This window comes from Sebastes umbrosus, chromosome 20 (genome assembly GCF_015220745.1).
Source record: "Sebastes umbrosus isolate fSebUmb1 chromosome 20, fSebUmb1.pri, whole genome shotgun sequence".
NCBI lineage: Eukaryota > Metazoa > Chordata > Actinopteri > Perciformes > Sebastidae > Sebastes > Sebastes umbrosus.
The window spans coordinates 13,396,160-13,678,103 of NC_051288.1; the positions used below are offsets into that span (position 1 = coordinate 13,396,160).

General features: G+C 40.0%; 22 protein-coding genes and 2 long non-coding RNA genes across 36 annotated transcripts in view; 11 read left to right on the forward strand and 13 right to left on the reverse strand.

Annotated features, from left to right (window-relative positions):
- The first annotated feature begins 2,908 nt into the window (after window positions 1-2,908).
- Window positions 2,909-10,373, forward strand: maz (MYC associated zinc finger protein). Of its 3 annotated transcripts, none has more exons than XM_037755898.1 (7): window positions 2,909-3,732; window positions 3,907-4,102; window positions 5,433-5,857; window positions 6,361-6,608; window positions 6,792-6,822; window positions 7,335-7,506; window positions 8,063-10,373. In XM_037755898.1, the coding sequence occupies exons 1-7, from the start codon at window positions 3,700-3,702 to the stop codon at window positions 8,401-8,403; spliced, it is 1,446 nt and encodes a 481-aa protein (XP_037611826.1). In that variant the 5' UTR covers window positions 2,909-3,699; the 3' UTR covers window positions 8,404-10,373. The 3 variants fall into 3 exon arrangements, with proteins under 3 accessions (XP_037611826.1, XP_037611827.1, XP_037611825.1); XM_037755899.1 differs by having other exon boundaries at window positions 3,907-4,057; window positions 6,792-6,855; XM_037755897.1 differs by having other exon boundaries at window positions 2,910-3,732; window positions 6,792-6,855.
- Window positions 10,374-14,012: 3,639 nt separating this feature from the next.
- On the forward strand, window positions 14,013-22,088 carry tlcd3bb (TLC domain containing 3Bb). Its single transcript, XM_037754587.1, has 7 exons — window positions 14,013-14,536; window positions 16,324-16,524; window positions 17,237-17,320; window positions 17,667-17,892; window positions 18,731-18,823; window positions 19,783-19,892; window positions 20,036-22,088. The coding sequence occupies exons 2-7, from the start codon at window positions 16,400-16,402 to the stop codon at window positions 20,301-20,303; spliced, it is 906 nt and encodes a 301-aa protein (XP_037610515.1). The 5' UTR covers window positions 14,013-14,536; window positions 16,324-16,399; the 3' UTR covers window positions 20,304-22,088.
- Window positions 22,089-23,099: 1,011 nt separating this feature from the next.
- pagr1 (PAXIP1 associated glutamate-rich protein 1) lies at window positions 23,100-25,745 on the reverse strand. 2 transcript variants are annotated; one of them, XM_037754589.1, is made up of 5 exons: window positions 25,516-25,745; window positions 25,083-25,280; window positions 24,028-24,361; window positions 23,853-23,935; window positions 23,100-23,761 (listed from the first exon to the last, which is right to left on the reverse strand). In XM_037754589.1, exons 2-5 carry the CDS (start codon window positions 25,249-25,251, stop codon window positions 23,526-23,528), a joined length of 822 nt encoding a protein of 273 aa, XP_037610517.1. In that variant the 5' UTR covers window positions 25,252-25,280; window positions 25,516-25,745; the 3' UTR covers window positions 23,100-23,525. The 2 variants fall into 2 exon arrangements, with proteins under 2 accessions (XP_037610517.1, XP_037610516.1); XM_037754588.1 differs by having other exon boundaries at window positions 25,083-25,283.
- A 1,515-nt stretch (window positions 25,746-27,260) lies between these two features.
- On the forward strand, window positions 27,261-37,327 carry kif22 (kinesin family member 22). Its single transcript, XM_037754586.1, has 13 exons — window positions 27,261-27,419; window positions 27,677-27,892; window positions 28,647-28,774; window positions 29,759-29,910; window positions 30,727-30,936; window positions 31,394-31,790; window positions 32,203-32,323; window positions 32,735-32,855; window positions 33,686-33,866; window positions 34,490-34,584; window positions 34,845-35,048; window positions 35,178-35,237; window positions 37,125-37,327. The coding sequence occupies exons 2-13, from the start codon at window positions 27,705-27,707 to the stop codon at window positions 37,152-37,154; spliced, it is 1,887 nt and encodes a 628-aa protein (XP_037610514.1). The 5' UTR covers window positions 27,261-27,419; window positions 27,677-27,704; the 3' UTR covers window positions 37,155-37,327.
- A 195-nt stretch (window positions 37,328-37,522) lies between these two features.
- prrt2 (proline-rich transmembrane protein 2) lies at window positions 37,523-44,359 on the forward strand. Its single transcript, XM_037754590.1, has 5 exons — window positions 37,523-37,980; window positions 39,985-40,280; window positions 40,481-40,779; window positions 40,858-40,987; window positions 42,441-44,359. The coding sequence occupies exons 2-5, from the start codon at window positions 40,049-40,051 to the stop codon at window positions 42,455-42,457; spliced, it is 678 nt and encodes a 225-aa protein (XP_037610518.1). The 5' UTR covers window positions 37,523-37,980; window positions 39,985-40,048; the 3' UTR covers window positions 42,458-44,359.
- Window positions 44,360-52,238: 7,879 nt separating this feature from the next.
- Window positions 52,239-81,806, reverse strand: LOC119479880 (double C2-like domain-containing protein alpha). Of its 2 annotated transcripts, none has more exons than XM_037755855.1 (11): window positions 81,529-81,806; window positions 76,009-76,355; window positions 74,672-74,751; window positions 72,976-73,050; window positions 72,627-72,736; window positions 68,537-68,663; window positions 66,082-66,141; window positions 60,206-60,405; window positions 55,091-55,172; window positions 54,723-54,819; window positions 52,239-53,506 (listed from the first exon to the last, which is right to left on the reverse strand). In XM_037755855.1, the coding sequence occupies exons 1-11, from the start codon at window positions 81,558-81,560 to the stop codon at window positions 53,370-53,372; spliced, it is 1,347 nt and encodes a 448-aa protein (XP_037611783.1). In that variant the 5' UTR covers window positions 81,561-81,806; the 3' UTR covers window positions 52,239-53,369. The 2 variants fall into 2 exon arrangements, with proteins under 2 accessions (XP_037611783.1, XP_037611784.1); XM_037755856.1 differs by lacking the exon at window positions 81,529-81,806 and adding an exon at window positions 78,188-78,227.
- Window positions 81,807-100,717: 18,911 nt separating this feature from the next.
- LOC119479881 lies at window positions 100,718-103,748 on the reverse strand. The gene is made up of 3 exons (XR_005204770.1): window positions 103,575-103,748; window positions 102,556-102,603; window positions 100,718-101,665 (listed from the first exon to the last, which is right to left on the reverse strand). It is a non-coding gene; the product is annotated as an uncharacterized LOC119479881 (long non-coding RNA).
- A 2,668-nt stretch (window positions 103,749-106,416) lies between these two features.
- Window positions 106,417-115,726, forward strand: adprh (ADP-ribosylarginine hydrolase). Of its 2 annotated transcripts, none has more exons than XM_037754741.1 (8): window positions 106,417-106,808; window positions 107,624-107,741; window positions 108,692-108,800; window positions 109,172-109,270; window positions 109,352-109,457; window positions 113,116-113,382; window positions 113,837-114,051; window positions 114,995-115,726. In XM_037754741.1, exons 1-8 carry the CDS (start codon window positions 106,801-106,803, stop codon window positions 115,141-115,143), a joined length of 1,071 nt encoding a protein of 356 aa, XP_037610669.1. In that variant the 5' UTR covers window positions 106,417-106,800; the 3' UTR covers window positions 115,144-115,726. The 2 variants fall into 2 exon arrangements, with proteins under 2 accessions (XP_037610669.1, XP_037610670.1); XM_037754742.1 differs by having other exon boundaries at window positions 107,627-107,741.
- Window positions 115,710-130,486, reverse strand: LOC119479311 (ataxin-2-like protein). Of its 2 annotated transcripts, none has more exons than XM_037754740.1 (23): window positions 129,705-130,486; window positions 127,395-127,434; window positions 125,670-125,726; window positions 124,838-124,909; window positions 124,479-124,641; window positions 123,910-124,031; window positions 123,359-123,450; window positions 122,466-122,714; window positions 121,813-122,264; window positions 121,637-121,717; window positions 121,425-121,538; window positions 121,141-121,221; window positions 120,871-120,932; window positions 119,967-120,316; window positions 119,798-119,867; window positions 119,530-119,664; window positions 118,509-118,572; window positions 118,065-118,246; window positions 117,702-117,843; window positions 117,364-117,473; window positions 116,775-116,954; window positions 116,519-116,687; window positions 115,710-116,335 (listed from the first exon to the last, which is right to left on the reverse strand). In XM_037754740.1, exons 1-23 carry the CDS (start codon window positions 129,836-129,838, stop codon window positions 116,298-116,300), a joined length of 3,159 nt encoding a protein of 1,052 aa, XP_037610668.1. In that variant the 5' UTR covers window positions 129,839-130,486; the 3' UTR covers window positions 115,710-116,297. The 2 variants fall into 2 exon arrangements, with proteins under 2 accessions (XP_037610668.1, XP_037610667.1); XM_037754739.1 differs by having other exon boundaries at window positions 115,710-116,418; window positions 129,705-130,485.
- Window positions 130,487-131,886: 1,400 nt separating this feature from the next.
- On the forward strand, window positions 131,887-139,114 carry mto1 (mitochondrial tRNA translation optimization 1). The gene is made up of 13 exons (XM_037755788.1): window positions 131,887-132,044; window positions 133,404-133,606; window positions 133,725-133,924; window positions 134,031-134,148; window positions 135,155-135,453; window positions 135,635-135,747; window positions 135,876-136,066; window positions 137,392-137,522; window positions 137,698-137,902; window positions 138,023-138,194; window positions 138,321-138,430; window positions 138,583-138,740; window positions 138,849-139,114. The coding sequence occupies exons 2-13, from the start codon at window positions 133,417-133,419 to the stop codon at window positions 139,017-139,019; spliced, it is 2,058 nt and encodes a 685-aa protein (XP_037611716.1). The 5' UTR covers window positions 131,887-132,044; window positions 133,404-133,416; the 3' UTR covers window positions 139,020-139,114.
- Window positions 139,115-139,172: 58 nt separating this feature from the next.
- On the reverse strand, window positions 139,173-147,349 carry LOC119479822 (tectonic-3-like). Its single transcript, XM_037755789.1, has 15 exons — window positions 146,825-147,349; window positions 146,609-146,704; window positions 144,216-144,330; window positions 144,033-144,130; window positions 143,762-143,874; window positions 143,505-143,613; window positions 142,245-142,357; window positions 142,097-142,135; window positions 141,398-141,472; window positions 141,190-141,309; window positions 141,005-141,103; window positions 140,808-140,911; window positions 140,476-140,623; window positions 139,597-139,731; window positions 139,173-139,497 (listed from the first exon to the last, which is right to left on the reverse strand). Exons 1-15 carry the CDS (start codon window positions 147,051-147,053, stop codon window positions 139,252-139,254), a joined length of 1,839 nt encoding a protein of 612 aa, XP_037611717.1. The 5' UTR covers window positions 147,054-147,349; the 3' UTR covers window positions 139,173-139,251.
- A 3,553-nt stretch (window positions 147,350-150,902) lies between these two features.
- On the forward strand, window positions 150,903-169,988 carry LOC119479385 (sulfotransferase 1C2-like). 2 transcript variants are annotated; one of them, XM_037754908.1, is made up of 8 exons: window positions 150,903-151,619; window positions 152,151-152,279; window positions 157,370-157,467; window positions 158,609-158,735; window positions 159,139-159,233; window positions 159,312-159,492; window positions 160,886-161,035; window positions 169,868-169,988. In XM_037754908.1, exons 1-7 carry the CDS (start codon window positions 151,433-151,435, stop codon window positions 160,996-160,998), a joined length of 930 nt encoding a protein of 309 aa, XP_037610836.1. In that variant the 5' UTR covers window positions 150,903-151,432; the 3' UTR covers window positions 160,999-161,035; window positions 169,868-169,988. The 2 variants fall into 2 exon arrangements, with proteins under 2 accessions (XP_037610836.1, XP_037610835.1); XM_037754907.1 differs by lacking the exon at window positions 169,868-169,988 and having other exon boundaries at window positions 160,886-161,151.
- On the forward strand, window positions 162,139-169,983 carry LOC119479387 (sulfotransferase 1C1-like). The gene is made up of 7 exons (XM_037754912.1): window positions 162,139-162,564; window positions 163,251-163,379; window positions 167,130-167,227; window positions 167,357-167,483; window positions 168,802-168,896; window positions 168,975-169,155; window positions 169,729-169,983. The coding sequence occupies exons 1-7, from the start codon at window positions 162,378-162,380 to the stop codon at window positions 169,839-169,841; spliced, it is 930 nt and encodes a 309-aa protein (XP_037610840.1). The 5' UTR covers window positions 162,139-162,377; the 3' UTR covers window positions 169,842-169,983.
- On the reverse strand, window positions 166,990-169,079 carry LOC119479389. The gene is made up of 3 exons (XR_005204669.1): window positions 168,956-169,079; window positions 167,694-167,765; window positions 166,990-167,201 (listed from the first exon to the last, which is right to left on the reverse strand). It is a non-coding gene; the product is annotated as an uncharacterized LOC119479389 (long non-coding RNA).
- A 197-nt stretch (window positions 169,989-170,185) lies between the features above and the next one.
- Window positions 170,186-177,389, forward strand: LOC119479386 (sulfotransferase 1C1-like). Of its 3 annotated transcripts, XR_005204668.1 has the most exons (8): window positions 170,186-170,753; window positions 171,586-171,714; window positions 172,341-172,438; window positions 173,445-173,571; window positions 174,413-174,507; window positions 174,586-174,766; window positions 174,873-174,934; window positions 175,025-175,076. XR_005204668.1 is itself a non-coding variant. In XM_037754910.1 (7 exons), the coding sequence occupies exons 1-7, from the start codon at window positions 170,567-170,569 to the stop codon at window positions 176,931-176,933; spliced, it is 930 nt and encodes a 309-aa protein (XP_037610838.1). In that variant the 5' UTR covers window positions 170,186-170,566; the 3' UTR covers window positions 176,934-177,389. The 3 variants fall into 3 exon arrangements, 2 of the variants coding, with proteins under 2 accessions (XP_037610838.1, XP_037610839.1); XM_037754910.1 differs by lacking the exons at window positions 174,873-174,934; window positions 175,025-175,076 and adding an exon at window positions 176,821-177,389; XM_037754911.1 differs by lacking the exon at window positions 175,025-175,076 and having other exon boundaries at window positions 174,873-175,000.
- A 34-nt stretch (window positions 177,390-177,423) lies between these two features.
- atp2a1l (ATPase sarcoplasmic/endoplasmic reticulum Ca2+ transporting 1, like) lies at window positions 177,424-190,995 on the reverse strand. Of its 2 annotated transcripts, XM_037754904.1 has the most exons (24): window positions 190,746-190,995; window positions 189,752-189,769; window positions 189,268-189,350; window positions 187,946-188,050; window positions 187,007-187,145; window positions 185,464-185,544; window positions 185,284-185,369; window positions 184,867-185,164; window positions 184,594-184,760; window positions 184,393-184,481; window positions 184,200-184,302; window positions 183,972-184,103; window positions 182,639-182,755; window positions 182,313-182,531; window positions 182,114-182,225; window positions 181,562-181,785; window positions 181,162-181,382; window positions 180,859-181,061; window positions 180,678-180,763; window positions 180,463-180,596; window positions 180,250-180,367; window positions 179,978-180,095; window positions 179,618-179,663; window positions 177,424-177,730 (listed from the first exon to the last, which is right to left on the reverse strand). In XM_037754904.1, exons 1-23 carry the CDS (start codon window positions 190,861-190,863, stop codon window positions 179,659-179,661), a joined length of 2,976 nt encoding a protein of 991 aa, XP_037610832.1. In that variant the 5' UTR covers window positions 190,864-190,995; the 3' UTR covers window positions 177,424-177,730; window positions 179,618-179,658. The 2 variants fall into 2 exon arrangements, with proteins under 2 accessions (XP_037610832.1, XP_037610831.1); XM_037754903.1 differs by lacking the exon at window positions 179,618-179,663.
- Window positions 190,996-200,942: 9,947 nt separating this feature from the next.
- ppp1cab (protein phosphatase 1, catalytic subunit, alpha isozyme b) lies at window positions 200,943-209,244 on the reverse strand. The gene is made up of 7 exons (XM_037754906.1): window positions 208,838-209,244; window positions 205,734-205,865; window positions 204,948-205,178; window positions 204,414-204,518; window positions 202,672-202,895; window positions 201,968-202,102; window positions 200,943-201,838 (listed from the first exon to the last, which is right to left on the reverse strand). The coding sequence occupies exons 1-7, from the start codon at window positions 208,890-208,892 to the stop codon at window positions 201,743-201,745; spliced, it is 978 nt and encodes a 325-aa protein (XP_037610834.1). The 5' UTR covers window positions 208,893-209,244; the 3' UTR covers window positions 200,943-201,742.
- Window positions 209,245-209,590: 346 nt separating this feature from the next.
- Window positions 209,591-217,792, forward strand: pelo (pelota mRNA surveillance and ribosome rescue factor). Its single transcript, XM_037754905.1, has 13 exons — window positions 209,591-209,818; window positions 210,793-210,885; window positions 211,766-211,916; window positions 212,879-212,969; window positions 214,226-214,389; window positions 214,530-214,590; window positions 214,836-214,997; window positions 215,101-215,147; window positions 215,238-215,311; window positions 215,400-215,471; window positions 215,827-215,904; window positions 216,012-216,043; window positions 217,284-217,792. Exons 1-13 carry the CDS (start codon window positions 209,778-209,780, stop codon window positions 217,376-217,378), a joined length of 1,161 nt encoding a protein of 386 aa, XP_037610833.1. The 5' UTR covers window positions 209,591-209,777; the 3' UTR covers window positions 217,379-217,792.
- A 165-nt stretch (window positions 217,793-217,957) lies between these two features.
- LOC119479388 (progestin and adipoQ receptor family member 4) lies at window positions 217,958-221,305 on the reverse strand. The gene is made up of 3 exons (XM_037754913.1): window positions 220,926-221,305; window positions 219,766-219,984; window positions 217,958-218,653 (listed from the first exon to the last, which is right to left on the reverse strand). The coding sequence occupies exons 1-3, from the start codon at window positions 221,092-221,094 to the stop codon at window positions 218,220-218,222; spliced, it is 822 nt and encodes a 273-aa protein (XP_037610841.1). The 5' UTR covers window positions 221,095-221,305; the 3' UTR covers window positions 217,958-218,219.
- A 354-nt stretch (window positions 221,306-221,659) lies between these two features.
- Window positions 221,660-239,027, reverse strand: cmn (calymmin). The gene is made up of 58 exons (XM_037754241.1): window positions 238,967-239,027; window positions 238,825-238,884; window positions 238,620-238,664; window positions 238,456-238,506; window positions 238,226-238,273; window positions 238,067-238,117; window positions 237,899-237,949; window positions 237,595-237,633; window positions 237,410-237,460; window positions 236,901-236,951; window positions 236,272-236,322; window positions 236,129-236,179; window positions 235,967-236,026; window positions 235,818-235,880; window positions 235,703-235,741; window positions 235,534-235,614; window positions 235,405-235,455; window positions 235,213-235,296; window positions 235,025-235,108; window positions 234,831-234,914; window positions 234,674-234,721; window positions 234,536-234,580; window positions 234,229-234,270; window positions 234,077-234,118; window positions 233,942-233,989; window positions 233,768-233,830; window positions 233,132-233,185; window positions 232,955-233,044; window positions 232,685-232,729; window positions 232,050-232,505; window positions 229,360-229,404; window positions 228,590-228,643; window positions 228,246-228,290; window positions 228,081-228,131; window positions 227,875-227,937; window positions 227,620-227,673; window positions 227,470-227,511; window positions 227,317-227,367; window positions 227,098-227,136; window positions 226,905-226,949; window positions 226,787-226,825; window positions 226,610-226,666; window positions 226,169-226,240; window positions 225,966-226,034; window positions 225,806-225,871; window positions 225,528-225,584; window positions 225,043-225,090; window positions 224,766-224,837; window positions 224,590-224,661; window positions 224,393-224,458; window positions 224,222-224,293; window positions 224,072-224,140; window positions 223,913-223,975; window positions 223,743-223,808; window positions 223,619-223,657; window positions 223,235-223,519; window positions 222,177-222,233; window positions 221,660-222,098 (listed from the first exon to the last, which is right to left on the reverse strand). Exons 1-58 carry the CDS (start codon window positions 238,983-238,985, stop codon window positions 222,094-222,096), a joined length of 3,810 nt encoding a protein of 1,269 aa, XP_037610169.1. The 5' UTR covers window positions 238,986-239,027; the 3' UTR covers window positions 221,660-222,093.
- Window positions 239,028-247,890: 8,863 nt separating this feature from the next.
- patl2 (PAT1 homolog 2) lies at window positions 247,891-258,565 on the reverse strand. Its single transcript, XM_037754065.1, has 19 exons — window positions 258,409-258,565; window positions 257,083-257,236; window positions 255,417-255,706; window positions 255,258-255,320; window positions 255,123-255,176; window positions 254,875-255,039; window positions 253,527-253,601; window positions 253,254-253,402; window positions 252,608-252,682; window positions 252,385-252,508; window positions 252,152-252,269; window positions 250,960-251,066; window positions 250,818-250,871; window positions 250,596-250,738; window positions 250,256-250,412; window positions 249,213-249,353; window positions 249,027-249,124; window positions 248,799-248,939; window positions 247,891-248,687 (listed from the first exon to the last, which is right to left on the reverse strand). The coding sequence occupies exons 1-19, from the start codon at window positions 258,430-258,432 to the stop codon at window positions 248,654-248,656; spliced, it is 2,166 nt and encodes a 721-aa protein (XP_037609993.1). The 5' UTR covers window positions 258,433-258,565; the 3' UTR covers window positions 247,891-248,653.
- A 787-nt stretch (window positions 258,566-259,352) lies between these two features.
- Window positions 259,353-270,776, reverse strand: LOC119479920 (transforming growth factor beta-1-induced transcript 1 protein-like). 2 transcript variants are annotated; one of them, XM_037755914.1, is made up of 12 exons: window positions 270,531-270,776; window positions 267,462-267,512; window positions 267,005-267,153; window positions 266,784-266,839; window positions 265,500-265,636; window positions 265,328-265,409; window positions 264,770-264,854; window positions 262,575-262,766; window positions 262,233-262,406; window positions 262,062-262,143; window positions 261,418-261,566; window positions 259,353-260,251 (listed from the first exon to the last, which is right to left on the reverse strand). In XM_037755914.1, the coding sequence occupies exons 1-12, from the start codon at window positions 270,541-270,543 to the stop codon at window positions 259,985-259,987; spliced, it is 1,437 nt and encodes a 478-aa protein (XP_037611842.1). In that variant the 5' UTR covers window positions 270,544-270,776; the 3' UTR covers window positions 259,353-259,984. The 2 variants fall into 2 exon arrangements, with proteins under 2 accessions (XP_037611842.1, XP_037611843.1); XM_037755915.1 differs by lacking the exon at window positions 267,462-267,512 and having other exon boundaries at window positions 270,531-270,774.
- Window positions 270,777-272,669: 1,893 nt separating this feature from the next.
- Window positions 272,670-278,783, reverse strand: LOC119479466 (elongin-B-like). Its single transcript, XM_037755075.1, has 4 exons — window positions 278,641-278,783; window positions 276,965-277,099; window positions 276,046-276,154; window positions 272,670-273,710 (listed from the first exon to the last, which is right to left on the reverse strand). The coding sequence occupies exons 1-4, from the start codon at window positions 278,641-278,643 to the stop codon at window positions 273,598-273,600; spliced, it is 360 nt and encodes a 119-aa protein (XP_037611003.1). The 5' UTR covers window positions 278,644-278,783; the 3' UTR covers window positions 272,670-273,597.
- The window catches only part of pkmyt1 (protein kinase, membrane associated tyrosine/threonine 1), a 6,127-nt gene continuing 2,959 nt past the window's right edge, over window positions 278,777-281,944 (forward strand). The window contains exons 1-4 of one of the 2 annotated variants that reach the window (XM_037755073.1): window positions 278,777-278,911; window positions 280,606-281,022; window positions 281,513-281,750; window positions 281,867-281,944. The exon at window positions 281,867-281,944 is cut by the window's right edge and continues 202 nt beyond it. In XM_037755073.1, coding sequence (XP_037611001.1) covers window positions 280,648-281,022; window positions 281,513-281,750; window positions 281,867-281,944 — 691 coding nt within the window. In that variant the 5' untranslated portion in view covers window positions 278,777-278,911; window positions 280,606-280,647. The other variant, XM_037755074.1, reaches the window with a different exon arrangement.

Genomic DNA, 281,944 nt, shown 5'->3' on the forward strand with positions numbered 1-281,944 from the left:
TTACAATAAAAAATAATCAACTAATATTCACATTTAAGAAGCTGGAACCAGTAAATTTGGGGGATTTTAACCTCAAAGTCTGATTAAAACAATTAATCGATTGTCATTTTGTGTCAATCAATTAATCCTGTAATCATTTCTTTTATTATAATTATTATAAATACTCACTACTTGGAGGTATATGTAAGAATATATTATATACAATATGTGTATCTGTAAATATATTTTCCTAAACAGGCAGTTTATCTGTATTCATGTTCTCATCTATTGTGTGTGCATCCTTTTTTATTTATTTTTTTATTTTACAAGATATAACAATATGTACATATGAAATTGCTCATTGAAAAAGTAAAAAAACATTTAAAAAAATACAATAAACAATAGAAAGATATACATCTATATAGAGAAAAATACAAAATCAAAATAGATTCTCATCTGTCCATAAGCATTTATTAAACATATAGTTAGTTCTGATTGCCTTCTTATTCTTAATGTTTTTAATCATCGTTGTGCCATACTGTCTCAATTCTTGATAAAAAAAATTCAAAATTAGGTTTGGAGTCCGACCATCTCTTCTTGTGATTGTGTAATTTTCCCAAAAAATAGAATTAACTGCACATAGAACATAATATCTTTGTCCTTCTCATTACCTTCAAAACATATAAGAATGTGCTTTTCCTGAAATTGAAAGAATACAGAAATAAATAAGGGGTGAAATGCAAAGGGCAAACCTTGCATAAATAAATAAATGTATAAAAACATAATAAATACATTATAAAATAATTATTAAATAAATAAAAATATATGCAAAAATGAATAAATAAATCTAAAATTTAATAAAAATAAATATATAAATAAATAAAAGGGAAAATTAAATCGAAGAGCAAACAAACAAAGGAATTATCGATAAAAGATAAATAAATAAATAAATAAACAAACAAACAAACAAACAAATAAATAAATAAATAAGCAAATAAAAAAACATGTTATCAATTAATTAACGGCCACATCCATCTTCAACACCATTTTTGCAATAAATATATATATAAATATATATATATATATATACATATACATATTTATACATATACATATACAGTATATATATATATATATATATTAAACTTTTTAAAACTTCCTACTTAAATAATGTTTAACATCCACCCAAACTATTCTGGTTTATTGATAAAACAAATGACATATTGTTTCTTCTTCTAATTCACAAGAATACTCAATATTAATTCTAAATCTCTCCAATGTATTTTTTGCTGGATATATGTGATGCAAAATTTTAAAGGAAACTTCTATAACACAATTTGTCCCCCAACTAGCCAAATTTTCCGCCGATTAATTTCTCCATGAAAGCAGAAAGCCTATTGTTGTTTGTGCATCCTGAGCTGTGTACTATATCTGCCTGTGACATCATCATTATTATTATAGGCCGACGGTGGAGGATGTGTGCGCACCTCCCTTTAAGATGCGTCTGTCATCTCTCCGTTAATAGAAAGTCATTCTGCTTGTTTTCTGCAGCAGCAGCAGCAGCAGATCTGCTCCAGCTGGAAGGAGACAAAACACACTTACTGTGGTACATTTAGTGTCGGCCGAACAAAAAACAAACCAGGAAGGAGGAAGAGGGAGGGGGGTTGAAATCCTTATTAAATATTAAATATTAAATATTAAATATTAAATATTAAATATTAAATATTCCAAATCAAGCTTTTCCAAGCCTGAGGAGGAGAAGGAAGAAGGGTCTTAACACATGTATTGGAAAAGAAATGGGGTGCTTTAAAAAGTAATTTAAAAAAGATAATAAATTGATATTAACACATTAACACGTCTTGATTGGATGTACTTTATTATTAAGATGTTTATTAAAGTGTTGCAACTAGTCAGTTAATTGATTAGTCCATCGGCAGAAAATGAATCAGCATTTTTACAAATAAAATCAGAAAATCTCTGCTCCAGTTTCTCAATAGTGAATATTTGCTGTTTTTTTTAATTAAACTTAAATATCGTCCTTTTTTATGTTTGATTATGTCACATTGGGCTTTGGGAAATTATGACATTTTTTATTTTTTTTACTATTTTCTAAAATAGTATGTACCAAATGATTAATAGAGAAAGTAATTGAGAAATTTATTGATAACAAAAATCATTAGTTACAGCCCTAGAATATTCTAAGTGTCGATCTTCCCAATTATTTTCTATTTGGTCTAAAAAATGTCAGAAAATAGTAAAAATGTCCCAAAGACCATGTTTATGGATCACCAATATGTCTATCCAATGGATACCATTATTGACACACAGTACACCTGCACTGAATGAACTGTAATGCTGTGCAATATGCTGCCTTCCACTGTGTAATTGTATGAAATATATTAATTATTTATTTTTTTAAATATTTTTGAGAGTTACAAGTTCTTTTAACATGGTCATGGAGCATATATATACTGTATATTTGTATTCTGGGGGTATCGTTCCTATGCAGAGGGTAGTTTATTTATTGACTACACTGTTTTATATTTTAATAATGTATTTATTTATTGTGTTGAGTTGAATGTGCTTATAGTTTGAACTGTAATTACCTTGTGCCTTTTCTAGAATTCGAATGCTCAGAATTCCAATGTACTTTGTTGCAAATGGCAAATAAAACTCTAGAATCTTGAATCTTGAATCTTGAAGACCAAAAAACACACACACTTACTGTGGTGCATTTAGTGTCGGCATAACAAAAAACAAACCAGGAAGGCAGGGAGGAGGTGGAGCTGATGGAGCTGATGGATGATAGGTTGGATTGGCTGATAGGTCCTCTGCGTCTCTGCGCGTAAAGAGAGGCGGAAATGAGAGGGGGTGTCCAAAAAAAAAAAAAAGACTAAATCCTATCCCTTTAAGAGCAAGTGGGACATAGCGGTGCGAGAAAAGGAGAGGAGGGGGAGAGAAGAAAGAGGAATTAAAAAAGAAAAGGAAGAAAGAGACACAGGGAGGGAGGAGGGAGAGCGGGGCGATAAAAAAAGAAAGATGACATCCTCGCAGCTGAGCGGCCGAGGTGGAGCGGGAGGCTGCGGCCCGGCGAGAGCGCCGCTCGGCCCGGGCACCGCTTGACTCCGACAACGAGGCTTCGACCAAACACCCGAGTGGCCTAGTGGAGAGAGATAAAAAATCGGGGAAAAAAAATTCATAAATTAAAAAACAAAAGCATGAGCTGCTGTGCTACCAGATTATAACATATATTGTGTTTTTCTTGCGTACATTTATTATAATAGTTTGTTTATTTGCTAATAATGTAATATGCGTTGTTTTTTTTTTTGGTTTTTTTTGGTATTATTGCGTTTTTTTAGGGAGATATTTAGTGGATTAAAGTTAGAAACCCAAAGTGTAAAGAGAGCATTTGTTTTTGTTGGAGCTGGCCTGCTGCTGTGTGTGTGCTGCAGCCTGCGTTACTCAACAGCTGCGTGCATTTTAATTGACAGCATTAGAGGGCTAACACTCAATGAGAGAAAAACATATTTTTGCAGGCGACTTTATTCACGTTTTTTCAAGCAAAAATCCATCCAGAAGCTGTCGGTTTCCTGCTGCAGAACCGGGCGACTGTGTGCGCCCTCTTTCACCGGCTGGCCTCGATCATAAACCATGCGAAGAGCTGCTCTCCTCGATCTCAATCAGGAGCTGACTTTATAATCTCCATCGCCGTGGCGCAAAATGGATGCTGCTTGGAGCAATTTTCTCTTCCAGGTAGGCTTTGTTGTTGACTCTTTTGTTTTTCTGCTCTACTTTACATTTTATTCTCACAGTGTGTGTCCAGCAGCAGTCTCTCCTCTTCCAAACATCTCGTATTTCACCCACAAGATAATGCTGTGACTTGTGTTTACATTTGGTGATGGCCTTTTTCTACTTGCTTCTCTCCAGAATACTCCCACCCAAAACCAAGTGGAGGGGAGCCTCCAATCAGAGCTCATGCCAGTGCATACGAGTTCTCCCCAGACCCCACCCACAGAGCACATAGCACAGCCTCCCTCCACTGTGGACACTGCTGCTCTCAGTGAGGAACCCCTGCCTGGTGAGGGACACTGCACTGCATCCTACACCTGTGGAGCAGACAAGAGTAAATACATCACACACACAACAACTCTCTCATTTGCATAATTAAAGTGTCATTGAAGTCAGTCATGTGATTAAAAAAAAAAAAAAAAACAGTGACTTTTATTTTGGTGATTTGCAGGTGAAAGAATTTATATTATTTCAAGAGCAGAAACAATTGACAGAAAAATAACTGGCAACTAAACTGGGAACTAAAAAACTCAAAATAAGAGTCAATTCCAACAGGAGAATACACCATTGTTCACCATTGGCAGAGCATTTTGGCAAATTGTTCTTGGGTGCTACCCACATAATCAGCTGTGCTGCTCATCCCACAAATGCATGATCCTTACAAGTTGGACATCATTGTGAACGTGAATAAACAGGCTTTCCGACGATGTAAAATACAATGTCAATTAGCATTGTAACAACAGAGAAATAATCCCACAAACACAAGTTTCCGGACTTTTTTCCCAGTTTCTTTAGGGCTGTCCCCTCTTAGTCGACTAATTACATGTTTTGGTCGTAGTCGACTAAGATTTTTTTTGGTCGAGGACAGCCCTACTATCTTGTGATTCAGCATAAATTGATTTAATAGACAACAGCAACCTGACATCTGATGTCAATTGCAGGGGACAATCCTGCGCAGTATGGATGACACATACAGTACAGTAATTGCCATATGATTTTTGCATTGAACACGTTCAAAGCGGATGTAAAAAGAGATTGTATGCTTCACAGTTGGAAGCAACTACAACTATTTTGGTAATTGATTAATCATGTAAATCATTTTTTAAGCAAAAATGACAAAAGTTCACTGCTTTCAGTGTCTCAAATGTGAATATTTTCTAGTTTTCGTTGCCTTCTATAATAGTAAACTGAATATTTTTTTGATTTTGGACTGTTGGTTGGACAAAACAGACAACATGAAGACGTCACCTCGGGCTCTCGTGATGAACATTTCTCACTATTTTCTGAAATTTTATAGACCAGACAATTCATTTTAATTATTGCAGCTATTAAACAGTGAGTTACTTACATCTTCAAATTGCCTATTGGAGCAGTAATGATTAAACGTGTTTTCACCTGCATATTATCAAAACCGGGTTGACTGAGAAGATGTTTTACAGATGTTCACTTTGCTAATTGTGCCGTTTACTGACCCATAACCACTTGATATTAACTTGAATATCAGTCATTTACTCTCTAAACCTGTTTTCCTGCTAGATGTTACTGTTTGCCTGGTTATTATAAATTACTTAAAAAAAATACAAAAAAAATACAAAATCACTTTCTTCTTCTTTGAAATGAACTTTTTGTCTTTCTGTATTTCCTCCCGCCTCCCCGTGGTCCAGTGAAACAAGTGTCCCGGCCGGCCCGCGTGCCCCACATCTGTGCCATCTGCAACAAGCAGTTCAAGAACAACTACAACCTGCGGCGGCACCAGTCGGTCCACACCGGGGTACGCATGAAGGACAGGGCCAGAGAGCAGGCGGAGGGGGCAAAGGAGGGAGCAGCCGGCCAGGTGGCGGTGGCGGCCCCGTCGGCGATGGCGGTGGGGGCTGGAGGGAGGGTGGAGAGGACCACGGTGCCCCTCTCCCTGCTACACCTCTCCGCACCTCCCCTTCTCGCCCCTCCCGGCGTGCTGGCGGGGGCCCAGCAGCCTCCCCTGGGTAGTCAGGATGGTGACGGGGTTGCCATGGCTAACGTAATGGCTAGTGTTAACCCCCACGCTCCGCCTCCTGCTGCTGTCGTCATGGCCACAGGGGCGACAGTACAGGTGGGTCAGGGCCTTGTGGAGATGGCTGTCGTCAACCCCAAACCTTCGAGCATGTTGTTTCCTAAGCTGCCTGGCCACAGGGATGGTTACACCACCTTTTTGTGTCACCTGCTTCGTATTCGACTGAAACTCTCCTGTGTGTTCGATTCTACAAAGCGTCCATGTTCAGTACTCAGTTCAGGGACCAGTAAATTCTATCCCAGCGTTTGGCACTGGTCCCCAGTTTGAGAAACAACGTGCTGGAAGCCCCCCACGCTCCCCTGCATGTTCTCTGTAACACAAACCGTGTGAAAGCAGATAAAGACTTAAAATCAAGTGGGAGGTAGTTCATCTAACATGCCAATCAACTGTCAGAGTATCTGTGTGCATTTGCATGGCTTTAACAAAAAGATATAAACACGTTACTATAGTTGTATTTTTTTTTTTGGTGTGTATACAACCGTAATTCTGCTTTCCATCTAAACTCTGCAGTGTGTTCATCTGCTTGTCTGTTTCTGCCTCAGCGGCCCTCGAATCCCAACCCGAACCCGGTGAGGAAGAACCACGCCTGCGAGACGTGCGGGAAGGCTTTCCGCGACGTTTACCACCTCAACCGCCACCGCCTATCCCACTCGGACGAGAAGCCGTTCTCCTGTCCCATCTGCCAGCAGCGCTTCAAGAGGAAGGACCGCATGAGCCACCACGTGCGCTCGCACCAGGGTGGCGTGGAAAAGCCCTACGTCTGCCCCCACTGTGGCAAAGCTTTCTCCAGGTGAAAACATACACTGTCAGGGTCGAGTTAGTAGAAGAGAAAGACATCTTTTAGCTTAGCTGAAGACCCCAAAGGGCTTCTTTCTGGCTTTTTGCACAAATGTTTACACCTCTACTTTTGAAATGATGTGAAAACATGAAGCGTTACTCGTCTTAATATGTTGACTCTCTTTCTCTCCCCAAGGCCCGACCATCTAAACAGTCACGTGAGACAGGTGCACTCCTCAGAGCGACCCTTCAAATGCCCGGTGCGTCATGTTTATGTCATATCCTCACCTGGCAGCTGCACACAACATAGTTTTTTTTTAGTTCATTCATGTTAACAATGACCTTGTTTATTCCAGATTTAACTCAAGGTCGAGGTCTTGTACATTATTGTACTTTAACCTGTGTGTCCTCAGCAGCCTCGTACTGATATCCGTTGACATGAGATAATGAACATTGAGGATATTACCATGGAGGCTGATCTGGATATAAAGTACATGCCTTTCTGAAGCATAATACGCAGCAGGTGTAATTGCACCGTAATTATAACATTTACATGCAGCAGTTCAAAGCCTGATATTTACATGAGCATGACAAACGTACTTCATCACGTACTGTACATTTTATGAGGTTATTTTCCATAAAGAGTTGTTTCTTTTAGTGCACACATTTTTTTCAAACTACATGTGCGTAGGTTTTTTATATTTCTCTGTAATCACGCGTCGTTTCCATCTTTTCTCAGACCTGTGAGTCCAGCTTTGCCACGAAGGATCGTTTGCGTGCGCACATGATTCGCCATGAGGAGAAGGTGCCCTGCCACATCTGTGGCAAGCTCCTGTCTGCTGCTTACATCACAGATCACATGAGGGTGCACAACCAGTCACAGCACCACGTTTGCCACCTCTGTAACCGCAGTGAGTACATGTGCTTTCATTTTACTAGTTTACATTAAAGCGTCTATCATCAATGTTTCCATATTAAAGGGCGGGTCCATTATTATTATTATTATTATTATTATTATTTATTTTTAAGGTTTTTATATCATTCTGTAGCTTCACAGTGGTGTTCCTTTTGTATTCAAATCTGAACATTGAAATTTTGGTCAAAGTACATACTGTATGTTTTAGTGTCAAAATGCTATTTACTCAGCAAACCCCTTTGATGATGACGCTGATACATGTATACATCCTTATAGTCAGCATATTAACATTACATACAGTAGATGGCAGTGGGCAGCAGACAGGAGTACCGGCACAGAAGCTAAGCAATGTACCGCTGTGTGGACGCCACGTTCTATAGAGCTTTAAAGCAGCTTTAAAGCAGCTTTAAATTCAACCTCTTGTTGTAGCTTTGTGTAAAAGAGCAAGGTTATTTATTTGTTTAATGATATGATGAGATGCTATTTCACCACAGCCCCATTTTCAGTGTTTATTATTGTCCTTTTAAAGGTCCTTTCCTTTCCTCCATCAGGCTTCACCACGCTGACGTACCTTCGCGTCCACGCCCAGAAGCACCACGGCCAGGAGTGGAAGGACAGCCCGGGGGGCTTCGGCGGCACGGCCTCTGGCGGCATACTCGTCTGCCACCTTTGCGGCGTCCATTGCAAGACGCCCGTCCAGCTCCAGGGCCACATGGGCACCCATAACAGCCAGGGTAACCCGAGCCCCATCACCTCTAACGTGGCTGGCAGCAGCTCCGTCTCCCTTAGCAACATGGTGACGGCGCCCACCGTGTATGTCACTGGCAACACGGTGGTGGACCTGCTCGTCACGGACTGCTCGAGCATCGCGGCGCCACAGTCCCACAGTTAGCAGTAGAGAGCTCAGCAATAACAACCTCAGTCCCTTAGCAGAGGGCAAGGTTAGAGAAGGTTAAAGTTACGCGTAGATGCTGATCCGGTTTCAGTTTGTTGTAATGTCCCCACTTATAGGTAAGGTTAGGATTAAAAGGTGGGGGAGATTAACTCCAGTCAGCGTTGAAGGGCAGTATCGCCGCAGAGCTGGAGCATTGGAGGAAAGGAAGCTGTATTAATAGAACGATGAAGTCATGGAAAGTGGGGGCTTTGTGGCTGCAGCAGGTTCATTGACACTAACGACAAACATGGATGTGTTGTCCACATATTCCTGAATGCTCTCGTGCATTTAAGACTCCAGTGAAACTGTGGTATTGTGAGCATCTACTGTATTACTCTCCCCTCTCTGCCCTCTCTCTCTGCACCCCCTCCTCAACCCCTGGCATTGGCTGCTCTCTGCAAGTGCACCCAGTACTGTATATCTCTCACCAGCTCTGATCTTACCTCCATTTTGCAGCTCACTTATTGAGAATCCAAATGGCTTTGCGTTAAGAAGCAGTAGGGAGGGAATAGCTCTCAGAAAAAAACATAACGAAGAAACCAGTAGAAAAGGAAAGTTGTGTGTTTGGGTGTGTGTGTGCGTGTGTGTGAGTCAGGGCTCCGCTAGCATGTTAGCTTCACAAAACTAAAAATCAACATTTGATTTTGCAAAAGCTGTAACGGCAGGTTATTAAAGTCTCTAAAGGGGCTGTTTATTGATCAGGACAGACGGCCATACGCGTTGTGGTCACGTATGGAATTTGTGGGATGTACTTTTGTTCATTTTGTTTCCTAAAGGTACAGAGATAAGAATAGAGTCGCGTTCAGGAGTGTCGAGCACCTTAAAAATCGTTATTGTTTGATTCAGCGAGGATCAAAATGGGTTTGAGATTTCTTGGATTTTCTTGCTCTGAGTCTTCCTCTCTGGGTCTGGCCATTTAAGAAAAAGAAAAAAAAATGCTAATCAACACTTCAGCTTCTGACATGGCAACTCTTGCACCAGAAAAACTACCTTTTTTTTTGCATGAAAAGTCATGCTTATTGTTAGGGAGCTGTCATGACAAAAGAAAACAGCAGTTCCACCGAGTTAGCTGGCTGTTAACAATAATATTTATAAAAGTGTTGATTTTTATTCAGAACGTTTTTAACATTGTCGGCCATTCATTTGATTGTAACCGTCATCGCCATAGTCCTTTTTTTTGTTTTCTCTATGTACCAGTCCAATGGGTGAAACTTATGCATTAGATTTAGTCATTTAACTCTGTATAGCACATAATGCTCTGAGCGCAAGTCATTATCGTTCTACATTAATCACGTGAAGAATGGTCACCTGTCCGTCGAATATCTTTGGTTGCTTTGAGTTCTATTGTGAGTGACGTGGTGTCGAGAAAGGGCTTATAAAGTCACAAGTACAATGGGAGTTTGACACCACTTGGTATGCTGTAAAACAAATCCTGGTTTTGTACTGGAGTGCTTTTTCAGTTTTGTGTTAATATGTTACCTTGAAATTTGTAGTTCTTTCTTCCTTTTCCTTTTTTTTTTTTCTTTGGAAATGTGTTCTTCCTGTTGAGAAAAGTAGTGATTTCATTAAAACGGTTAATTTTAGGTTTTTCTCCATCACACTAAGAAAAAAATAATACCTCTACTCTAGGATTATGTACAGCTCTTGTGATACATCTTAATGCCTTATCGTACTCAACTGCATTTTAATTCTTTTATGATGAAATATTTCAAATCTTAGTCATGGATTCATTAAGAATATTAATGGGATGTATTTATATTTATATTTTTATATTTCTCAACAGTATGCATGTCTAAAAGGTTGTTAGAGCAAAAAAAAAATCGACGATGCTTAATACAGTCATAAATTTTATGTTATTTTGTAGATGACGTAGAGATCATGTTATTATTTTGTAATTTGGACAATTTAAAGTAAAAAGAGTAAACGGGCTTTGTTTTGTGTGCTGATCTGTTCACCTACTACACATGTCATCTGTAACACTTTACAATAAGGGTACAAAACACATGCTGTAGTGATGCATAATTAACACATGACTCATGATGATTTAATGTGTGAAATGCAGGATGTGTTATGATTTCCTGTTGCTCAGAAATGATCGAGTCACTGAGTGTATTTTATTAGCTGACGCATCAATGAAAATTAACTCGCAGTTAATTTATATTATTTATATGCCACCAAATTAGTACCCAGTTACACAGAACATTTAAGACCCACGCATTTGATCAGCCTCTCTGAAAGAAATAGATACATGAAGCTGTTTTAGTCAGAGATGTAAACATGTACAAGTTGCTGCATGACCCAAGAGACAATAGATGAAAAAACAAATCAATCCTTAACACTGTTAGTGGAAACATTTCCATGACAACGTGACTCCACATCGACATAATTCTTGCACAGCTACAACAGAAGTTATCTTAAAATCAATGGTGATTATCAGAGAGGCTTTTTTCTAGATACAAAGATCAGCTCTTGCAAAACTTATGATAAATGTATTCAATAGTTTCTGTCAAGAAATGTCTGACAAAGGTACTGAGCTATTCAATAAGTTTAGTGTTGGCAGAGTGCAGGATCAGATTTTTTATACTTATTGGCTGCGTTCCAAATCGCATACTTTTTATTTTTACTTTTAGTACATACTGCAGCTTCCCTTACAAAGTACGTACTGTTGCAAGCAGTATTCATACAACTGGGACATACTACTTTGTCATAACATTGTGCCTTGAACTTTGACCCTCTTGCTCATACAGCATATCTACTGCGCAGAGGATTGTGGGTCAGAATAGCCAGAAAAACCTGCTGCAAAATGCGACTGGATGTAGTAGAACATCCTGGTATTTTTGGCATACTACATTTGACATACTATGTATTGGGACATACTAAATATTTTTCTGGCATACTAAATGGTATGGTAGTATGGGTATTGGAACGCACATACTATTCTCCCAAGCACCTGTTTAGATACAAAAGTGCAAAGATCACTTTTCCTATTTCCTGTATGACGTCTTGCTAGATAAATCACTTTAATCCAGTGTTTAAAAATCATGCTAAGAGGAACTAATTCTCTCCGTTGACAGTAGCATAAAATACAGTGGAAAAGAATGAAACACAAGCTATGCTGTGTGTTTCTTAACCTTGACAAATGCGTTCTCACACTATAACAATGCTATCACTGTCAGCATCACTGCATAGTAAAGCTGAACACAACATGTTCAGACACATCCTCTACAAACTGTTTAAAGTAAAGTAGGTGCACTAAATTCATTCTGACACTTACACACAAAATAACTCAACAATTAAGTTATAAAGCTGAGATTTTTCTTCAACATCTACTTTCTTTCTTGGAATTTTAGAGATATATCTTCTTTTCGGTTGTAGAACTTTTCGTGGTCTTGTAATTCATGGCAAATATACCAAGTGTTTCATTTGATTTTACATTCAAGACACGACTGCTCCTATTCCTCAGAGCTGTATGACTGGTGACTAAAACTGAAGCATTGTACTCAATTTGTCCTACTGACTTCTGGTTTCACTTCCATACAGAATCAGAAATACTTTATTGATCCCTCGGGGAAAATTGGGAGACTGCACTTTACTGGATTTTCAAATGGCAAAAGTTACACTTTTTGTAGGCTCTCTAAGGTCTTCATCAACATTTCTGACCAGTCGTAAACGGACCAGCGGCGGAGGAGGTTGAAGGTACAATGTTTTGCAACCTTTGCTTTGCTTCTTACAGTTAGGCTACTATTTTAGAGAGTATGGCGGATTTTGAAAAAATATCTAATTGCGATTTTTGTTTTTGACTGATATTGCATTTACGATATTAGAGGGAATGGTAATTTTTACATCATTATTCTCATTTTCATTGAAAAACATTAAAATGATAATGGTGTGATTTTTGTGGGGATCTGTACCAAACAAAGATGTTTTCTTTAGTCTTTAGAGTATGATGTGTAGTCCAGGACTGCAGCACCACAAAATTTAATTCAGAATGGTAATTTTACACAAAATGTTGTGCCTCCTGCGATTTGAATATTGCAGTAGACCTCAATAAAATTTTAATTAATTGTGCAGCCCCAGAGTACCATATTCTATCTCTCTTGAATCTTGCCATCATGTTATTTACCTCAAAGGTTATATCTCACAAGTTTGTGTAGTTAAACCTGCAGTAGGGAGATTGTTTTTGGCATCATTGGGCAAACATTCAATAATAACCTTTCAGCATATTGTAATTCAAGTGTTCTGAGAGAAAACTAAACTTCTGCACCTCCTCATGGCTCTGTTTTCAGGCTTTAAAAAAATCTAGCCCGTGACGGGAGACTTTGGCCAATCACAGGTCATTTCAGAGAGAGAGGGTTCCTATTGGCTGTGCTTCAGCTGGTGGGCGGTGCTTGGTATTTCCTCAATTGATCTCAACATAGTTGCCCGGTCACAAACTTTCTCATTTTACAGCTAAACAGTACACTACAAGATGTGTTTCTTGAAACATTTGAGGTGAGAAATAGGCATTACAGTAACAGAATATCAGCGCTGCCTAGTTTGACCGTTTGATCGGAGTTCACAAATGATTGACAGCTGCTCAGAGACGGCAGGCTCCAGCTCGGCTGTGATTGGTTGTCTTTCTTCCGGTTTGTGAAATCTTCTAGATGCCATTAGGAGGACCGCAGGACACCGGAGTACTTCTTGTACTCTTTAACAGATTTTTTTTGCAGTGTTGCATTGATTGGTATGTAATCTGCAAGCCTCCAAAACATATCAAGGTTTGCAATGCTGCAAAAATGTCTGAACCATGAGCCTACAAAAGCATCTCTGATAATGGGCAGATAAAGGCTGATAATTGATTAGTTTATTTGCAAAAAGCAAAGGTCAAATGACTGATCTCTTTACAGACATAAATGGTAACTATCTGAAAGTCTTACAATGCTTCTTTTGATTAAATACATAAATGTTTGTTGCTGAGTGCTGTTGTTGAAATTGTTGTGTTTTTTTTCTTCATTTCTTTGAGGTATTTATTTGTTTTGTCTTATCTTTTATTTGTTTTCTTTGTTAGATATGTGAAATACATGAAATGTCATGTCTCTCTTTCTTTGATTATACTGTGGAAATTCTAACTAAACATTTCATTGTATAATTTAATTATTAATATGTGTTAGTCTGTCTGTATGTGTATATATGTATATATGTTTATATGTAAAAATTCAATAAAAATATTGTTTAAAAAAACAAACATAAATGCTGAATCCTTTTGTTTGCATATGAACAACTGTGTTTTTAAGTGGACAGATTGGATATTGCATATATTGTTTAAAAAAAAATACATAAATGCTGAATCCTTTTGTTTGCATGTGAATAACTGTGTTTTTTAAGTGGACAGATTGGATATTGCAAATATTGTTTAAAAAAAAATACATAAATGCTGAATCCTTTTGTTTGCATGTGAATAACTGTGTTTTTTTTAAGTGGACAGATTGGATATTGCAAATTATGATTGCAGCTTGAATGGATGCTCTCCTTTATGGGGAATCCACTCAACGCTTCCCTGCATAAGAAAAACCCAATTTCCAAAAATGCAGTGCAGCGACTGGTGCAAATGTTCTCGTCATGACATGAGCTGCTGCTGCCTGGACCTGTAGGAACAAGCTGGCGCAGCAGCAGTCAATCCACAGCGTTGAGTCAAGCTGCATCATATGAGAGGACTGAGAGACAAGCTGCATCTCTGCTGCTGCTGAGAGACACACGAGATGACATAAGCTAGCATTACCTTGAACACCTGGATCAGATTGTGCTTTATAGTCAGTTTTATTGAGCTATTTGCTGCTTAAGCTTGCTATAGAAGCAGGCCAAGTCACCAGATGCTCCCAGCTGAGCCTCCCTCCTCACATAGATGTCATAGATCCGACCTGCTGCAGGCTGTAAGCGTTAGCTCGCCGCCGCCGCTGCTGCTGCTGCTGCTGCTGCTAGCCTCCAGACACTGAAGTGGCCACATAAACATGCGGATCATCGAGGCGGAGACCCGCGGGACATCTCTAAACAACGCCTTCTGCAGAACACGAGTCTCCACTAGCCGCTGACTGGACTCTGCAGGAGTCTTTGTGTAAATGTTTTCATTTATTCTAAAACATGTGGAGCTAAACTCACAAATCAGTTAGCTAGTTAGCTTAGCTTAGCTTAGCTTAGTTGCTAACCGCTACAAACAAATAACAAGCTAACAAAACAATTAGACGTTTCTATAAATGAGTCACAAAACATGTACCATGTTATATTAAATTATCCGTTATTGTTTATTGGGTGTCACCGTCTTGCTAACTGTAGTTATTTTAATTAAAACTGACTAACTGTCTTAGTTAGCCACATTTCGGGAGATGCTAACGTTGCTAGCTCACGTTGCTAGCTCACGCTCCTTGCTAACGTAGCTAGCGTCATTGTTAGCATTCAACAGCGCAGACAGTTGGTTCATGCTCAGCTTACCTAAGCGAGGGAGGACATTTAATGATAGCAGTGTCTGTCTCTGTGCACTTCATATACACACTCACATGCTGGCTGACCTCCTTGCTAAGATAAATAACGTTAATGTTTGTTACTTGTAAGCCAGCTGGTGTTAGTGTGAGGTTCAGTAGCCGGTGTGTTTGATGTTAGTTTAGTACAGTAAAGTACATTAGACTGTGTGCTCTCTGACTCAACATTGATTTAGACAAGTTAACATTAAAGGTTAACAGTTGATCAGCTTCGATACCAGAGTAGTTTATGTCAACATACAGCCGGTCTCCTGTGTGGTTACATATCTGTCTCAAAGCTTGGCTTGGATGTCTTTTTCCCAAACAGGTAACATTATCTCACGTTGTTTTCCAGGACCTCTGAGCTCCAGCAGCTCATTCTTATGTCGATATTTTTCGACGTTCAGGATTTAAAAAAAAAAAAAGCGCAATGCGTATTTTGCTAATGGATTTCAACTTTTTATTGAGTCAGCTATAGTGTAGTGTAAGCAAACCGCATGCAACTACCACATGGTTGCTATAAAGTGAATAAGGTGCACAGTGTTATGTCATCAGATGGATAGAGAGCAGTAAATGATGCACAAAAGGGCACTGTACTCAGTATTTATATGCTGCTTTGGATCCCAGGTCCTTTTCAACATTTAAAACAAACCTGTTTTCCATATTGTGCCTGGGCTGTCTATGACACCCCATCTGTTAACCTCACTTTCATCTTTATTGTACATAATAGCCTCAAATGAAGCTAGAACAATGTGCTCCCACAATACTTAAGTGTTTTTATTATGCAAACAAATTTTAGACAGTATTCACTGCGTTCACAGGACCTCTTTGTGCTCTCTGTCCCAAAAGCTCGGATAAAGATTGGGAAAGGACTTTTGCATATTCTGCACCCTCAGCCTGGAATTTGCTCCAAAATGACCTAAAATCGAGGAGCTGGTAGCATTAAATATTTTTAAATCTGAAATGAAGGTTTTAGAAGCAGACTCTATGGCATGCCATGTTTTTAGCCCCCTTGTTGTACAGCTGTCTCCCAGAAAAGTTCCTTTTCCTCCCCCATTTGTCTTTAGATAGTTCTCTTTTAATGCACATTTTAGTGTTTGTGAATTGTATTTTATATCTATTTGTGTCTGTGTCTGCAACTTTGTGTTCTTGCTGCTGACTGTCTTGGCCAGGTCTCCCTTGGAAAAGAGGTTCTTAATCTCAATGGGACTAAACTGGTTAAATATAGGTTTAATAAAAAAAGAATGTATTGCCACATATGTTGGACTTTGATAGTGTGCTATGTTTGTTATCTTAGTAAGAGCAGCCAAATGTATATGCATGGGAGTTGCCGCTAGTGAGATCAATATGTTTATTCACATGTTTGTTTTTTTTGTGTGTTTCAGAGAGGGGAAAGAGCGACGGATCTCCAGGACCAGATTGCCCGCTGAACTTTTTGCATCTCAGACAGATCGCCAGGGACCATGCTGACCATTCTAGCTGCTGGGTCTATGTTCTTTCCAGGTCTTTTCCTGCTGTCCAAACAATGCCTGAAGTCAATTCCAGCGCTAAGGTGGAGCGAAGGAGATGCTGTCATTGTATCTGCAAGGTGAGATCTTCTAAAAACTTGTTTATTCTTTTAAGTGTGCCTCCCAAAATTCCAGTACTGAAGTGGTGCTTTTACAGCTGTACCATCCAAGCTGTTTTAGACTTAAGCTCATTTGCAGTTTTTTTGCATGACTCATAGGGCTGTCCCGAATACCCTTTTTGGGGCTTTGAGGCTTCGATGAGAAATATTCAAAGCTTCACGGCGCGGCGCATCACAGCAGGCTGACATGTTCTTATATCTGTCTCCATCTCCCCACATTTCAGTGACCGGGCCAGAGCAGCTGCCGCACTACTGTACACACACGCAGCTCTACACACAATAAACAGCAATATCTGTCTGAGAATAACTAATAATAATTAATGTGGAATATTAATAATGCAGGATTATTCCTTATTTCATGGGCTATTTTGGGATTTATGCATTATTATTACATACTTATAAAAATAAAACAAAGCATTCAAATACTGATTTTGAGGTTGAATACCATGGCAACGGTTGAAGCTTTGAAGCATTCGGGTCAGCTCTACTCAAGTATGACAGGTTGTTGCAGCTGCACTCTTTACCAAGAGCTTTCAGCTGCATATTGTTTGCAATAAAAGCGTAAGGGCACTGCTTTCTTACCATGTGTTAACTAGACAGTCTAAAACCGTTCATTACATCGGCTAATGAGAATTACATTATTTGTTGTTAACTTGCCGTCCTCTGCTCCCAGGTTGGTTTCATCAGTTCAGGCAGTCATGGCCTCCTCAGCTGGCTACATCATTGCTTCTTCCTGCGAGGACATCCTCGAGGACCAGTAAGTCAAGAAACGCTCACCAATATATTCCAGCCCATTCGACCAGTCTGTCCTGTCTTTTAAATGCATGTAACAAATCCACTGTCGCAACTTTGTAATTTAAAAGGCTTTTAAGATGCACTATGCAAAGGCACTTTGGGTTATACATCCGCTACAAATGTATACCAAAAATGTAACTTAATATTGATGCCTTGACACATAGCTGCGAATGTCAGGTGCTGTATAAGAGTGTATAAGCAGTTTTTTCTCATTAAAACTGCTCTGTTTGAGGGAATTTTTCCTATTTAATTGATATCTAATCATTCCTTTCTGTTTTAAAAGCCTGCTTTTCTCCCTCTCTACGCAGGCATTGGCTGACAAGCGCTTACATCATGTTTGCTGTCCCCTACTTTGTGTACGACATCTACGCAATGTTCATGTGCTACTGGTACAAGCTACGGGTCAAAGGGCATGAGGAGGCCTCGGCAGCGCCCCAGCACATGAGCACAGCAATGACCAGCTACTTGCGTCGCGAGTTCCTCATGGTGCTGCACCACGTTGTCATGGTCACCGTCTGCTTCCCCGTCTCTGTGGTAACTGTCACCCGTTGCTCTTTCTGTTGGGCTGAGATTTCAGTGAGGCGAGGGAGGAGTATAGCACTGAATTATCTCTATGCAGATACCTACTCTTAGGTAGTTTTATCATTTTTAAATCTTTTTTTTTGTGGTTATGGGAAATTGTACCATTTTTTTCTATTCTTATTTAAAGTGAGACAAGCTGAATAGAATTCTAAGTGTGCATTATGAAGGTTTGATGACGTCATCTTGGGCTTTAGGAAACAGTGATCGACATTTTCTGACATTTCGTAGACCAAACAACTAATTGATTAATCGAGAAAATAATCGACAATAAAAATAATCGTTAGTTGCAGCCCTAGACTGAAACGACTGTACGAATATCAAAATAAGTGCCGGTTTTCTGTTGATCGACTTATCGTTGCAGCTCTAACTTGTATAGGTATTTATACATAGCCATTTGTGCATGTAAACATATGGATTAGAAGAGTGATATAATCTCATTTATACTTAGATATAATTAACCAGTCATCCATTTTTGGAGAAGTTTTAACAGTATACTTCCCTCTTTTTGAGAGAAGTTGCTACTTGATCCCATAGACCTCTATGAAACAAGGTATTCAAAGTTCACTGTTCACCATGAGATCAGACTTGTAGAGACATTAAAAACATCCACAAGTTGGTCTGACTCTGGGAAAGTAAAATGTTTTGCTTGTTATATATTTAGCTCTTTAGCTATATATTTATTTCCAAAGGCGTATGTATTGCAAATCTACCAAAAAGTCCACCAAGGAACAAAGCTGTAATTGCATTCCAGACAAATAATCAACCTCTTTCTCTCTCTCTCTCCCTCTAGTTTTGGCGAAGAAAGGGAGATTATTTCCAGGGCGTAATGTTCATGGCTGAGCTCAGCACTCCATCTGTCTGCTTAGGAAAAATACTCATCCAGGTAAGTGTCTTGGTTCAGCCTCAGAGAAGATTTGGGTGCGTTGTTGCATGTGCATGTGTCACACTAAAGTTCTTCTGCACTCTCCACTTCCTTTTTTCCCCCTTTTTCATTCAACGGAGAATATATTTCCGGTCATTCCCAGCATGCAGCTCGTTCATCACAGGCTCCTGTTGACTTACATGAGCAGCACTCGGTCATTTACTGGTAACACAGTTTGCTTGGAATACACACTGTAGGAGCTGCACCCCTCCACCTGTGTTAGGTTTGTGTGGATGTGTGTACAATGCTTCGGTGTCTGGGTGAAGGTTTTCCCTCCACTGCTTTCTGCTCAACCCCCATCTGAGGCTCCCACAGCTGTTAGCCTCTGAATATAGCCCCTAGTATTTAGCCTGGATATTCAGCAGATACAATATCAGCTTGTCCTTCTACCCTCTATCACTCAACACCCCGCCCCTCCCGTCCCTGACAACAGTGCATGTGGCAGTTTGATAAACAACAACTGGCTAAAAGCTGTGGCTTCGTAGAGCCGCCCTCTTATATACCTATAGAATAAAAAACAATGGGGTCTTTAGTGATGGGTTGCCATGTAATCCTAGTAGGGCACTTGTGAATGGGCGAGAGGAAAACCTGTTTTAGAGAAATGCGTATCCTCAGTGTTATCTCACTGAAGCAGGTTGAATGTTCATGATAAAAGTGAACTCATCAACAAATGAGAATGTAAAAACAAAAGGACTGCTTCACTGACACACACACTTTCCTACCAGCTGCATGGCATACCCGTGCTCTCCATCGCCAACGTGTTCAGTCCATGCAGATAGTATTAACAAATATAACAATGTTAGTTTCAACAATAAAAAGATTAACCCCGTCAGCTTTCACCAAACTGTTACTGCTTGCTTTTCTTTCTCCCTCTCTCTCTCTTTCTCGACCTCTCCCTCTGTTTTTTTCTCTGCTCTCAGTACAAACAGCAACACACTCTCCTGCACAAAGTGAATGGGGCTCTTATGCTGATCACTTTTTTCATCTGTCGAGTCCTCCTCTTCCCTTACCTCTACTACGCCTATGGAAGGTATGTCTGTCTTTCCATCTCTTTTTTTCTCATGTTTCTGCTGTCTTGCTCAGCTTGGGTCGGTAACTTGCACAGCCACATGATCTATATATATTAAGGATGTAAGACTCGCGTTTACGCTCCTTTTATGTCTTTGGATCCAGGTACGCGTCCATTCCCTTCCACATGGTGCCCCTGTCGGTGCCCTGGCACACTAACCTCGGTGCTGCTCTGCTCATGGCGCCCCAGCTCTATTGGTTCTCCCTAATTTGCAGGGGTGCCCTGCGACTATTCACGGGCTCCTCCCGCTCTCAGAGACCGCGCGCGACCACTGGCGCCGCCAAGGAGAGGCAGACGGATGGCAACGCGTTGCCCCAGCCCGCCAACGGCTACAGCACGCGCTCCTCAGAGCCCGAGCTGGCCACTCACTGAGAAGAGTGGAGGGGAGGGGAGGTTGGGGGAGGGAAGGAAGGCGAATGTACCAATGAGTATGTAAAGGAAAGAAAGCTGCGAGGGGAAAAAGTGAGACTTGAAACAAGTAGCAATATGAAGAGAGCTACAGACGATGGCCTCAAATCATGCTGAAGTGTTTGTGTCCAGCAGTCACACTCAAAATGATTTTGGTCGCTGGCCTTCAAACACTTCAGCTTCTCAGTTTGTAGGAAACAAGTTGGAGTGTTAGTGCACTCAGTATTTTAAAGATGTCATCGGGCACTGTGACAGATAGGAACATGCACTGACCTGAGAGGAATCTGCCTGGATGTATAGCGAGCATAGGTGGCTATTTCCCTCATGTAGATCAAAATTCAGTCCTCTCTGCCTCACGGTATAGGAAGAGCAGGAAAATAGGAATGTATAATATTGTATGTTTAGTACATTTGCTGTAGATGGAAGGCCTAATTCAGTTTAGTAATGAAAGAAGACCTTCAAAGAAGAAAAAAAAATCCCGGCTAAGCAGTATTTTGACTTGTTAGTGTTTAATATCTGTATCCTCTATGTAGTCACTGTCACTCTAACAAAATGTAACCAACCTGCAGACTGACTCATCTTTTAGAAGGGAGATAATCTCATAAGACTGTATTCTGCTGCCTTATCCCTTTTCCCCCCCCATTCTTTGCAGTTTCTTTAGGTTTTAATTTATTTTTTATCCTCAGAGGAGAAGGACGAAACAGAAAAATGTGACGGGTGTACATAGCCGATGTAAAATTGTCCTTATTTCCATGTCAGTATTAGGTCAATGTTGGTTTTCACTTTTATTTAATTTTTTAGGTTTTGTTTCTAAAGATGTTTTTGAACAATGACATTTCAGCATTACAACAAAACATTTCACCGTTTTACAGCTTAGTGTGCGCAAACCTCCCCCGGACGTCACGGCAGTGCTTCACGTTTCAGTGTAGATATGACTTCATTCCATTAACTGGTATCACAAAGTGTTTTTTTTTGCATACAAGGAAGTGACGCACAGTAGCAGTCACTTTAAAATGAGTGTTTTTTAGTTTGGTGCTGATATAAATCTCAAAATATCCATTTGATTGGCTGGAATATTTCAGTAAGGGATCCATAAAATTTGAGGATTTATAGATTTGTCAGGGGATTTGCAATGTTTGCAGTTTGAAGGGAAACAAAAGCGAAAAGTAGTCTCGCAGGGACGTGTTCCCGCATGATAGACATGCAGCACATTTATTATGATGTTCCTCATTTATTTTTTAACCATTATTAAGTCTATGAATTGTTTTAAGCCTTTTACATTGTACGAATAACTTCAATCATTTAGCCGTTTATTTGAGCCACCGGTTCTATGAACCTCTTATGAACAAACTGGCTAGTTTTATCATTTCATGTTTGTTTTAAGCAGCTTCACTGTCCTAGAAATGGGTCAAGAAAAAATGAAAACAAAGCTCAGAAACCATCAAGACAGGCCAGCGTGTGCCAAAACATCCGGACAACTGTGGGCATGTTGAACACAGAGCATCCATTCCCCCCGTTCCATGAACTCGTAAGGTACTGCTTCTTGACGATACTAAAACATTTCAACTGATGTACTGTATATTCCACAAAATGCTCGTTATTTATTTGTAAGTATTTATTTATTTATTTATTTGGTTTGTGGTTTTTGAATGCATATTTATGCATACATATTATACTATATGCTTCTGAGCCTTATGTGAAGGCTGTATTGTTACTCCAACTTAGCTAAAATATACTTCTCTGTCCTGAGCCTGCCTCGAGTCTTTTTTTTCTCCCCTAAGTTTTGTCAATGTTGAAAATTAGAATTTATCAAATGCCATTTTTTTAAATCATAATCCTAGTTTGAACATCACTGCCCCTTTGTAAGGTAAAAGTGAGCCACTAGAGGGAGCCAGAATCCATGTATTTATGAAATGAAATTACTACTTTGGGTACATTTGAAGCATTGGAAAGTGGACTAGATCACTGGTTAGGGGTCACCAAAGCTTCACGGGGGGCTGCGAGGACTTCTTGATTTTAATGGTGTAAGACAGCTTTTTAAAAAAAATATACAATTGGCCTATATCTCAGCATGTCATTCATTTCCGTGAAGAAAACTAAATGGAATTGTTATTTTTAAAGTTTGGATTATTATTTAAGATAACAGGATAAGGACACAGGGAAGACTTGAACACAAGCTGCATTCACAGAGCCTTCCTTCTCTGCTCAACAGCCTCGTCCTGCATTAGAAAAGAACGCAGTTAGAAAAACCAAAGAGCTAATATGACAACGGCCAAGCGTCAGGGAGAAGAAAACACTGAATTTGACAAAACAAAATAAGCTATTATGTACGTATGATTGTTCAAAAATAAAATTTTATAGACAGAATTGTATTAAAAGTTACTAAAATAACAGGAAAACTCATCTCTGATGCCATATTCACAGGAAATAATCTGCTCAAAATTCATCCAAATGGCTCGTTTTACGCAAACTTCCTGCACTTCTTGCGTTCACTATTTGGGTTAATTGTTCAATTTAGCAGTAGTTCTGTACTATTATTGTTATGCATTAACTATAATATGAAATATCCATAATATATGTCACTAAGTCCGGGGTCGTCAGTTTACTCAATGATAGAAAAGGGGTCCTGTAAGGAAAAAGGTCGGGAAACATTGGACTAGATGATACTCTCACTACAGTACAATATAAAACTGCTTTTAATTGTCTGTTTTATGAAAGGAAATCCACCTGTTGAATGAAATGGTGTACTAGGCCAGGCCATTGTGGGAAATGTCTGTTAATGAGCAGGACTGCTTTATTGCAATATGGGTTGAGAGGGGGGGCTGTATATGATTTTTTTTGTTGTATAAATGTGATCATATACCTTCACTTGCCAGGTATTTAATTCAAACAATACATCTTTATATTATTTTATCCATGAAGTTTAACAAACTTTAGTATATCACAATGTATACTGCTATCATGATCGTACGCTGTTACAAAATATTTGTATCACCCACCCTTACTGCTCACCGATAACAGCAGTTAACATTCTCCAGAGTTAAAATGTTTATTGCCAACATACAAAACACACATAAAAAACATACAAAACTTGTTACATAAAAAAATTCAAGTTTTGAAAAAGCCTTGGAAAGCTCATATTGGCCTTATTTGCCTGTGGTCAAGTCCTCATCTCTTATCAATACTTCAGTATCTCCTCTGTCTCGGGGAGAAGATGGTGTTGGGGTTGCTGTCTCGCTCCCTCTCCTTCTCCCGCTCCTTCTGGCTGTTTGGAGACAAAGCCTCCTCCAGCTTCTTCTCGCTCTTGAAGAGATCTCGACCCGTGCGCATGATGTGCTCCTCGATTTTGCGGTGGCGCTTCATGTCCGAGAGTACTTTGTCCAGCCGAGCTTCCCTTTTCACAGAGGAGCGGGCCGAAGACCCTGAGAGAGAAGAGAGAAAACGTCAATAAAACACCATTCATTTAGCTTATGCGGTTCAAGGTTTTAAACATCAAATCTCACTGCTTATTACCTGGTGTTCTGCGTCTGTTCACGAAGGCATTTTTCGGAGTGGCTTGTGTTTCATCAAAGTCAAACTCAGTTGGAGTTACAGGCCTGGAAAAATAAAAGTCATGAGGCTTCACATGACCTGTACACAAACCAGAAGTCTTCGAGATGAAATGATGAGAAATACATGTAGTGTGTACCTGCGGTCTCTCTCCTCCCTCTCTCTGTCCTTTGCCATGTCTTCCTCGTCGTCTCTTTCCGGCGAGGGTGTACGTTCGGGCGTAGGGGGCCTCCTGGGAAGGGGCACAAAGTTCAATTCCAGCTTCTCCCCTTTAGAGAGGAGCTCATAGAGTCTTTTGATCTCAGCGGTAGGGGGCATCCAGTTTTTGGGGTCCTCCATTTCCTCGTCGCTGTACGCCAGCTCCCATTCGCCGTCCGCTCCTGCAGCCTGCTTTCCCTCCTCACCGTCCAGCCCAGAGTCTGCCCGAGGTTCATCCTTGTGTACTTCTCCCTCCACTGCATCTGTGTCTCCATCTGCAAAAATGCGTAGAAAGGCAGTTTTACAAAAGCATAATTGTAGCACTTCAGTATTACATTTTATTAGGGCTGTCCCGAATACCATTTTGTGGGCTTCGAAGCTTCGGTGAGAAATATTCAAAGGTTTTTGAAGCTTTGTCTGTCTCCATCTCCCCTGTCTCAGCACTACTGTACACATACACCTCTACACACAACAAACAGCGATATCCATCTGAGAATAACTAATATTAATAAAAAATCTAGTAATATCATTTACATGGGCACACATATGCATCGTCCTTCACGTCAGGTCACCTCCGAGCATATGTATATGTGCATGCGTGTTAACCCATGTAACTATATTTTTCCTTCTGTTAGACTATCTTCTGAAAAATATCCTCCATATTCTGTATTTTGTGAGTTCCCTTTTCCATAACTTTTACTTCTTGAATTACACTTTTCCATTTTATAAAATCTGGGAGTTTATTTTAATGTGAAAGTGCAATAAAAGATATGCAGCCCTACTCTGTACATATAAATATACAGTACTAGCACTGGGTAAAACTTGGGAAATAATTCAAAAGCTATTGGTGAAGGAAAACAAAGGTCACAACAAGAGTTATTAAACATCTTTTTTTAACACACATCCGGCATTGTTCAGACTGAATAAAGACTAAAACTTCCTGCTTACTATGTGTGCTTTCAATATGCAGATATGTCATTGTCTTAATGGAGTTACCCTTTTCATCCTTGGGTGTTGTGTCCTCCTCTGTGGCAGCTGTCATCTCTGTGTCCTGCTGCTCTGTGTTGGTCTCTTCCTCTCTGCCTGCTGCAGGTGTTTCTGTGTCCTTCACATCCAGAGCCCCTATGCCCTCTCTCAGTGCAGAGTCTGTGGCCTCAGCCTGCATCCTGGTGGTGAACTTTTACAGCTACAGATCTGCTACAACACAAACATGAATGCATTTTAGAAGAAAGTAACTACAGGTTATGTGAGGTAAAAGTTAGCCCAGAGTGGTATCATGCTCATAACTGGTAGCCTATTGACAGCAGTTCACTTTGCTGCATGGTGAGCAGTCAACAAAGCAACACATATCTTTATTTGACTTTAACTAGCGAGCTAACACCAGGCCTAAAGACACTAACACTTAGATAAGATGTTAAATTGTCATTACCGAATTTGTCGTAGATCACAGGTGTAGCTAAATGGTCTAATTATCTTTTCCAGGTGTTACTAAAATCACCAGAGCTTTCCATGAGACTTCTTATAGATAATACACGATTACACAGAGACGTAAACACAGCGCCATTTTGGACCTAGAAGAGCTGTGTGACGCGCTGCTCGGTTCTGCGCATGCGCGCTGATTAAACAGCATGCGGATTGGTCAACGACGGCGCGAACAACAGACAGCAGTTGAGCTGTGTGTTTATATAGATCTACTTATGTCTACGACTTCCGGCGCAGCGAGCAACCCGCATACATGCCTGAATGAACCTCTGGGCCGAGATTTTAATAAACATGTTTTTGCTTCACTTTTCACGTTAATGCGTTTATTTAAAAATTCAAGATTCAAGAGTTTTATTTGCCATTTGCACCTAAGTACATTGGAATTGAAAACACAAAAATATATCCTATACTGTATATACTGTATATATTCTTAATACATATGTTCTTAATATGCCCTTGTATAAAGTATTTCCTTTTATAATTGTAATGTAAATGTAATATAATTTATAATTTAATGGAGCTTCCCAGCAAAAAGTATTTCACACGTTTGTACCTGTACAACCGGTGTGACATCTTGAATCTTGAATCTTGAATTCTGAGCATTTTACACCGAGTCAGAAAAGGGGTAGTGTGAAAAAATATTGCAGTTTTAATTTGTACATTAACAGGGATGTAGCACAGTTTATTTTATTTATTTTTTTTATACTTTATTTTTTCCCTTTTTTGAGGTTGTTTTCATATATGCAATTTACTGTTCATAATTACAATAGTTTTGAAGAGAAACTGATTTAGTTAAACGAATCTAGAGTTTTCCTAATTATTATTATTATTATTATTATTTATTTATATATTTATTTTATTATTTTTGTATTTTTATTCTATTTTTAATTTTATTTTTATTTTTTTAATTTAATTTTATTTTAGTTTTGATTTTAATTTAATTTAATTTTTTTTATACTTCCCTTTTTTCGAGGTTGTTTTCATATATGCAATTTACTGTTCATAATTACAATAGTTTTTAAGAGAAACTGATTTAGTTAAACGAATCTAGAGTTTTCCTCATTATTATTATTATTATTATTTATTTTTATTTTATTATTTTTGTATTTTTATTCTATTTTTTATTTTATTTTATTTTTATTTTTTTAATTTAATTTTTATTTTATTTTATTTATTTTTTTTTATACTTTATTTTTTCCCTTTTTCAAGGTTGTTTTCATATATGCAATTTACTATTCATAATTACAATAGTTTTTAAGAGAAACTGATTTAGTTCAATGAATCTAGAGTTTTTGTCATTATTATTATTATTATTATTTATTTTTATTTTATTATTTTTGTATTTTTATTCTATTTTTTATTTTATTTTATTTTTATTTTTTTAATTTAATTTTTATTTTATTTTATTTTATTTTATTTTATTTTATTTTATTTTATTTTGTTTTGTTTTGTTTTATTTTATTTTATTTTATTTTATTTTGTTTTGTTTTATTTTGTTTTGTTTTGTTTTGTTTTGTTTTGTTTTGTTTTGTTTTGTTTTGTTTTGTTTTGTTTTGTTTTGTTTCTGCACAATCTCCTGTTCCACACTCCAGTAGTCCAGCTGGTGGCGGTAATGCACCTCTAAGATGGTTTGCAAACCGCCAATAAACACCAAAGAAGAAGAAAGCAGAAGCAGAGCTCTGATTGGCTGATGCTCGTTTCCGGTTGCAGCGCTCCTCATTTGAAAAGTCTTCGGTTAGATCCGGAGGCTCGCTGCTCGCCATTGTTAAAACACTCTACGCAATGTTGCCAAAAGGGAAACTTGGAGGAGAATAACTAAAGTTTTGAACCAGGAATCCACAAATAACATCGGTAAGCACTAAGGAAACAACACCTTCTATAAAACAGTCAAACATTAGCCGAGTAATGTTTGTTTAGATAAGCACGAGTCCACTGAAGCTAACGTTGATAAAGTCAAACTTAATATTGTAATGCTTTGTTTGAAGGACATCTAATTGATATCTACCTGTAAGCACATTTGTTAATAATTTACAATATAAGCTGCCATTTGACACAAGTAAAACACAGTTACTTTGTTGGCTAACTTGTTTTGTGTTATTATTATCTAGGGCCTTCTTGTTTTGAGGAGTTTCTATCATGGCTCAGCGTGTGTTGGTGTCGGATGGAGCACACAAGAAGACGTCCAGGGTTCGGGTAGCGGTTCGTCTGAGGCCCTATATGGGCAATGAAGACGAGAAAGGAGAGGGGTCATGTGTGAGAGGCCTGGACTCACAGAACCTGGAGATAATCAACTGGAGAAATGCTACAGAAACTGTCAAATACCAGTCAGTGATCATTCATTCATTCATTCATTCAAACTTTATTGTAGACTCAAGGTCCAGATAAGAAAAAACAATACATTACATATAATACATTACAATACAGGAAGCACTATAAAAGGCATGATTAAAAAATATTAAAAAATATATATACATACTTCAAATCCTTACATATAAGATAAACCTTTATTAATCGCCGGAGGGAAATTCAGGTGTCAAAGCAGCAAAATCAGCAAACAGTAAAACACAGGAGAGGTAAAGGTATACAAAAATTATAAAAACAATAATAGATATAAAAGATAGAGTGAATGGTTGAACATAGTGTGTGCAGTCCGTCAATAAATAAATGTAATATGTACATATGTGGTGTATAGGATGTATAGTGTAAAGTGCGCCAGTGGTTAGAGTCCAAGATGGTTGTAGATAGTGCATGTTTAAAGTCCTCATAGTTCTCATATGGATATAAAGAACTATATCAGTGCCTCCACAGCTGTGATTGGTACCGTGTAGTGCTAAATCTGATGTTAGTCAACCGCAAGATTATGTCATTCTCAGAGTGATTAAGCCGGCATATAAATTTGTACATGAGATTTCTTAATACAGTTTGAAAAATATTTATGCCTGCAGACACAAACATTTCCCTTGCACTGGAACATCTTGGTCTTTTTAGTAATATTCTCATTGCATCTTAGCACTTAACTTACTCTCATTTCTAAGCAAATCTCTTGTAAATAATCTCTAATTAATTATTGTCCCACAGTTTTGACGCTTTTCATGGTGAGCAAACGACACAGCAGGAAGTTTTTCGCTCATCAGTGAAGCCCACTCTACCACACATACTGAATGGACAAAATGCCAGTGTCTTCGCCTATGGACCTACAGGAGCTGGTATGTTACTGCAATATTGCATTTGTCTACTTAGTTGCATATTAAAGATGCTAATCAAGGCACTTTCAGTCTCCAATTTTCACTTAACATTTCTGTTAAACCTGCAGTAGGCAGAATGTTTTTGGCATCATTGGGCAAAAATTCCATAATAACCTTTCAGCATATTGTAATTCAAGTGTTCTGAGAGGAAACTAGACTTATTTACCTCCTCGTGGCTCTGTTTTTTAGGCTCTAAAACAATCTAGCCTGTGACTGAACACTTTGGTCAATCACAGGTCATTTCAGAGAGAGTGTTCCTATTGAGCATTCCTATTGGCTGTTCATTCAACGGAGGAAGCTGTAAATCATTCGCAAAGTCCGGTCAAACTAGACAGCGCTGATCAAATATGAATCAATACTCTGTTACTGTAATGCCTATTTCTCTCATCACATGTTTTCAGAACCATCTTGTAGTGTACTGTTTAGCGATAAAATTAGAAAGTTTGCTCCGGCTGGTGGGCGGTGCTTGGTATTTCCTCAACTTCTTAACATGACTGCCGGGTCACAAACTTTCTCATTTCACAGCAAAACAGTACACTACAAGATATTTCTGGAAACATTTGAGATAAGAAATAGGCATTACAGTAACAGAATATTGATATCTCAGAGACAGCAGCTGGGTGGCAGACTCCAGCCCGCATCTGATTGGTTGTTTTCCTCCGGTCTGTGAAATCTTGCAGATGCCGTTAGGAGCACCAGAGGAGACAGAGGCACATGATTTTTTTCAGATTGCTCCAATTTTACCCACTGCAGCTTTAATGGTATAAATGTATGTGATATTAATAGTGTGAACTTTACTTTGAATTAAGGTGTTAAGCCTTCTTTGTCGCCTCTTATGTGTTTGCCCAGGAAATTTGCTCTTAAAGTTCACTACTGTTGTGTATGAATTGCTTCGTTTCCAAATTGCATTTTTTGTGTGCTAACTCACCACTTCCTCTATCATAGGTAAGACCCACACCATGATGGGCAGCTCAGATCAGCCAGGCGTGATCCCACGAGCCGTTCGCGAGGTCTTCAAGCTGGTCAAAGCGAAAGGTGAAGAGGAAGGATGGGACTACAGCATTGGCATGTCTTATTTGGAAATTTACAATGAGAAGGTATGACCCAGTAGTTTCAGGCTTTCTGTCCAAGTGAAATAGTGTAAAAGAGTGAAACAATGTTGGTGCCAGTAGTTAAAAATCCAAGTTGAGCACACATTGTACCATATGAACAGAATGCTATTAGAGCAATTTATCTGTATACAACTAATTTGGCATTTGGCAGCCGATTTCTGGCATTTATGTTACTAATAAAGAAAAGGCTGTACTTCAGTGTTAACATGCCTCTGTGCAGCATACTGTAGTAACATATTGTATGCATGTTCAGCTTAAAATGAGCCATTTCCTGTTCTGTTGATAAGAAATGGGTGAGTTAGTTCTTATGTTGCAAATGGAAATAAAATCTGACTATCACCTGGATTTTTTTTTATTGATCTAGAAGGGAAATAACTTGTTAAATATTACAAATAAACACTGATAAATTCCCTTATTATTTAAAAACAAAGGTTAACTCATCATCATGTAAATTACATAGGCAAAACCAGTCTCCATCTAACTCTCCCTTTTCATTTGTCAAACCAGTAATGCAGTCTTCAGTAAACGGTGTTCAACTCGACTGCTCATGCACTCCCATACCTGAAATCATATCACTCTCATAAACCCCCACTTCTCAATATAATCAAACCTTTCTCATAACTCTGCTCCCCTTCTAAACTTGTCCTCACCTTTTAAAAACATTAATACCTTTTTTTATCCACCTTGTTGCTTGTCAGTTATCCAATATTAATAGTTTATTTGCTGTTTCAAAGTCTGGTGGTCCTTTTAATCAAGTGCTATTTCATGTTCGACATTGCACAATCTATCTTTCTTTCTCAGGTGAAAGATCTTCTGTCGCCAAGCTCCCAGGATTTACCAATCAGAGAGGACAAGGACAAGAACATCCTCATCCCCGGCCTCACTCACACAACCATCTCCTCCTTCTCAGATTTTGACAAACAATTTGTCCCTGCCAGCCTCAATCGTACCACAGCTTCTACCAAACTAAACCAGCGCTCCAGCCGCAGCCACGCAGTCCTCCTCCTCAAGGTTCGATGTGCAATCTGATCAACTCTGAGAAAAGATGTTCATTTACAATTCTCTTTGAGAGAGTCACTCTGTTTTCTTCATTGAACTGTTCTGTGCATGGGTATCTAGTGGATATTCAAACGGCATCTTAAACAGGTCGTGGCCTCTGAGCAGTAGGTCAGGATTTGGTAGCTGGTGCTATAATCAATTCTCACTTGCAACACTCCCGCTAGCAACCTCTGGGCTTTCTGGGACTATTCTGGGAGAGAAACAAACTGGTGTCTGCTCTCCATTTTACTAACATTGTCCTTTTTCTGCATGCTTACTTCCTATGTTGTACTACTAAATACATAATGTGTCACACTTACATTTACCTCATTTAACCTGGCATTTTCCTCTTGTCACCCCTCCCCTGTGTTTCCATCATGTCTGACCTCTGTGTCACTTCCCCTTTTCAAATCTTTTTTCAATGATTTAGGTTGTACGTACTCAGCGCGCCCTACCCCACAGACAACAGACCGGAAAGCTGTACTTGATAGACCTCGCAGGGTCCGAGGACAACCGTCGCACCGGCAACCAGGGCATCCGCCTGAAGGAGAGCGGCGCCATCAACCTGTCACTCTTCACTCTCAACAAGGTCGTGGACTCTCTTAACTCGGGCACCGCTGTCCGCGTGCCGTACAGAGACAGCAAACTGACACGGCTGCTACAGGATTCTCTGGGCGGCTCGGCACACTCTGTCATGATCACCAATATCGCACCAGAGTACAAATACTACTTTGATACGTTTAGCGCGCTCAACTTTGCCTCCAAATCCAAGCTCATTGTGAACAAGCCCTTCACCTGTGAAACTGTGGCCGTGCCTGTGCTGCCAGGTGAGTAATGCACTCACTTTTTTCATTCTGATGGCTTGTAAGTATAGAAAGAAATGTAATAGGCCAAGAAGAGGAAGCTCTGACAGAATGTGATATAAGGCCAATAGGGGGCACCCGTGTCACATCCCAGAGGATGCTGACTTTGAGAGTAAACAGCCAGCTGTCTCTGGGTGTGATGGATGTCATTTTAATATTTGTTTGCTGTTTTTATGGAATTTTCTTAGAGCATTTCCTTAAATATATTCAGATTCTGTTTTTCCCAGTACTTTAGTTCTGGCACTGCACTGCAGCCTTGACTGATGCTGTGCCATCTTCATCTGAATTGCTTTACACTCCAGAGGACCCCGTAAACAGCGTTGCTCGAGTGCTCTGAATACTAAGCTGTTAATTTCCCTTCTGCCTTCATCTCCAGCAAAGCGGACCAGAGAAGACCACGAGGCAGGGGGGTCTGGCACCGAGCCACAGAAGAAGAAGCAGAAAGACGCGAGGAAGGCTGAACAGGATGCTTCCTCCCCGTCTGCACAGTGCCACAGGTTAAAAATCTCACACACAGACGTGTTTGTTTGGCTAATCAGACTTTGGAACTGTGATGTTGGACTGTGGAGAAAAATGCATCTGCCCAAATTCACCTCATCAAATTCAATCCACACGACAACAGCCTAAAAAAGCCGTAGCCTCAAATCAGTAGATTTTGTAGCTTGCACTGAAAGCAACTCTCTGTGCAGTGCTCCCATTGGCTACAGCTGCTGTGTCTACTGGGATCTCTATTGAGAGCGATACTAGCACTGCTTTCTTGCCATCTGTTATCAGGTGTATAAATCTGTCTGCGCTATGAATCTCGTCAAATTATATTCACTGACCTTTAAGCCCCCGACCATACTGCCCCCCCCCCCTCATTGTCTACCTACTTTTCTCCTTTCTTGATTTGTTTGTGTCTCTTTCAGTCCGTCAGAACCGTCAGTGATGGAAAGACTAATAGCTCTGGAGAAGCTGATGATGAACTGCCAGGACAAAGATAAACTCGGCATGCTTAAAGATGTGGCTCAGTCACGCAAGGAGATCCAGGTGAAAACACACTCTTACTTTATCCACCTGAGTGTTATGTAACCCTGCATAATATAAGTTTTAGTCATTTATATCTGCACCTGGTCCAACCTTTAGACCCTGACGCACCAAGCCGACGGTCGGCTGCCAGTGAGCGTTTGTCGGCCTAGTTTTTGCGGTGTGTCTCGCACTGTTGGCTCTAGTCTGCCCGTGTCGGAGGTTTTTCAGCATGCTGAATCGGCGGCAGAGACCGTCAGTGGGAGAAATCACTCTGATTTGCTGTTCAGCTTAAACGAATCAGAGCAGGAGAAGAGAAACAGAAGGGGAAGAAATCAAGCAAATGAGTAAAGTCAAGGAAAAACACTGAAGGCTCCTCTCATTTTTCATCTCATCTGATCATTCCAATACACGGATATTTTCTGTGGTGTGAAAATGGTCGGCAAACACCGCTTTGTTTCATGCACGTATCATACAGTAACAACGGCTTGTATATCTGCAGTCCTCGGTCTTCCAGGATTCCCTTTTTGAATGACGAATACAGACTACCGCTACCTGCTGGTGTGGAGACTTATTTCCTCTCACTCAGGCGCAGAACGTACATGCTAACTGGCCGTCAGCTGCAGTCTTTGCGGTATGTTCAAATGCAACTTGTCGGCCAAGACAGAGGCAACGCAACAGTCGGCCTTAATCGCCGCTAGTTTTTTGATGTCGGCTTGGTGTGTCTGGGCCTTTTGTCTCTTCTTTCTGTCTGTGATTTACCAGATACTGTGGGAGCTTTTTTATACTGATCACTCAATTCTTCTTCATGGATATTTGATAGCCAACCTCGCCCCCACTTTCTGTTTTCGCAGGAGCTTAAAGAGAAGCAGAGGGAGTTTGAGAGCAAGGCCAAGCTGTTCAATCGGTTGGCTGGAGAAAAATCCAGCAGCAAACATGAGCCTGCCTTCAAGAACAGCACGGCTCCTCTGCAAAGAAAACCATCAACTGCAACAAAAGCCAATAGGCAGCAGGCCGTGGTCCAGCCCTTACAAGGTCAGCTAGAAATGATGGATGAGTTCAGATGTAACTTGCCTATTCACATTTTCATTAATATTTAAATTAAAGTTGTATGAATTTAGCAGACAGTCAAATAGAAATGAGTTTCATCTATGGGAATGAATGCAAAGAATCCCCATATTAAGACTATAGACTTTTAAAAATTAAATTGCCCTTGAATGAGCAAATGCTATATAAAAAAAATGACCTTCTGTTGTGTAATCTTCTGCTGTTCATGTTTCCCTGAAGAGTAGTTGCTCACTAATTCTATCATGTTGAATCACTGGCGGTATTGATGAGCTGCAATGTGATACAAGAGCTCAGTGTACAATATAGGAGCCAGAAAATGTATTCAATGACGATGCGGAGGAATTATTTTTAAACCCCTCATCAGCTTGGGTGAGACAGGTACCTTGGTACCTGTCTCATGCATTTGGCTTTGAAACAGCACTAGGCTCCAAATAAAATGTGAAATTTTAACTGTTTCAATGCAAAATGTTGTTTAAAACTGCGTTTTTTTTCACTCAGTGATAACCTTGTCATTGTAAACTGATTGAGTTCTCATGTGTAGCATTAAATCTAATTTAACATTCATTTCTATGTGGTTTCCTCCCTATCAGTGTCCCAGCTCCAGCCTCTTCAGCAGCTTGCTGTCGTCAAAAAACAGTCCGTCTGCGTCAAGAAGAAAGAGGGAAAGCTTTCAGACCAGGTTGAGGTCAGCATCCGAGCCTCGACTGTGCTGCGCTTAGCTCGACACATCTGCAGAGTTGCAAGCATCAGATACAAGCTGACGTAGTGCATTAGGTTCAATTTGTTGTCTCGACAGACGCAGCAAGATCTCAAATTTATTAGGTCAAAAATGAACCTCTAATCCAGACCAATATGGATAAATATATGTTGACAGTTAAAAAAGGTTTTCTATAAAATACTATATGTAAATGTAGTCTAACTTTATACTGTATTTATCTCTCTCAGTTTCCAGATGGTAAAGAGAACATAATGGTGAACAGCTGCTGGGAGTCCCAAATCGACAAATCTGTGCTGGAGCATTCCAGACAGAAAATCCTGCACGTTCTCAATACCGGCTCGCTCAAAGAGCTGAAGGGTCTGCAGCAGATCGGCGACAAGAAGGGAAAGCTCATCCTGGGCTGGAGGGAGATCCACGGTCATTTCGTAAAGGTTGGTAGAGAAAAACGTCTTATTTAAGCGCGCAACTCGCCCAACGACAATCCCTCATCTGAGGTGTTTTTCTAACTTCAGCTTTTCATTTACTTGTGGTGACTTTATGTATGCTCTATTATTTTGCAGTTGGAAGATGTGATAAAAGTTGAGGGTATGACAGGAAAGAGATTTTCCTCCTTCATGAAGGTAAGCCAAGTCTTCAGTGAAATATTTTGGGGGATTTTTTCTTATTATGATTATTATTATTATGATTAGAACAGTGGGGTTAAAAAAAGGTTTTGACAGGATACAGTGAGATACAATAAAGCAGACATTTAAACATTACATTTGAAGGCTAGACATGAATACAGATTTGTTGCTTAATTAGCCAGGATTAGTTGAGCAAAAGATGTGTGGCAGAATGGAACGTTACAATTGAAGCTGCTCTGGTGGATCTGCTGCAGCTCTGTAAGACTTTAAATGGACTTGCTCTCCAGCCTTTCTGCAAATACATCAAGAGATTAAACGCAAGCTTTACATAATGGAAATCAATAGAGTTTGCAAAGCTTAATCTTGCAGTTACTTAAAATGCGGCATGGATCTATGAGCAGAAATGGAATATAATATTCCTAACAAGTATATAATCACCTGAAAATAAGAATAGTTGTGTTTTCGTTACCTTAGAATGAGCCCTTCATATCGACATCGAGAGCGGGTCCTCTTCACGGAGTCCGCCATGTTTCTACAGTAGTCCAGAACGGACAAACCAAACACTGGCTCTAGAGAGAGCTTTTCTTGTTTTTACGTTTACATGAAGGCCACCGTAGTTCTCTGACATGCTTGTGAAACTGCGGTACCATGAGCCGCAGAGTGCAAATTAGACCATGGACCCCTATTTGATAAGATTTTGTCACCCATCTGTTAGGATTTATTGCTTTTTAGATGGTTTTTTTTTTTTACAGAAAGTTACCCATGACCAAAATAGTCAATCATTAGGTCATTGTTACTTATGGATGGAATTATAGTGAAAATAAATTATACCCCTTTTTGCTGGAACCCCCTCAAGGACCTCTGGATAGTTTGCCATGACATTTGGTACAGAACATTCATGTCCTGACTTTTCATCTAGGGCCTTCAGCAGGTGTTTGTGACTAAATACATGCAAAACAAGTGATGGCATTCCAATCAGCCTCAGCTGTACTTAAACCTGCAGTTGGCAGAATGTTTTTGGCATCAATGGGAAAAACAAATCCATAATAACCTTTCAGTAATTAAGTTCTAGATGTAAGTGCGCTTAGAGATAACTAGACTTCTGCACCTCCTCATGGCTCTGTTTCCAAGCTTTAAAAAAATCTAGCCTGTGACGGGAGACTTTGGCCAATCACAGGTGATTTCAGAGAGAGCATTCCTATTGGCTGTTCATTCAACGGAGGCAGCTGTCAATCACTGGTGAACTCTGATCAAGTGGTCAAACTAGGCAGCGCAGATAAAAAACGAATCAATATTCTGTTACTGTAATGCCTGTTTCTCGCCTCAAATGTTTTCAGAAACATCTTGTAGTGTACTGTTTAGCTGTAAAATGAGAAAGTGTGCTCCAGCTGGTGGGCGGTGCTTGGTATTTCCTCAACATGGCTGCAAGGTCACAAACTTTCTCATTTTACAGCTAAACAGTACACTACAAGATGTTTCTGAAAACATTTGAGGTGAGAAATAGGCATTACAGTAACAGAATATTGATTCATATTTCATCAGCGCTGCCTAGTTTGACCGTTTGATCGGAGTTTGCGAGTGATTGACAGCTCAGGGATGGCAGACTCCAGCTCGGCTCTGATTGGTTGTTTTCCTCCGGTCTGTGACATCTTGCAGATGCCATTAGGAGCATCGAAGGACACAGAGGAACATGAATTTTTTTTTCAGATTACCTGTCACATGCACTACTGTCAGGATATAGTGACCGTTTTATAAAAATAACTTGTCGTTACTGTAGACTTCGTACTAATAAATTGTAGATCATAGCCAGTATTTGCACATTATGCAGCTTTTAGTGATCTTGCATGTTTCTCAGCGCTAATATTTATTTATCTTTTTTTCCAGGCAAACATCCTGAGTGCCATGGGAAAGTGATTTTTTTTTCTTTCTTTTTTTGAAAATGGTTATATTATATCCTTGTTTAATGTATATCAGAATCTTTTATTGGTCATGTATGCTTTTTTTTTTAGATGTTTTTGTAGTTACTACTGTGTCCCAGCTGGTGGCAGCACTCAAGCTTTTTAATAAATGGCTCACGTGTCACTGAATGTTTGAGTGTTTATTTAATTAACATAAAGAGATGTGATGGTTTCACATAGGACCCAACAATGAATCACCTCTCGGATCAGTCATCCTCTCTCTCTGGGGGTAGTTATCTCCTATTTCTGGTTTTAATACCTAATTGGGGTCATGTTTATAAGAGGTTTTTTATCTCAGACTGATGTGATGCAGCATCTGGATAAATATTCAGTGTGAGAAGCTTGTTTTCTTGGGTGAGCAGAGGAGGATGCTATAATCCAGCCTCCCCCTCTTCCTCCTCTTCCTCCCTTCCTCCTCCTCCTCCTCCTCCTTCTCCCACAGCACGTAGTCTGGTTGATTTCACTTTTCATTTCACACACACACACCCCTCCTCTCTGCTTGATCCACCCTGCCTGCCATCCAACCAGGAGACTCCCCATCCATCCGTCCATCCATCCCAGCACACTGCGCTGCAACACGGCGTTGTAAACACCACCGCGTCTCCAGCTTGCACATAGGATATTGTCGGATTTTTTTTTTTTTTTTTGTTTACACAAATAGGTTTTGCAAAAATACACCGAGGAGATGTTTGGTCGTGTCTGATGATTTTTGCACTTGAGAATAAGGATGACAAAAGCAGGCACGCTCCGGCTGTGTTGAGACAGGCGCTGGATTAAAAAAGGTCAGTTTGATTTATCTCCACCTTTTATTATTTCCCCGTGTATTGGTGTATAAAATGTGCTTTAAATGCAATAATCCAAATGCATGTTGTGCCATCATTGCAATTTTAGCAGCAGCAGCAGCAGCTCTCATCCACTGAATTGAAATGGAGCAGGAGACTAATTAATGCCCCCTCCTTATCCGACTAGATCTCCTTTGTCCTCTTCCTTTTTACTGCTCTGCCCTTTTTTACCTTTTGTTCTATGCCCAACAACCATATGCCTTAGTGCCTGTGTACACATGATGGAATAATAATGGTATGTACACACCTGCACGGAGAGACCATGGCTGCTCCTATCGTTTCAAAGGAACCTGCCTCCATCTGCCATGCCTTTGTACTCCCTGTGTCACTGTGACCTGCTTTCATTGTTACCTGAGATAGATGGGCTGCTATTTTAATGAGGCCTGATTTTTTACACACTGGGACATGCAGTGTGTTTTTATCTGTTTTACCTTTTATTTACAATTCAACATGACATAAGGAGTGATCTGAAGTGGATTATAAAGAGGCTTATGTTGATATTGAGCCTGGATCCAAACTCTAAATCGGCTAAAGCAGAATGTATTTAGGGACTGTATGAAAGTTATTAGATTGTGAGGGATATTTTACTCCCCAGCATTATTGATATTTTTGAAACTCATCTCTAAATACTATCATTTGGTACAACTATTGATTTGCCATCAATAACAAAAGATGTCAGATATTGTAGGCCTATTCTAATTTAAACCTTAAAGGAACAGTGTGTAACATTTAGGGGGATCTATTAGCAGAAAATTAATATAATAACTGTTTTCATTAGTGCATAATCACCTGAAACTAAGAATCGTGTTTTCGTTAGCTTAGAATATATCTACATAAGGAGTGAGTCCTCTTCAAAGGGTCCACCATGTTTCTACGGTAGCACAAAACGGACAAACCAAACACTGACTCTAGAGAGAGCCTTTCGCATTTTTACGTTACCTGAAGGTCACCGTAGTTCTCAGACACGCTTGTGAAACTGCGATAATGTGAGCCGCAGAGCGCAAAACCATTGTTATTATGGTAAGGATGGCCTCTGAGCGAAGAGAACGGCGTTACCACGGTCTTGTACTCGGTGGTTCATGTGGTTGCAATCTGCAACCACACCACTAGATGCTGCCAAATTCTACGTATTGTGCCTTTTTTTTTTTTTTTAAGTTATTTTTTGGGGATATTGTTCCTTTTAAAAGAGTAGACTACTACACTGGTCAAAATAGATGCAGCAGAAACTATGACATCTTTTTTTAATTTTACCCTGGCGACTATATTACCCACAATGCCATTCAACAGTTTAGTCTGAGATTCTGGTAGCAGCTAATGTAGATCTGTAGAGACCTGTAAACAGACTTTGATGTGTAAAATCGATGGAATTTCCCTTTAATGGAATCTTAATTTACACATTAGCAATTGCCAAAATGATATGCACTTTTTACTGAATATTCAAGCCATTCTTTATTTGTGAACCAAGAGCTGTGATGGTAGCTATCAACGACACATTTAACATTATTTATTAGATATATTTAACTTTACTGTAGATCTAGGCTAGAAATAATAACACCCTGTGTAGAAATATATAAAGTTGAATCATTAATAATGACAAAGATTGACATCTATTTTGGATGTCAAAACTGACATATTGATCTTATTAACTTCTAGTTGATGAGGAAAAATACCGTGATACAGACATGATTGTTGTCCTTGTATGGAAAATGCACCTGAAATATTCTGTCGCACACAAATTTAATCTTTTTGATGTAAATATTTGATAAATTGTTTAGAGTGAAATAAAATCTAACTCTTGGGTGATAAAAATTTGAAAGCATCCTTTCCCTTCTTCTCTTTCCAAACCCTCTTTCCCACCACACTCATTTTTGTACAGTCCCTAAGCAGATGGGAGGGAACATCCTGTATTTACAAAGATGCTTAAAACCATTTTCTGACCCCCAGGTGAACTACAGGCCGCACACACAGGACTGGACCACAAACAGAGGCTTTCGTTTCGGCTGTCAGCATGGCTGTGAACATGATGCCAGCTCCCGCCATTTGGCCAGGGGAGGAACAACCGTCGCTGCTGGACCAGGAGGACTCTCTGTCGAGCCAAGCCCCCGTCTCTGTGCCATGCCTGCCAGTCATAGGTGAACCACTCATCCACAGCAGCAGCAGCAGCCCGGTCGACACACGGCCGCCCCGCAGCAAATCCAAAGACGAGCTAGTCATAGTCATCAACGAGAAGCTGCAGAATAGTAAGTGACTGAGTTTGACCTCCTGTTAAGGCAGCGGGTGGGTGGAGGAGGGGTGGCGGGTGGGGGGGGGGGGTCACACAGCTGCTTAGTCAGCTCACTCGGGGAAAGATCCAGTGCATGAAAGAGCTCCCTAGTAGAGCACATTAACCTCCTCCAGTGTTTCAAACGTTCTCCCGTCCTTTTCCGCCCTTCATGTGTAGGTAACGGGATCCATCCGGTGTCCGACGCAGACAGCACCTCTTCAGTCATCTGCTCTCCTCCGAGAAGACAACACTCCATCTCTTACCCCCACCACACCAAGACCAGGAAGGGGAGCAGGGCGAGCTCCATCGGCTACACCGCCTTCTCCCCCAGGCCGTCGATCTCTCGCCACTCCAGCATCGCCACCAACCCGCCCTTGGACCGCACCAAGGTCAAAGACTACCTCCTCCTGTCCGTGCTGGCCTGCTTCTGCCCCGTGTGGCCCATCAACATCGTGGGATTTGTCTACTCCATCATGGTGAGAAAAACAACATCTTTTGTCATGTTTTTGAGTTTTAAATATGCACCGAGCTAACAGATGGTTTCTCCTATTCAGTCCAAGAACAGCCTCGAGCAGGGGAACTTGGACGGCGCCGTGCGTCTGGGACGCGTGGCCAAGATGCTCTCCGTGGTGTCACTAGTAGGAGGGACGATCATTATCATCGCCTGCATTGTCAACCTGGCCAGTGAGTGTCCCAAATCTGACCTTTAACCTCACCTTTTTACCCACTCACTGATCCTCCTGGCCCAAACACCTGCTACTGTCACTGTTTATCCCACCACAATATAATATTTAGCTCCGTTAGCACAACCTAACTGCAATCACTGATATTATTACCCATGTTTTTTTGCACACTAGTTACAATGCCTGAACGAGGCTTTATACACTGCGGCACTTTAGGAACTGTGTCAACACTACACAAAGATCAGAGCATGTTAATCACATCAGACTCAAATCCACATTTTCTGACATCTTTCTTTATTTGCACGGGTGGCCTCCAGCCTCCAGCTGTAACCGGCTGCATGCCTCAGATTGCTGTGTGTGTGTGTTTATCTGTAGAGTGATATGTGTAGTCTCTTGTATGCCTTGCTTGTACAAAATGTGAAGTTTTTTTGTCCCTGTATCATATGTATACATAAATATATATATAATGTATGTCAGTGTGTGAGTTGTTGACATGCTCACAAGACAAATAAATGTACATTTATTGTACCAAATAAAGGGATTCTGATAACCAGTGGTGGAATGTAACTAAGTACATTTACTCAAGTACTGTACGTAAGTACAATTATGAGCTACTTGTACTTTACTAAAAGTATTTACATTTTATTTTACCTTTTACTTTTACTCCACTCCATTTTGAAAGCAAATAATGTACTTTTTACTCCACTACATTTATTTGACAGCTTTGCATATTCAGATTATTGATATAAAATCAAAAAAATAAATCAACTAATACGTTATGATGTATTATCACAGGTAACACAGCAGTATATAAAGTACTTAAAACGAGCTCCACATTTACCAGCTGCGACATTAAAGTGATGAAGTCATGCATCACCATTTATAATTCAATAATAATAATAATATTCTGCGTAATGAGTACTTTTACTTTTGATACTGATGCTAATACTTTTGTACTATTACTTAAGACTTTGAACGCAGGACTTTTACTTGAAACAAAGTATTTTTACACTGTAGTATTGCTGTTTTTACTTAAGTAAAAGGTCTTAATACTTCTTCCACCACTGCTGATAACAGACCAGTGATTATTAGAGACTTGTAAAGAAAGGGACTAGTATTTGTCTTTTGCAGTACTTTATGTTTAAAAATATAAATGAAGGGTCAGTCAATTAAATGATTCTTTGCCTTTTCACTTCAGTTTAAGCACATATTTATCTGTACTTGTGTTTTTGAGTGCAGCCTGTTGGGTCTCATTAAGCCAAGAGATGTCCTAATTAACTTAATGACTGGAAGAGCAATTGTACACAGCTTTCAGGGCTCTGGGACTCAACAACCCGTGTTTTTTTTCATTACATAACTTGTCCTCTCTGTGGTCTGTGAAAGTTTATACATCCATATCAAGTTGCAGAATATATAGCTCTTCAACTAATACGCTTCCTTCTCCTTTTTTTTAGTAAATGTGAAAACCTGAGTTTCATCCCAGGATGAAACTGGATAAGGCAACTGACCGTCTGGCCCCGCACCTGCACCACCGTCTTTACCGCCTAGTCATTACCTGGATGTGTGACAAATAATGCACCCGATATACAGTGCTTACTTGTATTTCTGTAATCTATATAAATACCTTTTTGCTAATGGAAGGAAATATGCAAACTGCTCTGAGTCAGGAGGGGAGGGGGTGTTGTTGTTTGTTAGATGGAGACAGGAGTAGACAGTCTAATCAGCCTCTTCGTATTCCGGTCAACACATTCAGAACGATTCTCGAGAAATCCCATCAATCAACCGCAGAAGTGATTCAGACGAGGTGGACTATAAGTGGAGGTGGTCACAGAACTTGAAACAGAGAAGGTCTGACCTCCCAGCTTCAGCGCAACAAAATGTCCACCCAAAGTCCATCCTATCACAGCACCGCCCAACAACAGGACGCATCCGAGTTTCAGCTTTGCCCTTAAATCCCCTCGCATACGTGGAGAGACTCTGGGATTTGTTTTTTTGCATTGGAATCGCAGAGCAGAAATTCACCCTTGCAGAGAAGAAACACTTTGAATCTCAGTGTCTCCTCTGTGTTTCCGACTCTCCTCTCCGTGGATCTCATGACTCCCGCCCATACATCTTGTGTTTGAGCGTACGGGTGGCAAAAGAGGATGAAAAAGAGGCTTACCAAGGACTAGCTACGGGTGCTAAACTGGAAGGGATTATGGAAAGTCTCACACAGAAGGCACAGTCATCACTGCAAGGAAAAATATGTGCCAAAAAAAAAAAGTTTCTTGCTTTGTAAAAACCCAACTCTGATCACAGAATTGTTGTAGAAAGTGTTTTTACTCTGCTGCAACTTTCCTGTTTTATCCGCTTGACACCACTGACCACTGTGAGCCGGGGGAGGGGTACAGTACAATGTTCACAAAAACAAAAACACTGTAGCAAGACATTCCTTTTACAGTTGAAGCTAATTATGCTACATCATCTAAATCTTTTGATAATGTTTGTAAAAGATTTTGAAACTGAATTTCATAGTGTGATGCTCTTGGAGTGCTGTGCCGCAGTTGACAGATGATATTGTGTATATGGGCATCACTATTTGGTTAACAAATGAAATCGCTCAGTCAAAGTTGGTGGCTGTAGCCTCAGTCTGCATCCACAGGTAGCCTGTACTTTCAAACCAAACAGATTGTGGCTTTTTTTGTCCCTTTGAAAAACCCTTAAAACAGCAATTAACACCTTCATTATTTGTTGTCACACACAGTAGGATGCTGTCTTTTGAATTTGTAAAACACTGGTTCAGACATGGTTTTATGGGTGTGAGAAATAGCAATACTGTGGAGTACTACTTTTAAAATCTGATTTATTATTATTATCATTATTATTATTATTATTATATCTCCTGTGTATCCTTAACTAACCTCTAATCTTAATCTACCTGCGATTCTCACTGTGATCTGAAACAACTGGGTTTAAAACTCTCCTTATTTACTACATCCTGGAGTTTTAATCATGTCATGGGTTCACACCTGCAGACAATTTTCTGTGCTGATTAAATATGGCAGTTTTTTTTCCCTCTGTTAGCACTTAATATGTAAATTTAATTGTAATCAAAAGTTGATGTATTCTGCAGCTCTAAATCTCAATATTGTGATAATTCTCTAGTTAATATATATGAGTTAGCATTAAGTAGTTATGATCTAACATATAGGCACAGAATCTGACAGGTCATTGTGTTTCCACCGGGCTTCTATAATCTTTGTGGTTATTGGCATGTTGTGGATTTTTAATTAATGTATAATGATGATAAAAGTTGAAAATTACTAAAGATAAACTGACACTTGGAATATTATACTTCTGCAGCACATTCATAATAAAGACACAATGCATGCGACTTGTTTTCATTGTTGTTTTGCCGAGACAAAGAGCAGCGGTGGAGATTAAAGAGAATGAGAGTCAAAAGTGAGCGATATCCAGAGAGCTTAGCCACTGAGGAGAGATTGGATTTTTGCATTTGAGCAGATGAGATCAAAAAAAGAGGGGAAGTATTAATGTATTTGTCCGTACTGTGATAGTGTGTAAGCTGCAGGGATTGAAAGTGAATGCTGTTGTCAGGCAGCAGGAAGAGCAAAAATGCTGAAGGGAGAGGTCCTGAGCCGAGGAAATACACCGCGTGATCGGCTGTAATGAGAGCTAAAGCCTCAGATGACTTCAACAAAATCAAAGCAAAACATCCCTCCTTATTTTCTTCGAGGTTTTTTAAACCCTTTAAAGGAGCTATTACTATTGGCTGCGTACGCTGACCTATATCACTTATGAGCATTCATAACAACAGTGAATGGCAAATCATAAAGAACAAGTACTGTTTTTAGATTTAGTTTTAGATTTTTGGACCCAATCTGACAGTGATGAACATGTAACAGTGTGACATGTTCTGCATCACAATGGCCAACTGATACATTAACAGTATCATTCACATACATTTATTTAAACTAGCGTCGCAACGGTTAGTCAAGTAGTCAGGAAAAGCATTTTGATAATCGATTAATCATTTAAAAAGTAATTTTTAAAGGCTTCCTATTATGCTTTTGTGCTTTTCCCCTTTCCTTTAGTGTGTTATATCGTTTTTTGTGCATGTAAAAGGTCTGCAAAGTTACAAAAAGTCAAAACCAAAGGGAGTTACTCTCCCATAGAAACACTTCTCCTGAACTGTCTGAAACGCCCTGCTTGAAGTCCTGCCTTTTCTTCCGTAACGGGGTGATGTCAGCAAGTAACACATTTACATAATACCTGCCTAGCGGCTAGTTTGGCACGCCCTCAAGCAAAGCTAGTTAGAGCGGAGCTGGAGTGGAGTCTGAAGAGTTTGGTTCAGTTGACCAATCACAACAGAGTGGGCCAGCTGACCAATCAGAGCAGACTGGGCTTTTCGGGACAGAGACACAGGCTGAAAAGAGGTATGAGAAAAGCAAAGCGTTTTTTGAACATTAAAATATGTAAACATGTTCTAGAAGAAACCCGAAATACAAGTATGAACCTGTAAATAAGCATAATGGGTCCTCTTTAAAGGAACAAGCCTGAGAGTCTACAGCCATGCTAGCCACTCAGTGAGGCTGTAACCTTAAACACGGCAGTGCTTGGAGCTAAATGATAACAACAGCATGCTAACATGCTCACAATGTTAAAATGCTGATGTTTACCATATTCACCATCTTAGTTTGGAGTTAGCATGCTAACATGTGCTAATTAGCAACAGAAAGTAGCAGAGGAAGTGGTTGGTTGTCACATTAATTAGATCTCGCTCCCTAGAGGGCGCTGTTAAAAATGTTGGTACTGAAATGTTCAGAATTGGGGTCAAAGGTCACCACAGGGTCATTTCAGGAGTAAAGACACTTGACATGAGGTGAGAGGACTTTTAATGTAAACATCCAGCTCTTCTGTGTTTCTCTTCTGGTCCTTTACACAATGGGTTCATAAGAAAACAATTATCACCATTAAAAAGTATGAAGGGAGAGCTAGAGTTTAGCTATCTCAGTTAGGGATGCTTGTCACAGTCTCTTTGGGGTTGTTTGTCACATGGGACTGATAGTGAATGACTGACATAAGGATGAGTTGAGTATCCTGTTATTGTAAGAAATGCAGTTATATGAATAATTTATCCTGTGTGTGTTCTCTCGATGCAGGAGATATGTTAAATTAAATTTTAAGATTGCCTCCATGTTTTATTTTTCCTTATTAAAATAACATAGGGACAACCAACCCCATTGACTTTCTTTCTTTTAGGTGGCAAAGATACGTCTTTGTGCCGTCCCCATCCACAACACTGTATTGCTTTGCCCCGGTGCCGGTTCTCCTGTCTGTTTCTCAATGCTGGGAGTGAGCCAGCTGTCATCTATTGTCAGTAATACAGCTACAATGGATAAGTACCTCATACAACCCTACTTCAAAACACCCAAAATTTAATGAGTGTAAGGTCACTCCAACCCTGCCTGACACTTAAGGTTTCCATTATGCATTAAAAAGGGATCTATTAAGGATACAGTTTTTTGAGGGATTCAAATAAAAGTATAAAAAATGTGACAATCAACCCCGTTCTCCCCTACAGCTAAGGCTGATGGGAATGTCATTAGTTTTGCAGGTATTTGGTCATAAACCAAAGTGTTGGATGAATTCAAACTCTGACCCGATCATGGCACTACATGAAAAATCAGGCATTATACAATTCATCCTGACGGGGACATGAATGTTTGCACCAAATTTCATGGCAATCTATCTGATGTGAAGATGTTTTAAAAAAAAAAAAAAAAAAATGCCAAACATTTCCTTGTTCTAGCTTCTCAAATGTGACAATTTGCTGCTTTTCCTGCTCTTAAATTATAGAAAATGTATTATCTTTGGGCTTTGTACTGTTGGTCGGCAAAAGAAGATATTTGGAGTACATTGTGATGGGTACATTTTACTGTTTTCTGATGTTTTTATAGACCAAATGATTAATCGATAAATCAAGAGAGAGAGAGAATAAGGACGTAAACTACGACTGTTTAAATATGTTACATGGAAATGACAATAAAAGTCATGGGCTTGATAAAGGATAAAGATAGCTCCCAGTGACGTGAGTGCTCTGTTGTAATAAAGAACATAAAAAAAATACTGTGCATACAAAATAAACATGACTATATTCAGTATATAAATTAATTCATGTCACATTTTTCTTCTTTTGCTCACAGAGATAAAAATCAACCGCATTTGCAGAAATATGACAGCACTGACAACAGCAAATTCCCTCACGCCAATGTTAACATTTTGACAGCAAAAGGTATTTTTCTCCGTACTCAGCTAATTTGACAGTAGTTATATACAGTACAGAGTGGCTCAGAAGAGGATCAGCATAGCAGACAGAGTCACATCCAGATGCAGTAAGTGGGTCAGGGATTATCCAGCTGGGTCACATAAACACTGAGGCTGTGAGTCAGCTTGGCAGCATTTGGATGCATCATGATCGCACTGTCAGTCAGCCTAGGCCATAATGAGATATACTGACCGGTGGCAATACTCCTCTATTAGTGCCTGCTTAATTTGCAAAGAGAACTGGAGCTGAACAAAAACCATTATGAGTGTGAATTAATGCTTCGACGGACTGTTTTAAAATACAATGACACACTAATGAAAGTTTCCACAGCTTCCACATCAAAGAGTGAGTCTGTATTATCAAAGGCTCTCTTTGACAGAGTCGCCACTGTACTCCACTTTATCCAGTAACGGCTGTCAGTTACTGTCAGCACACTGAATTATCAACTCCAGTTTCTTTTAATCTTTCAGTCACAATAATTTTTATGTTTTTGTTGTCAAAAAGCTGCCAAAACTGTGTAGCTAATGTGATAAATAAACATGTATTTCAACATATCAAAGCAGGAAAAGCACACTAATAATTTTAATTGCAACCACACTCCATTTAGCTGATTTAGTTGCAGGAGCCTGCTATATTGAATGCTGGCTCACTGGCAGAGCTTTCTAATAAACCTAAATGGAATAGAGCCATAATCAATAGTATTTGTTGCATCTGTGTCTTTCCTACTGTGACAAGTAAAAAGGTCAACTGTTGATTAAACTGGTCGTGTCTAGAAGGTAACCCTCAAATTGCGAAAACGACCTATTCTAACCTGAACTATTCAAGGTCACCCTTACCAAAATTAAGTTTATTCAAGTGTGCTATTAGTACACTTCTTTTGAACTTAAAATAAGAGAGTATACTTTCAGTTTACTTTTTATGTACTTATCAAAGATATACTTAACAAAAGTATCCTTAAGTATACTTGGCTTATACTGACAAGTATACAGAAAAGTCTAAGTATACTTGGCTTATACTGACAAGTATACAGAAAAGTCTAAGTATACTTGGCTTATGCTGACAAGAATACAGAAAAATCTAAGTATACTTGGCTTATACTGACAAGTATACAGAAAAGTCTAAGTATACTTGGCTTATACTGACAAGTATACAGAAAAGTCTAAGTATACTTGGCTTATACTGACAAGTATACAGAAAAGTTTAAGTATACTTGGCTTATGCTGACAATATACTTAGACTTTTCTGTATACTTGTCAGTATGAGCCAAGTATACTTATGTATACTTTTAAGTATATCTCTAGTACATATAACTCCATAAACTGGAAGTATACTCTCTTATTTTAAGTTTAAAATAAGTATACTACTAGCACACTTGAATAAACTTATTTTTGATAAGGGATAACTTTAAGCCCAGGGTGTGTAGTACAGAAATGCAGTTTTTCCAATTTCAGAAAGAGGTAATTGTCCCTTCTGAGCAGGTAATTGTGACAGAAATTTCACACTATAAGCATGTGAAGAAGGGGTGTCAGTAGGTAATTCATGTAAATCTACTCGTGAACTGTGTTATCATTGTGTATGATATCTACATGAAGCTTAATTGAAATGTGGTGAGAGCTTCAGGCTCATGTTGGGCCCATTATTACTGTACAGCTCTCCTACCACTCCTTGTCTGCTCGCTTCAACCATTAGCTTTTCATCACAATCCTGGCTAGAAGGCAGTAATGTGCTTATTATTGTCCGTTTAATGAAAACCACTTATCATCACAGAGTGAATTCAGAGCTCTGTGGTGAAATATCACCATAATATTTCTATCAAGGCTCTTCGTTTGTCTTCATTCCTCGTTTTTTTTATCTTTTATCTTTAGCAGTGGCTCGTCTTACACTGACTTGTTTATTATGCTGCCAGTTTTATCGCAAATCGACTTCAGCTGGAGTGAATATTTGCTGTTTTACAGTAATAGTTAGTCAATAACATGGGCTGAAATAGCTCTAATTTTCTATTCGTCACAAACCAAAGAATAATGTGAATGCTGATTTAAAATCAAATCCATTTCAGAGCGTCAGACAGCCAGATGTTTTGTGTTGACTTGAAATACACTTTTCTGTTTCATAACATGCTGCTAGTTGCTCTCGTCATCATATCCATTATCTGTTTTCTCAATCAGCAGTAATGCCGGCGCATGACCCTGCAGAGAGGACACGGCTTTGTTTCAAATAAATGTTTGTGGTTTCACAGACATCTGCTAAACCACTGGATATTAGATTAATCCTCCCTAAGCAAAAAAAACTCTTATTATTTAACAGTTATAATAGACAGTTATATTACTTACCATATTTATTATTATTATTATTATTATTATTATTATTATTATTATTATTATTATTATTATTATTACTAATATTTTTGTCTGTTTGTTGATTGTTTCTTCTTGCTTTTATTTTATTTTATTTATTTACTTATTTTTTTCTTCTCTTTTCTTTTTATTTATTTATTTTTCTTTTTATTCTTTTTTTTCTCTTTTCTTTCCCCTCACATAAAAATATTGCTTTTGGATTTATGATGTGTTGTGGCATGCGCTTCGTCTTGTTCACTGGTATTATGTGATGGATTTATTTTGTATCTAGGAGAACAAAGGACAGGTGTTGTTTAGCTGAGTCAATAAATAAAAAGTAGAAGTTACATTAGAGTCTGAATGCACCACTAGAAAGTGAGTTGTTTTGTGTATAGTTTGTAAATGGAATTCTTCTTTTAGATGCAGCTTCTGTTAATCATTTGGAATTTAATTAAACATCTTTATCACTAGGTAGCCATCTCAGGAATTGTTTCAGATGAAATTTGAAAATTCTTCCTAAAATATGTAAGATTTCATCTTTTTTATCTACAGAGACTCACTCTTGTTTTTATTACATCTGGACTGTTGCGATGTTCTGCATCTGTGTTTACTCAAATTCTTTCAAAATTGCTTCATAACACAACAGACTTCTAACAAGTTTCAGCAAGACAGTGTGCGTGGAACCCCAGTTTTAGCATTTTTACATTTGTAGATTTTAAAGTATAGATGTTAAGATTTAAATCTTCACTTTTTATTTTAAGGCTTGCATAGGGTTGGTGTCTGAATATCTCCATATGGTTTTTCTTAGTAAAAATGTAAAACCTTGACTCTGTAACGACCTGCTGGAGGAGAATAAGAAAGACGTAATCTTTTGTTTTTCAGTGAATTTTCTGATTCAATATTTTTTTGGAAAGCACTTCTATAAAAGTTTGTTACTAGTTATATTTGTATTTGTGACAGTGTGACAGGATCTGCAGAGGACGGTCATCTGTGGTGTTTGTCAGTCAGGAGGAGAGCAGTGCAGGGAGGAACAAACAGTGACTAAGATGAAACAGAAGCAGCCTTCTCTTATTTCACAAAGAGCTCCTTTCCCACTCAGGATACATGAGAAAATGCACAATAATCAGAAACTGCACTGCTGGTTTTCTTCTTCTATTTAAAACGTAGGCCGAGCCTCTGTCACGACGTCCATGACTCTGCTTCTGACTCAGACACTCATCTCACGGTGCATGACGCTCAATCCATACTCTGCGACACCGAGCGGAAGAGTGTTAATCGAAAACATCCAAATGTCCTGATGCTGACCTCTGACCTCCCTGACTAATAGATCAAGTAGAAAGTTCAATAAATGGTGCTGAGATCGATAGCATGTCACAGGATGGTGTGAAAAAAGGAATAAACAGAAGAAGAAGAAATCCAACTCATATTCAGTGAATTCTGTTTCTTTTTTGTTCCTTCAAATGAATAAATATAGCAGTAAATAGATAGATAGATAGATACTGTAGACAGACAGACAGACAGACAGATATATAGATAGATAGATGGCCAGACAGACAGACAGACAGACAGACAGACAGAGATAGAATTCCTTTTATGTGAAATATTAAATGGAAAATTCTATGTTTTTCAACAAGACTTCTGTCCAGTCATGTTATGTTCTATCAGAAAATGCAATAAATACATTTAAAAATACATTTTAAATAAATTTTAAATAAATGCAAAAAATAAAGAAATACATTTAAAGGTTATTTTAAAAATTAAATAAATAAAATGAAAAATGAGATAGAAGAGTAGATAGATAGGGGAATTAATATAAAGGTAAATAAATACCGAAGCTAATTAAAACAGAAATACCAATTTATGTCACTTTTTATCAATTAATTAATGCCTACATTTATTTTTAATATTATGTTTGGTACATTTAATGGCATATTTTTTTATTTATATATTGAGTCATTTATTTATTTATTTATTCATTCATTTTTTATTTTGTCAGGTTCCATCCTCCACAATCCTCAGCCTTCCAAAGGTTTTAATTTCTTATTTTGAATTTCGATGTCTGAATTAAATAATTCCAATCTGGGTGTGGGTTAACCTGATTTCTAACTAGATCAGCATTTGATTAATTGATTTAATATAAATTCATTAATGTAGTTTTTTGTATATTTTTGGACATTTTATATCTGATTTACATACTAATCCAGTTTTTGAAATTACAATACTTGGGGGTTTAATTGGGGGACCACGTTGATTCCGATAGATGGTTTTCAAAGTTTATTCTAACTATTACTCATGGCTATTATTGGCATCCGTATGAGAGTTTGAAGCCTTAACTGAGAGTTAATTTTAATCTAACCAATCATAAGCATTCTTTACACAGCAGTGTAAAGTGTTAAACCAACACTGATGCTTCTGTTGATTTTGTTGTACCTGTGGTGCATCTCACATTCCTGTCAGAGAAGAGTCTGCAGCTGCTGATCCTGAAGGCTAGATGGCAGTATTGGCTTTACTGAGCTGCATGTAAACACTAAGAGATCCAAAGAGGCCACTTTGGAAGCAAATGTCATAAATAATTCAGGGATGCACGCAATAAATCAATATGAATGTTTTATGAAAAAAAAAGAAACAATCATGCACACTTTAACTTCCAAAAGACAAACATCCAAAGCAAGTGAAACACAATATATATTTACATATGAACACCACTGGTAATTTTCAGCATGCCTCTCTAACCAGCAGCCATGGAGAGCTATCAGACAACACTGTGCTCTATACACCGTTCGTATTAGTGATTTAGATATTAAACAAAGGCTGAAGATTTTATGACCATGCACAGCTCTCCTTACACCAATCTGCTCTGAAACGTTTCTGTACATCACTCTCCACCTGCGTACAAACTAGGGATTGTGAAGCAAACATCAACGTGTCACCAACAAGAAACTGTGATATTAGAGCTGACACATTAAACAACATAAAAAAACCTTGAATTAAATAAAAACATCTCTCCAGTTAATCAGATCAATGCACCTCAGGAGAATTGGGAGCCACACAATGATGAACATCCTGCAGCAGAGCCTTGTCTTTTAGTTTGCTCCATCAACACCAAACATGCAAATAACTGACACGAACCATCGACATGGAAGAACCAATTGTCTCTCTTGTTTTCTGCAGGCGATCCAGTGGTGATCTGATCAATAGATACAAAAGGTCTGACAGTGTTAAGACCACTTGGAGGTCATCGGAAGCATTAGGCAAAACATTATTGCAAGGGAGAGGTATGTGCGCTGTGAGACGGTTGGTCAGAAGTTAATGAAAATGTCAGGCCGAATAAGAGCAAGTAAACCTGACAGGAGAGAATAATTCAGCTTTCTCCCTCATTATATTTTCTTGCACAAATTCAATTTGGAGCAGCGCAGAGGAGTATTCAGATTGACATTAAATCCCCAAAAGGGACATGGATCCCTATGAATATGATTATGAGAATTCATCATGCTTTTGCGGTTTTCCCAGATTTGCATCAAGTCTATTTAGATCCAAGATTAGAGTATTGATCTCTGAGTGTGACCCCCCTTTCAGTGTGTTGTTATGAATTATGATCTCATTTATGACACAAAGTAAGTAGGATATGAATCCCTCATAGTCATGCAGAAAATCCCCAGAGCATGCGATGAAACGTCTCTCAGGCAGCTGAGCAGCCTCTCCAGTGTCTGTGGAAGAGGATCAGTTCATTCCTGCAACGTGGATCCTGGCAGCTCGTTGGTCAGCGTGTGCCAGCGCTCCACCTTCGTGCCCTTGTTCTTCAGACAGTCTATCCAGTGCTGCAGAGTTTCTCCCTGTGAGTGGCACCCCAAGGACACACCGCCTAACCGGTGCAGAGACAAAAAAGAAAGTCAATGTGACTCAAGAGGAAAGGGCATGTTTGATAAACAAAACAGTGAGAAATTATGTTAAATATGTTTGACTCTATAAAGAATCTCTGGGTTTTTGCAAGGCCTAAATGTCAAATAAGGTAGATTTCGAAAGACACAGTAAAAGTTGATGCTATCAGCCCGGCTTTCTATCCAAAAACAAAGTTATATTTTAAATAGCAGCTAGCTATATGACCAGCAAGCTAATGGCCAAGAAACAGATTTTAAGGTTAAGATACACCTACTAGCTTCTTACGGCTCAGGCTACCCTATTATGGTGTGCTCAGACCATATGTGTATAAAATATAATATATGTGTATCTTCTGCATCGTGTTGTTTTTTGTTTTCTACTGTTTTATCAGCAGTAATTGCATACTTTGTTGTATTTTTTTCCCTAATTGTTTGTGTAATGATTTACAGACAGATATACATTTCAATTTCAAAAGAAATCGAGAACCAAGGAGTATAAATTCCTTTTAGAGCTGCCCCCTCTTAGTAGATTAATCAACTAATCAGTCATTTTGGTTTTAGTCGACTATTTTTTTAGTCGATTAGTAATTTTTTTTACGCTTAGTTCCTGCTGAATTGCAAACTTATTCTTAAGAAACATATGAGCACATCTCTGGTAAACAAAAGATTTAAAGTTGTGCTTTTGTGTGATTCTCTGTGGAGAAACTCAGTTTTACAGATCTGTCGATTAAATCAGCTAATCGATTAGTCGACAAAATTGTAGTGTTAGTCGACTAAACATTAAGAGAAAAAAAAGTCAGAAAGTATTGAGAAATAAACGTTGGTTATTGGTCTTTTCACAGGATTTGTTAAAAATAAGAAACGGAGAAAAACACCAGACCTTAACTTCTGTAAGAAACACAAATCTTGAGTTTAAAAGATCCCAGAAATAGAGAAAAGTATTCAAATAGAGAAACAGGTGTAAATGTAATCTAGTCCCACTCAGAGTAAGTATAGTATAAAGCTCATTTTCAGCCCAAATGTCACTAACACCCTTTTGGCAGCTAAAAGCTGCAAATTACACACAGCGCTGCACTCGGCAGCAGATAATAGAGAGTACAGCTTAAAATATCTTTGGTAACATCTGCCATGGGTACATTATTGGACTGCTAATGATCCAGAAACCACCAGCAGGAAATTATTTGCTGCCTATGAAGTCACCTATGAAGTCATTGGATTTCCCCAGGTCGTAGTCCCACACCGTGACCTCCAGCGTCTTGGTGGCTAACTCTGAGAAGGTGATTTCATAGAAGAACTCCTGGGTGGGAACAAAGAGGGCAGGGGGTGAGTGGACGAGGTCAAAGGTTACACATATAAACCTCTAAAACACTTGCTAATGAGGCAACAGATAATAATGTGCAAACTGTAATTGGCTGTCTTAAAAAAAAAAAAGGCTGCAGGGACCTTGCATGTGGTGTAGTGTCTCTGAGGAGTGTATACATATAAATGAGCTGTCTCTTTACATTCAGTGGCTGCAGATGTGCTCCTCGCTCCCACAGTTATGCACATACACAAACATGGATGTCTACCTCATTAAACTCTGGGTTGAGAGTCTTTTTTATGACCGCTGTTTTGTGCTTGGACTTCTTCTGAACGTCTGGCTTGAGGTACCTGAGACAGAGGAATGCGACACCATCATATATGAGTCTGGTCATTACCATTCACAGGTCATCATAGTACTGCTGAAAGGACTAGTAAACTAAGAATGGTGACAGTAAATTACCTATGATAACTATGTAAAGGTCAGAGTAAGTTCATGCGTAGAGAAAATCATTATGTTCACTCAGGAATGACTCAATGATGGACAGAGTCAGTGGTTTTTCATGTCATGTCACTCTTACTCACTACCTCATTCACAGTGACTTATTCACTGATGAATGATTCATAAAAAAAATATTTACTTAAAGGCAGGGGTGTAACTGTTTGTGACTGTAACAATGTCGTATTTTGTATACTTGTACTTTTTTGAGTGTTTTTAAAAATATTTAGATATTTTTGCAGTCGTAACTGGGCCCGGGCTTATCAATTTGTGCACTGTACAACAATGCAGGTCAAAAACAGTTGTATGAATAATAATAATAACAAGCCGTTAGGATTTCTGTCCATTTGTGATGTCACAAATATACAATATTTAGATCATTGCACGGTTTTAAACATAAACATTCTAAATGTGTCCCAGTTTATTTCCTGTTGCAGTGTACATGAATAACATCAGCTGACAGGAAGTAAACATGGACCAAGCTGTTGCCTAGCAACCCAATTCCGTTGCAATTCCGTTGAAATGCACTAAAAACGGAGCGTTTCAGGAAGAGGGTAAATACAGGTATATTCAGACAGACAGAATGAGGAATATGAAGTTGTTTTTTTTAACATTAAAGCATGTAAACATGTTCTAGTAGAAACACAAAATACAAGTATGAACCTTAAAATTAGCACGATATGGGACCTTTAAAGGCATGGGTGGACATAACTGTAACTGTACATGTACTCCTTTTAGGTAAAAAAAGGTTGTTGTAATAATAATAATAATAATAATAATAATAATAATAATAATAATAATAATAATAACATCTAAGTTTATTTAGTACCTTTCATAAAACACAATTCACAAAGTGCTTTACAAGATTAAAAATAAATTACAAACAATAAAACCATAAAACAATTAAAAACAATAAAAACAGTCAACAAACAGCTGTTAAAAACACAAATGTACAACACTAAACAGCCAAAGGCCTCCTAATGACCCTTAATTAATCACCACCCAGCGGGCAGCTACGTGACACAAATCAAACACACCTCAACAGGTAGCCTACATGCCACCAGGTCTGTTTGGCTGAACATGCTGGAGGCTAACATGCTCATGGTGTTCCTCCTCCGGCGGTGATGGCGTCTTTGGATGATATCAGAGAGAAATATCAACTTTAACTCGTTTTTTTGTCGGCGGATTCAAAGGTCTGGACCTTCTGCTTTACCTGAGGAACTTTTACCTTCAGCTGAGAAGGACTGGTGACTTGAAAATGAACTGAGCTCTGCTCCAAGTTGAACCTGGAGCAGACTTTGGAGGACATGGAGGTGCTCGAGACTCAGAATCACCTTCACTTCAGACTGGTAAGTACAACAACACACTTATATTACAGAGCAGAACATCTACGTTGCTAAGCAACTTAACATTACATAAAAACTTCATCTCTGTTTTTGCCTTGACATGCTGTGTGTTTGTGGCTGCAGCTGCTGTGTTTATATTGTTTAATACATCTCTGTGTTGTCTGCTTGCTGATGTTTTATTCAGCTGTTGAATTGTCAGGCTATTTCATTCATGTGTTGCTGATTAATGATGGTTAATGATTTAATTATTGTTGCCAGGGGCGCCTTAAAGGTCCCATATCATGCTCATTTTCAGGTTCTTACATGTATTTTGTGTTTCTACTAGAACATGTTTACATGCTGTAATGTTAAAAGAACAACTTTATATTCCTTATTCTGTCTGTCTGAATATACCTGTATTTACCCTCTTCCTGAAACGCTCCGTTTTTAGTGCATTTCAACGGAATTTGCAACGGAATTGCGTTGCTAGGCAACAGCTTGGGTCCATGTTTACTTCCTGTCAGCTGATGTCATTCACATACACTGCAACAGGAAATAAACTGGGACACATTTAGAATGTTTACATTTAAAACCGTGTAATGGTCTAAATATTATATATTTGTGACATCACAAATGGACAGAAATTCTATAATGGCTTGTTTCAAACGCACAATTTCTAAATACGGGCTGTGTGTGTTTCACCGTATATTGAGCATTTTGATAGTTTAACGGTATTTATATAGAACTTAAACCTGCTTTATAATATAAAAGACATGAAAATCTAACTTTTTACAATATGGGACCTTTAATTTTTGTTGCCAGGGGTGCCTTAATATTACTCAGGGCACCGGGGCTACCGGCATTTTGGAGGCCCTCCCCTCCCTTCATAATATACCATGTATAGCAATGTGGGACAGAGAGTATGTTTGTGTGGGACAATGTGGGACACGTTACCAAGGCTGAGAGGTAGTCTACAGTTCTAGTCTACTAGACCCTGGGTTCCCAGCTCCAGACCTCCAAACACCCTACCTGCCCATTTTCCACTTCTCACACACCTGAACCAGCTGATGCTCAGCCCTGATCCAACAGTAAGAGCTGCTGAGTTGTATCAGATGCATCAGGGGTGTTAAAAACATGGCGTAGCTACTACTGTTGTGTTATTGATTTATTTAAGCCCGTGCATTAAGGCGCCATTGATTGTTGCATCCGATGTGGTGTCCAAAGCTCTTTTTTTTTTTACTTATTGTTGGTTATTTTGTTTCATTGTCTGAGTTTTGTCTCTTTTATGGTTAATTCTCATGAGGCTACACTGAAGAAGGCGGTTGTTGTATAACTGATAATCAATTGTGTGCACAGGCTGCAAAGCAGGCTATTGAAAATGAATATATCGTTGGTTTGGACAAAGGGGCTCTGTGGGGTGATCTATACATTGATAGGTTAATGCAGTCTGTACTTTAACACGTCTATCTTATAACATCTCCATCATCTATTTTTCTTTATTCTACCCTCTCTCCACCCCAGTTTTCCCTTTTTAAAAATGTATCAACAACAACATACAGTATATTTACTCAGAGTAGGCTACATTTTAACTGACCTACTTTTAGTGAAAACCCTGTATCTGTCTAAGTGATTTTGTATTAAGTATTCCTTTGCGGGTTGAAAAAAATTGTCCTACTTCTTAAACCAAATAAACTATTTAAAAAGCCTCTTGGATGAGCTGGAAAATGCATCGTCACAAAGCTGAAAACAGGGCTGTTGTTTTTCTGAGCTCATGAAAAGTTGACTTTCCTGAGATACATGGTTCTCACAGGACAGCGACGCTACAAACATATGATGATGTTATAGAATATGATGCATTGCTGTAGATTAAACTACGAAACTGTATATAAAGGAGTTAAAATTAGTGCAAGATCTACAACAGTAAAACAAAACATCAATGCAATAGTAATATTTATCCAAAAACATAATATATGATAGTACAATACTGACAGGAATTATGCAGTACTTTTACTTGTAGTGGGGTAGTTTCACTTTACTTCCTCCACCACGGCTGCACAGTAAATATGAAGCTACAGCCGGCAGCCTTAGTTTATCAGAAAGACTGGAAACAGGGAGAATAGCTAGCCTGGCTCGGCAACTTGTCATTTTTACACTCTGTTTTTGTACGTATTAAACACACTGGTGTGACATCTTCATTAGTGATATTTACGCAAGTGTTGGTAGGTGGATTTTGTGACCTTTGGACAGAGCGAGTCTAGCTGTTTCCCCCTGAATCCAGTCTTTATGCTAAACTAATCTAACTGTAGCTTCATATTTACCGTACAGATCTGATGGTGACAAGTGTGCTCCCCAAAACTATTCCCTTAAAGGTTTAATATATTATATGTGAAACTAACCATATGTGAGTGTGAGGACTGCATCACCAAACGCAGCGCAGATTGAAAAAAGCTCAGCATCCCTTCGCGAGGTGTCATTAAATTCTCTGGATATTTTTAAGCCAGCTGGAAGGAGCGTGGCGAAATCTCTATTCACATTTGCTTTCCACCCACCACCCACAGCTCGGAGAGCGTATGTTCCCACACGCTCTCAGACACAACAAAGCATCTGGGGAAAAAGCTCCCGCCAAAGGGCAAAGATGCGAGCACGCATCCGAAATGAAAGAAGGTGTACGACGTGTTACGGTGGATGTGTGAGGGATGTATGTGTGGGCTCGGTGGATGTAAAGGATGAGGAGGGAGAGTCTAAGTAAGGCATGATGGGAAAGGAGAAGGAGAGATTGGTGTGTGCTGAAGTGAAGCGAGGAGCGTGGAGGCATGTGTGTGTGTGTGTGTGTGTAAGTGTGTGATGTCAGGCTGTTTAGTGTTTTACTCTTTCCAGAAACAACCTCAAAGCCAGAACCAACACTCAGGAGAACACCCAGTGAAGACCAGGGGGATTTTAAAGCTCATTTGTCCAGTTTCTGTCAGGGTGCATCATTCAACCCAGGGACCTTCCTGCCCTCTCTGGCACAGACACACACACACACAGTGACACACACACTATTGCTTTTCTTTCACGAGTGAGTAATGAAACTCCGAAGGACCTCGATGACACCAACAATAGCACTCTCCTACCGCGATACTGTACGCCCATAACACTAGATCATGTCACTGCCTTTCAATCCATTTTGAAGGCTGTCAATACACACACACACAAACTGTTACCATTATCTTGGCGAGTGAGTGATATGTTTCACAATGGCTTCCACTTGTGTGAAAGCTGCCCCCATTTGTCACTATTACCTCGCGCGGGGTTAACTCGAGCCATCTATCACTCATGAGCCGCGAAAAAAAGGTGATTCATGGGGTCAATATGAGCCAACGGCCAGTTAAGACCAAACGCAGGTAATAAGGTGGAGAGGGAGATTGGCGCCGGATAGGTCATGAGGAAATTGTTCTGAAATGAGGAATTGTGAAATGTCAATCCGTCAGTCTAAGTTGTGTATTTGTTATTTAATCGACGTTGCTCCATTTTATGTAATCAGAAAAACACCACGGCCGTCAGTTAGTGGTCATCCTTACGTTTTAACGTAGGGGTCTGAGTAGCCGTTGACGTCCATGGCTGCCAGGTGGGCGCAGCGTTTGACGCCCACGCACAGCCCGCCGCGAGCCCTCTCCTTGGCCTCGCCCTTCACATCGCCATCGCTAGCCGGGGGGAAGTACTGCAGGCAGAGCAGCAAGCGGCCTCTCTCCTCTAGACTTCTCTGCTGCTCAGTCTCCCACTGAAGAGAGACAGAGGGGATAGAAATAGAAAACACAAATGTTTACTGCTCCGTTAGTGACTGAAGGTTGAGAGTTAAAAATGAGGCTAGAGATATTCCGATACTGATTCCGATACCTGAACTTGTGGTATCGGCCGATACCGAGTACCAATCCGATACCAGCATGAATAAAAACAAATATATAGATATTATTATTATTATTATTTAGCAGCTGTTTACTCTACTACTACATTTTCCTTGCACTGACTACCGTTACACTCTCTGCGAGCACCGCACTGTTGTTGTTTGCTATTGTCACATGACAAATACCTGCAGTCAGTTCTTCTTCGCTGCTCTAAAACAGTAGTTGCCAGAGGCAGCCATGATACATCCAGTACAGTGAAGGCTACTGTTTTGGAGCGTCAAAGAAGAATTGATTTCCAGTTAATTAAACATGTTGATTTTTTTCTGGGTTAATAAATTATGGTATCTGATCGGTGCATAGACTGGTATACTCGCCGATACCCGATACCGAATGTTGGGCAGTATCGGAGGCATTTCCGATACCGGTATTGGTATGGGGAACAACGCTAATTACCAGAGAATGAAATTACTTTTATGTGTAATGTAAAAGGGGTCGCTTGTTGGTGTGATAAACCCTCAGAGAATTATCACCTGACCTCTACGGAGCTTTTTTAGTAACTTCCAGCTTACTGTTTTCGTTTCACAGCCCACAACTTTGCAATTTCAGTTCACCCTCGCTGCTCTCATCAGTGTCGTTTTGCAGCTGTTTTCAGTGAAAAGACTCTGATGAACCCACTATATACTACCTGCTCAGCACCAAACAGCAGACAGACAGAAGTTATCGACTTGCTGGTGGACATAGTGGAGCATTTAGCAGCTAAAGAGTTATTTATTTACCTCAGGAGGTGTTCAAGAGCAAATCATAGCTTAAAAGAGAGTGACTATTGGGACTTGTGGACTCAAACACGACTTCAAATGAATGCTAATGTTGTTCTCTCGGTCTGTTAGATGTATAAATAAGCCACAGCTGTTTTGCAAACACGCTCGAGATATCAACGTAATAAGGTTATTAATATGTCAGCGTTGTGTTTACTGAGGCCAAAAGTCAAATCCACAAACCGTGGCAGTACAGTGCAGATCTTCCTGCATCAGCAGAGCTGTAATCAAAGCAAGCTTATGTAACCTTTGCGTAAAAACCACGATTCCAGCCGATACCCACCATGTCTTTAAAGGGATCGTTTGGGTGTTTTGAAGTGGGGTAATACAAGGTACTTACTTATTCAAAGAAGGTGTATTACCTACAGTAGATGACGGTCAGCCACCTGCAGTTTGGAGAAGCAGACAGGAGTTACCGCACAGAAGCAAAGCAATGCACTGCTGTGGACGGGGCTCGCACCAAAATATATTCTAACCACCTAAAAGAAAGGCTCACCTAAAAAAAATCAATATCAGTTTAAGTGTACGCTATATTTGGAATATTTTCCCTTCTTTACCTCGCTGGTAGAAAGCCCTTTCAGATGGGGAACTGAAGCCGTTGTATCCATCTATGCTCTCACCAAAGGCACCAGACTCCATTGAAAAAAACTGTAATTTTACCTCACAGAGCAAGGGGGTTGCTGGTTTACCGCTGCCTAGATCTGTGAGGTTGTTACTGCTGTTGTGTGTCTCTGGTGAATACGAACTAACCAACATCACACAATAGCACAAACAAACTAACCGATCGAGGCAGCGGCAGACCAGCAACCCCCATCGTCTATGAGGTAAAATTACTGTTTTTTTTCAATGGAGTATGGTTGCTTTGGCGAGAGCATAGATAACAGCTTCAGTTCGCCGTCAGAAACGTATATAATATAATATAAAATATTCCAAACATAGGCTATACTTAAACTGATGGTGGGCCACTCTTTTAGGTGTCTAAAATACGTTTTGCTGCCAGCCCTGTCCACAGCAGTTCATTGCTTTGCTTCCATGCGGTAACTCATGTCTGCTTCTCCAAACTGGGGGGCGTGACCGTTATCTATTGTAGGTAATACACTATGGAGAAGTACCTCATACAACCCCACTGCAAAACACTCGCACTATTCCTTTAAGTCTCAACCAGACTGAACCCAACTGTTACTGCCAAATTTGAGGTCCAAAACAAATCGACTCAAGGTTACATTTTTGCTTTATTTCGTCCATTACTTATCAAGTAAGGCTGTAGCTGTGAAACCCCTGAGTGCACTGAACTGAGCAGGGTGACTTTTATTGCTTATGAGTTAAACCTTTCATTTGTGAGAAGAAAAAATGCTTCATTTCTTCTTTCAAACGTCACACGGTCTTTCAAATGTACTTTGTGTCTTTCCCTGTGGTATAGCTCATCTCTCTTCTTTCTCTCATAAGCAAACGCACCTAAAGAGCTCAGTGACTTTCATCTAACATTTGAGAGTTTCATTTGCCGCAGCTCAAAGACAACCTCAACCATCACCTGTCTCGGGCAGACTGACGCACCACCCTTAAAGACGTATTTGTGCACTTTGTCGCTCCCGGCTCGAGTATTTTCCGCGGACAACATCAAACTGTTACCAAAGCAATTGACAACAAGCGCAGCAACAGAATAGATTCAAAGTGACAGATGAAAGAAAGCGAGGAGGCAGCAACAGAGGGTGAAGATGATGTTCTCACAGGACCGTGACTCACCCCTCATTGCCAACAGCACCAATATGTGTATGTTATTTATAGGAAAGACGCGCTGTTCTTCATCACTGCAGGTGCATGTTTTTCAAGTTTCTGTTTCACCACAGAAAATGAAAAAAAAGGCTCCGTTTTATTGCTTATAATGTCATTTTAATGTGAAACGGGGTTCCATCACTGAATATCTCTCCTCTCCTTTATCTCTCTCCATCTCTCATTAAGTCTTATCTTGGGGCGAGTGATGGACACAGCCAGGGCGATCAATATGCCACATGCCCAACGCTCCTCCCTCCCTTTCTTTAATTGTCTCAACAGCTTGCCCCTCTCTCTTTTTTCCCTACATCATTCTTTCCTATTTTTTCTCCCTCTCCTTGTCTTTATTCTTCTGTGGGAATCATCATCACTGCCAACAGCCAGCTCGCCATCTGCCGTGACTGAGCAGGAGACTTTAAAATCTCGCAATTAGTGGGGATAATTTGCACCAGGTATCTGGTAATAGAACAGCTCAGACCTTCACAGATCGATAGAGAGCAACTCATTAGGGAGGTGAAAATAAACAGGCGTCAATGCGGAGCCAGCGACACACACAGTGACAGACGAATGGGAAGCAGATACACTTGTGGGCGGGTTTGCAAGGCGAGAGAACTGGCAAGAGACGACAAGAAACAGCCTTGAATGTGGAGAGAAACACAGAAGCACATTTTTTTACTCCAGTTAAGTTACAAGACTACACCGGTCCTTTGGTTTGGCTTCTTTGTTAATTTACCTGATATGTGATGAGAGGCTCTAAAGTAATCTGTGTCTAAAAAAACCTTTGTTAACAGCTCTGAGATTAGACAAGACCAGTGTGTCTGCGAGTTTTCTTCCTTCACAATTTTCCTGTATTGTGTTGTTAATCGTACTACTCTACGAGCCTCTACAATTGCCCCTCGGGGACAAATACAGTGATTTGAATTGAATTGAATCTTGTATAATTTATATTTTTGTCACTTGTGAAAGAAAAATATACCAGTTTTCCTCTTACAAATTAAAGGTTGAATTCATAGGCAGCCATGCTCAATTCAGTATACTCTGGGGTTTTGCTCTTATCGCCTTATTCGGTCTGACAAGTGGCATATAAGTGGTTAGCTGTTTTTCAAAGGAAATGATAATTTTCTATCATGACTCATCTGTACTTGTGGGACTACTTTTTAATCCTGTAATTGTCACTTCTTGCCAGCAGAAGCTACACTTTTATTGTAAACTGTACAGTTTTATATATTTGCGTACGTTTTCCCTTTTTCGTAACAGGCAGCCATTCGTTTTCATTCATTTCCACATGATACAAAAATCAAACTTAATTATCCAGTTTAACCACATATTGATTACCTCACAACAATAAATTAATTACATGACTCTCGTTAGTCTGCTAATGGATTTGCATGTCTGAGAAATGATTAGAATGGGATGTTAAGCATACTTAATTTGTGGTAAATGCTTTAACTTTAATAGCACGCATCTTAACGTGCAATTATTGGTCAAATTAAACATAAAATTAAATTTACTGTTGAGCTTGTAAAATGTCAGAAAATAGTGAAAAATATGCTTGTTTTCTAGAGTCCCAAGGCGTCATCAACAAAAAGGAGCAAAGCAGCAAAACTTCGAGCTAGAACAGATTAACTCTGCTAATTAATTGACTGAATTAATTGGCTGTTTGTTTCAGCCCTTGTTAGATGTAAACAGTAGAAGTTGTTGCTCTTTCATTCTCATACTTACAGGATAATGCTTTTATTCATATGAGCCATGTAGTCCCATATTGGGTAAGTCGGACAAAACACTGGGGCGAATTCACAAAAGGATTGTGCGACTTTTGTGGCTGCTAAATCTGCGAAAAATAAACTGTTCTCAAAGCACCCACAAAGGGTGAAATACACCTCTAACTTTCTTGTAAAGCAAATAGTGTCTCGGTGTATCTGTGCTATTTTCACGTATTTAAATGAGTCGGTAAAAGAGTCTTCAGAGAGTTGGTGGTATCTGATGCGTGTTGGGTCACGCCCAGACCTTCCAGTGATCAGTGTTTGTAGCCAGGCGAAGGCATCGTCATGCTCCGCGCAAACTCATTTATTTTGGGGATGCAATGACAGTTGTATCATGATAAATAAATGAATAAAGCTCCCCTACATGTCTTTTTTTGAAAATGAGTAAATACAATGAATGAAGAAAAAGTTAATATATAAATGAATAAACTATTTTTTTCTTCCAAAGGTCAAATTGCACTGAGCTGCAAAACTTTATGGGCGTGTTTTATCATTAGCCCCATATCTTTTTGAATCAGACCTTGAGACGGGGCAAATAGCATTTGCAAATTCATGGTGCTATCAGCGGTCGCAATCCATTCTTTGTGAATTTGCCCGGTCGTGTCTAGAAGGTAACCAAGTTGCGAAACTTGCACGTTTTCGCAAATTGGGGGTTACCTTCTATGGAGATATGGGAGTGCCATAAGTAAGAATAAATCTGTATAAGAATAAGAAAATAAATGGATATAGGAAGACCCGCCCAAAGCCAGTTGATTGACAGCTTTGCCTTTAAAGGAATAGTAAAAGCAATGGGGAAAAGAATAAAGAAAAAAATGATAAAAAGTGACATTATATAAGATAAATAAATAACAAAATATTTAGGAAAAAAATAGTATTTTATTAGCAAAATAATAAATATATATTTTTCAAAAAATATACAGAAATACATGTGGAAATAAATGAAAAAGCTTATAATTATTCTTTTATAATTTGTTATTTCCACATGTATTTATTTTTTTATTTATTCCTCTTTATATTTTCATATTTCTTTTCTTATTCTTTTACAGAATCTTTTTTTTTTATGGCACTCTTATGACTCCATAACCTTCTATACATGACCAATATGCCCCTCAGTGTAATCCTTAAAGACAGGTGGAAAGACGGACTATTAGGACAGACAAGAGGAGGGTCATGTTGAGCAAAATAAGAGGAGTGATGTGGTCACCTCTCTCAGGTAGCAGGAGATTCCTCTCAGGGCTGTGCTCATCGCGGTCGGTGAAGGCAGCTGGAGGCAAAAAGAAGAGAGAGATAAATAATGAGGGGATATGACTGACAGAAAAGCTGCACAAGCAGGTTGGAGGGGCACAGGACGAACAGAAAGGGATAGGCGTATCGAGGCGAGGCGAGTGAAGCCACTTTGAAAATTACGGCCGCGACACAGCGTCTGGTTCGCAGGATGACAGAGGGGCTTTAGCGTTTGATCGTAGAGTGGCCACCGGCCCCAGAGGGCCAATCTAATACCAACAGCCCTTTCCAACTCATGAAGAACAAAAACCCAGCACCCTCCCGCCCCTTTTCACACACATGCCCCCCGCTCTGCACCACTTTTATTTTTTAATCCATTTGTTTCTCATCTCTCTCACTCGCTCGCCCCCGCCCCCCCATCTCCTCTCGCTCTTTCTCCTCTCCCTTTATTCTCCCAATCTCTATGTACCCTTTTCCCACGCGTGACCCAGCTGACATTTAGCCTGCACGAAAAGCTTTTTGTGAGCTATAAGAATAGATATGATACTCTGGCCTCTGTTTACGTAATATTTGTAAGTCCAGCGTTACCAGCTGATATCGGCTTAATGCAAAATGTGGCCAAAGGTATGTGTCCAGCTCTGTCCTTTCTTGGTTTGTGGCCATTTAGTTCCAATGAAGGGAAATCTTTATGCCACACATACAGTTTGTGGAAGTCCTGTTTCTACATGATAATGCCTCAACACGCTCTATTTCCAATTCGTCAAATACCGCTACTTTGTCACACGTCACTTTTTTGGCATCAAAACCACTACAGTTCCCCTCGGCGTGACTTTAGGATTAGGCAACAAAACCACTATAGTTATGTTTAGGAAAGAAATACATGTTTGGGCTTAAAACTAGTACGTTTGTACAGTGAAAATGACACTGAACACTGTGAACACGGGACACGAACGAACAGCTGATTGTAACACATGAACGGTGGTCTCCTGGATGGAAGCCTTGTGTTTGTTGGACCCATCCACCTTACCTCCTGCCCGCCCGGTGTGTGTCTTTTTTTTAAACTACGTCACCACCCACGGAGCATTTACTGTTGCTGCGGATGAGTTTACATTGTAGTTAATGGAACGCCCGGTGCGTTGCATACCGACGCCGAGTGGTGCCTTGTGCGACGATACCGAATGCCGATAGCCATGACAAAGCCTCGGTGTTTGACACCATGGGAAGGAGAACGGGCTGGATGCCCTCATGCACAAAGCCAGTTACATGAAGAAATGTTTTCCCAAGTTTGGTTTGGAAGATCTTGGCTGGCCGGCACCAACCCCCGCCCTCAACGTGATCCAACACCTTTTGGATGAATCTGAATGTTGACTACGTGAGCCAGACCTCGTCGCTCAGCATTAGTGGCCAGCCTCAATCCCAGCAGCCAGGTTTTTAAAATCTGATGCAAAGTCTTCCTACAAGAGTGGAGACTGTTAGAGCAGCAGATTAATGGTTTTGGGGTTGTGGACTGACTGTTGAACAAGTTTATTATAGTAGTAGAATATCCAACAACCACACCTCATGCTGTAGTGTCTGCATACTTTATTCAAGTGTCCACATATTTATGGCCATGTAATGTAACGGCATAGACCCATAAGCGTATTTAAGCGGGGGGGGGGGGGGGGGACTTGGTATTTGGAGACGTTTGTGTCCAGCAGCTTTTGGGAAGCATTTGTTCGACTCTTCTACAGAGATTGCACGGACACGTTTTGGTGTTTTATTATGCCGACAGTGACCGCCGTGGCCAGAGGCATTATGTTTTTCGGGTTGTCTGTCCGTCGGTCCATACGTCTGTTCGTCTGTACATCAATATCTCAGGAACGCCTGGAGTGAATTTCTTCAAATTTGACACAAAAACATCCGCTTGGACTCAAAGATGAACTGATTAGATTTTGGTGGTCAAGGTCACCGTGACCTCACAAAACATGTTTTGGCCATAACTCAAGAATTCATATGTTAACTCTGACAATTTTACAAAAACGTCTAATAGCACAAAATGATGAAGTGATGACATTTTGGACAGACATGGATGCAAACTGCGGAGGCGGAGGCATACAGGGCGCGAGGCGGTAATTCCAGTCTATTATGAGACCCAGGTGTGCTGTCTTCATCGGTCTACTAAATATCGACATTTGAACGCCTCTCTGTTGGCAAATAAACAATTTCCTGCCTTCTCTCTTCACCTCATTTCCATCCTCCTCTGTATTTTTTCTACTTTGAAAGATGAGGTTGTGAGTCAGAGAGGAAGCCTTAATATATTGAATATTACTGTACCCTCAAGTCATTTATCTCCCTCATACACTCTCATTTCCTTCTTTCCTTCCTTTTAGTCTTTCTTTCCTATCTCTCCTGTTATTCTTTCTGTTATCCCCCTCCCCCCACACTCTTCTTCTCACAGGAGGTGGATGCTCCAGGCAGATGTTAAAGTGTTTAGTCTGGTCAGGCTTCACGCGACGCAGGGCCACCCGCGACTCCCCGATGAACTCATTATGTGTCAGCTTGTCCTCGTCGCACACGGACACCCTGGGAGTGAGAGACACAAGAAGGGGGAAGGGGAAAGGTAAAGATGATGAGAAATGGCGAGAGACAAGAGAAACATGAAGAAGAATAAGAGAAGCGGATTACTGAGATGAAGTAAGACAGATGTGTGAGTGTGTGAGGGAGGGCGGTGGAGTTAAACATTGCCTATTATGACTCATCTAATTATTCCTAATGCTGTGGCAACATTATAATGAGGGAAGGAAATTGTTGACATATACCTGACCTGAATTAAAGAAAAAAACTATGTTTAAATCCAGACTCTGAATACACACGTTGTACGAATAAAAGTAATTACCATTTTCCCTTGCGTGGGAATTTAGAAAGTGTGAGAAGGTGCATTAAGTCTATCCATATTTATGGAGCTGGCAAACGTTTACACCTGCCATAATGTCACCTGAAATCCATAACTGGGTGGGAGCGTCTGAGAGGAGTGAAGAAGGAGATGGAGGGAGGCTGTGAGCGTATGTGAAATCAAAAGCCGCCGAGCGAGGGATGAAGTGATGTGGGTGAGAGGGAGAGATAACAACAGAAGAATTTATTTAAATCTGTGTGTGTATGTGTGTATACGTGAGGAGAGGACTCATTTATGCCTGAATACGTGCGTGTCGACACTGTAGGCAGAAGTGGAAAATCAGTATGCCACTGACTTCAAGAGTGATTGCCTTTTTCGGTGCTTTATGTAAATGTGAATGAAAGACACGCAACAAGAAGAAGAAAAACTAAGAATGCAATATGTCAGAGAAGGTCTGATACAATACGAACGTGCCGCCTCTTCGCTCTCGGTTTTATTCAGCATGTAACTAAATTCATGACCACAGGAATGAAACATCGCAGTCACCCGCTGCCTTCAGGTCCCTGGTGATAAAACACGGTATCGCAGAAATGAGGAAGGTGCAAGAGGCCACTTGCCTGGGGACAACAGATATGTGTTTCTAGTAGCTCATGAGACCTTCAGCATCAAATAGCAGCAAAAAAAATAGGGAAGAATGAATATGGAGGAAAGAAAAAGACGGAGGTCTGGGGTGGAAGGCGAAAAAAAGAATAAAGAGAGTTGAAGTCAGAGGTGAAAGGTGGCGTATTAGATGTCCGAGTAAAGGACGGCTGTCATGAAAAGGGCTTGACGATGGTGAGTGACGAGTGAGAGTCCGATAGGTCAAAAAGTCAAGTGTGAAGCGCAGTCATTATAATGTGAGACGTATTTAAGGCTGCAGTTTCTTCAGCGGCAGTAACATACACATTTTTACTGTCGCTATGACAGCTCACATTTATTACTACATCAAAACGATTTCATAATGTCGTTAGAGTAGGGCGATAAATCTAATCAACACATGTCGACAACTTACATGTCAGGCATGTAACTGAAGATGTCCACTGATACTGTTTGACACCGTATAATTTAAAGGCTTTATAAAGTGTCACAGTGGATGGATATTAGAACAGTCATTATGAATTAATAATGACGCCTTTTAGCCTGGCTCTTATGGAAGCTCATTTCTGCCGGGCAAAAAATAGATGAAAAGTTTGAGATGATAAAATATGAAGTGAGTCAAACTTTAGTCTTGCTGACTCAAAATTATGTGATAATAAATCAAAATGTTAACTGAGAATCTCATGATTTAGACCTACTATCTTGTAGTTTTGACTCAGTAAGTCAAATATTTGACTTTTCATCTCATCGTTTTGAGCTAGTAAGACAAAAATATTGACTTACAGTGATTATATATGACAGTACATTCTTATTTTTTATCATAGCTAATAGGGATGTTATGGTGAGGAAAATTTCCCACTGGTTTATAAACCTTTGAAAACACCGGACATATTACAAGAACAGATGATGCTCAATATGTGTAGTGTGCTTACTTTGATCTTCAACGTCGGATGGCTGTGTCTGGCCTCTCCGGTCCAGCTTTCGCTGCGGGGGGGCCGCAGGTTTCTGCAGGCTCCGTCCTCCGCAAAGCGATTACCTCATTAACGTTATGGTTCCCTTATAGCATTGGGTTTATATCAAAGTTATTTTCTAATGAGCGCTTTTGCTTTTTGCTGTGACACAAACTCCTCCGCCTTTGTCTTGTCTATCAACTCTCACTTTCACTTTCAGTTTGTAGCATCCGTCGTCCGACTATGTATTGATAACACGGCGCTGATACACAAAAATGAATTAAATGGGTTTTATTTCTATAAAAAAAAGGCAAAACAACGGTGGGAGCGGTGGACAAGTAATTTAATCGGTGTATGCCTGACTACCGCGACAATTTTTCCTAGCAGAAAAGTAAAAAAACAAAACTTTTGTATCATTCCTAACTTTTTATAATTGTTTTCCTCTTTGTTTGGCAGGAATAAATTTCCACAAAATCTGGTCGTTATTGTGCAATAGAGCTAAATGGCCAACAGCCTACAGATAGTAGTAATATATATATATATATATATATAGTAATAGAGATAAAAAGTCAAAATGTTTTATTAATATTGCCTTATGATGACAGGAAGTCAGGATTAATGATTAATTCAAATCATTTTGAGCTACTAAGACAAAATATTGACTTACCATGATTATATATGACTATAGATTCTTATTATTTTTTTTTTTTTATCATAGCTAACTTCAGAACTTAACAGAAAAGTAAAAAAAAAAAACACTTTTGATTTTGCATAACTGAGTATTTTTAAATTTGTATCATCTTCAACTTTTCCTTTTTCTATTTTTCTCGGCAGGAATAAACTTCCATACAATCTGGTCGTTATTGTAAAAAAGCTATACAGACGGCTGTGAATTAAATCTGTAAGCATGACTTCCTGTCATGATAAGACAATATAAATACACAGTTGCAACTTTTGAATTGTATTTTCTGAGACTGTACTACTGTACTTCTAAGATTTGTCCGAGGAAACGCTGCAGTTTGCTGCAGCTGTTGGTTCAAAGTTGGATGCAGGAACAATAATGGAGCTCCAGTTTTTTACAGTTTAGAAAAAGTAGTAGAAAAAAAACTCTGCCCCCTTTTTCAAACGGTGGCATATCTTGTGGTTACATTGAGTTCTGGTCGAATGAAACTACTGTCGGTGGAGCAATTGGAAAACCTCCCTTCTTGTGATGGATTTCTTCCTGTATTGGAAGTGTTGAAATTCAGTAAAAATATTGCAAGTCTGCAGAAAACCCCGCTGTTTAACCTTGTAGATTCACTTGCAAGTAGCCTAGCTTTTGACTATTAGTATGGGCTAAGAAAAGCACATTATAAGACAACAAATTTGACAAAAAAATGCCAGGATATCTAGAGTAGCTGTCTATTATTATTATATTCAAAAATTGCCCAAACAGCAGTATAATTCCACCTGTTACATAATCCAGATTTATGTGGATGTAAAAAAAAAAATGTAGACATAGAAGATTTCAAATGTCAGTGCCTTGCAGTGGGTGACGTCAACAGGGCCAGTTTCTCTAATTTCCCCCGAGAGATCAACCGTCGATCCTATTTAAGTCCCACTTTGCCATGTGCGCCGTGGCAAAGTTTTAGTCACAGGCAGAGACAATTCGCAGCTTTCGTCACCTCTGGAGGGGGTCAATGAAATTAAAACACCCCGTGGTGCTTAGTCTGACCTCAATCTGTCACTGCAAGTTGGAAAGAGAGAAAGGCAGGGAGACAGACGGAAAGAGAGACAAAGAAGGAGCGATGGTTTAGAAGGAGTGAGGGGAGATCTTCTCTGATCCTAGTGGACAGGAGAGATGCGAGGATGGGGAGGAACGAAGGTGAGGTGACAGGGGGGGATCAAAGGATCAGCGGAGATAGGAGAAGAGAAGAGAAAGGTCTAAAAAAAACAAGACTGGATCCAGATAGACGATAAGAAATCCTTTGTAAGCAAGAGTCTTTTTCCTGACGGGCAAGACAGAGCGGCGAAGGCAGGACGTGATTTAAGGCGACAGAAATAGCCAGACATAAAGCAAACATTTACCGGAGTGTTTTGCGGTACATGTCTTCTTCTGTGATTCCACAGTAGGTGAGCGTCTCATTCCACACAGGGTGCAGCGTGTTGCGAACCGTCTTGGTTTTCAGCTTATTGGCCTGTGCATCACAGTGGAGAGGAGAGAAAAAAAACAATAATCTCAGAGCTGCAACAGGAAAACAAGTTCTTACTGGCTACATGGTCATTTTGTTTCAGAGCAGATTTACTGGTCTGCACATGCACTTTCGTAATGTAGCTCTAAATTATAGGTAGACTAAGTGTGCACTCAAGCAGGTCACTGGAGGTCTTTTTCAGGTGTAGAAAGGGACAAAACCACGTCCTGATAATAAAAGCAGACCTTGCAGGCTCCCGGCAGCAGGTGCAGCTTGACATAAGGATCAGCCAAACCGTTGAAATCCATCGGCTTCAGACCCTAGTAGAGAGAAGATATAATGAAGGGATGTAAAATAATTGGTGTGCAAACTGACAACGTAATGAAATGTTAAACGATTACCAGACTGAGAGGTGAGGAGTTCATTTACAAACTGAATCTGAAGCGCAGTGGTAGAGAGCAGGTTTTAATTTGACAGATAGTTTCAATTCACCAGTGAGTCACATAGCGTAAAGACTACCACCCATTTATTGAACTGTCTCAGAATTAAGGATGAAAACTGAAATCCTCTGTTACACACTAATAAGAAGATAAGGCTGTCCTGATATCAGATTTTCACTACATGATTATCGTGGCCAAAAGAATTCACGATATTGTATATTGAAAAAAGTAAATAATGCTATTTGTCAAATTCATCTCTAACTTTGTTTATTGTGTTTTATTTTCTCTTTTTTTTGGAAAATTAATTACACTCAAAATACGAGTGTAGGGAGGTGGAGAGTCTGTAACCATAACTGTATATATAAAATGATTTAAACCTGCACTAGGTAGAATATTTTTGGCATCATTTGGCAAAAATTCCATAATAACCTTTCAGCATATTGTAATTCAGATGTTCTGAGAGAAAACTAGACCTCTGCACCTCATGGCTCTGTTTTCAGACTTTAGAAAATGTAGCCCGTGACGGAAGAATTTGGCCAATCACAGGTCATTTCTGAGAGAGAGCGTTCCTATTGGCTGTTCATTCAACGGAGGCAGCTGTCAATCATTCGCAAACTCCAATCAAACAGTCAAACTAGCAGCGCTGATCAAATATTAATCAATATTCTGTTACTGTAATGCCTATATCTCCCCTCAAATGTTTTCAGAAACATCTTGTAGTGTACTGTTTAGCTGTAAATTTATTTTTATATATTTTTTTAAATATGTTGATTCATATTTGATCAGCGCTGCCTAGTTTGACCGTTTGATCAGAGTTTGTGAATGATTGTCAGCTGCTCAAAGACGGCAGGCTCCAGCTCGGCCCTGATTGGTTGTTTTCCTCCGGTCTGTGAAATCTTGCGGATGCCATTAGGAGCACCGGAGGATACAGAGGCACATGATTTTTTTTCAGATTACCTGTCTCATGCACTACTGTCAGGATATAGTGACCGTTTTATACTATTTTATTTTAATCATATTTGCTTCAATCTTGCCTACTGTTGCTTTAAGAGGCGATTGGTTATTTACAAGATATTATCATATGTGTATTATGAACATGATATCAAAACTACATTTTCTAAATATCACTGTTATATATCACGTAGTGACAAGTAGTTGCTGGTGGGCAAAACACAAGCAGCGCTAACGAAGATGGTATTTGAAAACTCGGCCTTGAATTCCCATACAAGACCCCCTGCAGAGTCAGTTCAGAAATCTGCACGCTGGTCGGCCTTGATTCTGTTGTTATCATTTAAGTATAAAATAATTAGGTTAAAACTAATTTAATATAATCCATCGACCAATCGATGGTTGACTACAGCCCTAGAAAAATGACTGAACAGCTTTTTTGTCACTGGTTGAACAACACACAAATATGAGTGATACGAAGCTAAATTAAATATTTACTTTCTATTGCTACAAGATAAACTACCTGTGTTGGCTCTCGTAAAACATTATTTACCTTTGCTTTCAGGACTGTGCAGTGTAAGGAGCTGGTGGCTCTCTCATACAGTAGGTCAAACTCTAACGTCCCCAAGGCGGCTGGAAGAAGAAATGTTTCAGTTACTTTGGTAATTGCTTTTCAGCTGATGACTCTATTACTTCATATAGAGAGTGATGACAGGAAGAGACACTTGTTAAATCACATTTAAACATCTCTTGCTGAGAGTTAGATGAGAAGATTATCATCTGAGAGTGGTATCAATCTTCTCATCTAACTCTCGACTCTCGAAGAAAAACGAATAAGTGTAATTACCAAAATGTCAAACTATTCTTTAAAGACCACTTTTACAGGGTTCTCCTTTTAAAACGAATAAAATAGAACCCTTTAAAATCTGCTGAACACAGTGTTTTGAATCAGCTCGTTAAAGGGATAGTTTGGGTGTATTGAATTGGGGTTGTATGAGGTACTTATCCATAGTCAGTGTATTATCTACAGTAGATGACGGTCGGCACGCCCCCAGTTTGGAGAAACGGACAGGAGCACCGACACCGGAGCAAAGCAGTACAGTGCTGTGGATGGGGACGGCAGAAAACCTATTTCTATCCACCTAAAAGAAAGGCTCACCTAAAAATAATAATATTCGTTTAAAGTGGCAGTAAGCAGTACTATCTCTTGGCAAATATGCCATAATTACCTTTCAGCATATTGTAATTCAAGTGTTCTGAGAGATAACTAGACTTCTGCACCTCCTCATGGCTCTGTTTTCAGGCTTTAAACAAATCTAGCCCGTAAGGGAACCTTTTCCTTCTCCTTTCCGACAGGGAACTGAACTGAACTGTGAAACGTATCTATGCTCTCTCCAAAGCCAGCAGGCTCAGATGACAAAAACAGTATAGATGCGTTTAGTTCGGCGCAGTACATTGCTTTGCTCCGGTGCCGGTGCTCCTGTCTGTTTCTTGATGCTGGGGGCGTACCGACCGTCATCTACTGTAGTTAATACACTGACTATGCATAAGTACCTCATGCAACCCCACTTCAAAAGACTTGAACTATCCCTTTAAGTATAATCTGCTAATCGACAAAGTCAATTGTCGTCTCTGCTTCTGTGTTAGATCAAAGACTTGATTCAAAAAGAATTTTAGTGGTAGATGTACCACCGTCAACCCTGTAAACGGCTGTGTCAGAACAGAAAGCTCGACGGCCGTTACAAACGGCATTTAGCGAAGGGTCAATTTTGATTTCTTTGAATCGTTCTAGGCCTTATTGTCCCAGATCCACCTCTGTGTTGAGTTAAATTCTATTTGCGGGCTCAAGCAGCTTCAGTGAAACCAGGTCGTTACTTTCAGGTGACTCACTGTTATCGTCGCTGTCACAGCTGTCGATCTCGATGGAGGTGTCCATGCTGCTCATGGCTGACAATGAGCCCCCTCCGCCCGCCGCCCCTGGTAACAGCGGTGACAACAGGCTGCTGCTCCCTCCTCCGGCGGCCCCTCCACCTTGGCCCGCGTTGCCGGGGCAGAGCGATGTTGGAGCTGCCACGTGATTGGGCGAGAGCGGCTCGGAGAAGGAGGAAGTGGGCGACAGGCGAGGGAAGTAGGCAGAGATTTGGCGGATGGGCCGGATGGGGCCCGGGCATACGTCGATGGCCATGTGCTCCTGGATGGAGATGCCTAAACGTTTTCCTTTTCGCACCGTCATAGGGCTACAGAGACACAGAGATAGACGGAGGAAGAGTTAAATCTTTTCAGCAATGCAATAATTGAAATTTCGTTACGTATTCAGCCGAAGAAAGACATTTATCCACAGATATGAGCTGCTGTTCTCAGTTGCTAATCCAAGCGAAACAAGGTGAGCTCGGTGAGATGGTTGGTGATAAATAAGATCCTGCGTCTGGCCATCACTGAGATATAATCACACTTAATTGGCATTTTACATTTGCCATATAGTCAAGAAGAAGAACTTAAGATAGGAAGCGTTTATCTCAAACTGCTCTTGCACTAAAACCTCCTTCAACATAATTAGAACTCTTAAAAAGAAAGACATTACTCATAAGATGACAAAATAGAGCAGAGGATGTGCACAAATTTGCATTTCAATTGAATACATCTGAATAATCTCCAGCCTATCAGGGAGGATAATGGATAACGGACAATAGGGGTCTCCCCCGAATCCTAATCATCTTCGATGAAATGGCAGTTTGCGTGTGCGTGCGTGAGCCGCGGAGGCACACATGTTATCTAAAGTGCTTAACAATCCTCCGCAGACAGGCAGGTAATTACAGGATGAAGTCTTCGCAGGCTGGAACGCTCTTCAGTGTACTCGGATGGAGGGAAGCGTCCTGGTGATTATATAAAGTTGTGGCAGCAGGGAGTGGAGTTGACCACAAGGCTGATGTGTCTGCTCTCTTCCCGAAATAAAAAAAGAGGGGGGTGGATTACAAATATCTCACAGCTTTAGTTTTCTAAAGACAGCAGGCCTTGAGGGGGCGTTGTGTCCTCAATACTGAACAAACCCCCCCTGGACTACCTTCTGCTCTCTCTGCATTAATCGATTCAAACTGAGAAGTGAATATTTGCACTGTGAGTATTTGCACTTCCTCTGTGATGTCTGTAACGGCACCTACACACTACACGACTTTCAGAGTCGTCAGATTGCTGTACTGATCACATTACACGGCTGTCTTATAAGGGGGAATCTTGAAGTTGTTGTGGTTTCCCCGATAAGTCTGTCTGCAGGGTTGTCTCTGCAGGGTGTTCTGGGTCTACCCCGGGGCCTCTGACCAATAGCTACTGATCCAATTGATGATTTGCAGTGAAAAATCGAGGGAGAAAAAGAAAAGAGTATGGAGGATAGCATTGCAAAGGAGACGGGGGATCAAGGATTGTCTGTTCTACAGAGAGAGTTGGAAGTAGATAAATAATGTTGCAATGAGCGCAGGTAGCTGCCTGCTTGCGTTGTGGTTCGACAAGGACATGTTTGTGCTTTGTGTGTTTGCAAATTTATTCTGATAGAAACTATATTCTCATAGCCATGCATCCATATTAAGGGAATAGTTCAACATACACTTTGCTTTCTTGCAGAGAGTTAGATGAGAAGATTGATACAACTACAAACAGAGAGGTTATTACCCCCATGTTGATTAGTGTGATTTAAAAGTGTTGGTAGATGGATTTTCTAACCTTTGCACAGAGCAAAGCTAGCTGTTTCCTGTCTTTATGCTAAGCTAAGCTAACAAACTGCTGGCTGTAGCTTCATATTTTAGCTTTTTCGCATGTCATTTCTACGCCACACAACAAAACTACAGTAACACCCGCAGTTAGGTTTAGGCAACAAAACCACTTAGTTAGGTTTAGGAACAACATCATGGTTGGGCATAAAATAAGTCTGTAAACTAAGTAAAATACGGATAAAGACAACGTAACACAAGTATGGAACACACGGCACTAACGCCACTAACGCCACTAACGCCACTAACACCACTATGGATGCACCGATAACACTTTTTTCAGACCGAGTACAAGTACAAGTACTTACACTTGGGTACTCGCCGATACCGAGTGCCGATACGAGTACTTCTCGGTGCCAAAAGACCCTCGTTATCAGCCAGCCGGAGGGTGTGAGCGACGCACGGCAGGCTGGGGAGTCCCACATACGAGGCGTTACGCCGCGACCGGCTCTAGGTCGGCTTGGAAAGGCTCGGGGCGAAGGTGGCTCGCGGCCGCAGCTTTACAGCGCTCCCCGCCCGGACCTCGCCGCACCGTGAAGGGGCTCGCTGCTCCCCGTGCGACTGTCGACCGAGGCGGACTGTCCTCAGTGCGCCCCAACCGCGTCGTGCCGCGGCCCACGTAAAAGGCACCAGAGGTCTGCGGCGATGTCGGCAACCCACCCGACCTGTCTTGAAACACTGACCAAGGAGTCTAACGCATGCGCGAGTTAGAGGGTGCAAGCAAAACCCCATAGCGCAATGAAAGTGAGGGCCGGTGTGCGCCAGCTGAGGTGGGATCCCGGCCCAGCCGGGTCGGGCAAACCACCGGCCTGTCTCGCCCGCACCGTCGGGGAGGTGGAGCGTGAAGACCTGAAAGATGGTAACGAGAGGTTAACATAGCGCTGCTTTAAAGTGGTATCGGTGCTGTTGTATCAGAGCCGTTTGCCAGTACGAGTGAGAGTACATGAGCACAGCATCGGACCCGATACTGGTATCGGTATCGGTACATCCCTAAACGCCACTAACGCCACTAACGCCACTAACGCCACTCAACTCTTTGGAACACGAACATCGGTCTGGAACACCGGTCTCCTGGTTGAAAGTCCAGTGTTTGTTGGACCACCCACCATAAGCGGCGTTTCTCACTTTTTATTCTACGTCACTAGCTCTAAGCGTAGCATATTTAAGGAGATGCGTTTACATTGCGGTCAATACAGACTACATGGCGTACAAATGACCCCAAAAGCAAGAACGGTGTTCTCATTGCATGTGAAATGACTTGTGACTCACCATCATACGCTTTTATTTAGTGCGACCAGGCTGACTTTATTATGAATGCAGGTTTTAGTTAATCTCAAATGGCTGTATAAGGCTCGTCAGAACTATAATTACTCCTCATTGTCCCCTTCCTTCTGTTTGTGGGGTCAAAACCAGTAAACAGATTAATTTCAGACCCTTCAGGCGCCGGGATAAAGTCAATATGACCATTGGCGTAAAGTGGCCCTGAAATTATTGCCTCTGACTGTTGACCTTCAGCAGAATTACAGGCAGCGAGGGTCATTTGTCATGTATGGTCCAGTCTCTCTGCTGTGAGCACAACAGTGGGCGTTACGCGCCACAGCTCATCCAGCTCTCTCTTGGCTGGAGATGAAACAGACTTCTGAAACACGCTGCAGCGTGCCAGCATGCAAACTTCCTCCACTCAACTGACCGAGAGGACTTTAACAGACCTCTAGCTCTGGAGTGGAACGTGATGATGGACGTTTAGCCTGTTGCAGCCATTTTAGTGCCATTAAGAACCACAATAGGAAAAATTGATGACTTCTAGAGCGCTGAACAAACCGGTCAGAGTTCATCGCTGCTCAATTAAGTGCCGCAGAGATAACGTCAGACTCCTGCACTTCAGGACGTGATTCTCGTTACAAGCACAGTTTTTCAAATCTGAAGATAAAACCAGCGACAATAAATCATTTCCGCCTGACACAACAATAACACAATAGCAAAATAATCTCAAATTAAGCGGCATTAATAAGACGGAGAAGGTGAAAACAAGCTAATGAAACTCCCCGTGATGATTATGATTATAGCCAGAATTGATTAAAAGATGAATTAACTTGGATCGGTAGATAATGATTGTTCTTATGAGTAACATACTGTATAATCCCTCAAAGCACACACACACTTTCAAAAAGGCATGCCATCAAACATACGCAGATACACTTCCGTCAGATCATTAATTCATCTCTCTCTCTACACACACACACACGCGCGCGCTCTATGCAGCTGTTGCAGGCTTGTGAGCGAGTGTCTGTTGATATAATGCGCGCAGTCAGTCGCCTCCCAGTCCTGGCAGATGTGGCCGTAAGCTGGAGCTGCCCGAGCACCAGCAGCACCACCAGCACACATAGAGCCGGGAGGCCTGGTGGCTCGCAGCCCGCGGGGAAGCAGAAGCTCACGTGGAGCTCATGATTGATCGCTCTCAAGCTGCCAGCTGGAATCTCTCTCTCATCTTCCCTTTTCATCATCATCTTGTTACTGAGAACACTCCAAATAATAAGGTGAACCTCACACTTGACAGGTTTTTCATGTGCTAAAGCTCGTTTGACATACTCTTACTACTTTACATAATTCCTATATGCTACAATATAAGAATGGCCCAACTTGTCAGCTACACACAGTAACCCTGTGGCAGCTAGTTATGCAACCATATACAGTATTTGATGCATGGCCCCTTTGCACATCAATCCTAACGTTACATAGGTTTCCAGCTTTGAGGAATGGGAGGAATGAAGCTGGCAGTCAGGAATATCTTTGTGCAACATGCGACCTCCCCCTCCCCACCTCCTCTTTTAGCTCCTTCACTTTAAATTAGAGTCATATCACAGGCATGTACGCTCCCTCCCTCAACCCCCATCCTCCACCTTTCATAATCCACCTCCTCTCCCCTTTTTATCTCTGTCATTATCTCACCGTCCGACTTTCTCAGACACCATTATTCCACCTGTAGGTATGCGAGGATCTCTCTCTCTCCTCCCTCTCGCTGTCTCTTGGCTGTTTTTTTCTTCTTCTCTTGTGTCCTACATACAATGGACCCCTGCGGCGGGCTCCGTTCACCTTTAAATAACAAGCTGCCAGGCTGACAGGCAGATGGTATAGTACAGTGCGGCACGCTGTAGCTACTCATTAGAGCACAGACAGTCAGCACATCAGTTGCAGCTAACCACAGTGACACTGAGCACTTGTCAATTAGAGCCAAGTTATTTTCAGGCTGCCAGGCATGAGTAAACTTCGACGTGTGTTGGAAGGTGTGAAAGAAAAGTGAAGGAGCAGGTAAAAAAAGATAGAAAAACAGACGGCCACATGTTGCACCTGTCTGCTGTGTGAGAATGATGCAGAATAAATCTGTCTCTCAGTCTGTTTTTTTTACTGCATTTTGCTTTTTATTCTCTCATGCAGAAACGTGCATGAACCAAACAGACAAGTAAAGTGAAAATATAATGATAGCGGTAGATGGCGAGGAAGAAGGAAAGATTTACATAAAGGTGTATTTCATGCAGAGAAATAAAGAGGGAAAAACATATATATATAAATCAGAAAAAACGTTTGCAACCTTGGCAGCAGATTCAACCTGTCTGCATTTCAGAATAAAATTATAGAAATGTTGACTTACCTCACTGATAGCGCAAGTGTGAAACTCCTCATAAAAAAAGAGGGGATTCCAGTGCGGAGCGGAGGAGACTAACTAACAGGTGGCGAAGAGAGGAGCAGAAACTAGAGAGAGAAAGAGGAGGGGGGAGACGAAGAGAGACAGAGAGAGGGAGAGAGAGAGAGAGAGAGAGCTCTACGTGTATCATTAGAAATTAAATGCATGAATAGTTCAAGTTGATATAAAACGAGGAGCAGAGGAGGGAGAGGAGAGCGACATGCTGGAGGAGGATGGAGATGGAGATGGAGAGAGAGAGGCAGCGGGGAGTTATTACTTGACAGTCTGTTGTGCATGTGACTGTTTCATCCCCCCACCATCCCCCTACACACAAACACACACACACTTGTTTTTGTCTCTAGGAGGACATTGCTTCATTCCTGAAGGCTTAAACTAACCTTTAAGGATAAGGCTGATGATGTTCTACATTTCTCTTAATTTCTGTAAATAAAATCCAATATTTACAACAACAACAGCAGTTCCTAATTAGGGTATTTAAATGGTGTAACTGTGAGGCTAGCAGTGGGTGTAACCATGTTGGGATAATACGTGAACACGCAGCCCGGTCACGTTCCCAGGGGCGTCAAATACCGAGGCTTTGTCACGCCCGTCTGCGTTAGATACCGCCACACAAGGCTGACGCATCAGGCGGTCCATTAACTACAATGTTAACCCATCCGTGGCAACAGTCAGAGAAAGTGTGATGACGTAGTTTAATGAGCGAAAAGACACACACAGGGCGCCGGCGGGTGGGTGGGTGGATCGGTCCAACAAACACAAGGCTTTCATTCAGAAGACCGCTGTTTGTGTCCCGTGCGTCACAATGTTCAGTTTCATTTTCCCTTTACAAACATAGCATAGCAGTTTTAAGCCCAGCCATGTTGTTTTTTTAACAAAGTGGTTTTGTGACCAAAACATAAAGTTGCGCCAAGGGGTTTGACAAATTGGCAGCATGTGTTGGAAGCTGGGATGAGAACATGTTGGAACTCTCCCGAGTCAGGGAGGTTTTCCTATTCCTATCATCCTGCCAGGGGTGCATAGATGCAGAATTAAACCTCGATATTTGTCAAAAAGAATATTCAGAAAACATAAATTAGCCATTTCTTCCAATTTTAAGGGGGAGTTATGAGCTAGGAGTGAATGTGCCCAGCTACTTGAAGTCTTGTTGTCACAACAAAGCTGCCAGTTTTGGTGCCATCTTGTAAAGAGACCAAAACCTGCGCTCACCGGCCGGAGAAGCTGCAAAAAAAAAGGTGCTGAGCGGATCAATAAACTGTTGTTCGTCAAGAAATAGTTCGAGCCCAGTTCAGTCCAGTGTTCCTAGGAATTTTGTCCATAGTGGATCAACCCACACTGCACAATTTACGTTCAATGACGACATTTAGTCAGTGCCACTGCAGGAAGTAGTGTTCTCCCTATAGGTTGCGAGACAGAACATAAAGGGAGGTGGTTGTAGCATGTCAGATTTCTGGAGTTAGCGTTACTGTAATTAATGTTAACCTTTTTATTATTTATAAACCTTTTTACTTTTATTTATTAACTGCAATCTTTATCCAACCTTGACCAGGTGTTATAGCGTTAATCTTACCTTAAAGCTGCAGTGGGTAGAATTGGCACAAATATGATTAAATAAAGTAAAATATCGGTCTCTATATCCTGGCAGTAGTGCATGAGACAGGTAATCTGAAAAAAAATCATGTTCCTCTGTGTCCTCCGGTGCTCCTAATGGCATCTGCAAGATTTCACAGATTGGAGTAAAACAACCAATCAGAGCTGATCTGGAGCCTTGCCGTCTCTGAGCAGCTGTCAATCACTCGCAAACTCCGATCAAATGGTCAGACTAGGCAGCGCTGATCAAATATGAATCAACATTTTGTTACTATAATGCCTATTTCTCTCCTCAAATGTTTTCAGAAACATCTTGTAGTGTTCTGTTTAGCTGTAAAATGAGAAAGTTTGTGACCCGGCAGCCATGTTGAGATCAGTTGAGGAAATACCACGCACCGCCCACCGGCCGAAGCAAAGCCAATAGGAACGCTCAATAGGAACGCTCTCTGAAATAACCTGTGATTGGTCAAAGTCTTCCACCAAAGACTATAGATTTTCTAAAGCCTGAAAACAGAGCCATGAGGAGGTGCAGAAGTGTAGTTTTCTCTCAGAACACTTAAATTACAATATACTGAAAGTTTATTATGGAATTTTTGCACAATGATGCCAAAAACATACTGCCTACTGCCACTTTAACCATAGCTTATTTGACACAACAGTGATCTTTCCTTAGCCTTATTCACACAGTGGTTGCTATGCGCAGATTTTGTAGAAAGTAATAATGTAATATTATATAATAATGTTGGCATTGAATATAATCCAGCAACTATTAAACATTGATGTTCTGGTCTAGCAGATGGGCAGCTACCCTTAGACCTCAAAACAGCCGTTTTTACATTTGTCTTAATGTACGGATTAAGCAAACAAGGTGCAATGCGTCAGTGTTTGTTTTTCCAAATTTGGACAGAGCCAGACTAGCTGTCTCAACCCTGCTTCCAGTCTTTTTATGTTAAACTAAGCTAATCACCTCCTGAGTCCCCATAATGTGAGTGATACAAGTACACACACAGGCAGCATCTCTTATTAAATGCAGGCTTTGTATTAATTTTAAGGGGGAAAAAAGACCTCTAATTAGATCTCTCCATCTTTCTGTCCATGTTAATTCCAAACTAATACACTGTGTCTTTCTCTCCCAAACACACACAGAGTCTCTTCAGTCTCAGTTCCTCCGTGTAATTAAGCTAATGGGTCTCGAGTCAGTGATAGACAAGGGGAAACATGCTATTTCCCCCGTGCGTCTATTGAAGGGACAAAATTGGTGTTCTCTGCGGGTCTCTGTCTCTCTTTTTTTATCTGACTTGTCCTTTCTTTCAGTTTGGAGTCCACACTCTCTGAAAGTCTCCGTCTATCAAAAAGGGGAGCCAAGAAGCTGTCACACAACGCAGGCTGCTGAATAGACTTACTGCTGCTTTTTTTGTGTTATCTTCAAAAATTGCTTGATGTCTTTGTTCCGTGGTGTTCTTCGTGTCTCTCTCCTTTCTTATCTCATGCCCCCTCTTCAGTTCCCTCTCTCTCTTTTTCTGTCTCTCTCACACACACACACACACACGCACGCACACACACACACTTATGTATGTCCTGGTCCCATTAAATTGATGCCATAGCAGAGACATGCATGAATGCATTAACATGGCAATATAACGCATAAGCCTCCAGAGAAGCATGACTCCTACTCTTTCATGCAAACTGCTCATGCCACACATGTTTACACAATCCCCCACACACTGCAATATAGAGCCACCACTCTGCCAATTCTGTCAAAAGACCCTTCAATATATATATATTTATATATGATATATATAACCCTTATATCACCTTTTTGGGCTTTCTTCCACTTCCCTACCTCCCCCCCGCTCCTCCTCGTCACATCTCTACTCTCCTGCCTCTCCTGTTTATGAGAACTGAAATCCCCTCATTACGAATGCATAGTCGTTACGTGCTCTCGCCACACCAATTATGTCGGGGACGGGTGCTAGTGCTTCAGTGAAAAACAGCTGACCACAACAGAGTCCACAATGGCTCTGACAAGAACAAATGACATCAGCGAACCAGTCGGCCCTCGTTACACACAGATGACAAACGCAGACAGGACTGGTTTCTCTAACCAGTTAGGAACTAGATAATGTCTGCATTCTGCTTAAACAATACAATGTTATATATGTTTCTTACATGATTATCGCCAATTGCATACAGATTTCATACATTCATTTTATTGCACTATTTATTTTATATATGTTGGTTTAGGACCCTACATGTATTTGGTATTTCGTTTCTGTATCCATAAAGATAACGCACATTAATCAACATTTCACAAACGTACATTAGGCTAAGCCACTAAAGACAACAATGGCAACAAAAACAAGCATGCTCAAGATGCACAAATCACACAGAACAACAACAGGAGGCAGCAAAATATTGATGCAATAATATAACAATAACATCCACTATTTGGGCATGAAAAGCTGTGTGTGAAACAACAGAACACAAATGAGCATGTACTGTTTATAACCACGTTTTGCACAAATTAGCCAAACTGCTATACAAAGCCAAAACATAGGAACTACATGTTTGGCCAAAATTGAGTTAAGACATCAGACGTTTTGGCATCTTACCTATAGGGTGACCATATTTTCACACCCCCAAACCAGGACCCTTAAGTGGACTGCACGCTCTGGCATGCATGCGCTTAAGCAGCGCAACTTTCAACACCATGGACAGCGCCTCAGCCGATGAAAAATGATGTTTTGTCTCCCAAAATCCAACAGATCATAGTTTAGGCCTATTTGAAAACTGTATCATAACACGAATAAACACAAAACACCAGGATTGCATTGGTGTAATATAACTTACATTACTGATTGTCAGATACCTTTTTTAAAACTAAACGCAAGGTATTGATCAGTGTGCAGGCTGCTGGCTAAATGGCCCACTGTGACACATCCCCTGCCAGCTGTTGTATCTGGCCATCTTCATATGATCTTTTATATCGGCGTTTCCACCAAGTGCAGCATTTTCGTTGCCGGGTACTTAGTAGCTTAAGTTACGAAGGAAGGATCGTCTCCTGGAGCTCTTTAGAAAAGACCGTTTGGGAAGTTTTTTGCGACATGAAGCTTTTTGGCTTTGGCGACCCCTAATGGGGCCAGCAAATAAATGTTGAATTCAGACGCATGGTGCGTTGTTTGTTTGTTTATTTTCATATTGGTTAAGTTTATAGTAAATAGTCTATGTACGCGCTGAAAACAAGTATTATAATATTATGATTTCAGTTGTTGGGAAAACCGGCACAATTTGGTAATGAATGTTGAAAATCGGGACATTTTAGTGTTTTACAGATATTTGTCGGGACTCGGGACACCTAGTTTGAAACCGGGACAATCCAGTTCTACCTTACTATAAACAGTATTATACAATAGAATGTGGAATTTTTTTAGGTGGAGAAACGGCATGAAAACTAAGAAAACGGAGGTAAAAACCAACCCGCAGTGACTGCTATCTGGTGAGATAGCTTTAGCTGAAGCTAATTTACCCTTTGCTACTTTTTTCCTGGAATTGAAAAATCTATTTAAATGTTCCAACATCTTAATAATCTTACCACATTAATAAGGTAGTAGCTTAATCTAATCATAATGGAGAATAAAGTAACACCAGATAATTAGCCTGGTTTAGCAGAGTAGCAGAAACTACTCGTCTCTTAACCCTCCCTACTTTTAAATCACACATTTAAGTGTATTTAATTAAAGATTAATTTATCAATCTAGCTCATCAGTTCAAATGGACCAGAAAGCTGAGGAAGAAACAAGAACATATTTTCTGTTTTGCATTTTCCATGAGCCTTTTAAATTGTCCAAAAAATAGAGTGCAGTATGTAAATGTTGTTTTTCAGGTTTTGTCCGTGACATTTATTAATAGCCAGCAAAAAAATGCATTAAAATGAAGGCTACTGCTCAAAGCATACAGAGCAACAATAAGACATAAGAAAAATGTAAAAAAAAAAAAATAGTAATAATGATACAATGTCAGAAGAAATAGGTTGAAAGTCAGTAAAATGGTCATATCACGCATGCACTAAAACCTAAGCTGTGCAGCACAAAGTCAAAAGACACAATTGTAAAAATATTAACATCACATTATTATATTATACTAATAAATACGCCACGCAAAGCAGACCATCTGGCAACAGGCATAGGACATGAGACAAGTTGACAGCAAGTTAGCAAATTAATAATTGATAGATATTTTGTGAATACATAATACAAGCATAATAATAAATAGACATGTACAAATATTCATGTGAGACAAAATAGAAAAAAGACATGTTCTTATACAGAGCAACTTTTCTCAGTATGTGTTTCCTATAGATTTGCACAGGGAATAAGCTGGCAGCCGCAGCTCTAATAACGAGATAATGGCAAACATAGGCGAGCAGAATAAAAGAAACAATCCGAGAACTCCAAGGTCCTCTTTTCTGTGACACTCAGCCATGTGACTGCAAGGTCGCCGTGTACCGATCGGCACGAAAAGGACTCAAGCTTCTCACAACCCTCTACAACACGGATCCTTCAGTATTGTCACTCATTGAGATGAGCTACCCTGATGTATCGCATGAGTCACTGGCCCATAAACGTGTGAAATGGAAATGCGAGCACCGCTCCTTTATATTAGGAATGAAAAGCCTGATAGCAGCATTGTGTAAAGCAATACAGGAGCCGGTGTGTGATGCCGGGGGAGGGACAGATAGGAGAGGAAACTACATCTGAATAACAAAGATTAAAGTTGTAGAAGAGTGTCTGAAGACGGAGGTGAGGGTATACAGTATTTGTTTTATTTCTTTGCTGAGCCCTTAACTGCACTAGTAATTAATAAGCCTCACAATTTCTATCACTTGAGACAATCAATATGAAAGACAATGAGGGATAGACAGCAGAGAATTCACAATAGAATCCTGACTATACTGTAAAGAACTGTCTTTGCAGGGTTTGTTCCTTTGTTCCTTCCTAATGACTGAGGAAGCACACGCTTCAGGCAAACAATATGTATGCTTTTATTATATTACTTCATAAGTCCAGTCAAGAGAGTGTGAAACAATAACTGGAAACAGCACAAAGTTTTAGCCTGAAGCGTGTGCCTCTCTGACCTGAACATCTAAGCGAGCTTCATATAGTATTACTGCATATAGGATGTGTCTTTACTCACTGCATATCATCCTGGGTGCTGTCCCAGTTACCTTTTCTATTTTTCATACTCATCCCCTATGGAGCTATACATCGAGAGACGAGAGAGCCTCCGACCAAGGCAGATATTATTAGTCCACTCAAGCAGGTGCAAATTGGTTTGATGGAAAGAAACATAAAAAAAAAACATCTTGGAGCCGTTTCATTTAAAGTTGTTTTCGAAGGAGCAGGAACATGTTGTGTGATGATAAGCAGACAGACACTGAAAAGGATGTTTGACGGCGCAGTCATTCAGCGAGCGGCCTTGGTTGCCATATGGAGGCGAGCCGTTGGAACAGTCATGGAAGGCAAGTAGACAAGTTTATATGAGTGCATGACCGACTGTGACGTGCGCGGATGAGTGTGCAGCAGCAGCTTATGAACCCTGAAGCCCAATGTGCACATCCAGGCGTGTTTGTGTGTCTGCGTACTTGCTCGTGATAAAGTGATGTGAATGTAAATAGTGTGTGTGTGTGTAGTATGTAAACAGCTTCCTCTGCATAATTCTGTACCTAGAACTGTGAAGGACTAGAGCTGACAGTTAATACAATCATGTACAGTAGTATATTGTGTGCAAGACAAGGACTTATTAGATAAAGTGCTGTATTGCGAAAATCAATATCATGGAGATGTGTAATATACACGAACCCGCAGGCTATGACACATAAGAAAACTTTGTGGAAAAAGCAGGAATGAACGTAACCTGACAGGTTGTTTCAGCTCTCTAATTTTCTTATTGAACTAAAGGAGGAAATTAGTGAGAAGAGGCACCTATTCAAGATTATTTCCCAGACTTAGCGCTCAGTAATGGCTTCTCACCTCCCACAAATGACTCCAACCGTTTCTTAGTTGGACTCTTAGATTTAAATTGTTGTCTATCACTATAGCTGTGGTGTAAAAACACTACTTGGAAACCAGATTTTGGATGTTTCACCAGTGCTTATATGGAATCAGTTTTTCTTTCTACTGATATCAGTGGTTCCCAACCCAAAGGGCTCATAAAAGAAACCTGAGATGATTCTTACACTTTTTGTGTGAGGAAATATGAAATATAATCATTTAATTTTCCAGTTTTTATAAGAGAAGAAAACATGTTTTGGACATATTTGTGTTTTCCATATTTCCCATGGTAAAGGTTGACTGACATTGTAAGGAGAGGTGCTGTCAACTTCTCTAGTGCACTACCAACCGGAGCACATCATACTGTATCTCTGGAGTTTTTTTCCACATAGCTATAGCTATCAACCGTTGCGCCGAAAACACCAGGCAGCAGCAAAGTGCGTCCGGAAGGCATGAAGAAATTTTTTGTAACATAGGTCAACATGTCACAGGAGTCACAGGATATGTTTACTTAATGACTGTGGCCACATTTCGATGCTAAACTATCCCCAACGTTTAGTTTGGCCCAGCTGGCAACCTCCTGTTCTGAAAAGTGAAGCCAACGTGGAAGTGCCTTAAACTTGCATTCTTTCTAATAGCCAGCAGGGGGGCGACTCCTCTGGTTGCAAAAACAAGTCTGATTGTATAGAAGTCTGAGAAAATGAGCCTACTTCTCACTTGATTTATTACCTCAGTAAACATTGTGAATATGAGTTTATGGTCTCAATCGCTAGTTTCAAGTCTTTTTCAATACAGCATGATGTTCATTTAGTAAATTATGGTCCCATTTAGAGTCAAATAGACCATAAAGCAGGGGATGCTTTAGGGCGGGGCTACGTTGTGATTGACAGGTCGCTACCACGGCGTTGTCCGGTCTGGGAGTTGTCCGCGTTTTCGTCTTACAACTTTAACCCTTTCACAGTGTGTTTTCAGTTCATGAAAGTTAATTGTAACATTTTAGTTGCCTAAAAATTTCGTATTCAGTGTTTGGTTGTATTTAGCTCCACCGTCTCGTGTCACTTCTGGTTGCAAAAAAACAAGATGGTGACGGCCAAAATGCCAAACTCGAGGCTTCAAAACGGCAGTCCTCAAACCATACGTCACGGTGACTTCGTCCATTTGTTATAAACAGTCAATGGTTTGGCCAAACATAATTAAAACGGCCACGGCTCGCTGAGCCCGTTAGCGATTTATGCTGCCTATCCCATTACAACAGGCAACATTTGGAAGGACCCATTCGGAGAGTGAAGTTAGTTAGCCTAGCTTGCTAACGTTAGCGCTGATCCCCATGCGGTGTTAATTTTGTGCTCAAATGTTTTCTGTGTTTCTCTTACAGTTCTTTTTCTTGTGAATTACTGGAGAGTTTTTGCCTTTCAAGACTTAAAAAAATATCTAATTAAAACAATTTGCGGAGGGAAAATCACTTTGGTTGAACTGCTCACAACTCATAGATATGTTAAACCTGTGAGAAGGGGTCATACGGAGAAGTAGTTTAATCTGAGTGGACACAGGCCAAAAAAGACTGAGAACCAGTGATTTAAAAGTTTGTTTAAAATGCACTTTTGAACTTTACTCTAGTGATGGAGAGCAAAAAAGCAGTTCATTAAAAAAAACATTCTGAACTTGTTTAAAGAAAATATGTGACAAAAAGCAAACATAAAAATATGATGCATCTCTTCAACCGTTAATACACATTTTAAAGAATATACATTCATGTTGGACGCTGATGTCATCCAAAGCATAGATTTTATTTGTTTTAATCATGAATGGCCTCAGGCTGCAGCTGTGGAGGTCTCTGTGCCATTCTCTGTTTAAATCTAATTTAGTCTCGGTGGTTATAAACACTACGACATGAATATTTACAGTTATATTATACGGTGCTTTGCACAAAATATTCATCTTCCATCTACATCTTCGTTTAAATCTCACACAGCTTTGCATACATTCGCTTACAAAATGCGAGCTGACATGCTGTTATGTCAGCAATGTCTAAATCTGAGCTAAAGTGTAAAGTGCTGAAATGTTCTCTTAAAATGGGAGCGTAGCATCGACTCACTTTCTTTTTTTCTCTCTCAAAAGTGCATACATACAGCCTCAGGTGGTGTGCAGCCAGCCACATTCAAAACTGAATTATATTAAAAGTACATTGATATGCAAAAAAGCTTGAAAGGGCATTTGAAAATGAAGATTTTTTTTTGTCTGATGTTGGTTTGCAGTCTTCATAGAGTCATTGTGTGTGCTTAGTGCTTAGCTTAATAAGAAAAATTGCTTTTATTGAATATTTTGTACAGAAGGTGTCTCAAAAAAGCCTCTCAAACTGAGGCAGCACTACAAGCTGTACCATTTCACAGGAAACTGAAAAGTGAAAGTTGATTCAAGCCTTAAACTTGTGTCCCTGACCGAACGCAAAGGGTCCTTTTCATTGTGCTCCTCGTTTCCTTTCCTCGCCTCCTCTCCTCACGTCCCTCCCACCTGAGATGCGAGCTTAGGAGGCGAGGAGAGACGAAACAGGGAAACATGTTTTTAGAGAAATGAGACGTCCTTTCCTCTAAAGCGTCACGTGAAGCAACATCCGTTTGATGGAGTTTGTGTCTGAACTGCACTAATACTACAAATGCAGACACACAGTTATCAGTGGCAGAGCAGCAGTGTTTTCCCTTTGTAGTCTGTTACCTGTTTAACAAACACCTGCACATGAATAACAGCCTGCAGTCTGTATTCATACTGTGTCCTGCTTAGAGGCTCAGGAACCATTTCTACTGGCACAATGCCTTTATATTATTTATTAATTATTAGCCTACGTATTTATTGATATACTGATTGTGAATTAGTCATTTAATAACCCAGAATATGATTATTGTGTCTTTTGAACACTGGAAATTATAGGCTAAATGAACGTACAACTTTGAATCTGTTATCTGTCTTCACTCTGATGTATCAGATCACATCCTCGCTGATCACATCCTCGAGGTGCATTTAAGGGATTGAAAGAGCCTCCGTGATGTCGGAGGGGGGAACAATTTCCGGGTCAAGTGAGGAGATAGGATGTGAGGAAGCATAAGTGAAGCACGTGAAAAAGACACAAAGTTTTATGAACCTTTCAGCAGTGTGAACAATAGCTGACCGTGATGTATGCTACTGACAGTATGACATCTTAAATTACTTTTACATGGCAGGTTTCAAGGCTGCAGTTTGAACTTTAAGCAACTATGGTGATTGTATATTATCTGGCAAACTTGTTTATATCTTCAGATTAAAAAAATATGAATGCCTGAGTTCCTGAATTGAGATAACAAAGGACTCAGGAACAGATTTTTGAGCTAATCAGAGGGTGACATCTGATGAGATGGATTTCATATGGAGAAATCAGACACTTGCTAATTTTAATTGGTGACAGACAGGCTGCAGAGTAACACGCATGGAACAAGGCCCTAATTATGTAAAACCTGTTTTAATAAACATTAACAAAATGTTATTTTGACAAGAAATGTGTTGTTTTTTTTAATCATTTTGCTGCCTTATTACATGATGTAAGCTCACGGCTGTAATCAGCAAGCCTGTTGAAGTGTCTGAATGTGCAGCGTTAATTAATTATGAATTTGAGCAGGAGACAGAAACAGAGACTAGAAGGAGAGAAAGAGAATCTGAGTGGGGAGGAAGGACGAACACGGAGGGATTGGAAGAAGAGATGAGCTGTCAGATAAACGTTTCAGAAGTCGAGAGTCATTGTGATCATTTCTTAGAGTTTAAATTGTTTTTTTTTTATCTCGTGAAATCTCTGAAAGACTGGATAAAAGAATAAGAGAGGCCTTCACCAGAATACAGTCAAATAATCGAATCATCTAGAAAGTGCATCAGAGAGGAGACCGAAGTTATTCCGGCTCTGTTGAGATATTGATTTTACATATCAGGGACACCTCCTTCACTCTCATAACGCTTTTGAAATTCCTCGGGGTTTCAGGATTTATTGGAAAAAATATCAGAGTGCTGTGCCTTTTGTTGAGGAGAGACACGTCTTTAGTGTAGCCCACTGTGAAGCATTTTGTTTCCTGAAGACAATAACATGAATATTCCAAACAGCCATTTAAAAAATCTATTCTTTACAAACAGCATTTGCAAACCCTCCATCCGCCCATTACCTTACACATTACACAATCAGCGTTCCTCTCCATTTACACCTCACCCTCATCTATTATTAACCAAATGCAAAACAACAATTTAAGTGTCCAATTTAAAGGTGGGGAAAAAAGACAAATGAGAAGATAATAACATAAAGAAAAACATTATCTAGTCCGGCAGAGCTTTCCCATCTGAATGTTCCAGTCTGCGGCGTAATGGCTCTTCAAGAACAACTGAATTACGTCTGTCAGATGACAACCAAGTCAAGTGATGCCGGGAACATTAACTTCAAGAGTGACCTTTCATTATCCAGTAGTGCACTTATGCTTTCATAGCAAAGCTCATAGGACAAATGTCTGAGCGCAGACTTAAAGAGCTGCGCTCTAATAAATTAAGATTTATGTCAGAATGAGTTCTTTGCTGGTTTGGTGACAGAAAAGGGCTTGTGGACTGGGAATTGTTCAACATATTGGGAAATATGCTTATTTGCGTGCTGCCGGAAACTTTTAAAGCTAGAGTTGGCAATCTTCTTCAAAAACTTTTTTTTTGCTATGTTTGTTGAAATTGTCTTTACATCCCGACATCAATCAATAAATCTAATGCTCTGACAAAACAATACAAAAATCCAGTATCTGTGGCTGTCGCAGGACTGTAATAAACCCGTCCAATCATTTAATTCGGCCTGCCTGCCTGCCCGTTATTTAACCTCTTTCTCAAGCTAGTATGACATGGCTGGTACCAATGGATTCCTTAGTTTCATATGATAGCAGTATCTTCACTCCAGCTTTAAAACTGATCCCACTACAACCTAAAAATCGCAAGTTGCGTTAATGCGTTAAAGAAATTAGTGGCGTTAAAACTAATTTGCATTAACGCGTTATTATCGCATTAACTTTGACAGCCCTAGGAAGAACATTGATACCACTCTCACATCTGTCCGGTAAAGCTTCAGCAGAACTCGGTTAGCTTCGCTTAGCACAAAGACTGGAGACTGGGACACAGCTAGCCTGGCTCTTTCCAAAATCCACCTACCAGCACCTCTGAAGCTCACTAATTAACTAATTGTATCTTGTTTGTCTAACTCGCACAAAACAACACAGTGTAAAAACGACAACTCATTTATTTATATGGGGGACCCAGTAACTTCTCTGAGCCAGGAAATAGTCCGGCACGTAACACCCCACAGAGAGAGCGAAGGAAACCAGAACTTCCGGGGTCTGTTTGTCAATATTTCAGTTTTTTTTAGCGGCCTTTAATAAACAGCATTTCCAATAAGCCCAACACCATCATGACATAAATGTCACTGCTTGACGGAGTGAGTTCATGGTCCGCACTGAGCTCAGACATGTTTGTAATAACAGAGAGGACTAAAACGTGAGATAAAAGAGCGAGAGCAGAGCCAGGCTGGCCGTTTCCCTCTGTTTCCAGTCTTTTATGCTAAACTAATCTCACTGTCTCCTGGCTGTAACTTCATATTTAACAGATAAGTATGAGAATGGTATTATTCTTCTCCTCTAATTCTTGGGAAGAAACCAAAATTTCCCAAAATGGCAACCCCAGCAGCAGTGTAATTGAATATCTCACAACATTTCAGCCATTACAGATTTACGTATGTGCACACACACACACACACACACACACACACACGCACACACACACACACACACTACTCACTCACTCACTCAGACACTAGCTCCCTCTGCCCCAAACAGGCACAAATGCATGCACACTCACGCACACACACGTATACACACGCTGACACCCCCATAAACAGTGTTAAATCTTCACCATGTACAGCCCCAATTGTAATCCGCCAGCCAGTTGCTAGGCAACACTGGGACTTGTAATAGCACTCGGGTATCATGGCCCGCTGCGGGTGGGGGTGAGGGTGTGGATGGGGGTGCCGGGTGAGGAGTTTTTTTTTTAAGAGGTGGCCTCTGGGGGGAGAATGACAACGGTCGATCAACTAATGGAGACTTGTTGGCTCCTCCTTTTGACCACCCAACCATCTATTTAACCACCATGGGACCCAGCAGTCAACACTAATGCCCTTTCTGACAAGAGCCGTTCTACAAGAGGGGTCACGATGTTAGATGAGGGGCAGAGCAGCAGGGACATTTATTTTTCCAATATGTTCTGACAGAAGTAAGGGTAGGAGGAAGGATCGGTGATACTGAAAAGATTATATATTTTTAACCATATATGTTATATCATATTTTATTATTTTTCAGATATAAACAGAAACATGGCAAGACAAGACCGCATCAATATCAAAACAAAAGGTAATGGCAGCACAGTGCCTACAGTACGCCTGTTAATGCCTATTAGTCATTCTAGTCATCTTTAAAAGCAGGATGGCTCCAGCACTCAAATGTAAATACTCTCTGGTGATTATTTTCTTGATTAATTAATTGATCATTTTTTCTACGAATGCCAGAAAATAAGACAAATGCCCAATATAATTTCCCAGATTTATGGTGATGTCTTCAAATTTCCTGTTTTATCTGACCAACAGTCCAAAATGTGTTTTACTTTAGTTTAGTTTCCTATTATGTGACAAAGAAAACCATCAAATCCTCACATTGGAAGCTGGATGTTTGCATCAAAAAATGGCTTAAATCAGTATAGTCAGCAAAATTGATTGATCGATTTAGCTCTGGTGAATAATAAGAAACTGATTCCTATCTTGAGCAGTCTGCTACGTCTTTGGGAGAAAGGCTAGATGTTACTAAAAAAAAATTTCAATATTTCTAATTAAACAACTCCACATTGATAAATTGATGTTTTAGGAAGTGGTCAATGTGTAAGGAAACGGATAGAGGGCCTTATCCAATTGGAAGAAGAGAGTTGGAATTGGTTGCAAAGCTGCATCGGTCATCATCCCTTCAGGCAGACATGGCTGCCAACACATCCCCCCCAACACACACATGTGCTACTACATGATACCACTCCATCCTTCATCCCTAAGAGGCAACCTGGGAGCAAGTTTGTCAGGCTTACTGTACCTTCTGCCTGTCGCCAAGCAGAACTAAACTAACCACCCCAGTGGAGAAGCAGCGCTGCTTACTGGAGCTCAACCATGCCAAAGGGGGCAATTTAAAAAACATTATAATCACATGAGGAGAAATGTCTCTGGCTTGATAATTAGCAGTGGCGAGTGGGGGATATCTTTGATGCTGTTTGGTTTGGCTGCGGAGCAACAGCAATAATGGGCTTCTTCATTATCCTGTTTCCAGCTGTCTCCGAAGCACTTTCAGGAGGTTGGAAAAACATACATTCATAATTCATGCAGGTTTCAGGGAAATTGTCTTTTGTTGATTTTCATTCTTAACTGTCCATAAAAGCAATGCTGCTTTCAAGTGCAGCAAAAGAAATTATCCAATGTGTGATATAAATGACACAATGGTTGAATGAATAGTTTGATATTTTGGGAAAATCCAGTCTTTATGCTACCAGAAAATACCAGAAATGTATAAGTCGATATCATTGCCAGGGAAAATTAGATCCCACAGTAAAATACAAAGGTTAAACAATAAATCGTAAGCAGCACAGTCCTGCACGGAAGTAACAGCTAACGATAACTAGCTCTTGTTCTGCTGATTTCAACACAGATTTGTTGTTCACAATGTAGCAGTATCAGGGGAAATATAGGGTGCGTCCCCTGCATGCATCAGTGAGTTTACTGCATCGCAAACACATTTTATATCGTCCTCGTGATGGCGGGACGCCGTTAATCTTGAGCCCTGGGGGTACCTACAGTACCTGCGGTATGTAGAAAAACAAGTACCCGTCACGTTTTCAGAATTGTGGCATCACCTTGGTAACGAAGTATCTGTTCTCGTGACATCCCTAGTTAGTATCAATCTTCTCATCTAACTCTTGGTAAGAAAGAAGGTAAGCTTTTTTCCTGAAAATGTTAAATTATTCCTTTAATTAGAGTGTCATGTGCAGCTATGTGGCTGTTTGAAACCTGGACTGAGAGTTTCAGTCAGTAGCCAACAGCCATTACTGATACAGTCATATGTTTTCTCACCCTCTCTGGAGCACTCGTACTCAAGCACACATGCTCAGAGCAGCAAGGTCCCTCAGCTACAACAATAGTGATATAATGACAAAGTCTTACACTGTAGGCACCACCACAGACCGCCCAGGCATATCTGCACATGGACCATTTGTTCTTCATTGTGCCTCTCTGCGGCTCTGCTCGCCATCGGCCTTTATGGCCCCTGACAACTCATGTGACAAATAGCCTCCAGGCTGCCTCTCTCCTGATACCTCAGCTCCACCCCAACAATCTGCACTTCCTCTTTGATGATAATCGTCTGGTAGCGAAGACTGACCGTGTGCATGAGCCATGGGGAATCACTGTCTGGCATCGGGATCCACCAGCTGCCAGCGTCAATCACCAAGTCTGTTTCAAAGCCCCTGTTGGTGTGCGTTGTAGTGAAACCATGCCACCCTGTGGAGGGAAGAGCTTCAGAGCACATCAGATTGATGAGCAAATCACTGGTTTTGCAAGTCGACATCTAACTGGATCTAGGATCCAAAGCTTGATTTTAATGCGATGTAATGCTTTATTGATCCCTAGAGGAGAATTCTCTTTTCACTTTTCTCCCTCCACCTTTAGGGTCAGAGCACTGGGTCAGATACAAAACAGCCGTGTCTCGCTCAAGGACATGTTGGCAGGACGGATGCTTGCTGACACTGGAGCTTGGAGCAGAGTTCGCTGGTGGAAGAAGGGTCATACCCACATTGCCACCCTGCTGCACAAACTGCATCCAGAGCTTAAGTTTTGTTGTCTTCATGAATTAAGTTTCATGAATGTCTTATTATTTTCTCATTTAAAAGGGCTTATTTTCTAAAGCAACATATACAGTACATTAGTGAGATACTATAATTTACACCATGGATTTTTTCCATCCTCCACAACATCCACGTGTCAGGTCCTCTGTTTTGCAATAGGGACCAGTTAACTAGGCCACATTCCTTCTTATGACATCTATAAAGAGAGACTTTGCATTTATAATTCAGAACTGAAAAATGCAAGGCGGTCCTTCTTCTCTGACATCATCACCAAAAACAATAACAATGCACGTGCCCTGTTTGCTACTGTCGACAGGCTAACAAACCCTCCTGTGTCAGTAGCCTCTGAACTTTTATCCTCCAGGGCCTGCAATGAATTTGCTTCCTTTTTTACAGAAAAAATTCACAAAATCAGACAAGCAGTCACTTCCTCCATAGCAGGTACAGGATGTTTGTTTCCCCTGCGTCCACTTAAACCTGGTGCAAATACCATGACACAGTTTTATCCAATAAATCAGACATACCTGGAGGAAATCATACAACATCTAAAATCCTCCTCATGCTGCCTTGACATTCTGCCAACAGGCCTTTTCAAAAAAGTATCAGATTGTATGGTCTCAGAGCTTTTACAGATTGTTAATGCATCTCTTGTTTCAGGAGTGTTCCCACAGGCCCTGAAAACTGCTGTCATCAAACCACTCCTCAAAAAGAACAATCTGGACTCATCAATAGTAAATAATTACAGACCGATATCAAATCTTCCATTCTTGTCTAAAATAATTGAAAAAACAGTTTTTCAAAAATTAAATAGCTTTCTGGCACTAAACAACTCTTTTGATGTCTTCCAGTCAGGTTTTCGACGAAACCACAGCACTGAGACTGCTCTTGTTAAGGTCTTCAATGACATCCGATTGAACACAGACAGTGGTAGAACTACGGTTTTAGTTTTACTGGATCTCAGTGCTGCATTCGACACGGTTGACCATAATATATTACTAGACCGACTGGAAAACTGGGTGGGTATTTCTGGCATAGCACTCAGCTGGTTTAAATCCTACCTAAAAGACAGGGACTTCTTTGTGTCTATAGGTAATTGCAAATCTGAGCTGAACAAAATCACATGCGGAGTTCCCCAAGGCTCCATCTTGGGGCCTCTTTTGTTTAACATCTACATGCTCCCACTGGGTCAGATTTTTGAGAACAACAAAATAAATTACCATAACTATGCAGACGACACACAAATTTACATAACTCTATCACCAGGAGACTACAGTCCAATACAAGCACTGAGTGAGTGCATTGAACAAGTCAATAATTGGATGTGCCAGAATTTTCTTCAGCTGAACAAAGACAAAACTGAGGTTGTAGTTTTTGGAGCCAAAAAAGAAAGATTAAAGGTTAGTGCTCACCTACAATCTGTGATGTTAAAAAGCTCAGACCAAGCCAGAAACCTTGGTGTAGTCATGGACTCAGACCTGAGCTTTAACAGCCATATTAAGACAATTACAAAGACAGCCTTCTATCACCTGAAGAATATAAGAAGAATTAGAGGACTGATGTCTCAGCAGGATTTGGAAAAACTAGTACATGCATTTATCTTCAGCCGACTTGACTACTGTAACGGCGTCTTTACCGGTCTTCCTAAAAAATCGATCAGACAGCTGCAGCTGATTCAGAACGCTGCTGCTAGAGTCCTCACTAAGACCAAGAAAGTGGATCACATCAGTCCAGTTCTGAAGTCTCTACACTGGCTGCCTGTCTCTCAGAGAATTGATTTCAAAATACTGCTGCTGGTTTACAAAGCACTAAATGGTTTAGGGCCAAAATACATTTCTGATCTTCTGCTGTGTTATGAACCATCCAGACCTCTCAGGTCATCTGGATCAGGTCTGCTTAGTGTCCCCAGAGTCAGAACTAAACATGCAGAAGCAGCATTCAGTTTTTATGCACCAAATATCTGGAACAAGCTCCCAGAAACCTGCAGGACCGCTCCAACTCTCACTTCTTTTAAAACAAAGCTTAAAACTTTCCTGTTTGCGGGTGCCTTTCATTCTGACACTGCACTATAACTTTTACTCTTTTGAGTTTTATGCAATTTTAGCTTCTATCCTAGCTTTTATTTTTAGCTTGTTTTTATTTTCTAATCTTTAATGTTTTAATGTTTTTATGTTTTTATAACTGTTTTAATTATTTCTTAATGTTCTTTTGCATTTTGTCGCAATGTTCTTGAATGTTTCTGTAAAGCACTTTGAATTGCCCTGTTGTTGAAATGTGCTATACAAATAAAGCTGCCTTGCCTTGCCTTGCCTTGCACTCTATTTCTACAGTATACATGTGGCTCTGATCTAATCTGTGTAATGACTGGCACAGTGACAAGCCTATTGGACTCTGATAAATGCTATTTGATAACCTCTTCAACCTTGCTGACCTGTTGGTGGGTCAATTATTACATGATGTTTGGACAAACTGTTTAATCCCTCGGGAAAGTGTTTTAAATTCTACTTTTATTAACCGGGTATATTGACATAGTTCAATGTTTTCTCATACAACGGTTTGTATGATTTCTTACAAATAGTTATTCCTCATTTGTCGTGCATTTTCCTATGAATGTCCAGCAACATGTGACGCACGTGTCAATATCCGCTTCGGTCTTTTCTACATAAACTTCCGTCTTCACAGGAAACAACTTGGTTTGGTTTCTGCAACAAAACTACTTAGTTAGGTTTAGGAAAAGATTGCCTTGGTTAGGTTTAGGCAACAAAACGACTTAGATTTACTTTGGCCACATCAATATATTTGCACTACTGTGAGCAAGATCGTGGCCAGTTGTGATGGTGACTATGTCAGAGTTGCTGTCTGCAAACTCTTAACTGTCTTGATTTCTTGCTGCTTCTCTCCTCTTCATCGTTCTTTCTTGATGTTTTCCGGGATACACCAGGCAGAGGGTCTTCTTCAGCAGCTTCATCCCGCTTGTCTGGACTAATTTCAGTTTTTCTGTTGAAATCGTCACTGTTTGTGCTGTCAGTGTCACTGTCAGTGTTACTGTCAGAGCTGGTTTCAGCAAACTCATCCCACCATCTGTATCTTTTGCTGCTTCCCTCTTCAATGACCTCTCCATCCTCCTCTCTTGACCTTTTCCCGAATCCTCCAGGCAGGGGGTCGTCTTCCTCTACACCCTGGTGGACTCTAACCTCAACGTTGGATGCCGTCATTGTTGTCAAGGTTGTCATGGATGTCATTGTTGACGATGTTTCCATGGTTTTCCTCATCCTGGTTTTCATGGTTGCCCTGGACTTCATGGTTGTTTCCATTGTTGTCAAGGTCTTGGTGCACAGGTCCTAGAAACACCTCCACTAACGCAGCGATGCCGGGCTCATCTGGTCCACCATTCAGGTTTAATACTAACCAGGCAATGAATCCACCATGAAGTTGATTGCCCATTGGCTGATCTCCTCTTGGAAATAAATAGTGGAGGAACACAGGGCCTGCAAGATCAGGTAGAGATTTATGTTATACCATTGAATTGAACTGTAAATCAGTCTCCCTTAAAGGTGGAGTTTGTTATTCTGGAGAAAGATAGTTGATATTTGAAGTCAACACCCAAATAAACACCAACCCTCTCACTCCCACTGCCTTTCTCTTTATACATCCATGGCCTTTTCCCTGCTGGAATAGTGATGTGTGACTCGTAGAGCTGTACCGAATAGTTCGTTTGACTAATTATTATTAATAACTTCGGCTGAGTGTCCATATAGCGTTTTTTTTAGCGTCTTTTTCAAATCGCTCCGACTTTTTGTATGGCCGCTCCGAGCGCTTCTAGTTGAAAATCTTTGAACCTTTCAGAAAGGCGTTGCGCTCCTCAGCGCCCTGCCAGCGTGGAAACACGTTATGTGCAATAGTTCACCTTTCACCTTCTCTTCCCCTCTTCTTGTCTCAGTCCAAAAGACGGATGTAATCATTTCCAAAATTCACAACATGTTTCTATCAAACAAAATATTCTACTTCAATCCATATTTGTTGGCAAAAAAATAGTTTGTTTTCCCGCTTGCGCCACACAAAGGGAGGCTCGCAACTGTACTAACAGACATTCGAAGCTTCATTCGAAAAACTCAATAGAAGCTTTGAATGTAAAAAATAACATTCGATACAGCCCTAGTGGCTCAGTCCGATCCATTTTGTGTGTTTCCCATTTACAGAGCCAGAGCTGTGTATGAAAGCCAGATTTTTTTTCAATGCACACACAGAACGGACAGCTAGCGGACCGTAAGGAGCTAAAAAGTGTATTGGATTAGAGTCACAAACTCCACCTTTAAATAGCTTTTGGAAAGACTGTACATCAGAGTGGTCTGTTTAAACTGATGAACCAAGTACTTACGGTCGTTTCCATCGTTGTGGGGTCCGTCTCCTCTTCCATCCATTTTGACTAAATAGATCAGACATAGAAATCAAAAATGATCTTACAATATTACAATGTTGTCCATCCTACCTCAAATATTTACAATTCTGAAACTTGAAACCCTCAAATTTTACATTCAGCTCGTGTGACACTGACAGCTCATCTAGTAGGTATTCCCCTATAATGTGATGGTGTGAACAGATATTTGTCCCCACAATGTCTAGTACACATACAAGCCTGATACGTTTGTGCCAACATTTTGTTGAAATTCAGTAAAACTTAATATAATAAGCTTGTTTTCTTTCAGTCTCAGTCATTCCTTGTGAACAAGAATATGATTTTCAAAAGATACAAGTCCCTACCAGCAGATTAATGTAACTCTCAAATAGTGAACAAGTTTGCAAAACAAAATTGTGAATTTAACACTATGACTGACTAATAAAGTAGACACCAGCAGAGTCATGTTACAGTTTTTCTTATTTGCTTTGGCTCAGTTTTTTTAATGAGAATTGCTTTTTTTCAAATCAATAAGTTAAAATCTCTAAACAATTGGTTTGCTGTTCACAACAGATTTGAATTTATCATTCATTCAAGCAAACTGCATGTGTTTTGGCACATGTGCAAAAGAGTCAGTACAATAACCGCTTGCACATGGCTTGCTGATCAAATCTGATGAGTTGATTCTCAGTGAAGTTGTGGTCCTCTTCACAACTTCCAGGACAAAACAACTTCTCATTTTGGTGGCATTTGCCAATTCACTGACACAATAACTAGGTTTTGAAGCATGAATGAAATGTTTTGGGTGAGTTACTACCTTTTGCAAACATGCAATAGTGTTGTGATGTCCCAGCAAACAGTTGTGACAGTTGCACTTACAATTTAGAGAATGTTAAGACTGTTTAGAAAAATGAGCCAAAGTGATTGAGGAAAAACTGTAATACCTAAATTATAGACTAGGTTATTGAGGAATGAGCCTATGCACAGGGTTACAGACTTACCTTACTTCCAGAGAACTGGTCTGCAATTTTGGTTGCAAAATTGAAAGCTCGAGGCTGTATGTCACAGAAATACGTATTTCTGAAAAATGTTTGTCTCCAAGGAAAAACTACAGCTGCTACAATGTGCTTTGAGACTTTGAGTGTTAATCTGTGTTAATCAGAACTAAGTGAGAGTCTCACTGTCATCAACATTCTATTGTTTTGTCATCAGAGTTCTAAGATTGATTCTATGGTTCTATTTTCTTTATCTAAGAATTCTAAGAACTAGACTATATATATATATAATGTGTATATATATATATATATATATATATTAGGACTGTCATTCAATTAAAATATTTAATCATGATTAATTGCGATTAATCACACATTTGTTTTATCTGTTCAAAATGTACCTTAAAGGGAGATTGGTCAAGTATTTAATACTCTTATCAACATGGGAGTGGGCAAATATGATTGCTTTATGCAAATGTATGTATATATATATTATTGAAAATCAATTAATAACACAAAACAATGTCAAATATTGTCCAGAGACCCTCACAGGTACTGCATTTAGTATTAAACATATGCTCAAATCATAACATGGCAAACTGCAGCCCAACAGGCAACAACAGCTGTCAGTGTGTCAGTGTGCTGACTTGACTATGACTTGCCCCAAACTGCATGTGATTATCATAAAGTGGGCATGTCTGTAAAGGGGAGACTCGGGGGTACCAAGAGAACCCATAGAACCCCTTTGAATATGGCCATGACAGCTTTGGACTGTGCCAGGCTAGCTATGTCTCCCTTGTATTCAGTTTTTATGTTAAGCTAACTATCTCCAGCTACAAATTTACCATACAAACATTGAGAGTGGTATCGATCTTTTCATCTTCCTCTTGACAAGAAAGTGAATATAAGCCTATAATCCATAATATTCCTTTAACAGGGTTAATCCTTTCAAGCTGACAAGTGCATAATATGACATTTTGAAAATTGAACATCCTCTGTTGGATGAACGTTTTATGTTGAAGTTTATTTAGAAGTGTTTAGATTAAAAAGTGAATTGACCTCACTGGGTGTAGAGGTTGACAGTGCTGAGAGCGGAGGAGGGACTCAGGCTGTGATTATTCATCCACGGGTTACACAGAGTTCAACATCTGGTCAGAGAGACAACAGAGATAGTTGCTCACCCTTGACAGCATGAGAGACAGAGAGAAACGGAGAGGAACAGATTTATTTATTCAACTCTCCTGCGATCCTGACCGACTTTACTGTCTTTCAGAGGCTGTAGCTAGAGTGAAGATACAGATATCATATGAAACTAAAAACCTAAGGAATCCATTGGTACCAACCATGTCATACTAGCTCGTCGGGAAGGAGGCTAAATAATGCTCCTAGAAACAGTCTTGGAATTACATAAATGTGAGTATCACTGTAAAGCTGAGACTCTTGTGGATCCAATGAGCCCAACTGTATTAATGTGTGATGATGTTAGTCCCCATAGTAGCCATTTCATTGTAGTGAGACTATTTTTTGTTAATTTTACCTCACTGTATAAAATGACCTGTGGTGACTTCTAGGATAATCACAGCCTCATGAAACTTTACAGCCACAAACTACAGACTTAGGGCATTCAGAGGATGGATGGCTTTTCTGGATAAACTGACAATAAGGGGGTTTCTGAGCAGTTTCCAGAACCGAAGTGCTCGCTATTCAATCGCCGAAAAATGCAATTCTTGCAGAAATCTCCAAATGTCAAAAGTTTTTTATACCAAATCACAGCATTGCTTTTTCTATGATGTTCCTCAAGGTCTTGGTGTCTTAATGTGGTATTCTGGAGGGATCATTGATCATTTTTTATCAATTCTCGAGAGGTACAAAATGGTTACATTTAACACTAAATCTGTTTAACAAATGGTATCAAACCAAAAATTGCTGCAACAACTTATGAGACATAATAGAGCATAGGAATTGCGGGACACTCGGGCACAGTACACAAGCTGAGTATTGATCACCCTTAAGCTGGCCGCCTTTGTGGAGGGTGTATAGTGTTAAATGGCCGAAACATCTGATGATACAACGGTACACTACTGATGATGTGTCCTGTGCCCAATTGTCCTGAAATGTCACAACCCAGGCAACCCTCCCACGAAATTCACCTCGTTGTTTAGAGTGGTTGACAATTGACGGGTGGGGGTTCTCAGAGTTTGTGGAAGTGCTCACCACATATTGGCACAAGGGACAGATTTTAACACCACGTCCTGTGTTTTTTGATTCTGGGAATGACCATCATATACTTAAATCATAATGTTCTAAACCCTCATACACTTTTACAATTTATTTTAATTCATTCATTCAATAATTCATTCATTCATTCATTCATGTTTATTTCTGATTTATGACTAGAGCAACTTGACACAGTGCTGAGCAACATCTCAAATGAATCCTCAGGTTTCCCAGCTATCAGATGATGTACACCGCTTCTATGTGACATCTACTGTTGAAAAATGGGTCTATTGTGGGTCTCAGAGGGTTAATAAAGTTTGTCAAGAAGGATGCCAAATATATGATTTAAGACAAAATACATGCAAAAAAACCCAACTAAACATTCCCATCAGCCTCAGCCATACTTTGTGTTTTTAATGCAACATACTAAAGTTGCATGGTGAACATTATACCTGCTTGGCATTGCGTTGTTTTGTCAATGCCTCGAAATTATTGAGAATTTGAAACAAGCATTACTGAATACATGTCGTTTAATGTAAAAATCAATTAATTTAGGGTTTAATAATTTAGTTTTTCAACATATAATTTGTCAGGGGAATAGTTACATGCATGCACTGTGACTTAACCTCAGTGGTGCAGCTGTGTAAATGGTGACTGAGTAGGAACGAGTCAATGTGTTACAGTGAACATTTGCCATTTGTTTTGTCTAGTGTCCATGTTGCCAGCTGCAATGGAGCCTCTTTAAATTGCTCTGCAGCTGCGTCTTTTTTTAGCCTCCACGTTTCTCCTGCCGGCTCGGGGTTGTGGAAGTACAGCGTGTAATAACTTCAGTGAATGAGCGCTGGTGTTTGCTGCAGGCCTTTGCGAGCTTCTCCTCTGAGCTGGGGACTGCCTGAGCTCATACTTGTGAATACAGTGAGCAGCGGGTGAACCAGAGCTTCAGCTTGCAGCCTCGGTGTCGAGTTCTCTGTGTGGCCGCTTAGTGACGCCTGATTTCGGGGAAGGACGCGCTGCAATGGACCGGTGAGGCTGCGACTGCATGGAGGACATTTTCCCTCAATTATTCTCAAATCAAGCCAGTAACTTAATGTTTAAGACGATTTGTTTACATATGTCGATGTTTTTGAATAGAATCTATGAATTTATTGTTGAATATGACCTGTCAGAACAAGTTGAGAATAGCCTAATGTTATTATCTTAATTAAAGAATATTAAGCTCAGTTTGCATACTCTGTAAATTATTACTTTTATTTCCACTTTGAGTGACTGAAAAGCAAAAATATGTTATTTTACTCAAAATATTTTGGAATTATCTTAATTTATAATATTGGTGAAATTTTAATTATTTTTTGAATGTCATACTTTGCTTCACTGCAGTTCCCACATCAAAGTGCTAAGCTCAAAACCAGGCTTTTGTGTTTTTTAATTTCATTATTAGTGAAAGATAACATTAGTCATGCTATTGGTGTTTTGTTTTTTTTCATACCAAATCAAATATTTATAATAAAAAACATTTTAATTGCACAAATTACTAAGACAGAAGGTAAATGATCTTGGTAAAACAGCTTCTCAGTGTGGTTTCCTTTTTATGGACATTGAAAATAGGACTGTGTAAAAAGAGCATCTACATTTGTACTTTTAATAATAATAATAATACATTTTATTAGCGCTTTTCAAGAAACTCAAAGACACATTACACAGCTAAAATGATCATAAACAAGGACTTTTCTGGTTTTAGAGTTCCCTTTGAGTTGCTTTGTTTTCTATTGGCTCAGACAGGTGCTTCAGAGTGGCATACATTAGTTAACAGAGTGGTAATGGTCCCTTTTTCGTCCCAGCAAATCTACTACAGTGGACCACTATAAGGCAGCCATGTTGCTGAGTGGTGTCGGTGATGCTCTGGGATACAGGAACCAGCTGTGGGAGTACAATGAGTCGGGACCAGCTATTCATCAGGTCAGTGCAGGAACAACATGAAAGGAGGGGCTGAGTTTGTGATAAAGCTAAACCATACAGGCACAGTTTGAACTTTAAGGTTTGGGGTTCACAAAAAAAATCTAGAGGGGAATGTATTGTGTACAACTCAAGAGAGGTCTAGTGTAATGGGATATGTGTAGCTTATATATTACAGCCTCCAAACAGAATGCAAAGCGAGTAAGTGTCGTTGACAAAATCAGTTTGATTGCATTGTTTTCAATTGGAATGAACTAACTGGCCACAAGCGACGAAGCGCTGCACAGCTTGCTGTTTTGAGCTGAACTTTTGTCGGACGCCCTGTTTCTATTTATTCCTCACTTCGAAAGCGCTGCAACGGATGAGGATGGGCTGATGAGTCTGATAGGTTACCCCCTCATTTCACTACAAACACCTAAATGAGGTGGCAGCAGGCTGGAGAGAGATAACCAGGAGATCGCCTGAAAGTTAACTTAGGCTACTGTTGGCTGTATTGTATGTCATTTTCAGTAAATATCACAGTATAAAACCTGTGTTTTATGTTTAAAGAACACAAACGTAGGAAGATAGCAAGTACTACTCACCCATATTTTAAGTGGTTATGTGTCTAGTCTGATTTCAAGCACACAGCTGATAGGTACGTGGTTTACATGGCGTAACAGAAAGTGCATATTTAACAAAGTGTGGACAGAGAGTGTCTGATGTTATAAGTAAATACAAAAAAACACATCTATTTTCTTATTTTGTTGGTTCCTCATTCTGTTAATAAGAAGACACAAGGTCGATATTATTCATCATTACAATAACCTATTATTCTGCGTTATTATAAAAATATAAATGCATTTCAAGGGGGTTCAGTGAGCCCCCTGAACCAACGCAAACTAACCCTAAACCACTGCTAAAGGTGTATGCGACCTTTCAATGTCTACCCTCGTCCTTTCTGTCCCTTGCAGGAGCTGAAGGAGCTTGGTGGTCTGAAGAACATCAAGGTCGAGCTCCCTGACTGGCCGGTGAGCGACGACACAGTTCTGCATCTGGCGACGGCTGAAGGGCTGGCAACTGGTGAGGTCCAAATGACATTGAACCCATCCGCTCCCTCCGGTTTCTCTCCCTCCTTTGCTCAATTTCTTCCAAACGAGAAGTTTATTGGATTGATCTGATAGTCAGTGTCGTGCTGATGAGGCCTCATCAGGACACGCACCACACCCTCCTCCTCATAACTAAAGGTCAAATCTAATTTCCAGTCTTGCCTTGATTTGCTGCTCTATTACGGCTCTGCACAAGTGGAAGGAAAATGGTAGAAATTCAACTTAACCTTTACTGTGATGAGGCAAACAAGCAGCCTTGTTAACAGGTCCCTTACATCTTTAAAAAGTTAATAAGGACGACATCTGCTGTTTGAACAAGTTGACTCTGCGTTGTCTCCCCTGTAGGGAAGGGAGGGGAGGAACTCTTGCATGATGTGGCTACTCGATATGTGGAGGGTATGAAAGACATGGACGGGAGGAAACCGGGGCCTTCAAGCATTCTGGGTGAGACAAACTCTTCTTTTTAAAGTCATATCACATTGTAGTGATGGCAGAGATCTGACTTACTCTCATTTGCTCTTTTAGGAGTCTCCCAGCTGAAGCCTGGAGAGGAAGGGGGCTTCAGAGTGCCCTATAATCCAGAGGGGACAGGCTGTGGAGCGGCCATGAGGTCCATGTGCATTGGCCTCAGGTAAGATGCTTGTCCCATCGTGTAGCCATCACTCAAGTCTCTAGCACCCTTTTTTTAGGTGTTCTTGTAGACGGAAAGGTTAGTTGGAGGCAACAATATTGACTATATCTATAAAAAGAAAAAGTAATTATTCGTAAAGTGGGTGTCATGATTAACCCTAAACGTTTCCATATGCTTTATCATAGCCTAATCTTTATTATTATAATATTCTATGGGCCAAAAAGCTGTCTGTCGTGGCCATCAAGCCACTCTTTCTTTCTTCTTCAGAAACGGTATGTTGGAGTGAAAACTGAAAATTATATCCGAATTTTGGCTTCAATAGAAGGCAAATTTGTGAAGTTGTTTACAAAGCCGTCCATAAGATTGAATTCTTGCCTAATTTTTTCTGGAAATATTTTCAGTTCAACTCAAATCTTTAGTCTTAACAAACCAGACAGCATAGGCGCCGGAATAGGGGGGGGACAACAAGACTTTTTGTCCCCCCACTTTCAGGTTTTATGTTAATAAGTAGAACGTTGGCGATAATGTCTATATGGTGTCTGACATGTTGGAGCTTTATCCAAACATATTCAAATGAAATGAAAGTGCTCTGACGTCCTGCCCGTTAGCCTACAGTTTCATAACGACCCGAAAATATTTTTCCACTTCTCAACGGGTGGGGTCCGCGCAGTCGGCTCAGAAAGGCCCGAGGTGAAGGTGGCTCGCAGCTCTGACTGTGAGTTTAAAGGCCCTGACACATCAAGCCGTCGGACAGTTTGGGGCCGTCGGCTCAAGTCAGCTCGTGTTGGAGATTTTTCGGCCGATTAGAGCATGTTGAATTGGCGGCGGTGCCCATCGATGAGAGAAATCACTCTGATTGGCTGTTCAGCTTAAACAAATCATTGCATGAGAAGATAAACGGACATGAGGAAAGTGACCCAAGTCAAGAGGGCACACACAGTGGGCTCTTCTCATTTTTCATCTTCATCTCTTCATCTATATGTATCTATATATATATATATATCTCTATACATAGAGATATATATATAAGAGAGAGAGAGAACATTTTTAAAAATACAATATTAATAATGCTATGAGTCAAATTCATCTTTAACTTTGTTTATTGTGCGTTTTGTCTCTTTTTTGGCAAATTAGTTACACTCAAAATACGAGTGTAGGGAGGTGTAGAGAGGGTCTGTGACCATAACTGTATATATAAAATGATTTAAGAGTCGCTGAATCATTTACACAATATTATCCTATGTGTATTATTAACACCATATCAATATTTAACGGTAATATCACGGTATATCGCGACACCCCTATGTAGACCAATGTTAATCAGCTCCCAGGTCAGTCCCTGTCAGTGTTTAAAAAACATATAAAATACACTTTTTAGTTTAAGGTTTAGTCTTAGTTATTTTTCTATTTTCTTTTTTTTCTATTATAACTATTTGGTTTCATATTACTTTTCTTATCTTATCTGTGTTTTTTTTTTACAGAATAATGACTTTATGTTTTTAATTATTTATATTTAAAATTGTAATCAGTTGAGTTTATATTATTTGATTGTTTTAATTAAAACCGGGGGAGACCCGTGATAAGCCTTTTAGGCTTTTGGTCTCCCTTGCATATCCTTTTGATATTTATATTGTTTTGTTAATGGTCTTTTTAATGTGCTATTAAGTAATTCAACCAAATAATTAAAACTCCTGAGAATAAAAACATAACAGTCTAAGCCTCATGCAGTTTCAATGTTCTGTCTTCTGCCTGAGTCCTCCATGGGCTTGCTTATTATTTTTTAGTCAGTTACGTTGCAGCTTTGCTTTCCTGAGCAGGTAGAGGGCAACTTAATGAGTAACTGAGGGAAAAGGAAATATGTTACAAAGTGATTTAGATTTGAGTGGCATATCTTCTCGTTATCTGGCTTAACTAACCCTAACAAACGTGATCCCGCTAAGCGGTCCTACGACGGTGGTTGTCAACTCGGTAAATCAACTCAGGGCTTCTCAATCTGTATATGAGCACGTTCACATAAAGGGGCGGTGATTGCAGCATATGACCAATCACAAACATGGACAAGTCCACTGTCTGCGTCCCCAACTCCGGTGGTGTGAAACTGACTTGAGAGCAAGTAAAAAAAATAAATCTAAAAACATAATTCAAAGTGGTAAGCACCCTGTCCTTCCTGCATTTGTCCGTTTAAACTGTGTTGCTTTTAATCTGGATTATGACTTGTACTTCTTTGTATATGTGTAATATTATAATTTTGATTTTCGAGCTTTGATTGGTCAGTAGGCGGTCCTTTCATACAAGTTGATCTCTTATCTGGAACATCATGTACAGCATTAGTTACCATGGCGATCTGCCTCGGTAAGAAGTGAACCACCGACGTAGGACGGAAAACCTTAAAGGGTTAACCCTGAAGTCAACTCCAAATCCTGCTTCATAGTACGGGCCTCTGATGTTTGCAGTAATCTGCTAAGACATTTTATTTATGTATCACATTTATTTACAAGTTAACTCAATGTGCTTTACAATAAAATGTACACAGGACAGCGACTCACCCCTCCGACATTCAGACACATACAGACAGTAACTACAGTTTTCAGTTTGAGGTTAGGGTTAGGAAGGTTAGGGAGCATTACAGTCGTCCCACTTGGTGACATGAACAAGTTTCTTAAATGAATCCGCTTGATGTATAAATCCTCTAACTCTTTATGTGTATTTAAAGTGTGAATGTCTTGTCCTTCTTATGTTACTGACATGACTTTTGAAAGTTAAGGTCAGAGTCCAAAATAACTCCTTAGGTTCCTGAATTACTGTCTCTGAAATACAGAGACAGTACGTGTGAATGCATTTCCTCACTCTGGTTTTTGGGCTCTACAAGAAATAGCTCAACCTTATCTCAGGAAACAATGAGGGAACTGATGATTGTTTTCGATCGATTGATCTTCTGATTATTTTCTCAATTCATTGGTTAGTCCGTGCGTAGGGAAATCACAGTTTCCCAGATCCCCAAAACAACTTAATCTTTGGGTTGGAGAATCTGAAAGTGTTCAACATTGTTGCTCAAAACGTGATTATAAATGATTAATCAGTCAACAAAATTGCGATGAATCCACTAATCGTTTCAGCTCTAATTTCATTTGGTTGTAGGGAGGAATTAATCAGGAATTGATTGGATGGGAATAATCAGTTTTTAATTGTAGAAAAAAAAAAAATTAAGGCAGGTTCTTGTCATTTTCTCTCAGGATGATGAGGCATAATACATTTAAATAATACATTTAAAAAAAATGTCAGTGAAGTAGCATTATTAAAAAAATGCACAGTGCTACTTGGTTTAGTCACTCAAGGACACGCAGAAAACTTGACATCTCACATTTACAGTTGAGGCACGTAGCTGCTGCTCTTATCCAAAGTAATTTATAATAAATGCAACGGTGGAATAAGTGTATAAGCAGGAAATAACAAAAACAGAGCTAGGGGGTGAAAACTTTAGCCAGAACCACACGATGTGGAGGCAATTAAAGCGTGCAAGGAAGTAATTACTGTAAACATAATTTGCATCCAAACAGAATACTAACACAGAAAACATATTTCTCAGCTGTGTGATGGACCAGCAAAATAACCTCTGTAATAAATGCTGATAAGGGCTTTAATACTTTGTCCCCACCAGGTATCCGAAGCCTGACCAGCTTTTGTCATTGGTGGCGGTTGCCGTGGAGACAGGCAGGATGACCCATCCTCACCCCACCGGTTTCCTGGGAGCCGTAGCGTCGGCCCTTTTTACTGCGTACGCCGTCCAGCGCAGGCCAATCACAACTTGGGGTCTAGGCCTGATCAACGAGGCCTGTCCAATAGCAAAGAACTTTGTTAATGGCCGAGGCTTCGCCGTGGAGGAGACGGAGAGAGACTGGGACTACTTCTGTGACAAGTGGCTGTGGTATGAGCTGCTGAAATCAGCCTTTGTTAGGGCGTCGTGCTGTATTCACATTCAGGTTTCCAACATAAGCAACTTTCTGTTACCTAATACAGTCTCAAGGTTAATAGATGATGGCATGAGATTTGTACTAGAATGTCACTGGTGGGGTTCACTTCAGCAGCAGGAGCTCAGTTTTATTATAAAGTATTGCTCCTGATGACAATATAAAATCCATACAGAAATATATTACTTTTCTGTTTTAAATAGTAAGTGTGTGGATATATTTATAGTATATTATTACCACTGACATAAACAGCTGTTACCACCACACACACACACACACATACATGCAGTAAAAATGATATGTCAGGATGTCTATGGACCTTGGAATGAGTTATTTATTTCACTTCTGCAGAGTCATATTACAATGGAGTATAGTGTGGATGTCAGGAAAACCTCTTACCTCTGTCCACAGGTACCTGGATACGAGGGGCATCTCTTGTGGAGTGGGGCCTGTGATTTGGCCATCCTCCTATGGCCCAGCTGAGAGAGACGAAGCCTACAAGAGCTTCAGCCTGTCAGGCTGGGCGGGACGCAGCGGACACGATGCTCCGATGATTGCGCTGGACGCCCTGCTGGGGGCGGGTTCAGACTGGGAGGAGCTGATGAGCAGAGCAGGCTTCCATGGAGGTCAGAGATTCATGTCTTTTTTTTGGTGCTCTTATTGATACTATACCGTGACTTTTTTGTGACATACTATACTAAGAATTTTATTTTTCAACATACTATAGTATGACTTTTACAGAATACTATACTAAGAATTAAATTTTGTTTACATATACTATGACTTCTTGTTTTTTCAACATACTATACTGTAACTTTTTATTTTTCTGACATACTATACAATGACGTTATTTTTTTTCGACATACTATGACTTTTTTTGTCGAAAAAAAAAGTCATAGTATGTCGAAAATTAAAAACAATAATATAGTATGTTGAAAAAAAATCATAGTATAGTATGTTGAAAATTTTTAAAAGTCATAGTATGTCGATAAGTCATATAGTATGTCGAAAAATTAAGAAAAGTCAAAGTATATTATGTCGAATAAAACCTCATAGTATGTTGAATTTTTTAAAAAAAAGTCATAGTATAGTATGTCGAAAATAAAAAACAATAGTATAGTATGTTTAAAAAGTCATAGCATAGTATCGCCAGAAAAAAGTCATAGTATTGGTTTGTTTGTGTTATTGTGTGACTTTCTAACCAACGTGGTTTGTGGTATCCACACAGCGGTACATTGCTTAGCTTCCGTGCCAGTACTCCTGTCTGCTCCCCCAAACTGGGAGTGTGCCAACCACCATCTAAGTCACTGTATGTAGTGTTACTACACCGACTATAAGGCTGTCTATATCATGTAGCAGCGTCATCATGCAGAAGATTCCTACGTCAGGTCACGTGGGGAAAGGTTTTTTTTGAAGTGCTTGGGAAAATAGCATCTTGACACTAAAACATACGAACATTGACCAAAATATGAACGTTCAAATTTGAAGGAACAGCACTGTGAAGCTACAGAATCACTCAAACATAATGGAACCGCCCTAACATGTGAATCTCTTTTTCTTCCTTCCCAGGCGACAGTGACAGCACAGCAGTGATTGCCTGCTGCTGCTGGGGTCTCCTCTACGGCACCCAGGGGGTCCCTGAAGGCAACTACTCGAACCTTGAGTACCGGGACCGACTGGAGCGCACCGCCGAGCAACTCTACGCCCTGTCACACTGAGAAGGCCACCACAGCCTGCTGCATTGACCGAGTGTGTCCCAACATCTTGCACTGAGGGGGGAACTAGGCCACACACTGACATATTGACGTAGAGCTAGTTGGCGCGCTCGGTAGTACATCGATTCTAGAGGGCTGTCACTGAGCCACAAAGTGTGGTGTCATACTTGCCTGAAGGGGAAGCAGAGTGCCCCACTAACCCAGAGTCATTTCTGCCACAACAAGGCCTCACAGGGCTGGTGTATAAAGAGGTTTCCCCCTAGTGACCATTTTAAATTAACATGCCGAATTGCACCACTGAGTGGAACAAATCCAAGCTAATGAGAATGTGAAGAGAACAAAACAAGTCCCCTAGGAGGTAATTACTTCATTTTGTCAGCTTGACATAATAGCAAATGCTTATCAAGCTTCAAATTAAATGTGCTCTTGTTATTGTCTAATGAAAAATACATTTCCATCTCATTTTAGTTAACTGTTACTTCATGCAGTGAAGAGCAAAACTGTAACTGCAATAGTCCAAATTAAGCACAATTAATGATGGATTCAATTAGACAAATAAAGCTTTGAAGTTGAGTTGAAAACTTTATTTTTTGGTCATTGTTTTTTTTATATTTTTTTTGTCTTGTCCATTTTTTATTAATTATATTTTCCTACAGGAGAGAAGAAGCAAAGGGGTGGTTTCAACTACTAGATAGAGTTTTTAAAAAAAGGAAAATTATTTGCTAAAAATCCCCTCTCCTCTTCAAATCCGTCCTTTCATGCTGTATTCATGAGAATCCCACGGCAGTCTGTGTTTCCCATTTGTGTTATGGTACTTACAAAACTCCACAAAGCTGAAAACACACTGCTGGAAGATAAAGTGTCTGCTGCTGTTTTACATCCGTGTTATTTCCTCTCCGACTGGTCCGCCCAGCAAGGTGCCTCATGTCTCTGAAATGGGTAGAAGTTGGAGAGAGGAGCGGGATGGCAGCAGGGGTCGGACACACCATCATCATTACCATTAAAAAGGTCCTCCGCATCTGGGGCTGACACCGAGGTTTTGTACTGATGAAGAACGTTACAGCAGAAGAATAAGGTGCTGTGAGACTTTCTGTCCTCTTCTCTCCTCTGTACGGTCCTGTCAGTTTGTTTATTACGAGTCACGTTCAGTCTGGGCCTCACATCCAGCAGGCAGTGGGGATGTTGGGGCTCATTCCTAAGAACAGGTTGGGAGGAGGGTGGATGGGGTTTAGTTTCCAGGCTGATGGAAGGGAGCAGGGTGCGTTTGTACCTGCATTGCTGTAAGAGGTAAACAGAACAGCAAAAAACTGTAAATGCTACATTTCGAACCACAGAGAGAATCAAGGGATGGGTTTTTACTAGGCGTTACGTCTCGCACCTTGTGGATGTCCTATGTAAAAGTGTTGGTGTGCTCCTTGCTGTGGTCCATGCTGGGGGTGCTGGGGCACTGAGCCGGGGCCCTGCTGAGGAGGCGGCTGCAACATCACTAACTGGGGCTGACCGTGGCCCCCCGCGTGGTGACCCGACATGGCTCCCTGTACGTGGGCCTGAGGGATTGACAAACCAAGTTTACATGAAAGATCAAACTTTCTAAATGCAAAATTTTGCGTTTTATTTGACAAATACTCCCATACCTGTGTTAACTGTCCCAGGGGATACGTTTGAGGGATGCCCTGGTGGCTGTGGATGCTGTAGCCCTGAATGGGGTACGAGCCTTGTGGAGACGTATGGCCCGGGGGCATGTTGGGTGGGGTGGGTGCTGACAGGGGACCTGAGTGGTACAAGGACTGGGGCTGTTGGCCTGGCTGGGCGTTCTGAAAGGAGAGATCACAACATCAAAAGAGATTATAAAGTAATCACAATAACCGTGTCCCAGAGGCAGGATGCTCTGAAGGATGTGGCCCACAAAAGTGAGTCCTTCAGAGGACCTGAAGGGCTGGGCTAATCGGGCTAATCGGACTAATCAGGCACCTCCTCCCCAAATGAGAGAAAATAGTGGTGTGCTTTTGCACTCCTCTTGACCTTTATAAAGTCTACATTTCTACACATCTCAATAGTCTATCATCATTATGGGGGTGGCTTTTTGAAATGGGCCAGGCTTGTCTACCAGTTATAATGTAATTCATCTCGAAATCCAGACTTTGGAGGATCCCGCCTCTGAATCGGGACACAGCAAATGGATTTCCCTAAATATACCGAAACACATGCAGTCCTGTATCTCACCTGTCCAGGGCTAGGTGCAGCATGCTGGGGAGGGGGCTGGTTGCCTGTCGGGGTACTGGAGGGCTGAGGCTGATGAACTGCACCCGTGTGGTGAGCGAAGGACTGTTGAGCTACACAGAAAAAAAAAAAAAAAGATCAGTGTCAAGATGATGCTTTATATTGTTGTTTTACTGTCAAGACATTGCAGGTCTTCATCAGGCCATCAAAAAACTGATCAAGTATGGGAGCAGTACCACCTACAATTAATAATATTGGAACGTTATCAACGTTGGAGCGCATACTCCTTGCATAGAAATATTCTGTTTCACATCAATCACTGCAGGTTTGGGTCCACTCACCGTAGATGTTCTGCTGTTGTCCCTGAGGTCCGTCTCCCTGTGTAGAGAACTGAGGGCCTCCTGGGGGTCCCAAGGCTTGTGGGTGGGGACCCCCACCTTGACCTATCATCCTGGCTCCACCTTGCAGCATGGAGTACATCGGCTGAAGAGGGAGAGGAACAAATAAGCAATTTTTAATATATTATGTTAGAGGCAAGATATACCTGGGAGCTTTATGTGGCTGTTATTAACCTCTGTTGAATAATTAACCTCTGTTGAATAACAAGCTCTCAGAACCACTTGTTTATTTTAATGATCCTGCAATCAATCTGCCAACCATTTAAACCCTGAATTAAAAAAGGGGTTAGAGGATAGACGTCCTACCTGTCCAGGGTAGGGTGTCATGGCCTGGATGACCTGCTGCTGGCTGTACTGCTGTGGGTTGTACTGAAGGTAGGACTGAGGGTAGGGCGACGCTACCAGCGGGGCCCCAGCTGCTGACTGTGCAGCTTGCAGCATCGGTGGTGCTGCAGAACCATGGTCGGAGCGCTGAGCCACTACTGAGCCTGGTGGAGGCAAAGAATTATCAAGATGACAGAAACATGGAGGGGAAAAAAAATGAAAGCTTAAACATACAGATACACTAACAGCAAGAGGCTGTTATTAAACTGTTATTTTATCAAGCAGAGATCACTGCGCTGTTGTGTGGCAGGTCATAGCTATCTGGCTTTGCAAGAGCTGACAGACATTCATTTGTCAATTTTAAAATGGAAACTACAAATTAAAACCACAGACAGGCAGCTCTGGAGATAAGAACGCTGCTTTTACCTTTGGTCCTGGGGTATTTTCCCTGGCTGATTGCAGACATGGTGTACTGGTACATTGGTGGGGGCTGAAAGACAGAAATGATCAAGAGGTCAACTCAAGAAAAACTGTTGCTGCATTGTGAGAATCTGATTTCAGCTTCTCAAATGTTAATATTAACCGGTTTCTTTCGGTATTCTCTGATAGTAAAAGGAATATCTTTGGTTTTTAAACGAGACATTTGAATATGTCACCATGGGCCAGAGTCCTGCACGGGTCGGATTTTCAAGACCAGTTCCTTCCTTATCACCGCGACATGCAATACTGCACCCGCCCCACTGACAAGAATAAGAAAAACGCTCTGCAAGCGGCAAGATGGGAGGGTGGCCTAATTTAATGTTGTCAGTTAGCCATATGAGGATGAGTTGGACTGGTGTAAAATGGCATCCCTCTCCTGTCGCGCATTCTCACTTGCAGCTTTGACATGCTCTCCTTCACACATCTTAGACGATTGTTTTGCCAACTCTGAAGATATGGATCCAGTTCCGCAAACACTTCAAGCTGTTCAACTCCAGTGTCTTTGACCCGTTATGCAATAACCATCTATTTCTACCATCTAAACTCGACTCTGCCTACGCGCTTTTGAATAACAAAGGTATATCATTCACAGACCTGTTTCTGGATGGCATATTTACCGACCTTTAATGTCTGACCAGCATTTATAACCTGCCTCGAAGTAACTTTTTCCACTATCTCCAGGTCCGCAAGTATCATTGCACTACAGTCCCTCTCTTGCCCCCTGAGGAAACCTCAACCTTTTTATAGACTAAATGCTTAATTGAGGAAGTAATCAGAATAATCGATAATGGAAATAATTGTTAGCTGTAGCCCTAAATAAATTCAATAAACTGGATGCTTTCTCATCAGGAATTTGAATTATACTCTAATGTGGCTGGTCAGACCAGCTGTTGTGTTGTGATGTTTAGTTTCCAAGTCTTAAACTGACTGTGGTAGTAAATATATAAAAGTTGATTAGCTCACATACCTGCACAGAGTGGATCTGCGATACATAGGAGAGGTAGGGGGTGTTGTACAGTGGTCCCTGTCCGCCTGGGTGCTGAAGGACCACTGGGCTTGGAGGAGTTGGCCGAGGTGGAGTGGGCGAAGGGGTGGGCTTTGCCTGTACAACAACAGAACCAGAGGTAAACCACAGCGGTTTTATACATTACTTAAGTGCTCTCTGTATATTACTGTAGCTTCAGACAAATATTTCTTTCACGTTTCAAGGATGTAGCAGGAATAAATTGGCTTACCATAGTCATTTGAGGTTTGATAGGGTTGAACTCTTTAGCGTTGGGGTTTAAGGTTGATTTCTTTACTTGGCTAGAAGATGTGAAAAATATGTTGACAAATGACAATCACAATGACATAAGTAAGCAAAATCAAATAGTTTAAAATGAGAAATCTCTTTTTGAAACTCACTCTGCCACGCCCTCCGTTGATTCAGGCCTGCCGTCCTCGCTTCCCGGGGTCCTGGCTGGCTGCGGGGTGGCTGGTGAATGCCTGTCTGAAACGGGTGCTGTGGTGGCGCTTGTTGTGGCACCGGGTGTAGTTGCGGCGTCCTTGGCGGCGTTCTCAGCAGGGGCTGGTGAAGCCTGAGGTTGGGGCTGGGAAGGAGTGGAAGCTGGAGCCTGAGCTTTGGGCTCTGAAGCAGGGTGAGCGTCTGATGGCGAGAGTTTGGATGCGCTGGGTTGGGTGACCTCACCGATGGCAGGTGGGGTTGCTGCTGCTGGGGAGCTGGGAGAGCTAGAGCTGCCTCCACTCGGCTGGAGCTGGAAAAAAAGAGTAGAAGATAAGGATTGAGTCGATGGGAGAGAGGTAAAGAGGGATGGAGGCGATGGCAAAAAGAGAAATGAAGATTTACCAAACAGTTAAATGTAATTCAAGTCGTAATTAGACCTTTTTTAGCTTTTGATCTGGTGAATAACATAATTTTACAGCAATTTTAAGCTACCAAGTCTAGTGAGTAGTCAATAGCATGAGAGAGCATGTGTCCAATTAAACAGATTATTACAGAATCTCAGTCAAAATGTCAAGACATGAGAAAATGGTGGCACACATTGCAATTAAATAACGTCATTATAGAAACCAGAGTCCCTAATGTAAAACTAATTTTTACACTAAGACGTGTTGCATAAAAAGTGAGTATACCTTCAATGTCATGCAAAACATGTTAATGGTCAACCAAGTGAATAAAACATGAGTGATTTTTTAAAAAGAACGTGTCCAACATCAGTGATGGATACATGGTCTCAGGTCACAGCCTCTTGATAGGTCACAGATTTTCTAATTTCATGCCTCATGGAAAAGACGACTGAACTCTTACCCTGAATTCCTTGCCAAATTTCCGCAGCTCCTCAATCTGCGACCTTTGCTGAACAGAGGGAACTGGTGGACGAGAGAGGAAATAAACATTTGTGAAAATGGCAAAATTTGGAAAAGGCGATCGCAGGGCTATGTTGTCAAAAACATACATGTCAAAACAACAAAACAGGGAATGCATCTATACACAGGTAGATGTATATCTTCTGATTTATGTGTTAAATTAAAACACTCATTTCTCAAGACTCATCTTAAGTCTTATACACACACATACCTTTACTACTCTTGCCGTCCTCTGTGCTGCTGGCGCTTTCTGCGGCGCGTTCTTTTGCAGCTGCGCCAAGGATCTCATTCACTGTAAAGACGAGACAAACGCTAAACAAATTAGTTGCAGTGCTTCATTAGATTCCACCTTCAGTACCTGTCACTAACTGCTACAAGTTGGTGGTCTCATTGAGGCAGATGAGAACTCACGTCATTATAGAAAAATGGTTTTGACTTTGATTTCAAACTCTAAACTATAAAACAGGAGGCTAGTCAAGTCAAGTCAGACAGTACCATCGACAGGGAAGAGAGGGGCGGGGCCAGACGTCTTCTGGGGAGGCATGGAGACAGACGATGTGTCCAAATAAGGCGTGTCCTGGGAAGAACCTGATTTAGGAGAGCGAGTAGCTGCAAGGACAGGAGAGGGAAGAATAAAGGTTAAGTTTTAGGCAAAAGCAATCAATAACATAAAAGAGGATTTTGTAACAGCAGTTGATTGAATGTACCTGTGGACTGAGAGTGTGAAGTACGGACTGTTCTGCTCGACTGTGGAGGTCTTTGGGCTTTAGGAGATGTTCTGGTAGAGACTGAAAGACAAAAAAAACGTTTCACAATTCATACTGCCTTAGAAAGACACATAGATGCTGTTAAAACACTTTCCGAAACATGTTCAAGCACATACCTCCATTAACAGGCCTGCCAGCGTCAGACAGGGAGTGTGGGAGTGAGTGGGAATGAGGGACCGTGTGTCCATGTGGAGCAGGGGGGCTGGCGGGAGACGGGGCAGCGGAAGCAGAGGCTGGCGTGGGTGTTGGTCCTCCTGCAGAGGCAGATGTATACGAGCTCGCAGGGCCAGAGTTCGGGCCTGGGCTTGGGCTTCCCTGGGGGTGGTGAGGAGCATAGGTCCCGCCTCGGCCTGACAGAGGGCTGTTTCTCTCTGAAGGGGAGACGCCTGACTGGGGACCAGCAGCAGAGGGCAGTGGAGGTCTGGGGGAGGAGGAGGATGGAGGGTTGGAGCGATAACCTCCGCTTAGACGGTTGTGGGGTGGAGGCCCACCAGGACCTCTCTCACCTCGCTCCCGCTCCCGGTTCATCTCTCTCTGACGTTGAGGTAATGGAATGTACTTGCCCTCCCTGTAAGAGAAAGATAATACGTCACACACATATTGGGGCAACACAGGTGATACAAGAAACACTGTCAAAACTGACTGGTGCATAAAAACATGATGAAAACCCATTCATTCAACAGTTCAATTGGTTGGATTGTAATTTATAGTCTACATTATGACAAACGCTAATTATCTACATGCCCAACAAATGAGTGGCTCCTCTCACCTGGTGCTGGCTCCAGGGCTGTCTCTGCCCCGTTCGCGCTCTCTGTCACGGGGGCTCTCACGGCCCCTCTCCCGATCGTTGCCCTCCCGCACCACAGCACTGTATTTGTCCTCCTCGCTTTTGCCTTCATCATTTTCCAGGCCGACACGGTGGCGATACTGGGGGCTAGCCTCAATCTCATTAGCCAGGCGGGCGGCGCGTGCCTCCCTCTGCCGAAAATTCTCAGTGTTGCCCTTTTCCAGTGGCACACTGGACAGATGGAGAAAGGTGGGACAAAACAAAAAAACTGTTGACAATATTGTCATAATCACTGAGACTTAGAGGTAATAATGATGATTTTATTAACCCCAACAAGATTTATTCGTGATTTAAACTTAAGTAAGGTTGCAGGTTTTCACTTCCTCCAAGTATTACATCATGTGACTAAAGCAAATATGTCATTCCTCTCTGGTTTAAGTTGTACTGACTAGTGAAATCAGCAGTAGTGGTACAGTATTTGGTTTGGGTGGAAACCTGAAAACTCCTAGTCAACAATGACATAACGGTCATTTAAAGACCATATTACCGTGAACAAATTCTCATGTTTTTATAATTATACTAGAGATGCCACCGAGAGGAATTATATCATTTTAAATACAACATCTCGTGAATAGGTGGGATATGAAAGATATACATGCCAAGTCTCATTGCTCACATCACATTCTGACATCGGATGATTTCCTGTTTGATTAACTTGTTTACCACAAAAAAGACGCACTAACTCTTATTTTTCTCCTTACCAAAAATAGATTTGGTGATTTTTTATTTTTTTTTAGAAGTAAGTTAAAATACTTAAAATAACGTGGTGTAAATTCTTTACACCAAAATGTCATGACATCTATATGTTAACTTACGTATACATGGAAAGGCTGGAATCATATGTTGACGTGACTCCATATTTCACTTCATTGAAACGGAACATCTCATTGGCATCCCATCCGTTGGACTGAAAACACAAATGTAAAAACAGGGAAATTAATGGGGTAATAACATAATCAGTACTGGTTTCAAAAGATTGAGATGTGAATAATCAACTAGATAAGAGCCTGTATGTATAAATGTGTGTATAACGGAGGGTGCATATTATTATTCCATTTCTGAATCCAAAGGGCGTTTATATCATCAGATGGTTAGTTGGTAGGGATGTCCAGATCAAATCTCAAAGGCATTTTTTTTAACTGATCTGTATTGGCTTTATTGAGCCATTGAGCCTGATCCGATCCTTTGTTTTACGTTAGCTGTCACACATGTTTTTAGATCAGGACTCGTATCGGCAGATACTCAATATTAAATTCTGACCGGGATCTGGAGCAAATAAGCTCAGGAAGCTCAGATCAGAAGCTCAGATCAGGACATCCCTATTAGGTGGTGTTTCTGTGTGTGTTAAAGAGACAAAGCGACTCACTGCATCATTTTCTAGATCGTAACTTTCTCCATTGCTGTCTCCTCCCTCCCACCGCTGCAAAATCTTCTCCTTGTGTTCTCCATTGACGCGAGTGGCGCTGATGGCTGTGTCTGTGAAGGTGTCTAAAATCCAAGACAGAAAAAGAGGAAACATTATAAAAATGTGTTTCATTTGGCAAGATTGGTCTACAGCCTGCATTTGGGTCTGAAGAATGTTAAATTATGTATCAATATGTTTGTTTATTATGTTGTATGTATCATTTGCTTACTTTTAACCACACTGCAGAATATCAATTATTTTCTATCCCCTTTCCCCCCTATAAGATTCAAACCAGTCAAGCCTCACAAAACCATCTACAATAAATAAAGGATACTCTTAGCATGAAAACAATCTAATGTTTACTTTCACACAAAGCCCTCTTCTCTTTTTCAGGAGGAACTATATGTCTTTGTTTCAAATGTATTGCAGGTCTGTAAAGAACTTGTATTTGTTACTTTCTCCCCCCAACCTCCCGATACCCTGGTCACCAGTATGTGTGTGTGTGTGTGTGTGTGTGTGTGTGTTTGTACCTCTGGTGGCAAAGTTGAGGTCAACGTCTTTGCAGATCATAGTCACCAGGTCTGAGGGGCTGAAGATCATAGTGTCAGTGATGTCCTCCCTCCGTGGCAGAAGTGATGTCGGAGCCGCCTCCTCCTCACTGCGTTTGTGTACAGCGTCCACAGCCAACTCACACTACGGACAATACATTAGGAAGGAAAAAGGAAATTTGAGAACTGTGTGAGCTTGCAGAGAGAACTAAGACAACTAAAGAAAAGACCACATTTTGCCTTGACACAAATGTACCTTTGTGGTGACAGAATTACTTGCAGTGCTTCACTAAATTGGCAGAGGGAAGTGAATGACCGTGTACTCAACATGAGCTTCTTACCCGAGAACTGAGAGTCTTGAATACGCCTTCAAATACACTGCCATTCTTCACTCTAATGTCACAGGTGGAACCCTGAGAGAGAGAAAGATGTTGTTTAAAATCTTATTTAACCAGAAAAGTTAGTCAAAAACAAATTGTTATTTAGATAAGAGACACTTCCAAAACTGGAACAGCAATTGTGGATTAATTATAGGGCTGAGCAATTAATCAAAATCAAACTTCAATTACGATTTGGGCTTCCAATGATTATGAAAAGAAGATAATCGACATAAAACGATTATGTGCGGATCATCCTCAGCCACCCAACCTGTCTTGAAACACGGACTCTCCTCATCTCTTTAACCACACTTTCTGGGTGTGACTTTTTTGATGTCATCACATTCACATCTATACAACTAATTTGTTTATGATTCTTTACTAAATCACAAACTTGATATATCTAGCCTCTTAATTTTGCTCTCAAAGTGCACCAGATTGGTGGATACTACTTTAAAATGTAGGCTACAAAATGTCATTCTAAATGCATGCTTCTAAAAGTCAATGAGGAATCGTATTAGATAATCACAATCTCAATATTGACCAAAATAATCTTGATTATTATTTTTGCCTTAATCCAACAGCCCTAATAAATTATACATATTTTATTCACTGTATTCTGTATACTGTGCATATTTTCAGGGGTAGCTTGGAGGATGCACAGCCTGCCTCTTCACAAACAAAAGTAATATATGCCAGAGTCATATGGAAAAAAGACTAACCATGCAAGGCATTTATTTTCTAGAATGATCATCCTGGCCTGAGAAGAACATTGATAACGAGCCTAATGACTTACCACAACAGCTGTGAGGAAATGAAGCATTCTGGCATTGTTGTACACACCCTCGAACACCTACAGATGGGAAAAGGTATAAAGTATCCATCAAGCCAAGTTTCAAAAAGACTGACAGATATCTTGTGTGCACAGAGCCACAGTGTCCAAAAAAATGACATGCAGAGGTTTTATTCTGAGCTGTGGGTGACTTGATCCTGTATTATTTGAATGTTAAAAGAAATGACTGACAACATATAAAAGCGGTAACTTTAAATAGTTAGAGTAACAAACTAATATCCAACCAGGATTTAAATTCTGACAAACAGTAAACCTCCGATACGTGCTTTGATATGGACTGAATGAATGAGAAAATAGAGCAGCGTGTCTGGCTCTGTAAGAGGGAGGAGACCGAGAGAAATTCGGGGTTTGTTGAAGAAAACCTGACAGCGAGCAGGCTGGGTTACCATGGTAACTGACCCGGAGCTTAAGTTACTGGTGCCTTCAAATGAAGCTCGTGTTTACAACATGGGAAGTCGGGTATACCATATGCTTGGTGTTCAAGTGGTTAAGTGGTGAGTACAACGCTGCTAAGCAACGGCAATATTAATGTTACTGTCGGGAGTCTAGAAGCCACAGAGGCTAACAATTTAGCGAGAGGGTAACCTAATGCAGTAAATGCAAAGGCATAATGACAGAGGAAAAAGATGAGGCCCATCAACATTTTCCTCAGACCTATTATAAAACAAGGCAAAAGTACTGCCTACTAAAGTAGGGCCAAAGGTTTTGCCCTTTTGGAACAAATGGAAGTAGTCTATTGAGCACAATCTAGCTTGGTATTAACTCACCTTCCTAAGTTAAATAGTTTCCGAGCTCTGCTCCGAAAAGTCAATTGAAATCGAAAAAAAATTATATTCAGATTTTGACCAACATTTTTTAAATTTTGTGCACCCTGAACTTCTTACCCTCAAAAGGCACGACTAAACCACACTGTCAGCCATCATACCAAATTTTAAGTTCCTAAGTTAAATAGTTTCCGAGTTCTGCTACGGAAACAAAAGTGTGTCACAGGAACGGACGGAAAGACGGACACGCGGAGCGCTAAATACCCGCGACTACGTTGTCGCGGGGGTATAATTACGAATTACAATTGACAACTAAAATTACAATATATTCACTTGTGCACCCGAAAAATTAACTTTCATGGCCTTCGCCATTTCTGACGTCAACTAGCACGTCATAAGTCGTGAACTCGGAGCTTTCAGAAGCTTTCCACTTGAGGTCGTGAATACCACAAGAGGGGGGCGTTCATATGGACTTTTCTAGTGAACACTCACCTTTTGAAGGCACCATACCTCTCTTTCTGGAACTGAAAACCCAGAGTTTACCTCATCTCAGGCTTAACTAATTTAGACTTTTCAGTAATCCTGCTTTCTGAGACAGGGCTCAGGTGGTCAGATTAAATTGGATTGTAGTTTCATGCACACAATTTTCTGCTTTTATGAAAGGTGTTTTACATTATTGATGTTTGTAAACATAGGAGTAAAACATCCTTATATTTTAAATTATCACTTGAGGAACACACAAATGCTGATTTCCCATCTTAAATCTTCACTTATGTATGTGATTACACCATAAATATGTCATAAAGGGGATGGGTTGGGATTTTTTCACTATCGCCCCTTAGTTTTTAATATTACACACAATATGTTGTGTGTTTGTTTGCTGCCGATTTTTCAGGATACTCACCGGAGATGACTGGAATGATGGCTTAGCAGAAGTTCGATTCCTGTGAAAACAGCACAGTTAACATGTTTGTCCGCTTAGTAATGAAAGGAGTATAACTTGTTTTCAAAACCTGTCAGGGCAGTGTCACATTCCATATTTCACATATATATGCAAATTTGGTTAGGTTAGGAGAAGTTGACAAGCTTACTTACAGGCCTGACAAATTCCCAAATCAACACTGAAAATCTACAGTGAATGTATACTTTACAGAAACTGTCAACGTTTATTGTGTTAGTGCTAGGCGTCCACATGCTACCTTCCACCTTTGTGGCAAAAACACTGCCATCAGAACAGAGGCCTTTTTTCCAAAGAGGTAATGTGTAGTATTATTTTCAATCTTAAAGAAAACTTCAATATTGGTTAACGTCTCAAAAACATGCTGCACTTTTACTGATCCCATTAAAATGGATTACACCTAGAATCTCTTTTCAAGAAAGAAAGGAAAAGGGACACCTACATTGTTTAAATCACATCAACATTTTATAAAAATGTAAAGTGGTTTGGTGCAATATTTTTTCATTTTCATACAGTCAATAAAGGGATTAGTTCGAAAAGGATAAAATAAAGAATGCACACATGGGAAGGTATCACTGCTAGTCACAAAACAAAGACTGACAAAGCTGGCAAGAGCTCAGTAAACACACATCTCAGTGATTTAGACCACATATTGACCTGGTGCATGGCCATAAAATAAAATCGATGTTAATTATAATACTTCTATAACAGGCTTTTCTTAGCTGCAGAGACGTGTTGTTGTAAGTTACTATCTATCTATCTATCTATCTATCTATCTATCTTCTTCTTTAAGGTTTATTGGCGGTTGGCAAACAATGATTTGGTGCATTACCGCCACCAACTGGTATGGAGTGTGGATCATTCTGGCTAATTACTACTACATCCCAAAAAATAAATAAAAGAAAAAGAAAACAAACAACCTCATATTTTTCCAATCATATTAATTTTTTCTAAGATACTGAAATAATGTTCCATAACACTCATTTAGTGAGTTCTTTTGTAAAATATCTATTAAATCAAAGTGTACATTAATCTCTTTAAGGGCCTTGACTCAAATGCTGTCTTTCTTCCTCTTACATCAACATGTGTCATGTTTACCTATTTTAAATAGTGTGCTGCTTAGTCTTGATATGATTGTCTCATCTCTCCTGTTCCTTCCTACACACCTCATTTCTCCCACTTTCCTTTGAACTCTGTAAAACCACCGTCCTTTCCTCTCCTCCCCCCACTGCTTCTGCCACCTTTCCCTCAGTCTCTTATCTATCAATCTACATTTCAATTAGACAGACCTTTTAAGCCACTTAAGCCATTGTCTTATTCATTGTCAGTGTTTTATGATGAGGCAAGGTTGGGAAGAGTTGTACTCAATGTTTCACAAGCAGAAAACCTCTGACTGGCAGTGGTACTATGTAAAAATTAATGTTTAGTAAAGCCATGCACTGTATATACAGTATGATGCATATGGTAGGACAACTTCCACTTCTACTGCCTTTTTACTAACATGTTTTGCACTATGGAACTGTGATGCCGGAAACTTTAATTTCCCTCAGGATCAATAAAGTCACTATCTACCTACCTACCTACCTATCTATCCATCTATCTACCTACCTATCTACCTATCTATCCATCCATCCATCCACCTACCTACCTACCTACCTATTTACCTATCTATCCATCTACCTATTTACCTATCTATCTATCCATCTACCTACCTACCTATCCATCTATCTATCTACCTACCTATCTACCCATCCATCCATCCATCTACCTACCTACCTACCTACCTACCTACCTACCTACCTACCTACCTACCTACCTACCTACCTACCTACCTACCTATCTATCTATCTATCTACCTACCTACCTACCTACCTACCTACCTATCCATCTACCTACCTACCTATCCATCTACCTACCTACCTATCTATCCATCTATCTACCTACCTACCTACTTACCTATCTATCCATCCATCTATCTACCTACCTACCTACCTATCTATTTACCTATCTATCCATCTACCCATCTATCTATCAACCTCACATTTTGTCTTCTATTCAATGTGTGCTTTCTAATTGGCCCACATCCCTTGTCAATCTAACACAATCTTAATCTCATTGGCCAGGAGAAGAAGAAGCTCTATTTCCCAGAGAGACACACCCACTGAGCACACACAGCAGCCTTTAACCGGTAGGCCTCTAAGTCACAGGACAATCCCCGGACTGTCCTAACAGAACTCCCCCAACACCCCCTCTTACCTCCCGGCCGGCGCTCTGTTGTTGCTTCCGCTGTTGATGCCGCTGACCGGAGCAGAAGACATCCCGGCGGGGCCCGAGGTCCCGTTAGCCGCTTTCCTCCCGCCGGAGCCGGCTTGCTGCTGTTGTTTCAGCATTGTGAAAGCACCAGGCTCAGATACTTCTAAGTGTAACTTATAAACAACACCTCTCGATGTGTGAAGTTGCTTTAAACGTAGTAACTAACGTAGTAACTATAGCAACCTGAGAGCAGCAGTAGAGCCGGTGTAACCTCTCTGAGACCCGGCTGTTGTAGCTAAGCTAAGCTAAGCTAAGCTAAGTCGCTTGTGGCCTAAAATGTAAAAGGCAAAAACAAACCTCGCTATTTAAATTAAAATGTGACATATAACTTAACAAATTCACACCCTCGACTATCTACTTTGTAACCCCAGTTACAGTTACAGAAAGTCAAAGCAAAGCGACTAATGAAATGACACGTGTTTCCGTGTAATTATTTAGCTTAGCATTATTAGCTTAGCATTAGCTTTGATCCTCCAGCAGCTCACTTCGAGGATTTACTCTCTTCTTCTTCTCCGTCGCGTCGCCTTTAAGCTCCGGCACCGCTTAACCCTTCTGTTAAAAATGTCTAGAAGGTCTTGGCGTTGCTGTCAAGTTGCTGTATGTTCAGGTTTCTTGGTGAGAACCTGCTGCGGTCGGTCAACAACCACCTCTCGGTAGCTTCTCTTGACTCAATCCGCTCCGCGCCGCTCGGCTGATGACTGGAGACCGGCTGGAGGGAGGAAGGGGGGGGAGGGGGCGTTGACGCGCGCGTGCACCTTTGACCTACTAGTGAGCGCGCGTACGTGGAGTGATGGGTGTTTGCATTGAATCGATACTTTTGATTAATCCTGATTTTATCTGTGATGTAATCAAGAATGGGATGGTTTACTACTGTACACGTGGCAGTCACCAAACAAAACACCAATGTTGTTTTTATCTACACAGCTTCACCTTGATATTTATTAATGCCACCTTTTCTTTTTTCTTTTTTTCTTTCTTTCTTTCTTTATTCATTTGCATATATATAAAACTGCACAAAATCCAGACAATGAAAACAAACAAGAAATGTGTCAGGAGAGGTCAAGAAGCCTTACAGGCTTATACAAAGGACCTCCCCCCACCAACCCCAGGAGAAAAAACCCAATAACAATAACAAAAAAGGAAGAAGGATCTAAACTTTAACTTTAACAACAACAAGAAGTACACAAAATGTGCAAAAAAACCTAACCAAACAGTGGAAAACAATCCAATAAAAACAATGAAATACATACAGAAAATATATCTAAACATATCAAAAGATAAATAAACATCATGAATTAAATGTGATGATAATTTCCTTTTAAAATGTTCTAAGGATAACGAGCTCTTGGTAACATGTATTTTGGTGTTCCATGTTGTGTTTTGTAAAAAGGCAGGTGAAGATGATTAACCTGTCTAGTATTATGTGAATACATTTGAGAATTAGATTTAAAGAAGTTGCTAAACAATGATGGTAGAGAAGAAGGCAAGAACATATATTTATATATAAACACACATATCTGATGAATATTTATGTCATAAACTGAAAGAATGTTCAATTTCCTGAACAGTGGAGCACGTTGCTGTTTCTTCCTTTTTTAAACAGAGTTTATTTCTGTATTTTGTGTAATACAACTCTGACAATCCACTGCACAAACATGTTTGGACTGATAGATATCCCACCCCCCAACCCCACCCATGACAATACCCAGAGGGCACTCACAAAAATAAATATAAATAAATACACACAAATATACAAATAAAATAAAATAGTCATAGTAAAAAAAAATTAAAAAAATAGATAAATAAATAAAATAAATAAACATAAATAATGATAAATTGTTAGAGTCTAGGATCATACACCCTATCATCTAGGGCACTTACATGCATAAAACAAGCACAGGAGCCGAAGAGTTGAACACAAAGACAAATCAGGGGTTTGAAATATTCCTGGTCAAATATATACACACACATATATCAAATATATACACACACATATAGATCTTATATATCTTGCTTCGTGTTTTAATTGCATTAATCAATGACTTATAAGGACAGCCCAATGCCTGGGCAAACCCACTTGAACTAGTGGAACAACTTTGTCAGTGCGCCTATACACCAGTCATTACGACTGTAAGCTGCAGACAGCATGGCAGCCTCCATACAGAGCGTTTGTGTAACATAGCTTTTCTCCAAGGATCTTCATCTCTCCTTGAATCTTAGTGTCTTCCGACATCATTTTGGATAGTAAACAAAAGACCTCCTTCATCTTCTGCCAAAGAATCTGTAAGTGCCTTTAATACTCGAGGTGATTTGGTAGTTGCATAGTGGACCTATAAATAGGCAGGCTACAAATCAAATACAGAAGTTAGGTGTTTGTAGGCATACATAATGAACTTATTTGTCAAAGATAAATGTAAATTATGTCTCTAAGGGGTATGTACATGCTGTGCTATTTATAGATCTGATAGATCAACACTTTACAGGTTGGCCCAAAGCTTTTGGGTGGATTGTAAATTATTCTAGCATTTATTTTATGTGAAAATCTGTGTTTTTAATTAGGGATGCACTGATACTACTACTACTACTACTACAATGCTGGATTGGATATCGGGCCGATACTGACTCAAATAACTGGACTGGTTTATCAGTGACAATGGGGCCGATCTATTCAGTTCAATTCTATGTTTATATAATACAGTATTATATACTGGAATTTTTAATTCCTGTTTAAGTTTTGACCAATTTGTTGCTCCATTACAAAGGTTTACACTTACACTATTTCCTGTTCATTTTGAAGATTTTTCTACCAAGTTGCTGGTGCACAATTTCTTATTTTAATAAACAATTAACTAAATAAAAAGAAAAGAAAAACAGGGGCAGGGAGTGCAGAGCAATCACGGGTTACAACAAACATTTTAACTTATATTATCGACTGACAGAAGTCGCACAAAAATATTATTATTTTTCCTTTCCTTCTTTGTATCGTCACGTTATGTGTGTGTACATGTATGTATAATTAAAAATAATAATAATAAATAATTAAATAATAAATGTAATTCTATGTATTTATTAGTCACATTTTGTTTCACAAAGTTAGGAAAGCAATATTTAAGTAAAGCCTGATGTTGCCTTACACATAAAAGGATGATCCCAGTGACTTCCACACAGTGAGGCATACAGCTTGTTGATTAAACACTGGTAATGGATCTGTACTCGGCATCGGCCGATACCCAAAGCCCAGGTATCGGTATCGGGACTGAAAAAGTTGGATTAGTGCATTCTTAGTTTTAATGTCAAAAGGTCACCCCTAAAAGCTTGAAAGGTGTAAGTATTGTCATTCTTAGAGAACTATGGTTCAAATGCATGCCAATTACAGGGGATTTCAATAGCGACAAGTTTTCATAAATAAAAAATGAAATGAATTAATAAGAGGAAATTAAATTATAGCAGAAATGCAAGGAAATTTAGCAGTAGTATATTAAGTAGTTAGATCAGCTTAAATATCAAAATAATTTTATATGGAGCAATATTCTTTTTAAGTATCAAGTAACTAAAGATTAAAGCACTTTCGTCCTCACTCTGTACCACTAAAAAAAGGTAATCGTGTCCACATTTTCTGACTATCTAACCTTCACTCTACAGGTTTGCATCCCACATGTTGACAAAGAAGCTTCCCCCCTTGCAGAGTTTCCTCTCACTGGTTTCCAGACGTGCCAGTCACCTTGCCCGACAGCAGTATGATGTCATTGTTGTGGGTGGAGGTCACGCAGGGACCGAGGCGGCGGCGGCAGCAGCCAGAGTGGGAGCGGAGACACTACTGGTCACACAGAAAATACAAACCATTGGTGAGAGAAACAGCCAGTTCCTTCTTTACAAAAAGCTGATTTCCCTCTATCAATTTTTTTATTTGATTGAGTATTTTTCACTAAGACGCACTCCCTTCTCCCATCACATCCTCCCCAGGTGCCCTGTCCTGTAACCCGTCTCTGGGAGGAGTAGGGAAGGGCCACCTTGTGAAGGAGGTAGATGCTCTGGATGGGCTGTGTGGTCGAGCAGGAGACTGGGCTGGGATCCATTTCTCCATCCTGAATCGTAGAAAAGGCCCCGCCGTGTGGGGCCCGAGGGCCCAGCTGGACCGGCAACGCTACCGCGAATTTATTCAGGTGTCTTATACACAGATTTCTGACAGGTTTCATTTCCTGTGTTTAGTCTAACAGATTTTTTTGGCTGTGAATGAATGAATTAACTATGTGGCTGTTTCTCATCCAGTCTGAGCTGCTGTCCACTCCCAGGCTGACGGTGGTGGAGGGCTCAGTGGAGGAGCTGCTGGTGTCAGAACCAAACCCAGAGGAGCCTGGACACCACAGAGTCACTGGGATACGTCTGGGTAGGGAGCAAATGTTTACCATAGCTACTTTTATCCTATTACGATCAGTTCTTAAAAAATGATGGCAAGTTTGTCTTTACTTATTAATCAGCTTAGTAGGAAACCAACCTGTAGTAAATTATACCACTCTATAAGTAGTAGTAAAAACTTTATTTGGTCTCTTGGGAAACCTAAACAGCTGATGGCACATACTGTATATTGAATGTACTATCACTGTGGTCAGAAGATTATCAAAAATATAAAGCAACAGTGATTAATAGACACTTTTACTTTGATTTAAATTTCTACATTATGTTTTTGTAATATTTTTTGAAGTGTCATCAACACATTTCATTTTTTTTTGTCCTCGTTAAATTGTATCATCAAATCCAGATAATCTTTTATTTATTCTTTTTTTAATATTATTTACTCTGCATTTTTTTCTGAGCAATTTTCTTCATGAGTAGATTAGTAGAGATAAGCTGGAGTTCCTTCGACATCTGATCTCGAACAAATGCACCAACCAGTAAAATGCACTTCCATTTTTGCAAAATCACTTTCAAAATGTTCTAATTTGAAGTGGCAATCCTTAAGGTTTCGGTCCTGGTTGATGTAGAATTTCTATCTGAGTGAAAATTGTGCTTAGAATTTAGCAGTCTGGAGTCTTTTTGTTGATATATGAGCATAGAAATAGAATAGAAAAATTCAATTTCTATGTACATGAGCTACAAGTTTTCAGAATTATATGCATACTTCTATTTTTTGTGTGTATACAACAGCATTTTTTTTCAAGAATGTCACCGCAGACACCCAGTTCATAATACTGCAAATATATAAATGTTGCAATACTTTCATCAGTGGGCCATATAGGCTCAATCAGCATTGTGTTACCTCATTTGGCTACAGATAGTGACTTAACAGACATTTATTTAAATTAAAATGTTTGAGATTGCCACTTTAAGTTACATTAAAAAAAGTAGTCTGTTATGAGTTTATGATTTTTGCACTTTCTTTGATATCGTCTCAGCGAATGAAAGCGGCCCTATCTCAGCCAGCTCAGTGGTTCTGACTACTGGTACCTTCTTGTCTGGCTCCCTCTTCTTGGGCCAAAGCACGTCCCCCGGGGGTCGGATTGGAGACGCTCCATCGAGTGCCGGGCTGTCCCACACACTGAGGGAGAGGTTGGGGCTGAGGATCGGCAGACTGAGGACTGGTACCCCTCCCAGGATTGTGAAGGATTCGGTAGACCTTTCCCTGGCCAACATTCACCCCCCTGACAGTCAGCCAACTCCATTCAGCTTCCTTAATACAAACACACGCTGCAAGGTAAAGTTTAAATTTAGTTTTAACTAATTGATTGAATAGTTTTTTCAGCATTAGTATTAAAGGAAAAGCTTCATAATTTCAGTAGTGTAGAAGATCTAAAAAAAAAAAAAAAAATGCTGTCTATAAAATATTGTTTAGTCAACAAAAGTAATTTTTTAAATTTTTACTTACACTTGTTCAGCCTGAAGAGCAGCTGCCTTGCTACCTGACCCATACTACTCCTGGTGTAGAGAGAGTGGTGAGGGAGAGTCTTCATCTCAACTGTCACATACAGGAAGATGCCAAGGGCCCCAGGTATACACACACACACACACACACACACACACACACACACACACACACACACACACACACACACACACTCATTGTACACAGTGTGTACAATGAGTGTGTGATAACTCTCGTCTTCGTCTCTCTCACAGATACTGCCCCTCCATTGAGTCGCGAGTGCTTCGCTTCCCAGGCCGACGGCACCAGGTGTGGCTAGAGCCTGAGGGCCTGACCTCTGACCTTTTGTACCCTCAGGGTCTGTCCATGACCATGCCCCCTGACGTGCAGCTCCGCCTCATCAGAGAAATCCCTCCCCTGCACAGAGCTGAGATCCACACGCCTGGTATGCTGCCGTTTGATCTGCACAGTAACATTTGATTTACGGTACATCTAAAAGTCAGTTACAATAGAGCGCTGCAGGAATGAGTCATAAAACCTGGAAATGAGGTCGCATTTAAGCACTTTTTAGGTTTAAGTTCCCTCATCTGGAAGTCTATGGGTTTTTTGAATGGGTTTTTAGTTAGATGCCTGAAATAAGTTCTGTGGTTAACACAAGTTTAAGAGATTTGAACGTTTTGTTCTACGATATAAAATATGTCAGTAAATATCCCACTCGTGAATGTTGAAGCTTTTATGTAAAAGGCAGTTGTTAACAAGTGGCTGAATGAGACTACAAAACATCACGCCAACTCGTCCTCCTTTAGTTTAGTGGTGGCGACATGAAGTCATGCACCCGTGGTGTAATTTGTTTATAGCCTAACGTTAGCGTTTTACTTCTTCTTTTTTACTTCTTTTATTTCTTACTGCCCCAATAACATAATCCAATGTAAAGTTCTTAACATTCTATCAGATACAAACTGCACAAAGTTAAGTTTATTCTGATAAGAAATGTTGTTATTGTTGTTATTCATATAATATATCATGTTAAAGCTCTTTTTGTGCTCTTTATCGTACTATCCATGGGCACATCAGATCAATATGAAGTTAGTTATAAGGGCATTTGCAGAGGCATTCAGAATTTGCCCTATTGCAACGTTTGAGGTCAAAGGTCAAATTCTGTTGTCCTAAGTGTCGAGAAAATGTGACTGATAGGTAGATTATAGTTTAAGCTTTACAATGATATATGACTTCATGATATTGTGTGTAGGTTACCCTCCTTTATACTGTATGTACGTACATGTATTTGTAAAATGGCACAAAAAGATGGAATATTTGAATGATGGAGGGATGAAAAAAGGAGTGATAGCACATAGAAAGCTACCATTGCTGCAATGCTATCATGCGTTTTCCAACACTAGGGACATAGACCTTAAAAAAAAAATCACCATGAGACTTGGTCCCTCCAAATTTGCATGACGGACAAATTTTGGGGGTTGGGCTCATGGACTATTCTGCTGAATGCATTCACACTTCAAAAATCATAAGTGGTGTTCATTTGTGAAGATTATCTTGCTGAACAAAATGTGTAAGTATCATAAACGTTTGTTCGCCACGGAGCTTATTTTCAGCAATAATCCAAAACCCAATGGAAAAATCCCATTGTCTTTTTGTCAAGGGAACTAGCGTAATGCCAACTTCCTGCTTGGCCTACAAAAATACGTCATCCCTGGAGCACTCTATGATACAGCATGTCTACTGTGTTGCCTGAATGTTCCTTATATTTTCCAGGTTATGGTGTGCAGTATGACTTTGTGTGTCCCACTCAGCTGAGCCCTGCCCTGCAGGTGAAAAGCACCCAGGGTCTTTTTCTGGCCGGTCAGATTAATGGAACAACCGGGTACGAGGAGGCTGCTGCACAGGTAGTTTGTCTGTTCACTATATTCAGCAATTAAGGCTCCATACAATTATTGTGGGTAGTAAAACATGTAGCGATGTCACACAATGCTTGGCGGCACAGAGGATCTAGTTTGTGTACTAATTAGGAATGCACAGTGCTTTATACTCACACAAGTACTCTTGTTGGTGTCTGTGAAGGGCCTGTGGGCGGGGGTGAACGCTGGCCGTTGGGCGCTCTCCATGCCGGCAGTGGCATTGTCTCGGACAGAGAGTTATATCGGAGTTCTCATTGATGATCTGGTGAGTCGAGGCGTTACAGAGCCGTACCGGATGTTCACCAGCCGGGCCGAGTATCGAACCTCTCTAAGGCCGGACAACGCTGACCTCCGCCTCACTCTGAAAGGTAGGCAGAGTGTCTGGGACACATTATCAGGATGTGAGACAATCTGAGGGGTCCCACAAGTTGTTCTACTTTGTGTCTTTTAGTTTTTTTTCTCCTCTCATAAACGTTTTCCTCTGCTAGGGTTCGAGGAGGTCGGATGTGTGTCCACTTTGCGCTACCAGGAGGCTGTGAGAGTGAGGGACAGTCTGCAGGATGCACTGGCAGCGCTTCAGGCTCTCGCTCTGTCCACCCACACCTGGAGAAAAAAGCTGCCCGACATGCAAATGAGTGAGGGCAAGAACGCCGTACTGACGTGAGTGACAAAAATATGTGGAATCACCAGTGCAATGAGCCAAATACGTCTGACATTTCATCTCAAGATACAGTCAAAAGGGGTCGACTTCTGGTCCTGACTGTTACTTTGTGGCTTCTTTTTCAGCGGTAATGACGTGCTGCAGTACAACAATGTGTCCTTTGAAATGTTGGCATCTGCCTTCCCAGAGTGCCTTTCACCTCACATGGAATTCGCACAAAGACTCAAGATAGAGGGTAAAAGCTGATTTTGGCATTTTGAGGCAATAGGGAAGGGGAGTCTTGTCTTTGTGGCTCAGTTATCCTTCTCCTCTGCCTCAAATGTGTTCTTTTAAGCAACCATAACATAGTTCATTCCTTCTCAATAAGACATCTCTCCTGTTATTTAGCGGTGTACAGGCCTCACTGTAACCTACAGAAGAAAGAGATTGAGAGAATTCAGAAAGAGGAGAACATGTCTCTCCCACAGGACATAGACTATTTCTCTCTGCCGGTGTCTCTGTCTCAGGAAGTCAGAGAGATTTTGGACAGAGTTCGACCCAGCACTGTGAGTATAGTGTATTTAAGAACCAGAAAATGGTCGACTCAGCTAAATGAAATTAACTTTTGTGCGGTTACATATAATATGCAACTAATACCATGCTTTATCCTCCAGCTGGGTGCTGCTACACGTTTGCAAGGTATAACTCCAGCTGCAATCGTCCATCTCCTCAATTATGTACGCCAAGCGGCACGAAAGGAGAGAAGAACGCACAGAAACCAACCAGACCAAAAGGAGGAGAAAGAAGAGGAGCTGTGTGCAAGGAATGCCTCTTTACCTCAGTGAAATGATGACTCGTAAATAAATGTCTTGTAAAAATGTATGTATTCCTGAAAATGTACAAAAGAATAAATTACGGTATTTGTTTATGTTTCACTTGGGATGGATATCTCTTCTCATTGTACAAAAGCATAACAAAATAAATTTACATAGTAAACATTCTTTCATATACAACTATTCACTCAAGTTAAGAAGCCCTCAAAGCTTCCTCCTAACTGCTCCGCCGTTACCTATCCGACTACCGAGTGAAGAATTCTAATCCTGTTAGTAACATTACTGTGAACGGCATTAAACTCCATGTGACCTTCTCAGTGACACCGCCGTTAATGACAATGTGCCCGTCCAGCTCAGCAGCGCCTCTAGTGAAGAAGCCAAATGGAAACTTCCAGTTAGGCTGGGGCGAGCCCCTCGGGGGTTCTGGGTAAACTGTAGTGTCAACAAACGTCACCTCAGTGGTCAGAGCGATAGGGGACGACGTAGGACACTGAAAAAAGACGAGAGGAGAGTATTTTGGACTTTGTATTATTGAGATTCTGTGTGTTGTTTGATGCTGGCCTCCCAGTGTGAGAGTTTATGTGCCTACCTTGAAAAGTTGACACTGGAAAAGGTATTTGGCCCCCAGGATGTAGTTCTGGGGAAGGTCTAAGAGACCCTGTCGGGCCCACAGTACTCGGATAGAGAGAGAGTTGGGGAGGACACAGCCTAATTCACATGTTTCCTGTGAGAGAGAAAAAAACAAATTACTATAAATACACAAGGTTATATATTAAAATCACAGGCACACAATGTGAAGTTTCAGATAATCTAAAAACATAACAATCAAATTTATTACACTTTCCTAGCGCGTAGAGACCCCCATAGACCCGTTTTTGAGAATTGATTAAAATGATCAGTAATCCTCCAAAATACCACATTAAGACACCACTTGAGGAACATCATAGAAAAAGCCATGTTCTGATTTTGTATCAAAAACTCTTGACATTTGGAGATTTTTGCAAGAATTGCATTTTTTGGCAATTGAATGGTGAGCACTTCTGTTCTGGAAACTGCTCAGAAACCCCTTTATTGTCTGTTTACCTAGAAAAAATCCATCCTCTGAATGCCCTAGGTCTCTAATTTGTGGTTGTAAAGTTTCATGAGGCTGTGATTATCCTAGAGGTCACCACAGGTAATTTTATACAGTGAGGTCAAGTTTAAAAAAATAGTCTCACTACAATGAAATGGCTACTATGGGGACTAAAATCATCGCCAAAATTTAGCCCAACTTTGGAGCGTCATTTAGCCTCCTCTCGACATGCTAACATGACATGGTTGGTAACAGTGGATTTATAGGTTTTCTAGTTTCATATGAAACCTTCTCTGTAGCTCTTAAACTGAGCCTGCTACAGCCTCTGAAAGACAGTGAAGTCTGTCAGGCTCGCCGGAGGGTTTTAAATACTTTGAATTCCTGATTCAGCTGTACCTCCAGGCTGACAGGACACTCCTGGGTGAGGACTCTCGTCCAGTTCGGTTGGGAGCCAGAGTTCATGGCGATCACATCAGGAGCAGCAAGTCCCTGCAAGATCCCGTAAATCTGGGAATTCAGCTCTGAACAGTTACTAGATGGGGAACTAAACAGCACAAAGAGAGAGTGAAATGACACGTGAATATTGAATTAAAAAAACTCACTATTGCATCATTATAATAATAATAATAATACTGGGACTCATATTCAGCAACTCCACCACTATTATTCATGTAAGAAACATCAGTTTAAACTAGATGATAGAGGCGAAGCAAAAATAGTGTACTCACCTGAATGTGCAGCCGGTGACGGTGTTGTGTGTGAAGAGGATGGGTGCTCGTCTGCGGGGGTTAGAGGAACACTCCCCACCTTGTGACACCCCCAGTGCGGTCAGCTAACCCAGCGTCAAGGAACAATAATGCATGATTGACCCAAAGCTAGCTGGATAAATGAAACAATAACTTGTTTATGATGTTTGTGAGGATACAGGCATCACTTCTCCATCAAAGCGACCAATGACGGGAGATCCCACTCCAAGTCCGACAGCAGGGATCGATCCTCCTGGAGTGGGACTGGGTGTTGCCAGCTGGAAGAGAGAAATGGACCGTCAATTAATCTTAGAGTTTAAATCCAGTTCATTTAGTGATGAAATCTGTGGCTTTAACAGGCTACCTGAAACTGTACAGAGTACGTCTGCAACAGCAACTGATTTGGATCCACATCAGCTAAGACTACGTTCACTGTTGCATACATGAGTTCCCCTCTGCCCGTGTATCCTATGACAAACTCCACCTACGGGAGAATCAGGAAAAGGAAAATTAAGTTTGACGAATTTGTGATTTAGGAAAAAGAAAAAAATCACAAATTTTCATCTACTCACATTTTTCACCACATTGACGCAGAAGTTGTTTTGTACACTTGGTGCAGGCCAGTTAGACAGTGGAGTAACTGGGATCTGAAACAAGAGTTAGTGCAGTGCCTTACTTTGGAAGTAAAACACGTCTTTTCAAAATTCATACATGTTATTCCTATGGTCTAAGACAATCCAAAAAATATTATTAAACATGAACAACTCCCTACCAAATCCAAAAACTAGAGTGCTAAAACTGAAACTAGTGATGTCATAGGCTATAAAGTGTGGAACTGCTCCATAGACAATGAATGGGGAGAGATGACATACTGTAGATGACACTCAGATTTTTGTGGTATTCCCCTTTAAATTGCATTAATTCTTAGTGTAAAAATAATAATTTGTATTGCACAAACTGTACCTTTACAGTCTGATAACTTACTTTAAAAAAAATCCACACTCAATAGGCCATACTTGTTAGTTGACGACACCTAACAAGTTAATTATTTATGCTAAAGATTCAGTTTTTTTGTAGATACAGTTTAAGGGATGTTGTTTCACTCCAAGACTTGAAATAAAAGAAAAGAAAACCCCAAATGCTAGCGTTGGCAGCTGATTTCATAGACTGACTGTAGATAAACTTGTGCAGAGGCATGTGAAGTGCAAAATGAAAGTGTCTCTGCTGACACCATGTATGGCTTTGAACTGTATGTACAATCAGCAACTTACCAGAAAGTCTGACACGTGTGCCATCTCCACTATTGGAATCTGTAATAAAAAATATTGATGTTAGCCTATCTGCTCATTCTCCTGTGACATTCTCACCAGTAACTGTTTACATACAGTAAAAGCATTTAGTGCATGCGGACTTGCTGACCTTGATCAGGCTCAGATCAGAGAAGTAGGAGCGGGCGTTGAAATGTGGATCCGTGGTGCACGACTGAGGAGTCAACATGCGGGTACAAGACAGAGACACAGACCTCAAGAACTCTGCAAGCAGAGGAAAACAAAAGTTATTTAGAAAAAAATAGTTAAATATACAAAAGAAAATGCCTGCAGATTCAGTCCGAGCTTGGTCATTTGGGAGGCAATTACTATCAACTGTAGTGAGAGTACTTCAGGGACTGTTGGAAATCCTTATGGGAGATAAAGGGGTCTTCTGGGAAAATATGATTTTATGTAATTTTGCTGTTACTGGTGCTCAGAGAGAGTGACACGAGAAAGACTGCTCATCCTGAAAAGAGGAAGTCCTTCACACAAAACTTTGGCATCATTGGACAAAAAATCCATAATAACCTTCCAGCATAATGTAATTTAAGTGCTCTGAGAGAAAACTAGACTTCTGCACCTCCTCATGGTTTTCAGGCTTTAAAAAATCTAGCCAGTGACAAGAGACTTTGGCCAATCACAGGTCATTTCAAAGAGAGAGGCTGTTCATTCAATGGGAGCAGCTGTAAATCACTTGCGTACTCCGATCGAATGGTCAAACTAGGCAGCGTTGATCAAATATGAATCAATATTCTGTTACTGTAATGCCTATTTCTCCCCTCAAATGTTGTCAGAAACATCTTGTACTGTACTGTTTAGCTGTAAAATGAGAAAGTGTGCGCCGGCTGGTGGGTGATGCTTGGTATTTCCTCAATTGATCTCAACATGGCTGCCGGGTCACAAACTTTCTCATTTTACAGCTAAACAGTACACTACAAGATGTTTCTGAAAACACTTGAGTCAAGAAATAGGCATTACAGTAACAGAATATTGATTCATATTTCAGCGCTGCCTAGTTTGACCGTTTGATCAGAGTTTGCGAGTGATTGACAGCTGCTCAGAGACGGCAGGCTCCGGATTGGCTCTGATTGGTTGTTTTCCTCCGGTCTGTGAAATCTTGCAGATGCTGTTAGGAGCAAGGCAGGACACAGAGGCACATGATTTTTTTCAGAATACTTGTCTCATGCACTACTGTCAGGATATAGTGACTGTTTTATAAAAATAACTTATTTTAATCATATTTGCTCCATTTCTACCTATTGCTGCTTCAACCCAGATGGCAGGTCTGGACTTGAAAACCTTTTGGGGAAACTATGCTACACTGCGACAAACAACAGTTTAACATACTTCTCACTTGGTGTGAACTTACTTGCAGGGTTGCGGTCGATACAGAACGCAGCAGCAGCCCCTGGAGACGGCTGACGGAGGAGACCCTGCACGGCCGAGTTGGAGTAATACGTCTGGATGACATCATCGACCTACAAAAATAAAAGACTCTTAGTCTTTTATGCATTTCGTTTATTAAAGATATACTCTCCGATTCAGTTTTAGAACTGTCTAAAAGTGTATTACTTTTGATACTTTAGATACAATATTGTGAACAGGAAAACATCATTATCTGTTTACTCTGTAGAAATCTCTGCTGTGGCGGCTGCTTGTAGGTGCTGGTGGTGAGAAGTGGTACGAGTCCCCTAAAGCTGGATACTGAGGTAAAGCTGGGAGGGACTGGGGTGAATTATCTGTTGGGAGATGCAGATTTTTAACAGTATTAGTGGGGGATGCTTATATGTTGCTCACTGATAGACTCTTACGACATTAGCTGTAACATAACCAGGGATTTCTCTGGTGACGGCACCAATTAATTTTGAATGAATGTATTCTTATTACAGCTACTCACCTTCAGGCCGGACACAAAACAAGGAGTCAGTCACAGTGACGAGAGACAAATCCACGTTAGCTCTGAACATCAGCCATTTCTCAATGCAAACTCCTGATCTGTAATATAAAAAATACACTTGTTTAAATACTAAAAATATGTGCTTTATGTGCTGTAACTTTAGAGTATGTGCAGAAGACTTACATGGCTTTCTGTGGACATCCGGTGAAGACAGTGCTCAAGTTCGCAATACCACAATCAAATGTGTCACAACAGCAGCCAATGTCACAGAAATCAGGGGTTAAATCACAGAGACAACCTGGATAACGACAGAAAAGACTTGTGTTAGTTAGTCAGGACAACTTCAGGTCTTTGTTCCTTGATGGCACATAATAAAAGGTGATTTTCTATTTGATACAAATGTTGTATAATCCTGCAAAACACAATAAAAAAAAGGTTTAAACATAAAAGAAAAAAGGAAAGGACTTAGATCTAACTGCCAAGATGTTGAGTTGAAACTTTAATTAATACTAATATTTATTAAACAAGCTCTAACTAAGAGTCTCCCATTAGGATCTGAGATATTGTTAATTAATAGTTTTCTAGTTCAGCAGCTTTTACAGATTGCAACTGTCAGTAGGGATGCACCGATACCGATACCCCATCGGATCGATACTGACTCAAATAGCTGGATCGGATATCGGTGACATTGGAGCCAATCTATTAAATTCAATTTTATGTTTGTATACTATATACATTATATACTGGAATTATAATTCCTGTTTACATTTTGACCAATTTGTTGCTGCATTAAAAAGGTTAACACCTGAATTGTAATTCCTGTTAAATTGAAGATTTTTTACCAAGTTGCTGGAGTACTATTTATTATTTTAATAATAAATAACAATTCACTAAATTCATATCTATGTATTTATTGTTACATTTTGTTTTACAAAGTTAGGAAAGCAGTTTAAGTCATGTCTAATGTTGCCTCACACATAAAAGAATGATCCCAGTTGCCTCCACACAGTGCGGCATTCGGCTTATAAATTAAACACTGATATCGGATCAGTACTCGGTATCGGCTGATACCCAAAGCCCAGGTATCGCTATCGGTATCAGGACCAGGGAATGAAATTAGCACCTGCCACCTGCCAAATACAGGGGAAATGTTGGCTATAGCAGGTAGAAATTTCAGGTCACCTGCCACCATGGCAGATATGTTTCCTTATATTAAAATATCATTTTAAAAAGAAATTCCTAAATTTAAAATAGTCAGGGATTAAAGTTACATGATATATTCCATATTTATACTGTCTGGTACTGATTCAGTGTTTACAATTCTAAAACACTCTACATAGATTTCAGAAGTGGCAGACAAAAACATTTAGTGGCCGGTAGAAATGTTCAGTGACCTGCCACAGTGGTAGGTGAGGAAAAAACTTAATTTCAGACCCTGATCAGGACTGAAAAAGTTGAATCAGTGCAGCCCTAAGTCCCGGTGGCTGGAGACGTGTGTGAGAGATGTGTGAGAGTGTAAACATTAAGGTGAAGGTCACTTCAATTCCATTCAACTCAGGAAGCGACTCGCTGTGAACAGATGCTTCACGTGATCTCTCCTGATTTCAGTGGAATTGAACTGCATGCCGAGGAAGACTTTCTAATTTCCATCGAAACCGTTTCGGTAAATTTGGCACAATTTTAACTTAACTCAGAGGAAGACAACAGAATGTTTTTTACAGATTGTTTTCTATAAAAAAAGAGATATTTACTGATTATGTTTCTTGAAAGCTGTCTAAAAATGGTTTTTAAAAAGGACACAAATTAATATTGTAAACTATCACCCTTGATAACAAAAAAAGTTTGGGTCCCATGGCTTGCAGCTAGGAAGGGGCACCTAAAATAGTTAATAGGCAGCCATAGATCCTCAACACCTGCTGATTAATTTCTATTGGGCAACCACTGAGAGCCTCCTGACCTACTGCTGCACTGTGTTGTTTGCTAGCTGCACAGTAGAGGACAGGAAGGACCTGCAACGGCTGGTGAGGATGGCAGAAAAAGTGATTGGGACCACATTACCACCCCTCAGTGACCTATACGCTGGCCGGCTCTGCAAGAAAGCCAGCTGTATTTCTAAAGACCCCACCCACCCTGGACATGGACTGTTTACTCCCCTAGGGGATACAGGACAATTAAAACACAAACAAACAGACTACGAAATAGCTTTTACCCACAGGCAGTCAAGTGTGTAGAACCCCTCCCCACCCCCCAAGGCTGAGAACACTAGCTGCTGAACCATAATCATGGCACCTGCACTTTATGACCCCTTTATTTGTTTACTTTTTGATTTGAATGTTTTTATGTTTGCTTTTAATGTTTGCTCTTACTGCCAAGAGCTGCTAAACTGTTTCTCGTTGTTTTCAATGACAATGACAATAAAGTCTCTATATATAGATCTACAAAACTAAATTGGGTCTGGCTTGCATAAAAAGTGGGAGACACTTTGATGGATCATGTAGCACCTCTGTAACAAAAGACTGCTGCAGAGCGAATACATGACATGAAAAACCCCAAGAGACAGGTGTACTGAAAGTTACCCTCTGATATCACCAGAGGTTGGACGGTGGTTGCAGGGGGCGCTTCAGTGACCATAGAGGGAGCTTCAGACAGGGTGGAGTTCAGAGTGGAGTTCAGGGTGGAGTTCAGAGTGGAGTTCAGAGTGGAGTTCAGGGTGGAGTTCAGAGTGGAGTCCAGGGTGGAGTTCAGGGTGGAGTTCAGAGTGGAGTCCAGGGTGGAGTTCAGAGTGGAGTTCAAAGTGGAGTCCTGAGTGGGCACCAGAGTGGAGACCAGGGTGACCGCCTCAGTGGTGCCTACACTGGCGGAGTCCACGGCCACCGCACCGCCTGCGGCAGGGGTTGTTGAGCTGAAAGGCTCACCATTTACAGGGCTGGGAGTGACGCCTGGTTCTGTGGCTGCGTGAGCCAAACGTCCACACAAGACGATAAATATCTGGACTGAACGACACCACTGGCGGGGATTCATTTCGTCAAATAGACATGTGGTTTGGTCAATCCATGTGTTAGCAGTCCTAGCTAGGTTAGCTTATAGGATAGCAAGATAACTTTACAGTTAGCATTAGCTGGAATTATGTATTCTACGAGCTCGTTACAACTTAACACACATTACAATAAAATAAAACGACGTTTAAATTGAAGAAGCAAGTCAGAAAACGTTCTCCGTGGATACATTTAGCTAGTTAAACATGCTAGTACATGAATACACTGAAGCTTCTTGTTGTTGCCAAGGAAGTTGTCGTCAAGGAAGTTGTCACAGACGACTTCCGTTTCTAAGATAATACTACCGTAAAACATGTAAAAGAGAAGAAAGGTATTTTTTACCAACTTCTTCAGAGACACCCCAGACAAAAACATTGTTTTCATGCACTGATCAATTTTGAGATTTTTGGCTATTTTGCTTCCATAACATGTCTTCTTTCAGACTAGTGGAAAGAAAACATCCAAAACATTTATTTTACTACACTTTGTAGATTTATCCTAATTAACATAAAGTTAACATTAGATTATGACTCATTTACATATTCAAACATAAAATGTAGGAAAACCTGTTATACAAAAAAAAAGTAAGTAATCAACTGGGGAAGTTTCATGGTACCTGATTGTTTGCACACCCGGCAATATTTGCACTATCTGTTTATATCATGTTTATTTTTGTTTATAGCTTATATTGTATATTGGTAGAGATTAAATTGTTTAATTCTTATTTTATTCTAACGTTTTTATCTATTCTTTTGTTATTATTATACTGCTTATTTGCACCAACTAAACAAAAGCAAATTCCTATTGTATACCTCTTACACCTGGCAATAAACACAATTCTGATTCTGATTCTGATTCTGATTCTGATTCTGATGGTGATATCTAGTAGTTAAAATGTTTTACCTCATGTATGGACTTTTACAATACCTTTAATGGACATTTTCTCAAAATGATTTGCTCTGAGCCATAAATCTCCACTTCAGCAGCACTTACATACACCAATCTTTCCAGTTTCATTCCTATCTATATTCTGAAGGTTTTTTACCGTACAGTCTATGGTTTTCACCTAGGTTTTTTTCATATATCATTCATGGCCTGATTTTTTTAATTTATTTATTTATAATTTTTTTTGTCATTTCATTTTTATGGCTGTTGACAGTATTTTCTGATTTATGGAAAGATAATAAATAACAAATTCCTTCTGCAAAACCTTTGACTCTTATATGTCAACAAAATGAAACAAGAATTTTGAACCTGGCTTAGTAATAGTGTTTGATTTCAATTCAAACCTGATTTCTTTTTAGTTTTAGAGGGTATGATTTAAATTTGGTTTCATAGGCTATTTATTCTCATTATTATCTACCCAAGATCTTCCTCGTTGTCAGTATTTTGGTTCATTTTGTAAAAAGAAATTTAATGAAAACTTGAGCAAAGAGGTAAAAAAATTAAACACCAAAGTATGGTTTACATTGCGTACTACCTTGCCATTTGCAAGTGCCTTCCTCATTTCAAAAATCTGAACACTGGATAAGTGTTCAGATTTTTATTCTGGAAATGTATGCAAATTAGCACATATTTAATAAGATCATGTCTCACTTTTAATGCAAAAAATAATTGGCTTAATGTAAGTAATCAAGAGGGGGAGTTTCATGGTGATGTCTATTGATTAAATGTTTTACTCTATTCACCTGCAGTGTCTTCCTTTAAATTCATGTAATCATTCAGCAATGGTCTTCCCAGAAGTATGGGGTTATACTTACATATATGCCATTGCATTTACTGACATTTGACTTTGTACAATATTCCAAAATATATGGATTTTAAATTTATATCTGAGGTAAAGGCTGAGTTGAGCTGTTTCCACCTCACTCCTATTTATTTCCCCCAGCGACTTGTCTCCAGAATATCAACTTCAAATGCAATGTATGTCCACTAGCTGTTGCTAAAACTCTGTGTATTTTGTGCTTCTCAGCCCATATGCAGAGTTATCAAGTTTCACAGTACAATGCCAGCAACAAATGTCTCATCAGGTTACCAGTTCTCTCTATTGTTTGTGTAAATCCTGTCTTCATCTCTCTCACCTGATTGTGTGTAAAGATACTTGGCACGCAATGCCAAAGACAATCTGGTGAGTTACTTAGACTGTATGAATCTGGCCCAGCCTGAGCCTTGGGCTACATGCCCAAGTTCAAGCGAGCAGAGTGTAAATAGATTAAATCACATTCCTGAGTTACCTTCTATCAAACAGGTTATTACTATTTGTACAAAGCTTTTAAAAAAGATAGTAGAATTTTTTTTATTTCTTCACCTCACTGTTTTACTTAGTGATACTTAGCATGCTCCATGCTGTGGCCATAAGGAGTTCAGCAGCACCCTGCAAGGCTGCAGACTGCAGTAAATGCCAACCAGAGGTGAACAAAATGTTCACCAGAAAACAAAAGAATTTCATGTGTATTCTTTGGGTTTTTTTCATTTCAACTGCACCTTTTGTATGTATATATGCTACAGATGTTTACATTTCAACTGCAGTTTATTCCTTTGTGCATATTTATTCCACTATTTATTTATCACTTGTATATAGAGCCAATACAACTCAGTAAACGTGCAATATCTGAAGTGTAATATCTTAGTGGTTTTGTAGGTCAAGCAAATACATATTTTCTATTTATAATATATGTCTTCTTTATTTGTATTGCTGTTTGATGTGTGCATTGTCAGGATTTCTACTTAAAGCAGCAGTGGGTAGAAATGGAGCAAATTTATTTTTATAAAACAGTCACTATATCCTGACAGTAGTGCATGAGACAAGTCATCTGAAAAAAAACATGTGTCCTTCTGTGTCCTCCGGTGCTCCTAATGGCATCTGTAAGATTAAACAGACCGGAGGAAAACAACCAATCAGAGCCGAGCTGGAGCCCGCCGTCTCTGAGCAGCTGTCAGTCACTCACAAACTCCGATCAAACGGTCACACTAGGCAGCGCTGATCAAATATGAATCAATATTCTGTTACTTTAATGCCTATTTCTTTCAAAAAATGTTTTCAGAAACATCTTGTAGTGTACTGTTTAGCTGTAAAATGAGTGGGTCCAGTGCCAGGTCTGCTTTTACTGCTTACTTGGCTGCCAATGTAAATTTGAATCAACCAACCAGAGGCTGTACATGCTGGTAAACTGTTCATGCTGTAAACCTGCCTTTTGTACTGTAAACTTTAACACACTGCATCTGTGTATGTTTTGTAATTTCAAAACTTGTTTCCTTTTGCTTATTTCCTCATGTTATCTCTTTAAATCTCCTTGCAAAACTCTTAAAAACATCCTGTCTGCATGTCCAATTCAAAATCATAGAAAGCTTAATGAGGTAACTGTCACGCTGAGCTTATTTTCAGTGAAAATATTGTCTCTGTCTTCAGCAGGAAATTGAGAGGGAACTCCTGGAATGTATTTTTTAAACAAACTGCTTCTGGCTCAACTTTCATGTCTAGCTGCACGTCTACATAATGTAAAACGTTCCTATACTTTGCAAGCTTATAAAAGCTATCTTTAAGTTATCTTTTACTGACATTTTTACTGTAAAAGTTTGGGTCTAAATGTTTCAGCTGGAGAGTGTCAACATGTTTTCTGTCTCTCACAAAAAAAGATCTTATTAATAAGAAACATTGACACAGATTCAAGCCTCATTTGTTGAGCAATGTTCAATCAATCTTTTGTACTGTTGGTGTGTGATTGTAGTTTGCCTCCCTGTGGTGTTGTAAGACCCGCCCTTGTGCCTTCCTCAAATTACAGTTTAGATAGTATTGTGAGCAAAAGTGGAAGTCATACGTAACTGGGAATGTTACATAACGGCACTTTAGTGTAGGTCTGCCTGTACAAATTCCAGTGATCGCAGAAACAGAAGAACCTGGTACAAGGAGCACTCAGACGGCCAGCTTACAAAGATAGAAAGAGGGTGAAGAGAAACACATTTTCTGAAGCACTTAGGCTTCAGCGGGGAGTTAAAGGGGGATTGTTTTGTCAGATGTTGGAGAGGATTGAGGCTGAAAAACCAGAAGACAACATCAAGAGGAGACCAAACTAATCAATTCCTGGCTGGTAGTCGCATAGAAGAGATAATGAATGAGTGACAGGATGTTTAAAAACTGATCTAGGAGGAGGATATTTGCAGATTGATGGGATCTATGGTGTAGCCTACAAAAGCAACTCAAACCGGGAATATTTGACAAAGGAGGACCAAAAGCCAGCTGAGAGAGGAGCTGCTGAAGACAGGACATCAGAAAGAACCACCGTACCGGCTTCTCTTGAGCCCTTTTACAATCAAATTTTGGCTCCTGATTAGTGGTTTTCTCGACTAACTCAACTTTTGTCAGTCATGTCGGAGGAAGAACAGTTGTCCTACAGCGAAGCCATTCTGAAGGCGAGCCCCTCCCTCACTCGCTTCCCTCTCATCCCCATCAAAGGGGTTCCTCTCATGAACCACATCGCCAACAACTGGGACGACATCTGGGCTTTCCGTCCTGACCCCTCAGACCTCCTCATCGCCACCTACCCAAAAGCAGGTACTTCAGTTCACAACAAAGTTTTTAGCTGGATAGAATTTATGAATACATTTACTTAACTTTATAGAGTGGTGCAGAGATGACGTATTTGTGTAGAAGCTGCTGTATTTGCCGAATTGGGAGTGAGAATGTGTTTGCAGAACATGATGAGCACCTGAAGCTGACAAAAACAAACAAAAAAACAATGAAAAAGTAAATGAACTAGATCAAGCAAACCAGTAACCATTTCAGACCTATCCTCTTGAAGAGTGAAGGCTAACATTCAAATTGATATGAATTTCTTCCAGAAAAACAATAAAGGGGAACCAAATTTCCCCCAAATCCTCAAGGTTGTCCTTTCAAGGTGGTGATTTCAGTGGAATTCTCTCAAAGCTAAAAAAGACACAAAAGTACTCATTTCTAGCAGTTAATGTGTTGGTTATTTTGGTGAAGATGTAAGGGGGGGATTTCTCCTCAAACTGGTGAGATCCAATACATGGAAAGTATCCTATTCCTTCAACTCTGTGTTCATTTGTGTTTTTGGGACATAAGGGACCACATGGACCCAGGAGATAGTCGACCTGCTCCTTCACAACGGAGATGCTGATGCCTGCAGACGAGCCCCAACACCTGTCCGCAGTCCTTTCCTGGAGATATTCTCCCCACCACCCATCCCCTCAGGTGTGTATTTAGGTGGTTATGTGTGTGATTGTATTGACCAGCTTTAATTAAGTCCATCTTCAAGTGCACTTTGTGTCCACTAGTTTTTCCTAAAACTTTAGTTATCTTTTCCAAATACGTCCTCCATCTAGGTCTGACTGTCAGAACTCAAATCCAAAAATGAAACTTAAAAGCAACATGTTCTAACATGTTGTAAAACTGACTGAAATGTCACATTTTGAACACAAACAAAAATATTTCTTTAGGTTTAGGCAAGAACAAACCAATTAGTTAAGCTTAGGGAAAAACATTGTATTTTGGGTTAAAATAACGACAAACACAAAGACAACTACACATTGTAGGTTTCACATGGGATGCAAACACTCCTGAGTGAAAACCCTGTGTTTTGTGTTCCATCCATCTCCAACCTCCACCACTAATGGAGTCTCACACTGTCTACGGCACCTCACTTCCACTCCTGTCATAATTACTACAGCCGAGGTAGCTGTTGTGTTCTTTTACACCTTCTTTCGATGATCTACCATGTGAAAAGCCTACCATGATAAAACCTACTAGTGGGTGTAGTAGGCCCCTACTGACCCACATCTATGGGGCTTATAGCGACTGATAACGCCTATTTAATAGCCTGACAACAGTCTAATTGGCTGCCAAGACATAGATATACAAGAAAAACAGTTGACGTAAAAATGTATTTATACTCTAAGTGCATCGTCAAGTGCACTTTGTGTCCACTAGTTTTTTCTAAAACTTAAGCTATCTTTTCCAAATACATCCTCCATCTAGGTCTGACTGTCAGAACTCAAATCCAATTCCTGGAGGCATGTTTTCATTACAGCTTGTTTCTACCATCTTAAACAGGGTCAATAAACTAGTAACCCATAAACATTTCACGCAGTGCCAAAATGCCTAACCTGACCGACGGACAGGCTGTGTAAATGTCACGTAGGATTTAATAATTTACCCAGTAAAAATAGGGAGTAAGTTAAAGAATCTTGGGCTCCAGGCCCCTGCTGACCCACATCTATGGGGCTTATAGCAACTGATAACGCCTATTTAATGGCCTGATAACAGTGGAATCCAGTGGTCTTGGAGACCCGTGCTGCTCTTCCCCAGATTTTAAAGAACCTGAACAAACTGGAGCCCAAGACTCTTTAACTTACTCCTTACTTTTACTGTAAATTATTAAATCCTACATCCCCTTGACATTTACATAGCCTGTCCGTTGGTCAGGTTAGGCATTTTGGCACTGAGTGAAATGTTTATGGTTTACTAGTTTATAGAAAAAAGCTGTAATGAAAACATTCCTCCAGGAATTGGATTTGAGATCTGACAGTCAGACCTAGATGGAGGATTTTTAATAGCCTGCCAACAGTCTAGTTGGCTGCCAAGACACAAGTATACAAGAAAAATAGTTGAAGTAAAAATGTATTATACTCTAAAATATACCGTAAATGAAAGAAAAGTGATTGGTTTCCAAATAATTGGATCCCACTCCCAGCTGTGTGTGAACTCTGCCCTTGTGTATATTTGGGGAGAACAGAGTTGGTCGTCACCCTTTTTACTTTCATTTGAATCCCTCAAAAACTGTAGGGGAGAGTGGGGTAAGATGAGCAAGTGGGTAAGTTGACCCACCCCCTCTATCTTGGCAACTGTGATTATGTTTTGTCATGTGACCATTATTTTAGGAAGTACCCATCATTTCTATCTTGCTGTGATGGAGTTAAGCACATGGGAGAAGTAGCAAGTACTTTTTTACACCAAAAACAGTTTTTTCCCTATCAAAGTAAATTTTCTGCATGTCAGGAATAATGGATGTTAGATCAAAGCAAATTTATCCAGGTCTAAAAAAATATATTATACACGTTGGTGATTTACTAAGGTATAACACCATGTTAATCCCTTCGCTAAAGATTAGCCTGAATTGCTAATCTAGGCCATTTTTTCCAAAATGGTAGCTATGGGGCAAAGTGAGCCAAAGGCTATGGGGTAAGTTGAGCCAATGGCTCACTAATATTCTACTGTTATTCCAAGCCACTGGCTCAATTTACCCCACCATAAATTAACCAAATGAATTATCTGAAGTATAAAATGGTATTACTGTTGAGTGTTACACAACTTGGTTTGATTTTTTATATGTTAACCTTTATAGAAGAGGGAGATAAAGGAAGTTAAAACAGTTGGTTATAGTGGAACAGCAGAGGCAAAGAGGGTCCTCACAGAGGAGGTAGAGAAGGAGCTTGCAGACCATATCAAGAAGCTGGCTGAACAGTTCCACGGCCTTACTCCAAAGAAATGCTGTGAACTGGCATTGGAATTGGCAGAAAGAAACAACCTTCCTGTCCCCAACAACTGGAAAGAGCAGGGTTTAGCAGGTAGGCCTAGGTCAAACCAAAGACCAAGACGAAAATCACAGCGTACAGCAGTTCTGAGGAGAGTGATGTTCCCATCCCATTTGATGACACTTCTGAGCATGAGTGTTCTAATGATGAGAGAAGTGAATCAGACATCACAGATCTGTTAGTTGGTGACTTTGTCATAGTAAACTTTGTATCCAAAGGCAGGAGCTACCATTACATTGGCTTGGTTGAGAGCCTGGAGGACAACGAAGTGAGTACAAGATTTCTCAGAAGAATCCGGGGGAACACTTGACGTGAGAAGCCCACCTTTGCATTCAAGGAAAAGGATGAGGCATCTTTTCTGCTGAGTGATGTGCTGAAGAAGCTACCTCAACCTCAAAAGGCTGGAGGAACTGCAAGGAGGGAGCAACAGTTCATATTTCACTGCAACCTTGACGACTGGAATATAGTCGAATATTGAATGATATTTTGATTGTTCAATGGTCTTGAAACTCACTGGTGGTTTGTTCTCACAAGTTCATAACTGTGAAACTGTTTGTGAACACACTTATGCTGAGGTTTAAACTTAAAAACTCAGATGTTCAGTTTACCCCACGATAGCTCAACTTACCCACTGACTCGGATCAACTTACCCCTTACCTGGGGCAAGTTGAGCCACAGGAGCACTTTTTTTGGGAAGGTCATTTTTTTCAGACAGCTTTGTTATAGATGCATGCTGATCATTTCATTTGATAGGAGAGATCCTGAATTTAAGGTTCATGTTTTCATTTTACTTCTGTCTCATTTTTCCTAACCTCGAGGACAGCATAAGTAAAAATTGGCTCATCTTACCCCACTCTCCCCTATCCTTAATAGACTCCGTTTCAATGTGTAATAAAAGCATAACGTGTCAGGCAGAAATGACCTCGACCTTACTCTCCTTAAGCTTATTCTAAAGATATGGACTGTCAAATATGTCTTGTGCTCTTGTGACAACATCGAGGGTTGGTCCTATGTTATTTTAATGGGGAAAATAAAACATGCAGGCAATCTTAAGAATGAATTTAAAAAGTGAAATTTCATTGAAATACAACAACCTAAATCTCCTGCATCAAGAGAAAAATCATTCCCTTAGGTGCATTTTTTATTCTTATATAATAATACTCAACACATCCTTATGTCAGTCACTCACTATCAGTCACATGTGACAACCAACCCCAAAGAGAACATGACAAGCATCCCCAACTGGGATTTTTTGCTAGCGACTAAGCTAACAACCACATGTAGCCTAGAAAAAATCTAAACTCTAGCTAAACACATGGTGTTAAAGCCTAAAAGAGAAACAGAAGAGCTGGATATTTACATTTTGGCATGTAAAACATTAAAAGTCCTCTCAACTAATGTCAAGTGTCTTTTCTCTTGAAATGACCCTGTAGGTGACCTCTGACCCCAATTCTGAAAATTTCAGTACCAACATTTTTTAACAGCGCCCTCTAGGGAGCAAGATCTAATGAACTGAATCTGTATACTCCAACGCTCTGAAGAAGGCTCCTTGCTGAAACGCATAAGCGTATGTCTATTGTGATGTGAGCCAATTAAACAAGTGAAATGCTAGTATTTTGTCCTCCTTGATTCTGAAACCCTATCACATTTTTGTATGCTTATTGGATTTTTGGTCCCATTGGTGAAGTGCAACCTCCTGTACCAAAACATACCATATGACAAGTCTGTACAAACAGTTAAAACAGGATGATAAAATGAATCAAAGTCCAGCAATAACAATAAACAGGGAATCTAAAAGTCCAATTAAAAAGAGGGGAATTAATGTTCAACCACTGGCCGTCCACCCGTGTTGTGGCCGGACTCCTTGCCAGGGTTGTGTCTAGAAGGTAACAGGTGTTCTGTAATTGTGAAACTCTCGCAAGATGGTTAAGGTTCGGCATTGACATCGAATAGTTAAAGTTAGGATAGGGCGTCGGGCAGCGAGTCTTGCAAGAGTTTTTTGCAATTTCAGGGTTACCTTCTAGACACGACCATGTGCAAAATGCAGGCGAGGCAATATTTGAACTGAAAAAGTCCACCCGAATGCGAAGATGTGAATTTGCTTCGACACAGGAAGCGCATTTTTTTCACCCCTTAGATCGCATAGAATGGAAGTGAACGGGAGGCGAATGTTCATTTTGCACGTGTGAGCGTGCCTTTCTGCAGCTGCAGGAAGTTTCTGATTGCACGAGTCAAAGGGCAGAGTGAGCTCTAAAATATATACCTGCTTTAAAAATCATCCATTCTTAAAACATGCAATAAACAAATAAAAACTATCAAAGACAAAAAGAAAACCACCTCCTGAGTTGGCTACCTTGCTAGATGCTTAACTATGCCAGTTGGCTAACTAGTCTTTTTGTCTGGTGCTAGGCAGCGAGCAGGTGGAGTTATTTTGCTAGAAATGGCGGGCTACGAGGGTTGATGGTAGCAACTTAGACTTTAAGAAAAAGGTAAAAACATTTTCAGAAATATGTTTAGGCTATTTGCTTTCTTGTTGAGAGTTAGATGAGAAGATACCACTCTATGTCTGTACAGTGATGGAGCTACAGCTGGCATAAAGATAACTTGTTAATCAGTTGATGGCCATAAAGCAGCTGTAGTCCATCTCTGTGCATTAGTGGGACTTACACAAAACATAACATGGAATCTGAGATAGTATGTACAAGTGTGTTTCAACTCTTTCATATATCCTCTCCCCTGAACTTCTTTCAGGTCTTGATCTTCTGAAGACCATGGATCCTCCAAGAATTATCAAGACACATCTTCCTTTCCAGTTGGTGCCTCCTGCATTTTGGGAAAACAAGTGTAAGGTAAGACTTAACTGAGTCAACTGAGAGCAAAATCCTGCAGTGAATTTTATTGCTTCACACTGAACAATAGGGGATAAGGTTCGTGATACAATGCACGTAAATGGGGTGAGAGGTTAAAGGGTAACCGTGGTATTTTGTACCCTATTTCCCCATGTTTTTGTGTCTAAAAAGCCCCTGCATGGTACGGTTCTGCTCGACTCGACTCACTTTTGGTGCCAGGTCCTTTTCTCTATGTTTCCACTGAAGATAGCAGGCTACCCCCTCAGTGTAGGCGGGATTCTCAGCTGATCGCCGTAGCGACAACGACATCATCTTCAACTGCAGTGATTCAACACTGAATCATTTCAACAGCAAACAAACAGTGGATCTGCACTTCGTCAATTGTACGGCGTAGTGAACGTAATGTGTCAAGTGTAGCGGTGTAGTTTTGCGAGCTGCCATGTTTTAAAATCTGTGTTGAGTGAATTAAAAATTGCAGTCGCTATTGGTGGAAGTTGGGCTAAATGTTGGGTTTGTGCAAGATGTCACATGTCACGCTAGTGACCAATCAGTGGTCTGCAGTGTTTTAGCTCCACCATCTATCGGCGCAGCTCGCTTGCAACCTTGACTGAACTGGGATCAAGAATGGAGTATAGTTCTATTGAGACCATCCACAACTTCTGCTAATGGAAACGTGAAAATAACCGTTCTAATCTGTAATAAACTGAACTGGACTGCTTGGTGGAAATGTGCCATAAGTAACTAATGGGGACAATTGGTCCAGTTTTGAACGAGAACGCTGCAGCCGGCAGCTGTTAAACGGGCTGTAATGTAATTACTCGAGCGATTACATTAAAGCCCGTTTAGCGGCATCATTACACTGAAAACACACCAGAGTAGCGGCCGTTTTGATTCTACAGCGAGTGTGTGGATAGTTTAACATTTAAGGGTGAAGTGCGGCCATGAGTACCCACAGCCAACAGAGTCCTGTGACATGTTGACCTTTGTTACAAAGAATTTCTTCCCGCCTGGATCACAGGACCAATGTTGTCCCCATTTGTCACTTCGTCACATGGGAAAAAAACACAACTGCCGCATTAAGTTACCCATTGTCTGCATTGTTGTAAATCCCTTTTATATGTCCCTCTGATCATGTGTACAGACTATCTACGTGGCACGCAACGCCAAAGACAACATGGTGAGCTACTACCACTTTGAGAAGATGAATCTGACCCAGCCTGAGCCAGGACCCTGGGAGGGCTACATGCCCAAGTTCATGCGGGGAGAGTGTAAGTGGATTAAATCACATTCCTGAGTGTCATCTAACCTTCATTCAAACTGGTTATTTCTGTTTGCACAAAACTTCTAACTGAACCAAGAAACTACCACCACACTGGTACATTCACCCACTCCACCAGCTTGAAGTTCTCACGTATTTTTAACAAATTTAAACATGTAAAAGAGGTGGATGATAAACCATGACACCTTAGAAGAAGGTTTCCTTACCTCACTGGTACTAATTGCACCCAGGACGTCTGCAATTAGAAATGTTGTTTATAAGGATTATTGCAGTAATACATCAAGCCAGCAGTTGTAAATATCAGCAGGTTGTTAATAAATGGACATTTTATCCAGATTCCCTGCAGCCCTGTCCCAGAAAGTAAGTGGATTAACTGTTCATTGTTTCTACAGTGTCATGGGGCTCCTGGTACGATCATGTGAAAGGTTACTGGCTGGAGAGAGAGAAGAAGAATATCCTTTACCTCTTCTATGAGGACATGAAAGAGGTACAGAGAACGTATGGACCCAGTATTACCAAAAGCATGTTGTACATACATACTCTTACCTCAGATTGACTCCCCCAGAATCCTCGGCGTGAAGTGGAGCGCATCATGAGGTACCTGGACTTGTCGGTCTCTGATGAGGTCATCAGCAGGATTGTGGAGCTCACGTCCTTCAAGAACATGAAGGAGAACCCGATGACCAACTACTCCTGCATCCCAGTACCTATTTTTGATCAGACCATCTCCCCCTTCATGAGAAAAGGTGCATCAGTCTGCTCCTAGTCTGATATAGAAACAAGATATTGATCAAAATAATAAAAAAAACAAAGGATTTGGCAACATCTAGTGGTGTGGTTAAGGATTGCAACCAGCTGAGTATTATCTACGCTCTCTCCTCCCTTTCTAAGACTGCGGTAACGTGAGCCGCCAAGTGCAAAACCGTGGTAACGCTGTTTGCCGGCCGTCCGTACCATAATAACACTACTTTAGGACCAATGGAAGTCAGACGGCTGCTGGCGGTACCACGGTTTTGCACTCTGCTGCTCACGTTACCGCAGTTTCACAAGCATGTTGGAGAACTACGGTGGCCTTCAGGTAACGTAAAAATGTGAAAGCCTCTCTCTAGAGCCAGAGTTTGGTTTGTCCGTTCTAGAAACATGGTGGAGCAACATGGCGGACTCTGTGTAGAGGACCCGCTCCCTATGTAGATATGAAGGGCTCATTCAAATCTAATGAAAACTGAAATTATTCTTAGTTTCAAGTGATTACTATACAGTGAGTTTTCCATTTTTTAGTGCTGTCCGAATGTATATATGACAATTATTATATCCTACATAGTGGACTGAATGTATCCCACAATGCACCGTGAAAAGTAGTAGACAATGATGTTATTAACTGAGCACTATATACCATCATGCATTGCGCTGAAGGAAAATAGCAGACGGACGAGAGGAAAGAGAGCAGCGTTATTAAGACGAATCCATGAGTTGTGGTGCAAAAAAAATGTATTTAATGTGAGCAGAGCAGCGCATCACACACAAAAATACATATCAGTATTTATTATGGATGGACTACCAGCAGCAGCAGACGCTAATCTGTCACGTTTTAATTGTGCGACAGCAATGATGTCGCCGAGAAAATGACCCGGATAGTGAGTAGGGAGTAGTGAATGAGTGACACAACCCATTTCTGCTAATAGATCCCCCGAAATGTTACACACTGTTCCTTTAAATCAACATTATATCTTCACAAAGACATTACACACTACTGTTATTGTATTGTGTCATACTTTGTCTTCTCCCTGTACTTCACATTATACAGTGTAGTGGCGCCCCCTAGAGGTTCCTGGATTTATTGCCCTTGCTTATGTTATTTTTTATAGATTATGAGAACTTTATGCTCAATATAGCTGAAATGATTAGTCGATTAATTGATTAGTTTATAGGCAGAAAATGAATCTGACTCTATTTTGGTAATTGCCTCATCGTTTCTTTATCTTGTAGTGTGGTAATTTGACTTTCTTTTATTTTTGGACCATTTGTAAACATAAGCCTGGGACATTTCATACACCAATTAATCAATTAATAGAGAAAATAATTGGTTGATTTATATATCTAACACTGCTGTATTCTCTCCTGTATCTTCTCTCTTTACAGGTATAGTAGGTGACTGGAGAAACCATTTCACACCCGAGCAATCAAAGACGTTTGATGAAGATTACGAAAAGCAAATGAAGGATGTCAACATACCATTCAGGACCAACATCTGACGAGCTAAATACCAAAACAAAAAAATAATACTAATATTTTTTGAGCCTTGATGTTAAACACTGTAATCGCTGTGCCTCTTGATTTGTAGATACGGAGGAAAACCATCCAAATGTACGTTTAAAGGATCAATAAAAATGGGCTACACAATACAAGTACATGAGTTTGTAATCATCACTTTATTGCAGCTTATCACGTAAACTATATATATATATAAATGGAGCAAATACGATTAAAAAAAATATTTTTATAAAACGGTCACCATATCCTGACAGTAGTGCATGAGACAGGTAATCTGAAAAAAATCATGTGTCCTCCTGTGTCCTCCTGTGTCCTCCGGTGTCCTCCTGTGCTCCTAATGGTATCTGTAAGATTTCACAGACTGGAGGAAAACAACCAATCAGAGCCGAGCTGGAGCCTGCCATCTCTGAGCAGCTGTCAGTCACTCACAAATTCTGATCAAGCAGTCAAACTAGGCAGCGCTGATCAAATATGAATCAATATTCTGTTACTTTAATGCCTATTTCTTTCATATAATGTTTTCAGAAACATCTCGTAGTGTACTGTTTAGCTGTAAAATGAGTAACCTCTCAATCGTCACACTGACACTGTAAAATAATAACAGAGGTCAGCATGCCCTTTAGTCACAGCAGTGGGTCCAGTGCCAGGTCTGCTTTTACTGCTTACTTGGCTGCCAATGTAACTTTGAATCAACCAACCAGAGGCTGTACATGCTGGTAAACTGTTCATGCTGTAAACCTGCATTTTGTACTCTAAACTTTAACACACTGCATCTGTGTATGTTTTGTAATTTCCTTTTGCTTATTTCCTCATGTTATCTCTTTAAATCTCCTCGCAAAACTCTCTCAAAAACATCCTGTCTGCATGTTTAATTCCTTTCAGACCGAGTCATTACTGTTAAGCTACAGCTCTGTCCGGCCTGATTGCAAATAATGTGTTTTTTTAATAATTATTTCTCTGTTCACTTTCGTAAACTCACACGTAAACAAACTACAGTTTAGACTTTTCATCTAACTTTGCTCAAAATTCAAGCTTCAGGTTGCTTTAAATTCTAATGAGGTTCTGCACTCTATTCTACAAAGATAGAAAAAGGATGACAAGGATGTTTAAACATTGATCAAGGAGGAGCCTCAGGGCCGATGCTAGCTGTTTGGTGCCCTGAGGAACAAATGGTGTAGCCTACAAAAGCAACTCAAACCGGGAATATTTGACAAAGGAGGACCAAAAGCTAGCTGAGAGAGGAGCTGCTGAAGACAGGACATCAGGAAGAACCAACATACTGGCTTCTCTTGAGCCCTTTTACAATCAAATTTTGGCTCCTGATTCTTGTTTTTCTCGACTAACGCAACTTTTGTCAGTCATGTCGGAGGAAAAACAGTTGTCCTTCACCGAAGCCATTCTGAAGGCGAGCCCATCCCTCACCCGCTTCCCTCTCATCTCCATCAAAGGGGTTCCTCTCAAGAGCTACATCGCCAACAACTGGGACGAAATCTGGGCTTTCCGTCCTGACCCCTCAGACCTCCTCATCGCCACCTACCCCAAAGCAGGTACTTCAGTTCAGGTCTACGCGAGTAATCAGTTTTGGACGGGACATTTTTTATGTCATGTGTTGCATTTTTGTTCTGTTAGTGTGGCACCAGTGGTGAAATGTAACTAAGTACATTTACTAGGGCTGTAAATCGATTAAAATATTTAATCGTGATTTTCATTTTATATTATCAAAGGAATTTACATTTATGGAATTGATCCATAATAATAATAATAATAATAATAAGATTAATCATGTACATGTTTTTCTGTGTATAATTTTTCCAGGAGACCAAACAAAACATTCCTCCAAAGCAAGACAAAACTCTCAGTTTGTTGAAGCACATAACTTTTGCCAGAAAATCTTCACAATTGAGCAATTCCAAAATAAAAACAGTTTTTGGACATCCATAACAGAAACTATAATTCACATCAATGTCTACCTTAAATCTTTTTTTTTTTATACACAGTGTTTAGCTGGATAGAATTTCCCCAAAATCCTCAAGTTTGTCCTTTCAAGGTGGTGATTTCAGTAAAATTGTCAGAAAGCGGAAAAGACACAAAAGAACTCACTTCTAGGAGTTAATGTGTTGGTTATTTTGGTGAGGGTGTAAGGGGGGGTTTCTCCTCAAACTGGTGAGATTCAATACATGGAAAGTATCCTATTCCTTCAACTCAGTGTTAATTTGTGTTTTTGGGACATAAGGGACCACATGGACCCAGGAGATAGTTGACCTGCTCCTTCACAACGGAGATGCTGAGGCCTGCAGACGAGCCCCAATGCCCATCCGCTTTCCTTTCCTGGAGAATTTCTATCCACCACCCATCCCCTCAGGTGTGTATTTAGGTGGTTATGTTTGTATGTGTGTGATTGTATTGACCATCTTTAATTACAGACGTAGGCAAAGTTGTTGGTAACGTTCCGTTAAAGAGAGAAAAACCCACAATGGTCACTGAAATAACTTGAAACTGACAAAAGTAATAATAAATAAAAATTTACTGAAAATTAACTAATGAAAATCAGATATTGTTTTTGAATTATGGTTCAGCAGAATCATTTTAAAAAACAAACTAATGAAACTGGCCTGGACAAAAATGATAGTACCCTTAACTTAATATTTTGTTGCACAACCTTTTGAGGCAGTCACTGCAATCAAGTGATTTCTGTAACTCTCAATGAGACTTCTGCACCTGTCGACAGGTATTTTGGCCCACTCCTCGTGAGCAAACTGCTCCAGCTGTCTCAGGTTTGAAGGGTGCCTTCTCCAGACTGCATGTTTCAGCTCCTTCCACAGATGTTCAATAGGATTTAGATCAGGGCTCATAGAAGGCCACTTCAGAATAGTCCAATGTTTTGTTCTTAGCCATTCTTGGGTGTTTTTAGCTGTGTTTTGGGTCATTATCCTGTTGGAGGACCCATGACCTGCAACTGAGACCAAGCTTTCTGACACTGGGCAGCACATTTCACTCCAGAATGCCTTGATAGTCTTGAGATTTCATTGTACCCTGCACAGATTCAAGACACCCTGTGCCAGATGCAGCAAAGCAGCCCCAGAACATAACCGAGCCTCCTCCATGTTTCACATTAGGTACAGTGTTCTTTTCTTTGGATGCTTCATTTTTGCGTCTGTGAACATAGAGCTGATGTGACTTGCCAAAAAGCTCCAGTTTTGTCTCATCTGTCCAAAGGACATTCTCCCAGAAGCTTTGTGGCTTGTCAATATGCATTTTGGCAAATTCCAGTCTCGCTTTTTTATGATTTGGCGTCCTCCTGGGTCGTCTTCCATTAAGTCCACTTTGGCTCAAACAGTGACGGATGGTGCGATCTGACACTGATGTACCTTGACCTTGGAGTTCACCTCTAATCTCTTTGGAAGTTGTTCTGGGCTCTTTGGTTACCATTCGTATTATCCATCTCTTCGATTTGTCATAAATTTTCCTCTTGCGGCCACGTCCAGCGAGGTTGGCTACAGTCCCATGGACCTTAAACTTCTGAATAATATGAGCAGCTGTAGTCACAGGAACGTCAAGCTGCTTGGAGATGGTCTTATAGCCTTTACCTTTAACATGCTTTTCTATAATGTTCTTTCTAATCTCCTGAGACAACTCTCTCCTTAGCTTTCTGTGGTCCATGTTCAGTGTGGTACACACCATGATACCAAACAGCACAGTGACTACTTTTCACCCTTTAAATAGGCAGACTGACTGATTACAAGTTTGAAGATACCTGTGATGCTATTTACAGGACACACCTTAGTTTAACATGTCCCTATGGTCACATTATTTTACATCTTTTCTAGGGGTACCATCATTTTTTGTCCAGGTCAGTTTCATTAGTTTGTTTTTTAAAATGATTCTGTTGAACCACAATTCAAAAACAATGTCTGATTTTCATTAGTTCATTTTCAGTAAATTTTTATTTATTATTACTTTTGTCAGTTTCAAGTTATTTCAGTGACCATTGTGGGTTTTTCTCTCTTTAACGGAAGGGTACCAACAACTTTGCCTACGTCTGTAAGTGCATCGTCAAGTGCACTTTGTGTCCACTAGTTTTTTCTAAAACTTAAGCTATCTTTTCCAAATACATCCTCCATCTAGGTCTGACTGTCAGAACTCAAATCCAATTCCTGGAGGCATGTTTTCATTACAGCTTGTTTCTACCATCTTAAACAGGGTCAATAAACTAGTAACCCATAAATATTTCACGCAGTGCCAAAATGCCTAACCTGACCGACGGACAGGCTGTGTAAATGTCACGTAGGATTTAATAATTTACCCAGTAAAAATAGGGAGTAAGTTAAAGAATCTTGGGCTCCAGGCCCCTGCTGACCCACATCTATGGGGCTTATAGCAACTGATAACGCCTATTTAATGGCCTGATAACAGTGGAATCCAGTGGTCTTGGAGACCCGTGCTGCTCTTCCCCAGATTTTAAAGAACCTGAACAAACTGGAGCCCAAGACTCTTTAACTTACTCCTTACTTTTACTGTAAATTATTAAATCCTACATCCCCTTGACATTTACATAGCCTGTCCGTTGGTCAGGTTAGGCATTTTGGCACTGAGTGAAATGTTTATGGTTTACTAGTTTATAGAAAAAAGCTGTAATGAAAACATTCCTCCAGGAATTGGATTTGAGATCTGACAGTCAGACCTAGATGGAGGATTTTTAATAGCCTGCCAACAGTCTAGTTGGCTGCCAAGACACACGTATACAAGAAAAATAGTTGAAGTAAAAATGTATTATACTCTAAAATATACCGTAAACGAAAGAAAAGTGATTGGTTTCCAAATAATTGGATCCCACTCCCAGCTGTGTGTGAACTCTGCCCTTGTGTATATTTGGGGAGAACAGAGTTGGTCGTCACCCTTTTTACTTTCATTTGAATCCCTCAAAAACTGTATCCTTAATAGACTCCGTTTCAATGTGTAATAAAAGCATAACGTGTCAGGCAGAAATGACCTCGACCTTACTCTCCTTAAGCTTATTCTAAAGATATGGACTGTCAAATATGTCTTGTGCTCTTGTGACAACATCGAGGGTTGGTCCTATGTTATTTTAATGGGGAAAATAAAACATGCAGGCAATCTTAAGAATGAATTTAAAAAGTGAAATTTCATTGAAATACAACAACCTAAATCTCCTGCATCAAGAGAAAAATCATTCCCTTAGGTGCATTTTTTATTCTTATATAATAATACTCAACTCATCCTTATGTCAGTCACTCACTATCAGTCACATGTGACAACCAACCCCAAAGAGAACGTGACAAGCATCCCCAACTGGGATTTTTTGCTAGCGACTAAGCTAACAACCACATGTAGCCTAGAAAAAATCTAAAATCTAGCTCTCCCTTCATAGGTTTAAATGGTGATAATTGTTTTATTATAAACACATGGTGCCGACGAGGCAATATTTGAACTGAAAGTCCACCCGGATGCGAAGATGTGAATTTGCTTCGATACAGGAAGCACATTTTTTTCACCCCTTAGATCACATAGAATGGAAGTGAACGGGAGGCGAATGTTCATTTTGCACGTGTAAGCGTGCCTTTCTGCAGCTGCAGGGAGTTTCTGATTGCACGAGTCAAAGGGCAGAGTGAGCTCTAAAATATATACCTGCTTTAAAAATCATCCATTCTTGAAACATGCAATTAACAAATAAAAACTACTACTAAAACCATGCAATAAAAGTTAACATACAAATACAATCAATTACATTTTAAAGCTGTGTTAATTGATTTGAGCAGAAACTATCGAAGACAAAAAGAAAACCACCTCCTGAGTTGGCTACCTTGCTAGATGCTTGACTATGCTGGTTGGCTAACTTTGTCTTTTTGTCTGGTGCTAGGCAGTTATTTTGCTAGAAATGGCGGCCTACGAGGGTTGATGGTAGCAAATATGACATTTTCAGAAATATGTTTGTTAATTAATAACTTGTTAATCAGTTGACGGTCATAAAGCAGCTGTAGTCCATCTCTGTGCATTAGTGGGACTTACACATAAGCATTACATAGAATCTGAAATAGTATGTAAAAGTGTGTTTCAACTCTTTCATATATCCTCTCTCCTGAACCTCTTTCAGGTCTTGATCTTCTGAAGACCATGGATCCTCCAAGAATTATCAAGACACATCTTCCTTTCCACTTGGTGCCTCCTGCATTTTGGGAAAACAAGTGCAAGGTAAGACTTAACTGAGTCAACTGAGAGCAAAATCCTGCAGTGAATTTTATTGCTACTGCCACATTAAGTTACCCATTGTCTGCATTGTTGTAAATCATTTTTATATGTCCCTCCTGATCGTGTGTACAGACTATCTACGTGGCACGCAACGCCAAAGACAACATGGTGAGCTATTACTACTTTGACCGTATGAATCTGACCCAGCCTGAGCCAGGACCCTGGGAGGGCTACATGCCCAAGTTCATGCGGGGAGAGTGTAAGTGGATTAAATCACATTCCTGAGTGTCATCTAACCTTCATTCAAACTGGTTATTTCTGTTTGCACAAAGCTTCTAACAGAACTGAACTACCACCACACTGGTACATTCACCCACTCCACCAGCCAGAAGCTCTCATGTATTTTAACAAATTTAAACATGTAAAAGAGGTGGATGACAAACCATGACACCTTGGAAGGTTTCCTCACCTCACTGTTTTTCCCCGTGAGAAACTTAGTATGCCTCAATGATCGTGACAGGATTAGCAGCACCCTGCGAGGCTGCAGAGAGAAGGTGATGCCAATCAGAAGAAAATGTTCCTTCAGATCTACAAAATAATTTCAACTGGTGTACTTTTATACTTACATTTCAATCCTGTTGCAAATGCTCAGGTATAGTATATCAAACGGTTGATATCAACCATATCCACTCTCTATTGAGGCAATTTTACTTAGAGTTTATAAATTGTAACTAAAGGCTAATCATTAGCTATTGCTTTACAGATCAGAAAGAGATTAATAACATCTTTTGGGTTGCCAGATTGTGAAAAATCCCTTCAACTGGTATTTAACCTGCTGCAGCATCACACTTGTTTTGATTTTTGTAGTTCTTTAAAGGTGCTAAATACGATGTCCAGAGCATTAATATAGCAGCAAACAACTATTTGCTATGTAAAGATATAGATGAGTAATGCCTACCTGAGCAGAGAATGAAGTCACCTTCCCTCTGTGTGTGTTGTAATCAGAGCTTCTCCGTGCTTTGTTGACATCGCCGGGCCCGCCACACATGCTTTTAGTGCATATGGGTGTGCCCCACTGCGTAACTCACGGCCGCCGCTCTGCACTGCTCTCATACGGCGGTTACAGCTGATAACGCCGTCCATACCGACAGCATCGTCGCAGAGGCGTAGCTCCCACCCTCTGGTTCCCCCCAGGTTAACACCGTTATCTCTGTCAGCACTGTCAGCGCTGTTGGCACCGTTAGCCGCGAGCTGCCCGGCTTAGCCGTCGCCATGTTGAGAGCCGTTGAGAGGCAATAGAAATGCTCCCAATCCTGTATTTAGCATCTTTAATTCATGGAACAAAATCTATTTATTAGCAACTTACTAACATTTGCAACTGTAGACCTATGCTGCAGACCTTGTTGCAAATTTGTAAAAAAAAAAAAAAAAAAAAAAGATTTATTAATGACACAACCTGGCAATTGATATATAAAGATAAATATATTTATTAATATTATTAAAACATTTGTAACAACTTAAAACCTTCTACAGTACTGGGAGTTATATGAATATATATATGAATTCTGTTTCTACAGTGTCATGGGGCTCCTGGTACGATCATGTGAAAGGTTACTGGCTGGAGAGAGAGAAGAAGAATATCCTTTACCTCTTCTATGAGGACATGAAAGAGGTACAGAGAACGTATGGACCCAGTATTACCAAAAGCATGTTGTACATACATACTCTTACCTCATATTTACTCCCCCAGAATCCTCGGCGTGAAGTGGAGCGCATCATGAGGTACCTGGACTTGTCGATCTCTGATGAGGTCATCAGCCAGATTGTGGAGCTCACATCCTTCAAGATCATAAAGGAGAACCCGATGACCAACTACTCCTTCATGCCAGTACCTATGTTTGATCAGACCATCTCCCCCTTCATGAGAAAAGGTGCATCAGTCTGCTAAAAGATCCCCCGAAATGCTACACACTGTTCCTTTAAATCAACATTATAAGCTTCACAAAGACATTACACACTACTCTGTTATTGTATTGTGTCATATTTTGTCTTCTCCCTGTACTTCACATTATACAGTGTGGTAGCGCCCCTTAGAGCTTCCTGTATTTGCTAAATTTGCTCTTGTTTTTTTTTTTAAGTTTATGAGAACTTTATGTTCAATATAGCTGAAATGATTAGTCGATTAGGCAGAAAATTATTCTGAAACAATTTTCTATTTATGGTTTTTCTTTATCTTGTAGTGGAGTAATTTGATTTTCTTTAATTTTGGATTATTTGTAGACATCAGCTTGGGACATTTCATAAACCAATTAATCAATTAATCGGGAAAATAATTGGCAGATTAATCGATAAGGAAAATATTCATTAGTTGCCCTACTGTTCAACAATAGATGCTTTTAGGGAAAGAACTTGCTTCTCAGTTATTTGCCAATCACAACATATAAAGTAATTGATTTATATATCTAACACTGCTGTATTCTCTCCTGTATCTTCTCTCTTTACAGGTATAGTAGGTGACTGGGGAAACCATTTCACACCCGAGCAAACAAAGACGTTTGATGAAGACTACAAAAAGCAAATGAAGGATGTCAACATACCATTCAGGACCAACATTTGACGAGCTAAATGCCAAAACAAAAATATTTTTTGAGCCTTGATGTTAAACACTGTAATCACTTTGCCTCTTGATTTGTAGATACGGAGGAAAACCATCCAAATGTACGTTTAAAGGATCAATAAAAATGGGCTCCACAATACAAGTACATGACTTTGTAATCATCACTCTATTGCAGCTTATCACGTAAACAATATATAAGACCAAAAGTGCTGTGACTGAGTATCTATCTAACATCTTGTAGTGTACTGTTTAGGTGTAAAATGAGTACATCATCACACTGACACTGTAAAATATTAACAGAACACGGGAGAAGACGGGAGTTTGCAGCAGGACACACAGTATCAGCATTGATTGATGGAGAGACCTTCGTCTGGTCAGCTAACATTACTGCCAAGCAGGTGAAATATAGAGTGATATTGTGGTTTTAGCTGACGTGTGTCGTCTTACTGTTTTGACCAATGCGCATTCATGTCTATGTAGAGCGAGCACAAGCGCGAGCGTGAGCAACAGGACGCTGACTTTAGTTGACTTAACAGCTTAACTGGTTTCGCCGATTTTTAAACATTGATCAAGGAGGAGGAGATTTGCAAAAGCCAGCAGAGAGAGGAGCTGCTGTAGACAGGACATCAGAAAGAACCACCGTACCGGCTTCACATGAGCCCTTTTACAATCAGAATTTGGCTCCTGATTCTTGTTTTTCTCGACTAACTCAACTTTTGTCAGTCATGTCGGAGGAAGAACAGTTGTCCTACAGCGAAGCCATGGAGAAGGCGAGCCCCTCTATCACCCGCTTCCCTCTCATCCCCATCAGAGGAGTTCCTCTCATGAACCTCATCGCCAACAACTGGGACGACATCTGGGCTTTCCGTCCTGACCCCTCAGATCTCCTCATCGCCACCTACCCCAAAGCAGGTACTTCAGTTCAGGTCTACGTGAGTAATCGGTTTTGGACGTGACTTTTTTTATGTCATGTGTTGCATTTTTGTTGAAGTTCTGTTAGTGTGGCACCAGTGGTGAAATGTAACTAAGTACATTTACTAGGGCTGTCAATCGATTAAAATATTTAATCATGATTAATCGCATGATTGTCTAAAGATAATCGTGATTAATCGCAAATTAATCAAACATTTTTGTATCTGTTCGAAATGTACCTTAAAGGGACTGTTTGTAACTTCTTACACGTATAAATCAATCCGGGTCGGTGTCCCATGCGCGCTCGCGTGTGGCTACGCTGTTTAGACTCAGACTCCAACACAAACTACACGGAAGCACCAAAACCACAAAGTTATATCTAGTGAACCCCGTCTGTTAAACAGTGTTGGCCGCGGTCGGAGGACGCGGTCGGAGGACACGGGGGAGACCGTAGCTTTGGTCTCCAGGGCCGGAGTCTCTGCTGTACTCTGCTCCTCTGCCTGCTTGCCTTCACTCACACACCGCGCTCGCTCTCGCTATTTCACTCCACCCCACGTGCATGCACGCACACTCCACACTGCAGAAGAGTTGGTTTAGCTCTGAGAATATCTAGTAAATGTACAGTGGACGTTTGTGCAGAAATAAATGCTGCAGCTCCTCCAGACCAACAGAGGTTTCCTGTGTCTTGTCAAGTGATGTTCTAGGAGTTAATGTGTTGGTTATTTTGGTGAGGGTGTAAGGGGGGAATTTCTCCTCAAACTGGTGAGATTCAATACATGGAAAGTATCCTATTCCTTCAACTCAGCGTTAATTTGTGTTTTGTGGACATAAGGGACCACATGGACCCAGGAGATAGTTGACCTGCTCCTTCACAACGGAGATGCTGAGGCCTGCAGACGAGCACCAACATACCTCCGCAGTCCTTGCCTGGAGTGGTTCTCCCCACCACCCATCCCCTCAGGTGTGTATTTAGGTGGTTATGTTTGTATGTGTGTGATTGTACTGACCAGCTTTAATTAAGTCCATCTTCAAGTGCACTTTGTGTCCACTAGTTTTTCCTGAAACTTAAGATATCTTTTCCAAATACATCCTCCATTTAGGTCTGACTGTCAGAACTCAAATCAAATTCCTGGAGGAATGTTTTCATTACATCTTGTTTCTACCATCTTAAACAGGGTCAATAAACTATTAATCCATAAACATTTCACTAAGTGCCAAAATGCCTAACCTGACCGACAAGACAGGCATGGGGGGGATGTAGGATTTAATAATTTCCCAGTAAAATAAGGAGTAAGTTAATTAGACTTTAAGAAAAAGATAATATGACATTTTCATAAATATGTTTAGGCTATTTGCTTTCTAGTTGAGAGTTAAATGAGAAGATACCACTCTATTTCTATACGGTAATGAAGCTACAGCTAGCAGCCAGCTAAAGATAACTTGTTAATCAGTTGACGGTCATAAAGCAGCTGTAGTCCATCTCTGTGCATTAGTGGGACTTACCCATAACATAACATGGAATCTGAGATAGTATGTACAAGTGTGTTTCAACTCTTTCATATATCCTCTCCCCTGAACTTCTTTCAGGTCTTGATCTTCTGAAGACCATGGATCCTCCAAGAATTATCAAGACACATCTTCCTTTCCACTTGGTGCCTCCTGCATTTTGGGAAAACAAGTGTAAGGTAAGATTTAACTGAGTCAACTGAGAGCAAAATCCTGCAGTGAATTTTATTGCTTCACACTGAACAATAGGGGATAAGGTTCGTGATACACTGCACGTAAATGGGGTGAGAGGTTAAAGGGTAACTTCGGTATTTTTCTATCCTATTTTTTGTTGTTGTCTAAAAAGCCCCTACATGGCACGGTTCTGCTCGACTCGACTCACTTTTGGTGCCAGGTCCTTTTCTCTATGTTTCCACTGAAGATAGTACCCCCTCAGTGTAGACAGGATTCTCAGCTGATCGCCGTAACGACGTCGGCATAGTGTACGTAATGTGTCCAGTGTAGTGGTGTAGTTTTGCGAGCTGCCCTTTTTTAAAATCTGTGTTGAGTGAATTAAAAATTGCTATTGACGCTATTGGCGGTAGCTTGGCTAAATGTTGGGTTTGTGCAAGATGTCCCATGTCACGCTAGTGACCAATCAGTGGTCTGAAGTGTTTTAACTCCACCTTCTATCGGCGCAGCTCGCTTGCAACCTCGACTGAACTGGGACCGAGAATGGAGTATAGTTCTATTGAGACAGTGGCAAAAACAAGCACTTTTAGCGGACATAATTTGATGGCGCGGAATTGCCCAAAGCGATTACATTGAGGCCCGTACAGCAGCCGCTCCGAGCTCAGCGGGCTACGGCCCTTTTGATTCTGTGGCGAGGTGCGGCCAAACTAAAAGTTGGGGATAGTAGAGTACCGGCAGCCAATCAGAAAACAAAGTCCTGTGACATGTTGACCTATGCTACAAAGATTTTCTTCCCGCCTGAAACACATGAACACGCGGTGTGTTTTCGGTGTTATCCCTACTGGACCAATGTTGTGCCCATTTTGTCACTTTGACACATGGGAAAAAAGTCCAGATTGAAATATACCTTAGTTACCCTTTAACAATACAATGCCATACAACTGCCACATTAAGTTACCATTGTCTGCATTGTTGTAAATCAATTTTACATGTCCCTCCTGATTGTGTGTACAGACTATCTATGTGGCACGCAACGCCAAAGACAACATGGTGAGCTACTACCACTTTGAGAAGATGAATCTGACCGCGCCTGAGCCAGGACCCTGGGAGGGCTACATGCCCAAGTTTATGCGAGGAGAGTGTAAGTGGATAAACTGACGGCGTCGTTGCGGAATCGTAGCACCCACCCTCCATTTCCCTCTCAAGTTAATAATGTTAGCTCTGTCAGCCCTTTCCCTGTTGTTTGCACTGTTGCGCCATGTTGACAGCCGGTGAGAGGCACTTTTTTCACACACACACATACGGGCCTTAAGGGTCTTTGTCATTGTTGTTGGTGGAGCAAACAACTGGAGGCAGAGGTGCAAATATGCATTGTAACGAATGGCGGAGTGGGTAGAGCGTGACGTCACTGTGTGTAAAAGAATAGAAATGTTCCCAATCCCATATTTAGCACCTTTAATTCATGGAACAAAATTTATTTATTAGCAACTTACTTATATTTACAACGGTAGACCTATGCTGCAGAGTGTGGGAAATTTGTAAAAACAGTGATTATCCACTTATTAAAGTGGCTTTAATCTATATTTTCATGTTAACAAGGGACAGCGACTACGCATGTGAAAGGTGTCGTTCATAGTCGTGAACCTACAGAGAATCATCACGGAATCATTAAGTCATTAAGACCTCTGCAATCATAAATGTTATTTATAAGGGTTATTGCAGTAATACATCAAGCCAGCAGTTGTAAATATTACCCTGCAGCACCGTCCCAGAAGATAAGTGGGTTAACTGTTCATCAGTGAGTCTTCTAGACGAGTTTAAGAGCTCACTAAAGGGATTTTTCACAACCTGGCAACCCAAAAGCCAATGACTTATAATTGATATATAAAGATAAATATATTTATTAACATTATTAAAATATTTCTTACAACTTAAAACCTTCTACAGTACTGGGAGTAATACCATGAATTCTGTTTCTACAGTGTCATGGGGCTCCTGGTACGATCATGTGAAAGGTTACTGGCTGGAGAGAGAGAAGAAGAATATCCTTTACCTCTTCTATGAGGACATGAAAGAGGTACAGAGAACGTATGGACCCAGTATTACCAAAAGCATATTGTATATACATACTCTTACCTCAGATTGACTCCCCCAGAATCCTCGGCGTGAAGTGGAGCGCATCATGAGGTACCTGGACTTGTCGGTCTCTGATGAGGTCATCAGCAGGATTGTGGAGCTCACGTCCTTCAAGAACATGAAGGAGAACCCGATGACCGACTACTCCTGCGTCCCAGTACATATGTTTGATCAGACCATCTCCCCCTTCATGAGAAAAGGTGCATCAGTCTGCTCCTAATACAGAAGCAAGATATTGATCAAAATAATACGTAAAACAAAATAAGCAGGGCAGGGCATGTACCAATTCCAATGTTTCAAAACTAGGTTGAGTGATCTGCAGTGGGCAAATACAATATCATGAACTCCTCGTCCCACTCCTATTAAAGGTACAGTGTGTAGGATTTGGCAGCATCTAGTGGTGTGGTTGCAGATTGCAACCAGCTGAGTATCCCTACGCTCTCTCCTCCCTTTCCAAGACTGCGGTAACGTGAGCCGCCATATGCAAAGCCGTGGTAACGCTGTTTGCTGGCCGTCCTTACCATAATAACACTACTTTAGAAGCAACAGAAGTCAGACGGCAGCGTGAACGTAAAAACATGAGAGGCTCTCTCTAGAGCCAGTGTTTGGTTTGTCCATTCTGGGCTACTGTAGAAATATGGAGGAGCAACATGGCGGACTCTGCGACGACGACCTGCTCCCTATGTACATATGAAGGGCTCATTCTAAAGTAACGAAAACACGATTCTTAGTTTCAAATGATTACTGTACAGTGAGTTCTCCATTTTTTAGTGCTGTCCGAATGTATATATGACAATTATTATATCCTAGATAGTGGATTGAATGTATCCCACGACAACGTTATTAACTGAGCACTATATACCATCATGCATTGCCCTGAAGCAAAATAGGAGACTGACGAGAGGAAAGAGAGCAACGCAATTGAAATAAATCCTTGAGTTGTGGCGCGAAAATAATGTATTTAATGTGAGCAGAGCAGCGCATCACAACACAAAAATACATGTCAGCATTTATTATGGATGGACTACCAGCAGCAGCAGACATTAATCTGGCACGTTTTAATTGTGCGATAGCAATGACGTCGCCGAGAAAATGACCCGAGTAGTGTCCAAAAGTGTTTTTTTCATTTTGCCGATGAGCTCACAATACAGTCCTCTACATACCGTAGAACTCTCTGGATAGTGAGTAGGGAGTAGTGAATGAGTGACACAACCCATTTCAATTATAACTTCTCCTATTAAGATATATCTTAACTGTGTAATATTATATTGTCATTCATTATCTGCTTCAGAGCTGCATCGATTAATCAATTAGTTGTCAACTATTAAATTTATCGCTAAATATTTTGATAATCAATTAATCAATTAGAGTAATTTTTTAAGAAAAAAAAAGTAAAACTTCTCTGATTCAAGCTTCTTAAATGTGAATATTTTCTGGTTTCTTTACTCCTCTATGACAGTAAACTGCATATCTTTGAGTTGTGGACAAAACAAGACATTTGAGGACATCATCTTGGGCTTTGGGAAACACTGATCGCCATTTTTCGCCATTTACTGACATTTTATTGACCAAACAATTAATCGAGATGATAATCAACAGATTAATCGATAATGAAAATAATTGTTAGTTGCAGCCCTAACTGCTTATACACCAGCATCCTGTTAAGAGTCAAATCTGTTGCTAACTACATAAATAAATACACATCTACTTACTACACTATAGTGCATTAAGCTATTTATTGTATGTTTATATACGACTAAACTTACTTACTTACTATTACTCCTAATAGATCCCCCGAAATGTTACACACTGTTCCTTTAACATCCAATCAACATTATAAGCTTCACAAAGACATTACACACTACTCTGTTATTGTATTGTGTCATATTTTGTCTTCTCCCTGTACTTCACATTATACAGTGTAGTGGCGCCCCCTAGAGGTTCCTGGATTTCTTGCCTTTGCTTCTTTTATTTTTTATAGATTATGAGAACTTTATGCTCAATATAGCTGAAATGATTAGTCGATTAATTGATTAGTTTATAGGCAGAAAATTAATCTGACTCTATTTTGGTAATTGCCTCATCGTTTCTTTATCTTGCAGTGTGGTAATTTGATTTTCTTTAATTTTTGGACCATTTGTAAACATAAGCCTGGGACATTTCATACACCAATTAATCAATTAATAGAAAAAAAATTGGTTGATTTATATATCTAACACTGTTGTATTCTCTCCTGTATCTTCTCTCTTTACAGGTATAGTAGGTGACTGGAGAAACCATTTCACACCCGAGCAATTAAAGACATTTGATGAAGATTACGAAAAGCAAATGAAGGATGTCAATATACCATTCAGGACCAACATTTGACGAGCTAAATGCCAAAATAAAATAATTATAATATTTTTTGAGCCTTGATGTTAAACACTGTAATCGCTGTGCCTCTTGATTTGTAGATACGGAGGAATACCATCCAAATGTACGTTTAAAGGATCAATAAAAATGGGCTCCACAATGCAAGTACATGAGTTTGTAATCATCACTTTATTGCAGCTTATCACGTAAACAATATATAAGACCAAAAGTGTTGTGACTGAGTGGACGCGCCCATTTTCTGCATTGAGACCTCCAACAGAGTCTGCTGACTGCATGGAGCCTATAGAGAGCGCTGGCAGCTGGAGGCATGTGGTTTTTTTGCCCATATGAAGTCATTTTGCAACCCTACACCACACTGTACAAAGCCCAGCCAAAGAAGGGAGGCTGCACGAGACACGAGCAACAAAGACTAAAAGTAATGAGCTGGAAAGTCAATCATATGAAAATGGACAGAGGACACAAAAACACAACAGCTGAGAATATCCAAGTTTAACAAAAAAATCACTTTTAATACATACTTTATTTCTGAGAATAAAATCTTAAATATTTGAATACTTTATCGACAGGGATACTTCCCTTCATTTGGATTAAATCTCCTTCCTTATATAGAGGCTATGTTTATGTAGATTTTTTTGACAAGTTTTATTGTTTTTTTTGTACATTTTCCTGTTTTCTCCTCTCTCTTCTATTGGTTGGCTCGCTATGGCTTCCCCTCTTTGGTTTCTCTCTTCTTCGCCTCGTTCTCTCCAACCCTGAAGATCCTCTTCTTCTACATCTCTATTTCTCTGTACCTGATAAAGAGAAAATGGATAAATCAGAGTGGGAAAGGACGTGTAATTTGGTCACTTAAGCGAAGTTTGCAGACAAACACATGAACATTACTACGTCAAAGTGTTAGAAAGTTCCCCAAAAATTGAACTTATCTCACTAAGAAAGCATGATGTAATCTATAACATAACATCTCACTTCAGAGCAATTGCTTAAATCTAATGAAAGCAGCAAGCAAACTAAGGTGGTGGAGTCATTATGCACCAACAGCATGACAATCCCATTTAAAAATATTTTATAAAGAGTTCGGCAAAACCTCATTTTTAATATATAAGCAGTATGTAAAGATATAATAAGCTGTTTATAACACATCGTAGTGTAGCGATACGTAGATATAAGGGCACTATAAGTGTTAATTCAATGTACAGCATTTTCCTTCAATTATAACTCCTATTAAGATATATCTTAACTGTGTAATATTATATTGTCATTCATTATCTGCTTCAGAGCTGCATCGATTAATCAACTAGTTGTCAACTATTAAATTAATCGCCAAATATTCTGATAATCAATTAATCAGTTTGAGTAATTTTTTAAAGAAAAAAAAGTCAAAATTCTCTGATTCCAGCTTCTTAAATGTGAATTTCTTCTGGGTTCTTTACTCTTCTATGACAGTAAACTGAATATCTTTGAGTTGTGGACAAAACAAGACATTTAAGGACGTCATCTTGGGCTTTGGGAAACACTGATCGCCATTTTCTGACATTTTATAGACCCAACAACTAATCGTTTAATCGAGAAAATAATCGACAGATTAATCGATAATGAAAATAATTGTTAGTTGCAGCCCTAACTGCTCATACACCATTATCCTGTTAAGAGTCAAATCTGTTGCTAACTACATCAATAAATACTCATCTGCTAACAACTACATTATAGTGCATTAAACTATTTATTGTATGTTTATATATACTGTTTATAAATTCTAATTGGGAGGGTTAAAATAGAGTGTTGCCGAAGACTTTTGTTGGGACAAGTGGCACCAGAACAGGCACGGGTCAAACTTCTACCTACAGACAGAAACGACCCAACAGACACGCTGTAATTCATTGACATTGACAGCAGCAACTTCGAGGCGATTAGCTCCTCTTCTAACTAAACACAGAGCTCAGAGGAGGACATCAGATACAGAGAGCAGCACTCATGGGATCTCCCCATTCATTAGTCATCAGGTCACCTTGTCAATTCGTGACGGATTTATTGTCTCAATTATGTCATGAAGTAGTTTGGAGAAGCCAGAGTTCCACATTAACACGAGTGTGATAATATATAAAGTAGACACCACTAGGGTTTTGGATGATATTGTTTTTTTATCGCGGATTGCGATAACAACCTCTCACAGTGAGTTGATTGTGGCAAATTTCCATTATCAGGATAATCGTGAATATCCTCATGAGTGACTTGAAAGAGCTGTCTCGCTCGCTATCATGGTAGAGAAGTTAAAAATAGAGCCTAATTAAAAAAAAAATACAGGAATTATCATGTAAGAAAGAATAGATTTTAACAATGTTGATATGTATTTTTTTTATTTATCCTTTTATATATATTCATGCAGGGGGACCTTATGATTTATGATTACCTTATGTAAGATAGTTTGCTTTGTACTAAAAGAACATTTACAAAAAAAAAGATGTGTGTCCTTTCTGTACTGCAATAAAAATATTTTTTACTTAACATTATGTAAGGTAAAGTGATTCCAGTATGTTTTAACGCCATTATGCCTAGACAACACTGAGGACTGATTCACATAAGAGCAGGAACATACAACAACAAAACAGAAAAATACACCAACATGCAGACAAACTACAGATACACAGTGATAACCTGTAGCAGTTCGGGTTGAGGAATACCTTGATTTAGTTACAGGCTAATGGTGGTGGGTTGACTGAATTTAGTCTGGAAATCAACGAGGGGTTAAGTGAGTTAATGATGAGGGAGGGATGGAATTAGGCAAATCAAAACAGACATTATAAACTTCTGATGAATTTGTAGACAGATGATGTGATAAAATGAGATGACAGATGTGCAGGATGAAGAAGAATTGCACTTAGTTACAATATGAATGAATAATTAACAAAAGAGATGACAGTATTAATAAATTAAAATCAGATTCAATCTTCTTAAAGGAGATCAGAACTGTTATTTTAGGAAAAAAAAAAAAAAAAAAAAAATGTTTAATAGTGAATGTGCAAAAATGCGAGGCTACTTACACTCAACGTAGTTGCGGGCCACAAACTTCAGCACCTCATCAATGAGGATGACGGGGAAGGAAAGCTTCAAGACCATCAACCACTGGTCGATGTTCAGATGGGTCAGCTTGAAGACCATCTGGGGGGCAAAAGAGAGGGAGTCAGGACTACAGTGGAGAGCAACTACGACAAAAACTACACGTCACAGAGGACACTATTTCAATATCCTAGAACTTTACGTTACACACGCGGCTCTTAAATCAATCTGTAGGGAGCACTGCTGGCTGACTTACGGGCAGAGGGTCAACATAGATGATCATGAAGTGGAGGGACATGGAGAGGGTCATGGCGGAGAGCAGCCAGAAGTTGCTCCATGGGGGCATGCGAATCAGAGACTGGTTCTCAGACAAGCTTGGAAAAGAAAAAAAGAAAAGGAACTATGAAAACACCTGAAGAAACCCCTGGAGTTATCATCAAATGTATCATCATCACATGTGGAGTATTACCTGTTGAGAGCGTTGCACATCTCAATGGTGACCAGCACGGACAGGGCCATGGTCATGGGAGGAGAGGCCTCAAAGATATGACAATTGATTCCGGCGAAGTCCTCGTTTTCGTCGTGGCACTGCATGAAGTGGGACTGCACAGAGGAGAGGTGAGGTTATTACGTGTCGGCATTTGAGTGTGTGAAAGACAACATGAAAGAGAGACAATTACTTACCAGCTGGTAGTAGGTGACACCGGGGCCAGTTACATCATAGATGAACCAGTAGGCAGCACCCATAACAGTGGCAGCACCGACGTATCCTGTTAGGGAAACATAACAGTGTCAGTGTAGACAGGTGTAGGGTTTCTCCTAGATTTAAACAAAAGCCAAACATAATGTCCAAAGTCCTACTTACCACCAATAGCCATGTATCTGAAGAACAGCCAGCCAGAGATCAGGGGCTCCTTGGGGGAACGTGGGGGCTTGTCCATGATGTCCAGATCAGGGGGGTTGAAGCCCAGAGCGGTGGCGGGCAGACCGTCAGTAACCAGGTTAACCCACAGCAGCTGGACGGGGATCAGAGCCTCAGGCAGACCCAGAGCAGCGGTCAGGAAGATACTGAGAGAGGAAATAATACAACAGGCCGAAGTCAGCCAGAGGCAGAGAGAAACATGGCGTTTAGGTGTGTATCAGAGTGCGTTCTACATAAGCCACTCACCAGACGACCTCACCAACGTTGGAGGAGATGAGGTAGCGGATGAACTGCTTCATGTTGTTGTAGATAGCTCTGCCCTCCTCAACAGCAGCCACAATGGAAGAGAAGTTGTCGTCAGCGAGGACCATCTCAGAGGCAGACTTGGCAACGGCAGTGCCAGAGCCCATGGCGATGCCGATCTCGGCCTTCTTCAGGGCAGGGGCATCGTTCACACCATCACCAGTCTGGGTTCAGAGGAGAGGAAGCATAAGTTACTCTCAAACTACACAAACTACACACGGTCAAATAACAACAACAAATACTTTAAATACTGGGCACGAAACCACGACTAGGACGGCTGAAAAACACACGTACTGTGTGTGTGTGAAGTCAGGTTGTATTTAATGCTGCTGAGCTCTCTTACCATAGCAGTAATGTCATCAAGACCCTGCAGGTACTCCACAATCTTGGACTTGTGGGATGGCTCCACACGGGCGAAGCAGGAGGCTCTGCTCACGGCCCCGGGCTGTTCGTGGAGGGGCAGATCGTCAAACTCGCGTCCGGTGTAGGCCCTGCCCTCAACATCCTCATCCTCTTTGAAGATGCCAATACGACGGCAGATAGCGATAGCGGTTCCCTTGTTGTCACCTGAAATATAGAGAAGTTTGGAGAAGGAGAAGTCTGGTGGAGAGTCTAAGGTGTAAAACATGGGGGAGTGGATATATAAAAAACTAAAGGAGTAGATATAGCTATTTTAAGTTCTGTATAGTGGAGATAGAAATGGTTACAGTGGATGTTTTAACAAATAGAAGAACTTTATATAAAACTTTGTAGGGCTACACTTTTGTTTACATTTAGATAATATAATTCCCTGTAATTATTGCCAAAAAATACTATGTAATTACTACGTAAAAGACATAATTCATATGATAATGTTCTACAAGAGAACACATCACATTCATCCCATAATACCAACCAGTGATCATAATGACACGGATTCCAGCAGCTCTGCACAGCTCAATGGAGCCACAGACCTCCTTGCGAGGGGGATCCAGCATACCAACAACGCCAACAAAGGTCAGGTCAGTCTGAGGAGAGAAGCGTGAATGGAGTTAATCTCACACGTAGTCACAGTTGCACCCACACATCAAATATCAAGGTGTTTGAGTTCTCACCTCGTAATCGGCGAACTTGGTTGAGTCCTCGAGTTTCATCTCCTCCATCTTCAGTGGGGTGTCACGGGTGGCGAGGGCCAGGCAACGCAGGGTGTCGCGGCCGGTACCCCATTCCTTGATGACGGCCAGGATATTCTCCTTGATGACGCTGGTCAGGGGCACGCGGGTGGTGCCAACACGTACATATGCGCACCTGTCAATCACACCCTCGGGTGCACCCTGCGTAGAAAACAGGATGATTATTTTGTGTTGTGTTGAATGCTGCACCGTCAAAGAGCAGGTGTCTGACCAAAAGGCTGTGAGATGGAAAAAAGGAAGCAACTTGCCTTCACAAACATCTTGGCGCCACCATCACCCTTAGTGGGAGTGCAGTACACGGACATGGACTTCCTGTCACGGGAGAACTCCAGAGTGACGTTCTTCTTCATGAGCTGCTTGACCACCTGTTGGATAAAATGTTTTTTTTATTAGAGTCGCCTCGCCACTATGGAGTCAATAAAGAATAAATCTGTAAAGGAATAAGAAAATAAATGTGGAAATATAAAGAGGAATAAATAAAAGAATATACAAGTAAATAAACAATGCGGAAATATAAAGAGAAAAAAATAAAATAATAAATAAACAAATAACAAAATATAAAAGAATACTAAAGAATACATTTTCATTTATTTTCACCTTTATTTGTTCATTTAATCTGTATATATTTATTTATGTATTTAAAAATATATATTTATTTATTTATTACATATAAATTACTCTATTTTTTCTGTCTTTTTATTGTATTTATTTATTGTTATATAATGTAATATATTTATTTTTCATCCCTTTATTTTTCCTTATGCTTTTCCCTATTACTTTTGCTTTTTCTTTATTGCTTTTGCTATTCCTTGAAGAGCCAAGCTAACAATCAACTGGTTTTGGGTGGGCCTTCCTGCCCAGGCTGAGTAGTCAATTCCAAGGCCTATGGAAAGGAGGCTGGGTCACGGGTGGACATGGGTCTTGGGATATGGGGTATAACACATGCACAGTGTAACTGAAGCTGCGGTCGTGCGTTGCAATTGGCTCAATTTTGGCGGGTGCAGACCAGATTTTACTGCGCATGTGTTATACCCCCGGAGATATGACGCGTGACCTAGCCTCCTTTCTATAGGCCTTGGTCAATTCCTGGATACATGAACTGATGCTTTTATTTAAAAAATATACAGAAAATAATTAATTTATATGCAAAAAATAAATAAATATATATATATATTTAAAATACATCAATAAATATATATATATATATGTATATATATATAAAATACATCAATAAATATATATAGAAAGAAATGAAAAAATAAATGTGAAAATAAATGAAAATGCTCATAATTATTCTTTTATATTTTGTTATGTATTTATTATTTTCTTTTTTTCTTTTTATATATTTACACATTTCTTTTCTTAATCTTTTACAGATTTATTTTTTATTATGGCACTCCTATGACTCCACACGCCACAGGTTGGCCTTAATTAAAAAATAAAAACTGTAAATTCTTTGGAACAAGTAGGACTGACCCAAATAACTAATAGTTTTCAATGGTTCACAATTAGCTGTGTTAACAATAAAAATGTGAATTATTATATATAACAAAATGTTGCAAATGGCAGGAGGAGACTTACAGAGCAGCAGGCGTTGGCTCTCTCAATCCTGGACAGGTTCTTCACGTTGCTGTTGAACACGTTCATCTTCTCAACCAGGCAGGACAGAGCGGTCTCAGTGGCCTCACCGACCTTCTCATAGATCTTCTTGGACTGGTGAAAAGGAGGGAGATGGAGATAATTGGTTAAACTGTGGAAGGTTGTGAGGTTTCAGCGTAACAAATACACAGCATGACTTAATGACTTTACCTCGTTGTAATCCAGAGAGGAGTCGTTGCACAGGGCGCAGATGGTGGCCAGCTCAACAAGGCCGTCGTATGTGCTGCAGTTGGTCTTGGAACCTCCCTGGGAACTGAAAGACAAAGAGAGAATTAGAAATAAATGAGAGATGGTTCATGTGCTCTTTAATGATACTGGATTTGAATGATGAAAACCAACTTACACCTCGCCCTCGGGGGTGTACTTGGAGCCAGAGATATCAAAGGCATCAAGGCTGACGTGATCGCCCTCTGCGCTCTTGATGATGAACATCTGTGGCGGAGGAAACAAAGAACGTTTTAATTGTATCCGAAGTAGGCTAGTTTTATAGACAAACTGTCGACGACACAATTTCCTTTTTGAGTGTTAAGCTTGTTTCTCCCACCTTGGTCACACACATCTGGTTGGTGGTGAGGGTGCCAGTCTTGTCGGAGCAGATGACAGAGGTGCAGCCCAGGGTCTCCACAGAGGGCAGGCTTCTGACAATGGCGTTCTTCTTGGCCATACGGCGGGTACCAAGGGCCAGGCAGGTGGTGATGACAGCGGGCAGACCTGAGAGACGTTGGGTAAAACTGTGAGTGCGATAAACAAGCGGCGGAGGAACACATACACTCACTCTAACTGTCGCTTTCTGGCTTTAACGACGTGCTTCCCTTACCCTCGGGGATGGCAGCCACAGCCAGAGCGACGGCGATCTTGAAGTAGTAGACAGCGCCGCGGATCCATGAGCCTCCGTGGACGGGGTCGTTGAAGTGGCCAATGTTGATGGCCCAGACAGCAACACAGATGAGGGAGATAACCTTGGACAGCTGCTCGCCGAACTCGTCGAGCTTGGCCTGCAGAGGAGTCTTCTCCTGCTCGGTGGCAGCCATCTGGTCACGGATCTTACCGATCTCAGTGGAGACTCCGGTGGCCACAGCAACACCAATGGCCTTGCCGGCAGCGATGTTAGTGCCCTACAGAGGAGAGGAAAAGAAAGGTCAAAGAACAGGTAATGCTAGGGAAAAAAGGAGTAACAGGAAAAAACTTGAAACACAGTGAAGATGAAATATTGATGTTGGTAAAAGGCACTTACAGAGAAGAGCATGTTCTTCTTGTCCTGGTTGACAGCTCTTGGGTCGGGAACGGCCTCAGTGTGCTTGATCACACTAACGGACTCACCTGGGAGAGAAAGCAGAACATTTACTCAAAACTGCCGATAGAGTTTGGGCAGAAAAAACATGTGGTGAAGATTTAAGGTTTCTTGAAAACTTACCAGTAAGGATGGACTGGTCAACACGCAGGGTTGTGGACTTGATGGTAACAAGTCTGATGTCAGCGGGGACTTTGTCACCAACTGTTGGGATTCACAGAGAAGTCATCATTAAAATGAATTCTTGGTATTTATACTAAATTGTCCTAGAATGCATCTATATTTTCTTAATTACATTGAACATAAAATAAACGCAACTATGGTTTATTTTTAATTATATTTGCACCTCCATAACATTCAAGTGACTGTAATAGTTGTGATTAACACAATCTACGTCACCCATCATGAAATCTTTAACTGAAAAATAGTTCAATAAATATGGTAGAAGTTATACTAAATTTAGAGTCAAATGCTCAGAGTAACTTTCTATACCATGATCCATGGATTTATATTGAAACGGACGGTAACACTTCATTTTACAGGTCCGCAAATTTCATGGTAATTAGGTGATAATTAGCAAGTATTTGAAATTTCTTTGGAATTACTGCCAAATTCACCCAATAATTACCTCAAAATGTATCAAAAATGACTATGTTTGGCTGTCTGGGCTTCGGACTTGACTCTGGACTTTTATTATTATCATTTTATATCTATTATAAACATTATTTAATAATTATATTCCGCTATTTCCCAATAAGCAGTAATAAATAGCTGGTAATTTATTTAATACATTTCCAGGAAAAAAATACAAAGTTAATTGATATGCTTTATTTTCATGTCTGCTGATAAATAGATAATTATTAGCAAATAACTTCTTTGAAATTTCTTTAAAAACTCCCTAAATCATTACATTGGCTACCAGGTTACATTTGTGTAGACAATAAGTCACACAATGGGGAGATTTGTGCTGATCAGAAGTGTCTTCTATATGTTTTGGTTTTCCACCTCTGATGAAGAGCAGCACACAGCCGCTTCTCAAGCCTAAGGGCCTTATTTTAACGATATATACTATTTAAGCATATAATTATTAAATAATGTTTATAATAAAGTAATTTTCGATAAATTGTGAGGTAAATATTGGGGTAATTTGGCAGTAATTCCAAAGAAATTTCAAATAGGTTACTTGCTAATTATCACCTATTTACCATGAAATTTGCTGTAAAATTAAGTGTTACCAAACGTACACATGCATGGCCCAATGAGAGTGAACCACACATGGGGGCGGGGGAGGTTACAACCAGCTGGAGAGGCAACAGGTGTACACTGACAAATAAACAGAAGTGGGCAATGGCAGCGAGGGGAGAAGAGGTGCGGCAGGTGCTAGTGGGGGTATTTATACTCCTGATTTTGCTTTCCTTCAGTCAGCATGTTTTCACAGCAGTGCTACTCACATTGCCTTAAAAAGACACGAGGCATTTCCAGACGCATATATCCTGAATTGTCTTCCTTTAACTCACTGGATCTTTGTTTTTATCTTTTCACAGCTACATTATAATTACACAGCGAAGACTATTTGACATAACAGACTGTGACTAACAGGGATGTTATCCCCCTGACGTTTACAGATCAGGCTGACAGAATGATGAACAATCTTGACGTTTCTTACCAGACACCTCCACAATGTCTCCGGGGACAATTTGTCTGGCCTTGATCATCTGCACACTCTTTCTGTCAGCACGGTAAACCTTGCCCATCTCAGGCTCGTACTCCTTGAGAGCCTCGATGGCATCTTCAGCGTTACGCTCCTGTGGCACAAACAAACAAGAAGACACAGTCATTAAAAAAGTCAAAATGAGTAAAGGAGGGGAGGGGGACTAAGCTAAAATAAAAATATAAATACACACATTCACAAATTTTGAGCCACACTAAAAATGATCAATAAACTGATGTCAACACGCCTGTTTTTCCTTGAATGTAATCCATACTCATGTTGTCTTTGGTCTGGCACTGACAATGTCCTCTAGCAGGCTTTGAATCATTACACACAGCAATCACACACCAATACACAACCTACTGATGACACATGAGTACGACACTTTTGTCTTTTTCTTTCTCCAAATAAATACCAAATATTGTGTGGACGGTGGTGCATGGATCTATGTTAATATACATAATCTAACTGAGGAAGTGTGCAACAAGAAAGTACACGCTGGCTTCAGAGATGAAATCTCCTAATAGCAGATTACAGTTCTGTCTTAAGAGGAAAAATAGGAACGAAGCAGCTGATTTTCGACACTTGGAGGGGATGTTCCTGTAGCTGCCTGACAGCAGTGCCAATTACTTAATGGCATGCATGTAGAAGAGCATGACCTGCATAATGTGAATCACCCATCTGGTGAACGTATCATATTTATCATCTTAAATTGAAGCCAGAGTGAAGATTTACTCTGTGTTGTAACAGCTACTTTAAAGCACAAACCAACTATTCCAGTTGAGCAACCACGTCTGGGTAGAAAACATGGCAGTAACTGGAGCCTGTGTACTTTCTGTCATCATTTGCAATGGATACGTCTTATTGCTCAACGCGCCGGGCATTGTCACTGACCTGCCACACACCAACGACAGCGTTGGCGATGAGGATAAGGAGGATGACGAAGGGTTCCACAAAGGCGGTGACGGTCTCTTCACCTTCCTCGAACCAGGCCAGCACCTGACGTCAGAGCGGTAGAGAACAAATCAGTGTTGGTGTGAGACAACAGTGACAGTGCTCCTGAGAAAACAGCATGCAAATATGTCCGAACATCTGTATTTAATGTACAATAAACATTGTTTAAACAATCGGATTGTGCCTGAATAAAAAGATTCCTCAAAGCTTTATAAGATTGTTCATAATATGTAAAGTCTGAATAATAAAAGGGTATAGTTTCAGGGATTGTGGAGGCTTTTCATGGGAATTTATAGTTTTATATGCATTTAGCATGTTTCACTTAGTATATAGTATAAAATAACATGCAACAATGTGATAAAAGTATGATGATTTTATTTATACAGCTCATTTTCAAGACCTTGTCTTCATTTACTTTGAGAATTTTTTATCTTTTCACCTGTTATTTTGATAACATATTTGTATGTCATAATATGGTTACATAATTGTTATTAATTTGATCTCAATGTCCCAGAACTCTTTGCTCCTTCAGACTTCAACCCTCTCTCCGTGGAGGCCCTTCGTTCCTTCCTTCAGGCCTGACCTTTCCCGAAGGATTCAGTTTCTCTCCTCAGCTTGGGGCTCTCTTAAAATAAACCCATAGCCCTCGGCCCCCCTATACTTTCCTGACCCCCCATCTCTCACTGGCTCCTCAATATTCGCCTTCTAAGGCCATCATGACAGCTGCCCGAAGGGGAGAAAGCTGGGCATAGGAATTAATACACCTACAAGCCCTTGCAATCTGTCTCCCTCCTCTCAAGTTGTCGTCCGCAAAAACACATGGAGGGGTGGAGGGGGATAAGAAGTTCTTTATCTGGACAAAGTGACCAGACAGAAATGATCAACTGCTTGTTTTCTGGAAGAGTTACTGTGATGGGTTTTAAAGTTAAATGCATTATAATGACCTGTTTTCAGGACGGCAATCAAGAATGTAAGAGGAGCCGAGAGATTATTGTGCCAAATATGTAAATGTGAGAAAACGCATTGTGACGAGTTTATTCTTGTTAATGAGAATTGTAAAAGTATGCAGCTGTTCTTTTGTAGATAAAAGCCAAGTGATCCCACGTGGTGTCAGTGTCTCGTGGAATTTGTTGCTACTATTATGTCTACTATAAATCCTACTGCTGTTACTTGAGTTTAAAATGAACGTGACAGGAATAACCAGAGTTTAGAGTTACTGACATGATTAAAAAAAATAAAAATACCAATGCTTGTTTACTTACAAAAGAGATGCAGGCAGCCAGCAGCAGGATCCTGACGAGCAAGTCCTCGAACTGCTCCCTGATCAGCTCCCAGATGCTCTTACCTGAGTGAGACAGACAAGGAAATAAATGAATATAAATCAATGGATAATTATCACAAAATATAAATGTAATTACTGAAATGTGCAAAGTGTATTTCGGTGCAAAGGGAATATATAAAGTATGGATTTAGAAGAAGAAGAAGAAGGAAGGTATACTTTATTAATCCCTCTTGGGGAAATTCAGTTTTCAGATCTTTGTTGTTAAAATGATATTCAAAATGTATCATACAGTGCTAGTCATTAGCACGTGGGCATCACACAATCAAACTGCAGCCTGCATGTATCATTATTACAACCCTTTTCAGAGTACTATTGATGGTTTTCCCAAGTGGGTCGAATCAGGTGTCTGGAAGTTCTTGTTCAGATTTACATATTTTGTAAAAAAAAAAAAAAAAAAAACTCACCCTCCTCAGCGGGCAGCTCTGGAGTTGGAGACGAAGGTGAAGGAGCAGGAAGGTTGTGGAGACAGAAAGACAGGAAAAAGGATGCTCAGTTAAAATGATTAATATTCAGAAAAGAAACATGGCGTTCATCAAGAAACAACTTTGGGAGAAAAGTTATACTTCTTGGTATAAGATGATCTTTGGTTTCTGAAACTCTCTAACTTCCATCTTTTCAAAAATCCCTGTGTGATTTACACTTAATGACTTTAAGCAATGCATGGAAGCCTGAAATTAAAAAGAAACATTGTACTGTATTTGATATTGAATCAGCTTTGACCTAGGCCTAATGAAAATCTCACTGCAGTGGGTATCACTTTATAAATCTTTAACTTGTAAACAAAATAAAACATGTTGAATGGCAGCTAAAAATGTTCCACAGCAACAGAAACATCACAGTGAAAACAAAGAATGCATATGAATATAATACCATATTACACTGCCTAATTTGCCAATCCACTGGTTATTGATTAGCAATCATATTACGGATCATTTAGACGTAAGCCATCTAAGGACCTCCCCTTTCTACCCGGGCCTAAAATTATCCATCTCTCTTGTTAACGCCCGCCCCATATATCACCCAGGAAGCTTCTTGAGCCATCACCTGTCTCTCTCGCTCTCCAGCCATCTTCTTTGGCTATCTTTAAATAGCTCTTCAAAGCCCTCAAAGTCTCTGCTTCTCAATGTCTCTGCATTTCTACCAGCTGTTGCAACTCCTCTCTAAAAAAGCATCACATGCAAAATCTCAACCAAGCCCGACTCCATTGGTGTTGACTCAGGAAAACACCTCCAAACTATCATAGCAGATGTACTTTGTGGACTATTTTCAATGCAAACACAATACATTTTTTCTTTAACCGTGAAGTGAGAAGTTTCTCTATGTGGCCTAGTTGCCAAACAGTGACTTTGTGAGTCTTTCCTCTCTCAGAAGGCCTCCCACCCCATCCCTGACTCTCACCATTGAAGCCATACTTGTCCAGGTTCTTCTTGAACTGGTCAGGAGTGAGACCGGTGTTCTCGTTCACACCGAAGTTAGCCAGGCATTCAGCCGGGTTTTTCATGTGTGAGTTCTCCATCCTTTCTGGATAGACGCGCTCTTTTACTTCTTAGTTGTTCTCAGTTTTTCCCTTGTTCCACCACCCGCAACCTAGAAGCGTGGCACCCTCCTATTCAGGAGTACTAGACTGACAGAAAGAGCGAATAACCGCATACATGTTCAGGGTTTTATACCACCAAAGGGCTCAGGATTGGTGGACACCCCGCCGGCACACGCCCCCAAATTCCAGCATGGGAGGGCATGGTGGTGGTGGTGGTGGGGGGTGTGCGGGTGGGGCTCGAGGTGGAGCAATGGGGAGGTGAGATGGTGGACTTGGACAGGAACAAGGCTTGGATTTGGAGAGGAGGTAATGCAGGAGAGTGGTGGTGAAGGGGCTGGGGGACGGGGGAGGGGGTGGGGGGTCACACCGTGGATGAAAATGAGATCTGTTTTTGGAACATGCATGGTCAGTGGAATAAGACGAAGGGAGAAGGTGAGAGAGTGAGACAGGAGATCATCCAGAGGGGAGGAGAAGAGGGGAGGGGGGGCACATTGAGTGACGGCTCAACTGGTTTCTGCTGAGGAAGGTGGCCGAGCCAGAGAGAGAGAGAGAGAGAGAGAGAGAGAGAGAGGAGTGAACTAGAGAGATATTGAAGAGGGGAGATGGTAGACGGATAATTTAGTACAAGAATTAGCCGGCATTTTTACATGGAGAATGTGCGTTAGACATGTTGGCGCATTGACACATGATGAAGTTCACAGCTCAAACCAGAAACCAGAACTTTGTGCAACAGATCTGCATCACCAACACGTGTCCATTTATCTCAAGTTCTGCGGAGCCACTCGTAATAACAGACACACCAGACCTGATAATAAACCTAGTTAAGTAAGACATGGGGATGATAAAAGGAAAAGTGAGTGTGTAGTAGAGGAATGATCTCTGGGGGGACAGGAATGCCAAGAGGACAGCCAGCGTGTCACACTATCGCACTGCAGAGGCAAAGCCCCGGCTGCAGATACAGGAGGATCAAGTTTTATTTCTCTTTTTTTATGAGGAAAGGAAGGCAGCGGGGAGATATGGAGCGGCTTAGGTGGATGCACGACAGATGATCCGGCCACAAATTACTGTTCAGTGAGGCACAATGGCCTCTTGTGGTGGATTGACAGCATTGAATTTGATATTGGAAAAATGAGAATACACATGACTTAACCCATTTGTGCACACAACTGAAATTTTAAATCTTAACTTTGGTGGAAATGTTCTCTGGGCTTGCCTAAGCACAAATGTGAAGACATTTTCAAAATCGGTCAAACTGAAAAGTTTTCTTAGGAAAAACAGTAGTCCCATGTGCCCAAACACAAGATGTAGTATGATAAGAAAATGTCTCAGAAACTACAAGGGGCACAATCAAGTATTTGGTATCTGTAAACTCATAACAAGTTGAATATCAAAGATATGAGCACATGCAGTGTAAAAAAAATAACATTTAATAAACATAATGTTAGCATTTTAGCTCATTTTTCAAAGATTCTGACTTTGACTCTTTAATAAAAGTGTGATTTTTCATGGGATTTAAACATTTCAAAGTTCTACTGTTGATACCGGCCCAAAGCATGTCCGTACCAAATTTCAAGACTTTTGACCAATCACAACAGATGTTGTGGCATATTTCCATATCATACTAAATATAGTCTTTGGGCACAAATGGGTTAAAATAACATATTATTTACATATACTACAGTTTTTATTAAGGAATCTGTATAGTAGCTAAGGGTTTGATCACTCATTATTTGCTCTCTTTTTGACAACAATACATCAGTAACACTTCGTGTAGTGAAAACTCAGTATAAAACATAATGTTGAGCACAAACTCTGTTGATTTACTATTTGTTTTAACAGCAATAAACAGGCTACCGGGGGGGTGCAGACAGGAATTCAAGTTGCTGTTGCTAATCAATAAACTGACAGGTGTCCCTGTAAGAGCAGCAGTGGTCACTGCTCACCACCTTTGACAGCTATGGGGCACATTTTTGCTGCAATCTATTTATTCCTGTGATACGTTGTTGTACAGTGTTACAGTGCTAAAGTGCAAAGATTTATTTTGTTTTCAGTGTGAAATAGGCTTTACTCTAAAAAAAAAAAAAATGCACTTATTGGAAGTTATTACGTAACACGTTGCATTAGCCAAAGTTTATTTTTGGTCAAACTGTTCCAGAAAAATGTCAACAGCTGCCAGAGTCAGCCATCTGCATCATCAATAGTATACTGTATGTTTTACTGTGTCATGTTTCACTTGAATACCAATGTCACTTAAAGCGTGACCATCAAGCATTAAATTAAATGTGCTTGAGGGAAACGGAAAACTATTTGTGTACGGCACTATAGCGTGATGAGCAGTATGTAATGACTTCAACAAATAACGATAAAACATGTTGGTGATGTGTTGTTTGAACCAATTGAAACACTTTACTGTAAATAATGATAATAATGTGATCTTTTGCAATGTCCTGTTTTTGCTCATAATAACAATATGGCTTTGCTTAGCTCTGAATCACGATCCTTTACCCTCTTATATTTATATCACAGCAGTGTTCACTACCTCACTTCTATATTCTTTTATAGCTGATAAACAATGCTAATTTCACTCTTCTATGATCCAGCTTTGTATTTAATTAATTATATATTTAGAATAAACAACTTACACCTTAGTTCAAGTGATGATTTTCCTTGTGACCTAAACTATTTACATGACCTCAACGACTCACATCGTGGTGTGAACGACCCTAATGAGAGCTTTATGACTCCACTAAAAAGAATGACCACGAAGTGTCCCTCTAATTCTACAATAATTTTAAATTTAACATCATCCCAATGGATAGATCATTTTTTGACTTGATTTTTTAATTTATTTTCATCAAGATTAATGTGCTTTTCTTTTAGTTTTTTTTTATTATGCTAACAGATATGGTAAATGTTTGTTTGTAAAGGAATGTCATTTTTACTAATTTTCATACAATATTAAAGGTGTTATTGATAACATTTTTATGTGGACGAATAATTTAAAAAAATAATACATCCTCAGAGCTTTTAGAAAGATGCCGAATAAAAGTATGGCTTTTTCTAAAAAAAAATATTATGATTGTGAATTAATCTTTTTATTTTTTTTTATTTTGACGGGTCCAAAATTAATGTTTTGTTTATCTCAGTGGAGGACATCTCACGTTTGGTTCCCACTATTAACAAGGCTTGTGAGCCAATAGCATAACTACGTTGGTAACACAGGGTGTTTCTGTGTCGTCAGCGATCTAGTTGTCAGTTAGTGTGGAAAAAACAGATAAAGTTTGACGGTAAGCGCTGAGCTTCACTCCGGTACCAATCCCAAGTGTTCAACGATAAAAGGATGCTGCCTCTGCCACGCCTGGCTGCACTGACTCTGGTGTCTCCATCAGGCTGCAGAATACGTGAATATTAATCGTGACAACAAGTGACAAATGACGTTAGCACATATTAGCTGTCGTAACTTAATCGTCCGAACAACAATAACCCATAAAATTACAGTTCGGCATATTTAAACAAAACCAATAAATAGTCCTTACAACCTTAACTAATGTGTTGTCACAGGCTGGATTGTCAAAATGAGAAAAATAACAGCTTCTATCCCTGAGGAGCTACGTTATCATCTTATCATTAGTGATGGTTGCGTTTAGTTACCTAACGTTATAGTTCCCTCAAAAAAATTTACATGGAGGTGATCCCCCAAGTTGGTGATTGTTGGAAAGACTAACCTAGACGGTTTTGGTAAGTTTGATTTTGTTTCTGTCGAGTTTGAGTGAAGTGTGTTTTACGATGCTCCGCCGCTAGAACAGCTGATCTCCCAGCTGAAACTATGGATGTGGGGGAGGTACACACACACACACACACACACACACACCTAATGTAGGCCTACAGCTACGTGTTGCAAGATGACTTCATTACTTTACCACAAAATATTCATCAATTGACATGACTGTCTGTCTGAGTCTCACTCCACTGGACCATAAAATATGCATGTTGTACAACTAACTGGCAACCACTTGTTATGAAGTGAACGCAATGGAACAGGGGAGGGGGAGTGCGACATCTAGTGGCTGAATGTTAACAATGTTATCAATTAAACCTTCAATTACTTATTCATTTAGAATTCACAACTTCAGCCTTAGTTCAAGTGATGATTTTCCTCAACGACTCACATTGTGGTGTGAACGACCTTAATGAGAGCTTTGAACTCCTCACTAGCCAATAAAACTGATAAACAATGAATGTCGAAATGTCCCTCTAATTCTACAACAATTTTAAATTCAACATCATTCCAGTGGATAGTTTATTTTTTGACTTGATATGTAATCTATTTTTTTATCAGATTTAAAATGTTTTTCATTGAGGTGTTTCTATTATGCCTACAGGTATGGAAAACATTTGTTTGTCAAGGAATGTCACTTTTCCTGATGTGTTTTATACAATATTACTGTTTGTAAGGTTATTGATATTGTATTTACAGTAAGAGAAAAATTAAAATAAAGCAGTGGCAGCTCTGAAACAGACTCACTGACTTGCTCAAGGACACTCCAGCAGGGCGGATGCTTCTAGTAACTAGAGCATTTAACTCAGGTTATATGTCTGTCAGTAATTTGAGGGGAAATAATGCAAATGAAAAGTTTAGAAACATTCAGGATAAATGTATATATAGAACATTTATTTATACTATATATACATTATAAATAGGTGTACACATTTCCTGGATATTTGCAGAACTATTGGAGTAACTTACTGCTGATATACTACATAACCATGAGGACATACAGTATTTACAGTATATACATTTATTATTATTAGCCTATTGGTGACACAAACATGAGCTTCTGCTGCTCCTCCGCCGAGAATGTCTAAAATAGGAAGTTGTTTTTGTGGCAGCTTTCAAGTTTCCAATCAGCTGCTGGTGACCAACTGACCCGGCCCTCTGTCCTGCTGGTGAGGGGCTAATTCCTTTCCCAAAATGTACAGAAAATGATCCACGGTGTAGAAGAGCAGGAAGCATTTAATTTAATGCATATTTTAGCAGAATTATACTCAGTAAAAGCACTAAAACTTCCCTTCTCTTTTGAAAAGCTGCGCACAAAGCTGTATAGTGTATGCATGCAAATATATTCAGATATTTCATTAAGATTCAACTGATTATTTAGAGCACATGTGTATAATAATTTTCTTTGATTTCACTGGAATTTGTAAGATATGAGAACGATTAGTGTGATGATGAACTCACGTAAACCTACATTCCGCTCTATAGTTAGTAAGATATCTACACGCCATAAAAAAAAATGTGTAGGTAACCTGAGCTGTGAATACATTAAACTTCAAGGGGGTGAATTTGATCAATTTGGCGGTAGCGTCATGCTGTATGAACTGTTTTGTTCCACAGACATGTTGCTTAAACATTTTATTCTCATTCTGTCCTGCCAGTGTTCCCATCTCTGTTTCACCCAGCCGGTCTCCAGGCCTCAGCTGTTGTACAGCCGTTCTGACCTCTGAGATTTGGGGGCTGTGATAGGGGTCGGCCTGTCAGTGTCTCCCTCAGGGCACAGCAGTGACATTTAACTCAATATCCCAGAAGGATAAGGTTTCCCCCCCCACCGTCCCCTCCATCTTCCGCCTCAGTCTATTGCTGAAGTGTCAGTGGCCTGTGGGTGCTGGGACTACTACAGCGTAAACCCCAGCGAGTTGGGACACCCGTCGTATCCAACTCCCACCGTGGCGCTAACACGCCACGCCCTCGTGCCAGGCTGAGGGATCACCATGTGCCGACTTAACCCATCGAGCCCTCCCTCCTCCACTTGTGAACTCTATACGTGTTCCCAGTTCTGTACAAGTGTTAAGTGCTGTGGCGGTGCAGCTGTACGCATGGCTATCTTATGCAACTAAGTCTGTCTCTGCTGACTTGCACGGCACAAGCAAAGCGAGAGGGAAATGGCGACATTTGTCACTTAAAGACGTGGGGTGGCGATGAACGATGTATTTCCTAAAGAAGGTTATTGTCTTCTGTGGGTTGTTGGATCAATAGCATTCATTTGTAGGGGCATAATAATGTGAAGGTATTCTCATTTACAATAGCTGGTAGTTATAAAGCTTCATCTAGTCTTATGAAAAACAACCTGATCACCAGGAAGTGCAATTCTATTGATTAATACAACACTCGCCAGGCAATAAGTCAAGACCACAACAACATTAATTCAGATAACATGCGTGGTATTGACAGTGAGGACATAATTAGTACCGGGCAATAAGGCAATGGATAAAGGAGCTACAGTGTCGGTGTTAGCTGGGTACTTGTTACAGCATTAGCTAATAGTAATAATAGAAGTGGCAGCTGAGTCTCTGAATCCAGAATTCCTCGCGAGATATAAATAGAGCAGGTGACACTGTGCTGCTGGGCATGGCACCACGACAGCTTTGCAGCGTTTTTTATGTCAGAACGCCGGACCTTTAGCTCCGGCTCGTAACTTCCAACTATTGGGGGAAAATACGACAGGATGTCGGAGGGCACATTTGACTCCACGGTGTCATCAGTATCCATGTGGTACACCGGGCTGAAGAGTTCCGGGTTGTTCACACCATTCCACACACTTAGGGCTGTACTATATAAGCCCCGGGGGAGCCGACAGGAAAGTGAGCCTGTTGATCAAAAGTGGCTTTCGTTCTACTGATGGGACGTCACTTACTCGGCCGGTTCTGCTTTTTTAGATAAATTTACTGGCGGCGATGTTTTATTGGGAAACTCAAGAACTGAAGAATCAATCCTGTTAGCTTTACTGGCCGAGATAAATTCAGATCTGACTTACAGCTGTCTCGAATCTGTCAATGTACATTTCAGAGGTATTCACAATACAGTTTATGCTGTACAATCGTTACTACGCAATACAGAGTTTGATCTACTATAGTATAGGTGTGGGACTCACCAGAGGCCCCGCGATACGATATCACGAAACGGACGTCATGATACGATCTTATTACGATTTTACACATTTTGCAATATGCTGAGTATTGCGATAAGATATATTGCGATCTACTACCTTACTTCAACTGCAAATTATGCAGTTTGCCAACATCTGTTTTATCTAACAGATAAAGTTTTTACTCCCTTCATATCAAGAGTTTTCTCTGTTAAATGTACTTTTTGGAGTATCTTTGAGAAAAAAAATTGCATTTTTGTTGTATTTGCATACACTTGCTATGGTACAGTTATTTGTTTTTTTATGGATGTTGATGTAGCCATGGGAATATTTTCATGGCCTACATTTACCCAACTGTGTAATCAGGAGATTATGATGTGAAATGTCATCACAAATCGACTACAAACTTAAATGTATATTGTTTACTTTTTTTTACCTGAAGTTACTCACTTTTTTTTCAGTAGACATATCAGTACTCTTGCTAAAGTAATTATTTAGATGACACCTTTAACTTCTACTTGAGCACTTGTTTGCAGAAAGTAAAAAAGACTTTAATTTGAGTGTTCTTTCTTCACCTCTGATGAATTCATCATCAAGCCCTCAACTGTAGACCTCACTGTCAGCCTTACTATAAATTTACTGGCACAGTTCCACCTATTAAGGGGATTATATTTCATAAGTGAAAACATACTTTTATGTTCAACGTCCAAGTATGTTTCCAAAAACAGCAGGCTGCAAAGATTTGACGAGGTTGTTTTTATGTCTGCGCATGAACAAAATCCTTCTGGAGTTTCATAATAGCAGTCATAAATTAAACATCTTAGTATCTCAGGCCAGCATAGCTGTATGAACTAGTATGTACAGTATTTGGTATCATCTGAAAGATGAACTATACTACATCTTCAATGTCTTGTCTATTTTGAGTACTCTTATCTAACCCAAGACACTATTTAGGGGTTGATTGCTATGACTGATGGGCATGTTGCAGCCACAAAATTGGATTACACCCCGTAAACTATGACCCCAAGTTAGATTTTCACTTTTCTAACAGCATTGAATGCAGTAAACCTACAAGCAGCAGAAACAAGGACACATCTGAGTCCTGGAGACTCACTGACCAACAAAAAATGTGGAAACATAATCCGAGAACACAGCAGTGCCGCAGTAAGAATCTGAGACCTCATAGCCAGTGACAAATTGTGACACCCAAAGGGTGACTTCAAGTCTAACGTCCCACTAAAAATGGACAGAGGATTATACTCCTGAAGGAGAATGAGAAAGACTGAGGCACCCAATGGTGAACAGATTTGCAGTAATAATGTGTTTTTCGTGAGATACAGTATAAATATGTATGCCTCATAAACATCTTTTAGTTTTAGCCGCATTATTTTGCGCACAGGTTCGGAAAAGGTAACAATTGTGTCTGCAACAGGGTATCATTGCTAAATAAATGGGAAAACGGGTAGTGAATTCTTAAATGTTTTTTTCAGTGTAGCTTCACCTTACAGGAGTTTTTGAAAGAGAACTATTCATATCAAACGAGAGGACAGGGAATTACAGAAAATCAATTTCCATTTAAAAGTGTCCGCTCTTTTAAATCCAAAGCCAACCCCCCTCAGCTGCACCCTTCACCTCTCACCCCATTGGTCCTGTAAAAGGAAGGCAAAACGATAGACGGAGCGTCTTGAAGATGAGCGTCGATGACAGGAAGACGAATGAATGCAAAAAGAGCCAGAGAAATGCCGGAGAAAGAAACGGGATCCTTTTTTGATAAATATAGAATGAGGAACGTGAAAGAGAGACAGAGTTGTTTCTACACAGCCACTGTGTAGCAACAAAAGGTGAATATTACTCTTATTAAAAAAGTAATTATTTAATCTGATACAAACTTATTAATGGATATCTGATTACGTACAAAATGTTACAACAACTGCATCCAGCAAAGTTGTTTTTGTTGGCATACATCCAGCTCTTATGGAATGTTAACCTTCCCTTGGGAAAATGTAAAGCTACGAGCATTTTATTATCCAAAGCTCTGCGGTGTTTTTGTCTCGTAGTTATGTGGATCATCTGACTGGAGGAGTCAAAAGAGCTCAACAGCACCTCCCTGTGGAGAACAGCTGGAGATATCCACACAATTCAGGCTAAATTACTCCTTGTGCAGGATAGAGCAGCACCAGGAAGTCAATTCTAAAAAGTCTTGGGCAAGTTAGAAATTCTTCATCAGTTTGCTGCTTTTAAAAAGTTTTTTTTTTTTTTATGAGGAGTGAGCTATTAGTTACCTAATTTACTATTTGACCAAAATCTTTTTAGTCAGGGACATAGTATATTAAAATCAATTTACTATATTATTTTTATATTAATTAAGTCTTTGAGTTCAAGTTAAGACATATTGTATGGAGAACCAAAGTGTTCAATATTAAACAAATATGAATACTTGTGAATAAATATGAACAAATTATAAAGTTTTTAATCAAATATCACAATATTTTTGACCAAATACCTTGATATCGATAGTGCAACGATATTGTAGGGTTAACTATTTGTGCTTTCACGCAATATTTACACAATGAGACTTTGATAAGTAATCATTAATAATGTGGATATAATGAGGCAAATAATAGAACAACTAGAACTGTCAGGTAAGTTCAGAAAATGACAATTTTACTCTAATGCAAACCTGAACCATTATCCCTAACCACCGGCGCTATCATTTTAACAAGAGGGAAACACTATTCGACGGGGGAACAGACTTCGACTTAACACCTGTACAAAAAGGTGCAGAATTGTAGAGGCATATAACATTTATTAACTCAACCTCCTGACAATAATAGGAAACATAGTATGAGCTGGCTAATGGTAGCCCTCCTGAATATTATTAATTATCATTAAAAAGTTTGATGGTTTGTTAGTTACTGATAACAAAGATGCTCCATTACACTCAAATACATGAAAAATAGTACACCATTAGCACCGCTGTGAGATCAGTGACGTAATGACCCCATCTCCTTGGGGCTAAGGAATCGAACAGGTTCCGAACGGGGCGGGGCAGGCATGCGTTCTGGGCGGTCATGCCCAGAACGCATGCCTGCTGCATGCATGATGGTGTATTACAATAAAAATGACTAGTGGACATTGTAGCTCAGATTCTCGCTTTATTGGTCAACTTGATGAAAGACTACAAAACGAATTCACAAAAAATCTCTTTCAAGTAATCAAATCTGTACAAACCTAAACTGTATGGGGTTTTTACAGCTCTGGCTCATATGAATCTGAAGAGTCATATGTGTGTGTATGTGTGTGTATGCGTGTGTGTGGGTGTGGGTAAGCATGTGCTTGCTCACTCTGAGACAAGGTGACGTGTTCCTTCCTGTTCAAGGATACCGAGACGCCACGCTCAGATAGGCAAGAAAGCACATGCACGCACGCACACACAGGCACACACCTGTGTTTGAGATTTTACAGTACAGAGGACAGGGAAAACAAAATACTTCCCCCCTCCACAAGTACACACACGCCACCTGCTGGCAGGGGTTCGCTGCTAAATTCATCATGTCAGCAATCTCCCTCTGTCTCCCAAACCCTGCTTTTTCAGTCAAAATTACTGAGTGTATGACAGACACTGTGGTTTTAACCTTTCCACGGGAGGAGTGGTAAGAGAGAGGGGAAAGTATAAATCTCTAATACTCTCACACAAAATGTACACGTGCACACATGATTTTTAATGCTCACCGGCAGACGAGACGCGTTTGTCATCTGCGCACGCACGCACTCACTCAGACAATTCGTAACATTAAATGTTTTAAGAAGTACAGATAAAAAAGGAAAAAAGCCCTGGGTATAGGTTTGATTTCTGGCTGTTTGGTGAAAGAAAGGAGAAGAGAGGTAGAGAGGGCAGGAGGGATGGGTTGGAGGTCGAGGGCAAACTACTGGTGTCATTTCTTAGCTTTCCTTGGGGGAGTGACTGGGCGGCCAGAGCCCATGCCCCCTCCACCACCATAGAACAGCTTCTTGTCTGCAGGTTTGAGAATCTGTAAAAAAAGGCAAAGATGATTAAAAATAAGCACAAATCAACAACAAAAACATTGAACATTTTGATTTGTAGGATGTGTTAATTAGAATCAAAATGTTCTAAGTGGCCTTGTTGGTCTCTTGCTTACCTGGAATGAGCACATGAGGGTCTCATCTACGCTCATCATGGCTCCGGCATTGTCGAACTCTCCGCAGTAGTTTGGGGCTGAGAACAGCGTCACCAGCTGCCTCTTTGCAAAGAACTCATATCCGTCCTCGACCACCTGAAACCAGATTAACGTCAGGTTGACAAGTTGCAAGGAAGGAGTGAGAGTAATTTCAAATATTTGCTTCTCACCTGTTTATAATAAATCAGGCATAAAAACAGAACCACATTGTAATTCATTTACATTATTATACCAACAAAATGGTTTATACATCATAAATACATTGCTCTCACTTGAACTGCCTACCTGGTTATCAGTAAAACTGGGCTGAAATCCAACTGTGCTGAAGTGGTCATGGGGCTATCCAAGTACTTCAGCAGTTCCACCTCACTTTTCTTCAAATACTCACTAACAGCTGGACACGCTTGTTTGATAAAAGTGCTAGCCTTGCGTTGACTACAAAAGCAGTTTATGTAAGAAGGAGGAGGAAAGATTCACAACACAAAAATATTGTCCTTAACAGTACTAGGGGTAAAACTGCTCTCATCATGGTTTCTGTAAAACTGCTCCAAGCACATTGAGATGCTATCCTTTAACAAGATACCCGAGTTCCACATCCACATTCATTCATCTCTACTGCCTTTCATTCCTACATCTTAACCTCAAAATCAAGGTCGTGCACTGACCTGATGGGCCCGACAAATAAGGTCCATGTCGTGTTTGTGGAGGAACTTGGTGACCACGTCGGCGCCAAAGGTGAAGGAGACCCCGCGGTCGTTCTCACCCCAGCCCAGCACATCCTTGTCCGGGTCGGCCCACAGCAGGTCGCAGAGGAGGCCCTGGTCAGGCACATCAGTGGGGCGCATGACCCTTCGGACCTGCTCCATAGACTGGAGGTCTGGGGACAGGCCTAGGGAAGTGAACAGTAGAGCAGTTAAATATTAGACATATGATTATGTAAGTCTAGGTTTGGTTTTACTACTCGTTTTCAGGTTTAAAATTCACCAGAGACAGAAAATATCATTACAAATATTATCTTGATATCAATATCGCAACAAAAATACGGAAAATGTATCCAAAAATCACATATAAAATTAGTTTTCTCAAATAATAATGATCAGACCAGCAATCAACCTCACAGGCCTTTTAATAACAAGAATTACATTATTTACTTTTACTGTGATGTTTGTTTGCATCATTAATGTTTGGAAACAAACACAGAAGGAAATAAGGGATGTACATTCATTTTTAGAGCTGAAACAATCGGTCGATCAACAGAAAATGTATAGCCAACCATTTTAATAATCGCTTGAGTCACTTTTAAGCTAAAACACCAAATATTCCCTATTTACAGCTTCTAAAATGTTAAGATTTGCTGCGGTTTTGTTGACTTATCGGATTGTGAACTGACTGAACTGGTTTTGGAATGATGGCCAGACTAAACAAGACATCTGAAGTTGTCACCTTGGCTTCTGGGAAACTGATGTTTCAGTATTTTATGGACTAAACTGTTAACCGAACATATAATCAGCAGATTAATCAACAATAAAAATAATCCTAAATTGTAGCCCTACATTATGATCTGCTAGGAATTAAAAAACAATGCTTAAACTTTGAGTTGTGTATGTATACTTAACATTTATATGATCAAAACATTATGGATTGGGGCTTGACCTTTAACTGCAGTGTGCTCAACAGATGAAAAACTCTTGCAAACATACAATATCCTTTCTGTGTGTTTTGTGTTATGTAACTTAATATGTTCCAAGAGGGAGATGGTGTTTGCCCTCATGATTATCAGTGCCTGTTTGCATATTTTGTGTAGTCGGTCTCGCAGACACTGTGACTAGCTGTCGGTGTCACATTGTCTGAACCCTTAGGCACATTTTATCATGCTATTTTCTGTATTACACACAAAAATAAATAACAGATGTGTTCCTTTCATTCTTTTTTAATCAAATGTGCTTGTTTATTCTTTAATCGGCCCTGTCCGTCTTACAGGTTTTTTTTAATTGTCAAGAGCTCTTTGTTCTTTTAATTTTGCTTCTTTCTGTGCTGGGCATTTTGTGAGTGATTGAACTAACTAATTAACCACTAACCACTAATTGTATTAGACAGAGAGCACTGCCTATGATAAATTTGTACACATTTAGTCCAGCAATGTTTAAGTTGTAACCTGTATATCAAAACAATTTTTTACTTATTAGCAATACTGTAGGTATGATTAGAAATAAGAAATAAAAAGTGCTTTACAACCATGACTGCTTAACAGGGCAAGGATACATAGAAATATACTCTAACAAGAAATTATGATCCAACACAGTCCTGCAGGCCTTAGACCACTGTGTTGATAGTAACAACAGTGCAGAGGCCAGTTTGTGTGTGTGCGCTTTGGATAGAAGCCAAATGAACTGTTTGATGAGGATACCTCCATGGCAACAGAAGATCTTCTCATCAACAATGGCTGCGACAGGCAAACAGTTGAAGCAGTCAGTGAAGGTCTTCCACAGCTTAATGTTGTATCGCCTCTTACCTGTGGGAGGGAACCACAATTACTTGATCACAATCTAATCTCGAGACCAATAAACAGCTGCACCTATTGCATCACGTTAGAAACACAACATGTTCCATAAACCTGTCTCTGTGAGTAGCAGAGAAAGGTATGTGATTAATCATTGCTCATACTGCCTTATCATGTTCCTCAGCCCGAAACCTGGCGTACCGAGAGGTATCTGCGGTGTGGCTTTTGTTACTTCAGTTTTTTGCCTACTCTTTACAATACTTTCTCTTTTTCTCTGTTACAACAGTTGAACATTTGAAAAATCAAGATGAACAAAATGACTGTATTACCTAGACTAGACAAAAGGCTTGGGCATACATTTTTAGCACACCGCTGGCAGCCGTAGATAATACTGATAAGATTAATGTCTGCTTGTATCTGTATGCATACCACATGACTTACACTCATCGTAGAAGCCATATATTCTGTTAATGGAGGCGCACTCGTGGTTTCCTCTCAGCAGAAAGAAGTTTTCTGGGTATTTGATCTTGTATGCCAGCAACAGGCAGATGGTCTCCAAGGACTGCTTGCCTCTGTCTACATAGTCCCCCAGGAACAGGTAGTTGCTCTCTGGTGGAAACCCGCCATATTCAAACAGCCTCAGCAGATCATAGTACTGCCCGTGAACATCACCTGGTGAGAGAAGCAGTTATTAGAGTGGAAAACAACAATGCTGGTCAAAGGTGTGATTATCATGTGGTGTGTAGGTGCGCAAAAAGGGTAAGGGACTATGATAGAGGTACAACAGCACTTGGCACCCTGCAAATTAACAACAACACATATATTATTTTAAATCAACATTTTTTTTGTGATGATGGGACAACTAACTGAATGTGCAAGCTTGCATTTAATGTGAGGATGCTGGTGATTCTCATCACACTGCTCATGACACTTTTAGACTGTTCCTTTAAACTAGCATTCTTCATTAAGTGGCATCAGCAGTATGACACAGGAGGGCAACTCCAGGGAGACTTGAAGTGCAAAACAGCAAGCCAGTTTTATCAGCTCATCCCTACAGTTCTGTAATTATGTGGCAAGGTCACAGCCAAGCACCACATAACGTGACTGTAAGCTTTCTCATAATAATCCAGCACTATAAGCTACAACAGCCGTCTAAGAGTGTTTGTAAATGCTATGTGACCACACTTGAGAATTCCCCCGACTCTTAAGAACACAACTAAGCCTCACCACAAATCTTGAGGGGCGCCTCAAGTTCGAGCAGGATTGGCTGGCTGAGGAAGATCTCCCGGGATTTGAGGCAGAGACCACGGATTTCATTCTCTGTCAGCTGAACATTTTTGCCAGGTCTGGAGCCTTTCACTGTGAGGGAAAAAACACAACAAGAGTGAGAAATAGCGCACTGGAAACAAAAGACCATAAACATAGCAGAGTTTATTATTCATACTCAGTTGTTATAAATTGAAATTATCCGTGAGATTTGGGATTTTATTCCTAAAAAAGGGAAAATACACCCTAAAATAGAATTCACATGTTCTGAGCAAAATGAGGCAGGCTGCCACAGAAAATTGGCAAATGGTTATATGTAGTGTGAAGGCTGTTTAGTATTCAACCATGGACTCTTTCCTCCATTATTCGAGAATTCATGATTATATAAAAGATGTTTGATTTAAAGATTGAAATGTGGAAGAAAAGGAAGGTTATTCTTAAGGGTGTAAGAAAATATATATATAAAAAAATTGAATATCGCGATATGTTTTGTGATACTGTATCGATTCTCAAAAACACTATTGATTTTTAATTAATAATTAACATGCAAAGATTAACTCAGTCAATACATTATTTCATTTGCAAAGAGATGTGCCCTCTCAAATCAGTGCTATGATGTTAGATGTTACAGGGACTGTGATAAATGCAAATGCAGATCCCACTGTTCTGATTTAATAAAGAACGGAACTTGTTTACTCATATTTGTTGCATATGGTGGTTTTTCCACTCATACTATGAGTTTTCCTAAAATTAGATTTCACAATAGATCACCTTACTTACAGTATTGCTATATATTGACCGTTATACCATGATACCTATCTTATTGCCAGATTCTTGCCAATACAAAGCCCTAGTGATTGTGTACATTGCACGTTTTTACATTGAGAATTTGAATGCTGCATCTACAACCAAAAGTCAAAAAATTAAAATGTATGATTGCTTAGTTTTTTAGCAGTAAAAAATGTCTTAGTTAGATATTGGACATTTTTCTAAATAACATATCTTGAGCCCGCCCTACAAAGATAACTCGTTTGGATGTAAATATCAAGCAAAAAATACTTCAGGGCCTTTAATGGACTAACTAAAAGAATATCACCTGATGATATAAAGTAATACATTTAAAATATGGTCTAATTTCCATTTCGCAGTGTATTTATATTATGACCTTACTACCCAAAAGCATTTGACTAAGAAAAGTACATTTCGTCCAAGGATTCTTTAGTACGTTATGGAAGACTAATTTGCAAAAACATTGCTCTAGTTACATCCTTTTTTAAGTCATAATTACATGTCAAAAACACCGATTCTCACCATGTCTAATGTGTGGATCTTTTCTCAGACAAAGTAAAACATTGTTTATTTGTTTTGCACAGTTTAAGACTATACAACATAACAAAAAAATAAATAAATGAATGATATACAGTGCAGGAAGAGGTAAAAAAAACCACTGGGCTAATCTGAAATCTCCACCTATAGAGACAAGAGTAATATAAAGAAATAATATGAATACATAATTAAGACAAGATATATATGATCTCAGCTGACTCTTCCTACACATCACTCTTCTAATTACTTAGCTATAGTTTCTCCTCTGTGTTATTTATTAGCATGATTTTGTGTGCCCCCTTTGTAAAGCGTCCTTGGGTTTCTGAAAGGCGAAAGTCAAATTTATTATTATTATTATTATATATAATAACAACAATAACAATACAATAAATATATAAAAAAAAGACAGGTTTGTGTGTGTGTAGGTTGCGTGGAAGTGTATGGCAACATAAATATAAAATGTTTACTATGAATTGCCAGCAGAAACAATAGGTTAATATGCTGCGAGAAGGATACTACTGACCAACATCTAATAAGTAAATAATAGTTTTGATATACAGGTTACAAATTAAACATTGCTGGACTAAATGTGTACAAATTTACAATAGGCAGTGCCATCTGTCCAATACAATTAGTGGTTAATTAGTTAGTTCAATCACTCACAAAATGCTCAGCACAGAAAGAAGCAAAATAAAAGAACAAAGAGCTCTTATTTTAAATGTATTACTTTACATCATCAGGTGATATTCTTGTAGTTAGTCCATTGTGGCCCTGGAGTATTTTTTGCTTGATATTTACATCCAAACGAGTTATCTTTGTAGGGCGGGCTCAAGATATGTTATTTAGAAAATGCCCCATATCTAAGTAAGACATTTTTTTACTGCTAAAAAACTTAAGCATCATACATTTGAATTGTTTGACTTTTGGTTGTAGATGCAGCATTCAAATTCTCAATGTAAAAACGAGCAATCTACAGAGTCACTAGGGCTTTGTATTGGCAAGAATCAGGTGATAAGATAGGTATCATTGTATAGGGGTCAATATATAGCAATACTGTAAGTAAGGTAATATATTGTGAAATCTAATTTTAGAAGAATTCTCATAGTATGAGTGGAAAAAACACCATATGCAAAAAAACATATGAGTAAACAAGTTCAGTTTTTTATGCAATCAGAACAGTGGGATCTGCATTTGCATTTATCACTGTCCCTGTAACATCTAACATCATAGCACTGATTTGAGAGGGCACATCTCTTTGCAAAAGAAATAATGTATTGACTGAGTTAATCTATTATTAATTTTTTACTTGATATTTACATCCAAACGAGTTATCTTTGTAGGGTGGGCTCAAGATATGTTATCAAGAAAATGCCCCATATCTAAGTAACACATGTTTTACTTATTATAACTGGCGGTCAATACAGCCTGTGTTTCTGTAGCAAGAAGAAATGAACTCTCTGGCTAAGCTAAAGTAGCATAGGTGGCTATCGTTGTCCAAGGCCTATTGAAGGAGGATGAGACACGCGTCATCGCTGCAAAAGGTATTACCCATGCGCAGTAGAAACTGGTCTGAAATTGAGCCAATCACAACGCAGGACCGCAGCTTCAGTCACACTGCGCATGCGCAATACCCCACATCACAAGACCAGTGTCCTATCCTCCTTTCCATAGGTCTTGTCGTTGTCTAGCATTGGTTAGCTTAAAATGGCTACCTCGGGTGAATAAATATCGAGTCTTACCTTCCAGCAGACGTTGTATAATGGAGTCGATGTTCAGCTTATCGGCTTCGGCCATGCTATTCCTCTATTCTTGTCCGGTTTCTAATCACACCAACTGAATCAAACACTTTAGTAGTTGTTGCCTGGTTACCGAGTTGACCGTTAGCTCAACTAGTTTAGCGTTAATCGGCTAGCTTTAGCTAACCTTGGGGGCAGAATTTAGCAAACCACAAAATGAGAGGCTTTGCTGCTGAGTTGTTTTAGATGTTGATGGCTGAAATCCAACTTTAGTCAACTATTTTCCATTAGATAACCGAGTTAACTTGAAAGTTTGTCGTATTTTCTCGTTTCAACGGGTGTTTCTGCCGTAGCTGCGCTGCTAGCACCATGCCATCGACAAAAAAACGGCTAGATGAGCTGTTAGGTTGAAGGGAAAAAAAACCGTTCCCGCGCTCCCATTGGTCAGTTTGTCAAATAGGGCGGTGCTTAAGGGGAGTCATACTTCTCTCTGATTGGCTGTTGTCAACGTCAATCAGCATTTTACTTATCTCAAACCCACAATGTACAAAAAGGACACTAATTCGCGCATATATCTCACTTCACTTGGTCTTAAATTGAAGTTTTTTGACAAACGATGCGATATAAGTCGCGTTTGTCCACATTTAGTCAACTATTCGTGGTTATATCGCGCTGTATTTGTTGCGCAGTAAAAGCAAAGCGACACCCACGGAAGTGACCAAGATGGGAGGGACTGACGTCATATTTTGTGCATGACGCAATGTCCTGTCGCCTGGCAACACGCACCGTGTGATTCATTGTGAGGTTGAGTTTAGATGGCTTAGCTTAGCTTAGTTTGGCTAATGTGACTTAATATAAACATGACTCTAACTCGGATACACGTTAACTTATCTATTATACGCTTGTAACAATTTAGTATATACATCATACAACCAATCCGACCATGAAGTTGCTCCATAAAGACATAGAAAAAGACAATGCCGGGTGAGTGGCTGGCTAATGCTAGCAAGCTAACCAGCATGCTAGCTTGCAGCTGATTGTACATGTGTTAACTTTATCCTGGTAAATATCTGTATGTGACTTGTACCAGCGTGATTAGTTGGTACGAAATAAGTCCCATTTGTAGTTAACACACAGACAAGACACGAAATATAACCATATGAGCTTATATTGTTTGACTCAGACTCTGTGGATATGGATGTAGCTTTAGCTTTGATGACTGTGTGTAAACAAAAGTTAAGATAAGATTAGATATTCCTTTATTAGTCCCGCAGTGGGGACATTTGCAGTGTACAGCAGCAAAGGGGATAGTGCAGAAAATATGAACCATTTAAATAGAAGGAAGTATAAAAATAGGATCAGTATATACAGTATTGACAATAAACAGACTATTAACAAAATTTCACAAGTGGAAAATGATATTGCACAGTGAGAATGAATGAAATTCCACCTGAAAATATCAGGTTATTGTCAGTTTTTTGGTGTGTAAGTTAGTAACCTAAATTATAATTGCTGTAACGTTACACTAATTACTGTAGCAGCATGGATGCTCCTGCATCATTGCATTTGTGTTATTGCCCCCCAATAATTGCTAGACAGAAGTATGAGCATATCCACAGTTTAATTTTGTAATAATCAAAACCCACATTATTATTAAGCTACTGGAGTTACCCTGCACTATATTCATTTTTAACAGTCTCTTCTGCACTATATTCATTTTTTGAATAGTTGTGTATCACAGCTGTTACCCTGCACTATATTTAGTTTTAACAGTTTTCTTCATCTACTTGTATTTTTATATCTGGTATATTTTTTTGTACTTTGCACTACTAACTTTTTTACTGCCTTTTTACTAACATGTTTTGCACTATGGAACTGTGATGCTGGAAACTTGAATTTAAAGTTACTATCTATCTATCTATCTATCTATCTATTATTGATTGCATGCTCTTCTTCAGTCAGGTGACTCTGATGCCAGAGGAGGCGGAGGATATGTGGCACACATACAACCTGCTGCAAGTGAGGGACAGCCTGAGAGCCTCCACTATCAGGTAACCACCAACTTCTATCACATAAAAGTGACCGCTGAAGCCCTGTAGTGCACACCCAAATACCTGTTTTCCAGTCCCATGGAGAAGGATGTTGGCTTTGTTATCTTGTAGCACTGCAGCATCTTTCTGGACCCTGTCACTGTATGCATTTGTATTGTATCAAGGCAAAGTTACTCAAGGTTTAGCTTCCACACACCTTCATCACACCACTGATCAAATTTGATAGACATCCAACACACTCAATGCAGCCAGCCAGCCGTGCAGGTTGACTTTGTAGTGACAGATCTGAAAGGGAGAGTTACAACATAAAGATTTATTTGCACACAAGTACTGTTTTTGCAAGAATTCTGCTTTATTTCCTTCTCTGCCATAGAAATACTTCAAGTCTATCTTGATCATCGCAGGAATCACAATAGTGTTTAATACATCATGAAATTTGTGCAATTTCTGTCAAGATGACGTTAAGGAAATTTGGTGCCAATGTACATTTTGTTTGGGCCAATAAACAACAGTATTTATATACTATTTATTTAATGTCTAACTTGAACAATATACCCAATAGCAACAGACACCATTTTGTTAAAAACTAGCACTCAAGCACTCTTGATTTAGCTCTAGCTCAACTTCATGTCTCAGCACGACACAAATGCAAGTATGGTGATGTAATGTTTCCAATACCCCAGTGAAGCTCTTACTTGTATGTCAGTGTTCAGTCTAGCTTTACTAAAGATTTGTTTATTCAAGCAAATCTGTGTTTGCAAATGATTGAGCTTTCCATTTTTTCTCTCACTTCCTGTCTGTTTATCACTTTGTGTTTTGTGATATTGATATTCTTAAATACATACACATAACTAAAAGGCCCTTTCCGCTGTTTCCACAGGAAGGTGCAGACAGAGTCACCTACTGGAAGTGTGGGCAGCTCCAGAGTTCGCACTACTCTGACCTTATGTGTGGAGACTATCGACTTTGACTCCCAGGCCTGCAAGCTGAGAGTAAAGGGCACTAACCTAGAGGAGAACCAGTATGTCAAGGTATGAGATTTCTAAGCAACCTGGCAGCTGTTGTCATTTCACATTTATAGATGTTTAAAAGTGGAGCAGAGGGACGAGAGTAATACAATTAGGGAATTAAAATTTTAGGAGTAATAATAATACTTAAGTAAAGATCATTACACATGAAGATTGTGTCTGAGAAGTCGTCAGTTTTGCTCTCCATTTGAAAAGCTACTCAGAAAGTCAGTTTCTTTTGCTCTGAAAGTGAATCTAAACAAATTAATATTTCTTTTAGGTTTTGCAGGTAAGACACATTACGTGTATTTAACTGTAAAAGAGTATCTATGTAGGCTGGTCGTTGTGAGCACTCAATATATACTATGTATTATTGACTAACATAAGCAGAATTATATGTCAAAGCATAACAGCAGTGTAATTTATTCTTTTTCATGCACAAAGATCTGAAGATTGTTAACATACTAATGTATTTGCCATAATCAGAAGACTCTGGTTGAATATTCCAAAATGCAATGCGGTAGTGATGATAACATTCATAACAGACGTTGGCGGACAGCTCTGTAACATCAATAACACTTCAATTTAACTGTAAGTAAAGATTTCACTTTGTTAGGTGTAATATATATTTTAAATTCAGACTTTGATTCTCACAAACCATCGTTTTGGACACATGATGTGTGTAAGGGGTTACCATGGTTACACGTCTCCAACCGGCAAGGAGGCTTTTCAGGAAGTGACGACGTAAATTAATGCTCACTGCGTCCGAAAAGATACTTATTACTGTTTATTTAAATAAAAGTATCTCGAAAGATAGTACACATAATTGGTATGTAGTGCAGAGAATGCGATTTCGGATGAAGACTCTGTCCCTTCTGCTGCAGTTTTTTTTGTCATTGCCCAGCCATACTATTCATTTGTCTTAATGATAACTCCTGTTTGATATAAGTAGTTGTTGTGATTATTTTCTCTTCTTCATTCATCAGATGGGGGCTTACCACACTATCGAGCTCGAGCTGAACAGGAAGTTTACTCTGGCTAAAAAGAGCTGGGACAGCGTTGTGCTGGACAGAATCGGTAAGCAGGTGCTGCTGTTTACATTTGACCGAGATCACAATTTGTTTTGTTTGGTCAGGATAATCATTCTTGTGTTTGGTCCATTTAATCCCACACGTTCTCACTTGCACGCCAACCAGGACATGTAAACAGTAATCACATGGACTCACATGCGTCTTGTTTACCATACAGAATTTCATGGGATTTAGCGACTGCACACTCAGCTGTCAGAATCTCAGCATCTATGTCCTTACACACATAAAACTGCGCGTTAGAGTAATTCCTTGTATGTTATTCAGATTTGTTCTCTAACAGACTGCCAACAGGTCTCTTGAAAGAGGATTAAAACATTTCAGCCATTCTTGGTGCAGTTATTTGATGATGTGAATAACAATTTTCTCTACTGACCAAATGAACAAAAACCACAGAAACAAAACATTCAAAGAAAGTATTCCATATTTGGAGAAGTTTGGTGGTTTTGATGACTCTAGGTCGCTTTCCACATGGACTACGTTTGGTTTTAATATTGTTATTAACCACTGTAATCTTGGGCAACTTAAGATGTCTGCCAAATAGATTTACATGTTTTCACTCTGACAAAACGTAGACCTTTGCCTCCTTTTGTTTAAACAAGTAATTGTGAACTGAGTCAGTATAGTTAAAACAACACAGAGAGTCCAAATGTCAAAAAATTGCTTACAGATGTTGCCGAGTTGAAATCATGTTAAAGGTGCACGGTGATGAGAATTAGCCATTTTGACAAGTTTAAATTTTTGCCTGTTTGCTAGTTATTTACACCACTTAGCTTGAAGACTTCCAGATTGGATGTTCTTGATTTTATTTTACCTCTTTTTATGTCAGCTATGGCGTCACAATGATGCCATAAAGACTTGCCCTAGATACCAATAATCCTGAGTTAGATAAAAGCTAATTACGACTGCATTGCCTGACTGGCAGGGTGACATATTAACTGGTTTTCTTTCACTGAAAATGCTTGTTAATTTAATTTACATTGCCAACACAGAGAGAGTGTTGCCATGAGAACAGAATAGGGAGAAACAGGAGGGAATAAACCAACAGATGGGGTTCATGTGTTTGAAGGAGGTCCATTGAGTCATTGCTGCTGTAATCTTCACCACAATGACTTCCATTTAAGTGGAAAGTGGTTTTGAAATCCTTAGTACTAACTCAACTACAGTTACCAGTAATACACTGCAACATGTGTTTTTTATGTCACAAAGTACCCACAACCTCTCGTTTATCGCTTACCCTTTTAGAGCAGGCATGTGACGCAACCCAAAAGGCAGATGTGGCGGCCGTGGTGATGCAGGAGGGTCTGGCCAACCTGGTGCTGGTGACACCCGCCATGACTCTGCTCCGTGCAAAAGTGGAGGTCACCATTCCTCGCAAGAGAAGGGGGAGCTGCACCCAGCACGAGAAGGTAGGTCAGCTTTCTGGAACTGCACGGCCGTAACAAGCTCATTTTTTTTCCAAGTATGATTTGAAACACAGTGCCTCAGTATTGGTACCTGGTGTATTTGTCATGTAGACTGATAATGAACTGTTTCTCTGTGTTTACAGGCTCTGGAGAGGTTCTATGAGGCTGTGATGCAGGCAATTCTTCGCCACATCAATTTTGATGGTATTGCTGCTGACACAATACACACTTACACACGCACACACATACAGTATGTTCCTGTTTGTGTAACACACTTCTCCCTTTTTAATTTGTTGTTCCCATCACATTTGTTGCTTTGCTGCGAGGCTCTCATACGGCACTGTATGTCATTATTGTGGTTTATTATTGTCGCCACATAATGTTTGCTTTTTTTTCTGTTGAATTAAACATTATAAAAGTTATTTCTCTTCCCTGCCCTCTTCTACTAGTGGTGAAGTGCATGCTGGTCGCCAGTCCAGGGTTTGTGAAGGACCAGTTCATCACCTACCTCTTCAGAGAGGCGGTGCGACAGGACAACAAGATCCTGCTGGAGCATCGACCCAAATTCATGCTGGTACACTCGTCATCAGGTCACAAGTACTCACTCAAAGGTACGAGCTGACAGGCCCTGAGAATAACAATAATAATAAGAACAATAACAATCACATCTCATCACAAGGTGAAAACTTAGTGACATGCGTGTTGTTTTTGCAGAAGTCCTCTCTGACCCCACTGTGACAAGCAGGCTTTCTGATACCAAGGTGACTACGCGTCCTGTGATCTTGTTTTATCATCTTGTAAACCTCTTAAGTTGAAAAAGTGACTAACGGGAGTTTATGTTTAACTTTCAGGCAGCAGGAGAGGTGAAAGCCCTGGAAGATTTCTACAAGATGCTCCAGCACGAGCCTGATAGAGCCTTTTATGGGTGAGTGATGATGCAGTCAAAAGGAAGTGACCCACACTGTTCATTCGCACTGATAACCGACAACCTTTGTATCGTTGCACCCTCGCAGAATAGCTCATGTGGAGAAAGCTGCTGAGTCTCTCGCCATCGACACCTTATTGATAAGTGATAAGCTGTTCAGGTACGTACTGAGACATTCTTTAGGTTATCTATTTTAAATACACAGTTTATGATTGTTTTTACAGACACAGTTGTTAGGTTGACCTAGTTAATGTTTAGCTGCTACCGGCCAACGTTTTCAACGGTTTTCTCTTGGATTGTCTAATTTCTATACAATCAAAAACATATGCCATCAGAATAATTGGAAAAAAAAAATCACATGAAATGGCTTTAACTCTCTGCTATTCACATATTCCTTCACCTATTGCTGCAACTCTATTGGCTTTTAATGCATCAGTGATGTAAACACACGGTCAGGAACAATCAAATCTGCTCTGTGTTAACGATGCATGTTTTCTCTCCACGCATACGTCCAGACATCAGGAAGTCCCCGTGAGGAGTCGTTACGTTCGGTTGGTGGACAGCGTTAGAGACAACGGCGGCGGCAATGTCAGGTACTAATTTTCTTTTAAAAGACTGGCTACATTAACAATCACTAAGAACTTTCAGAATATCCTTTGCCAAACATCCAGCTGATGAATTTTCTCTTTTTCTCATGCAGAATATTCTCAAGCCTTCACGTGTCTGGTGAACGTAAGTTATAAAAACATTCAGATTTTTATTCACTCTACATCAAAAGACACACGGAATATTATATAAAACACATCAAAAACATATCTGTAGTATTTATTTGACAGAATCATTAAAGGGATAGTTTGTGTGTTTTGAAGTGGGTTGTATGAGGTACTTATCCATAGTCGGTGTATTACCTACAGTAGACGGTCGGCACGCCCCCAGCTTGTTACCACACAGAAGCAAATGCACTGCTATGAACGGAGCCGGCTGCAAAACGTATTTTCAGCCATCTAAAAGAAAGGCCCACCTACAAAAATCAATATCAGTTTAAGTGTACGCTATATTAAGAATATTTTCACCGGTTTACCTTGCCGTCAGACAGCTATACAGTCTATGTTTCCGATGGGGAACTGAAGCTGTTATCTATGCTCTCACCAAAGCAACCAGACTCCATTGGAAAAAAACAGTAATTTTACCTTGCAGAACCCAGGGGTTGCTGGTTTACTGCTGCCTCGATCGGTCAGTTTGTTTGTGTTATTGTGACATACAGCATGGATGGATTAAATGACTACAGATCCCCATCGGAAAGGGCTGCCTGACAGCAGAGAAAATATTCTAAATATAGCCCTGTCAAAAGCAGTACATTGCTTTGCTTCCTTGCGATAACTCCTGTCTGCTTCTCCAAGCTGGGGGCGTGCTGACCGCCATCTGCTGCAGGTAATACACTGACTATGGATAAGTTCCTCATACAACCCCACTTAAAAAAACACCTGAACTATCCCTTTAATCTACTTATTCATTAAAGGTACTCTGGAGTCTCTTTTAAACAAAAGAAGTAATGTTTACATTTAGTGTGCCTCATCAAAATGCATAATGCATAATGCATATCCTTGAGGCCTAACAAACACGTGGAATGTATTCCGTTCCTCACTAAACACTTGCAGGGAAGATTTTTTAAAAATAATTTCGAACCTTCATTGTTTATATTCATGTTTGCCAGCTTGCAGTCTTCTTCTTTACTAACTCTGTTGGTGCATTGCTGTTCTGCTTAGCACATTACTGCCACCAGCTGTTGTTCAGTGGAATAATGTATATTGCATTGAGTGCTTGCATGTGCATCCTTGAGCATGATACAATCGAAACGGAGAAACACTCGTCCAGTTGCTCAATTCAAATAAAAAAATAAATAAAATCAGTGAAGTTACACTGGCTGTGTACCGTCTGTCACCTTTTGATTTATTCTCGACTGTCTCCTCAGAACTGACTCAGCTGAGTGGAGTGGCTGCCATCTTGCGGTTTCCCATTGCCGACCTATCGGAGCCCGAGGACGACAGCAGCTCAGACGAAGACTGATCCACAGATACGGAGCGGAAAAGAAGAGGAAGGTCGTCCAGTGTTGCAGATAACACGAGAATGCATTGACTCAGTGGGTTGTAAAACAATAAAACTGCTGTGTTATACTCTACGTATTCCACCTCTGCAACATCAACACCTCTTTCAAGCCTAATCTACACACCTGTTTTCTTAAAGAGGCCATGATTTCAAATTATTTTATTTTCCGTTTTTGGTGCTTCGCTGCTTTTGGTTTGAAGGTGACGGTGTGTTTGAAAAGGTGCAGATTAAGAATGCCAATGAAAAGCAATATAACATTTGTTGCCAAGTCCAAATGAAAACAGTTTAAGTTTTGACCGACATTTAGCAATAGAAAAAAAAACTGTGTATATACAATAAATATCTCTCTTGCAATTAAACCACAGAAGCATTCAACCACTTGCGTTATTTCACTTTGTCACATGTACCGTTCATCATGCATAAATGAAATACACGTCAGAGCGAGATGTAAAAATATATAATTTATTAAATAGTTTTCCATTTATAAACTATTTTGGTTATGGGTAATACGACCCAAAACTACTGCATTTCAACAAACTAAAAATCAAGTATGCTCAGGATTTTTAATTTGCTATATTGTTATTTGAACTCCACAGTTACAACACTGTAAGTTCCTCTTATTCTGCTATGGCAAAATGTCAAATTGCAAACTTCCCTTTTGAAGAATTTCAGCAGCTAAGACTAAAGTGCATTTTGAAACAGCTTGCCTCTCTTCATACTTTACTCCTCCTGCCTCATTGAATCCTAAATCTCATTTCTATCAGCGTAGCCTTGAGTGCATATGTACTTTATACGCTTTGCATCACTCAGTAGGACACTGGTAGGTCTTAATCCAGGCTAAATCCTCCAGTGTGCCCCAATGCAGGTAGATAATTGAGCAGATGACCATGACATGCATTATCTGGTGGCTGTTGCCCCAGTTGTCAAACAGGCCAGGGATGAAGCGCTCAGGTATCTGGATGATGTTGACCAGCCCGCCCACGACAGCCAGAGAGTCCATGGTGACGAAGAGACGGAGGGAGTTTGGGCTGCCCACCCCGCTGCCGAACACCCGGAACAGGAAGAGGCCGAAGCGGAACAGGGCCTGCAAGAAGAAAGCTTGCAGGCGCAGGACGTTAGTGCGGGCCGTGGTGGCGCAGTAGATGCCGTAGGCTGACAGGAGGATGTAGGTCAGCAAAGCAGTCTGTCGCACGGCTGGGTAGCAAAGAAGGGTGATGTGGATGATGGGAAGTGCACCTGGTGACAAGAGGGAAGATATACAAGTGACTAAACAGCAATAAAATAAAACTAAGTCAGATGTTATTGATTTGGTTGTTGTCATGGTTATTATTAGCAAAGATGAAGACTTGAGCCTTCAGACTTGACTGTTGTGAGACGTGACTGAGACATGACTACATAAAGATTTGATTTGAGACTTGAAAAGTTGGCTGACGCAAAAACGTGAATGGCCCTCTCTAGAGCCAGTGTTTGGTTCGTCCGTTCTACTGTAGAAACATGGCGACCAGCTCCATGAAGAGGACCCGCTCCCTATGTAGATATAAACGGCTCATTCTAAGTTAACGAAAACACAACAATTTGTATTTTCAGGTGATTATACACTAAAGAAAACATAGTTATTAATATTACTTTTCTGCCAAAGGACCCCACTAAATGTTACACATTGTTCTTTTAAGTTTAACCTTGTAAAAACTCAGAACAATAACACTGTAAATATAAGGTTACATTTAGCAGCCAGTTAGTGTAGCTCAGCATAAAGACTGGAAACGGGGTAAACTATTTTTTGGAGTCTTTGCTGGTTGTTTGTCAGTGGTGGATACTTTAAAACACGAGTGTGAAAGTTCATTCTCAGTTGATTATCGGTTGCTATAAGCACCATAGATGTGGGTCAATAGGAGCCTACTACACTCAATAGTAGGTTTTATCATCTGTTCCCATGGTGGATCATCGAAAGAAGGTATAAAAGAACACAACAGGGACCTCTAGCGACCGTAGTAATTATGACAGGAAATGAACTGTCAACTAAACAAAACAAAAATTCACTTTTACAACATAGTAGGTGTAGTAGGCCCCTATTGGCTCACATCTATGGTGCTTATAGAACCCGATAATGCCTATTTAATGGCCTGATTACAGTTGAATCAGGTGTCATTCTTGACCTTGGAATCAGTATTCTGACAATCTTAATCTAAGGTCCATTTACTATCTTTTTTCTTTTTCTTTTCAACTGCATCTCACATTCTTTATCAGACAACTGAGCGTGATGAAGACTGTCGTATTTAATAAGATGTTGCACTCATTGCAGAATCAGATAGAAAGACAGCAGAGCCAATAAGCCATCACCGACCTACCCAGGGTGTTAACTAGGCAGACCCCGAACATGTCCAGGGAGAGCAGGTTGTCGTACACGTGTTCTCCTCCCACGTGGTTCATGAACACATGGTAGACCACCGAGCCCACGGTGGGGCAGAGGCAGGCCAGGTAGTGGACCACACAGATCCAGACACTGTCCACCTCCATCCAGGGGATACTAAAAGGCAGCAGCACCAAGAAGAGGAAAAAAGGGACGCCTGACCAGAGGATAAAGAAGAGAAATTAGATGAAATGAGATAAAGAAAAATCTTTGAAACCTTCACAAGATGTGAGTCCTTTAGAAAGTCATCAGCCTTAAGCATTGTTATACAGGACTGTTATTTCTTCAGTATGGATGCCATGTAGTATGACATCTGTTTTTTTTATAGTGAGCAGGTGTCATGCAGAGCAATATGAGGAATTTAATAGTCAGAGAGTGGTTCCTCCGGTTGTTTCTGTTCCAGGAACAATGTGACAGATACGTCTGTTGGCTACATGCATAGAGAAATCCGAGCAACACTCTAAAGCTAATGCCCTTCACTTCCCCTTAGTAAGAGTGTTAGTCTTAATGAACTTATGGGATAGCCCAGGAGAAAATGGAGTGTGAGGAAGATGCGTTCAGAAGTTCAAGGTTGTGCTGGTTTTAGCTCATGCTCGGTTCATTTTCTATTTTTGCTCGTCTTCGCACGACTTAAATCAGGTTTGCATTTGTAAGTCTTACATCAAAAAGCACACATTGTTAAAAATATGTTAATATGCTGTAATTCTGCAACTGCAATTTATGAAAACGTGTGCATCTCACAAGATACTTTGCCCATTATGATACACGTATATGGGAAGTTACAGCTGAAAAGTGTGAGCCAACCACACACCTTTAAAGACCTTGTTAACAGGAGGATATTTCCAGGACAGGGATTCCCAGGGCAGATTACTGCTAATGCCCCATATCCTCATTACACCTCGTCAAGTAACTGGCCATAAGTGAGAGTATATAGTGGACATCAAGTATAGTTTGTGCACCACCTGTATGAGTTAAATGGTGAGAAACATTTGCTTATTTACTGTAAAGATATATTTCAATGGGATAATTCACATGTCATTGTTGTAGTTGGTGCAGATTGACACTTACTTGCAATGCACAGTGATTTTCTGGACTTACCATGGGTGTAGATGTTCCCCAGCTCATTGTGCATGTAGAAGAGGCTCCTGAGGCACTCCTGAGCCGTGGACACTGGCCGGTAACCCGTCAGGACGTATCTGTTGAACTGAAGGTGCTCAGGGGTCTTCGCAAAGTCCAACAACCGCGGCCCTTTGTAAAGCACCATCATGACTTCCTGCAGCCCAGTGCCCTCACATTCAGTTGACAGCACAGGTTCCTCAACATTTACATCCTAAACAAGGCCACACTCAGGACTCTGAGGCACGGTCATGACCACAACGAGAAACGGAAATTCTGCTCCTTGAAATCCATCATTGGACAGGTGTAATTCCCAAGCAAGCAACCTGTTGAGCTGGCCAAGTGGCATGCTTTCAGTAGGGCCAATCAGCAAAGGGCTCTTATCCCTAAGCTGGGGTAATCCTCACAAAAAGCCATGTGCACCACCACAGCTGCTCCTTGTCATGGCTCATAACTGATTCACACTTCAACTTCAACATATTCTGTATTTCCCTTATTATAATTTAGACTACACACATGTTCCTATTCCTCATGCTTGTATACAACTGTGTTGCATTCAGGATGATCTGGGCATTACAAAACTTTAAGAGGTGGTTGTTTTTCTCAATGACACTGATAAGTCCTTAGCATGTAAACATATTAATGGGTTTTGCCTATGCTGCAGCACACTAAATGTATAGAAACGCATACAAATGAGTGATTTTCCAATGGTTGGTATTCATTGATGGTTTTATTCAATCAAATTCTGTACAATAATAAACAGATGTTTGCCACAAGTAGTAAAAAACCCTCTCCCATGCAAAATAAATTAGACTGAATTATGTTTTACAGGATTATTTTGAGTTGACAATATCAAGCAAAACGGACTCAAAACACTGAATATGCAGCAGACAAACTGAATTTCTCCAGCAACTAATTATTTGCATTTACAGTGAGCAGTAGGTGCAAGACAAAAGGTAATCCATAAAAATATACATTAATCAGAAAACCTAACAACTCAAAATGTTTAAAGGCAGTTTTATCTCTACAAACAAACACAAAATACCAGGACTATTCGACACACAGAAGAAAATAAAAATATACAATTAAGAAACATTCAAAAATAATATACAACGGCAGAGAAAGATTATACTTGTCGTTGTCTGCGGGGTTAACCTGTGTGGAGAAAGATGAGTGTGATGGTTGTACAGCAGTCAAACTGAAAATGATCTTTTAGTTTGAGTCTGTTCTTACCTTGATAGCCACTATTCCCAAAGAAGCCATTCAAATCATATTTGTTGTTCTTTGCTCCTGAAGACAAAGAAAAGAAACAATTCAAACTTATGCAAATGTTTTTAAATGACTTACATCTTGGAATATTACTTATGCTGATTTTGTTTTATTTTAAAGCCTCTCATTTTAATGTTTGAACTTAAAGGAATAGTTTGAAATTTTGGGAAATAAACTGTATTCACTTTCTTGAGAGTTCATGAGAAGATTGATACCACTTTAATATCTGTCCTTTAAAGCTGCAGTTGGTAACTTTGAGCAAATATGATATAAAACAGTCACTATATCCTGACAGTAGTGCATGAGACAGGTAATCTGAAAAAAAATCATGTGCCTCTGTGTCCTCTGGTGCTCCTAATGGCATCTGCAAGATTTCAACATGCCTGGAAAACAGGAAAACAACCAATCAGAGCAGAGTAGTCTCTGGGCAGTTGTCAATCATTGCTCGGGAACTCCATTCAACCCGTCAAACTCGGCAGCGCTCAGAATGGGAAAGTTAGTGACTCGGCTACCATGTTGAGATCATTGAGGAAATACCAAGCACCGCCCACCAGCCGGAGCAAACTTTCTCATTTTACAGCTAAACAGTACACTACAAGATGTTTCTGAAAACATTTGAGGGGAGAAATAGGAATTAAAGTAACAGAATATTGATTCATATTTGATCAGCGCTGCCTAGTTTGACCGTTTGATCGGAGTTTGCGAGTTTTGCAAGCAGGGATTGACAGCTGCCCAGAGACTGCTCGGCTCTGATTGGTTGTTTTCCTTCGGGCGCGGTGAAATCTGGCAAATGCCTTTAGGAGAGCAGGAGGGCACAGAGGAACATGATTTTTTTCACAGATTATCTGTCTCATGCACTACTGTCAGGACATAGTGACAGTTTTATAAAAAATAACTTTTTATCATATTTGCTCAAAGTTTCCGACTTCAGCTTTAAGTATAAAGAGCATGAAAACAGCTAGCCTGGCGTGTAAAACCACAACTTGTACTTTATAGAGTACTTTGACCTCTCCAGGACTTGCCTTGTGGGTGAAAATGCAGTTTGAGATGCTGCTGAATGTGAATCTGACGTGGCAGCTGCTGTTCATGAAGCAGGTCATCAGGTTGATCAGGCACCTCAGCCACACCCAGTGTTTCTGTAGCGGGTGCGGAGTCGAGGACGGTAGTGCCTGCGGGGTCGGGCAGGTCATCAACACCCGCTCCAGGCATCACATCATCAGGTGTGAAGGACTCCACGGGCAGATAGGATGGGACAGAGGGGTAGGCCAGGGTGGGGCTGGGAGTGGAAACTACTGGAAATGCAACAACTAGGATGGGAGAGACAAGATGGAGGAAAAAAATAGGTTTAAACTAAGATTTCAATGCTCTTTATTGTCTATGCAATTAGTTAATGTCCTAGTTTTTACCTTCTGGCTGCACTTGTCCATTTATATAGCCCACATTTTCTGAAAGTGACAAACAGTTAAATGTTACCCGAATGCAGTTATGCCGCAAGACACCATCATGCAGAAATACACACTATATAGTTACCGTATCTATCAATGGACATCCCCTCGCCTTCAACTGCAATTGCTGGTGTCGGTAGCTCTCCGTTCACTAAGAGGGCAGGAGAAAATAAGCAGATAAGATAAGAGATTGGGGTGTGCAGTTTATTTATGCTGTGAATTTCTTTAAAAAAGGAACCTCTTTCCCTGACGCACCGTAAGATTTTCTGGCTGAATCTTGCTCAAGAGGCACGGGCTCATAATGTAAACCAGCTGCATCTGTTTAAGGCAAAAAAAAAAGATATAAATGTACAATTTATTTGTACATTTCTAACCCAACTAGTCAGGCAATTAGTAGCAATAACAAAAAACTACCATATTCTACACCAGATCTGCCTTCAGATGCCGATTCAAGGGGCTGTGGCTGGTACGATCCCTGGTTATCTGTTCAGAGATTATTATTTAGTAAACATGTTAAAAATGATTGGTATGAAAAGAACACGTAAGGATAAGGATGTACTGTACCATATTTCCCAAAAGATTCAGCTTCACTCCCAAAACCAAGAGCATGTGGTGCGTAGGGGACTTCACCGCCACCTGAGCAGTTGGCAGCCACACAGAGACGACAAGTTAAAGCAAATAAACAAACAAACAAGTGACAATTAGAAGGTAGCTGCCATGTTTGAGGAATCTCACCGTATTTGCCTGTTAATTTTCCGTTCTGTACGAGAGGTTCAGGCTGATATTGTGACCCGGCCTGACCTGGAAGAAAATATATGATTCAATAAATTAAACAACAAAATAAAATGCCAACCAAGATATAGTCCGGTATGTAAAACATACATAAAGCCGTAAAATGGTGACATGTCCGCAACATGTCTACAATTTTTTACCATATTTGCCAGTAGATTTGGTTTCAGGGCTTAGTGCAGCTGGTTGAGCTTCATAAGGCATTCTTCCATAACCTGTAGACAAGATAGAGAAACAGAGGAAGAAGAGAAATAATGAAAGGTTAAGGGTGTGTGTAGCAAGCAAATCACAACAAGAGATATCAAAGCTCATTATTCACCATAATTGCCGGCTGTGTTTCCATTACTGCCGAGACCGAGAAGCTGCCCACCATTGGGGAACCCGCCATATCCTGATAAGAGATGGAGGGAAAACAGTAAAAAAAGGATCACATGACCTCTCAAAATGGATCCACATAAGAAACCATTTTACAGTCAAGTGTAGATTGTGGATTTATTTGCATCAGCATCTAAGTGTGTGCATTTCTGGAATGGCTACTATGTGAGGACAAAATTATTAGTCATAGCAAAACCCCCTTTTTGTCCCATCACACTGACCATATTGTGCAGATGCAGGACCCCCTCCCATGCCGGCACCAAGACCACCTGCAAGTATTTTGAATAAATATTAATATCTCAAGCTAGACATATGGTCTTTGTAGCTCAGTGTATGGAGCATGGCATCACATCCCGGTCATCCAGGTTCATGTCCTGTGTGTTACGTTTCACTTTCACTTTACAATCAGCTGATCGTTCGTGTCCCGTGCTCACAACGTCAAGTCACATTTTCACTGTACAAACATTGTAGTTTTAAGCCCAACTATGTTGTCTTTTCCTAAATCTAACTAGGTGGTTTTGTTGCCCAATCCTAAACAAGTGTTTTTGTTTAATTCACAATATTAAGCACGTGTTTTTTGCGAGCGAAAAGTGACGCCGAGGGGTTTGACAAAGCGTCAGAATGTGACGAGTTGGGATGAGAAAAGGTACTCATGGTCCCACAGATTATTTTGAAATAAAACATACTGCTCGACAAAATGACTCACCATATTTTCCAGATAATGTGCCATCACCAGCAGTCCCATAGGGGCTCCCTCCATAACCTGGATAGGATTGAGACCATCAGTTGGGACACATGTGGACTCATTAGACTGACCATGCATGCTTGTATTGATCCCTAGTGGACTATAGTGACTTTGGTATGTACATTCAATCAACACACACATCACTAATGAATGAATTTGCAGTTTCCATCAAGCCCTACAGTACATGCAGTGTCCACATAAACTGAAAAGAAAGCATGCATTCCATATCATAGACATACCATACATTCCTGCACCATTAGTCCCTGTACTGAGGGGTTGTCCACCAAATTGCAACCCACCAATGCCTAAATCAGAGTGAGTAGAGAATAATGTTGGTTGGCACATGAATAATAATAACTTTAAGATTGGAGTGACAGAATACGACCAACAAGCACTCACCGTACTTGGTGTTTGGTTTCTCTGCACCCATTCCCAAAGTCTGACCACCAAAAGGCAAGCCACCCATTCCTGTAACATTGGAGAAGGTTTTGGTTCTGGTTTGTTACATTTTTTAAAGTTAATATTACGTTGTACAGGCATGTTTTTTCTCACTGAGTTTTCTTGCATTAATAAAGATTTGAAAGAAATAAAGTTACACATACCACCGTGGTACATGCTGCCCAATTTTCCGTTTGGACCGAGGCCGGCGGGCTGAGGCTCAAACTGGCTCATTCCTGCATGAATACACAGGAAATGTTTGTGTATCAGATCTATTGACTTTCACACCTCGAGATGAATATGCTGCCAACATGCAACAAATCAATAATCAGATAACGAAAGAGAATGCAAGCGCACTGATAGAGCTACAAACTGGACCTGAGATGGTATGACAACAAAGTGTATGCGTTGGAAAGCTCCTCAATTGCAAAGAGTGAAAAATCATTGATGCTTTAGATGCACAAATAACAGCTCTGAGCTCAACATGTGTTGCATATCAGCATTTTGGATTCTCTTATGTTTTTTTACACACAACACAATCTGTTTTCACTGTGAATTATTCTGCTCACTGTTAAATTATATTTTTATATGATGGCACGTCTTACCATCCATTCCAGCAGGAACCAATGGGGCTCCATTGTAAGGCATCTGTCTGGCACCACCTGTAGAATCAGCAGTAAATTGTACAATAATGGATGATTTTCACTGTTTCACTGTCCATGTCTTGTTGATCTAATGTACTTCACCCTTATATTATATTTATGTTATCACCCATATCATACCTGATTTTCCATTGGTAGTGGGTACACCTTGGCCAAGACCTGGAAGAAAAATAAATGTTTACTTTTGCTGTAATTCAAACAAAATAAAATGAACAAAATTTCATAAAATGGTACTTGCTTGCATAGTCAGGTTGTAAACTGGCAGTGTAGCCATTTCCATTTCCTGCAAAAAGAAGACATCATAAACAACCTTAGTGCTCGGAGCTTGAGCTAAATGGCCTGCAATAACTCGACAGCAACTATGGGAATATATCATCTACCAATTCAGTGTTTTATGACTTCAGTGCTTTAACAAAGTTAGTGTAAACTACCTGATTTGGACTTTGCTGCTTCCCCCAGACCTGTATTTCCTGAGAAGAATTGCAGAATTTAAGTAAAACTCTACAGATTTTATACTAGAACAATTCAAAGACTGTTTTTAGGAGTCCGTATTCAGTCTTAGTTCATAAAACTATTGTAAGCCTAACTTATCATCAGCTTACAAGTTGCATTAAAAGACACTGTTTAAAGCTTATCCTTTTAAAATGTACCTCCATATGAATTTCCATATCCGGCTCCAATGTACGCTCCCTGTCCGTAACCTGAGAGTATACAGAACAATTATCAAAACACATTTCACACTTTAAATTATAATTATTCCTATGCTCTATGAGGTTGAACTGCTTTAAAAAAAAAACACTCACCAGGTTGCTTAGGTTTCCCTGCATAAGGATATCCAAGGCCTGCTGCACACATAAAACCAAAAAGGTACTTTGAAAAACACATCTAAGTGAAGGAGGAAACCAGGAAAACATCAAGATTCACTGTATGTTTATATTAACAGTCAATATTACCAGCTCCGTATCCATTGCTGAGTCCAGGGACAGTGTAGCCTCCTGCTCCATAACCTTTGGATAAACAAAACTTCATTGAGACATATACGGTCTTTACCTTCACCTTTATACCATGGAAAAGAAAACACGTAGAAGTATACTATAAAGACACACAGTAAATGAATAATTACCAGATCACTTCAAGAAATCTAATAGGTATTATTATAGTATTATGGATTTAAAACCTCATAGCTGTTTTATTATCAGTCTTCTTACTTGGTTTGTTTGCTTTAGCTCCTCCTCCATTTGAATACCCCCCTGGCCTGCCGGCACCGTGTCCTAAACAATGGCACAATATCACAACTATCAGGTCTACAGTCGTTATCAAACCTCTAGTCGGTTTCAATTATCATCTGTAAAACACCCCATTGTGAACATTTCATACACATGAATATTGTGAATGAAGAATAAAGTTGCTTTACCGTTGGGTTTAGCACCATATCCGTTTGGAACACCAGCTCCTGCTCCATAACCTCAAAACAAATGAAAGAATCATCAATAAATAATAATATAAACAATAAGTATTATTGCATCTATGCAATATACACTTGTATGCCATAAACTGAATCACTATAGTGTAGAAGTACCTTTTGTGTTTGTGCCAGTGGATGCTCCAGCACCTGCATCATAACCTTAAATGACAAAACAATGTGTACACAGTTGTTTTTTTTCATCGGTTTTGACTCTCTGTGTTTAATATTGAAGTTAAGGTAGTGGCTAAGCTCACATATGGTTATAATTAACCTAACTTTATAAATATGTGCTACAGACAATCAGTGGGTTCATGTTACGTTTTACATCCCTCCAATATTTCACTGAAAAACTATCCAAATTCCTTGAATATACATTGTACATACAGTAAAAGTAAAAATACACATTTTTGCATGCAGATGCTATTAGACCATTGGAGAATATAACACTCCCAGTTTACCAGGTCTTGGTATTTTCATCCATTGTCCATTTGGTACTCCTGATGGTCCACAGTCTACAACACCAACGTAAACATGTATTACCAGCACAATTCAAGATTTCAAAGTAAAACAAATATATGTACGTACAACCAACCAAACAATCAACCTCAAGACAAGCAGGCTTTGTGTTATTGTATTGTTACTGTAATTTGAGGTTTTGACAAAGTGAAATTGTTAGCAAAAGCTGCACTTTGTTATTGATATATTTGGACTCTTTTGTTGTTCTTATACTTCTGAAAGATTGGGCCAATATGAATTACCTCTTATTTAGTTACAACAGCTCCCATTGGTCACTTTAGTACACATCAAAACCCCCATGGGAGGTGTCAAATGCTACTAAAATAATCACTATTTGATCTTTGTTAAAATGCCAATGTACTCAAATGTTACTAATGAGTAGTACAATATTGCATTATTGTGTTCTTCCTAGAAAGATTGATGAAACAGGACTACAAGTCTACAATGCCAACATGTTAAGTTTAGCAGGTATAATATTTACCATGTTCACCAGTTTAGTTTTGTGTTAGTAAACTCACATTTGCTAAAAAGCACTAACAGTAACAGCTGATAAGAATTGGATAAATTAAAATTGTGAGCAAATGATGGCGCGACATGAAAAGTTAAGGGATCACCAAAGTTGTTACACTTCATCCTGAGGGGAACATGACTGTCTCTGAGGCAGGTCTTCAGCTATCAGATTGTTAAATTGTTCAAAGAGAGAAATGTTTACCAGGTTTAGTTCCCTGTCCCTTGGAGATGGACGCTCCTCCGTTCTCTGAAAATCAAAAAGGACAAATCAGGATTTAGATGGAAACAATCCAGGTACATCTCTCTTTACACTTGCAACATCAATAAAACAACAATGTAATTAAAAAAAGAAATCGGTGGGTTAAACTTGAAAATCACCATGAATGCACTAAAATAAACTTCATCAGGATTAAAATAACAATTACAAGGAACAAACGACAAACACATCACACATTTAGTCTTGAAATGAACACATTGTGAACTGGTTATTTCTCAACCTGCTCCACATGCTAAAGGAATACTTTGACAGTTTTGGGAATTACGCTTATTCGCTTTCTTGCCAAGAGTTAGATGAGAAGATTAATTATCTGGAAGACGGAACCTGCCAAAATAAAAAAAAAATATATAAAGCAAAAATATTTCTGAATTCTTTTCTTTATACATTTCTGCCTTATTATGTAGATGGGGGCTGTCGGTAAATAAATAAAAGGGAAAATTAAGGTAAATAAATAAGGAAGCAAATTAAAACAGAAATATCAATTTATGTCACATATTATCAATTAATTAATGCTTACATTTATTTTTTTTATATTTGTGGTTCATTTAATGGAATAATTATTTATTTATCATATAATTTATTTATTTTGATTTTGGCAGGTTTCGTCCTCCATATAATACCACTCATCTGTAAAGTAAATATGAAGCTACAGCCAGGAAACAGCTAGCCTGGCTCTGTTCACAGGTAACAAAATCCACCTACAAGCACCCCTAAAGCTCACTAACTAACACGTTATATCTTGTTTGTCTAATGCTTACCAAAAGGCTAACTAACAGCAAATAAGCGTGTTCGCCAAAATGTCTCTTTAAAAGTGACATGTTGATTATTTAAATATGACAAAGCTGGGTGAGACAAGAAAAAAAAGGGGATAAACACATCTGAACACAAGTTATTGCTAATTTTCTGAGACAACTCTGAAGAGAGCATGCGACACAGAAACAAACAGAATTGTAACTACACACAAATCTGTAGAGCTAATACAATTATAACCATGGGCACTGGCTAGGATTCACTCTCAAGTTAATACCTGGCATTTATCGCTCTGTACATCTCATTATACCTGCATTTGTTTTTCATCACGTTAATGGGTCTAAAGTAGTGTGTAATACATATTGATATTGATAATGGCATTTAGATTGCCAGAGTATTATGCGTAAGACTGAATCCTAGCCATTAAAACAACACACATCTTGCAGTGTAAGACACTTAACATAATGTCCACAATTCTGCAACAGACTTGGGACAAAGTTAGGACGAACAGGATTCAGTCAACATTAACACATGCAAAACAACGCTAGTAAACACACTCAAATCGAGATTAAGTTTACCAGTTGCCCCAGTATCTCCTGCAGGGAGACCTTTGACCCCGAGCCTGTCAGTTCCAGCCTCAGGCTGGCTTTTGATGTTTGCTTCTTCTGGTGCGAGCTCAGGTACACCTACAGCCAGCGCCTCTTCAGGGGTGATGCTCCCTGCACCTTTAGCTGCCACTGTTTCAGGAACAGCTTTGGTTTTCAGGGGTTTGGTACTTTCAGGGGCAGCATCCCCTTCACTGGTGCTGTCTACCCCAAAAACAACGTCTGCCTCTGCTGCACCTTTTTGCTCAGGCACAGAACTTCCAGTCACATAACCTGGAGGTCATATTATGTTTCATCAACATCTTATCTAGATATTATTTTGCTGGATGTTTGGAAATCATTACTGATAATGTCCCCATACATAAAAAAAAAACACAGAATAAGCACATCTATGAATTGACTCAACATGTTTGCATTTTATGTGTATAAAGTCAAACTACAAATTCAAAAGCAACATATTCTAAACAGTTTCTTACTCAGCAGAATTTGGCAACAATGCCACAAACAAACAGACAGATGTTTTCTAGTAAACAATACATTTTTTATATTCTAATAAAATATCATTCTGCTACTTTATTTCAATGTTGAATGATTACAACAGTGCAAAACATGCTGAACAATGCCAGATACAGAGTATGCGGATACTCAGTAAGTGCATATGAAAGGTGCATATATCTTTATACACATTTTTGATTTTGATGCCGCAGTCCCTGAGATACAGATCCACTATTATCAGATGTTTTTTACTCTGTTCACTTCCACTTAACACATAATTAAAGTAAATGTGTCTAGCTGTTTTCATTTAAGGCTCCAAGGCAGTGAAAACTATGAAAATCCAATAAGTGTGTATACTTATACTATACTATATAACCGCACATAAAAAACAGTTGAGTGGCAGTTTTGTTCTAATAAGTTGGAAAAATATAACTATATTGATATGCTTTTTGGACATTGCATTACTGTGAAGACAAGGCCAAATTAATTGGTGGTTTCACAAGCAATAAATATTTTGTATTTACAACACTTCTTTTTTTTTTTTTTTTAAATACCATTAAAATAAGTAACAACTCAGAGATTATTAGTTTTATACAAAATAAATACAGTATGTGGCTCTATCAAGAGGGACAATCACCTACAGTGATGTCAAGCCAAACACTTTAGAATTATTATTTGATTTAAAAAAGATACTTCTAGTGACTTAATTAGAAGATTATGTCCTGCCACAAAAGCTCTGTACAGATTGATGTTTAGGGTACTTGCCTTCAGGGAGGACGGCTGCCGGCTCTGGTGCTGGGTTAGTCTGGGGAACCAGTGGTCCAGGTCCAGATGTGGCTGCCTTCAGACCCTTGCCATATGGGCCCATGGGTGCTGGTTCAGGTGTGGGTTCAGGTGCCGGCTTTGGGCCTTTGCCTTGAGGAATTGCTGGTGCTGGTTCTGGTGTAGCCTGAGGGATTAGTGGTGTCTGTTTGTAGCTTTTTCCTTGAGGAACAGGTGAAGGCAGCTTGTGATATTTCTCTTGCGTGACCATAACAAGGACACCACTCGTTGGCTCGGGGGCAACGGGTGTTGCACCGTGAGTTACTGCTTGTGGAAATGCAACAACCTCTTCTGGTGTCGCACTTGGCTGCTCAGGAGAGAGAACTACTCCTTTTAGGCCCTTTTCGGTGGACGCACCTGCACCCTTTGTACCCTTCCCATTTGGCATCATGCCGTAGCCTGAGAACCAAACAGAGATATGTGGGCAAAAAAAAAAAAAAATTTTAATGGAAAAGATTAAACTGTTCTTTAGTGAACAGTGAAACTTAACATTAGGTCAACTATACAGCAAAAGTGAAATGCAACAACGTTTAGAAATAAAGCTGACATAAAACGTGAGAATGTACAGGAGCATTTACCAGTATTAAACTGTCCGTTAGGTACACCAGCAGGACCACCATAACCTGTGAAACAACATTTTCATAAACAAATTCCTGAATCCAATAAGCACTGCAGACATTGTAAACACAGGGTTTGCAGATCAACGCCAAAAGAAAAACTGAGATAAAAGGATGCTCAAAATGTATATGCGTCTTTTGTTTTAATAGCATCATTATTCCCTCTCTTCCCATCACTATGTGGATATCACAAACATTGCATGTGTTATATATAATATGCAGAATTCTTACCGGTGCCGAGTGTTTTAGCACCTTCACTGGGCGACACCGCTCCAACTCCTTTGGTTTGTGGTTTTGAGCCTCTGCTTGGCCCTCCGTATCCTGCAGATTAAAGTGGATTAACTTTGACAAATTACATTCAGAGTTTATTAATGAACAAAATACATTTATTGGATAGCTGGAACTTACCGTTGGGTTGACCTCCATATCCACCGAGTGCAGCACCATTTGTAACTCCATGACCTTGAGAGAAAATATACCAAGTAAATCAAGCAAGGTTGCAAATTATGGAAGATCTAAAATGCCTAGATTAAAGCAAATCAAACAAAGAAATAAAGTGAAATACAATGCACATTCTTATATGTATTTCCTTTCTATATATGCATTGGCTGTGTCATAATTAAATGAAAAACATTATTAAGCCTTTGGCCTAGGCGTGTTATAATTCAGTGTTCTCCAGCAGAGAGCAGCATAGACCTGCTAAATGCAAAGCACATGATTAGTTTTCATGAGGAGGTGCGTTTATCTTTTTTGTAATGGAAATTAAAAAATAAAAAATAAAATCAACTGTCCAACCACAGCTTTGAGGTGGGTCCAGTTATTAAGGATGAAAAGCTAAATAATTGTCCTTTTAACATATTTTTTTTTATTATTATTTAATTATGGCACAGTAAATGCATACGTAAAAGAAAATACACATAATGTGCATTTCATTTTATTTCTTTGTTTGACTTGTTGTAATGCAGACATTCGAAGTCTTCCATACATAATAGTAGTAAACTAAACTTCACTGTATATAAGGTGTGTATTTTAATAGGTTGTCACCATTTGGTTTAGCTCCATAGCCTTTGGTAACACCAGCTCCAGCTCCGGCTGCAGCTCCGTAACCTTGGGTCAAACATTTCATTACATAAATAAATATACCATCCCACTGAAACAGAAGAATATTCTTCTACATAAGGAACATTTATAACACTGCAACTAAATATGATCACTTACCATTGGGTTTAGCTCCATATCCATTGGGAACCGCTCCATTTCCATAACCTATGATTAAGCAAATCATTACAAAAACATCCATATCGTATTTAAGTTTGTCCTTAACGTGTAACACGTTTACAATACGAGTGTTACCTGGTTGGGGTCTCATTGCACCTCCATTGGGGGCGCCATATCCTGTAACACATTCATGAAAGCAAATTACTTTATATTCAGCTTGAGATGTCATCAAAATAAAACAGTATTTTGAGTCATAAATAAATATAAAAAGAAGTGACAGTCCGTACCGTTGGGTTTGGCACCATATCCATTTGGAACATTACCATAACCTAAAAATAAAATAAAATCAGAGTTATGTTGACAACTTTGTGCTTCACACAAAAGAGATCCACAGATTCTCTAATTTGAACTAAAGTTATGTATCGTTTCTGAAACTTTTTGTTTTCCTATTTGAGAGGTTCATAACCATTCCCTCAGAATTATGTAAATTAGGTAAGAACTTGGTGTAAGAGATGGATAATGGTTTAAATATTCTTTAATTATGCACTTATATCCAAAAATAAATTACATATATGTGATTTACTGCACATTTACCTGGTTTTGTTTGCTTGGTAGCTCCACCACTGGGATATCCATAACCTTAATAGTTTCACAAACGACAAAAATAATTAACCTCATACTGTAAATGTAATAATCATAATCATCATCATCATTTCTTGCATGTTGACCCACCATTTGGCACAGCTCCATTCCCATTAGGGGCTCTAGCTCCAGCATAACCTTTATATTTTACAACACAAAGATTTCAGATCATATTAAAATTACACGCCCATCAATTTTTTTTTGTTTTTAGTGGATGTGATATATTAAGTATTATTCATAGGTTTACCATTGGGTTTTGCACCTTGTCCATTGGCCACACCAGCTGCGGCACCATAACCATTCCCATTAGGGGCTCTGGCTCCAGCATAACCTTTATATTGTAAAACACAATGATTTCAGATCATATTAAAATTACAATCCTGCCAATGTTTTTTTAGTTTTTAGTGGATGTGATATATTAGATATTATTTATAGGTTTACCATTGGGTTTTGCACCTTGTCCATTGGCCACACCAGCTGCGGCACCATAACCATTCCCATTAGGGGCTCTGGCTCCAGCATAACCTTTATATATTTTACAACACAATGATTTCAGATCATATTAAAATTACATGCCCGTCAATTTTTTTTAGTGGATGTGATACATTATATATTATTCATAGTTTTACCATTGGGTTTTGCACCTTGTCCATTGGCCACACCGGCTGCGGCACCATAACCATTCCCATTAGGGGCTCTGGCTCCAGCATAACCTTTATATTTTACAACAATGATTTCAGATCATATTAAAATTACATGCCTGTCAATGTTTTTTTTAGTTTTTAGTGGATGTGATATATTAGATATTATTTATAGGTTACCATTGGGTTTTGCACCTTGTCCATTGGCCACACCAGCTGCAGCACCATAACCTGCAATTTTAACAATTAAAAGGGTTTAGAGGAGAAACATGTAATCTAAAAAAATGAGTACCATGAAAAACATCCTACCTGGCTTCGGTCCCTTCATTCCTCCATTTCCATACCGAGGTCCCAGACCCAAACCAGCGCCGCCATAACCACCATTGTAGCCTATAAATACACATACATTAACAATTAGAATTTATGTTTTATTCATCGTACTGTAAGTGATGTCAATATGGACTTGTGTATGACTCACCTCCCAAGGGTTGAGCTCCATAACCATTACCACCATATCCTGGAAGAACAAATAAAGACATTGTTACAGGTGTATTAGGTGGTGACCTCAGCGATGTGTCGTGGCCTTCACTCACCCTGGTTCCTGGCAAGCTGAGGTACTCCCATACCTCTGGAGGCTCCCATCCCCACACCTGGACCTTAAATCACAGACGTACACATATACGTATGCATCAAAGTGAATATTACGATTACCTGGAAAACAAGGCGGCAGACGATGAGTTACCTGCGCCATAAGGTGGTCGTCCATATCCTTTCATAGGTTTACTTCCAGCTCCCCCCTGTCCTGTTAAACACAGAGGCATGCTTTAAGTTACATAAAAAAAACAGATGAACATGTTTTGTGTCGCAAAAAGTTATCATGCCGCCCATTTCAACGCACTCTTACCATTTGGTCTTGCCCCATTGCCGTTGAATTGGCCAGCTGCGGCTCCTTGACCTAAAGAATGATTATTATAATTGAAGGTGTGATACTTTTTACATTTATTTAATTAAATATGTGTTTAAAAGTTAACTTTTTGCAAACATTACCATTGGTTTTAGCCCCATTTCCATTAGGTACACCAGCTCCAGCACCATAGCCTGGCAAAGAGAGAAATGTAATTAATCTTCATACAGCACACTACTAGAGGTATAGGAACTCACTGCCACATGTCGCTGACACAACAGATTAAGACTAACCAACAATCGTTTCGGTTCAAATTTGCATAGTGCAGAAACAGGCTTTTTAAAAAGGGGACTGATGCTTTCTTATATGAGAATGAATTGAAACTCTTAAATTTGACTCCTTTCTGGCTTAAGTGTGGTTTTGGATCCACTGTCTAATTTTAACCCAGTGCCACAAGCACATCATTACCTGTACACCAACATTAAGTCAATTTAACTTGGTTGGATTCTGACACAGATTTTACTGAATTCTTTAAAATTCTTTCTTTTTTACTCTACTACAAATTCTCAAACAGAGCTTTTCAGACAGACGGTGAAAGGAGCTGTTTCATACAGTCGGCATGAGAAAAAGAAAGCGTATTTTGAACATTAAAGCATGTAAACATGTTCTACTAGAAACCCAAAATACAAGTATTCACTTGGAAATTAGCATAATAGGTCTTCTTTAATGTAATGTAAGACATTTTATAGCAATACTGTAGGAGCTACCCTACCGTTGCCTTTTGTTCCGTGTCCATTATATGCAGCAGCTGCAGCGCCATTACCTACAAATACATGCAACACAAAAACGTTTTTTAATTTATTTTTTTTAAAACCGTAAAAAGCAAATACATGCCTTTATTAGATGCTTAACCAGTTGGCTATAACTGTTTTTCCACATCAGGTAATTTTCATACAGCTTCAGAAATGATCATAAAATGTTTTTGTGCCTCTTGTTATTTTGAGACATTACTTCGGGGTCTGGTAACCTGTAATGAACCTTTGCGATTATTTTTTCATATTTTGTCAAGTGGTTCATTTATGAATCAGAAAAATCATAAATAATGCATGATGAAATATGAATTGTTAGTTGCAGCCCTAAACTGGGAGTTTATCTGATGTAAAATATTCATCATAATTCATTTGAAGCAGATAAATGAAAGAGAAATTGTTTTTTTTCATTAATTAACATTATCATTTGTTAATGAACAAAGAGAATTATTATTATTAAATGGTCACTCACCATTGGGTTTAGCTCCATTCCCACCTAGAGCAGCAGCTGCAGCACCATAACCTAAAAGACAATAATAGAAACAAACATTAAGAGACTCATTTGGAAATGCAGCACTACTGTAAAATAACCTCAAACAGATTCACTACATTTCCAGCATTAATGTACAATGCTGTATATACAGTCTGTCGACTTACCATTGAAATGGCCTCTGTTTCCGTTCGGTGCTCCATAACCTGGAGATTAAAGAGATTGTGTGAGTTTAAATGCATCTCAGCATCTACTAAACATGATGTCTCAAATGACCATTTTTCACACCCCAGCAGTTAGAGCTGCCAAGTATTTACAGTCTGTCCGTTTGAGAATGATACTTTTAAACTAAATTTCCAAGAACACGAGTAAATCCCAAATGACTTAAATAAGTGTCACATACTGTACAGCACATATGCATATCAGACTTAACCCTAAATCTGATCTAGTGAATCATCACATCTATAATACCGTTGCCTTTAGTTCCTTGTCTGCCGTATCCACCAGCTTGTGCACCGTAACCTGCCACATAAAGACAATTTACATTGAACAGTGTTGCTGATCAGCATATGTGTGTGTGTGTGTGTGTGTGTGAGAGAGAGTATACATTTGTCCTCAATGTGAAGACTTGTTTCATACCGTTGCCTTTCATTTGTTGTCCATTGGTTGGGCCGGCTTGAACACCATATCCTGCAACAAAGATCGCAGTGATATTACAGAAAAAATCATTAAGTTGAATTAGAATTATTTGTAAACTAGATGCAAGCCTGCTTTTTGAGAGACGCGTGTAACATCTACCATTAGATTTTGCTCCATTTCCATTTGGTAAACCTGCTGGATTCCCTCCTAGATTAGGAACAATGCATTAAGAGATCGGAGAAAAGTTAGTGGAAAACCGTGATTCATTAGCATCCACTTTGCAACCCTATGGATTGAGCGTTTATTGGTATATCAGAAGCTACAAATCTTGCATTTGCTGCCAAATCTTGCATGTTTTTGAAAGCTGAGGTCCACATTGTAATACCTACCTTGTGGTTTGCCACCTTGTCCATTGGTTACTCCAGCTGTTGCTCCATAGCCTTAAAATCAAGATGGAAAAACATAACCAAAAGATCCTTCCAAGTTTTCACACTGTGATAAGTGATAGTATTTAGCTCAAATAGAGTGAACACAGGTACATGGCTGAACTTACCTTTCATCCCTCCTCCATTGGTCCCACCAGCAGCTGCACCATAGCCTGAAATAGATTATATATAATGAGAAAAGTTAGAATAAGCTATAAATTTGCATTTACCATTAGATTTAGCTCCATTTGCACTTACAATAACAGCAAGTGTAACATTGAGAAACATCTTTCTAAAATCAGATCAATCATGCAGATGTATGTAATCACTAACCTATGCCTTTGGTGGGGTATCCGCCGTATCCATTTTGTGCACCCATTGCCTGACCCACACCTTACAACAAAAAAACAATTATTGAAAAACTATTCTCAAGGACAAATGCATTCAAGGCTGGAGAAATTTGCTGTTAATTTACCTTTCGATGGCATCAGCATTCGTCCTACACCTCCACCGTTCTGAGGTTTCCTTCCTAGAAAAATCACGACATGACAGCTGTGAACAAAACCTTCAACTTGTGTGGAAATCCCACGAATGATTTTCATGTTTCATAGAGACAGAAAGTGTGCAGAGTGTGATGGGTTTACCATTAGGTTGTGGCCCTTGTCCATTAGATACTCCAGATGCAGCAGCATAACCTTAAACACAGCACACTTCAGGTTACTATTGTTGAATAACAGGAAAAACCAAACGTTTAGATTTGCAACTATGGAGTCATAGGAGTGCCATAAAGATAAATAAGGAAAAAAAACAAGAAAATAAATGTGGAAATATAAAGAGCAATAAATAACAGAATAAGCATTTTCATTTATTTTCACATTTGTTAATTTATTTCTGTATATATACATATGTTTTTGCATATAAATTACTCTATTTTGTCTGTATGCAGTATATATTTATTTTTGCATTTATTTATTTTTGTTTAATATCATTTATGTATTTTTATCCCTCCATTTTTCCTTTTTCTTTTCCCTACTGCTTTTACTTTTTCCTTGAAGGGCCGAGCTTTCAATCAACTGGCTTTGGGCATACACATATTAAAGTTTAATTTAGAAAATTAAAAACAATTACACTATTTTTCTACTTTACCTTTTTTAAATTATTAATATTGTATCAATACCGTTATATTTTTTAGTGGGAGGGTGTTTGCTCGAGAGGAAGTGAAACATAAGGTTCAGCCCCATCTCCCCACCGTAATAGTTTTCATAAAGTCCCTAAACTAGTTTTTTAAAACTGAATCCAGTCTTGGTGAGTCGGTCGTATAATGAACATTTTTGGGAAGTAGTGAGCCTCTACAGAAGTCAATGGAGTGACTGTGTACAAGCAGTAAAACCATTCTTTCCCTTCTCACAGAGGGATGTTAAATTCAGACTGCTGCTGCCACCGAAGCCGAGCCGCCTTTGATTTCACAAAGTGAGACCGCTGGTAAAGAGGAAAGAAGATATAGCTGCTTCGCATCATCACAAGAAAAGTTGGTAGAGGGCCGAGGATACGAAAGAGCTACACAGCGAGCGTTGCTAAGATTTCGGTTTAACATCATCGTTTGAAATTTGACAGGCAAACCCGAGCGCCTGAAAGACATTTGTCTCATTTTCTTTTTTTTTTTCATCTCTTCAGGACCCAACAGGTTGAACCGTTTCACTGCACAAGACTGGAGCAGAGTTTCAGCACTTTAACACAGTTTGGGAGTCTTTAATTAAATAATGCAAAAAACAAACGTCCTTTCAGGGAGGAGTGAAATCATTTCTCTTCTAATCATTTGATGATTTCTGTTCATATCAATCAATAGTATCTTAAAATTCGGGTCCTAGTATTTTGCATGCATGCATAATTAAAATATGTTATCAGACTAGATGAGGTTTTTTTTATATAGACCTTAAAGAGTGCAAATCTAATAGCCATCTTGTTAATTTCTAAACCGATCAAAAAGTAGTATCGTAGTATAGAAGCCATCATTAAAATCATTAAAAGAGGGATCTAGTATAGAAATGGTGCAGATAATTGATTTGGATATTGCAGTTAAATACAGCGGTAACAGCCTTTAAGATAAGAGCAGAAAGGACTTTACTTATCCTGAGGGAAATTGTTGAAATACTTAAAATAAGAAATACTACTTAACTGGAAAATTTGGGGAAAAAAAACCATCTCACAATGGCTGGATGTCTTAACACGACATATCAATGGAACAACAATCAGCTCTTCAACTTCAACAGTTCAATAAAATACATTCAACAATTCTCTCATCTATCCTGTTGCTAAACTCAAATATAAATGTGTTATTTATTTTTATTTCTTCTGTCCATCTCGCTTTTCTTTTTTCCTTCTCCTTTTCTCCTTATACATTTCTAATTTAGTTATTACTTTTTCTTATTATTTTATTTTCACATGCTGTCCTCTGTTACTTATTGGGGTCCTTTTATGTTTTGCAAATCAATAACATCTGTTGTTGACTTTGTATTTGTTTTTATGTCCAAATTGTGACGCATTCATGTGTATGCACAAATTAGTAAATAAAGGACAAAAAAGGAAATATACTCAAGCACATACTGCAGTTGATGAATTAAGTATTTTCTCACAATGAAACTGTCATGAAATTAACCAGAATGACAGATTCTAGTTGTAAGAGGAAAACATTCAAATAAAGCAATGTCAGGGGTAAATGTTCTGAATATTTGGTTTATTTTCTGACATTATGCTCTTTTAGAAAGCTTTCCATCAAAAGCAGCGAGATGGGGGGAATGTAGTCTTACAGGGGCTGTAACCTGTAAGACTTAAATTATGGCTGATGAATGGAGGCAGAGAGGAGTTCCTCAGTGTCAGCTAACAGACATCATCATCCTTAACCATATGTCAGCTCATAACTCACAAGCCAAGTGTTTCACCTTCTCTCTACAACAGACCACAGACACAAAACTGACCACAGTGACTCTACAGAAATATATATATATACGCCACACATTTCTTCCTCAAAATAAACTATGCAGCTGCATTTCTTCTGGAAGTACTCCAATATCGGTGACTGGAAGGTTTAAATTGGCTCATTTGACTTAATTAAAATGCTAATGTTCCTAATTTCTTGCCCCCGTTATAGGTTTGCATTAATTCTAACAAAGCAAACCCTTTACACAAGGTGAATAGTTACTGTGTCTTGAATTGATACGATTCATCATGACCTCAGTCATAAAGGCAATATTTAGTTAATTTACAAAAGACATCCCACACAAATGAATCTAATAACAACATCAAGATGAGATATTGGTTATCAGTCCCAGGACGGGCCTTCACTCACCCAGCGTGTGTGCTGTCTGCACCAGCCAAAGGACCACCGCACTCTGAAGTAGTAGATGTCCCAACATTGTGGACCTGAAGGGGGAAAAAAGGCCAAAATATTATAAAGCCAGCAGGAGGATGAGGAGAGTAAAGCAGATGATGTGGAGTGGGCAACGTACCCTGATGGTGAGGGTCTGATATACCCTCTGGTCCGAGGTGCCCCTCCTTCCTTCTGCTTATAGATGCTCCTGTTCTCCACATCCTCCCCCAACTTGTTGAGAGAGACACTGAGGTGTACACACACACTAACTAAATAATTGGCCACTTAAAGTACATTAACACTTAAGGGAGACATAGAGGAGCAAAGAGAGGGAGTTCACCGTACTGGACGTTGACTGATGAACTCTGGACACAAGATGGATTAAAGGAAGATCGGTCATCATCATAGTTTAAGTTGTTTATACAGACTATATAAATACTTTCTCTTTGCAGTATTTTGGATTAAGGTGTTGGCTAACACTTCCTAATGTCATGCAATGTTGCAAAGCATAAATAAATATGCTCCAGTTGGAAATAGTACGCTTTAAAATATTTTAATGAACTGTATCAAGTCAAATACAGCATGCGGAAGATGACAGAAGTCACTCTCACATCAAACACACCATAACGCACAAAATCAACCGTGAACAGTCCCACCATGGAAACACACAGACTGCCGACATGCTGAGCTCAACACTTGCAGACGTAAATCATTCTTAATGACTGAACCACAGTGACTGAATCCAACAAAAGTAAATTTGTACATGCAATGATCTGAATAGGCAGCAGTTTTGTCCAATATTTGGTTTAAAGAGCTGTTTGTGCAGGCACTTTGACACATTTTGTTCAAATGTTTCTGTAGACTAAAACAAATAAAAAAATAGAAGAGCATAAACTGTGAAGAAAGCTCAAGATGCAACCCGTCTGGACTATCCTCAGTTTTATTTGTGAATGGACTTCACGACAGAAATGACATCACTTCGATGCAGAGGAGCCAGTTTTAAAGAGAGATAATGGAAACTGTGAGTGAGCTTCACTCTCGCCTCTTTCAGTCCATCACGTCTCCATGGTCGCAGCCAACACACACACACAGTTGGTGAGAGCAGCCCCTTGTATATTTAAAGAAAGAAAAGTGAGTAAAAAGAGAAAAAGATATCTCACCTTTCACATAGATTCCTCACTTAAAGTCCAAATCCTCTTCTTATGGGGTCAAGGAGAGGTTAACGTCTCACCTCCCGGCCCACCCAGACCTCTCACATACTTGGCTGCTCAACAAAGTCACTCACCATCTCCGCTGCCACTGACAAACCATCTGTCTAACTTTTCATCGCCTGGTAACAAACGTGTCTTTCAGTTCCTCCTCTGATCCTTCAGCTTCTCATCTCTTTTGGAAAAGTTGTCATGGTTTTTACTCATTGAGCTTCTCAGGATTTAAAGCAGGATGACATGCAGATCGTTTCTTACGGTGTGTTAACTGGCAGCCGAGGGGATACGTAGAATAATACTTTATGAGATAATTGCAGATGTTTGAGTTGATTTACCAAAGAAATAATCTGTTCCAAGTCACAGCATGCACAATCCCATCTGAAAATCCCTTTTGTACAGACATTCATGATCCCCAGAGGATGATCTCCTGACTTTTCCTCTAACCTCTCATGGTGGCCATGAGGTTCACATTTGCAGTTTTGAGTGAAATGTTTCAACATTAACAACGATTGAATAAATTGCTATGAAATTTGGTTCAGACATTTCATGTCCCCCTCTGCAGGAATTGGGATTACTTTCATGTAGGACTGTGTATTGGCAAGAATATGGCGATACGATACGTATCATGATACATATATTGCGATATTGTAATGAAATTTCTTTTATCTTATTTTAGGAAAACTGTCATAGTATAGAATACACATGCATGTCTGTAAAGGGGAGACTCGTGGGTACCCATAGAACCCATTTTCATTCGCATATCTTGAGGTCAGAGGTGAAGGGACCCTGGTGAAATGCACCATGTCAGTTTTTCCCTCGCCAAAATTTAGGATTTTTAATAGGTTAATTAAAAATTGATAGTGTTCGGGAGAATCGATACAGCATTAAATCGATATATGCTTTGCGTCGCGTTGCGGCATCATCCTGTCGGGGTTTATTTCACAACAATGACCGGCTCGCTGTACATTATCCCTTCCTCAACATCAGCATGTTAGCAATGTCATTGCATGCTGATGTTAGCATTTAGCTCAAAGCACCACTGTGCCTAAGTGCAGCCTCACAGAGCTGCTAGCGTGGCTGTAGACTGTTTGAAGATTGGGAACTGCTTCTAGTTCGCGTGGGTGACAGCTGTGCTGAGTGGAAAATGCATGTCTGTTCTAAACTGTTGAGGGGTGGAGAGATCATTAAGCTTAAAAGCCACACAGGCAATGTATATATTTACCTACAAATCTTTACAGAACACAATTGCATTGATATTCTTATGTAGGCCTGGTTTTCATAAAGACTGAAGACAAATAATCATAGATTTTGGTGCTCAACTTGAACTTATACTGATAGGAGGTACAAGAAACTGACTATTTTAAAACATTAGTTGACACAATGCCAAATTGTATCAGTTAATGTTATAAGATAGCTAATGCTTCTATATGCGCTCCGCCGGTGGTGTTTGGTTTAAGGTGGTCAGGATGTTAGTGTGTCGCTCCGTGTACTGGAAAAAAACGTGGGCTCAAGACCACAGAGGAACCGCTGTTGGACAAGGATTCTCTGACTCCACACAACCATGTCTGCTATGTGTATTCCTGCCCAGATGTGTGCAGCTGTTAGAGGCTCTGACTCAGTGTTAGGAGGACTCTGCCAACTGTTGGAGTGTTCAATGCTGGTTGGCATTGGAAACACAACTTAAGTTGCTTTAAAGCTGCTGCAAACAAACCCAGACCGACAGCTGTGAACACAGTGAGAGGTCTGAGCACCAATGCACTACAAGATCATTTACAAGCCACTGTATGAAGCGCTGTAAAGGGAAATTAATATAATGTGCTTTCACGCTCTTAAAAACAACAAAATATCAGATTTCAATACAATACTCCTGAATATTACTCACTATACAGTGTCATTTTTTTTTATGTATCGCAACACAAACAGGGATATTAAAACAGGCCTTTCTCCCTGTGAACCATAAAACTTGAGTCCTGGGACAGACACTCTTCAAGAATGCAGACACAGCAGAGGGTTTAACAAACACAGACATACAGAGTGAAGAAGGAGCTATAATTTACAGATCTCTAATACGCCATGTTATGGTTAAATAAAAAGACTTATTAAAAGCTCTTATTTTTGTAATAATCTTTATAATGATATTGCAACATTAAACTGTATTACTGTTGTGCTAAGCAAAAACACAATTAACCAAATGTTTAGGTTTAATCTACTGTATATTTCTTGTAGAGGTCGACCAATAGTGGATTTTTAAAGGCCGATATAATAACGATAGTTCGGAGCAGGAAAAAGCCGATTAATCGGCCAATGTCTTCTTTACTGCAGCAGCCTAGTCGGCTTCTTTTGCATACGTTGTTTTTTATAAATCCGTTTTTTTGTCATTCTGAATTTAATAATTCTTAATAAAATATCCTGAAGTGTGATTTGGTGGATTACATCATTGGAATATGTTCTACTTAATGGGCGATGCGCTGTTCTGTGGCCTACAGTATGACAGGCCAGGATTACTTTGGTTGTCTTCTACAGTGTTAAATGCCGCTCTTACTCCCAGGGTGAGGACAATACTAAGTGTGTGATTTCATGAATGGATAGTTACGTGGCTGGATTATTTGGAAGAGAGAACGCCATATTGGTAAATATGTTAAAGTAACAGTGAATGATTTCTTTTCCTCCATCTGCCTGTATTGTATCTGGGACAAAGAGCTGATAGTGTTGCATTATATGTTCGGGAGATAACTTTTTTTCTCCCCCTCTCCCTTGACTTTGTGTATGAAGCCTTCATGCCAAACAGAGATATAAAGTGTCCTATCAGCGCAGATGAATCGGCCAAACCGATTAATTAGTCTACCTCTAATTTCTTGTATGTAAAACCTACATATATTAAATTGTTAATGGCAGCAAAGTAATGTATTGTCCTGTATGTCCTCAGTATTAGTTGTATAGTTACTTTTTGAGGGGTTAAATAAATTAGAGGCGTGATCCCTTTGTCTCCAAGACGGTCCACGTTCATTTGTCTTACTAGCAGTAATCTGCACTGCAATTTACTTTAAACATGCACAGGGTTTAGACCGTTTAGCCATCCTGGTCCCACATTCCTGCCCACTCCAGGGCAATAAGAAAATATTAAATGTCTGCCAACTTTAAGACTTCATAAGGCCTTTATATAGTCAGGTCTCTGACGGACGAAAACACATTAAAGGAGAAAGACATTACAGTAGTTCAAGAGAAATAGAGGCCTCATATAGGGGCACATTACAGTACATTACATAAAGTATTAGTGCTGGCAGAGCACTGAAGTCAAGCACATAGTATCAGCTGTTATAATCACATTCAAACAACTAATTATATGAATGATCAGGCAGTCTTTGGCTCGTGCCTGCATCACACCACTGTTACTATTTATTTTATCTCTTCCCCACAGTCGCCTCCTGTTCTGGTTATTTACTTGATCACTGACAATACTGTCCTTGTGTATTTTGCGAATCCCGTTTCTGAATGATTAACAGATTCTGCTCTAAATATAAATGGCTGTTACAGACTTTTCTTTACCAGTCTAGAGTCACATCATGTGCAGCTGCCAGCTTCTCCCTTTAGGAATGTCACATACTGGCGTTATTGGTTTTTTTTTTTTTTTAAACGGAGATTTGTTTTAATGTTGTGTGCCAGAGTCAATTCACAGGATAATGACTCAGCCGTGGCCTGCATGGATGCTGCCTATGTAACTTTGTATTAATCTTTGTGTTTTGTTCACGTCGACTTTACTTCCTCATTGTTTGGGGTTCAACAGACGCCACTGCTGTGTCAGTAAAAGTATGTTTTCCTCTTCTGACCTTATTAAAACCGACATAGGTAAGTATTAAAGTAGCAACCATATGCCATTTTCTGTAAGGTAAAATTTTGTTTATATGCAATTCTCTTAAAATTAGGAAAAGTCATGAAGTATTAAATTGATAGTTCTGGTGTTAGAAGGGTTGGGGTTGTATGATGTACTTATCCATAGTCAGTGTATTGCCTACAGTAGATGTCTCTATCTATGCTCTCTACAAAGCCACCAGACTCCGTTGAAAAACCCTGTAATTTTACCTCTCAGAACACGGGGTTGCTGGTCTACGGCTGCCTCGATCGGTTTGTTTGCGTTATTATGGGACTATGGTGAATCTGAACTAACCAATGTCGCATAATAAACAAACTAACTGATTGAGGCAGCCTTAGACTAGCAACCCTGCAAGGTAAAATTACGGGTTTTTTTCCCCCCAATGGAGTCTGGTTGCTTTGGTGAGAGCATAGATAATGGCTTCAGTTCTCCATCGGAAACCGACTATATAGCTGTGACGGCAAGGTAAACCAGTAAAAATATTCTAAATATAGCGTACAGTTACACTGATTTTTTTAGGTGGGCCTTTGTATTAGGTGGCTAAAATACATTTTGCTGCCGGCCCTGTCCATAGCAATACTCCTGTCCGTTTCTCCAAACTGGGGGCGTGCCGACCTTCATCTACTGTAGATAATACACTGATTATGGATAAGTACCTCGTGCAACCCCACATCAAAACACCTGAACTATCCCTTTAAGGTGATATAACAATGATACATACGTTTTGGCTTTTGAAGAGGGTCTGCAGTCTCCAGGACTTAACCCTGATGATCTCCTCCAAACAGAACATTAAGCTTAAGTTGTTTCCTGAAGGATGAGCGAGTAGAGACCCGCTGCACCACCCAAACCAGAGTAGAGTCAAATCTGACTTTGACTGTGCAAAGCACAAAGAGCAGATCATGTCCTCTAATGTGCTTGAGATGCATTGTCTGCAGACTTGATCAAACTGTTGAGAATTTTCAAAGATTTTTTTTTTTATTTGTGTTGCAAGTGCTCTAACAGGGTGCAATATAAATTATTACTGTTTCCAAATGAATATAATAAATAAAAAATACATCAAATACATCATATTTAGTATTGATACACATGTATACACAATGCATGCCTTTTTACAAAAAAAACTAAATTGCATGGCTTATGTTGATAGACCATGCCAACTTCCTTAATGGTTATTATTATTATAATAATGAACATAGGTTCAGCTGTACAATCATAAATTACTATACAATCCTCAACCTGGTCACCAATATCTGATCCAACTCATTTATCTCAGTAAGTGATATCTCAAGTTTCTTGTTCTGAATATAACTGGGATTAGATAGAAGTAAATCAGCTCCATCTACTAGTGATTGTAATTTTACCAGCTCTGTATATGGCAATCTCATGAAATGATGGCAACCCTTGTTTTGGAAAGTTAAAACACAAAAAAACATCAGGTTTTTGATTTCAGAATAACTTGTAAATGACGTAACCTACTGGAGACCAAAGGGAGGAAAGTAAAAGGATCAGATAAAGGAAATAAAAAAGGGAAACAGTTTGAGTGTGCAAAAATGTGAGGGATGAGGGAGAGGGGGGAAAAAATAAGAATCACAGCATTTTGTACATTCTTCTGTTGTTAATGAACACTGAGGAGTTTTTTTTGTCAGAGCTGTGCTTCTGCTCCTTTAACTCTAGTGCTCATCACAACCTGGTCATTAGCTGAATTAGTTTACGTCCATCTTAAGATGGAAGAGCCAGGAATCCCGTTGCAGACCTAAATGAAGATATTTGTAAGGATATTTGGGTCTACATCCACCACATAAATTTGTAAACAGTGTGAAAATATCCCCGCCTTGCATTAAAATGAATGTTAAAACGAACTTACTCCATGTTGCTTTTCAGCTGATGCACAGTGCGCTTGTCCAGGTAACGGCAGAAGAGAGTGAGCAAGTTTGAGGGCATGAGGAGCGGCTCCACCAGTGAACACTGGGACAGCTGTCCCGCCACCTGGAATATTGTGTCGGTCCTAAAAGACAACAGGAACACCAGGATGTTAAGAATAAGGATGTTAAAATTATCTCCCATCATGGAATATTAGTCTTAAAATCCCCACCAGCTCTCAAAGTCTCCGATGCTGGGCTCAAGAGGAACACCTGAGGACAGCAGCTTCTCTCCTTGGGACAGGAGAGCGTACAGCAGGGACAGTCCAAACTGAAAGGAAATTAATGAGAAAACATCACAAAGGTTCCATGCAAAACCGGCATTAAATTAAAGACAATGAGCAACAGAAAGCACAAACCTTGTTCTGACATGCCAGCTTGAGAGACTCGTACGTCGTCAGAGACTCCAATGATGCCAGGTCTTTGAGGACAACAATCAGCTGACTGAATGTCAGGCCTCCAATCACATTTCGGAGAGGCGGATATAGCACTGGAAGGGCCTAAAATAGAGGATACAATGATATGATCTTGGCTCTGTTTTCAGGCTTTAGAAAATCTAGCCTGTAATGGGAAACAACCACAGGTCATTTCAGAGAGAGAGCGTTCCTATTGGCTGTTCTACAAATTCAGATATGCATGAAGGTCCCTCCAGATGGTGAATGTCTGATTCACCAGCGGAATATCCTGCAGGAAAAGTTGCTATTCCAGCGTTGGCAACAACGGCCTACACTGCAAAGCACCCCCCAAAAAAAACAAGACAGACTTATCAAAAAGAGTACGACAATATCGACGAAGAGTTTCAGAAATGGAGAGAAAATGTTGCTGATAGGTTAGCTTCTGCTCACGGCTACGGTTAGGAATAGGCTAAACTATTAGCAGCATTTTCCCTCCATCTCTGAAACGCTTTGCCGATATTGTAGCTCGCTTGAGCCTCAAATTACAACATGTCATCTCAAAGGGCTTTACAGGCCCACAAGTTTGTAAAGAAAACAGGACGGTAATCACAATCACGATGATTAAAATGAATGACTGGTACTCGTACAGATTACTTTATGAAGCGCGTACATATGTCCTTACTCGTCTGGTGGGTTGGGGTTTAAAACAGAGAGTGCTGTAGGATAAGGGCTGTGTTTCCAAATTCTGGTATTTTTTTGCCTTTTCCAGAGAACTGCCTACCCTGGGGTACAACTTGAATTACTACGCTGAAAAACTATTATGAAATTTTTGCCCAATAACACCAAATATAAACTGCCTCCCCCAGCTTACACAACAAAACAAGAGGTTTTGAGCATGGAAGTTGAACGATGTGTGTCGCAACAATTATCCAAGTTCAAAGGTCTACGTACTTTCAACCACAACTCAGTCTTTGTTGAGCTGAGCTAAGTAGACCATACTTCCCTACCTCGTCTGGATCTCTGCTCATCAGCGTAGGAAGGTTAGAGGTCACGATGCTCAAGATCTTCAGTGCAGTATCATGTTTCAGGAACGGGAGCAGACGGGCGAGAAGCCTTTTGCCTTTTGAGACCAGCAGGAAAGGAAGAAATTCCACTCCTGAATCTCTACAGCAAAACATTTGAGAAAATTCATTACTCAAATTGAATATCAATCAAAATGGTAACTCTAATGGTACAGTTTCATTGAGAAAGCTAGACACACAAATTTAAATTAATCTCACTTTACAACAAGAAATATTTACACAATATGCATCACTTCTTGATAGTGGTGGGTTGTGTACAACTCACAGGGGATTGTGATGTTGCAGCTGGGAGTAGATGTGCTCCACTTTCCTCTGCGACTTCTCCATCAGCATCCTTTCTTCTGCTTCAGACAAGACGGTGCTTTTCATCCTCTCCGCCTCCTCGACCTCCAACAGAACCATGAACAACTGCAGGGCAGAACAAGCGTGTCCGAGTGTTGGAGAAGTAAATAATCTCACTGCATCAAAGCAAGTAATCAGCAGTTACCTTTTCTATTTTGCTGAAGACCTCTAACCGCTGTTGTCTGACATCTTTTTGATCCTGTAATGTGGAAATAAGTCAGAGTATCAGGGAAGGCAGATTAACACACTTCTAAAGATGCCAGAAATTGTCTCAAATACACATTCACCTCGAGTGGACCCTGAGCTTGGACTGCATGAACTGCGCTGATAGCACGGCGAGGAGAGTAACATGTGGACACAGCAACTTGACCCAAAGAGCCTTCAATGTGAACCACTGGAAGAGAAAAAGACTTTTACAGTTGTAGAAAAACATGCAGCACTGCAAGCTTGAGTAGATACAGATCGTGCATTACCCTTTCACACAACTATGCAGGTTTGGATTCAGAAGAAATTATTCAAAAAATTAAAACAACTTGTTGAGGGGTTTCTTAAGGAGAATTTTAACTGCATGAAAATATACACTAAGGATTTCTTTTAACCTGAAGAAACAAAGTGTCTGCAGGTAAACCTTTCAGGCTGCATACAGCCCCAACAACCTTCACTACAAAAAGGTAGGGCAGCCTGTACGTAGCCTGAAGGGCAAAACTGAGCTGCACTTGAAGCTGCTCATTCGACGGCTGCACGAACACGATGCGACGTAGAATCGTGATGAGGAACCGTTTGGTTCTTTTATATTCTGTGCAGGTTTCTCCTCGCGGCAAAAGGACATTCTCAAATGTCCGCGTAGTTATAAAAATTTGGATGTGTGTGGACAGGCGAAGACCTGCCGTAGACAAACCCCGCGAAGGGCCGCGTCTGATGGTGGGACGTCACTTTGACCGTGCAGACACTCGCAACCCTTGCAGATGCGGCAAGCATAAATCACACTTTAAGCTTATTGCTTTGAGCGCATGGTCATAACTGAAGATAGGGCTCCAACTAACAGTTATTTTCCTTGTTGATTAATCTGTCGATTATTTTCTTGCCTGTCTTCAAAGCCCAAGATGACATCCTCAAATATCTTGTCCACAACTCAAAGATATTTACATTTAAGAAGCTGGAATCAGAGAATTTAATTTTTTTTTTCTTAAATTACTCAAATCAATTAGCAAAATTGGTGATTAATTTAATAGTTGACGACTAATCGATTAATCTTTGCAGTTCTAAAATGAAGGTGACTCTGAAGAGTGTATCAACTCAGATCGGACAGAGAAAAATGCTCAGAGAGACAGAGAAACATTAAAAGTGAGGGGCACATATATAAGATTTTTTTTCCCCCCAGTGGAAATTACACCCTTGCTTTCACAACAGGAACCAGGCTGGAACCAGTCCAGGCAAATAATGTGGACTAATAGTATGAAAAGGTGACAAGAGAAAAACCTGGTGCGTAAGTGTCAGTTTTCGTGATATACGGTGTGGTGAGCTTGGGGGGCTCCCTCTTGCTCCTGATGCCCAGCTCTTCCTCTGCCATCTTAGCTTCTATTCGCCGATAGTACTCCTACGACAAAGTTTAAGTACATGAAATGTGCAGTGTTTGGTCCACTAGCAAAGGTTGGTTATTTGGTTTAAAAGCTACGGTGAATAATGAAGACAGTAGAGCTAAGATGTCCCACCTGGTAATAGTAATCCTCATGGTATGGATTCTCACTTTGCAGCTGAATCATCTGCAGCCTGGTGATCCACTCCTTCTCTTTGGCCGTCATCAGGTTGCAGTAAGGATCCCAGTCCTCTGGTTTTCTACAAACAGGTCATATTGTTCAATAAATACGCATCTTCCTTTATTCATAACATGCCGAATATGAAAAGTTCAGAATCGTTGCGAGAAGTAGCACCAACCTTTGGAATATGCGTTGTTTTTGACTAAGTAGTCGTTTATGTTGTGGGTGGAGCTGGGTGACGGGACCGGGGTACCTGTGGATCAGATGTCACATTTACATAGAGAGTAAAGACACCTATTTATCTTGATGTCAACTGAACAACAGTTTGTTTATCTCAATGCATACCATTTGAAAACATGGGACTTGCACTGTTACGTTTTATCTCACAGGATGTTAAAACCAGGAAAGGTTTTGTATTGAAACCAGCCAAGATATTTCTATCATTCTGTCCATCTTCACAGTTAACTTGCACTTTTAGTAGACGAGTGTACAGCCTACATCAATCTGCAGTCATGTCCTTTCATTAGGCCTCCAGTAAAGTCACTATTCAGCTTCATTCTTTACATGAAGGATCTGATTTAGGGATGTACAGCTGCATCTTTCATCTCCAGAAGGTACAGATATCCATTCCTCCAACTTTACCTTGTAAACACACACATTAATGCCAGGGATTGTATGAAATTTATGAACGTCAGGTTTTATATACTCATGAGGGATGAACAAGACTGCCAAGTCATAAATATACCTGATACTCGAACTTCGCTGACAAATATTTCAGGCCGCAAATCAAACATTCCAGTGAGATACACAAGATCGTCACGCACCTGAAATGCTGCACTGGATTAGACGAGGGGCTGTAGAAGGGGGACGGCCTCGGCGAGTTGGCACCAAAGCGAAGTTGCATCATCTTAGGAGTCAGAGACTGAGGAGTGGAGGGGCAAGGCCGGTTTGTAGGAAACATGAAGCCCCCTGTCTGATTTAGCACAAAATAACGTCATGAGTTAGGACAGAAAAAGCAGATTTACTCAACTCTCTGTGAATACATTAACTGTTGGCTTTAATGCATCTGAATAGGTCTCATTTATTATGGAATAAACCTGATTGTAATGTTGCCGCGGGGTTAACGGCTGACGTGAGAAGATGGGTGATCCTGGTACCATGGATGAATGCATCTGTAAGAAAAAAACTAAGATTCAGTGAGGATATTTGACAGGAAATACCTGACCATGACCATGTTTACATGCATAAAATATTCCGGTTTTATTCCAAAAAGCACAATATTCCTGCTAAGCTGTTTACATGGCAAATGAAAATGAATATTCCCGTTTACATGCAGCCGTGCATACTCTCATTAACATAACCGGTGGCGGACCACACAAACACAGCCTCCTTTCATTCACCTTCTTGAAAAGGTCGGCATTGAGATACTGGCACATCACAATAATGTTTAAAAGTAGGCTAGGTGTTTCTCCTTCCGACCAGAAATGTGGGCTTTTCTTTTGGGCATGCATCTCTGCAAACTGTCGGCTAGTTGGTTACTCTAAAATGCACAGAGCTTGACGTAAAAGAGGCCGTGTTTCACAAACTGCGGTAAAAACCCTAATTGAGATGCATATATTACTAGTGCGCTGTATACTATACATGACCAAAGAATGCTCCTAAAACCTGAATAATATCAGCATATCCCACATGTCTTAATCGGAAAATGCTCCACTCGGAATAAGGCCCAATTCAGAATAAGCAAATGGAATATGCCGTTTACATTACCCGTATCAAATTTGAAATATTTTCATATTCTGAATAATAGTGGAATATGAGTGTGCATGTAAACGTAGTAAGTGCGTTTCTTAAAGGAGTTAACATTTAAGGAAGTACATTTTCTTTCTTGTAGATATTCACAAGAGAAGATTGATACCACTCTTGTGTCTGTAAAGTAAACATGTAGATGGAGTGATTTTGTGGAGTCACCACTGCTTTCCTGGCAACCTCACAGTGAAGATGAAAGTCTAGGAAGTCACCTTATCCTTTTTACACTTTACTTTTTGTAACAAATTATATTTATTGAGCTATACAGCTTAGTATTAAATCCTACAGACATGAGTGGTATTGACCTTCTCATCCAACACTCAGCAAGTAAGCGAAAAAGGGCTGTCCTCGACCAAGGAAATTCTTAGTCGACTAACACTCATACGATTTTGTCGACTAAACGATTAACTGATTTAATCGACAGAAGAATCATACAAAAGCACAACTTTGAACAACCAGAGATGTGCTCATTATTTTTTTGGAAATAATTCATTCAGCATGAAAAAAACATAAAACAACTAAAAATATCTAAGTCAACTAAGACCGAAAAAAGTCGACGAAGAGGGGGAAATGAAAAACCCCAAATGTCGGAACTACTCCTTTACAAGAAATGATTATCTTGTCAAATCAATGGTCCACCTGAGAGGGGCCTCTGTGGCCAAACTGTCTCCTGGCGTAGGATCCTCTGGGTTCCCCTCTCCTGCCCCTGAAGGAAGAGACAGGATATGGCACATCCAGGAAGTTGGAGGTCAGATGCTGACCTCTGCCTCTGTGACCATCGATCACACACACTATAGCACTGTCCTAAGAAACAGAATAAAATAAGACAACTGGTTAAGTTATCCACTGTCATACAGATTATAACATGTGTTGTTAATGATCTTAACCTGAAGTATTGATCCTGAGATTCTTCTAGTCTTTCTGGAAGAGGGTGACATGAACTAAAGGAAAGAAAGAAACATCAAACAACGAGAGGAAACATTACAAATACGAACAAAATGTGACAAAAAGTTTGCACTTACATCATCCTCAAAGGTCTTCCGGTACATGGCGTTCCCAAGGTCCACTATGGCACTGTCAAGAGTCTTAAAGAGCAAAAACAGACCAAAATGAAGGCAAGCTGCTATGAGGTGAGGCGTCAAATCCCACATTTCAGACAATAAATGAATAATCTGCATCACCTTGAGGCTTGGTCGCCCCTCCACCATCCTCATCACAGCTGGGTCTTCAAACATCTGCCCCCGGCCCAGCCCTCCTCTCTGTCCCCTACCTCTGCCACGCTGCCCTGGGGGAGCCCGGGGCACATACTGGGGCTTCTGTCTCGGAGGGGAGCAGGAGCTGTGGCGGGATGATGGTTTGGGGTCTGGTGGAGGTGGTGTGGGTGGTGGTGTGGGTGGTGGCGGAGGCGGCGACTCTGCAAACTGAAGGAGACCGCTGCTGGGGTCTACTGTAGGCCCGTTTGCATCGAGATCTGCGATACATGTAGAAATACAGTCTGAGGGAAGCTTTCACACTATAAAAACACCAATTCATATTCTTTGGCATAAACAAAGATGAATGTTTATTTAGTTGCTCGTTCAACAAGTGAAAGTACAGAACAAGACGTGTGTCCATGTTGGTAAATTAGATAAGATGGAGACTTTAGCAGGAAGGCTAATATAGGTTGTTGCTTGTGTTGTGTAGTAGGCTGCTGCTGGACTCAGTGGGACCGTCTGCTCTGCCTGGAGAACGCAGACGTCACTGATTTATATTTGATTGGCTGTGTCAAATTGAGGACTCCATCTACATAGAGGGATACCTAATGGTATGCAAAACAAGGGGGTGCCATCATGAAACCACCAAATATGGTTTCTGATTTTTTTCTGTTTGCTTAGCTTAACATAAAGACTGGAAAAAGCATAGTTCTGTCTGAAGGTGACAAAAACCTGGCAGATGGTTGTTTTCACACTTTTTGAAAGGATTAAAAGAGACTGTTTGTAACTTCTTACACGTATAAATCAATCTGGGTCGGTGTCCCATGCGCGCTCGTGTGTGGCTACGCTGTTTAGACTCAGACTCCAACACAAACTACACGGAAGCACCAAAACTGCAAAGTTATATCTAATGAAGCCCGTCTTGCAAAACAGTGTTGGCCGCGGTCGGAGGACACGGGGGAGACCGTAGCTTTGGTCTCCAGGGCCGGAGTCTCTGCTCCTCTGCCTTCTTGCCTTCACTCACAGCTCGCTCCACCTCACGTTCATGCGCACACACTACACACTGCAGTAGACTTCGTAGCTCTGAGAATATCTAGTGAATGTACAGTGGACGTTTGTGCAGAAATAAATACTACAGCTCCTCCAGACCAACAGAGGTTTCCTGTGTCTTGTGAAGTGACGGGGCTCCGCAGTGAGAAACGTTATCGTCGCCCACCGGGTGCCGGTGTCTCCCCTGTTCCCTTCGGCCGCGGTCGGGAGGCTGAAGCAGGAAAAGCCAACACTAGGATCAGCAGTGATTCATGGAGAGACCTTCGTCTGGTCAGCTAACATTACTGCCAAGCAGCTGAAATATAGAGTGATATTGTGGTTTTAGTTGCCGTGTGTCGCCTCACTGTTTTGAGCGATGCTCGCTCATGTCTATGTAGAGTGAGCACAAGCGCTAAACCGAAGCTAACTTTTGTTGACTTAACGGCCACAGGTGTCACTGTTAACAAACATTTGTGATTCTTACAAACAGTGTAGAAACAGTTTGTCATCAGTACACCTGCTGAAGGAGCTGTTACCCAATCTGAGGACAAAAATGATTTTATTTTACTTTATAGATACCCAGCTGGTAGATGATGGAAAAAGGTTTAAGGACAGATCTACACACCCATTCCAAACGTCTCATCATTGTAGACGTTGATCGCCTCATCTTCCTCAGCCATGACCTGCAGAAGCCCACAGTCCATACTGGTCCCATCCTCTCCATCACTCCACTCCTCTCCATTCTCAGGCCACTGAGGCTCGGACACCTTGTCAGCCTCCTGTGGGGTTAAAATATAGATCATGGCTGCAAAGAAGCCAAAGCAGAAACTTCCAAAAGAACACACCAGGAAATGGTAACTTCTGTAGAAAAATCCCTGTATCCTACTTATTTATGAAAATGTAAGATTTCCACAGCCATTGTAGACCCATATGCACGGTCTGAAATTAACCTTTTTCCTCACCTGCCACTGTGGCAAGTCACTGAACGTACTCAATTTTTTTGTCTGCCACTTCTGAAATCTAGGTAGAACGCTTAAAACTGGAAACACCGAGTCAGTGGTACCAGACCGTAGAATTATGGAATACATCATGTAACCTTAATGCATGACTATATATGGTAACACTTCATTTTACAGGTCTGCAAATTTCATGGTAATCAGGTGATAATTACCTATTTGAAATTTCTTTGGAATTACCCCAAATATTTACCTCAAAAATGTATAGAAAATGACTTTAGTATAAACATTATTTAATGATTATATGCTAAAATAGTATTGAATGGTTAAAATAGGGCCCCTAGCCTTGAGAAGTGGCTTTGTGCTGCTCTTCATCGGAGATGGAAAACCAAAAATAATAGAAGACACTTGTGATCAGGCACAAATTTCCCCATTGTGTGACTTATTGTCTAATAAGAAAAAAAATAATTACTATTCTCTATTTACCAGCAGACATGGAAATAAAGCAACTCAATCAACTTTGTATTCTTTTTCTTGGAAATATATTCAATGAATTACCAGTTATTGAGAAATAATAAAGTTTTGCGTTTATAATAAAGTAATTTTCGATACATTTTGAGGTAAATATTGGGGGTAATTTGGCAGTAATTCCAAAGAAATTTCATACAGGTTACTTGCTAATCATCACCTAATTACAGTGAAATGTGTGGACCTGTAAAATGAAGTGTTACCATATATTTAATTTAAGCTTTAGAATTGCTTTTTAAAAAATAATATTTCTTAGTATAAGGAAAACCTGTCTGCCATGGTGGCAGGTGACCTGAAATGTTCACCTGCTACAGCCAACATTTCCCCTGTATTTATTTGGCAGGTGGCAGGTGCTAATTTCATTCCCTGCTCATATGCTAATTTAGCATGCTATGAATTCAGACCTGTAGCTCGCTCAATACAACAATATTCACACTTTAAAAAGCAGCCAAATGATAAAAACTTACTTGTTGCTGTTCTGAATCACTCATTGTATATTTTGAGACTTTTTTTTTTACACTTGACGCCGACGAGGTGACTTTCTTTCTCCTGCAAAGTTCCCTGCTGTCTCTTCTCTTCAGTCAGCGAGGGAGGCTCATTAACCTTTAATTGAACTCACCTGTAAGCTGCAGAAGCGGCGTGACGTCATCACGCTTCACGTAGCTGTCAGCTCCACTCTGCTGTTTGCTGTTTGCTGCAGTCTATGAATATTTTATGTGTTTTTTGAATTAGTTAAAGAGTTTTTACAAATTTTCATGTTCTTTTTAAAAAAAAAAAAAAGCCTGGACACATTCAGGATGCAGACATTGATTTTGAAATAGTTACACTCGAGCTCAAAGTGGTGAGTGAACAGTGACATCTAGTGGTCAAAGTTTATTATAACACTTTATTGCAGTATTAAAAACCGTTTATGCTCTATTGTTAACCTTTCTATCTTAGTAGGGAAATTTAATATTCATAAAGCTAAATTTCTTAAATTAACCCCATCTTTGAGGCTGTTTTTAATTGAAATTGAATGTTATTTTGAGTCTCTTAAATTTGTAAGAAATTCCCAGTAACTAAATTAGATCAAATTTAATTAAATTAAATCCATTAAATTAATTTCTAACTAATTAAATTATTAGTTAGAAATTAATTTGATGGATAGATATTAGTTAAGCCACTTAGTTTTCTTCCACAATTATTAATCAACCTTAACCATCATTCACAAATGTGATAATAATAATAATAATAATAATAATAATTATTATTATTATTATTATAAAAACATACTTACAAGGGATGTGTAGACTTAAAATTACCTCAAAGTTGCTTGGTTCAATTAGAAATAAAATCAAGCATATTTTTTTTTTTTTCATCTGTTCTCACATTTCGTAGTTGATCCTGTGATTCATTCACCCATGAAACAGCATAACAAGTTGTGTTCTCCTTTATTTTATTCTTTGGAATTGTTTTTGGCAAATTGCATAGAGCAATAGTGAAATAGTAATGCAAAATATCTGACATTAAACATATGAGAGCTTACACAAAACATACAGTATATAGCAGTCAGCGTACAATATATAAATGCAATTGCAGTGGCACTTATACTTTTTTTGCAATATAAAGCAAATATATTAAAGGGGATTATTTTTTGCACAACAGTACAATTCCTTCACTGAAACAGTTTCTCTTCTACCTTTGGCAAAAGACTTCAATTTTCAATATTCAATTTGAATCAATACAGTATATAAAAGACTTACATACATGACAAAAATAATTTGGCATCATTTCTTTTTTCAGTCTAACTAATACTGGAGCTGTATTTCACACTGCCAGTCAAATGCAGTCCATTTTTATACTGAAATAAACTAGTAAAATTAATTTGGTTGGATGATTCTCTTTTTATTCCCCTCCCTCTATCAACTCTTATATTCTTAAAACCAAGAAAGAGACCAGCTCCACCCTCATTCCCGCAGTAAAAAACAAACAAATTGAAAACTCAGAGTCATACAGCTTTTTCACTTGGTGACCCAGAGGAGGAGGAGGAGGAGGAGGGTGTCCTCAACCAAAGAGTTTGATGAAGCAGGGGTGGCAGTAGGGCTTGTTCTCCTGCTCCTTGAAGCAGCCTTTGCTCAGCGGCTTCAGGCAGAAGTGACACACGAGGTGGTGGGGGTGGAACTTGGCCCCCATGGCGGTGACGCAGCGGCCCAGGATGGGCTGCTGGCAGGCCTGACACATGCTGCCGCGGGACTGGTGGTAGTGGGCCTCGCACAGCGGCTGACCCTCGTGTTCGAAGAAGCTGCCGTTGACGAAGGGGCTGTAGCACTCCTGAAGAAGAGAGACGCAGCGAGAGTCAGCTGCAGCACAGAGCCCTGACTCATGGAGCAGTAATTAGACAGCTGCCATGTGAAACGACAACTTTCTCATGACATAATTCCAACTTATTTTTAGTTTTTTTTTGACATGGTAGTTTTACTGAAAGCAGGAACGCCCTGCTTACACAAGTTACACACATGAACACATCATAACCACAATCTGATCTGTTGGTCACTTGGTTGTGGGTTAAGTGCCTTGCTCAAGAGATCATATGAAACAAATATTAGTTCATTGGTCTCAGTAATTACCCATTTGCAGTGCCGTAGCAAGGATTTTTAGAAAGACGGGTCATAAATTCCACTTATTATTATTATTATCATTATTATTATTATTATTAGGGCTGTCAAAGTTAACGTGACAATAACGTGTTCATGCAAATTTGTTTTAACGCCACTAATTTCATTAATGCATTTACACAACTTCTGATTTTTATGTCGTAGCGGGCTCAGTTTTAAAGCTAGAGTGAAGATACTGGTATCATATGAAACTAGAAAAAAACCTAAGAATCAATTCGTATCAACCATGTCATACTAGCTAGTCGCGAAGGAGACTAAATAATGCTCCAAACTTACCCTAAATTTTGGCGAGGAAAAACTGGAATCGCCATTTTCAAAGCGGTCCCTTGACCTCTGACCTCCAGATATGTGAATGTAAATGGGTTCTATGGGTACCCACGAGTCTCCCCTTTACAGACATGCCCACTTTATGATAATCACATGCAGTTTGGGGCAAGTCATAGTCAAGTCAGCACACTGACACACTGACAGCTGTTGTTGCCTGTTGAGCTTGAGTTTGCGACCTCTAGCAACCGTAATCATTATGACAGGAGCAAAAGACAAAGTCACGTAAAACTCCATATAGAGTAGAGGTCGGAGGCGATGGATAGGACAAAAAACACAGTACTTTTACCCAGGAGGCCGTGGTTCGCATCCCGTAATGTTTCATTCAGTTTTTACGTGTTAAAACGTGTTGCTTTTAAGTTTGACTTTCACTTTTACAATATATTAAGAGTAGCAGGCCCCTACTGACCCACATCTATGAGCATTATAACAACTGACAACGCACATTTAATGAGCTGATAACAGTCAAATTGGGTGATCATTGAAAGGAACACTCACCCTACATACGAAGCATTGTGGGTGCCAGAGAGAGTTGAGAGCTGAGATGTAGTTTTCCAGGATGGGCTGGGTGCAGCCTTGACAGCGGGAAGCAAACAGAGTCAAGAAGCACTGCTGGCAGTACTGCTGACCATCACGGTCGTGGAAACCTGCAGAAGATACGGCCACAGTTTTACACGGTTCAAGAGTTTCTTTGATAAATGTTAAATTAACTGGATGATGCCGTGGAAAAAAAGTTTTTCTATGTGACTCAGATCTGCGGAACATAAAACTTTAATCAATTTATAATGGTTTATGGTTTTATTGATGTGAGTTTTTAAAGGCTGACAGCATTGTTCTGCTTTAAATTTGGCCATTTTCATGCCAAAGATTGAGCGTTCCCCCTGAATTCTTGGCAGGGTGGAACTGCCTTTACAACAGAACATTAGCTCTCCTTTGAAAAACCATGCAAATGTTTTTAGGGGGGTTAGCAACTGTTTAAAGCAAGGTTAGAGATATTTCTAGCTATTACAAACTCTGGAACAGATTATAACCCTAAAATGAATGTTATGCAGTGTTTTTTTTAGGTTGTACATAAGTATGAATTTCCCTGTTAACAGTTGTGTGTTGAACCCAGACAGGATACAATGTGTGCCGCCCATTACCTTCCTCTCCAAACGCCCGGCTACACTTAACACAGCAGAAACACTCTGGGTGCCAGTTCTTATCCAGAGCGGTGACCATTTTCTGAATGACGAGAGGAATGAAAAGTTAAATGGCTTCAGGTGGGTTTTGGGTATTGATTCGAGCTCTTCATGCCAAATTAAGTCTCTCACGTTTAGGATGGGCTTGTTGCATTGCGCACAGTGAGGGGAGAAGAGGGTGAAGTAGTCCGACTCGCAGTACGGCCGTCCATCCTTCTCAAAGAAGTTGCGACTGCCTAACTCCGTTTCGCACTCGGTGCACACAAAGTGCTCTGGGTGCCACACCTTCCCGAGAGCCGTTACCACCTGCACGAGGAAAAAGTCAAAAGTTGATTAATGAACAGCATCCTTTGATGATTACAGTAACTGTAACTGTAAACAAAGTCCTGACCAACCTAGTGCTACAGGTTTTAACTATCAAATATTAATAAAACTAAGTTGTCATGTCTATATATACTTATTCTGATAACTCACCTGTCCTACGACTGGCTTTTGACAAGCCGAACAGTTTCCTTTGGAGGATGTTTGAACTCCTTGTCGGCTCAGGTCTGACTGAAGCAGCCCCAGCATGCTGTCCAATGAGCCGCCGGATGAGGCCTGTGGCGGCGGGGCGGTGGGCTGCTGCTGTGGTGCTGCTGTCACCACTGGAGTAACGGGTGCAGCTGGCTGGGAGAGGAGAAAGAAAAATGATGGATGACACATCTGCCTTTGGGATTTTAGTTCTCCAAGAGCGTATCATTAATCTAGATTTGCCATAATAGACAGTAATGATTTCGACATCCAGATATGAGGCTGTCAGAGGCACAGCAACCAAGTATGTAGTGTGTTTGGCAAAAGAGGAAGAGGGGAATGGGAAGAAAGTGGATGAAAGAAGAAGACTGATAAAAATACTCAAACATTGCCTCAAAGTAGCGTTGTATTGTGTACTTTTGGACTCGTTTTGTTGTATGATGATGTATCTTATTACATTTCTGTTGATAAATGGCTAAATATAGGAAATGTAAAACTATGACTTTGAGAAATTATGTGATGGCGTGAAAAAACATCAAGTCAGTGAGTTCATCAGGACAGCAAAGTCTTATTCAAAGTCAACATTTTACCCAATTGTTCAACAATCTGATATTATATTCCATTAAATCCCCCTAAATCCTACACACTGTTTGGGAATGTAATACAACCACAATACAGAGTTGCATTTTGTGAGAGAAAAGGCCCTGGTCATAGGCTAAGCACACATTTACTGCATGAGGTCATTCATGTTTTTTCTCTGGAAGTTGTCTCAAGTATTTCTGGAAAATGTAGGAAAGTCATCTTTTAAACAAGACTAAGACTCCACAGCGATGCTAGCCACTCTATGAAACTATTTAGGTATAGCGGTGCTTTGAGCTAAATGCAGCATGCTTATATGCTAACATGCTGAAGTTTAGCAGGTTTAGGTAGCTATAATGTTTACTCAGTTTACCGTCCTAGTTTTTCCGCATGCTGACATTTAACACAATGTGCAGCGGAGAGAAATGTCATTAGTTTTGCTGGTATTTCGTCGTAAACAAAATAATATACGAACTATCATAACGATCCATCTTATGTTGTTATCAAATGGTGGGCTGAGCTGCCACGCTTTGAGCCATACTGCTACCATGATTAAACCAGGTACGTATCAACATTTTGGTGCTATCAGTATAGAGGAGCCCAAGAGTCACGGAAATAATAATAAAGCATTTAATTGATTAATAACTAATTGTACAATAAAAGTATGAATTAATACACTTGTTTATAAATTAATTTATGATAACAGATTTTTAAATTCCATTATTTATTTATAAATTCAACAATGTATTTTTAAATGATGTACTTATTGACTGTTTTATGGTGTTTTTGAAAATCCCTTTTGAATTTGAACTATTTATTGAAGGATTAATATTTCATTTGTAAATTCTTTTTATAGTTCTTCTTTTTATTGCCCATTAAAATGTCAAGTAATAAATTATTTTGTAATTTATCCCATTTATTCATAGATTGATAATGAATTTGTAAACACAATTATTAATGCCTATTTTTATTGTAGAATTCGTTATTAATCAGCTTTATTGCTATTTCCGTGACTCTTGTGGTCCTCCATATATCAGTAAAGAGTATGCAATGGAGAAATGCTCCTTTATAAAACTCACGGTTCCCATAACCTGGTGCTCACGCTTGTTTATAACCCACAGCTGGACTGCACACTGGAACCAAACAAACTCAAAGCAACAGAACCACTTCCTTTGCTCACATGCCGGCACACTGACGACACACTGGAGAATGACTGCATTATCTACCGTACCAAATGTAGATCTGTAGCTCTGACTTTCAACTATCTGAAGCTATTTGTGAGGCTGGAAAATATCTCCACCGAGACTAATTTCCATCTTCTGACCCACATTAATCTTCAGGGCCTATCCGGTGACTGATTTATACCAGGAGGCATATGCTGTGGCCAGGCCGCCTAGTAACAGTGAAGTCATCATGAAGTCAAGTGAACATCTTTTTAAAACACAACCATGAATCAGCATGAATCAAGCCTGGAACAGCTGGGAGTCAATAGTGGAAAAAGAGCAGCATGCTCTTGAAGTCACATTATGAACACAACAGTGGATTTACACTAAATGTTCATGCTGTTGTGTGTCTCTTACTGTGCTCTGGACTCTGAAGTCGGACAGGGAAGCCATCAGTTTGTCCAACTCCAGCGTGGCTGATGTTGCTGAAGGCTTTGCAGAGCTAGAATACAAAAGACAATTATTGTTTTAAGAACCCACAAAATACACTATTTCATCAGATTTTACTTAGAATATTGCCCAAAATGTAACAGATTGGGAACATTGTTAAAGGGATAGTTTGGGTGTTTTGAAGTGGGGTTGTATGCTCATGCTCATATCCTGCTGCAAATCAGTTGATGGACACTAAAACTGACCTGGAATAAGTGTATAAAATTAAAACACTATCTCTCTGTATATGCTGCAAACATAATTCACAATGCATTGAGGATTATATCTCGTTTTGTTAATTAAGATGCACACTTTTTCATCAAAATGTTGAAATATAGTAAAAAATGATAGCGTTTGCACAATTTAATTTGAAGTAAACTGTCTTATCATGATTCATTCTGCTGCTCTCCTGCTTGTGGAAACTCTACAGTGAGTAGTTTGCATTCACTAGGACTTGGATTTGACTCAGTTGATTAGATTTGGTACCTGGAAGAGGAGGTCGTGGCCTTATCCTTAATCTTGTCCCTCTCATCTTTCTTAGAAGACGGGAACTGGGCCAGGATCTCATCTGATGACAAAAACAAGGTCATATATTAGAAAAGATTCACCTCAGAGATAAAAACACAGGGATATAACACACACACACACACACACTAACCTGTGATGTTGAACTGGGTGGCGTTCAGCTCCTGTAACAGATGGTCCAGTTCACTCAGACCTCCTCCCAGCAGCGAGGAGGAGGAGAAGGCCGGAGTAGGATCTGCTGTGCGTGGAGAGCGCGGTTTACACACTGTGCTGCAAGAAAGACAAAACAGGCGGTGTCCAAAATTAACACAGATTATGAAACATCCCGTCACTAATGTGGTTGGCGTCTTCACGGTCACTGTGTCATGACTCATGGGTGACTCTTGAACTTTGTCCATTCGGAAATGAGTCAGGCAGCAGAATACCCTCATCTGTCTTTAACAGTGGTTTAAAGGGATAGTTTGGGTGTTTTGAAGTAAAACAAGTATGTTACCCATACTACCATACTATTTAGTATGCCATAAAAAAGATTTAGTATGTCCCAATACATAGTATGTCCAATGCAGTGTGCCAAAAATACCAGGACGTCTTACTACATTCAGTCGCATTTTGTAGTATGTAAGCCAGCATGCTTTTCTGGCTATTCTGACCCACAATCCTCTGCGCAAGAGAGCCAAAGCTCAAGGCGCAATGTTATGATGAAGTAGTATGTCCCAAATGTATGCATACTGCATGCAGCAGTACGTACTTTGTAAGGGCAGCTACAGTACTAAAAGTAAAAAAGAAAAAGTATGAGATTTGGATTGCAGCGGCAATGTACTGTACTGTATTTTAGCCACCTAAAAGCAACGGTCACCTAAAAAGATCAATATCTGTATAAGTGTACGCTTTACAATATTTTCACCGCTTTATATTGCTGTTAGACAGCTTTCTGCTTTTTCCTTTCCGACGGGGAACTGAACTGAAATTGAAACTTATCTATGCTCTCTCCAAAGCCACCAGATTCCATTGACAAAAACAGTGTAGATATTCATATATAGATTCTTTTAGGTGGCTAAAATACATTTTACTGCTGCCCCCGTTCACAACAGCACATTGCTTTACTCCCACGCTGGTACTTCAGTCTGTTTCTCCAAACTGGGGGCGTGCTGACCGTCATGTAGTGTAGGTAATACACTGACTAGAGATAAGTACCTCATACAAGCCCACTTCAAAAGACCCGAACTATCCCTTTAAGATCCAAACGCACTCAAGGTCAAAATGGAAAAAATGACAAATATAGGAAAAAAACTTGAATGTGGTGCCTAGTTAGCTTTGGGCAGATATTTCCCCATGCAAACATAATGAGAGACTTGAGTGAGTCACTTTCTCTCTGATGTAAAATAGGTAAAAAAAAGAAAATGAGCGAGGGAGTTACCTGTATAATTTGTCTGGGTTGGAGTTTTGGGAAGATTTCATTGCAGCAGAAACAGTCTGAGAGACAAAACAGAGGAAGCATTTCAGTAAAGAAGATGTTATCAAAGCGGCATGAACTCACAGAGAGTATTTGTAACCAAAGTTCAGAGTGTTTAGATAACGTTATAATGAGAATCAGTGAGACAATGTGTAGGAATCCCTCCCTGGCAGCTAGTTGTCTACCTGCTGTGGTGTGTAGGCGGGCGGCGGCGGCCGGGTTTCGGCGGATTCCTGGGGTTCAGCTTCAGCATTTTGTGGAGGGTCAGAGGTGAGCAGGACAGGACACCGAGCTAGAGGAGAGCCGGTGTTTTCCAGATCGGCGAGGAGGGCATCTGGAAGGGAGGGACGGAATATAAACTGATATAACAGCATGAATGTGATGGTTAGATTTACTACTACTTATTAGATTGTGATGATGTATAATATGTATCTCTATATTTGTATGGATGTCCCTGATGGTGTTATCAGTTAGTTTATGAAGCATCAAAGGGAAACAGAAAATAGAAATGAATTAAGAAATGGATTTAAAAAGCATGCAGTGCAGATGGAGACGAAAACTGGATGTTAGACAGAACGTGAAGTTAAGTAAATGACGGACACAGTGAAACACATGCAAACACATGCACAGGCAGTTACGTACCAAACACAACAATACGAGGACTGAGAGGGTAGTTAGGTGGCTCAGGCACTCCTAAAGAGAGACAGACAGCCTGTGTGACCAACAGTACAGCAGCAGCAGCAGCATATCAGCCCACACGTCAGACTGGACATGGAGGACACTGAGCGTCCTCAGTCAGAGGACAGGACTGTCAGACAACCCAGAGATAATCCATCGGCACGGTGAAGATATTAGAGCACACAAACTTATCCAAGACATGCCAGTATGGAAGGGAAGCAGAGGAGGAAGAGTGTTTGGTAACTGATATCTAAATCCACTCCGCCCCCACCTCACTCACTGGGAGCTGTCCAGAAACTAAACTTGCTCGAGGGTTAGCCGCTGCATGACATCATTTAATGCTGATAAGCTCGTGTACGTGCAACTTAAGGCCAAAGCTGGAGTTTGTAAAAAGTGGGCTGAACATGAGTAATTACAAACTCTGTGTTGTAGACGAAAGGCTGCTGTTTTGGTTAAATGTCACTGTTTTTACCGGGTTTACACAGATTTAACCTTTCAAGCTGTTGATACAGTACTAAGCATTAATTAATTATTTTTTTTATCAGATGAGCTAAGGCGGCACAATTAATCGAATAATAATCATGATCACGATTTTGGCTTTCCACAATTATATGAACACGATTGACTGTGATATTGACGTTTAAAATGCTCCGCTCATAGAAGTCTTATTTTGATGCAAAGATTTGTTAATTAGCAGGAATGTAGCACAAAAAAAATAAAAAGCAGTGCTCTGTTGATTTTATATATTTTATTATTATTTAAATTAAATTAAATTATTGTTTTATTTAATATATTTTATTTTATTTATTCATATTTAATATATTAATAATATTAGTGCAATGGGAAATTTTAAAATAAAAGCGTATCTTAAAGATGATGACATGTATCCATGTTTTCACTTCGCATCAATGACATTGGATCGTTGATTGTTGAATCTATATATATATCGATCCAGATCGATGTATCGTTTAGGGCTGCACAATCAATTGAATATTAATCTGCATCACGATTTTGACTTTCCACAATTAAATGATCAAGATCCACAGCGATATCGACGTTTAAAATGTGTCCTCCGCTCATAGAAAAATGCGCTGCATATCAAATCAAGCGTTTCCTAAACTAATAGCCAGCCACCACTAGGGGTCGATCCAGATGTTTTGGCTTCACTTTTGAGGAGTATCACAACATGGAAATGAAAGCTCTGTTTGTTTAAACGTGAAAGTGCAATAAAAAATATTTTGTCTCTATCAATGAATAATCGTAATAAATAATGATGATGATAATGATCTCAATATTGATAAAAAAAAGAATCATGATTATCATTTGGGCCATAACTGTGCAGCCCTACTAGTATCGTTACACCCCTGCTGATCTACTGGTACATCCTTGACAGACAGGGCGATTGTCAGGAGCACATGGTTACAGTTAAACCTTTTAATAAGGAGCAGTCCCTTGTTAAAAAGCTTTAACTCTAACTGTGGGCTGAAGACCTCATCACTCCACACATCACTCCGCTGTTAGCTTTGCTTTGGTTTGTTTTGGTAACGGCAGATGATGTTTTCCAGCGTCTCTGAACCTCTCAGCTTCTGGTAGCCTTTTTGTAGATGGATGTCATGGATGTTTGATGAACGCTTCAGCTAATCGATTAGACCAGTTGTTGTGTGACATGATGAACATAACCAGTCTAGCCTGCTATTAGTTCATCCCGGTTGTGGTCACCTCTGCGACAGATGATTCACACTTCTGGTACGACCATGTGGTGAGAAACTTGTGCATATAGCTACTACTTGCCCTCCTCCTCCCTGCTGTGTGCCTCTAGTCTCTTACTCACACACACTCACACACACACACACACTCGTACAGACTGAACTGCTCATATAAGGAGCTGAACTTCTCTCAATGGGAATTCTGACCATATTTAGAGCGGCCTGTCGACTTGTTTGTCTTGGCCGAAAGCCTCTCTAACAAGTGGTCTCTCTCACAGAAAGGCCTCGGCCAGACCCCAACACGTAAACTTATTAGACAACAGCGTAAACCCGAGTGTCCCGAACATGGCCACCGTCTGACTCACCCCAGTCACCCAGTAACTCTCTCTCCGTGTGCAATCCAATCCAGATGTGCCCAGATGTGCTTGGCTACATCGAGCCATTCCTTCCAGTAGTGCTTGTAAAGCATAAATCCCCTAATTCTGAAGTGGACAAAAGTCCCCGAGAGAGCTCAAAATGGACAGCGGATGGCTTTTTCTATTTTCATTGTGGCTTTTTTGTTGAAATAGCAGCGTGGCCCCGGGGCTATTTCAGGGCCTCTATCCGACACACACACAGAGTCAGCTTCTCATAATGTTGTTCTGAGAGAAGAAGAGAAGAAATCTTCCTCTTCATCAGTAGGAAAAAAGACAGAAGCAGTCATGCTCCCTGACGCTGGTCACACACACACACACACACAACCCTCTTTGATGTACTCTGTTGAGCATTATAATGTGTCTCTTCTCTCCATCTCCATCCATCGCTGCTGACTTGTTCACATGGACGGATGGGGGAAGCCCGCCGTGGATCCTTTTTTAATCTAATTTACTGAGAATTTATTGAATTTGCAGGGCATGCACGACAATGGCGGGCGGCTGTGCAGACACAGAGTAAATATGGTACCAGTTCTACCTGTGTGAGTGTGTGTGGCTTGAAAAGGTAAACACAATTATGCAAAAAACATCTTTTAAATCTCAGAGGATGGGAGAACACTGGACAATACTCATCATAAGACAGGTAAAACCCTTGTGTATAATGTTTTTTTACACAGAAATTGTAAGATTAGTTATATTAAAGGATGTGCCATTGCTTTTTCTCTGCATTAAAATGTTCTGGCAGCCTTTACATTACAGCTCCATACATGTCCTTGTGGACAGAAAAGGAAATTCTCCTCCTCTAATGACTGCCAAAGAGCTTATTTCCTCTGTTTTGGGCACACCACCCCTTCCCACAGAGATCACCCTCCAGATATCTCAACATGTAGTAGAAGAACAGCACTAATGCTCACCCAAGTCGTCCATGATCTGATCTCAGCCGAGTGTTTTCCTCTCTGTGTGGCACAATAGAGACGCAGACAGCATTAATAAGTAGTGATGGACGCGTAAAGAGAGACTATTGTCTGCGTCGGTCCTGGATAACTTCTTGGACACCGTTATCCGCCAAGAGAGGAGGAGGAAGAGGAGGAGGAGGAGGAAGAGGAAGAGGAGGAGGAGGAGGGCGTCCCGTTTCTTTTTCCTACCCTCTCTCTCTCTCTCTCTCTCTCTCTCTCTCTCTCTCTCTCTCTCTCTCTTCCTGTGTAATGCCTACCAGGACCTGAGGCTGGAGGAAGGCGTAGTTAAATAAATGTGGTTACAAACCCGCATTCCCCGGACACGAGACGTCATCTGGACATTCCTCGTCCATATTTGGGAGAGAGGAAGATGTGACCATTAAGGCTGCATGGGATTAAATATTGGTGAATGCATTTATCTTCACTGTAAATACAACCACCCCAAGGAGGAGACACACTGAAGGAGCCAAGCCCCTTTTTTTTAAAAAAAGGAGCTTGTAAAAAAAAAACAGTTGTGTTATCTACTTTTTCTTTTTCTTTCTCTTAAAGGTGTTGCACTGAAGTCTGTGACCAGCAGAGAGCCAGCAACTCATGATGAGGTCACCATTTCTGACGTCAGAAAATGTGACCCCCCCCACTATCCCCATCTTTTTTTATTTTTTTTATTTATATAGTTTTGTTAACATATTTTTAAAGTAAACATTAAAATACATTTATGTTTTTGTTTTTTTAACAATTTAATTTTGGGTGTTTTCTGTCACACTTTTGCCTTACTTATTACACAGGTTCAGTGACAACAGCTGTCAGAAATGGTGACCTCATGTGTGTCACACATTTCGGCATAGGGGCACCGTAGACACAATTTTTGGGGGGTTTTTTTCGGGATTTTTTTAGAATATCTGTCTAAATCCCCAAAATGATCTCATCATTGTGAATAAAATAATATATATATATATATGTATATATATATATACATATATATATATATTTATATATATTATATTATTATATATCTATTAATTAAAAAATATATGCCCTATACACACACACACTTTGCTATTGTATATAGCATGTTATAGTTATTCTATGTTCATATTTTATATTTTCTAAGCTAGTTATAGTGTATTCTAATATACTCTTTATATTGTGTGTACTTAGATATGATATAATAATAATAATAATAATAATCAATAATAATAATCTATTCTTAATTTAACTGTTATATTATAAATTTCTATTGAAAATTCTTAAATAGATTTTTTCTCAACTCCTCCTTAAATCTACATTTGAGGATGTGAGTATTCTTTTAAGAACAGACTTGGAAAAGAAAAAGGCCAATGTTTAACTAGTGGTTCTCAAGCAGGGGTCCTTGAGGGAGTTCCAGGGGGTCCCCAGAAAATGGGAATAGTTTATTTTCAATATTTAATTCATTGTAGAAGTGAGCCCAATGTGAGTAAGAGACAAAACAGTGACTATTCTAATGGTTACAAAGGTTATCTCCTTAACTGTAGATGCCAACTATAGAATTCTGGTCTTAATCATATCTAACAACCAAAATCTTTTCAGATTGAGAAATCTTATCAATCGTGGATCCATGACCCAATGTGTATCAATTTAGGGGTCCTTGACACGAAAAAGCCCTAAACTGTTTGAGGCCCTTGTTGCCTCTTCAGTTCCCATCAAGTAGAGCATGCACAGCACAACACAGATGGCAGCAGTTTCATTATATTTTGCACAGAGACCCAGAAACCCACCTGTACTTTGATCCTGAATCATCTCCAGGTTTTCTATTTATTAGTTTTAGGTAATTTAAACACAACCTTATTTAGGAAAATGCACCAAGTGAGCACAATATAACATAATAAATATGTTAGGAGGACTACATATTGATTCACTAGATTACGTAATAGTGCAGGACTGAGTTGATGCTTTGATAGATATCACAGATTTTCCTACTATGTCACTACTATAAATGTCTGCTGTGAATAAGGCATATAGTATTTACAGTCCTGCACAACTTCTTCAACAGACCCCTTAAATCCTCAATAAATGTTGACACAAACCTGTATTTAAAATAAAAAAATTCAGCCAGCAGTGTAAAAAACAAAACAGGAAAAACTTTTAATTATGCAAGCTCACAGTTACAGGCTATGTTTGTGTGATTAGGGGAAGGTGCCACATTGATGGTTTGGTGACGTGGTGATGTATGCATTTTCAAAACTTAAGTTTTAACGCCAGAAAACTTCTCCTCCTGTGTATACTGTATGCCACAGACAGAATGTCCTTTGACCAAATAAATCCCTCTGTTGTCCAAGAGGTACCCGCCTTTGGTCTCAGTGCATGAAACATACAACGAAGAACTGACAAGTAAAACATACTGAAAAAAAACAACCAAATGACAACAAAAAACTACACATAGTTATTATAAAGACTTTCTTTCCTGGTGTGAAATTGAATCAGAAATGTACAACACAACTGGGAGAATCATCAGACCAAGGAAACTTATCAGTTGAAGGTTTATCCGTTTCTGTGAAAATAAAGCCTTTGTTTTCAATTTTTTGTTCATGCAGTTTGCCGATTCAGACACCGGACTCCTTACCTATGCATGTTACTTCTAGAGCACTGTGACACACAACTACGCTTTCACCTTCTCCAAAATATTAAAGATAATAATTATAATAACTCACGCACGCACACACACACAATCATACGTTCCAAACCAACTTCTTCGCTCAAAAACTTTGAGCCAGGTTGGTGCTTAAGAGCAAAGTCGAGGAGCAGAACCGCATGTGGTGTGGAAATCATAAAGAGTTTTAAAAAATGATTGGTGAAGCAAATTGGGGGGGGGGGATGCCGGGATGATAGCATGAAGGTAACATGGATAGGCTTGGTTACCTAGAATGTCCCCATCCATCAACTGAAATTATATTACATTATCCTCCACCCCGCTACTTCTCCACTGCAGTTATTCCACACACACCCACTTCCATCCTTCCCTCCATTGCTCGTTTTCCTCTCCCCGTTATCACTGCACTGCCTGTTCGTTGGCCGTGCTACCGGAGTCCTGAGGCTTCATCACATCAGGGAGTTCTGGGGGGCTGGAGAAGGCCTCGACGTGCAGCTGTTCGAACATCTCATCTGAAGGAGAGAGGAGATAAGGAAACATTAGCTCCGTTATGACAGCGGAGCTGCATGTGGCTCCATCAGTCATGTCACAGAGTTGCTGCAGCGAACACTGACTGTGGAGCGTCTTAACGGATGGAGATTCCTAAACTGGAAAGTAAGAACTACTCTGGTTAATGCACTCTCTCCAAGGTACAGTGTGTAGGATTTCGTGGCATCTAGAGGTGAGGTTGCAGATTTCAACCAACTGAAACTTCTCGTGTACCAAGCGTGTAGGAGAACTACAGTGGCCAACGCAAAGACATAAATGTCCCCTCTCTAGAGCCAGTGTTTAGTTTGTTCGTTCTGGGCTACCGTAGAAACATGGCGGCCAGCTCCGTGTAGAGGACCTGCTCCGTATGTAGGTATAATTCAACTGTGCAATACTGTCATTAATACTGCATTTATACTGTACATTCAAGAAATATTCTTATTTATACCATTCTGGCATTTATATTTAACACACTTAATAGATCCCACTTCTCAGCATTCTGTATTTACTTACAGTATAAGCATTTTGTATTAACTTATTTGCACTGTGGTTATTTGTTATTTATTACACAGCTTTGTAGAATACTCTGATTGGTCAATCACGGCATTCTACAGTCTGTAATTTCTTTATAGCAGACAGTTGCTTATCTTCTCTGGAACCAGTGAGGACCTTGTGAGCGTCACTTTTGATTTTTGGTATGTCCAGAATGGAGTCTGATTTTTATCAAGTCTAGACAACAAAAAATCCACATGGGATACAATTCTTGTGAATCATATTCAAACTACATTCACAGACAGTTTCTAGTCCAATAAAAATCTAATCTCGAGAGATTTGTCTCAGGCTCAAATCCTCTTTGTCACTTATATAGTCTTGTGCATTGTGAACTCATAAACAATGTAAAGAACAATTACAGTACAGCTGAAATAGCTCTGGCTTCAGGCCACACAAGATTTGGCAGCAATGTTCAAAAGTGATACAGGGACAAATCCAATACAGACGAGACGGCGATACCCATTTCTCTAGTTTTTATGCATTTTCAGTAAAATACCCAATGTAAATTTATGTATAATAATTTTAAAAAACTCATTTAGCTAACAAGCACTGTCCTGGTTTCTATTCTATCACTAAAACAATCTGCTAAAAAGTTGCACAGCCAAAGCTGAACTTTCACTTGAGACGGTTAAAGAGCATTCTGCTAAATGTAAGAAAATCACTGACTGGAGTATACAAAGCAGACTGAGGTGAAATCAGTATAACACTGACTGAGTAAAGTTACGTTATTGCGTAAGAAAGTGCCTTCTAGACGGCACTGAACATCGCAGATTGATATTTAAAGGCCTGACACACCAAACCAACCGTTGGTGAGCGTCTGTCTGCATCGTTTTTGCAGTGTATCCCGCACTGTCGGCTCTATTCTGTCCGTGTCTGAGTTTTTTCGACCTATTCAGCATGTTGAATCGGCGGTGGCGCCTGTGAGTGAGAGAAATCACTCCGATTGGCTGCTCAGCTTAAACAAATCAGTGCAAGAGAAGAGAAACGGACGCAAGGAAAGCAAGCCAACGAGTAAATTCAAAATCAACTCAAACTCAAAGAGGAAGACTATTCTCATTTTTCATCTTCATCTCATCTGATCAATCCAATAAACGGATATTTTCACAGCGACATGGCCATCTGGAATGAAGCCAAGTGGTGAGTGAGAGTGGTCTAAAAATGGTCGGCAAACGCTGCTATGTTTCATGTACGTATCATAACAATGGCTTGTATATCCGCCATCCTCGGTCTTCCAGTTTCCATTTTTGAATGACTAACACAGACTATCGCGACCTGCTGGTGTGGAGAGTTAATTAATCTCATGCAGGTACAGAACGTACGTGCTTACTGGCTGTTGGCTGTAGTCTTTGTGGTGTTTTCGAGTGCAACTTTTTGGCCAAAACAAAGGCGCCGTGAGGCGACTCAACGGTCGGCCTTTATCGCCACTAGTTCTTTGATGTTGGGTTGGTGCGTCTGGGCCTTAACAGTGCAAGAGTATGAATGAGTTACAGTAGTTGATAATCAGAGTTCAGTTATCTACTGACCTACATACTGCCACAACACCCAATTACAAATCTTGAGGGTCTAAATGAGATTGCAGGTTAACTGGCACTGAACAAGTAACAAGAGATCTAGAATAATTCCCCACCATGAAAAGCAGAGTTGAGTTGATAAGAAGCAAAAAGAAAGGAAACACATGTTGTTGTCTAGAGAAACCATCCTAATATGAGGAAAAAACTAAATATCCCTGATCCTTAGAAGCACAAGAACAACATAAACTGAACATACCATTTATGCGGAAGGCCAGACCAACTGTAGCTGGGGCTTGAGGTCTAGCAGTCTGGTTGGTGAATCCACAGTCACCAAGAGTTTTGCTGTCCTCTAGCGACTGGTCATCCTGTGGCGCAAAAATTGAAAATGTCACAGGATCCCCTTATTGGCTTTTATGAATTTGTTTCAGTGAATATGGAGACAGTGTGTGAGAAATTTCCAAAGAATATTTCAGTCACCCTTGTGAAAGACAAGTTACATGCCACCACTCTCACTAGGGCCCTGTTCAGACCTGGCATTAACATGTGCCCCGAGTGATCCGAACACAAGTGGACAGCTATTAAGAGCGTCTGTTCACACCTGGCATTAGAACGGATCTCCCTTCCCCGCTCTATATGCAAATTAACACGTAGTAAACACATGGCTAATACAGCAGACGTTGTGACGTAATATTACAGGAATGTCAGTAGTAATATCCTAAATATTCGTGAATTCGGGTACATTTATTAACATCAAAATAAAAGGTTATTGTACAGAATACAGTAGAGCACAGAGGCCGTTTCTATGCTGCGAAGCAGACAAGCACTCTCGTCTGCCTGTTTATTCACATGAGGAGCGCAGAGACCTGCGGATCCCAGCGAGATGTCAGTTGAGTAGGCGGCCCTTAATGTGGCCCAGGACACATTTGCGTACACACTGCTAAAAGAATGTGGCCATATGTGGCCCAGACAACCTCTGAATTTGGTCTGCGCAATCGGATCACAACGTGTCTTGAGTGCGTTCACACCTGCATTTAGAGCTGTCCACTTGTGAGCCGATCACTCAGGACGCATGTTAATACCAGGTCTGAACAGGGCTATAGACAGAATTGTGAAGCTGTCAGTTATGTGAATGGACTTATTTAGGTGTCACTGTAAAGACTTGGCCATAAACTCACTTTGTACAGCCTCTGGTCTTCAGGTGGTCTCTTAAGGATCCCTTCAACAATACGCTTCAGCTCGTACACAGTGGTAGACTCCTTGGCATCTGTGAAGATTGTGGTCTTGTGACGCCGGATCATTAAGAACACATCCTGAGGGAAAGCGGGGCAAAGAATTATATGTTAAAAAAAACTATGTCAAAGGCAACTTGATTTGTGGTTTTTATCTTGAAGAAGAGGGCTTGAAGTTGGTGCTAAAAATGTTTCTCTCAGTTTAGAATGGGATCAAACAAGATAGCTGATTCTGTGGCTCCTCTAACGACTCTTTATTTGACAAAACATCTCAGTAGGCCATGTAAGTCGTTTATAAGTGTCCATCTGACAACTGTTTATAACAAATTATACATGCCCTGATATCATCCTGTCTTGATTACTGTAATGCCTTGGATACCTGCTTAAACAACAGAGCAGCTCCAAATAGTTCAGGACTCTGAAGCTAGACTACTGACCAAAACCAAACGATGCTCTCACATCACACCAATTCTGACTTCACTTCATTGGCTCCCAGTCTCTTTTAGAATTGATTTTAAAGGGCTTTTAATCACATATAAAGCTCTGAATGACCTGGCACCGGAATATATAACTGAGCTCCTCACACGGTACTGTCCAAACAGGCCCCTCAGGTCTGCCAGTCTGGGTCTTCTCACTGTTCCCAAAGACCAGGTTAAAAACAAAAGGTGATCGAGCTTTTGCAGTACTGGCTCCCTGACTCTGAAACAGTCTTCCACTGAGCATTAGATCAGCAGACTCTGTCACGACTTTAAATCCAGTCTTAAAACTCACTTTTATAGAATGGCTTTTCTGATCAGCTGAATTTTAGTCTTTTGTATGCTTGTGTGCTGATGTGTAAGTAAGTGTAATTGTATGAATATGTATATGCTTGTTTCTTTATGTTCCCATTCTATTGTTTGTATTTAATTATTTATGTTTCATTGTATTCTGCTGTCTATGTTGTGAATTTCTTTGGAAAGCACTTTGTGCTTGAAAAGTGCTCTACAAATAAAATTATTATTATTATTATTATTATTATTATAACACCTTACTAACCTGTAGTTAATTGGTGGCAAAACCTTTAAAGGTAATTCAAGTCTTTAGTTGGTTGTGTCAGACAAGTTCTTTTCCAGATAAAGAAGATTTCACTCAACAACAACAATTAACTGACAACTCATAAACTCCCAACAATCAGCCAGCAGTGTATTTGTGTATTTAGCTCGGAGCTAACGCAAAACTAGCCGACACCAAACAGCCTTGAGATGTTTGAGACTACAAAATCAGGCCTGACAGTTAACTTAATAGACTCAGTACTGTATCTCTGACAATGACTGTACACATCCAGCTGATCTGACTGAGCCTAACTAGGTTAGTTAGCTGACGTTACATCACTTCCAAGGTTAGCTAAGATCAGCTACACCTCTCTCGATATAGCTAACGTTAAGATGAGAAGGCGAAACTCACATAGCAACAACTTAGCATTAGCATTAGCATTAGCTGGCTAAACCCAAACGGAAATGTCTATAACCGTCGGTATCGATTTGTTAATAGTGCTAACACGTTTTCAACACAACAATAAACGTGTATTCAGTAGTTGTATGTAACTAATCTAATAAAAATATGGATAATAACAGTTAAATTACCATTTCAGGTGGTCAGCTAGCTAGCAGGTTTTGCCAGCCTGTGTGTTGTGCAGCAGAACCCCAGACTGCACCGCTTGCGGATATTGCGCAACTCACTTACGCACTGTGCGTATTCACGGAACGTCACTCACGCAACAGTACGTACAGTACGTAGCGGTGCGTAACATTTTCAGAATTTGGCGCGAGGTGTTTACATGCCTGACGGTCTAGTTTGATGTGAATGGACTATATGACTGTTTTGAAGACGGTCCGTCATTAACACTGGATTATGGTCTGTGTAATAACGTTACTTAACTTTACTTTACCTAAAGATGAGCTGTCAGTTAGGCTGCAGCACGTTATGTGACTGTAAGTGAGCTAACTACCTGCGTTATGTTGTTGTCTGGGTCCGCCCTGAGCTAACGTTAGCTAGGCAGGTTATGTTATTATGCGTGTTAAATCTGTTTTGTGGACGTGACATTTCTCTGTAATGGAAAAGAATGAATAATGCTAAAGTTATCCATAGCTACGTTAGCAAAGTAACTAACATAAACATACATTTGACGTTATCAAACGTGTAGTGTGTTAACTAGTTAACCTAACGTTGTTCATCAAGAAGGTCTGTTCTAACGTTAGCTGTCTACTGGCTCGGAGGTCAGACCTCTGTTCTAACGTTATGTTAGATATCTACTGGATAAGAAGTCAGACCTGATCAATAAGACTGTATTGATACTGATACCAGACCAACCTGTCAAACAAGATGATCAGGATGTCAATAATCGTGACCAGGGTCTGAAATTAACCTTTTTCCTCACCTGTGGCAGGTGAGGAACGTTTCTACCTGCCACTGATTTCTTTTGTCTGCCACTTCTGAAATCTAGGTTTTAGGATTGTAAACACTGAGTCAGTGGTACCAGACTGTAGAATTATGGAATATATCATGTAACTTTAATCCATGACTATATTTAGTAACATTTCATTTTACAGGTCTGCAGGTTTCATGGTAATCAGGTGATAATGAGCAAGTAACCCAATATTTACCTCAAAATGTATTGAAAATTACTGTAGTATAAACATTATTTAATGATTATATGCTAAAATAGTATTCAATGGTTAAGATCTTAGGCGTTGCTTTTCATTGTAGGTGGAAAACTAATAGAAGACACTTCTGATCACCATTGTGTGACTTATTGTCTAATAAGAAAAAAATTTCAAATAAGTTATTATGCTAACTATTATCTATTTATCAGCAGACATGGAAATAAAACATATCAATTAACTTTGTGTTCTTTTTCCTGGAAATGTATTAAATTAATTACAAGTTATTGAGAAATAGCGGAATATAATTACACAACAGAAGTGCTCGCCATTCAATTGCCGAAAAAATTTAATTCTTGCAGAAATCTCCAAATGTCAAAGGTTTTTGATACCAAATCACAGCATGGCTTTTTCTATGGTGTTCCTCAAAGTCTTGGTGTCTAAATGTGGTATTTTGGAGGTATTTCTGATCATTTTTATCCATTCTCGAGTGGTAAAAAATTATTAAATTTAGTTTCAAATCTGTGTAACAAATGTTAGCAACCCAGAAATTGCTGCAACAACTTATGAGCCATAAGTGAGCATGGGAATGGCCATCATATACTTCTATCATAATGTTCTAAACCCTTATACAGTTTTACAATTGAATTTTAATTGAATAATTAATGATTTAATTCATGTTTATTTCTTCCACTTCTATGTGACATTTACTGTTGACCTGCTATCTCCCCCTGTACCCCCCCAAAAAAGACAAAAATGGGTATATTGTGGGTCTCAGAGGTTTAATATGTTTTGTTATAATATGTTTTACTTTGGTTCTGTAGCAAATGGGTATGACAGGTTACTTCTCCATAATTTTAAACCAGCAAGGCTGCCATTGGTACATTCATATTAACCATGAGTCAAGACTGATAGTGTTTTTTAAAGGTTTTCTTTTGACTGTTGCAGCTCTCCATCTTCAAAGAAAGGAGCTGAAAGCATCCCGACACAATGTCAGTGGCGGTGGAAACCAGCGTGTCCAGGGGGCCTCTCCCTCTTCCGACCCACTTCTCCCATGCAGAGCAGTCCTTCTCCCTCAAAAAGCGCCGTTTCCCCTTTTCCTCATCGTCTACGTCCAACTCATCCTACTCTTCCCCTGCCCACCTCTCACATTCTCTGCCCCCGCTGCCACCATCCAAGGGATGCCCCCCTCTGAGCAGGATGTTCCCCCAGCACCTATCCCCCTGGACACCCCTGTCTTGTTCCCTTAGCAAGTCTCCCCCTCCCAATTCTGTATATGATCCCAGCAAACAGCAGTCCTATTTCAGTCAGTGCTACATCAACTTGGGGCTGCTTGGAAGAGGATCCTTCGGAGAGGTCTACAAGGTGAGCAAAATGTGTGTGGCTGTGTGCACACGTGTATGAAAGCAATATAATACATTACATATACATTATATTGCTGGAAATTCTGCAATTTAAGTACTATAAGTTGTGAGAAAGTTACAGTAAGATACTCAAATTGAAGACAATAAAAAATATATAAGGGGCTGTTTAGCGTGGGAAATCACTAATATGAAAATCAAGAATTTAAATCCAATATGAAAACATGTAACAAGCTAACAGGCAGTGTCTATTATCTCTTACCTTTCCTCCTCATCTGTTACTGTTAAAAACATTCCTGGATTAGGAAGGGGAGTTGTGCTATACAACACTATTTAAAATCTTGACTGTTTGAACAGCTGCGCTGTGGTTTTGGAATGGGAAAGCTCACAATACAAATTTAGATATCTCTGTAAGTCGTACTTTCCCACCAAGATTATCATTTGGAGATCCTCGAATAGAAGACAAGACCTCAGCGTTTTCTGTATTTTTCTAGGTGCAAAGCAACGTGGACGGCCGTCAGTATGCAGTCAAGCGCTCTGCTCATCGCTTCAGGGGTAACTGTGACAGGAACCGAAGCGTGAGGGAAGCCAGGAACCACGAGCGCCTCTGTCCTCACCCTCACATCTTGAATTTCGTGGCGGCCTGGGAGGAGATCGGCCGACTGTACATCCAGACAGAGCTGTGTAGCACCAGCTTGCTGCTCCACGCTGAGAACCAGCCTCCTGGCCCAGGTCTGTACGAAAGAGGCAATAAAGTCTATTCAGATGTTGTATTAGCTATGATATTTTTCCTACATATAATCCACGTACTTCTTGCTCCTACTGACTTGGCTTTCGTTTCAATCCAGACGAGCCTGCAGCATGGGCCTACCTGTGTGACCTCCTCTCAGCGCTGCAGCACTTGCACTCTCAAGGTTTTGTGCATC

Coding starts and splice junctions, on each gene's coding strand:
- LOC119479386 (XM_037754910.1), top strand. CDS start 170,567: ATGTCGGAGGAAGAACAGTTGTCCTACAGCGAAGCCATGGAGAAGGCG. Junction 170,754..171,585: donor CGCCACCTACCCCAAAGCAG/GTACTTCAGTTC, acceptor TGTGGACATAAG/GGACCACATGGACCCAGGAG. Junction 171,715..172,340: donor CCCACCACCCATCCCCTCAG/GTGTGTATTTAG, acceptor AACTTCTTTCAG/GTCTTGATCTTCTGAAGACC.
- LOC119479388 (XM_037754913.1), bottom strand. CDS start 221,094: ATGATGGTGCTTTACAAAGGGCCGCGGTTGTTGGACTTTGCGAAGACC. Junction 219,985..220,925: donor GGGGAACATCTACACCCATG/GTAAGTCCAGAA, acceptor TCCTCTGGTCAG/GCGTCCCTTTTTTCCTCTTC. Junction 218,654..219,765: donor CTGCCTAGTTAACACCCTGG/GTAGGTCGGTGA, acceptor TCTTGTCACCAG/GTGCACTTCCCATCATCCAC.
- LOC119479311 (XM_037754739.1), bottom strand. CDS start 129,838: ATGCTGAAACAACAGCAGCAAGCCGGCTCCGGCGGGAGGAAAGCGGCT. Junction 127,435..129,704: donor AACAGAGCGCCGGCCGGGAG/GTAAGAGGGGGT, acceptor CTGTTTTCACAG/GAATCGAACTTCTGCTAAGC. Junction 124,032..124,478: donor CCTCAACTTTGCCACCAGAG/GTACAAACACAC, acceptor CTTGGATTTTAG/ACACCTTCACAGACACAGCC.
- pelo (XM_037754905.1), top strand. CDS start 209,778: ATGAAGTTGCTCCATAAAGACATAGAAAAAGACAATGCCGG. Junction 214,998..215,100: donor TCACAAGTACTCACTCAAAG/GTACGAGCTGAC, acceptor TTGTTTTTGCAG/AAGTCCTCTCTGACCCCACT. Junction 215,148..215,237: donor GCAGGCTTTCTGATACCAAG/GTGACTACGCGT, acceptor TTTAACTTTCAG/GCAGCAGGAGAGGTGAAAGC.
- LOC119479385 (XM_037754908.1), top strand. CDS start 151,433: ATGTCGGAGGAAGAACAGTTGTCCTACAGCGAAGCCATTCTGAAGGCG. Junction 151,620..152,150: donor CGCCACCTACCCAAAAGCAG/GTACTTCAGTTC, acceptor TTGGGACATAAG/GGACCACATGGACCCAGGAG. Junction 157,468..158,608: donor TTTGGGAAAACAAGTGTAAG/GTAAGACTTAAC, acceptor TCATGTGTACAG/ACTATCTACGTGGCACGCAA.
- pagr1 (XM_037754589.1), bottom strand. CDS start 25,251: ATGCAGGCTGAGGCCACAGACTCTGCACTGAGAGAGGGCATAGGGGCT. Junction 24,362..25,082: donor AACACCCAAGGATGAAAAGG/GTAACTCCATTA, acceptor GCATTTTTGCAG/ATGGAGACACAGATGCAGTG. Junction 23,936..24,027: donor AGGGAGGAGAGAGACCGCAG/GTACACACTACA, acceptor TTATTTTTCCAG/GCCTGTAACTCCAACTGAGT.
- ppp1cab (XM_037754906.1), bottom strand. CDS start 208,892: ATGGCCGAAGCCGATAAGCTGAACATCGACTCCATTATACAACGTCTG. Junction 204,519..204,947: donor ATATGGCTTCTACGATGAGT/GTAAGTCATGTG, acceptor TCCCTCCCACAG/GTAAGAGGCGATACAACATT. Junction 201,839..201,967: donor CCCTCATGTGCTCATTCCAG/GTAAGCAAGAGA, acceptor CTTTTTTTACAG/ATTCTCAAACCTGCAGACAA.
- mto1 (XM_037755788.1), top strand. CDS start 133,417: ATGTTGACAAAGAAGCTTCCCCCCTTGCAGAGTTTCCTCTCACTGGTT. Junction 133,607..133,724: donor ACAGAAAATACAAACCATTG/GTGAGAGAAACA, acceptor CATCCTCCCCAG/GTGCCCTGTCCTGTAACCCG. Junction 137,523..137,697: donor ACGAGGAGGCTGCTGCACAG/GTAGTTTGTCTG, acceptor GTGTCTGTGAAG/GGCCTGTGGGCGGGGGTGAA.
- LOC119479920 (XM_037755914.1), bottom strand. Junction 262,767..264,769: donor ACTTCAGAGTCCAGAGCACA/GTAAGAGACACA, acceptor CTCCTCTCCCAG/CCAGCTGCACCCGTTACTCC. Junction 261,567..262,061: donor CCGGGCGTTTGGAGAGGAAG/GTAATGGGCGGC, acceptor TATCTTCTGCAG/GTTTCCACGACCGTGATGGT.
- patl2 (XM_037754065.1), bottom strand. CDS start 258,432: ATGAGTGATTCAGAACAGCAACAA. Junction 255,040..255,122: donor TCTCAGGATCAATACTTCAG/GTTAAGATCATT, acceptor TCTGTTTCTTAG/GACAGTGCTATAGTGTGTGT. Junction 253,602..254,874: donor GCCACAGAGGCCCCTCTCAG/GTGGACCATTGA, acceptor TTTTTCTTACAG/ATGCATTCATCCATGGTACC.
- prrt2 (XM_037754590.1), top strand. CDS start 40,049: ATGGCTGTGAACATGATGCCAGCTCCCGCCATTTGGCCAGGGGAGGAA. Junction 40,281..40,480: donor CAACGAGAAGCTGCAGAATA/GTAAGTGACTGA, acceptor CTTCATGTGTAG/GTAACGGGATCCATCCGGTG. Junction 40,780..40,857: donor GATTTGTCTACTCCATCATG/GTGAGAAAAACA, acceptor TCTCCTATTCAG/TCCAAGAACAGCCTCGAGCA.
- LOC119479466 (XM_037755075.1), bottom strand. Junction 276,155..276,964: donor AAGACCAGAGGCTGTACAAA/GTGAGTTTATGG, acceptor TTTGCGCCACAG/GATGACCAGTCGCTAGAGGA. Junction 273,711..276,045: donor TCTGGCCTTCCGCATAAATG/GTATGTTCAGTT, acceptor TCTCTCCTTCAG/ATGAGATGTTCGAACAGCTG.
- kif22 (XM_037754586.1), top strand. CDS start 27,705: ATGGCTCAGCGTGTGTTGGTGTCGGATGGAGCACACAAGAAGACGTCC. Junction 29,911..30,726: donor TGGAAATTTACAATGAGAAG/GTATGACCCAGT, acceptor TTTCTTTCTCAG/GTGAAAGATCTTCTGTCGCC. Junction 33,867..34,489: donor CGTGGTCCAGCCCTTACAAG/GTCAGCTAGAAA, acceptor CCTCCCTATCAG/TGTCCCAGCTCCAGCCTCTT.
- cmn (XM_037754241.1), bottom strand. Junction 235,109..235,212: donor ACAAGGTGCAAAACCCAATG/GTAAAACTATGA, acceptor AAATATATAAAG/GTTATGCTGGAGCCAGAGCC. Junction 228,132..228,245: donor CACTGGCACAAACACAAAAG/GTACTTCTACAC, acceptor ATTTGTTTTGAG/GTTATGGAGCAGGAGCTGGT.
- adprh (XM_037754741.1), top strand. Junction 107,742..108,691: donor CGGGACCAGCTATTCATCAG/GTCAGTGCAGGA, acceptor TGTCCCTTGCAG/GAGCTGAAGGAGCTTGGTGG. Junction 114,052..114,994: donor CAGAGCAGGCTTCCATGGAG/GTCAGAGATTCA, acceptor CTTCCTTCCCAG/GCGACAGTGACAGCACAGCA.
- maz (XM_037755897.1), top strand. CDS start 3,700: ATGGATGCTGCTTGGAGCAATTTTCTCTTCCAG. Junction 6,609..6,791: donor TGTGGCAAAGCTTTCTCCAG/GTGAAAACATAC, acceptor TCTCTCCCCAAG/GCCCGACCATCTAAACAGTC. Junction 7,507..8,062: donor TTGCCACCTCTGTAACCGCA/GTGAGTACATGT, acceptor TTCCTCCATCAG/GCTTCACCACGCTGACGTAC.
- atp2a1l (XM_037754903.1), bottom strand. CDS start 190,863: ATGGAGAACTCACACATGAAAAACCCGGCTGAATGCCTGGCTAACTTC. Junction 184,482..184,593: donor ACCAGATGTGTGTGACCAAG/GTGGGAGAAACA, acceptor CCTCCGCCACAG/ATGTTCATCATCAAGAGCGC. Junction 180,764..180,858: donor CAGATACATGGCTATTGGTG/GTAAGTAGGACT, acceptor TTTCCCTAACAG/GATACGTCGGTGCTGCCACT.
- LOC119479822 (XM_037755789.1), bottom strand. CDS start 147,053: ATGAATCCCCGCCAGTGGTGTCGTTCAGTCCAGATATTTATCGTCTTG. Junction 146,705..146,824: donor GCCCACTCAGGACTCCACTT/TGAACTCCACTC, acceptor TGAACTCCACCC/TGAACTCCACTCTGAACTCC. Junction 143,614..143,761: donor ACAGCAGAGATTTCTACAGA/GTAAACAGATAA, acceptor TTATTTTTGTAG/GTCGATGATGTCATCCAGAC.
- LOC119479880 (XM_037755855.1), bottom strand. CDS start 81,560: ATGAGGAGTTTCACACTTGCGCTATCAGTGAG. Junction 66,142..68,536: donor GCCTGGAGCATCCACCTCCT/GTGAGAAGAAGA, acceptor TTTTGCCTCCAG/CTGCCTTCACCGACCGCGAT. Junction 60,406..66,081: donor TCTCCTGCTACCTGAGAGAG/GTGACCACATCA, acceptor GTCTCTCTTCAG/TGGGAGACTGAGCAGCAGAG.
- LOC119479387 (XM_037754912.1), top strand. CDS start 162,378: ATGTCGGAGGAAAAACAGTTGTCCTTCACCGAAGCCATTCTGAAGGCG. Junction 167,484..168,801: donor CAAGTTCATGCGGGGAGAGT/GTAAGTGGATTA, acceptor CTGTTTCTACAG/TGTCATGGGGCTCCTGGTAC. Junction 169,156..169,728: donor CTCCCCCTTCATGAGAAAAG/GTGCATCAGTCT, acceptor CTCTCTTTACAG/GTATAGTAGGTGACTGGGGA.
- tlcd3bb (XM_037754587.1), top strand. CDS start 16,400: ATGCTGACCATTCTAGCTGCTGGGTCTATGTTCTTTCCAGGTCTTTTC. Junction 17,321..17,666: donor GAGGACATCCTCGAGGACCA/GTAAGTCAAGAA, acceptor CTCTCTACGCAG/GCATTGGCTGACAAGCGCTT. Junction 17,893..18,730: donor TCTGCTTCCCCGTCTCTGTG/GTAACTGTCACC, acceptor CTCTCCCTCTAG/TTTTGGCGAAGAAAGGGAGA.